The sequence below is a fragment of the Petromyzon marinus genome, chromosome 6 (assembly GCF_048934315.1).
Source record: "Petromyzon marinus isolate PM22_M1 ecotype Great Lakes invasive population chromosome 6, UKy_Petmar_22M1.pri1.0, whole genome shotgun sequence".
Taxonomy (NCBI): Eukaryota; Metazoa; Chordata; class Hyperoartia; order Petromyzontiformes; family Petromyzontidae; genus Petromyzon; species Petromyzon marinus.
In genome coordinates this window covers 8,360,537-8,648,894 of record NC_133672.1, presented here as the reverse complement: position 1 = coordinate 8,648,894, position 288,358 = coordinate 8,360,537, and the positions used below count along the sequence as shown (strand labels likewise).

General features: G+C 44.2%; 11 protein-coding genes and 1 long non-coding RNA gene across 32 annotated transcripts; 7 read left to right on the top strand and 5 right to left on the bottom strand.

Moving 5' to 3' along the window:
• The first annotated feature begins 47,043 nt into the window (after positions 1-47,043).
• CCDC175 (coiled-coil domain containing 175) lies at positions 47,044-68,172 on the top strand. Of its 5 annotated transcripts, none has more exons than XM_076065020.1 (19): positions 47,044-47,224; positions 48,600-48,691; positions 50,016-50,127; positions 50,637-50,772; positions 51,444-51,672; positions 52,354-52,476; positions 54,963-55,072; positions 58,816-58,897; positions 59,006-59,142; positions 61,438-61,548; positions 62,418-62,489; positions 62,751-62,886; positions 64,286-64,417; positions 64,877-65,015; positions 66,503-66,582; positions 67,009-67,161; positions 67,287-67,389; positions 67,588-67,631; positions 67,928-68,172. In XM_076065020.1, the coding sequence occupies exons 2-19, from the start codon at positions 48,680-48,682 to the stop codon at positions 68,093-68,095; spliced, it is 2,079 nt and encodes a 692-aa protein (XP_075921135.1). In that variant the 5' UTR covers positions 47,044-47,224; positions 48,600-48,679; the 3' UTR covers positions 68,096-68,172. The 5 variants fall into 5 exon arrangements, 4 of the variants coding, with proteins under 4 accessions (XP_075921135.1, XP_032803989.1, XP_032803987.2 ...); XM_032948096.2 differs by lacking the exon at positions 47,044-47,224 and adding an exon at positions 47,670-47,886; XR_004402429.2 differs by lacking the exons at positions 47,044-47,224; positions 64,877-65,015 and adding an exon at positions 47,668-47,886 and having other exon boundaries at positions 67,928-68,022.
• Positions 68,173-68,637: 465 nt separating this feature from the next.
• JKAMP (JNK1/MAPK8 associated membrane protein) lies at positions 68,638-82,801 on the bottom strand. Of its 4 annotated transcripts, XM_032948102.2 has the most exons (8): positions 82,342-82,540; positions 82,048-82,203; positions 75,747-75,829; positions 72,067-72,221; positions 71,226-71,426; positions 70,572-70,753; positions 70,046-70,122; positions 68,638-69,629 (listed from the first exon to the last, which is right to left on the bottom strand). In XM_032948102.2, exons 2-8 carry the CDS (start codon positions 82,049-82,051, stop codon positions 69,414-69,416), a joined length of 918 nt encoding a protein of 305 aa, XP_032803993.1. In that variant the 5' UTR covers positions 82,052-82,203; positions 82,342-82,540; the 3' UTR covers positions 68,638-69,413. The 4 variants fall into 4 exon arrangements, with proteins under 4 accessions (XP_032803993.1, XP_032803991.1, XP_032803995.1 ...); XM_032948100.2 differs by lacking the exons at positions 82,048-82,203; positions 82,342-82,540 and adding an exon at positions 82,756-82,801; XM_032948104.2 differs by lacking the exon at positions 82,048-82,203.
• LOC142923970 (uncharacterized) lies at positions 82,245-85,827 on the top strand. The gene is made up of 2 exons (XR_012941087.1): positions 82,245-82,390; positions 83,257-85,827. It is a non-coding gene; the product is annotated as an uncharacterized LOC142923970 (long non-coding RNA).
• A 75-nt stretch (positions 85,828-85,902) lies between these two features.
• On the top strand, positions 85,903-89,475 carry BLOC1S3 (biogenesis of lysosomal organelles complex 1 subunit 3). Of its 3 annotated transcripts, XM_076065022.1 has the most exons (3): positions 85,903-86,181; positions 86,738-86,817; positions 87,804-89,475. In XM_076065022.1, the coding sequence occupies exon 3, from the start codon at positions 87,832-87,834 to the stop codon at positions 88,438-88,440; it is 609 nt and encodes a 202-aa protein (XP_075921137.1). In that variant the 5' UTR covers positions 85,903-86,181; positions 86,738-86,817; positions 87,804-87,831; the 3' UTR covers positions 88,441-89,475. The 3 variants fall into 3 exon arrangements, with proteins under 3 accessions (XP_075921137.1, XP_032804000.2, XP_032803999.2); XM_032948109.2 differs by lacking the exon at positions 86,738-86,817 and having other exon boundaries at positions 85,904-86,181; positions 87,828-89,475; XM_032948108.2 differs by lacking the exon at positions 86,738-86,817 and having other exon boundaries at positions 85,904-86,181.
• A 2,053-nt stretch (positions 89,476-91,528) lies between these two features.
• CCT4 (chaperonin containing TCP1 subunit 4) lies at positions 91,529-97,957 on the top strand. Its single transcript, XM_032948112.2, has 14 exons — positions 91,529-91,799; positions 94,021-94,073; positions 94,255-94,344; positions 94,516-94,624; positions 94,717-94,859; positions 95,123-95,244; positions 95,359-95,491; positions 95,629-95,768; positions 95,938-96,034; positions 96,123-96,230; positions 96,376-96,506; positions 96,632-96,866; positions 97,228-97,341; positions 97,750-97,957. Exons 1-14 carry the CDS (start codon positions 91,688-91,690, stop codon positions 97,762-97,764), a joined length of 1,602 nt encoding a protein of 533 aa, XP_032804003.1. The 5' UTR covers positions 91,529-91,687; the 3' UTR covers positions 97,765-97,957.
• On the bottom strand, positions 97,715-107,505 carry COQ6 (coenzyme Q6, monooxygenase). Of its 2 annotated transcripts, none has more exons than XM_032948114.2 (12): positions 107,254-107,505; positions 104,909-105,043; positions 103,460-103,518; positions 103,041-103,167; positions 101,786-101,979; positions 101,083-101,190; positions 100,751-100,813; positions 100,512-100,634; positions 99,598-99,800; positions 99,243-99,358; positions 98,385-98,551; positions 97,715-98,031 (listed from the first exon to the last, which is right to left on the bottom strand). In XM_032948114.2, exons 1-12 carry the CDS (start codon positions 107,444-107,446, stop codon positions 98,002-98,004), a joined length of 1,518 nt encoding a protein of 505 aa, XP_032804005.1. In that variant the 5' UTR covers positions 107,447-107,505; the 3' UTR covers positions 97,715-98,001. The 2 variants fall into 2 exon arrangements, with proteins under 2 accessions (XP_032804005.1, XP_032804006.1); XM_032948115.2 differs by having other exon boundaries at positions 100,527-100,634; positions 107,254-107,504.
• Positions 107,506-109,805: 2,300 nt separating this feature from the next.
• Positions 109,806-115,248, top strand: FAM161A (FAM161 centrosomal protein A). 2 transcript variants are annotated; one of them, XM_032948118.2, is made up of 7 exons: positions 109,806-110,001; positions 110,796-111,220; positions 111,366-111,612; positions 111,766-112,373; positions 112,577-112,741; positions 113,469-113,669; positions 114,405-115,248. In XM_032948118.2, exons 1-7 carry the CDS (start codon positions 109,846-109,848, stop codon positions 114,517-114,519), a joined length of 1,917 nt encoding a protein of 638 aa, XP_032804009.2. In that variant the 5' UTR covers positions 109,806-109,845; the 3' UTR covers positions 114,520-115,248. The 2 variants fall into 2 exon arrangements, with proteins under 2 accessions (XP_032804009.2, XP_032804008.2); XM_032948117.2 differs by having other exon boundaries at positions 111,366-111,636.
• Positions 115,249-116,038: 790 nt separating this feature from the next.
• Positions 116,039-149,218, bottom strand: LOC116939738 (uncharacterized). The gene is made up of 23 exons (XM_076063215.1): positions 148,806-149,218; positions 146,026-146,200; positions 144,780-144,892; positions 143,568-143,626; positions 142,200-142,283; positions 139,951-140,104; positions 138,004-138,089; positions 137,117-137,255; positions 132,802-132,885; positions 131,689-131,726; positions 131,480-131,564; positions 131,309-131,312; positions 130,613-131,183; positions 130,251-130,330; positions 128,935-129,076; positions 126,992-127,057; positions 125,280-126,164; positions 124,225-124,443; positions 122,891-122,986; positions 122,607-122,654; positions 121,674-121,788; positions 121,418-121,487; positions 116,039-120,339 (listed from the first exon to the last, which is right to left on the bottom strand). The coding sequence occupies exons 1-23, from the start codon at positions 148,831-148,833 to the stop codon at positions 120,207-120,209; spliced, it is 3,474 nt and encodes a 1,157-aa protein (XP_075919330.1). The 5' UTR covers positions 148,834-149,218; the 3' UTR covers positions 116,039-120,206.
• Positions 149,219-160,385: 11,167 nt separating this feature from the next.
• On the top strand, positions 160,386-182,786 carry XPO1 (exportin 1). 7 transcript variants are annotated; one of them, XM_032948126.2, is made up of 25 exons: positions 160,386-160,904; positions 165,583-165,747; positions 166,680-166,781; positions 167,002-167,074; positions 167,179-167,240; positions 167,335-167,379; positions 167,488-167,669; positions 168,858-168,906; positions 169,029-169,148; positions 169,328-169,456; positions 169,788-169,946; positions 170,763-170,960; positions 171,104-171,242; positions 171,607-171,788; positions 172,187-172,343; positions 172,591-172,754; positions 172,977-173,111; positions 173,605-173,788; positions 175,495-175,601; positions 176,403-176,597; positions 177,390-177,558; positions 177,821-177,955; positions 179,226-179,388; positions 179,887-179,983; positions 180,355-182,786. In XM_032948126.2, the coding sequence occupies exons 2-25, from the start codon at positions 165,622-165,624 to the stop codon at positions 180,499-180,501; spliced, it is 3,219 nt and encodes a 1,072-aa protein (XP_032804017.1). In that variant the 5' UTR covers positions 160,386-160,904; positions 165,583-165,621; the 3' UTR covers positions 180,502-182,786. The 7 variants fall into 7 exon arrangements, with proteins under 7 accessions (XP_032804017.1, XP_032804010.1, XP_032804015.1 ...); XM_032948119.2 differs by having other exon boundaries at positions 160,387-160,940; XM_032948124.2 differs by lacking the exon at positions 160,386-160,904 and adding an exon at positions 161,438-161,516.
• On the bottom strand, positions 182,623-188,065 carry DMAC2 (distal membrane arm assembly component 2). Its single transcript, XM_032948128.2, has 6 exons — positions 187,958-188,065; positions 185,224-185,399; positions 184,174-184,254; positions 183,828-183,964; positions 183,404-183,566; positions 182,623-183,301 (listed from the first exon to the last, which is right to left on the bottom strand). The coding sequence occupies exons 1-6, from the start codon at positions 187,979-187,981 to the stop codon at positions 183,151-183,153; spliced, it is 732 nt and encodes a 243-aa protein (XP_032804019.1). The 5' UTR covers positions 187,982-188,065; the 3' UTR covers positions 182,623-183,150.
• A 21-nt stretch (positions 188,066-188,086) lies between these two features.
• USP34 (ubiquitin specific peptidase 34) lies at positions 188,087-270,671 on the top strand. 4 transcript variants are annotated; one of them, XM_076065017.1, is made up of 80 exons: positions 188,087-188,708; positions 191,067-191,151; positions 199,293-199,434; positions 200,270-200,599; positions 202,140-202,190; positions 203,770-203,919; positions 205,866-205,933; positions 206,137-206,329; positions 206,923-206,984; positions 207,756-207,837; positions 208,557-208,649; positions 209,323-209,448; positions 210,711-210,840; positions 211,154-211,299; positions 211,745-212,577; positions 213,577-213,836; positions 214,838-214,953; positions 215,867-215,994; positions 216,680-216,769; positions 217,612-217,707; positions 218,272-218,354; positions 218,679-218,833; positions 221,983-222,096; positions 222,847-222,946; positions 223,325-223,484; positions 224,030-224,156; positions 225,960-226,122; positions 226,359-226,459; positions 227,094-227,456; positions 228,193-228,303; positions 228,444-228,566; positions 228,754-228,837; positions 228,976-229,062; positions 229,666-229,869; positions 230,329-230,411; positions 230,586-230,626; positions 231,420-231,544; positions 234,022-234,174; positions 234,573-234,680; positions 234,860-234,915; positions 235,089-235,209; positions 235,647-235,830; positions 236,935-237,098; positions 237,748-237,813; positions 238,711-238,857; positions 239,135-239,191; positions 239,708-239,785; positions 239,903-239,997; positions 240,967-241,139; positions 242,352-242,514; positions 243,879-243,957; positions 244,175-244,228; positions 244,425-244,520; positions 244,678-244,742; positions 245,020-245,095; positions 245,259-245,306; positions 246,591-246,656; positions 247,570-247,650; positions 248,337-248,422; positions 249,486-249,654; positions 249,858-249,932; positions 250,632-250,801; positions 251,480-251,528; positions 251,691-251,795; positions 252,379-252,423; positions 252,699-252,803; positions 253,013-253,160; positions 254,301-254,935; positions 255,661-255,818; positions 257,186-257,264; positions 257,579-257,705; positions 258,266-258,373; positions 258,769-258,873; positions 259,311-259,435; positions 261,487-261,610; positions 264,202-264,281; positions 265,514-265,648; positions 267,107-267,253; positions 267,694-267,865; positions 269,315-270,671. In XM_076065017.1, exons 1-80 carry the CDS (start codon positions 188,666-188,668, stop codon positions 270,067-270,069), a joined length of 11,280 nt encoding a protein of 3,759 aa, XP_075921132.1. In that variant the 5' UTR covers positions 188,087-188,665; the 3' UTR covers positions 270,070-270,671. The 4 variants fall into 4 exon arrangements, with proteins under 4 accessions (XP_075921132.1, XP_075921131.1, XP_075921130.1 ...); XM_076065016.1 differs by lacking the exon at positions 188,087-188,708 and adding an exon at positions 188,743-189,302 and having other exon boundaries at positions 225,960-226,107; XM_076065015.1 differs by lacking the exon at positions 188,087-188,708 and adding an exon at positions 188,743-189,302 and having other exon boundaries at positions 247,570-247,641.
• Positions 270,668-283,031, bottom strand: AHSA1 (activator of HSP90 ATPase activity 1). Its single transcript, XM_032948127.2, has 9 exons — positions 282,664-283,031; positions 279,398-279,588; positions 278,067-278,149; positions 277,731-277,848; positions 277,445-277,548; positions 277,016-277,147; positions 274,355-274,456; positions 273,922-273,973; positions 270,668-271,848 (listed from the first exon to the last, which is right to left on the bottom strand). Exons 1-9 carry the CDS (start codon positions 282,741-282,743, stop codon positions 271,676-271,678), a joined length of 1,035 nt encoding a protein of 344 aa, XP_032804018.1. The 5' UTR covers positions 282,744-283,031; the 3' UTR covers positions 270,668-271,675.
• Positions 283,032-288,358: the final 5,327 nt, after the last annotated feature.

Below are 288,358 nucleotides of genomic sequence, written 5' to 3'. Positions count from 1 at the left end.
CCAATGACAACGTAAGTGTGCGTCTAAGTGGCAAATAAAATGAACCAGTCTTGATTTTTCCTACGCTTTTGTTGGTATATGCTTTGTTATATTATTAACGAAATATTAAACCTCATACGCTGATTTTTATTTCACTAAATTCGATTACTCGAGAATTTCTACACGCAGATCTCACTGGACGAAGGGGGTTACGTTCCTGGAAAAATATCGTCTTGGGCAACACCGCATTCGACAAATAATAAAAACCTCACAGGGGAAAACAATGTGTTTGCGTTGCTGGCCCCGAAATTATGAGAACCTTTGGCAAGGTTTACCTGTATTTGTGTACCAGTTTAACTTTTGCGCCTTTTTTTTCCTACGACTATTCACGATTTCGCAAACTCGCATCCTGGAACAGGGGTACTGTACTTGCATGGTACAGTAATGGATTGTGGCCCGCGTGCCACCATACACATGCTGCAGCTTTTAATCTTCAAGTGCCGTTGTGCCTTTGTGTGCTCTTTTTGCCTCATTTGTGGTAGGGGTTTTTTTTTTGTTCGATCATGGGGTCTAAGGAATCAAAGTGAGTGGAGGGAGTTCAGTCAGTCACGGGAACCTACCGCCCTTTCCCATATAAACACAGTCTCTACATTAGCAGATTTCACTTTGGTGCAAGTTTTCAAGAACCTAACCCTCGAGGATGTTGAGGCCTTACCGTACTGGTATCACGTAAGTGTAAGGATCTTTATACTATGACCTGCTAGGCCAGTCATTCCCACAAATAATGGAATCAAAAACTGAAAAGTGCACAAAGAATGGACGAATGCATCCAACAAAACCCGTGCCTCCCGTGGGTTGTGTCTGCCACGGTCTCACGTCAAATGCATTGAGGCACCGTTCACTGATCGCACGCCCTGTGGCTTGACCATTCGCGGTTGACCGCGAGATTCCTGTACGCATCGCAGCTGCACCGCACGCGATGGTGCTGCCGTGGAGGAAGACACCTGACGCCACCCCAGGTGACGCGGTGTGTCCCGGCCTCCAGTGAGTAGGAGGAGGAGGAGGCAGTGAGGTGGACCCGCACTGCTTAGCTTGCTGCTGTGAACAGGACTCTACGTGTAGAGTATTGTAGGCTACGTTATTTTTTTTGTTCATTCTATATATTTACCCAACAAAATTATATCTAACACTCGAAAATGTGAATCGTATTTTACGTTAAAAAAATACTTTCTCTTTAATGTGTGGGTTGATGTAGGGGGACAAAAACAACAGGAGTGGGTGTCGTATTACGAACCGTAAATCAAACCCTATTTTTACCATATGCCTTTGAGTTTGCGGATTGTGGATTTGCCGATTGCGGCAATTTTCTATAACTTAACCCCCGAGATGGGCAAGGGTTTGCTATACAGTACATGGAATTACATTGTGAGATTGCGGAACGCATGTGATTAGAGAATATATGCAAGTTAAAGACACCATCAAAACTATGACAAAACACAAGTGGGCTTGAGCAGAACACGTCGATAGAATGGACAATAGCAAATGGTTGAGAATACTGGCAAGATATGAAGCCAAAGAACGTAAGCAAGGAGATGGAGCGATAAAATCAACTCACATAAGGTGTGTGGTGGATTGTTACATCACAAGATAGTGAGATATGATGATGGGTTAGGAAGGCCTGAATCCAGAAGTGGATTGACCAAGGCCAATTGTGATTATGATGTGCCAAGCAATTTTAACAATGCAGCGTGTTACAGTGCCATGTAATGTGAAACAGAGTATTTCCAACTGCACAATGTTCACCCCATATTAAGAAAATTATTTCCTTGTGTCTCGATAATGAATTCTGTTTTCCAGCACAAGCGAGATAATGACAATTTGCAAGCATCTGGTTATAGGTAAAAATGGAAATCTGCACCAGAAGGGGGTAGGAGAAAATAAATTTGAAATCCCCTGGCGTAAAGTGAATGGTTTCCTTGCTGTTCAAGCTACATACACTCTGGAAGATATGTCAGGGAAATCCAAAGTGCCATGAAGCCGCTTATAGAAATCAATGTTTTACAATGAAATTCACAGGCAACAAAATGCTGAAATACTGCAACCACCGAGAGGTATTTTACATTGTCATATGGACAAACCTGCAAACAATAACTATAGCCCTTTGTCAATCTACTGCTGGATAAGGGCCTCCCCACACCATGCGTGTTTGTTGAACTTCTTTCGCACCGTACTTAGGCAACAGTGTTAATCGTAGATGCTGGGAGGGACAACCATGTGGGACAAGTGAGTTATTCGACCGTACTTCAACGTGCTGGTCAGTGCGAATTGGTGAAGGCGAGCAGCATAATTATCAAGCAAATTGGAAGTAGGCCTCAAACAGCTAAAATGTGAACTACAGCACCTCTAAACCAACTTTCTATTAAATGTCATGATTTTTTTCAACGCATTCGCACATCTATTAAAAGTATCATACTAACAGGGATGTCTACACCACAGCGTAAAACGCAGTTCTGTTCCGCGACATTAGGAGATACATGTTTAATGTCCGCTCTAAAAAGCAGATTAACACTGGCGGGATCATGAAAAACTAAAATGCTAATCCTGACAAGGACACTCGCATGGCACCACAGTGAGCAGATTCTCTACAGGGGCAGCGGCAGAAAATATTCCTCGTTGCCCTGATGGCAAGCTACACAAAGCTCCAAATACTGCCTGGATGTAGAGTGGAATCAAAACAAAGTTATTCCAATGCACATCCCTTGTTAATCTAATTGGGGTTAATTAGGATTAAACAAAATCCCCCCAGTCTGCTCAAGATGTGCAAACTTGACTGCATCCCTCGCCTTCATGTAGGTGGCTTCCCCGTACTGTACCTTTGTAATCGTTTCTCTATTGTTCACGAACCTCGCAAACCTGTAATATTCCACGCGGCGCATATTTGTATAATAAAGTGCAGAAACGTTATTCATTCGTGGCATGTTTCTTGCCAGCTATGCATCTCCTTGACCATTTATAGGATCATTCACATCCATAGCATATACAGTGAGGGAAAAAGTATTTGATCCCCTGCTGATTTTGTACGTTTGCCCACTGACAAAGAAATGATCAGTCTGTAATTTTAATGGTAGGTTTATTTGAACATTGAGAGAGAATAACAACAAAAAAATCCAGATAAACGCATGTCAAAAATGTTATACATTGATTTGCATTTTAATGAGGGAAATAAGTATTTGACCCCTCTGCAAAACATGACTTAGTACTTGGTGGCAAAACCCTTGTTGGCAATCACAGAGGTCCGACGTTTCTTGTAGTTGGCCACCACGTTTGCACACATCCCAGGAGGGATTTTGTCCCACTCTTCTTTGCAGATCTTCTCCAAGTCATTAAGGTTTCGAGGCTGACGTTTGGCAACTCGAACCTTCAGCTCCCTCCACAGATTTTCTATGGGATTAAGGTCTGGAGACTGGCTAGGCCACTCCAGGACCTTAATGTGCTTCTTCTTGAGCCACCTTTGTTGCATTGGCCGTGTATTTTGGGTCATTGTCATGCTGGAACACCCATCCACGACCCATTTTCAATGCCCTGGCTGAGGGAAGGAGGTTCTCACCCAAGATTTGACGGTAGATGGCCTCGGCCATCGTCCTTTTGATGCGGTGAAGTTGTCCTGTCCCCTGAGCAGAAAAACACCTAAAAAGCATAATGTTTCCACCTCCATGTTTGACGGTGGGGATGGTGTTCTTGGGGTCATGGGCAGCATTCCTCCTCCTCCAAACACGGCGAGTTGAGTTGATGCCAAAGAGCTCCATTTTGGTCTCATCTGACCACAACACTTTCACCCAGTTGTACTCTGAATCATTCAGATGTTAATTGGCAAACTTCAGAAGGGCATGTATATGTGCTTTCTTGAGTAGGGGGACCTTGCGGGCGCTGCAGAATTTCAGTCCTTCACGGCGCAGTCTGTTACCAATTGTTTTCTTGGTGACTATGGTCCCAGCTGCCTTGAGATCATTGACAAGATCCTCCCGTGTAGTTCTGGGCTGATTCCTCACCGTTCTCATGATCATTGCAACTCCACGAGGTGAGATCTTGCATGGAGCCCCAGGCCGAGGGAGATTGACAGTTCTTTTGTGTTTCTTCCATTTGCGAATAAACGCACCAAATGTTGTCACCTTCTCACCAAGCTGCTTGGCAATGGTCTTGTAGCCCATTCCAGCCTTGTGTAGGTCTACAATCTTGTCCCTGACATCCTTGGAGAGCTCTTTGGTCTTGGCCATGGTGGAGAGTTTGGAATCTGATCGATTGATTGCTTCTGTGGACAGGTGTCTTTTATACAGGTAACAAGCTGAGATTAGGAGCACTCCCTTTAAGAGTGTGCTCGTAATCTCAGCTCGTTACCTGTATAAAAGACACCTGGGAGTCAGAAATCTTTCTGATTGAGAGGGGGTCAAATACTTATTTCCCTCATTAAAATGCAAATCAATTTATAACATTTTTGACATGCGTTTTTCTGGATTTTTTTGTTGTTATTCTGTCCCTCACTGTTCAAATAAACCTACCATTAAAATTATAGACTGATCATTTCTTTGTCACTGGGCAAACGTACAAAATCAGCAGGGGATCAAATACTTTTTTCCCTCACTGTACATCTGGTGTTAACAAAATAAAAGCTATTGTTTAAGCATGTAATAGTGCTAGCATAGAGGTCACAAAATGCCATGTTACACCTACACGTTGTCTCCCATTCATCAGGTCCCAGGAATGAATGCAATGTTTTTTAATAAGAAAACAACATACCACGTAAAACACATTATCTGAAAACAGCGTGTGATATAATTCAGGTTAAAAAAACACGAATTCCTGGGTTTATAATAAATCACAAATCAAACAGTATTCCTTGCAATATCAACGGTTGTAATGCCCTTTTTGATGAAATGTGTCTAGCAGGTAGCTCACTGCAATATGTCAAAGCAGCTTCTGCCCTCTGTTGCCATTTTCATTTCACACCAATTTTATGCATCCGTTGGTAAATTCATAACATTGTACATTTCCAAACAGGCTCGCCACACTCCGAGCCAACCTGTGGGTTGAAACCACGACTGTCCAGGGAAAAGTGTTTTGGACGTTGATACAAAGGGAGCAGAGATGCAGGCAGTAATTAATTTATGTACTGTACACTATTGCCAGTGGCAATGTTATAGGCGCGCACACTCTTTACGCACGCCGTGCAAATACTTGTACCCATACAGCCGCGCGTGTGCTTCTGTATGCATGTACTCGTGTCTTCCCTCGAGTCACTGCGAACCGTGTGATTTCAATAGCTCCTCAACCGAGGCACGACGTGGAGTGCCGCATAATTCCCGCGGATTTCGTTGCTCGCTCACAGACACTGCCGTGCCACGCAAACAACAACGCTCTCCATGCCTTCTTCAAGAGCGCTCACCGACTCATTGAACTCATAGCTTCTCCGCTCTGCCAGCTTTGTAAACACCAATATGTATGCTTCACCGGGGGTGGGATTCGAGCCTAAGTAAGAATTACATGGTATTATTTTGCAGTCCCTTGTCGAGCCACTCTTGCACGAAGGCCTCCCCGTGTATTTCAGGCACAGGGGTTGTTTGTTTATACTTCACCAAAGGCGATCGGTGCCGGGTTGGTGAAGAGACGGCCACAATCCGTTCGGACGTCGCTCACCGATTATGTTAGCCACTGGGCTGTCGAATTGAACTTAAGGCCACCTATTGTTGAGAAACAAATGCAGGCAAAAAAACATAACCATGCTGTCATGCTAAGTGTTTTTCATTTTTTCATGTTTGCATCTGAGATGAGGCAATTCCGTTGCAACAGCAGTACATGAACACAGCATATACCTTTTTCCCATCCTGCGTATCTTCATTTATTATCTATCCACTGTTGGATGAAAGCGATCCCAAGTCTTCTCCATCACATTCTCGCAATGCGACAATCCATGCATCTCCTGTGCAAGAGCTGATCGCATCTCTCCATCTCCACCGGTGGGCATCCATGAGGGCATGTGCCATCCTTTGGCTGCCACTCCACTTTCAGTCTCGAACTTCGGCCATCGACACTTCTAGAAACGTGCCCACCCCAAGGCCACGTACTTTTCTTGACAGTCGAAATTATCTCTACAATTTGTATTTTTTTTCTCTGATCGCGTGTGCTCCTCTTTCTGTATCTTTAAGTGTAATTCCAAGCGTGCAATCTCTGCACGCTTCTTTGCACACGTTTCAGCTTTTGTGGCATCTTCTTTGTCAGTATCCATGCCTCTAAGCCATGTGGAATAAGAGGTAATAGGGTATTCACTAGTTGAAAACCCCTTTGGCAACTTGCTATGTTGCTTTTCATTAAGTTCAGTTTTCCAAAGCACTCCAATCTACACTTCCTCCTCCTTTTATTTGACTGTTTTGAACCTAGTCTACCTTGAATGCAAAACTTTCCAACGTTTACATAACCTCTGATGTGTTTCCAGTTGCGTCTATCCAACACACTTCTTAATTTGTTCTACACACTCGACCAATGTAAATTATGTTTCGGTCATATTTATCTTGAGCACGATTCTGTGCAGCCTTCTTCCCAGTCATAATGTCCATAAAATGCACTTCCATTGCTTGTTATAATGACAGTGTCATCAGCACATCTGAAATGCTTAATACCTTCTGCAAGTTTATGGCTTCATATCTTCCACCCAATTTTCAGAAAGCATCCATTACATAGATTACATAGATGAATGTTAACTTGAATGTCGTACAACAAGAACATCATCATAGCACTTTGTTTTATGAAAGTCATGTAAATGAAGCAATGGCTTTCATTGTGCATTTTTAAATCAAACTACATTGTGGAGTATCCCGAGATGAATGTGTTCAATTACGGCTCGGGTAATCTTTCTTAGACGTCCCACGTGTCTCCCTCACCTTGCTAGCTAAGGTTCATTGCTGATCTATAACAACAATGCTTCTTCTCCATTAATGCAACCGGAACCGATACTCTGTATGTAACGCACTATAGGGGTCACGTGCTGCCATGCACACTCACATGCCTTACGCAGCTCCATTAATAATCATCGGTTAATTGTGCCAGTGAGACCCTCAAACACTGATCTTCAAGGTGCACCATGAATCTTCTCGTTTTTATCTACCAAAAGAAGATGCATGTCATTAAAACTAATGAATAGAGAGTACTTAATTTAGAAATGAATGCATACAAGCACCACATATGATGAACTGGATCAAGATAAAGGCGTGAGGAGTGGAGCTTTTGAGACCCACACAATTGCACAAAAGACTCAAACCGCAACATTAACCATCTGCTCTCGTCAAAAATAACCATCGTTAATTGTCATTTCACGTGAATTGAATGAAGTGGTTTGTCTCTCAAGTCAACTTTGTTGCAGCATTATTTACTGTTCAAATCATCCCCTTGGGATACTTGGCACTTTTGCAGTTAAACACGACGACCCACATTAATAAAATCCCACTGTAACATAATTTGAGAAAATCAATCTAATATACAAGAGGTGTTTTCTGTGGTCGTGTACAGTCTCAGGCCTCAGCTCTTGCTCCACAGATTTTTACATTCCCCACAAACCCCTGCTGCGACATCATGTGATCACCCCGCTCTTCTCTGGACTGATGATCAATGACCTTGGCCTTCTCTATCCTTTGGGAAAATCTCACGGGATCCATTCAATACCGATGACCCACCATTAGTCTTGATTTTGTGACCCAAGGTGAGGCCAGTAGATGTTTAGATCAGAATAAGATGTCAGATTAGCACCTCTGATCAACTTGAGGCATGTTGAATTTTCCCAGTACAGCACAAGCGCATCATATTAATAAGAGCCACTAGTGGAGTGTTATTAACGGGGAATTATACCAATAGCCACAGCTATGCTGTCGTAACCAATCACTAAGAGTGTTTTCCTGATAACCCGCTGATGATTAATCACTAGACACTTTCGAACCAATCTCGGAAGCATTCCCCAGTTACAGACCTCTGTTTAACTGTTGTTATTTCCGTCGTTCTTTCAACAAAAGTATAGACAATTTGAACGAACGATACATCGTTCTGCTGTGGAAAACATAATTATACAGCATGCTAGAATGTGAAAGATGTATGGTATCATTCTCATTTACAAATGCACCTACATTTGAGAAATACAATGTGAATGCACCTGAGCTAAATCAATTTCATTATGAAGTGTTCAAAATGGACAGGGATGTAGAGTTCACATGAATATAAAGAAAGCACTGATATTTTTTTTTTCTTTTAGTTAGCCAAATCCAAAATTCCCCCAATAGTTAATCACCTATTTAACAAGAGTTGCAAATGAGCACCTTACAAGCCATTGCCTAGAACAATGTCCCAACAGCCGAGTGTAGTCATGCCGTGAGCAATCCGTGTCGGAGCTATGATTTAGTGCGTTCATTTCAGCCAGTGACCTTTAGCTGCAAGTGTGTATTAGGATCCTTAAGGCAAAGCGCCAGTGGTATACCGCGTTAACGTATTAATTAAGCAGTAACATTTTCATTTACCAAATCTATAAAGTAGCCTCATTTAGCTAGCTCATGAGGTCACCAGCGTGTTACATATCTGGGATTTTGTATTCATATGCTACCTTAAAATGGCTTGGCTATAGATGCTGAATTATATTAATAGGAAAGGCTATGAATTACAAAAATGAAGGCAGGATAATGACGCTTTATTCAAAAATGGCTAATATTCTTCACTGAAGCATTATGCTGCTGCCATACTCTACTAATTCACCCTGCCACTGACAACGAATATTGCCTCCTGTATCCATGGATAAAAAGTTTATTTAATTTTTATTGCAAGCAAATTTAGATACATATTTTACTAGATAATATGCACATTTATTTTCTCTTGTATAACAATATCAGTACCAGTAAAACAATACACGAAATGCAAAAAATAGAGCATACGTAAATCAATATTTCCGTTCAGCGAATGCAGTGCCAAACGTCCGTAAAAATGCAGTGTTAATTTTTTACAGCGTTTTGCCTATCCACTGCTGCATGATGGCCTCCCCATGGCTTTCAGTCACAGAGATTGTTTGACCATACTTCACTATACTGGTCAGTGCAGGTTTGTTGAAGAGTGGCATGTAGGACCAGGTCAGATATGACCGGATTAGAACTCGGGTTTATGTTTTATGACAACCACTGTGCCACCTCTGGATGAAGGCCCACCCACACCATGTTGGTTGACCATACTTCACCATACTGGTCAGTGCGGGTTGGTGAATGGGAGATGACGTTCCAAAACCTGTTCAGATATCACGAGCCAAAGATATTAGCCACAACCAGAAATGTAATGCAGGGCACCAGGATCATAGCATAATGCGTTAACCACTGTGCCACTGCTGCATCCAGTATTTATACTTATTAAATATAAAAATGCTTCCTTTTGAATAGTATAAAATATATATTGTGTGCACAGCATACAAAGTCACAAAATTTATTTATCTGAAGCAACTAAAAATCCGATGGCCTCACATTATTTGCAAATATTGTCTGTTAAAATAATGGCTTTTCATTAATACTGGTTTTATTTTGCAACAATAGTCCAATAAAGGCACTTTACTGTAGATGTGTTTGGCATAAAATACGAGGTGCTGTCTGCGAGATCGTAATTCTAAAAATAATAATAATTGATTTATTTCACTATCGATCCTTGTAGTGCACATGATGATGAAGTCGAAGCAGTATATTCCAAGACCACAATAACACAACAGCCACATCCCAGAGGCGTCACCTACAAACCATATCTACACATAATCCCATCCCCTGTGGAGGCTCCTGTCCTATCTACTTCATAAATCTGCCGATTCCCGATTACAATCTATCCGGCGCTGTCTACAGACCTTGGAAGGTCATTTTCACACCTATCTTCAGACAGTCCTCTACTTTGGCAGAGGAAATGGTTCAAAGCAAGGTGCTGGGATCTGAATGGAATCGGAATGCACCTCCCAGACTGGAGTAACGAAGCCCGTTGTGTGATGAGGGCATGGCTTGCGGTGATGCTGCGGAAGGTCAAATTGTTTTCATTCACAGGCACACAACAAAACACCTCTTTGCTGCGGGCAATATCCATAATAATAGCGATGCAATTGGTGTTGATGGACAGGCCAGCGTGCGTGCACCCCTCCTCCGCCCCATCCTCTCTCCAAAGCCCCCATCTTTCACTGCGATCGCTTCAAATCGCCTGCGTCACCAGAAACGGCGATGGAGAGAGGGAGAGGGAGAGAGAGAGAGAGAGCAACAGCAGTCCCGCCGCACGGAGCAATGCGCCAGGGGAGATAATTTTGCTGGCGGCTCGCGTTCGCTCTCGGGACGAAGACGCCTCGTCACACGCCACGCCGCTCCACCTTCGACCCGGGGACCGCCCGAGATCTGCCCACCTCCATCGTATGCGCTCCGTCGGGGGAACCATCCAGGGCCTAGGGTGGACTGCCGGGAGGGAGGAGAGCTCCTCGTTCCATGAGGGCGGTGGTAGTGGTGGGGGTGGGGATCGTCAGGGAACGCACGTGTGCGGCAAAGAGCCTTAATTATAATGATCAGCCTCGGAATAAATGAGGCGGCAGCGTGTGCTGCTCGCACACGAGCAGCACGCGCAGCGTTAAATGGCAACTTTGACAGATGATGGAATACAATTGACAACAACAAAACATGGGGCAAGAGGAGTAATAACACTTTGCATAAAAGCCCGAGTAGAACAGAGTTAATCGCTGTGGGGTTTTTTTGTTTTTTGTTTGTAATTAATAAATAGCTCGCAGGCATATAACCGTACGTTAATTTTATTTAAGAATTGGCTTTCACACAGCATGTACACAAAACTCATTACAGAAATTGTCTTGCAAATGTATCAAATACCATGTGCACACTGTTAAAGTTAATAACTCAGATTATATACATCGATGTGCCCTCAAGGAATCCTGGTGCTATTAGTCCACAAATATAAGCAGTGATGGGTATTTTTGGAGATTCGTTTTGGGATTGTACATTTTTTTTAATTTCTACTCTACGCTTTGAAATATACATTGCTACATGTGCATACAGCTTCCCCTCGAGAGATGCTTTCCAAAAAACAGGACACACAAAGATAAATCGCAGAAGACTTCTGCCTGCACAAAGTACACGCAACTATAGACACACAGTGCACATGCAGTGGGTTCGAATTAGGTGCGCACACACACACACAGCTTGGAGGCACCACTATGTATTAGAACGGTAAGTAATGTAACACCGTACATAAGGTGGTGACCACCTTCCTCAACTCACTAACGCTCTGGAACACTACACAGCGTGACCCAGGCAGGCAACGGGCTGCCTGGTCCCGGACGACGACCCGTGGACTTGAGGACCGATGATGTCGTCTTCACTTCGGCGTTGAACAGCTCCGCTCCGCCTTCACGCCCCGCTTATAACCGCTCCGCCCAGGCCACGCCTCCCTTCCCCCCCACCACCCACCTGTGGGAAGGTCCGGGTCCTCCACCACGTGACCCCCCCAGGCACCTACCTTGGGGGCCCCCAGCCCTCGCCTGGGCCGACACAGTAGTGACGTCCTATGTCACTACACACACAAACGCACGGTACACACAGAGATAGTGTTGTCTCACGTTCGACCGCATATCCACATCCGAGTGAATTCAACCCACGTAGAGCGAATTTTGGGTAGAAATAGCTTAGCCTCATAGGCGAAATCTCAGAAACTGAACCCGCGTAAAGCAAGGGAAACCTGTATTCGGCTTTGGTTTATTATGTTATTTGTTGCGCATACAATGTTGTCCTGTGTACTCTACAATTGGTTGAAGCAGGTCACGTGTTTGTCAAGTATTCTTACAAAGTAGCTTCACCGTCGGATAATACGTGCATTTAACAAGCACATCACTTACTTTGCATTGAAAGCTCAAGAGCGTTTACATGACAGAGAGGGGGAAAAAATACCGCTGCCCAACCACTGTTAAAACACAACCACTATTCAAACAGTCCCTCTTCCAATTGGGTGGTGCTTCATTAAAAGGTGTGTCCAGCCCAGAGTTGTGCATCAATCATAAGGGAGGGAGTGACAGGTGAGCAGTGATGAGGTGGAGTGCTCAGCTGTGGAAATAAATTATTACTCAAGCCCATTGCACCATGACCACGAATCTGTTGCATGCGTCCTTAGCATGGCAGTAGGACTCGGGCGAGGCTTATCTCAAAACAAATGTCGATATCGCCACCGTATTCAATCTTTTTGGGGGGAGGTTTGAAAGAGAAAATAAAAAAAATGTTTTGTTTCACTGCACTCTGCAGATTGTATTTATATATATAAAAAATCAATACACACTATTTATCACTGTGTAACCCAACACACAAAAATAGTATTTTAAATCTGCAGATGTATTCGGTATACTATATGAAATGTGATTGTTGTTATTTCATTATTTCCAGATCATGAATCTCCAAGTTAAATATTTATCCATCAATTTCTTCCCACCCAACATCCATAGTAATAATGTACTCTACCTGAGAATATACCACAGGTGAAATTACATTCTCGACTCTCTCAATATGAACTCAGTATATTTGACAATGACCCTTGCTAGAATTCACTAAACTTCTAATTTCTTGAACCAATATGTTCAACATTCCATCCACCACAATAGCTGCAGGGTCTAAAAGCAAATTGAGTTTAAGTTCCCATGACGATATTTCCCTTCTTTGTTCCACTGCACGGACAGCTATTTTATTTTGCTAAACCATTGATTAAAGGGTTTGCCTTAGAGCAATGTAAATGGTAATTAAAGACATGCCATATTGTACACTAGTTGTGTTTAGAAAACACGAACATACCTATTGGAAACATTTTCAAAATCTGTATAATGGTGTGAGGTTTCTGACATTTTATAACACCGGTGTACTCTTTCATAAACCATGTATCACCTTTACTTGCGTGATTTGATCATACACAGTGTTGCATGTGAAACATTTCTAAAAGGCACAATGCCAATCGGGAGAATACTTATAAAAGAGCACTCATGAATAATAATTACGTTGGTGTTGTACATGTTCACTGAAAAAGAAAACTACTTTACATTGCAAATTGTATCTGTTTAGCACAGTATTTGGCATAGAATTGTTCACACATGATCATATTATGAAACACTCTCCGCTGGACGACTGTGGTCACCCACAATAGACCAGGGAAAATAGAACGACTCAATGCCCAATTCACAAATGCGAAGGAGGCATCACGGCGATGCACCACTTCACTATTCCTGATGCAATTACCTATCTCAACCACTTCAACGTAAAATCATAGGTGTTCCTCTACATCAACATCAGCCCGACAAAGAAGATATCACCATGGCAATACAGTATCATAAAATGCACGTGAGCAAAAAACAACACAAACTCCAACTGCAGTGTAACAAAAACTCAAGAACACATTGAATTTCATCGTTACACAAACGCTTAAAATCACAATTTCAGCCAATGGCCCAGAGCACCAGCAATTAAGTTCCTCAACAAAGTTTGATTTTAATTAACTCTGCCAATTTAATGGGACTTCAAGCGTGCTGTTTCATTAGGGGCCCTTCTGTCAATCAGCATTCCGCTCCAGGTATTGCCAGTGCTCTGCTGGGGCAGGTCTAATCGCAACAACGTCTACAAGACCACTAATTTACCCACCTCTGCAACACACACACGTGGGTGTTTCTTTCCTCTGCTCTTCCTTCCTTTGACACCACTGCGCTTAATCCTTGTCACAAATTACCACAATACAGCTCGGTGTACCATCATGCGTGCAAAGCGGTATGATCGTATTTAAACTTCATTAAACATAGCAAACGTCCATCCTTTTTTTTCCATGCGCTAAATTTGTCCACGTGAAATTCAATAAGGTTTCATGCACCAATGATTCCTAAGCTGGGGATCGCGACCTAAAAGAGGGTCATGAGGGTTAGATTGTAGGTCTGCAGGAGGGCTGCAGTAACAAGAAAATGTTTCTTTTTTTCGGTTCACGGCCAACCACCGCGAATTGGAATGTGCTATGGTGAGGACATCTGAATGCAAATCGTTTGAGCACAGGGCTCTAATTCAAACATCCCAACAACACCGACTCTTTCACCTGCCACTAGTCTCATTAACAAAGGTTTTAGTTTTATTGGCGAGACAACAGCTCTATATTGTCATTTTGTAACCATGTTTAAAACATGAGGATCTTTTAGCAGTTATGAGGAAACATGATCGTTGGGGGGCACATTAGCAATTAGCAGAGATCCACAGAGCTGCAGAATGAATCAGATACTTGCACGTCTCATAGAGTAGACTATTTTAACATGAACAATAGTGTAATACATTCTAAATATGTAATGTTTGATGGGTATATAGTATGGTAAGTACATATAGGGTGAAGTGATAGAGATGTAATTAAGTAATTGACACCCTGCATTCTGAACCCTGTAACTTGAATTCGATTCCTGACCACAGCTAACATCAGTGATGAGTAATATCTGACCAATCCTGCACCCTTCTTCAATAACCCACACTGACAAGCATGGTAAAGTACGGCAAAACAACCCCCATGACTAATATGGCATCGGAATGCCTTCAACCAGCAGCATCATTCACTGCTTGCCATAAAGCAACATTCTAAACCACAAAACTTTATGAATATTACTTTAAAGCAAGTATAACATAGATTGTTAAGATCAATCATTAATAGAAAAAAAAATTGGGGAAAAATATCTGTATGATCTGGAGCTGAACGGATATAAAATATATAAGCATTGTATGTGTTACTAAATGATAATGTGTCTGTTATTGTGTGTGTTTTTTAGCTTTACGAGTTAACCTGGGGAATTTTTACTCCTTCCGTGCAGGATTTGCCAAAGCACGGTTTTCAGGCTCATCACAGAGAAAAATGATGTTGTAGATTGCAAGTGGCCATGTAAATTGGTTGACTCCGTTGCCAATACGCATACATTCAATAACCCTGGCTATGCAAATGTGTTAGCAAATGCACAGTCTACCTTTAAATGTGTCCAGAATCATATCTTAATGGCATGACGCAGTCAACAGTGATGCTGTGAGATGTTTATGTACAATGAGCCATGTTTGTTATCAACAAACCAATGCCTAGTTTTGATTTAAAGCGTTCGTGACTGCATGGATTCATATTCTTGATTATTTCGGTAAAGTCACGTAGAAGGGAAACAATAAAATAATACAAATATAAAACAATAAAATTATCACGACGTTTCGACTGCAACACAAGCAATCATTATCAGGTGTGAAAACCACAAGAAAATTTGAAAAAAGCAGCGGGTTTTTTTACGTTAGCACCACGGAGAGCGATTTGGCAGTTTGTTCAGATGGACGAGTCCATCTATGTTCGGAAAAGACGAGGGGGGAGACGAAAAATAATGAATGCGGTCTGAAAGCCACCGTAAGCGTGAACAATCAATTAAGACCCGAAATGTTTTATCAAATCCTTCCAATGATTGCTAAGCCAGAATCCATCTTCTTGGTTGAAATTGTCTCTGTGTTTGTATATGTGAATAGCCTCATGAACGAATCTCTCATGGTAGCCAGATGGCTTGCAAAGAACCTCTGTCTTGGAGAAGTCAATGTCATGTGAGCCTACTGATTTTTAACCGTGATCTGCCATGGCCGAGGTGTTGGTCCTACCGTGTTTTAGGTCTGCTTTGTGTTCACGAATGCGGTCCGAGACATGTCGTTTGGTTTCTCCAATGTAACTACTACCACAGAGGCAACTTAGTTTGTAGACGCCAGGGTACTGTATATCCGGAATCACATCTTTCACAGACGGAACCAGATCACGGATTTTATGTAATGTGTTGAATCGGACCTGGATCTCGTATTTATTCAAGATTTTGGAGATCTTTTGTGATCCCTGCAATGTAGGGTAAAGTGATGGTTTTGAAAGGCTCTTCAAGAGGGTCCTTCTTCATGGTTGGAGTGAATATAACAATGCCTAGTTGTTCAATGTGTGGTTTCAAAGATGGGATGCCAGCAAGGTTCAGTGCAGGCCAAAAAATATATTTCCAGAGCCATATATTTTTTTATTACTTAAGCACAAACGAGTCCCTAGTGCTGTGGTGATTTAACCATAATGAAAAAAAATCATAATGAAAAAATCACCACAGGGAAATAATTTGGAAAGCGACGAAATCTCACACAATCACCTGCTGGAGGGTTGCACAGCCAACGATGTGTTGACAATAACTGAGGCACATCATGCATCAAAATAAGGCATTTGGGAGCCACATAAATAAAAAATTATGTTTGGTAACTTTATAAAGTTCTAGCATAACCTAGAATCATGTACCCATGTTTCACATAATCTGTGTAATATTTAAGTGAGGCTTTGCATCGAGTAGAAAAATTCCAAAACATTATTACATGATGACAAACATGTCCTTATTTCTTCATAAACATGTGAAAAATTGCCAATAGTTCACTCACGCTAACAACACACATATCCATTGCTTTTACCAATCCCATACAAGGCTAAATTCACCCATACAACAGACCCCACTGGAACAAAAATAATCTCAACGTGATATTTTCTGAAACATCTAGCGTCCCAGCAAGGGAATAATAATTCCATTTCGCATATGTATGCATGTATACTGAACTTATTTTGCACCGTATGTAGCTAACCATGCTAATCGGACGTGCAAAGGTGTCACCTTTAAGTAAATAACACGTGGAATATATGTTGTTTAAGGACATAAATAATCAAAAACACTGGGATAAGACACGTGGTTTACAATGTCTATTTAGGCACGAACTTAAGCATGGCTCTCCAAAACAGGAGCCCAATATCAATGAGAATTATAAAACTCACATGAATGAGGATTATAAAACTCATTTGCAGGACTGCATTTCTACCTTTACCTACTGAGTTATTGTCACCAAAACAATTAAGAAAAATATATATTGACAATAACACATGGTTATTGTATTATCTCATCGCTAAATAAAACAACACAGTCTTAACTATGGCACGGTGCTGTACATAGTATGCCAAATGTAAATGCGTAACCTGGTCAAAGATATTTTATGTATGTTCAGGAGCTAAATGCCAATATCAAGGTCTGCTAGCTACAAAGGGCATCATTAAGTATGATGCCTTAGGTACGTGGAATATAACTGCGTTCTCACTAAATCTGTAATTTATTTTAACAGATTTAATATTTATTATTCAAAGATAATAAACGTGAATTGTGTAATACAATATATTATGCACGAACCTATGACCAAATTGCCCAAAAGGCATCTGAGCTTGCCAGAGCTGAGAAGCTAAGCATGCTTGAGCCTGGATAGTACTTGGATGTGCAACCACCTTGCACAAAACTCATCTTGTGGGCTGCTGTGGGGCTACATTGTCATCAGAGGACAAGGAAACAAGATCCAATGTTGTATTGCACTCTGCTCCAATGTTTATGCTTCCTGCCCTCAGCAGCCCGCACTGACCAGCATGGTGCTGGATGGTTAATCACCCCTACAACCTGCAAGGTATTTGGAGGCCCTCATCCATCAGTGTACTGAACATGTAATGCATTTCCTTTTCTGCTAATTAAATTATTTTAACATAATCATTACTAGATTACACATGGTGGAGCAGTGATACATTGGGTTAGGACAATGCACTCTCAACTCAGCCACCTGAGCCACCTGAGTTCAGTTCTGGAAGAAGGCTCACCAAAGTAACATTACCTGGGCACCTCCCCTGCGAACATAATTAACGTGCATGGATCAAGACTGTAAAGTTTGTTTAATCAATCAGCATGGTCGACACGGCATGGAGAGGTCTTCACACAGTTGTGGATAATGGGCTCTAAAAGTTGTTGTTGTTATTATTATTACAGTACAAAGTAATTTTTTTACTGATTTGTTGTTTTTTTATATACGGGTATAATACATTTTTCATACACATTTCAGATTTATTTTCTTAGTGGGCTATCACCAAGTTATATGTATAGGAATGTTATAGATCATTACGCATATCTGTACAATAGACAAGAATATATTTTACATAGTTGGACGTGCATAGTTTAACGTGCACCTTCAAGCCATTTTCTGTCCACATATTTTGCCAAATTCTTTAAATATATATAATTAAATCTCATCATAATTAAACCAACCTTGCCCACAGACACCACATGTCAATAATGACATTTTGATGCGAAACGGTTTTGAGGTTCTGGTTTTAATGTGCTGCATGTGTAATTTTATGTTTCTTTCACAGATTAATGGGCTCTGGATTTAAATGTCTGGTACAACGTTTCCAACAGGATAAAGTAATACTTCAGCTGACGTTTCAGTCCACTGTTTAAGGTCATCACGATGGAAAATTACGTACCTTCATTTGGTCGTGAAAGATTATTCCATACAAGTACATAAATATTGAGTGTCCTCAGAAATAGCCAAGAGTATTTAATTATGGATGATGCCATTAGTGGTTACATGATGATCTCGACATGTTTTACACATGCCATATTTTGAATATTTAATTGTGCACTTAATATGCTATTGCAGACACATTTCTCAAAAGTCTGCTTCAAAAATTGCTGAAGGGGCATGCAACAAAAATGCACTGTACTAATTGGGCTCTCGGTCGCAAATTTAATTGGCTCAAAATAGTAGTATAACAAGGCCCAAAATAGTATAACAAGGCCCAACATAGTATAACAAGGCCACTTTGAGGTGGGCTTTCATGATGGCAGTTGTGTGAATTGGCTTTTCCAGGGATCTGACTTGACGCAATGAGCCGAGGAGATGATTCTGAGGACCCCCAGCAAACCGGCAGCACAATCTCGTTCAGGCCCAATATTGTATCTCTAGACGCACGAGAATAAGTATGGATTAGGGGGATTATGCTTATGACACCATTGCGAAGGAAGCTTGTGGTAAATTTTGTCAAGAAATCTCAACGTATTTTGCGTTCATCATACCAAGCTGACAAAACACAGCTAACACAAATCAATGCTTCTCTCCTTTGATTCAGTCATGGGAAATAATACATTTAAACCAATTAATAGCGTCTTCAAATCCCAAAACCCAGCACCTTTTTATAAATATGACTTAAAACGATTATCTAGACTACTTTATGAATTCACACAAGCGGGTTGCAAAATTACTTTTTTTGCAAGGAGAAAGCCACCAGGAAATTGTCATGCAGCCCGATGTTATGAAACAGCTTCACGCAAAGAAAATTATTTCACTGACATTTTGCAGTAGGAGGTATTCTGCATATCATGCAAATAGTATTAGTTTCAAGGTGTTAAGTTACATGTTAATATAGCACTCGTCGAAAAGTAATTATGTAACATAATGAATCCATAACATACACTTTCCATGGCTATTAACACTACATTTTCTGCTATTAAATGTTATAATTTGTTCACAGACTGGACTACAGAGAACATGTAACAAGTTCGTTCAATGGGAATTAATCAATACATTTGCCAGAAGCTAGATCACCATTGTAACTTGATAAGGAATTGCAGCTGTCTACATATGTTGCACCATAATGTAGAGAACACATTTCGAAACATTTTCAGATGTCTACCAGGTATTTCCAGCGTTTTCAAATTATCTTTGTACCTGGTAGATGCTGTTTAAGCGTTTGGAATATTTTGTCTGTCACAAACCTACTACTGTCCTTATTTTAATCACGCAATTGTAATTTACCGTGCTTTGCAAAATCCATTGTTTGATAAAGGCCTACCCGTTCTATATTAGTTATTGGGGGTTGTTCAACCATACTTCACCACACTGATGAGTAAAGATTGGTGATGGAGGGGGGGAGCAAAACTGGTTCAGGCATCACTTACCATTGATGCCAACCATATCTAGCATTCAGACTCAGGTTGCTGGGTTCACAGCTCATTATGCAAACCACTGCACCACTACAACCCCCGAATCAAGCAATATTTGCATGCAATTTGCAAAAGCATGGCAAAAAATTCCCATGACTTCCACTTGGAGAATTACAATGCTTGCTCTCTCTTCAGCAGGCAAGATGCCAATTTCCAAACAAAGCAATGTGCACAACAATCAGGGACATACTTAGGTTGCTGAAAATTACTCCAGATAGCTCCTGGTGGTCGTGCATAACCACAGTCATCATCTGCTGTCATCAATCCACTGCTGAATGAATGTCTCTCCAAGCCATCACCATACCTTCGTGGGCTAGCGATGCAACGATCCATCCTAGAACTGGATAAGCGAGCACAATCTCATCGTTCCATCTCCGCGACAGACGCTCTTTTGGGCACTTCCCCTCCACAATAACAGGCGTCACGTGTTTGTCCGCTGCCGTGGAGAGCTCTCGCGTGGACAAAGCAGAAGTGAAAGAGGAGAGTGATCCACGACGCCGGAACCAGGACGGCCATCCCAGCTGTGCGCGTCTCCTGCCGTCTCCGCAGGCAAATCCACGCACCGTCATTAGCGTCGGGAGAACACTAATTAATGTCCCAAAGCAGGCACAAGCTCCCCCCCCCCCCCCCCCCCCGCTGCACAAATCTGCTGAAACTGCGGCTTCCATTATCCATCCGGACGCAGAGCAACAGCAGCACCATTTGGGTGAAAACTTACAGGTCCCAGCAATAGCGGAGTGAGACCGACATTAGTGTGCAATTTGGTTAGATCTATGCTCGCTGGTACTGATAGAAGTTAAAAAGTCAATGCAAATAAAAATTCTTATGAAAATTAACAATTCCATCTCACCAGTTGAAACGTGCATGTGTTATTACTTGAGTGTACAGTACCGCCTCTGCTAAAGTATGCTACACTTGTGCATCATGTTTTACAATTTATAGCTCTCTGCCAATCCACTACTGGATGAAGGCCTCCCATTGTCCTGTAAGTCATGGGGGTTGTTTGAACATTCTTTGCAACGCTGGATTGTGCGGCTTGGTGAAGCAGGGCCCAGTTTAGATATCACCACAGATACTCTTTGGTTTTTTCGGTAAAGTCACGTAGGTAAAATAAAATAAAACAACTAAATTAAATCACGACGTTTCGGAGGCAACACAAGCTTCCGTCTTCAGGTGGAACAGTCACAGATATTCTGTGACTGTTCCACTTTACCGAAAAAACCAAAGAGTATGAATCCTTGCAGTCACGAAAGCTTCAAATCAAGAATCACCACAGATGTTAGCCGTGGCTAGACATTTTACTCGGATCGCCGGGTTCCACTATCCTACTGCTAAATATGTGTTATTTTTTGTTATCATTAGTTTGCACGTTCCCACCCTGCAATGCCCCGTAACTGCAGGAAACCACCGACGACGGCCTTGGGCTGTGGTCGTCCTTACCAAAAGAGCTGCTGAGCTCATTGGGCCTTACCAGCTGAATTTAAAGTCTGAGCTTGGGTCTACCGTATTCGCGGTGGTTCGTGACAGCGGCTTGAAGAGGAAACAAAGTCCACCTCTGTTTTGCAGCCTCAGGTGGTACGTGTACAGGTGGACTAATTGGTAATTGGAATGCACAGGCAGCATGCGGTAATGCGCGAGTCTTGGGGTCCCACCAGACCAGTTCTCCTGGGAGGATGCATGCGCCCACCTGGTGGAAAATGCACCGATGATGAAGCCACTGAAGGAGCATTCCAGTTTTGTTAGGTGACACAAGGGTGTCACCTGCACGCGTTAGAGACAACCCCAAGCAGGAAAAGCTGGAGCGACGAATCTCCATTATAATGTACTAGCTGTACTACTGGGCTTCGCCCGGGACTTCGATTCACCACACCCGGCCGCCTTTGTCTCCCCAGTGGCGATGTTGACACACCACACAACAGTTACTCGTTTGAGGCTGAGTCGACCTAGGGGAGGCCCAGGACCGGTTAAATTAATCGTCACCGGTGGTGGCCGTGAGCGGGAATCGAACTCGGGACACTACAATGCGTTACGCTTCCACATGCGCGGGTCACGTCACAGATTAAATGTCACAGCTCACTTGCCGTGCAAAAAAAAATCTATGCATTATTGAGCTCCCCCCCCCCCCCCCTAAAAAACAAAAGTGTCTTTTATAATTTTTGCATGGTGTACAGTCTGGAAAGTATCCACATGGCAAATTTCAAGTTTGTTGCATGTCAGGAAGTACGCTAAACATTTTGAAGACACATATTCACAACTTTGCCTTTTATATATATGGAGATGAAGATTATGTCCATTACGTACAAGTTAATAAGCTATGTATATGTAGCGGGTACATCAAATTATTTTTAAACTCCTTCAGGGCTTGTAAGCAAGCATCAGAATATAGAAATAGATTTTGTTTCATATTTAATTATCGTGCAGCATATATTTTTTTTTTAAACATTTGTGGTGAAGTAGTGGCACAGTGGTTAGCGCACTACGTTAAGATCCAAGTAACAGTCCATGAGCCCAGACCAGATATTTGTCGGTACCGCCAGAGGTGGCACAACGTTAGTGGCTCCAGTTTATTCATGTGGCCATGAACAGTGATTTATATCATAACACTATAGAAATTAGTGGTTTATAAAATAATCTACTCTAATTTACCGTATTAATAAATAGATACTCATTGGAGGTTTGCTCCGTTAGGTGGTACCAATTTCTGCTCTGGCCCTTGAATTATGAGTTTGGTTATCGCCCCTCCTTCACCAACCCATACTGACAAGCACGGTTAAGTATGGTAAAACAGCTCCCAGGATAAATCGTGGGAGGCCTTAATCCAGCAATGGAATGACAGAGGGATGCTGATTATTTTAAATTATTACCAATATTATACTCTTTGGTTATTTCTGTAAAGTCACGTAGGTATAAAAAAATAAATAATAAAATACGACGTTTCGATCGCAACACAAGCAATCGTCATAAAAAGATACAGCCGTAGAACTGCTTACAAATCAAGATTACCAAATCAAGATCACCAAATCAAGATCACCAAATCAAGATTACCAATATTAACAAATGGGGCCGTCCATAAATGACGTCACTCGATTTTGGACGATTTTTGACCCCCCCCCCTCGTCACACGGCGTCACAAGAAGTCAGACTACCCCTCAAATATGACGTCACAAAGCTCTGCCCCCCCCCCCCCCAAAACCATATTTCCATTTGAAAATAAAACATGCTTCAATTCGCTTTAAATTATTGTCATTGTAGTGCGTATTTAATGTGGCGCTGCACTCTGATGTTGTAGGAGTGTTGTTATAACAATTCTATATTTAAAGTTGCGCATTTTGATGTGACGTCACATTTCTCGACCCCCCCCCCCCCCTCGTCACACATCGTCACAAATGTCTGACCCCCCCCCTAGGTGCGTGACATAATTTACGGACGGCCCCAATATACAGAATATACAAGTGTCATTTCTGTAGCATACTTTCTCAAAAAGACATTTTCTTTTAAGGAGTTTCGCATGAGTGCGAGCAATACGGTGAGATCATGAAGCCACGGCGCTGATGGTGTGCGGGGTGGGCAGGGCCGACTCCGCCGCTGGTCAGATGAGCTATTGGGTAGGGTGGGTAATTTGTTATGTACCGTATGCTCCCTGCACACAGAAGGAGGAAGAAGAAGCATATGTTCTCTGCCTGCATAATAATAAACACCGTGTCCTCGGCTACGTGAAGTCTCATTGCCTGCTTTTGTTTGCATGGGTGCGAATGTTTCATACCTGACATTAATATTTCAAGAGCACTTTGGCTGCAATCCCTTTTTTCCCCCTATTAAATTTTTAACAACAGCAACACCAAACAATACACCAGTTGACATGGGCTGATCCGCGGGAGGTGGGTGGGGGGGGGGGGGGCTTTCTGATTTATTTTCTGAAACCAGTCGTAGTACGGGTTACTTTCTAAATCCCCTGACCATGTTACAGCCTGGATACACGACGCTTGGGTTGATTTCTGTGTATGCTGCGCGCATGTTCACGTGTGGCCATTAGCATTCGTGTCAGTGTGAGCCACCTCATGCTTATATGCCAGTCGGATATCTCAGTCAGTTAACCCATAACACCTGAGCCTGTTCTGTATACCTGCCAGTGAGCCATCGACACTGCACGTGGTCTCAAAGTGCACCTAGCCAGGCACATATGCCGTGGTGATGTCACTGCTACTTCATGAGCATATAAAATAAAAATTGCGAAAATACAATGGTGACTTTTTAAAAATATATTTTTGTTATACATTAGTTGTGAAGGAGATATTTGTTTCTGATATAGTAAATATTTAATCATCTAATTATGAGTTAATGTAGCTTTTTTTTGCAACAAAGTACTATGCTAGCACACAACGTTGAATATACACATGCACGTGTGTATGCAACAGTGCGATAGTGGGGTTGATGACGCGACGAACCCAGCGACCCGTTCGACTCCCGCTCACGGCCATCACAAGTGACGATTACCTGAACCAGCACTGGGCCTCCCTTAGGTCGACTCAGCCTCTAATGAGTACCTGGTCCAGTGTGTCCACTGGGGAGACGAAGGCGGTCAGGCGTGGTACTGACCACCCACCCCCTCGTGTACTGTGTCGATATTCATAGGTGCTCGCTAACAACTCTTGCCCCAGAAGTCTGTCAAGGCTACACGGGGGGGTGACACTTTGTCTTTGTAATAGTGCATCCAGCTTCGCGCATGGGCAGTGTTCACGTCACCAAAACGTATTGGCTGCTGTAACATCATTCCGTACAGATGAGCATAAATAAAATAGAGTACGTGGGTACTGTATATACACTCTAGATGCCTTTGTGTTTGAGAGGTGACACAAATGTTGTTGAAATGGCATGCTCAGCGCGTCCACGAATGATCGCAATCATTTCAGCGTTGACTTTATTCGAAAAAGAAGCCGCATGAGTGAGCGTGTTGAAGATGTAAGGTATTGTACGTATTTTTATGTTTCAACCCAAGAGAGAAGAGAAAAAGCTGGTCCAGCACACAGGCCGTGCGTTAAGACACTGAATCACTACATTTTCCAGGAATTGGAAATTACTTGATTGAGCATAATTGCATCTCTGGGGCAGAGCAGTGGTTATATGGTTATAAGTGTTGTGAACCTGGTCACCTGAGTTTTATTCCTCGCTCTGACTTAACATCACCGCCAGCCTTACCAATCTGCATTGGCCAATTTGTGGAAATACGATCGACGCCACCTTCATTTCAAACACAATAGGCCTACATTCAGCGGTGGATTGACAAAGGGTTGCAAATGATTACTTTCATTTGATGTATGAGCGTTATTGTGGGTGTTAAAAAAAAACATGGAAAGAATTGATAAATTAGACAACAAAATCGATCTCTTGCTCATTTCACAAACATCAGTACAATGTACAGCATTTTTAATCAGTGGTAATGATGGCTTTGGAAAAAAAAGCTATGTCTATGGTTCCAATATATATGCGTACCACACACATGGCTGCTTGGAGAGCCGTGCCGAATTGTCATTTCTGATCGTCACATCCGCTGCAATAGGCGTCTGGTTCGTGTACATCCAAGCGCCCACTTCACAAATGCATAGCATGGCAGTGTGCCGGGCAGGTGTCTAATTTAAAGTTAAGGTGATATAGAATATGTCAAGCCTGCACTTACAACAGATGTACATACTAGACCGTCTGGAGTTCCTCGTGTCTTTAAAAAAATACAGAAATGTACAACATGTTTGTAGCATTGTCTATATTTGAGTATGTGCGGTGTCCATAATTGGAAGGACCTGGCAGCATGGCCAAGCACTACTTTTTTCCCTGCAAGGTTAAAATGAAAGACGATAAATCATATCAATTATTTTCCACTCATATGCATGGATTTTCTCCAGGCTGTTCCCCTCCTGCCCACCCCCCTTAAGCAATCATAATTCAGCACTCAAAGCGGAGTTGGTTTCCCTGCAGAGGATATTTCAAATATGTTGGCATCAACCCTGCACCCTTGTAGATGTCGTAGGAATAAGAAACGCCGACTGCAGCTACTCCACAATAAATACAGGGATGTGCTCCTTCCTGCTCCATAGAAGTGTCAGCACATTGCTTAAACGGTATTCAGGGTGTTCGGGGAAGCATGGTTGGATCTGTAGGATGACATTTTATTTTATTGCGTGATAATTCTCAGTGGCAGCCGGTTGGTTTTGCTTGTGATGTACTGCATTAAAGATCAATGATCATCATCACGGTGCTCGTGAGTGAAGGCCTTCCCCCTTGCAAAATGTAACCTCTTGTAAAATTCACTTGCCACCATTGCTCCTAAATAAATGCAAGTCCATCCGTTAAAGTGTTCATTAAACAACATTTGTACGATACAGTAGAAGCAGGATATGAACACACCCCCTGGTAGTAAAGGCCAGTAGTGTGCTTATATTCCAAGTGTGCTTATAAAAGAAGCTGCCCCATGACTTCCCCCACCAGTGTACATATGTATGTTGAACCTAGTTTGCACCTAATCGGTCTATGATGTAAATGTTGCTTACATCCGAACTGTGATTGTATAAGGTGTGCACATATTGAGCGTCCACTCTCCCATACATATACAATGTGAATTGCCCAATGAAGATAACATTTTAAGTTGTTCATATTCGAAACCGCTGCAACGCCACCGTCTGATTTGTGCCTCGGGGAGGTCTCGGGGCGGCTGTGAAGGCGTCCGAGTGAGAGATGTCCCCCTCCGTTCATTGCGATGAGCTTCGAGCATTTTAGCCACGCCGTTTGAGGCCCATTCATAGCGGTGAAAAAAGTCGCCCGTGGCTGTAATTACGATGTCACAACGCTAGGCTGCACTGTGCAAATATATCAGGTCCACGGCTGTTGGCAGTCAAAGACGTAATGTCGTGTGGACTTGAGGGTCATGGGGACAGCATTTGAGTTGCGTTGTTGTTTTGTTTCGTATTGTTTAAAAATGTCTAACGTTGGTAGACAATACAGTTATATCACTTTCACGGGAAGGCCAATAACTTGACGAGGTTTTTCGTAATTAGAACACCATCTTTTCGGAGGTCACTCACAACAGCCCCACTTAGTGGAAATGTCACGACCCGCCACTGCGCACCGCCCAACATTCGATTACAAATACGGAGGGGGGGGGGGTTGAAAAAAGTGCGTCTCATTATCCGGAGAACACGGAAAATTTTAAAAATCACAGACGGCTGTCAACTGCTTTGCTTGTGCCACTCCCTACAATTGGTTATTCCAAACGAATCGTGGTGCGCCTCTGTATGCTAATGATGGCTATAATCGGCCAAGGGGGCGATTTCCCCCAACACTCTCACCACACCCAGCCTGTAATCCCATCAGAGCTAATACAATTTTGTTTGAGCTGCCACGGCAGAGATGTGCAAATTAACTTTCACACCTGCAATGAAACCATATTTGTGGCGCAGTGTAAATGTAGTGGGGTTAAAATGTTTCAAGAATAATCGTGATATTCAAAACAGAGCATTAATTGTAGTAAACAACAATGACCAAAATGTATGAACAACAGCGCGAGAGAGACCAACGGATTTATTCAAAGCAAGAGCTGCAGTGTGAGGGCGAGCAGGCGGCCCAGATTGCAGTCAAGATGAAAGACACACAAAGCGATGCTTGGATGCGTGCTGACCGTCATGATAAGGCAGCGAGCTGCCCGACGCAAGCTCAACGCAACGCGAGGGAGAGGCATGAAGAAAGGAAACCCGACGCACAGATGTAACAAAGAACCCCCCCACCAAAAAAAGAAGTCAATGTAAGAATGGTCCGACCGGCGTGTGAAAAGTAAAGAGAGGATCATCCGCCAATGTGGCTCTGAAACAATCTGCAGCAATTCCCTTTTTGTGTCCAGGAACAAGGAGCGCCGCAGAGACGGCACGAGAAGCCAGAAAACACTTCGTGAGAGCTGTCCAAATACTGCAGCCAAGATATGACAATGCAATGGAAGTGTGAAGGCAAGCGAAAGGACATGTCGCATCAGATGCCTGCTGTGTATTTGGGCTACGGCAGTCTGGCACCCCACCGCAGCGAAAGAAGGGGTGGTGGGCTCACCATTTTCTCTCGTGGTGAGCTGCTGTCACCTTCAAAGTCACTTTGTGTCCTGCTACTCCTGTCTGGTGATGAACAGTGTTGGGGTATTATTATTTTTTTTGCTGCAACATACCCTTCAAATTCCATTTGGTAGAACGATTGTTTCCATTCAAAGAACCCACGGTCCACACGTGTTCCCTGTGACGTTAAATCCATCCTATTTTACTAATACGTGGCCTAGATTGTTGTTCCCACATGTTCCCAGTTGTATGCCTCATTCCCAACCCACCACCTCTGTGGCCGCCCCACACACTTTACTTTAACCCGCTCCGAAAGGGCACAAAATAAAAGTGGCAACATACAAAGCATTAACTGACCGCCCACCCTCCCGTTGGTTTTGATGACTATTAGCAGCGAAGGCAAAAACACAGGTCGTAGTGGATCACGACATTGTTACAACACTAACGGGGGCAGGAACTTTTTTTTTAAACATATCTATCCTAAAAACAACGATGTCATAAATTATTTGGAGATCATCAACACGCGCACACACGCACACACGCACACGCGCCTCGCAGAGCTCGGCGTGAGCGAGTGTTTGGTTCTGCACCCTTGGCCTCTTGCTCCCCTCGCTGATCCCGCAGAGACAGCGTGCAGCGGGCCTCGTGTGGATAGGCAGCATCTGTCGTGCTGGCCAAGCCGCCCCACGGAGCCGACATCCTCCCACGGGGGCATCGCTGGCGTCTGGATTTCTCAACACTACGCAAGCCCCGGGGTGAGACCTTGACTGCGCAGTGTGTGTGTGTGTGTTTGACGCAGAACATGGCAGATGTATATAAATAAAGAAACCTAAATGTCCTTGAAATGTGAGCACTTACATTTTTGCTGTTATTTTTGTTGTTGCCCATATGCAATCTTTATATTAAAACAAAGAAATGCATGAGATGGGTTCCCTTTCCTTTCAATGCTGATGATTTTTTCAGCATTCAACGTGACATGTTGGACATACTCATCGTGCTACGTTTTATTTTCCATTTCAATGTTGGTATAATAGGCTCAGGAGTGCCTCTCTCTTCAGAGTTCAAGCGTCGGTGGCGACGGCAAAAGCAGACTGCACTGCTGTGAAAATATGCTGCTCACAGCAGTTTCGCAGAGAGCTGCCTTAGATTTCTGTCAAAGGAGGCCTCAACGTCGGAGAGGCCCCCAGATTGATGCACAGGAATGGATTAATCAATAGGCGGTTCGTTTAGCATTTAATTAATTATTATGCTGATAAAGTGTCCATTATAAACGCATATACGTATGTGTATTTGTATGGGGTAATATAAAAAGTGATGCCTTAGGGCTCTGTTAGGGTTTTTTTTTGTGGGTCTCCAGATTCTCAAGATTGCCACTGATTATTGTATTTGTGAATGCAATCCGACGCGCATGAGCATTTAGGCTCAAACGACCACCTGCAATTATTATATAAGCTCACGATTGTGCAGTAAAGGTCTCCGGTGTGTTCTCGGTTTGTACTCGGTGTTGTTTGTGAGAATGTCTGACGTTTCACTCCATGTATTGGAAGCTTCTTCGGGAACTCAATTCAGTTCGTCGAACATCTTCCCCATCGACGTGCAGTACGATATACAAAAAACTCAGCACATTATAATCACCGCCCCGTGGACTACTGTAGTTGGGCACTTTTCGATACATTATAAAGCTCATAAATGCAACCACTTCCCAAGACGCTGTGCAAAACAGCGGGACATGGGCATCGTGGGGAAAGAAGGCACATTTGTGTATTCATTTTACAAAGCGAACGAGACGGAGAGAGGAAAAAGTAGCAGGATCGTGGGTCATCGTTCAACTCGAAGAATACATAATCACGTCCTGCAGGTGGTGTATCGATTAGACCGTCAGAAGCGCATTATTTTCTCTAAATGGTTCAATCGTGTCAAAAGCGACTTTCGTGATAACCTTTTTCCATCTCGACCGTTTCACAGGAAAACACCCCTTTGTTTTCGCGTCACGTGCCGTCAACCCTTAATTGCGACTGCGAGCAATGCGCAAGTTTTCTTTGACGGAGTGAAGTGAGATGCTTTGCCGTAATGATCACCAATCTATTTAAATATCGTAAGCAAAAGCTTTGACAAGTGGCCTGCACGTTGGGCTGATCATGGATTTTCACGTGGGAGGCTGATTGTGTTTGGTTCAATACTGTTTGCCCATTCAACAGTCTCCTATCAATCTTCCCAGCAGATTACGGGAACTCCAAGACTGCAACCGTTTCCTCGGGCAAGTCCGCTACGTGGGAAGTAACAAATTACCGACTGAGAGTGATTTAAAATCAATAATTGGCAAGACTCTGGCCAATCAGCAGGCCTGGTCACCACTTATTTATTCATTTAGGAGCCCTCGCGATAACCATAGCTGGACAATAAAGGTGCCGCAAAATGTGCTAATAGTTGAAATAATTAAATATGGCACGCTAAGTGGAGTTCAACAGATCCAAGTGGTCTCGTGCAATAAAGCAAACCAGAATCCATGAAAGCGGTAGACAGGATGCGCCCACTGTCACCATTGTTGCAAAATTAAACTTAAACCATTTCCGACACCGTACGGACCTTGGCCCACTTAGAGGCTGTGTCAGCTCCACTTCCAATTAAAGCAAACATCACGTTACCGCATGTCTAGATGAAACATTTAACATAATATAAAAACAACAGAAGGCGACTTTGAGTTAATTACACGCAGTGCACCCCATATGCAGAGGTCTCTAAAATGTAAGGTAATTACAAGGAACTATATTCTGAATTGCATTGACCTAAAGAAGCGATAAATCAATTGTTTGTTGAGAGGATGGTATTTATTATTTATAGCTGTCCTCACAAAGAAAAAAAAAACCTCACACATTGTACTCGAGTGTGCAGCTTAAACGCGAATAACTGTATAATTTTAAGTTACCCTTTGTAAGGGATACTTAATCAAATTTACGCACACTTTCTGATTAGATTTGCAAATTACTTATGTGTGTGAATGTGTGCACAATGCCAGCTTACTTTAACAGCACGGTGGATAATTGTCGACACATCTCTTTTGAAGTCAAGATATGGTCATTTGGTAACATATTTTTTTTAAAAACGGAGCCAGCATCGCAGTCTGATCTAAGCTGAAAGTAATAACTACAGCACTGAGTAAAAACGTGTAAGGATTTTAGATATTTGTTCTGTAGACGCTAGAGCTACACTATACTAAGCGCCATATCCATGTGATGATTATCAACAATTTCTACACACCAATGTTATTATTTCGCCTTATCTTTTTTTTTGCCTATAAAAATAATTTTTTGTCTCTGTGTGTGGCCGAAACTTGTGTAGGATTTGGCTCGCAAACCGTGGGGTTCACGTATATAAAAAGTAGCCAGGTACCACGCCATAAGCCCCGTGCTGAGCCAGCGCTATTCCGATTTAGCGTCCGTCACATTTAAAGTAGTTCAATTAGCGATTTAGTGCTGTTTTTTGTTATTTACTTATTAGCTAGCGCATGTTCGACCCTACCAAGTCACACCCGTTCGGTGGGGGTGAGGGGGGGAATTATCTTTCGTGTGGACACTGCGCAAGGTAACAGATTTACAGCTCTCTTCAAACATTCATTATCATGACTGTTTACTCATTACAAATTGCCTTTTAAAGGTAAGACATTTAATGACAGGGATCAAGCAATGTTTTCCCCTAAGTAACACGATATTTCTCCTCGACTACCACTATATTTGCTTTAGCGACCACGTCTTAACGTGAGACCATGACACTTATGCACACGTTTTCTCTTTGAAAATAGGGACATTTCTAAATATCGCTGTCCTGCTCATAAAAACCGGGTTTGAGGGTAAGAAGAGCCTTTTTGTGTACTCTTGAGGCATCAGCAGCCACGCAATATCACTTACTGCACAGGGGCAACCCAATAAATATACTCAATTACGTCTTCATTCTATCATATCTACACTTGCTCCCTCAGTACGGGGGTTGAGCAGTGGCGGTATGTCAATGACACTTGATTGGTGCGCATCTGCTCATAGTTACAGGTAGGTTCGGTTCATTTTGTATTCGTTGACTTTCATTTATTTGCCGCTCTTGCTCGCGGCAAATGTTGGCACCAAAATGGCAGAACACCCTCGCAGTCGCTAATTACTTATTATACACGCGTGGATTTCCCCTCTCGCCTTGCTTCCTTCGACCAAGTCGCGTGCATAGAAAACTATTATTTACGAACTTATTTAAGTCTATATCACAGTTAGAGTGTGCGAGTGTGCGTCCATGCGTGCGTGTGAGTCCGTGTGTGTGTGTACGTCAATGTGTGTGCAAGTCAATGTGTGTGTGTTACAGTTGCTGTTTTATATGTGTACGTCCGTGTGTGTGTGCGGTGTGTGTTTAAGTCGATGTGTGTGTGTAAGTCCATATGTGTGTGCGTAGTTCCATGTGCGTGTGAGTCTATGTATGTGTGTGTTTAAGTCGAAGTGTGTGTTAGACGATGTGTGTGTGTGTGTGGGTCTATCTGTGTCAGTCGATGTGTGTCTGTGTACATCGAAATGTGTGTCTGCGTGAGTCCATGAGCGTTTGTAAGTCGACGTGTGTGTGTGTACGTCGATGTGTTTGTGTGTGGATCGATGTGTGTCAGTCAATGTGTGTGTGTGTGTGTACGTCGATATGTGTGTGTGAGTCCATGTGTGTGAGTCTGTATAAGTCGATGTGTGTGTGTGTGTCAGTCGATGTGTGTGTAAGTGAAAATACAAACATATTTGTGCGCGTGTAAATCGATGTGTGTAAGTCGGTGTATGTGTGTGTAAGTGAAAATATAAAAATAATTGCGTGTAATTCGATGTGTGTGAGTCGATGTATGTGTGTGTGTGTAAGTCCATGTGTGTGTGTGTGAGTCAATGTGTGTGTGTGTGAGAGTCGATGTTTGTGCGTGAGTCGATATGTGTGTGTGTTAGTTGATGTGTGTGCATGGCTTCATGTGAGTGTGTAAGTCCATTTCTTTGTGTGTGTGTGTAGGTCAATGTGTGTGTGTGTGAGTCGATGTGTGTGTAAGTGAACATACAAACACATTTGTGTGCGTGTAAATCGATGTGTGTAAGTCGGTGTATGTGTGTGTAAGTGAAAATATAAAAAATAATTGCGTGTAATTCGATGTGTGTGAGTCGATGTATGTGTGTGTAAGTCCATGTGTGTGTGTGAGTCGCTGTGTGTTTGTAAGTCGATGTGTGTGAGTGTGAATCCATATGTGTGTGTGCAAGTCGATGTGTGTGTGCGTGGGTCGATGTATGTGTGTAAGTTGATCTGTGTGTGCCTCCGTGTGTGTGTGTGTAAATCGATGTGTTTGTGTGTATGTATGTCGATGTGTGTGTGTAAGTCCATGTGTGTGTAAGTCCATGTGTGTATGTCAGTCTATGTGTCTGTGTGTGTCGCTATGTGTGTGTACGTCGATATGTCTGGGTGTAAGTGGATGTGTGTGTGGCTCTATGTGCGTGTGTGAGTCGATGTGTGTGTTTAAGTCGATGTGTGTATGTGTAAGTCCATATGTGTGTGCGTGTAAGTCGATGTGTCTGTGAGTCTATGTATGTGTGTGCATGAGTCAATGTGTGTGTGTGTGGGTCGATGTGTTTGTGTGTGTAGGTCGATGTGTGTGTGTGTGTATAAGTCGTTGTTTGTGTGTGTCTTTTTCGCCCGGGCAACGCCGGGTACTTCTCGCTAGTGTCTTATCAATACTTCGGACTTTAAATGTTTTAATATATCCAGGCCGATGTCATATCATGTATAATGTATGCCATTTACGATCAAAAACACCTGCTATCTCGCTGTAATTTTACCAAAGCCATCTGCTAATATGAATTAAGCCAATTATAAAAGAAAAAGGTGCAGCCCTGCAATGTTTTGGTCACACCATTGCCGGAGGAAGGCCCTACACGAATGAGAGAGCCCCCCTCTCGTGGATATTTGGCCTACTCTTCCACGCTGGCCAGACAATTTTGACCTCCCCATCGACTGACTCTGGTGTACTCATATATACTGCTGAGTGGACAGATGTGGGGGCAGGGGATTTTAAACATTTGCCCATTGTTTCACCTTAACCACACAGAGAGATCAAACCGGCGACCCCATCGTTGTAAGTATACAATGCTCAAACATTAAACCACAAAAGTATCAACAAGTCTCATTTGTGGTGGTGTCAACTCAAAGTGGCCCCATTGAAGAAATTACATTTTAGCGACCAAATTTACTAAGTTAAACTATGCCAAAACAATAATCCCGCCTTAGACGAATGCTGAAGACAGCTGCTGCTGTATCGCACACAAGGGGTAATTTTAATTTCACTTTCTATAAATAATTGTCACACGTAGTCCAAAGAGCTTTAAAGCACTGGTATTTTTGTTTATCCCTCTCTCTGCAGCTTCCGCGTTATCCGTTAACATTCTACGAAACATAACTAACCAACACTGGGAGTGAGGATTGGAGCTGACTCAAATTCGCACAGGTGCCAGAAGTTTACAGCGTGACATTTTCCACAGCTGCTGCGGGGAAACCACCTCCAAGGCCCTCATTACAGCGTGGCATCTGCGTTTCCTGGCGTTGGGCTCCACCCAGCATTATCCGACATGCCCCATTGATCCCATGCCGGGCGACTTCTCTGGGGCCAAGTAGCCTTTATGAGAAATAGGAATTTGATGTACACACACACACTGGTCATGGAAGATCTGGCTTTGTATTGCACCGCGATGGCATTTAATAAATTCCAGGACATGCCCATAAACAACCTCCCATTGTGCATTCGCAGTCATACTCCGAGCAATTGTCTCAATTTATGACTGCCGGTTTGACGGTGTAATTTCGAGAAAATATACAAAACTATACAACACATTTTTATATTTTTCTCCATTGCGATGGAGCAAGCAGAATTGTGTTTATGTAAGAGCGTTGGTGTTTATATAAAAATGTGTGGAACATTGCACAATGCAATTTTAAAACACATAAGGAATTCCAATTCAAGCGATGGAAAATGTTCATTTTCATTATCTGATTTTTTTTATTCCAAAAACGTGTTGACGTCTCCATTAGTAGCAGTCAGGGCAAACAGCCACTATAATTGGCTTGGCTGGTTCATGAAAGTGTGAAACCACTGCTTTATGTGTACATGTATACATATGCACAGTATGCTACAATTTTAACCTATCTTCTTTGGTTCTTTCGGTAAAGTCACGTAGAATGAGAATATAATAATAAAATAAAACAATAAAATTCTCACGACGTTTCGGCCACAACACAAGTGGCCTTCTTCAGGTGAAAAGGACAGAGCTTGAAGCTGTCGTCCCAACAGGTTTGTCCCTTTCACCTGAGGAAGGCCACTTGTGTTGTGGCCGAAACGTCGTGAGAATGTTATTGTTTTATTTTATTATTTTATTCTCATTCTACGTGACTTTACCGAAAGAACCAAAGAAGATGAATCCTTGCAGTCACGAAATCTTTAAATCGAAATTTGAACCTACTTAGTGTCTCATACATTCAAACAAAATGTGCAGTAGAGTTAAAAAATACTAAAAGAGAGAAGGAAAAAATTACTGAATGGGATTCAACCATTGAATTGTTAAAGTGCAGATATTTTATTTTAACAATATCCGTCTGATTATTTTTAGTCACCACTGCCACGTAAAAAACTATTATTTTTTGTATTTTGTAAAAAGTGTGCATCATTTTGAATATAAAAAATTATCATTTAAAAATTCATCATGCCATGACTTTTGAAACACTGAAAAGTTAACTTCTCAAAATAATAGCAATTAAATTTTCATATATCTATTTTATATTTATTTCCTCCAAATTTAATGTCGCTTGTCCAATCGTTGTCAGTCAACAGATGAAGACGTAAATCTCGCAGCTGACAGTGTATTACCCTGTCAGAAATCAACCCCGGATGATGAAATCACAGAACTACTTTTAAAGTCGTTTAAATATACGTGTTTATCTGCACGAGGCTCATACCTTTTTAATGCCCTGCAAAGAGCGTCTATGGCATGGCAATCAAACAAATTGAGTGAAAAACCAAATGTATTGTAACAGCCTTTTTGTTAAGCCACTGAGACCATCAACTAGATATTTTTGAGAAGTTGGTTTACTCACAGGTAGTTGACATTTGGATTTGAACCCAGCATCTCAGTGGTGCTGGCAATTTTTTTGTACATTTGTCCAAATTTGGTTTCGTTAAATACTGTACTTATTTTATGTTATACTGTACAGCCCTTGTCTATCCCCTGCTGAATGAAGGCCTCCTCGATCCCATGTTAGTCATCGGGGATATATGACCATACCTCACCAAGCTGGTCAGTGCAAGTAGGTGAATGTGAGCCCATGATCGATGTTACTGATATTAGCGGTGACCTGGGCTTGAACCCAGGTTACTGGGTTAGTTGTGCAGTGCGCTAACCATTGTACCACTGCTCTCCTCCAAAAAAAATGTTTTACAGCAGTTTGCTGTCTGATAGGGGGAGGAGATGAAAGTCTGCTCACCGTGTTCCCTGCTGCGTGCGAAAGCACAACGAATGTCATCAAATCCACGCCCAAATGCCCGACAAAGGTATCCTAGTAACAGTAAAAGCGGCCTTTCCCAATGAAATGTGAATTCCGGCCCTCGTTGCTACAAATTATGCAGCTGAACATTGAGGGCATCTCTGGTGCAAAATGCCATCGCATCACAAAGTTTCTCAAGTTTCAAAACATGTCCTGGCGCTGGAAAAATAAACACTAATCTGGACCAAGAGTACCCTCGCTTAAATATAAACAGTTACATCCGCATTAGGTCGGCCTTGCAACGTACGTGAAGACCGACCTGAGGGATTCGGTACAGGTCCTCTCCTAGGTTCTACCCCAGGTCCCTAGGAGTTACTCTCGACCAGACCACCACAACCACCTCGAACAAACCAACATAAAAACAAAAGCACGAGGAAACCTGATTCAGAAACGTGAGATTGTAGGGAAGTAACGCCCACACGTTGCAGAAATTTAAGCAAGTCCTGTGTCTACTCTACTGTGGAGTCCAGGGCTCCAGTCTGGAGTGCGACCTCTCACACCTCGTCGATACCAAAATCATACAGTCCCTCGTGCCATCAGCGGCACCCTAAACTCCTCCACTCCTGTGGCTTCCTGTGCTGGCGAACAAGATTAAGAGAAATATCACTCTGCTGCTCCAACAATACCTAATGGAACCCCCACGGGAAACCTTTCTGGATTCGCGCCTCCTCTTGAGCAGCCGAAAATAAAGACACCGGCACTCGTTGATCACAACACTGCTGGTGGTGGAGTGGTTAGCGCCTTGCGCTACAAACCCGGCGACCCGAGTTCGATTCCTGCTCAAGGCCAACACCAGTGACGGTTATCTGAACCGGTCCTGGGCCTCCCCCGAGGTCGACTCAGCCTTTTTTAGTACCTGGTCCGGTGTGTAAGCATCGTCACTGGAGAGACAAAGGCGACCGGGCGTGGTGCTAGCCACCCACCCCCGCGTGCGCCGTGCCGGCCTTCATAGGTGCTCGCTAACAGCACTTGCCCCAACAGTCTGTCGAGTCTACACATGGGGAGTCTTTGGTTGTGACCAGCACGAGCCACCGTGGACGTGGCGGACGCCAACGTCATTGAGGATCCGACTGTGGAAGCACCGGGGGCTGTCTCGCTTCCACGACCAACTACGGACCTCGCCACACAGCGCTCCAACGTGGAAGATGAGCGTCCGTCTTTGGGCGCAAACGGGGCGATCAAGGATCGCGGTCACCGACGAACGCGCGCCACGCGTGCAACAAAACATCGTGGTGTCCACTGCCGATGCCTCCTCCTTGGAATTGTTGGGTGAAGAAAAAAATGTATTCGCCTTCAACTTTGAACTGTAACGCGTATCAACAACCGTTGCTTTTCCTAGCCTGCCGTGCGAAAGAGACCGACTCATAATGCAGAGAAAGTGCTGCGTTGCACTGCGCTCTTTGAAAAGCATAAATGTTTCAGCACTCTGCACTTATTTTAATCTTAGAAAACAAGATCTATCATCGGGTGTTAACTTCTAATATGGAAATGCCTGAGGCTTAAATGAAGAATGGTGCAATACTGTGAGTGGTCAACAGGTTTTATGTTTTGCGTAATACACCAATATACATTGATTTGTATTTATTCACACTGCTGCATAGCGGAGACGCTCTGCTTTGAGTTGATGTGTTGCTCTGTAGAATTCTGTCAAGTTCACTAGATAAACATAAATCATCATCAGCTATGAATTATCCACTGCCCGATAAAGGGCTCATGCCAACAACATACCCGCGATCCTGCGATGACACGACCCATCTCGCTCTCTGAACATGAGTTGGATACAGCCCCAGTTTCCTCTATGATAATGAGAAAGTTCCATTGTGTTGCTGCTTCCATCCAGAATGCATTTCATTATATTACCCAGTTACTTTATGCTTCATCAAACAGTGCAATGTACCACCGAGGCACTGATAAATAGCTCATAAAGCCATCAATGGTGCTCGCTTCTTATAAACAACTGAAGGTTTCATTTAAAGCATCCACTGTGGCACATAGTTCACCCTCTGCTTTGTCACCAGTCAACGTGTTGATGCTGCTGGAATTGCTGCGTGTTCATTAATTGCTTTGTAGTCTTGTGCCGGCGAGTGAAATATACTGTGGGTCTGAACTTGGATGTGTGCGAATCCATAATAGAGGTTTTTTTTTATTAAATCGCGATCTAACCCGAAAAAACCTCTATTATGGATAATATTGGTCGCAAAAGCCGACGTGTTAAACTGACGTGTGTGAATGTTTATCACAGAGCTGGAATAAATGCCATTTATTGAGGTGCTGTCATTTCTTAATCTACCGGTTATCCAATTGATTAATCTAGTAATCAAATAACATATACACGAGTAGGAGGGGCGGAGGCAAGAATGTCACCTATACCAATGTGTGCCGCTGAACGGGAGGTGATGTCGTCGGCAGCATCATGCTTGGCACGTTGAGCCTGGCTTGTACGGGGGTTTCCGTCTTCACGAGGCAAGATGTCAAGACAGTTGCTATTAAAAAATAACCGAGGCAATTGACTGCATGTGAACACAAAGACGAATGATTGTGGTGTGCACATGGCCGCATATGTGTGTGTCTGTGTAGGAGTGTCAACCTAACATCAGCACTGGAGAGACAAACGCATTGGATCACAATATCTCATACGCAATGAACTGGCATTCACATGTGCTCCCTAACAGCATTCACTTGCCCCGCCAGCCAAAATACCAAGCAGCCAGCAACAAAGGACACCATCAAAAGTTGCATTCGGTATAAGAGTGAATACGTTTTTATCCAGAGAACATTGAACGCTAAAACTGACACACCAATCTCCTGACTCCCTGTTCTGGCATCCATTCTGCCACCAAATATCCGCAGAGGAACACAAACTGTAAGGGAATGTACACATTTTCCTGCAAACGACAACCACCTACCCATCAAACCAAGACCCCAGCAATGTCACCTCGCCACTCACTCAAGTCTCGATCCCTCTTCTGCATTTTCACTGCTGTCACCATTCAAGAATTTCATGCAGAGTTGGAAGAACACTACTGCTGTGCAAACAGGTTGGAAAAACGCAGACGTCCAGAATACACACCTCATTCGAGACCCAAACATCACACCTCCTGGCTGTGACATTCCTCTAAGACACTGGTATATCCATCAGCCACATCAGAACATCAACAGGCCGATGTGCTCATCTCCTTCATAAATGTAAAATAAAGACAAACCACTATAGTGCGATTGTGGCCATGCAACCCAAACTATAATAAACCATGATTTGAAGCTTTCGTGACTGCAGGGATCCATACTCTTTGATTCTTTCGGTAAAGTCACGTAGGTATAAAATAAATCACGACGTTTCGGGCGCAACACCAGCGTCCATCATCAGGTGGGAAAGCATGGTCTGCTGCTGAGGCAGACTGTTTTTCCATCCAACCTGCATATGTCAGCTGTTATTTCGACTTTGTCTCTCTTAGATCTCTCATGCTCACATGTCCGTTGCATTGCACTCTCATGCCTTTGGATTGCACTTGTGGGGGCTACCGTCCCCCGCCATCACCGAATTGTCGGGGCCGTTGTCCCGCGACTCCCCCGTTACATTCGTACTACTACCCCCCTGCTGTTCTGTGGGGTTCGGGTTACCGACCTCCAACTCCTCGCCCCCCTGTGCCCCTGACTTTGTTGCCGACCGCGTAGGCATGGCTCAATTAGTGGGCTTGTACGCTTTATGCTTGCGGCGCGCTACGCGAGATCGGTGGCGGATGTACCGTGGCGAGCGTACCCGCGAAGTAAACCCCGTCTCGCTGGAACACAGACGGATATAGCGCGACGATGCGTGACTCCGCAGCCGGCGCTTAGCCCCCGGGATCCGCTCGCACACACGTGCTACGAGCCCCGGCACTAACGAACCCGATGCCGCTACCTGCCCAGCCCCGTACACCAATCACACGCGAGGGAGTTGGGGTCAGGGGTGAGAGGGCTGGGGTGTCTGCCGTGCGCGCGCCGCTGATTGGAGGGAGTCACTCCGCTCCGATTTAAAGGCCGTTTAAACAGCCGCGTGTGTACGCGCACACCAGGCGCTTAGCTCTCTGCTTTGCTATAAACAACCGCGCATGCACGCGACCGCAAGACACTCCCGTAAACAGTCGCACAGGTACGCGAACGTCAAGCACGCCCGTAAACAGCCGCACAGGTACGCGAATGATAATCACTCCACCTCGTTGTAAACAACCGCGCATGCACGCGAACACAAGACACTCCACCCTCCTCTTCACACTCACAAAGACCACACGACACAGTTTATCCCCCCACTAGATATTTTATTCACCGCGAGTAACCCGCTAAACTACGCGTGATTGTCTGGGTCAGCAGACTTTAGCTTATCCCTTGGGGATCCTGGGCTCAACTTATCCTGCCTGCCTCTCCGCTACCTACCCTCTGCTTAGTTAGCCCAAACTCACCTCTCTCTTACTTACGCTTCCTTCCAATCTGATGCGCTTGACGCTGTAGAAGGGCGATGCTGTGGGTCGTCTCCGTGGAAGATCGTGCCTGGCTGCGTTGAAACTCGTCACACGGACGATCCGAACAGCCGGCTCCAACGCTCCGTGGACCTCGATGACTTGAAGAACTCTGCCTCCCACTGCCCCAATCCTCCTCATTTTATCCTCCCTATCACACAGGCATTCCGCAGTGCCCGCACCCGTGCACCCGTGCCCTTTGATATTCGGATCTATAATCCCACCTATAACAAAAGGCATTCAGTTGCTCCTGCGCCCGCGCCCCCCTGTCCAATCAGAGGCCGGGATATTCCTGTCCCTTTGATATTCGGATCCGTAATCCCACCTATAACAAAAGGCATTCAGTTGCTCCCGCACCCGTGCTGCCCTGTCCATTTAGAGGCCTGGCCATTCCTGTCCCTTTGATATTTGGATCCCTAATCCTACCTGTAACAAAGGCGTCCCGCTGTTCCCGCACCCCGTGCCCCCCTGTCCAATCAGAGGTCTGGATTTTCCCGCCCTCGAATCACAGCTCTGGTGACGTCACCGCAGTGCTCCTTTTGACGTCCGCTCTCTGTTCTTTCCGCTACTCGTCCACCGACCCGTGTTTCGTGTGTGTGTGGTCCCATCCGCGGTGGCTAAACAGCCCCTGCCGTGACCATGCCATTACAATCCCAGGTCACGGCGCCGCGGTGCTCTTCAGCCTCGGGGGTAGGTCGCCCAATTTCCCGGCCGTAGGAAACCACGAAGCTTGATCCCAGTAGGGGCTTCTGGACGAAAACCTGTCGGCCAGGTGACCTTCCTCCCTGGCTCTACGTGGGGTATACATGCATTCATGTGGGGGGCGGTGAGGGGCGCAGCGTCGGCGTCGTCGCTCCCCGGTGACGGCGTCGCGGCAGTGGGCACGGTCCCGACGGAGCAGCTCCGCTGTGGCGGCACCACACACTCTCATACTCACAGGCCCTTCGGATTACACCCATTGGGTTGCACTCCCTCGTCGAGGAGGCCGCTCTTCTTCTCCTTCGTTTCTACAGTTACATGATAATTTCTTACATTAACATCACTAGCCCCGGCCACTTCTTTATGACCCTTGAGCTACACCCATTTCAAACCTTTTGAAACAGTCTGCCTCAGCAGCAGACCATGCTTTCCCACCTGATGATGGACGCTTGTGTCGCGCCCGAAACGCCGTGATTTATTTTATTTTATACCTACGTGACTTTACCGAAACAACCATAGAGTATAATAAACCACTGTAGTCTGTGCTCCTTCCACGCAGGAGGGATAGCAACTACACCAAACTCTTTCCTGACGCCCTCTCGTCACGGCTATCAGACCTCGCCATTGGTATTGAGCTTCTGAACATATTGCTGCCACACACAAACAGAATACACTGGGGATCTCTGTAGGTGTGTGTGCACGTGCACTTGCTCAACGGTATCAAGCACAACACTAATAATAATGAGAGCAGCACCGGCCAGATGTTTGTTTGTTGGCCCTGCGCACAATGAAAGAGGGTGCAGAGTAGCACCGCACATGGCTGCCTGCCTTCCCGTCTTCCCAGGAGAGCGCATGCTGCACCAAGTAATCATTTTCGGATGAGTTGACCCAAGGGAGACCCCTCACCACGTATGGGGGCCGCTCACCGTGACCCGACACGTCACATGGACATACACTGCATTCTGCCAGCAATAGTTTATGCTTCATATGAAGCTCGTCATATATTTTCTCGGTTAGAGGTGGGAGGGGGAATCAAAACATTGCATCTATCACCTGAAAGCCCCCCTGCAAGGAGACTTGTCCTGTCCATTTTACTTAGCTACAGTTCCGGCAGAGAATCCAGCCATGCAGCGTGTTCAGTAAAATTCAAACGCTCAACAGAATTATAATGCGGCGGTGGGGGTCTATGTAGAAATTGTCGTGTCACTTTATTTTTTGTACACTGCACACCATGGCATGAATACCCACAAGGCACTATTAAAATTAAGCAAGCATGGGGTTGTTTTTTATTGTCTTAATATGTACTTAAGTGGTTACGTATCGTAGAGTGTCACAGCCTTTGGCAGAATTTGCCACGTTTATCGGACACATTCTGCGCACACCTTTACTGTGGATTATTTTCATTAAATACAGGAAGCGATGTGTGTTCATACATAATAATTAACACCGTTTGAAGAAGAACAACCAAAACACTGTGCTTATGAAACGCATTAACATAATAATTTGGAGAATGATAGCTTTGTTGTTTTGTTTATTTTTAAAACGTACAAATTTCAAGTTCATAAATAAATATCACGGATACCGTAATTACCAGAGTTTGCCTGCATGTCATTCCAGCTTGCTATCGCCCTCTACCGACGCTTACCAAGATAATCCCTTACGACGGGGACTGCTGCACGACTATTTGTCCTCAACGGTAACTGCACTCGAGATGGCAGCAATGAGAGGGGGCCCCAAGGTGGCATTCGTCTGTGACAATTATGTTCAGGTCTCGACAGGCCAGAAGAGACTCACATTCATTGAGGCCATAAACCCAGCAACCCTTGCTTAGCCAGGGAAATTAGCGCAAATTGATGCCTAGTGCCAGGGTTTGTGCAAAACCTGTCCTTGCCCTCATGACGATACCGGGACCAAATCTTACCTAATTCCATTTACTGACTAAACCTGTGTAAAAAAAAAAATCACATAAGCCCTTCTGCAAAACCGCTCTGAACTCGTGACTCCATTATCAATCGTGTTTACACAAATGCCGGTTTTATTTGATTACAAATTAGTAACAAATTAGAGTCGAAATAAAATCTTTTTTTTATTTTCACAAGGACGTCAGACCGTAAAACATTTTACAACGGAAAAAAACATTGCACCGTTATTATTAATACTCTGAGGTCTTCACTCTGCTAAAGAAATGTATAAATTATTTAAAAAAATAATGTTTGGCACGAAGACAAAATATATGTGCGGAAATAAAGAAATAAATCCAAATTTGCTGCACCGTAAAGCACAATGCAGTCAATATCTGTTGGAGGCAATGACGACAGGTGACGTTTTACTGCTGTGAGACCAACTCCGTGCAGATAAACACGCACGTAGCAGCAGACTTTTGAGACTTTCGAGGTCAAATTTTTCAACGAAACTTTTTTCTAAGAAATGTTCTGACGCAATGCACTCAATGACATTGCAACATTTGTGATTTACCTCACAAACTCATGAAGGCATATTGATGTCCGGACAAATAAAAAATAACAACGCTTTCATGTGTTGCTCGCGATCAATGCTTTGCCAGTGTCTCCTACTTCGAGAACCAACGATGAATGCGAACTAGGAGAGGCTTTGTGTGCCAAATCCAACCGGACATCCGCGATCAACAGCTTTCCGAGTGAAGCAGCACAGAATTCAAACACATAGCGCTTTGGTGTCCCACGTGGCAGCTTGAAACACCTGAACCGAACTGTCATGCCTTCCAGTATGCTGGCGATAATTGGGTATTTTGCAAAGAAAGGCTGCACATCTTGCACCTGTAGACGTTGCGTTAATTTGACGTGCGCGATCGTTAACATTCAAAACCACAGCTCCTTATCAGTTCATCTCACCCATGGATAGTTTGCCTAATTATTATTGTTTGGATGAAGTGTTTGCTCTTTTAGGATGCCATAACAATTCAAATGGCATATTTTTTTTTTTTAAAGGCTAATTATGTGTGCAGTGGTACGCTATGCAGTGCGATAGCACTAAAGTTTAGAATGTTAATTTGTAAGCCTTTATTGCAATTCCCAAAAAAAACTTATCTACACAATAGAATTGGCAAACAGGATTAGTGCCCCGAGTAGCACCAGAGCAGTGTATCAGAAGACAAATGAATGCCGACACTTATAAGTAACTCATGTGATAAGCCATTGATTATTTAGTCCCCCAATAATAACAAGTTGCCTATTCAGCAGACCTTTAAGTGTCGGGGAAACAGTTGCAAGTGTAGCCAAGGTGTGAGCTCACCCGTAATAAATCGCGCGTATATGATTTTTGCATAGCTACGGGTAACCAGGTACGGGTAACCAGGTACGGGTAACCAGGTACGTCTTTTTATATTCTTGGTTCTTTCGGTAAAGTCACGTTGAAGGGAAACAATAAAATAATAAAATACATATTATATATGTTTCCCTTCAACGTGAATAAAATATATACTTTATTATTTTATTGTTTCCCTTCAACGTGACTTTACCGAAAGAACCAAGAATATGAATCACTGCAGTCACGAAAGCTTTAAATCAAAATGTAGGTACGTCTTTGTTACTGTTATAAGTGAATGCGACGGTGATAAGGGATTTGACCAATAGCCCCACGTGCACGGTAGAGTACGAGGCACACTCACCAAATTTATATTTGGGCGGACTTGGTGCCTGGTAAGCGACACGTTGCATTAGCTGCAATAATATATAACTGTTCAACTGATATTACTTGAGTGTCAATCGACTGACAGGAACACGGTCATGTTAATCGACTGTTGATTGAGTTGTTGGTGGTAATGATGATATGCACAATTAAGACATTGATATTAAAGTAGATTTCTATATATAAAATACGTATAATTGAGTGGAGAATATTAACACTGGCACTCAATCCCATTGATAGAGAAATTGAGCTGCGGTGTTGTGAAGTACTGGGTGTTTCTGATCACTATTGCAGGTACGAGATGCATACATGTCAACCCATACAGTTTACTCCGTATTCGTGTACAGAGAAATTTAGTTTTCAGGTCCATACGACGGACAGCCGTTTCAATGCGGGCAACAATGTTTTTGTCTCTTTGTTTGTGTTTTCTCTCCCTTGTTATGGAACTTTGTAGGATGAACGTTGATATTTGACTTGGTCTGTATTTAGGTAGGCAGTGATAAGGGGTTGACAGGTATGGAGATGTTCACTTATTTCCATTTGCATTTTTTGCTGTTTTTGCACGGGGCAATTGAATAATAAGATGACTTCGCGGCTCGTGGTGAGTTTTCATATTATTATTATTACGAGTGTTAATTACTTACTCTTTGGTTCTTTCAGTAAAGTCAGGTAGGTAGAAAAATAATAGATCATGAATAATAATCATATTATCATTAATAATAAATCATTAATAATAATAGAGCATTAATGCCTCATCCACAGCAGTCTGATTCTCTCACCTGAAGACGGTCGCTTGTTGTTGCGATCGAAACGTCGTGATCTATTATTATTTTTATACCCACGTGACTTTACCAAAAGAACCAAAGAGTATGGATTCCTGCTGTCAGGAAAGCTTCAAATCAAGATTGTTAATTACTGGTTTCTTTTGTTTTATCAATCCAACTCGAATCAATAAATATAACAGACTTGGAAGATGATGAAAGTGTTTTGGTGATCAAAACGTTAGAAGCAGGTTTTTTTTTTGTAAAAGTGTACAACATTTGGTATTGTGTTGCGGTGCACTATTCATTGGGAAGGCACAAGTTGGCAGACTTAGAGCTGAATTGTAACATTGAGCTACTGGGGTGTTTTGTCAAAGATTACATTCCTGATTTGGGTATAAGGAATAATTTTTTTTATATGTTCATTATCAGTAAAATATGATGTATCGTGTTAATATAATTGTTTATAAAAACGTATTATTAAAAGTACGTATTGTTTTGTTTAAGCAGTATTATCAGGCGCTGTAGGAGGTGCTACAGATGTTTCGGGCAGATGCCTGACGTTAGCTATGAAACATGTTTCTGGTTAAATGTTTGTTAAATAAAATGTTTAAATGTTCGACCTGATAAGCGGCTGTTATCATAATTGAGATTTTGGGCGGACAATAGCGATCAGAGATACCCTCCTGTGACATGGAGGGTATCTCTAATCGCTATTGCAGATACGCAATGCCCTCCTGAAGACGACTCCCTGATGCTCAGCTGTTGACGAGTGAACCCACCTCTCGGCAGGACAGGACACAACGCTCAGTCACCGCTCATCGTCTCCGAACTTTATTTTTTAATTGTTATTGTTGTTGCCTATTTGGCCGGCGTGTCACCCCCTGCACAAGGATTCGCGACGGGATGGAGAGGGCAACAGTGGCGGACCGGCTACGCGAGCAAACTTTAATTGTGGTTCCAATGTAGTTACGTCTTTGTAAATGAACGTAACGTACTGTGTATTCTAAATAATTGTGTGTACCTCGGAAGGTTAGTACACAGAGTATGGGAAATAGCATCATTATTTAGATAAAAATGTTAAGATTGGCGTTTAGAAATGCCACAATAAAATCAACTACGCAATCGTGCGGGGTATATGTGTGAACGCGTGTGTGAGTCCGTGCTGTGCGTGCGTGCGCTTGGGCGTTCATTGCGAGTGGCCGCACACGGCCAACACCGGCGACGTGAATCTGAACCGGTTCTGGGCCTCCCCGAAAGTGGAACTCAGCCACAAATGAGTGCCCGGGTGGCGCCGTGCGTCGTGTAAACATCGCCACTGGCAAGAGACGAAGGCGGCCGGGTTGTGATTTTCTGCTTAACAGCACTTGCGCGCCCAACACACGCAGTCCTGTTGCAAGGCTATACGAGTTGGCCCCCACTCCCCCATGCAAACAGCCGGGTGCAGTTGGCAATGTTTGCGAATTTAAGAGGTCCTTTGGCTGTTGGTAGCTTCCGTGTTAGAATAAGGGAGGGGAAGTTGCTTGGCAACCGTAAAGCTTCGGCTGAGAAAAAGAAGAAAAAAACCCCGTACAACCCTCGGAGACTTAGCTGGAGAAATGTAATAGAGTAACATCGTTATTAAGTGCTGAAAATGGCTTCGGGCGTGGATTTACCAACTTTGAAAAGTGTCCTTAAGCACTTGCGCGACCTCGGTATGTGACATGCTACTTAAGGCCCCCATCGCTCACAAACCCATTATTATTATTACAATGTGGCTAAAGCGTGTACTAAATACGCTGCACGCTTACTCACAGCTCCAAGGAATCTTGTGCAGTAATGTGGATCCAGTAATTTCATCTATGGCTGGAATAAGCCCGCTAGGCAACGGAGCTCTTTTTGCCAGTTATAATTTATTTCGTTGCTGTGTGTTTGTATAAAATGTTTGCGAGCCATGCCTGGCTAGCACCGTGTGCGCATCACCGCGAAGTAGCCCACGGCAAAAGTGTTCTATTTTTTTAATTTTGCCCCGACAGAGTGAACACTTGGTAATGTGACAGCACGTGGTGCTCGGTTAGCTAGCTGCTCTTAGGTTTTTTTGGTAAGTTAATTAAAACGTTAATTCTGTGACTGAGCACAATGTTCATGTGTGTAATACTTATTGAATACGTTCAAATGTCGTTGGGTGTATGTGTGTCATTACGTGTTTGCTGTGTGTGCCACGTAACACGAATCTCACTCTTTCCATCTCAAGGTATCGTGGAGGTGAATTATTTTAATAAATACGATGGTGTGTTTATATAATTGCTGTATTAATGACTCATAGCAGAACATGTATGGTTGCATTTTTGTTTCAATCACGGTGCCGGTTTGTACTTTTCTAAGCACGTTGTATTCCACCCATCGTTTTGTTTTTGTCTCGTCTCAGCACATCATCTTCATCTCAAGAAGGAAGAGCATGGATTTCAGGAAGAGGAAATTAGTCACTTTGAAGAAATTGCCATAGCCATGGAAGAACTTGTAAGGATGAAAAAATGATTTTCCTGATATGAAACATAAATATGTACAGTATATATCCCGCATTCGTTCATTCTAAACAACATTCCATTAAAATGCCGTAAGTCAAATGGAATGAATCATTACACCCACACACTGTAGCCGAGGAGACAAAGCAGCTGAAATAATTGCAATATTAAGAACAAGATTTTTTTTTCTAAATTGCTGCTTCCGATGAAGGTCAGAAAGGATTTTCTTTGCATATAAATGCTACCTCTACAATGTGACACGTTGGCAAAAAAAAATTATATAGGAATGCAAACCTGTGATTTAGTGTACCTATTTTTACTCTCAGTTCTATGCTACGCATAAAAGACCATATTCAACTGTGATTTTTCAATCTACCACACTAGAAAACTGTCCAAATGTATATTACAACAATGCTTTCATAATGGTTATAGTTTTAGTTTGTTCTTGCCCTAGCAAAGATATTTTTAATGTTGGATTTCATGTATCTGATATGGATCATCATAAATTCCATGGACACTGGGTTTGTCAGTCTTGCTTCGGTTACCTTCAGATGGCATTAATCTACAGCACTAAAACTTCCTGAATGATGCCATTTATTCCCAATTCAGAGCCAATAACAATGTTCAGGAAAAGGAAGATGAAATTCCATTTAGAGAAACAATTGTAGGCGCAGATTGACACTTTAGAAGGGTAGAGGTACAATGTTCTTATGCTCGACAGTGCATGGCACTCTGTCATTACACAGCAACTATTAGCAGACGGGAATACATAGCATTCACTTTGAACTTTAAAATGTTTGTCACTCATAAGCCATGGCAGTAGGTCGACAGTTTAGCTCATAACGGTTTTAAGTACAACATATGGACACGGTGATGACACCGCAAAATTACGGTGGGTGAGCATGGGAGGTTTGGAGGCCAACAAAATAGCAGGGACTACACCATGAGACCACATATGGGTCACAGAGCCTATAATGATGGTCATGTCTTCTCCTTCTGTCACCCCAACTGCTGTTGTCACTACCTTCGTGTGGATGGGGGGTGCCTCTGTGACAATATTGCATAGGGCTGGCCGGAAGAGCATTCTGTAAAATAACTTGCTTCCACGCTCTGCAAGATCACAAACAACGTTGTGACTGCATTTAAACAAGCCTCTCTTCCCATTGCTTTATTTAGTTTGAACAATTTATACACATTTTATAGTCCCCATGTAAAAAAATGCTTTATGTGTATGTCGATCACGAGGTGTAATGGATAGTTGAATAGAATATCCACCCCAATGGTTTTGATCTTGCGGGTTTTTTTGTGCATTACTGCAGGATGCAAAAAGAAGACAAGCTCATGATCGATTGGAAGTGGAAACCATAAAAGCGAGCCTGCTCAGGCAAAAGCTCCACACCCTTCCAAATGAAATCAGCCGGGAAACAGCCGGTGCGTAGTGGCACGTAGCATGCCGCGCGTGTTAAGGAGTGCTCCGGACCTCGTGCGCTTGACCTTACGATCTGTGAGCTGTTAATGGATCTGAGGACAGTTAATGAATCATAAAGTTTATTGGAATGTGTGATATTGGTCACATAAAACACCACAGGTATGCAATACATTAGGTTTCTAATGACAAATTGATGTATGACCCTAAAGCTATCCCTCGAAAAAAACAAGCTTAATTCTGTTTTAAACAAAGCTAAAGGGACCTCTTCCACATTAAGCATATTCAGTCAAAAAAAGCTTTTTGTGTTTTCATGATTCGATTAATTTCAAGTAATGTAATTTAAAAATGTAAATAAGTAATTCTTGAGTACATCGTTAATGTGTTTTGCAATTGTCACAGAATGAAGTAATTCATATTTAAGAAATACTTCAAACAGATAATTGCATAGGCATGTTTGCATTCACTCTGGATGAAGCTGTCAAGGTTGTGACAATGCTTTGTCTTCTTCCAGCTGCAGTCTCGGCAGCGCGAGACACGAATTCAGCAGAGCTCAAAAACCTGCGGCATGGACTGAGCGCAACCTTGGGAGAAATTCAGGAGCTGCAAAAGAAACTGGATTTTTGGGAAAATGACAATTCTGCACTGATGTCAGTCTATTGTTACAAAAATCATTTGAAGCATGCATGTAGAATATTAACAGCTAACAAAAAAACATTACCAGAATTTCAAATATTGTACACTAAAGAAAGACATAGAAAGCAGCATTTTTTGTATCTGGTATACCGAATACAGCGTGAATGGTAGTTCTGCTATCGTCAAAATTTTACTGCGGCGGATAGAAATGCACGTGTTTGTTATGCTCATTTAGCGTTTGGAATTAAATGGGGAAAAACACAAGCACAACTTTTCCGAGATATAGCATGCCCTTACCAAATTCACAAAGGGACTGTTCAAATGAGTTGAAGTGCTTTTTGTTCTTATTAAACTCATAATAAGGCTGATTTCAAGTTATAAAAGTGTAAATGCCATGCTATTTTCTCAACACTAGCAAAAGATTGTGAAAGTAAAACTTTTCCTACACAGTCTAATAACTGTAAAAAATATTCCCACAATGTTTTGAGATATTAAAAAAAATGTGCTGGAGTTAAATCATTTCAATAATTTTTAAAACAATTTTCAGATGTCTACCAATGCCAAGAAAATGTCACGTACCAAAAACATTATGCTTTGTCGCACATTAACCACGTATTACATGAATAGTTCAAATTGTTATGCAGCTTTGGATATAACGTGCATATTTTTGCATTCCCTTTTCCAGGCCTGAATTGGAAAAATGGCAAGCACAAAAAGATGAAATCATATACCGACTCAATGAACAGATGTCAGAACGAGCCAACATGCAGATCACACTCAATGACACACATAAGCAAATTCAAGAGTCAAGAGAGATCATCACTCGACTGGAGGTGGCACGGGAAGACTTGCTGAAGGCCATGGCTCAAGAAAAAGCCCAGTTTGCACTGAATAAGGAGGGAATTCTTAAAGAGGTCACATTACTCTTTTGTGTTTTTTATAAAACTGTAGGGGTGACTGGCCCAGAGGTCAATGCACTGCTGATATCCCGGGTTCATATCTAGAGTTCACCAAACCATGATTAACCAGTCACAGTGGTCTCAGCTCAGGCACCAATGACTGCAAACACAAAAAAAAATATACTTTTAAAATACTTTACTCTTCAATTAACTTGCCAAAATAACAACTCTGATAATTATAAATATTGCCATGTCAAGAAAATCACTATAGTAAATGGGAAAGTGTCGGACCCTAGCGTGCATACGAGGTCACTTTGATGGATCTCTGAAGTAGGTATTTTATTTCACTTTCCACGAGTTATTCTTTATGATGGAGTGATACACTGCTCTGAGAGCTCCCATTGGACACTTCTTCATCTCGTGAAATGACTTCGGTAACACAGTACACAGTTGCAATAAAATTTGGTAAAAAGGAGAAAAGTATGCTTTTGAAAAAGTATATTCATAAATCTAACTCTGCACTCTAAATTGGATAATAAAAAAAACATCTCCCCATTTTCACTCTGAACATTTTATAGGCGGTTGTGTACAGTAAAACCATAAGCACTGGATGCATGCACTTTTGATTCACAAAAAACATAAATTATTAATTTTATGTAAATTACATCGAATGTATCTCCGCGTGTTTGGTAGCAGATGGAGAATGAGAAGCGGCTCGTGGGAGCACAGAGGGAGATGAATGCCGAGAAAAGAAAGGATGTGGAGCAAGTGACTAAGGAGCTGAGTGACCAACAATGCAGACTTGATAACCAGTATCAGGTACACACCGATAGCAGTTTACTCCTGTGTAAATAAAAAAAACATTTGTATAGAAAGAACACTTTTTGGTTCAAAATGTATTCGAGATTATCTTGTGACGGGGGGGGGGGGGGCTTACAATGTGCATTTTCCTGTCCCATGAAAACACTGAACAAAGTTGGACATTAGCAAAAAGAGTGTTTTTATTTCTCGGACGATGAGATAAAATGCATGTGCTGTTTACCAAAATGATATTCTACCACTCATAAACCCTGACTTCGATTCCCAGCCGCGGTTAACATCAGTGATGAGCGATATCTGAACTTGTCCTGGGCCCCACCCCCCTTTCATCAACCACACTAACTAGAGTAGTGAAGTATGGTCAAATCAAATCCCATGACTGACAAAGGCATGGGGGAGACTTTCATCCAGAAATATATATTGATGGCTTAATTTTTTTGCAAACATTTAAAGAAACATCGACAATGACAGTCCATGCAGCATTTATTTATGTATACATTACAGTGAGGAAAAAAAGTATTTGATCCCCTGCTGATTTTGTACGTTTGCCCACTGACAAAGAAATTATCAGTCTATAATTTTAATGGTAGGTTTATTTGAATAGTGAGAGACAGAATAACAACAAAAATCAAGAAAAACGCATGTCAAAAATGTTATAAATTGATTGGCATTTTAATGGGGGAAATAAGTATTTGACCCCTCTGCAAAACATGACTCACAGAGGTCAGACGTTTCTTGTTGTTGGCCACCAGGTTTGCACACATCTCAGGAGGGATTTTGTCCCACTCCTCTTTGCAGATCTTCTCCAAGTCATTAAGGTTTCGAGGCTGACGTTTGGCAACTCGAACCTTCAGCTCCCTCCATAGATTTTCTATGGGATTAAGGTCTGGAGACTGGCTAGGCCACTCCAGGACCTAAATGTGCTTCTTCTTGAGCCACTCCTTTGTTGCTTTGGCCGTGTGTTTTGGGTCATTGTCATGCTGGAATACCCATCCACGACCCATTTTCAATGCCCTGGCTAAGGTAAGGAGGTTCTCACCCAAGATTTGACGGTACATGGCCCCGTCCATCGTCCCTTTGATGTGGTGAAGTTGTCCTAGCCCCTTAGCAGCAAAACACCCCCAAAGCATAATGTTTCCACCTCCATGTTTGACGGTGGGGATGGTGTTCTTGGGGTCATAGGCAGCATTCCTCCTCCTCCAAACACGGCGTGTTGAGTTGATGCCAAAGAGCTCCATTTTGGTCTCATCTGACCACAACACTTTCGCCCAGTTGTCCTCTGAATCATTCAGATGTTCATTGGCAACTTCAGACGGGCATATATATGTGCTTTCTTGAGCAGGGGGACCTTGCGGGCGCTGCAGGATTTCAGTCCTTCACGGCAGAGTGTGTTACCAATTGTTTTCTTGGTGATTATGGTCCCAGCTGCCTTGAGATCATTGAGAAGATCCTCCCGTGTAGTTCTGGGCTGATTCCTCACCGTTCTCATGATCATTGCAACTCCACGAGGTGAGATCTTGCATAGAGCCCCAGGCCGAGGGAGATTGACAGTTCTTTTGTGTTTCTTCCTTTTTGCGAATAATCGCACCAACTGTTGTTACCTTCTCACCAAGCTGCTTGGCAATGGTCTTGTAGCCCATTCCAGCCTTGTGTAGGTCTACAATCTTGTCCCTGACATTCTTGGAGAGCTCTTTGGTCTTGGCCATGGTGGAGAGTTTGGAATCGGATTGATTGATTGCTTCTGTAGACAGGTGTCTTATATATAGGTAACAAGCTGAGATTAGGAGCACTCCCTTTAAGAGTGTGTTCCTAATCTCAGCTCGTTACCTGTATAAAAGACACCTGGGAGCCAGAAATCTTTCTGATTGAGAGGGGGTCAAATACTTATTTCCCTAATTGAAATGCAAATCAATTTATAACATTTTTGACATGCGTTGTTTCTGGAATGTTTTGTTGTTATTCTGTCTCTCACTGTTCAAATAAACCTACCATTCAAATTATAGACTGATCATTTCTTTATCAGTGGGCAAACGTACAAAATCAGCAGGGGATCAAATGCTTTTTTTCTCACACTTTATATATACAGTATATATATTTTTTTTAAACCTCGACTTTGACACAGACTCGTTCTTCACACACATAACAAGAAACGTTCCCAGGGTCGTCCCGTTGGGCTTTATTTTTATCGAAGCTGTCTTTTGAAATCTGTAAGTCTTCCCATGACATTAAAAGTCACCAGATGTTGTCATTTGCTTAACAACACAGCACTCAGCCTAATGCGTGTACATGTACAATAGATCTCCCCCCAACACCACCACCACCACCTCCATCATTGCGAAATATTCGTCTTCCTAATTATACGTCCCAGTTTTTTATATATATATTAAATATATATACCTCAAAGGTGGCAACCATATCTGCAGTATTTATTGAGATCACCTCCTCGAAGGCTGCCTGGAGCCTCATTAGCGTCGTGCGCTTTGCAGCTGCTGAGTCGCGTGCAGGGCTCGCTGTCGCTGCTGGAGGCGGCGCGCGTGCGGGGAACGGCACGGCAGGAGCAGGGGGACCAGCAGGAGCAGGAGCTGCGAAAACGAAGGTGCAAGAAGCCGACTCACAGCAGAGCGGTTGCACTAAAAATAATACGTGTGTGTGTGTGTGTATGAGATTATCTGGTGCATCTTACAGGTCATCTCAGTCAGCCAAAGTATGGCACCTGCAGGGTCTGTCCCGAGACGTGTCAGCGAGCCTTCGACACTTCACGTGGCCTCAAAGTGCACCTGGCCTGGCACAGGCGCCGTGGTGACGTCACCGTCACTTAGTGGCGAATGGCGGGTATTGGTATTGATTATAATCATACTCGTAGTATATGAGAATACAGGCAGACCTCGCTTAGTGCTCAAGGTGCGTTCCTGGAGAAGTGAGCGCTAATCAAATCAGCACTAAATGGGACCATTATACCATTGTATATATGGGGATGTGTTCCCAACAGCGTTGTTTCTTTCGTGTGAGCTATATGTGAGGACTTCATTGGGGTCTCGGTAAGAGCGCCAATAATAATCGAGATGTTAAACATGATTTCGTGAATAAAAAATAATTTATTATAACGTCAGTAAGTATCCACCCACGAGTGTATTCTACAGTACTTCTATAAGGCAGCGGTGGGAGACAAAGCGCGGTAACGAGAATCGCCGGGTCTACGGCGTCGCGCGAAGCGAGGTCTGCCTGTAATATTTCTGGCCGGATGATCTGCATGGATTCCCCGTGTCTGGCTGGGTGCCGCGCTCCAAAGCGCCCAAGCGTCGGGGGTGGCGATGTCACCGTGCACATCTGCGTGATGACATCACCCGCAAACCCCAAAGCGTTGAGCCGGGCTCATGCGTGCTGAAGTCACACCTCCCCCCCTCCACCCCGGGCGTGTATCCCACACAAATGTACAGGATATCATGCTATCATATAATCATACTGCCTCTGTCACACTACCATACTACATTAGAACTAAGGAGGGAGGTGAGGGAGGGAGACAGAGGATGGAGAGATGGAGAAAGGTGCAGCGAGAGAGTAAAAGGGCATGCAACGGATAGGAAAGAGAGAGAGAAAAGCGGAAAGAGGAGAGCGTGGGAACGTGATATGCAGTGGGAGAGAGGATTAGGAAAAGGCGAGAGAGATTGAGGTGGGAAAATGAGAGGTGCGAATAAGGATAATAAGGGTGAGAGGTGAGAGAGAGACACAGGGAAAGAGATAAGGGGGGGGGGGGAGGGGGTGGATAAGTGTGTGAGATGAAGTGGAGAGAGGAAAGGCGACAGCGGGATTGAGAAACAGAAAAAGCGAGACATATAAATACATTTTGATATACAGTACAGAGAAGGCAATAGAAATATGGAGAAATACAGCACTATGTATAAGAATAATACTTTTGCCGGCTGATTGATGAGTGTGCTTTAGTTATCGCTCTTTGTGCTTTCATGCCACTGCCATCACAGTATCACAAAAAATAATGTTGTTCCATTGAAAGGACTAAGACGACCGCAGTGGAGAATTGATGCAATGTTACTCGCACTTGCGCTATGAGCCCAGTGGCACCTAAGTTAGATTTCTCGCCACAGCTAATGACGCCAGTAGTGAGTAATGTCTGAATCGGTTCTGAGCATGTGCTCTACTTGGTTCTTTCGGTAAGGTCACGTAGAAGGGAAATAATAAAATGATAAAAATAAAACATAAAATAAAGTTATCACGTTTCGGCGACAACACAAGCAGCCGTCCTCAGGTGAAGAAACAGAGCTGTTGGAGCGCTGTTTCTTCACCTGAGGATGGCTGCTTGTGTTGTGGCCGAAACATCGTGATAATTTTATTTTATTGTTTTATTTTTATTATTTCATTATTTCCCTTCTACGTGACTTTACCGAAAGAACCAAGAAGATGAATCCCTGCAGTCACGAAAGCTTTAAATCGAAATCCTACTACCCAATGACAGACCTTGAGGTGGAGCAGTGGCACATTGGTTAAGGGCACTGTGCTACAAACCCCATAACTCCCTTCATCAACCCTCACTGACCAGCATGGACAAACAGTTCGCATGACTGACACGGCATGGAGAGAGGCTCCTCCAGCAGTGGATAGGCAACGGGCTATTAATTATTTAGATTGTATTAATTAGTTCCTAAAATGATCGTACAATCATTGGATATTATTGCTGCTGCTGTACAGCCACTGTGACATCACATTGGATGCCTATGATATTTTAACTTAGGTGTTCTAGACATCAATTGTGAATAATTCTTCTTCTTGTTTACCCAGAAAAGCCTCACTGAGTCATAAGACTTAGTTTCACGAGGGTCCTGCATTCAGATGTTTGGCTAATCCATGAATGCCTGTTTAGTATATGGGAGGAAACTAGAGTACACGGTGAACACCCGTGCATACAAGGCAGGAATGTTTAAAGCTCCGCATAGATAGATTTAAGAATATGTTTATCTAAATCCATTGCCCATCCATCTTGTAGTCCAAGCCGACAACAGTGACCACATGAGAGTGGTCATAAGAAAATAAATCATTCCATTAAATGACCAATTATAGCTCTGGACCTGCAAAATTATATTTCTGCCTACATATTAATGTAGTGTCTCACCAACGTATAGTCAATGGAGTAGTAACTACCCAAACCTTCCATTAAATTCACTGCTTATTGCATCAACTTTAATTGGGCAGCTGCCCATGGTGTGGCTGTATATGGCTGCCGTTTTGCAAGAGCTTGCACTCTGGCATTTAAAAGTTTCACGTGACACACACGCACATTGCATGGGTAATGGATGAACACGGTCATTTTTGATCGATTGGTTTGGATTTCAATGGCAGTCGTGTCATCAGATAAACGGTTCGCAGATGGAACTAAGCAGCTGCCTGAGAAGAACGGTTCTTTGGGTAAGCGCAGCCGACTGGTGCATAATACATCACCGCTACATTCCAATTAAGAAATTATGCATGCTGCTGTGTTGCGTAATTTTTCTACAATAAAAAAAACACTCAGACTTCCAGTCCACAGGGAAGGCCTCCTCTAATGGGAATCACACCACAAGCCAGAGTCATGTGCTGCCTCTGCAGTCTGAAGTCAACGGCATGTTTTAGGCGGTAATTTAAAATATAACCTGGGAATTGTCATTTTGGGCGCAGTCTAAATAGCTGTGCAGGAGCGGAAGATTAATCAGTAATGAGTGACAGATGAAATATGTGCTTGATACGCCCCTGTGATTGAACGTTACAGGGTTGAGCAACTGCAGGTTATGCTGGTGGAGCACAATTTTTCTTTTTCATGTCAACCAATCTTCTCCAGTTACTTGCATATGGTTTAAATAGCTTTAAATGTGCCTGTTGATAGCCTGACATGGAAATATGAACTTTGTCCAGCTCATGCGGGCTGCTCATTTCTATTTGTTTTTTACAATTTATTTAAGCAAGACCACGATTAATGCTCGCTCATGCCACTGTTGCTGGAAGGGCCTCCTCCAGAGGGAGCTCAAGAGAGCCCTTCTATAGGGTATATTCACCTACTTGTCCACGCTGACTAGATACCTTGGAAGAGGTTGGAGTACCCGTAATATATACGCCACCACGAGCAACCTAGCGATCGACTTAACCGCAGTGTTCACATTCACACTGCTGGGTGGACAGAGGTGGAGTTTAAGAAACGTGCCCATTGTTTTCAACTGCTGCACAGGCAGATTGAACCGGATCGCAAGTCCAATGTGTGAACAAACCGATCACGGCAGCATTCCTTAAGTGCCGATACGTGTTTTATTGGCCAGAGTTGTCGTGCAAATATATATCTTACTGTTTATCTTTCAGCAAACGCTTAACCGAGGGCTTGACACACGCATCTCAAACACTCGGCGAAAGAATTAGCGTCCTCCGTGAAACACAATCCAAGGTAACGTTTGCATCACGCCACCCAGACACTAAAAACCTCCACCCCACAGTGCACAGGACACGCTCGCTGAGCTCACTTCAACTGTGTTTGGGCCAAACTGTGCGTCAGATGAATAAGGCGATGGCGGACGCTGAAGAGATGAAGAAGAGTCTGCAAGCGCGGCGCTCCGACACAGAGGCAAGGCTAGCCCAGGCATGGGAGCTGGAAGCCAAAGAGCTCGCTAATAAAGAGGACGCAATTAAACAGTGAGTAGGAGGGACAATCTGGATTTGAAGCTTTCGTGACTGCAGGGAATCCATACTCTTTGGTTCTTTCGGTAAAGTCACGTAGATGGAAAGATAATCTACGTGATGACTTTACCGAAAGAACCAAAGAAGAGGAGGGACAATGACAAAGGAAATCACGAAAGGGTGCTGAGTGCATATTGAAAGCGCTCTGAGGTGCCAGGTTTTGGAGCATGACCCAGACTGGAACTGAAGTTGGAATCAATGGCCCTTATCAAAGTGATGCTTTAAGCACTACCCACTAACCCAGTGGCCCAGCAGTGCACATACAGTCGTACAATCTATCAAAGTGAGCACTTTGATAGCTGGGAGCTCCATGTCTAATTTAGCATTTTACGTAATTTTGAGCCATGTTGCTAAGTGGAGGTATACATTACAACTACATTAGCACTATTCTTTGGTTCTTTCGGTAAAGTCAGGTAGATAGAAGAAGAAAAATAATAATAAAAGAGAAAGTGAATACAATTAATAAAAAAACCAAAATAACACGAATGTAGACTGTAGCCTTGTTCTTAATTGGGAGTGTACTGGCAATCTATAATGTAGCATGGTTATTAAGTTTGGTTTGGGTGAGTCTACTGGCAGTCTATAATGTAGACTGTAACCTGGTTCTCAACCTCGGTGAGTCTACTGGCAGTCTATAATGTAGACTGTAGCCTGGTTTTTAAGCTGGTGAGCATATTGGCAGTCTGTAATGTACACTTATTCTTTGGGTCTTTCGGTAAAGTCACGTAGATAGGTTCAAAGAAAATAACAAAAAACGACGTTGTTTCGATCGCAACACAAGCGGTCGTCATCAGGAAAAGGGGGGTTATTTTCTTTTAACCTATCTACGTGACTATGAATTCCTGCAGTCACGAAAGCTTTAAGTCAATATTGAATGCAGACTTATTTTTGGTAAATAAAAATAAGCACTGTTTGATAACACTAATTGTGTTGCGCTAACTTGTAGGTTTTTGCCGTTGTGCTGCAAAGTTCTGTGATGTGTTTTCGGGTTGTACGACGAGTCTTTAGGCATGCCAGTCTATCAACAGCACATTTGTCATACAGTACAACAAGAACGCAGAGAGCTATCCCAATTTTGTTAGTGGAGCTGTGAAGGACGCATTGACGTTGGAACATTGCCTGGTTAAAAATAGCCACTTTCACAGCTTAACAATTCGATTTGACACCAATAACATTCACAGTTTCACACTCATTGGGCCATTTAGAATTAGCTTAGGCAAAGAGAGCTGTTATCCTGGCCCCTGTATGGTCACAACTGGCCCCATCGACACTGCAATCGATACTGGTTCTTTTAGGACTTCCCACTGAAGCGGTCTCAGGATGGTCGATGGAGTCTCATTTATCAGGGATCACTTCTAGGAGGAGTTAAGGTCAGCAATGTTCACACTGCCAAGATCCATTTCTTTGAGCTGTCATGAATTGATTGCAACTGAATTCACCGAGTGCAACAATACTTTGTGTTAACGCTACTTTTTAAAATATATGACAGTTCCATTTACACAGGTGTGAAATAATCATTGGTTTATTGTAACATTCCTTTTAACATAGAGACATAATTCAGACTATAAATTTGCATCATTTTCTGATTACATAGTAGACAAAAGTACGCGCAAAAAAATAAGCAAAACTATCGTGCATGCTCATTAACATCAATAACACTGATGCATCTCATTAAAGCAACCATTACGCGCCGCATATTTGCATTTAGATTGCCACGACATTCGCCCAACATGAATAACAAATATTCTAATAATGCAACTTGAGACAATTATTAATCAACGTATATTTACATTCGAGAGCCTCAACATTGTGCAAACACCTCGCGGCGTAAACCTGTGATCGAGATGGCTGCAGGTTATGCTAGGTGCCCATGAGGACCACGATCCTGTGATGTAAGCGGAGGTGCAGTGCGTGATTCACCACGTTCGACTCGATTTCTAACGCACACACACGCTCCCCCATGATACCTCAATCCTACCGACTTTCCACATCAGCCGCGCTCCCATTCCTAATGTAAATCACATCACGTGTGCACATTACGTTTATCTGTTCATTTGTCGACACGGGACGGCTGTCTGTGTTTGGCCTCCAAAGACTCAGAAAAAAAAGTTTCCAGGAAAATACTTACAAATCTAACATGTAATGATGGCCAAATATTTTGTAACATCTAGGGGCATTTTCAAAAATTATTATGTGTTACTCCACCGCCTCCACCCCTCCTTTTCATTCTGGTGCTTACGCGTTTGTCAGGTTTCAGGCGTCGAGATCTTTTATAGATGAGAAGACAGAAATGATAGCACGACTCCAACGAGAGACGGTGGATCTGGAGGAATCCATGCGAGAGACGCAAGAGCAAAGCAAGTGAGGCTGCCACGCGCGGCGCCACTGCTGCATCATCTGACCCTTGCATTCACACGACCCTGACCTTGCTAACGGTCTGCAGAAAGAGAAAGCCGAATGAACGATGCCGAAACTTGGCTTTCCCGTCAATTGTTCGTGTTTGATATGTGTAAAGCGATGCTGTCTGAGCCTCTCATTACAAGATTTAAATAAAGATTATATAAATAAAGATTATCAGACACAGCACTGCGTATATTTAAATTATCATTTACCAGAAATCATTCGGTAGCACCAGTCCTAGGCCTTAACTTTACCAAACCTCACTGACCAGTGTGGTGAAGTATGGACAAACAACCCCCATGACCAACATGGCACGGTGAGGCCTTCATCCAGCAGTGGGTTGACAAAGGGCTGTGGTCTGAAATTTCAAAAATGTTATTGTGTATGTTCACCACTGCTGCAGGATTTGGCCAAAGGTAAACAATGTTGGAGAGGTATGGTGGTATCAACGGCTTTGGCCATGGTGACATTTTTATCTTGAATTCCATATTTAAAGTGTCAGTAACACCGCTATGCTGAACTGTTTATATTCTGTGATGTAAAAGGGGCTACGTCAGATAACAAAAGGGGCACTATGCTCGTATGGAAGTGGCAGTCATGACATTGTTGCACAGAGGTAATGTTTGACTTATTATAAAGCCCATCTCTATGTACTAATTAAGTCATTTCTGTGTGAGATGACAGCAGTGAAACATGAATTAATAAGTGTGAGTCTGTTCGTGCTATGGATATACCATGTTCTAGCCCTTTTTAGCATGCCCCACATTCTTTTTTTTTTCTAATTATGACTTATTTTATTCACATTTTCACATCTCCCATTTGAATGGCAGGGCAGTAATCAATTCCTACAACCAGCAGCTTGAAGAGCACAAGGAATGGCTGGCAAAGGCACGGCAGGAAAGGTGAGATTTCTTGGCTTTGGTTAAGAAGAGGATACATTTATTTCACATGAGATGGGAACCGGTGAGCCACACATCTCTCGGAAGTTCACGAGCTTTTTCCAACTCACGAATTAAAAATGCAAAACTGTATTCGCAGCTTCTGACCGCTGAAATAGTTGAATGCATACATCCATTTTGTCTCGTGAGCGTTTTCTGCTTAACAATGCAATCCTCTACAGGATTCCTCCTGCTTCTCATAACGCTGTTTGTATCTTTTGTGAGGATGGCGGTAATCTCCGAGAAGGAAAGTATCCAGATGGAGATCAGGGAAACGAGAGCAGAAGCAAACAAGTTCATTCTGCAGCTGAACGGCCAGCTTGAGAAGGATGCGCAGAAGCAGAGAGAACTCACAGATGAGGTTGGCACATTTCCTGCACGCTTAATTACAATGCACATGCCAAAATGAATGTTCCATTTTTTCATTGATGTGTAGTGACATTGCGGATGTCACCGTGTGGTGCCGGCCCTAGAGAGGCACGGCATGCGATGTACCCACATCGCGGACTTCACGTGTGTAGCGACATCGTGAATGTCACTGAGTAATGCTGGCTCTAGCGAGACACGGCGTGCGATGCATTGTCATAGCGGACACCCCGTAGGTGGGTGCAGTACCAGCCCTAGAGAGGGGCTCGGTGAGCGCTGGGATAGCGCTCAGTGGCACCACGCGTGGCGCGCAGTGCTGACTCCGACAGGAGGGAGTGTGGGAGTGTCAGTCATGGGATGAGGTCACCCTAGGCCACGGCACTCTGGTTGACCCTGGAAGGCACGTGACAAGTAAGATCTACACAGGAGCCCCAGGTGGGGGCTAGGGGGTGGTCACGTGTCAGGGTGAGATCCTACGGAAAGGGTCGAGAAACGACAAAGAGGTTTCTCGAAGGTGGTCGTGGCCAAGGACGGGGCCAGCCACGACCCGGGAGCAGGTAAACGGGGTCCCCACAGAGACCGGGGCTCAGCGTTGCTGTTGTCATCTCAAGATCTACGATCTACGTTTTACGTCCAAGAAGAAGTCACGAACACGTGGACGAGGACCCAAGCCAGGGTCCTGTCCGTTGTAGCTACTCTCAGTAACTAGCGTAGTTAGCCTGGTCCACCACCATAGGTTATCTGGAAAAGGGGCAGTAACCCCTTTGTGTTAATGTGTTGGTGTTAATAAATATGTGTTGCCTCCAAAGAGTACGTCTGCGACTCGGTTAAATCCACTCCAGATGTATGTTAAAATTATATTTTTTGTTTAAGGTGGTGCAATCATGCACATAGCTCCTGTTTTAGCTACAGTAGTTTATCTATCTTCAGTTGTGTTAAAAGAAAACATTTTCAGAAATAACTAGCTTGTAAAAGGACTTTTAAATAACATAGAATGTTACATTTTGGCGATAATGTGTTGGCAGTGGTACATAAGCCAAAAAATAACAAACACGCTAGGCATTCGTCAATTGAAAAATGTACGTAACTGATGTGTCAGGCAATTGCCCTGCTTCATAGCACACGAATGAAAATGGTGTATGTGGGCTACTTAAAAAAAAAATGGACATTCACTGTATTATCATAAAATATACAATCTAAGCAAAAAGCAATAAACACATCTGAAATGATCTCAGAGCTGAAAAAGTATCACCTGTCCTGGATTATAGAAATGGTACAAATTACAACCTATCCAGAATTCCACACGATTCAATTTCATTTGGAAAAGCTTACAAAATCTTGCAAATGTCATTGAAAAGGTGAACTGAAAACGCATCTTTTTTTCCAATGTGTAGTCCAGGCAGCTGCAAACGGAGATAGCGGAGAAAATCCAGATGATCCCCGGTCTGCAGCAGCACCTGACAGAGGAAAAGAAGAAGTGCCGTCAACTGGAATGCGAGCTGACGGCCTGCGTCAAACGCATAGAGGTTTGTGCTCTTAATCTCCAGCACCGACCCCCACACTTACAGGAGTATCTGTATTCTGCCAACAGAAAATGGAAGTAGCGTCCTCATAGGTTGTGTGCGTTTGTGTATGTGCACAGGGGTTTTATTCACGCCTGCATGCATGTTCATTCATTGCAAGTGATACACTAAATATATTATCCTGGGATTTTTTTTCTTCACAATATACCGCTTTAAAGAATACTGAAAATGAAAATTGCATAGAGTTTAATATCTACACGATTAATCAAACATTTCATTGTATGTATTCGAGCCCATTTTTCCCAAAGTTACCTGAAAATAATGTTCATTATCTGTGGTCATGTAAATACTGATTGGCAGATCTCACTGGCATGAAGACATGATGATATCTCAGCATCTTCCCAACAGTTTACCCTCAAACAATTAAGCAATAACGCTTGAAGTTGTATCAATTGCGTTCAGGAGGAGTTGGTGCGAGTGACAGAAGTATGTGAGCAGAAGGAGCAAGAGATGCAGCAGACAGCCCCAGTTCTGCAACAGCTGCAAGCCGAGCTGCAGGAGGCACAGAAGCTGTACAACGAGAGGAAGCACGAGATTGCAGGTGGTGCTTGGGGCATCACCAAGGCCTGGGAGGGGTGCCCAGTCTGTGAATGTTAAGACTAAATTCGCCCTTTATATATATCCAGAAAGCTTTCGCGTGGGACGAAATTTGAATAGCCGGAGAAGACCCGCACTGAGGGTGCATCACTCAAAAGCTCCCCTGTGAGGAATTTAATAATCGATTGCAGTACTTCCATCTCTTTACGTTGCAGCCAAAGCCTACAGCACCTGCTGTTTGTTTCCAGACTGCAGCCTCAATAACATTCGGAGGGACTGAGCCCCCTGTTAATTATTAAGTCAAACATTTTTGGAACATTCACATCGGGAATGAGAGCTAGAGCAGAATACATGATAGACAAGAGCAGATCTTACCATTACTTGTTCTGTTTGGCATTTAACATTTTCAGCGAAGTTCTTATTTAAGATGGTTAACCAAATACATTGAGTTTTTTAATGACTTGTTCTATTTGGCGTCTAATATCTGTTTAAAGTTTAACATTGAATGTTAAGCGCCCCCTTCCTTTTAAATAAGGTCAGCGTTCATGATTGCCAGACAATCCGCTAAGTACTACCCAGACTGGTTAGTCGTTGGCTTCTGAAGTAAAGATCATTGAGCGTGATATGGCCTAAATAACCACTCACTTTTTCACCAGCCTGAAATTGAGGCTTTCATAACAAAAACGCGTGGCGATAGCAAGAATTAATACCCCACCCTCTAGAAGTAAATTTATAGGGATAAGAACGTTATGGGGTTATGGGGTTTACATGCCCTTGTGCCCTCACTTGTACTTACATGCTGGTAAGGGGAGCTATGAGAGTATATCATCTTACCTGACCATGTAGACGCATTTCTTAATTGCTGCGACATTGATCAAAATTACATTAAATATTATAAATGCTCCTGTACATCCGTACATCACTCAGAGAAGCCCTGATGAAGCCCTGAGAGGCGGTATCATTCACCATTGCTGAGTACTGCCACAAGGCAATTAGTTCCAATGCATATCGGTAGGCACTTACGTATTAAAACATATATTTTACACCCCGGGTGGGCTTTACTCATATTTTCAAGGATTAGGGCCGAGATGTTCGAGTCAAATAAAACAATCATTGCACCTGCTGTGACCATGGGAAACCACGTGAATGTGGCCTCTGCCGCTGCGCTAACACCCCCCCATGCCCGTGCTCCTTCAAACTCTCTCAACATCGCAAGAAATTGTGGGAAAAAAACTCTGCACTTTGGATGAAAAAAAAGTCGATTTTCATGATGTGATAAGTGAAGAAATCAATGTGAAGAAAAACTGGCCCTCTGTAGGTTACTCAACAATAGATGCACAATCTGAACTCGCCTACAGCTGCCTTAAAAACCCCCGCACACTATTGGACTTTGATCCACGAGAATGCAGATTTACACCGACTGGGGGTGAATCCACAGACTGCAGTAATTTACTGTGCACGTATTTAATGGACAACTCTTCTAAATTGCAGCCATTAAGAGTAAAAGGAGACAGATGGAAGAAATGTCACGTCAGATGCAACAGGAAATCGAAAACTTCAGCACATCAAAGGTAGTACTTAATTATCCACGCCTAATGTAACTGTACCACATTAAGATGTTTAGTGGGGTAGGTTGCTTTATTCCAATGCTGTACATTTCACAGTTGTTCATTTACACAATTAAATGTTATATAGACATTCCATTTAGCCTTAAGACTGTTAGCAGGTGCTCTGAACGACCACTTATTTAGACCACCAATGCTTACAGAGCTGCCGTGGCCAGTACCATATCTAACTTTGCCTTTCTAAGCAGTATTGATGGTGACTACACCACAGCACCAATTAATTATTTTAGCCACGCTAAAGCAGAAAAAGTTTGTTCTTGGATAATTGTCATTGTTACCGTGCAATCAGTCATCAGACCCATGACACTGGAATCGTAGTGTCTGTTACGCTGACCGCTATTCCATATGCACACACGCACACATTTGTTACAGGGACAGTTGCAATCAGAGTTGCAAGAGGCCAGAAGTGAGTTTCTGCAGCAACTCAAAGACCAAGGAGATGAGCTGCAGGCGCTGGAGAGAAACATTTATGAGACATGTGGGAAACGGGAACAAGTTACGATGGAAAACTGCCGATTTAAGCTGGTCAGAATTAACCATCTTCTCCCACAACATGAACGTTGCGAGCAATTATTAAAAGCATTTAGTTGTTTGTTTTGTGACTGAATGCCATCAAGCTGACCTTTAACCTCATTCTAAATCACTTTCAGTGTAATGTCAAGTTTTCAGAAGACATTTCCAAACTTGAAACCGATGCTGAAAATCACAAGCAAGCCATGAAAGACCTTGAGAAAAATCGTGACACTTTGGAAGGTTGGTGTTTATTTTAATGTTGAAAGAAGTAAACATCTGATTGATATTTGAATTTTAATATATGGAGCAATGTATTTCGACTTCGTTCACACCGTATGTAACCAATCGTGATAATCGTAATTGCAGGGAATCTTCCTTAACAGCTACACAAACCTAGCCTTTAAACTTGTTTACCATACATTTTTTTCCCTTTTTTAGCAAACCTCCAAGAAGGCTGGGTGAGATGTGCCAAGTCTCAGAAGGTAGGATTAATACCGCTTGTGTTCATGCCATTACCGTGCCTAACGATGGCTGTAATAATAATCTGGGGATAGCTAACCACGCTTATTTTAAAGATCGATTTTTCAAACCCAATGGGAGGGAATTTTTCTTTGGATAATCGAGTTTGAATAATGAAAAGAAATGCAATATTTGATCATCCAAACATATCGTAATGATTTAGGAGAAATAAAAAAAACACTAACGTGAAATGTCTGCAAAAGAAACTGTCAAAAACAGTCCAGCAGTGTGGGTCCCAATGCTTGAACGTCTCTCTAAGGAATGCGAAGAGGGAGACGAGTGCATTGTGGAGAGTCTGCTGGAGCTCATGAAGAGAACCGAGCGACGACAGATTCACGTTGGGAAAGTGACCTGGGGACTCGAAGACCAAATGAGTCTCTTTGGTAAAATTCTGGACCGAACTACAAAATCCTGCCCGCTGGGATAGTTTTACTCGTGTGCACTTATCGCCTGTACCCTCCGAAAGCAACTTTTAATTTCTTAGAAAAACAAATTCACTTTTTTTGGAATAATTGCATGACTTCGATTTGTTGCATGCATCCATGCAGATTCTCGTTTAAAATGCCTTATTTTGCAATTTGCACTAGGAATACCTGACCAACTCTGCTTGATGGAAGTGAGGATCAAAATAGATACCCTTTCTCAAATTTGTATGCAGATGCCAAGATGTGCAAAGAATATTTATGGCAGCTTCACATTTGAAGTCTTCAAAACATAAAAATAATCTTAAATTAATACCCAGATGTTTGCTTTCTAATAATGTAACTTGGACAGTCTCCTTCTGCTTTAATGGATATCAATGGTTTTTACATGTGTGATGTTGTAATCTGTATGTTCATATAAACACTTCCTCTTTTAAGTAAAATAGTAGAAATTTTGAACAGCTGTAACATGTTAATTACTTTAACGGATCACCTTGCTTTCACATATCCCCTGCACAAGTTGCCATAAACATGAGATGGTAAAGGCTTGTTCTTGTTCATTTTATTTTACATCATGACATGTTGTACACCTCTACAATATTACAAGCAACAATAAATATAATTACACCAAAAAAGCATACATAACTTATTCTATTGAGTTCAGGTTTTGCAAGCAAATAATATTTCAACATTAATTAAAGAAATTATAGCATCTCCATTTTAACATAAATCACACAATCTCTCTTTATGAAGGATGTACAAAGGGGTTTAAACACAGTTTTTTGTCAGACTAAGCTGCTCACCTTGGTCATTCTGAGAAATGCTCATGCAGGACACAAGAAGAATCCAATGCAGACTGAGCCTGGTATACCAAAAATCTTATCACCTTTCGGTCTAGTCATTTAAACTAATTTAAACACTCAGATTTGCCAAATGTGCTGGCCCAGATTTTTCAAAATCCACGTTCATTGTGCTGTCCAATGCATAACCATTCCCCCTTCTGTTAACACTGAATCTCCTAGCTGCCTCTGACAACCAAGGCCAGCATGCAATATGGCTAATAAAGATAGTGTTCAAGCTATTCGCTGTTCCACTACCTACCTATCTTGCTACCTGGTGTGATAACTGCATGGCAAAACATATACTAGCAGTGATATTTTCTCTCACCATTACAATTCTCAGTAAAATAGATGAAGAAAACAATTTAACTTCCAAAAATGTAAAAAAAACGTATGCGTGCTGTCACCAACACAATATTTTGTACAACCTCTCGTGTAAGATTGTCGACATCTGCACATGCATTACCAGAGTGCATGTACAACCTCAACCCGCATTGAGCTCCGAGTGGATCCGCTCTGGGTCAGTGAACTTAGCGGTGAGCAGGTAAAAGAGAGCTGGTCCTGGCACAAGAGCCAGCATGGGTAGGTCACTCTTCAGGCTTTCCAGGCGGGTGATCGAGATGATGCCATAAGTGTGCACCACCCAGTGGCTCAGCAACACTATCAGGTTTCGCTTGTTGGAGAACAACGTTTGAATGTTCTATGAAAGGGATGGGAGGTAAAAAAAAAACACTTTTTTATAACATTGCCAAGTTGTGACCTAATCTGTGTGCAAATACTTGATCGTATATCATAACTGTTGACTGTATAATAAGTCCCGCAGCTGCTGCTATATGTTAACACAAAATATTGGGAGGCTCCCATGTTAAATTACTGCAAGATGGTGTACTTGATTACATAAGCACAGCTTATTCGCACAGGCACACAGAGTGCCCTCTGCTGGACTGTTTTTTCAAAATTTCTCCATTTTCAGACTAATTAAATTCCAATGAACACAGTAAAATTTTACCATAAAATAAACTACCAAATAAAAGTAACGCATTTAATTGCACTACACAATTTTGCATATTTACTGCTCTTCCACTAATTGAGGTGATAAAATAAAAATAAACTTACCACGATTTTCATTAATGCAAAGTATACAGCACAGGTCACAATTGAAAACACCAGTAGAATGAATGGGAAGGCAAAATCTGTAATTGAAAACAAAACATTACATTGTTATTTTAAAATAATATATTTATCATGTGACCATGCTTCATTTGAACTTGTAAATAACATCACAAAACCATGATAATAAAATATTAAATACATTCACCATTAACACCCACAACGGAAAACTATGTAATAGATTAAAGCCCCAAACGTCAAGAAGTTTAAAAGGGCCACTACCTGAAATGTTAGCGCATTATATACTATATATTAACCTATAATATGTGTCTGCAGCAGTGTTAACACAAATATGGTGCATATTTTGTATTTGTGCTTGGGTACTATTGCTAATTTAATTCATAATAATTGAAGAAGAATATTCAATCTGGACAAACTATAACACTTTCAATGTAATGTGAGAACAAGTGAAGCTCAGTAAAGTAAAGGCGTTTAAGTGCTCTGTACAAAGGGGACAGGACTGAGCCCTCACAGAGCAAGCCGGCAGACACAGCCTGCACGAGAGTGAGGATGGGGAGGAAGTAGAGCGCGGCATAGATGCTTTGGAAGCGATCCGCCTTGCCCAGGCTGCCGGCAAGGCGCTTCACCAGGAACGGCCTCACCACCATCATGAGCACCAGGCAGAATGCGTAGTAGATGAACACGATTGTGTACCTGTGCGCACAGCAGAGACAGTTATTGACAGGCCCTGCAAACAACTCACAAAATTAAACAATTAATAACTAAGTAGATGAGATAAATGCATCCCATGATAATCATTTTTATTTCTTTATTTTTAAACATCACAGCCTGGTTTACATGCAGGCTATTCTGTTGACAAAGCATGCAAACCTATCCAGAGCAATGCACACATATCAAAAAGAACAAATGCTAGCACACAATCTAGTTTAACGCTGACGTTTCATGTTCTGATAATGGTATCCGTAAGCCCATGGCAAAATGCAACCTTTTGAAATGAAAATGTCTTTCGTATACCAGAATAACCGATTACATCAACAAAAGGAAAATTTTATCCCTGGCTGCGCACATTTTTGAAGCAGCATAACAGCACGACTCTCGTGCAGTCATCCCGGAGAAGGATAATTGTGCGCAGCGGTGTCATCTGGTGATGAGACCGTTTACTCACAGGGGAAACACTGCCTCCTGCGTGCAGTGGATGGTGTGGATGTAGTCGGGGCTGGGGTTGAACAGCATGGTGTACCAGTCGGAGAGCATGTGCGAGCGGCATGAGCGCACATGAAAAGAGCCCAACGGGTCACTGAGCAGCAGCGTCACCACGGCAGCCGCGCTGCACTCCAACACTGCGGAAAAGTGCAGCAGCAGCGCACTGCAAGCAGCGAGGGTCACTTGCTGACAAATGGGCACCACTGGGAAGATAATGGGTGTTCTCTTCACTGCAGAGACAGTGTTTGGAACGGCATGAACAGTTCAGGATAATTTTAGCCAAAAAAAATATTTTATTAGTTTTTAATAGGAATAGAACTTCAGCTTTCTGATAAAGGGACTTACATGAAAATCGTTTATTGGATCAAAGAGTTAAAATTTTGGAATTTAAAGAATTCCAACTTTATTTTATTATCACTTTCAACAGTTAAAAGGAAAACAAGGAGAGAATATAATACAAGCCTTTTGTTACTTAACTGTTATTCCATGAATATGCAGCCATAACTGTTGGACATTAACATATAGCTGGGCATGCATGTATAATTGTATCTATTTAATCATAACTTCGGTACATATAAATGCTAATCTTGCAAACATAACAAAACATAAAAAAAACGTTTACAAACAATAAAAGAGGGCTCATAATAAAGCTCACATACATTTATAAGCAGCAAATAATGAATAATCACGTGTGGCACATTCGACAACATATGAGCCAGCTTGGGATTTGGACACTCATGATCTTATGATAAAAAACATCAGCAGCTGCTTTGTGACAGCAACCATATGGGCATCGTGCACACCTCTTCCTCCGCGAGTACCACTCGATGAAGAACCAGTGCAGGATGAGGGGAAGCATGGCCATGAAGCCGAGGTAGAGCCAGTCATAAAGATTTGGAGATTCCTCGCAGCGTTGACAGAACTTGTCCTTGTCCGGCCTCTCGCCCCGAGGGCACGCCTAGATCAAAACAGCCGTGCAGTCACTCTCATGAAGTGCAAATCAAAACACCACAATTAAAAATGTACAGTGAGGGAAAAAAGTATTTGATCCCCTGCTGATTTTGTACGTTTGCCCACTGACAAAGAAATGATCAGTCTATAATTTTAATGGTAGGTTTATTTGAACAGTGAGAGACAGAATAACAACAAAAAAAATCCAAAAAAACGCATGTCAAAAATGTTATAAATTGATTTGCATCTTAATGAGGGAAATAAACATTTGACCCCCTCTCAATCAGAAAGATTTCTGGCTCCCAGGTGTCTTTTATACAGGTAACGAGCTGAGATTAGGAGCACACTCTTAAAGGGAGTGCTCCTAATCTCAGCTTGTTACCTGTATAAAAGACACCTGTCCACAGACGCAATCAATCAGATTCCAAACTTTCCACCATGGCCAAGACCAAAGAGCTCTCCAAGAATGTCAGGGACAAGATTGTAGACCTACACAAGGCTGGAATGGGCTACAAGACCATTGCCAAGCAGCTTAGTGAGGTGACAACAGTTGGTGCGATTATTCGCAAATGGAAGAAACACAAAAGAACTGTCAATCTCCCTCGGCCTGGGGCTCCATGCAAGATCTCACCTCGTGGAGTTGCAATGATCATGAGAACGGTGAGGAATCAGCCCAGAACTACACGGGAGGATCTTGTCAATGATCTCAAGGCAGCTGGGACCATAGTCACCAAGAAAACAATTGGCAACACACTACGCCGTGAAGGACTGAAATCCTGCAGCGCCCGCAAGGTCCCCCTGCTCAAGAAAGCACATATACATGCCCGTCTGAAGTTTGCCAATGAACATCTGAATGATTCAGAGGACAACTGGGTGAAAGTGTTGTGGTCAGATGAGACCAAAATGGAGCTCTTTGGCATCAACTCAACTCGCCGTGTTTGGAGGAGGAGGAATGCTGCCTATGACCCCAAGAACACCATCCCCACTGTCAAACATGGAGGTGGAAACATTATGCTTTGGGGGTGTTTTTCTGCTAAGGGGACAGGACAACTTCACCGCATCAAAGGGACAATGGACAGGGCCATGTACCGTCAAATCTTGGGTGAGAACCTCCTTCCCTCAGCCAGGGCATTGAAAATGGGTCGTGGATGGGTATTCCAGCATGACAATGACCCAAAACACACGGCCAAGGCAACAAAGGAGTGGCTCAAGAAGAAGCACATTAAGGTCCTGGAGTGGCCTAGCCAGTCTCCAGACCTTAATCCCATAGTAAATCTGTGGAGGGAGCTGAAGGTTCGAGTTGCCAAACATCAGCCTCGAAACCTTAATGACTTGGAGAAGATCTGCCAAGAGGAGTGGGACAAAATCCCTCCTGAGATGTGTGCAAACCTGGTGGCCAACTACAAGAAACTTCTGACCTCTGTGATTGCCAACAAGGGTTTTGCCACCAAGTACTAAGTCATGTTTTGCAGAGGGGTCAAATACTTATTTCCCTCATTAAATGCAAATCAATTTATAATATTTTGACATGCGTTTTTCTGGATTTTGTTGTTGTTATTCTGTCTCTCACTGTTCAAATAAAACTACCATTAAAATTATAAAATTATAAACTGTCATACACAGCATTCCTCCTCCTCCAAACACGGCGAGTTGAGTTGATGCCAAAGAGCTCTATTTTGGTCTCATCTGACCACAACACTTTCACCCAGTTGTCCTTTGAATCATTCAGATGTTAATTGGCAAACTTCAGACGGGAATGCATATGTGCTTTCTTGAGCAGCGGGACCTTGCGGGCGCTGCAGGATTTCAGTCCTTCACGGCGTAGTGTGTTACCAATTGTTTTCTTGGTGACTATGGTCCCTGCTGCCTTGAGATCATTGACAAGATCCTCCCGTGTAGTTCTGGGCTGATTCCTCACCGTTCTCATGATCATTGCAACTCCACGAGGTGAGATCTTGCATGGAGCCCCAGGCCGAGGGAGATTGACAGTTCTTTTGTGTTTCTTCCATTTGCGAATAAACGCACCAACTGTTGTCACCTTCTCACCAAGCTGCTTGGCAATGGTCTTGTAGCCCATTCCAGCCTTGTGTAGGTCTACAATCTTGTCCCTGACATCCTTGGAGAGCTCTTTGGTCTTGGCCATGGTGGAGAGTTTGGAATCTGATCGATTGATTGCTTCTGTGGACAGGTGTCTTTTATACAGGTAACAAGCTGAGATTATGAGCACTCCCTTTAAGAGTGTGCTCGTAATCTCAGCTCGTTACCTGTATAAAAGACACCTGGGAGTCAGAAATCTTTCTGATTGAGAGGGGATCAAATACTTATTTCCCTCATTAAAATGCAAATCAATTTATAACATTTTTGACATGCGTTTTTTCTGGATTTTTTTGTTGTTATTCTGTCCCTCACTGTTCAAATAAACCTACCATTAAAATTATAGACTGATCATTTCTTTGTCAGTGGGCAAATGTACAAAATCAGCAGGGGATCAAATACTTTTTTCCCTCACTGTATCGTAAAATGCAATTATTAATTGGGTGCCAAAAGCATACAGAAATTCCTCGCCAACCACATGGATTAGGTTTCTGGAAAAGGCCGTGGTAGACAAATACGCGGTTGGTAAAGTACAGGGCCAATGGGAAATAAGGGCCACAGACTTGTCATAGCTTAACTTGCTTGTTAATTAACTAAACACCGAATAAAATACAGTACATTACACAATAACATAATAAAACATAAATAAACATTACATTACCTTTCATATTAACGATGATGACAATGAGATGATCGGGCAAGGGGTAGTTAGAAGGTGTTCAGCCCACCCTCCTCTAACTTCTGGGTCATCAATGACAGATAAGTGGCCAGGCGTACATGTACGTTACAGAACGGATTCTGAAGAAAAACTAAAATAAAATAACTTTATCGGTACGTCTTCCAACCTGAAGATGTAGCGATAAAATTATTTTATTATAGAGGCTCCTACAAGGCCATGCAGGAGGGCGTATGGCACAGTTTGGTACCAGGTATCAGAGTACGGTCATGTCTCTACAGTTCTCTGCGGTGAGTACAGTACAATGTCTTTTAAAATAACGGAGCTATGCCTCTCAATAAAATTTACGTGACCTGCTTGAGCGTTCCAAGATTCAGCGGTGAGCAGGACCCACGCTGCAATTTGCAGATATCTCGGAATGGGAAAACGTAAATGCGAATGTGGTTGCGGTGCGACGCGGTCTATGCACTGCGAGAATTACAGTACACACAACAAAAGAGACGGACAGCTGTGGCACGGAAGAAAACTGCAGCCGATCATCACGTAAAGGCGTGTGGCGGACCCGTGCTTACCAGCGGATACTCAAAAGTTCCAGCCCGCGGTTGGTGAATTGGTACACAAATAATAAACCGCCTGTATGCATGAAACCGCGTTTGGCAAAGGATTCCTGTATAACAAAATGAAAGCCAAGTTTAATGTCGAGATGTGCAGATTAACATGTGCATTTATGTTTACACTAATAACAGAGTGACGAATACTCACGCCACATTCGCTGTACGTATCATTTCCCCCGAGCTGGCGTCGCCCGCAGTAGATGCCAGGGCACAGCTGCTGCATATCCACAGCTGAAAAGGGAAAAAAAAATCGCATTATAATCATACGTATATCTATAATTACATTGTAAATGTTTGCCCTGGTTACAAGTGTATTAATCCATTTTTAATAGCCAATTGATAAATTAATTTTGAGGAAATGTGTAATTAGTTTCATCATTAAATTTGTGACAATCAGGGTCTTAGAAAGAAAATCCTGAATCGTTTCTTCAGCATATTTTGTTTTATTTATTTACGGTGCTATATACATCTTTGTTGTTGTATTCCTCTCTGACCATCTGAAACCATCCATCCAACAGCCAAGCAAAATCATCCAATACTTAGCTTTCAGCCTATGCTAGCAATTTGGGGACGTGCATACAAATATTCGTTTGAAAGCGAAACACAGGACAGTTGTGGCACCTAGAGTCTGTAAGCCACTGGACTTAACTGACCAACTTTCACTGAAATGTTTGTAATTTCGTCCATGACTGCCCAAGCATCCTATAAAGTATAACCTGCACTAGAATTTCTGCTAACAAGGATAAAGATACTGGCATTTTAAAGTATTAAAGCTTTCGTGACTGCATAAAATTACTCATTGTTTTTTTCGGTAAAGTCACGTATGTAGAAATACAAGAAAATTATATTAAAACAAAAAACAATCACGACGTTTCGATCACAACGCAAGCGATCTTCATCAGGTGTCAAGAACAAATCACGGAGGTAAATACGACAAAAAGATGAGAGACGAGAATTCAAACCTGAAAAAAACATTATGTGAAGCACATCCAGTCAAGCCAACAACACAGTTAGACACTTCCTGGTGGACCACGAATTTCAGAAGAGTGTTAAATTTCGTGTTCAACCTTTGGATTGCACATACCAGCATAGATAGAATGAAAAATACGAGGTACACGGTCAGTAGAAATACATATACAAGTCCACCAAGAGGTAAGGAGGGAGGAAAGACGGACAGGGAGGCAGATAGAGGGGGGGGGGGCGGAGGGATGTGTAAGATGTGCGTGTTTGAGCTGCCGCTCTCGCTCTGGCCCCTCCCCCCCTCCAACCGTATTTCCTATTTAAGCTTCTGTTCATCCCTCCGCCCCCCCCTCTCTCTCTATCTGCCTCCCTGTCCGTCTTTCCTCCCTCCTTACCTCTTGGTGAACTTGTATATGTATTTCTACTGACCGTGTACCTCGTATTTTTCATTCTATCTATGCTGGTATGTGCAATCCAAAGGTTGAATGCGAAATTTAACACTCTTCTGAAATTCGTGGTCCACCAGGAAGTGTCTGTGTTGTTGGCCTGACTGGATGTGCTTCACATAATGTTTTTTCAGGTTTGTTGAATTCTCGTCTCTCATCTTTTTGTTGTATTTACCTCCGTGACTTGTTCTTGACACCTGATGAAGATCGCTTGCGTTGTGATCGAAACGTCGTGATTGTTTTTTGTTTTAATATAATTTTAATGTATTTCTACATAAGTGACTTTACTGAAAAAAACAATGAGTAATACTGGCATTTATTCAGCAAAAAACCGACACAGAAACAAACAGCCTCCAATGGCCTGAGGTTTAAAAACCAATCCGCTTTGATCATTGTAGCGTGATGACATGAAAGTCAAAAGTACACAAACCCCTTAAACCCCCGTGGGGTATTTTAAAAAAACATATCAGTGGGAGGTTTGGAAATAATTTCTGTGACGTGCCCTGACTTCGCTAATGTTCTGCCATGGCACGACTTAAGTTGGCTCATTAAGCCTCTGATTAAATAATTGCCTCCATGACATCCGCTGAGTGGAATTTATGGACAATGGCTTGCAAACCTCTTCACCGTCATACACAGGACAGATACAATCCCAAAAGAATTCAAGCAAGCTAAAGTCATTGCCATTCTGAAACCAAGAAATCCCTCCAGCTACAAGCCAATATCCCTTTTTCCTCCACACTGATGGAACGTGCCATTCTTGCCAGACTTTCCCTCGCTATCGATCCCCAACTGACTCCCGAATAAGCAGGATTTCGAACTGGCTTTAGCTGCTACAAACAGATAGTTGCCTTCACCATCCTCATAGAAGCTGGTTTCCAGCATCAACAGATAACTGGTACAGCAATGAGTGACCTCTCTTCTGCCTATGAACCGTTTGACGTCATGGCCTACTACTGAAATTGGCCAAAATTATCAAACGTCGTTCTATGGCACGATGCTCAGCAACCGTACTTTCAGGGTATACCTCGCTGGTAAACACATACACAAGAGAATAATGAACAATGGCGTCCCTCAAGGCTCATTAAGAGCACCGTCACTATTTAACATATATCAGAATCTTGATTTAGACTGGTGGACTCTGATGAGCTATGAAGCTCTTTACTGATGTCCAGTAAATATGTGGCCTGCCATAGGCATCATCTAACAAGTTCATATCTGCAGATAACATAGCCCTTGCTGCACAGGGTATAAAGCTCGAGAACATTGCCAATACAGCTGATCTAACGTTTTGGAGACATTTCCATCACTGGAGACTGACCAAATCTTTCCAAAGCCACCCACAAATGCTTTCCAGCTGAACAATCATGCAGCAGATGTCACCCTTGATGTGTCCTTCTATGATCCTACTCCAAGATAGATATCTAGGGGTTAGCATGGATAGAACCCTCACCTTCAAGCCCCACATTAAACAGATCTGTGAGAAGACCAAAAGAAGAATCACACTGCTACAGAAACTTGCCTAAACGACCGGAGGCGCTTCAGCCGATGTGCTGCCAATTTCTGACCAATCACTGCTCAGTGGCAGGCTATTGTGCTCCAGTCTGGTCCGGGAGCTCACACTTAAAATTGCTCGATGCATTATGGAATGCGCATCATTACCAACACTGAAATAGACACTTAATTCCCTGGATCCCTGTTCTCGCGAATATTCTGCCAAGAAATATCCACAGACATGCTAACTGAAAAGGAGTTCATACTCTTTCTTCCCAACGACAACCTACCCATCATCCAAGACCTTAACAATGTACCTCAAGTCCCAATACCCCTTCTAGGATTGCACTATCACCATCCTAATATCTCACCCAGATCCAAAAGAATGCTGGTAAATAGAATGTAAGAACACGGACATCCAGAATTTGAAATGGAAAAACAGGAAACAGTTTAACTGTGGTCATGCAATCCAAACTATGGACCATAATTATATTAAACCAGTCATATCTGCTCATTCAATGGAGGAACAGCAAAACAACACGCTCTCTCCTGAAGCTCCCTCGTGGAGAGCAGACCTGACATTGGCATTTAGCTCCTGAATATATTGCTGCCATACGCAAGAATAGAATAGTGGAATATAAATCCATGCAGTTTGTTATTTGGAGGGACATGGTAATATTACCATTAATACCACACAGTAATAACATACTTATCCAACAATAATCCATGTATATACAAATACACCATTAGGCAGTAAACTCATCACACAGGCTGACACAGCAATACTTCAATTACAGTGATCCACAGATACACACTAATGCTTTACATCATTACATGCAATGTGTAATATTAAGGAGATTGTAGCATAACATTTACCAAAAATGTACTCATGGCACATGGCAACCAATAACTGATATTGGTTTGTAATATCCCAGGAGTTCATTTACATTTTCAATACATTGAAAATCCCTGCATGGGTTAATAGGGCACTGCATTTAAGATAATAACACAGGCAAAACGCATCTATTCTCTTATCAACTACACTATTCACAAAATCATCTAATGTATTAAATGCACTTTTTTCCAACTTACAGTTGCACAATTCTGTGTCGAAAGAAAAAGGGAGTCACATGTCCCTTGTCCATGGGAATTGTACTTTTATGTAATAAAAATGCATTTTTTTAGTGATGTTCGAATATGTTAACAATTAATGTAGTAGCTTATGAGTCTGTCTGCGTAAGTACATGCAAATACATTTAACACTGTTACGAAAAACAGCGCTAAATAGTTGATCATACAATCAACTATTTTTTTAAAGTTAATATGGGTATCTTATCCCTTATTCACAAAGGGGCCCTGGGCACTAGTGGCAAAATATGAGCGTTACCTGTAAATACTGTAATATTTACTGTATAATACTACCTGATAATAGAATACAGTAAATGAATAACATGTTGGCAAGGGGTTTTCTTACCGAGAGATAATGTATTGCCTATGTAATGTTACAGGTGCACTCCCAAAACATTGGTCTATTAAAAATTGTATTGTACAGTTGCATTAAACAATTAGGCTCAGTGACATATTAGAGAATATAAAATAAAAATCAATCTTCACCATCAAATAAAAATGGGTAATTTGAACAAAAAAATACAGAGTTGAAATAATACCTCTGAAGAGACAGCTGTCATTTTCACTCTTTTTATAATCATGTTCTCAGTGCTTATTTATGTAATAACATGCCAAGATAATAAGTAATGTGAGGGTTTTTTATATTTTCTAGGATTTAAAGAATATTCTGGCAACAGAGTGACATTAATCAGAGCACAAATTGAAAAGTTAGAGCAATTTTAAATGAACCGTTTCAGCCTTCTGTATTCAAACACTGCTGCCTCTTTGGGGTTATTGTTACATTTTCCGAACTTCTTCTGCCATTTTGGTGGTAAGAGTTCACAGCCACTAACAGAGTTATTGTTGGAGAGGAGCCCTGCCAGCAGCCATCCAGGAAACTCGAGGCATTGATTATTGCTGTCAGGGAAATCTGGCGATTTTTTTTTGTTACACTCTTATACGACCAAATAATTTCGTGAAGACAATTTAGCAATTTTCTCCCCATGTCTGCATTTGATGCATTTATTTTGGAAAATGTGAGGTGGTGTATGGGGATACCATAGTAGGATACAATCTTTTCAGCAATTCATTCAATGACCCACTTTCTGTAGAAAAGCTGGACTTTTTGTCAAAGGTCTAAGATTTTTTTTTATTCATCATCTTTCCATGATATATCCACTGCCGGATAAAGTCACCACCAACCATCCTTCATGGTTCCACGATGGAACAATGCACATGAGCTGATTTTATGCTCAATCCCTTCTCGGGTGCTCTCACTCCTTTGACCACTGGTTCGTTATCCTTGCCCACTGGCTATCATCCACCTACAGCAGTGATGTTTCCTGCCTAAGCGCCAGTTTATGCCTTTAACCTGCATTGTTCTCTAAGCCGTGGTATTCTTTCACTCAGTGTAATCATAAGCATGCATCTCTCCACGCTCCTCTGTGCACGTTTGAGATTGTTTTCCATCCTCTTTATCGATATCCATGTTTCTGATCCATTTCATACAGCAAATACACACTGATTAAAATGTTTCCCCTTCAGATACATTGGGATGTTGCTTTTCATTACCAAGTCCAGATTTCCAAAAACATTTAAATTAACCCACATTATATTGATCTCAGTTATAGTTTCAATAACTGCCATTGGTTCACATTATGCTGCTGTTTTCCAGTCATGTTCCCCTCACAAATGTTTCTACTTATTTAGCAAACTTGTTGTACATTAATTTTGTTTTCCCAATACAGTATTTACTTTCAGCCCAACATTGCAGCCTTCTCCATGAAGTTGTTCTAATCTTGTGTGTGGTTCATTCCCATTGGACGTTATAATGACTATACAACTAGACAATCTGAGATGATTAATAACTTCTCTATTTATCTGTATGCCTTTGTTTCTCCAATCAAATTTTAGCAAAACATCACCCCATGTTCCTGTGAATAACATTGGCGGCGAAACCGTGCCTCTTATTTAGCTGGCCTGCCGCTGCTGACACCATTATCCGACTCCTCAACTATCCGACTCAACCACTTTAATGTAAAATTATAGTTGTTGCTCCACGTTAGCCATACGAAGAGCGTCTTCAAAGTCTGGGCATTATGGTATTTGATCTATACGGTCAGCGGTAGAACACGTCCACCTTGCTTACGTAGTTTGGTTGGCTTATATACATCGTCCATTATTCAGCTCTCTATGATAGTGAACAATGTATATAACAGTACTGTATAGACATGCATTTGCATGTGATAAAAAAAATGTTTAACACGTAGGCTTTCGCGACCGACCTAACCCAAAAAGCTCTTATAGATTTCAAAAATGTTGGCATCTTAGAACTTTTAGGTTGACGTTCTAATAAAAAAACAAAGGACAAGTATTCAGCATTACAAACCAACAAAGAATACCAAGGTAGAAATACATATAAACAATCGACATAACACGTACGCATGGTGTAAGGAGACCGAGATGGGGTGGGGGGAGGTGGTCGCTCCTCGCCGCCTCTGGCCGGGTTTGAGGCTTCGTTACCGGCTGCCGATCCAGTCGAGGTCGGTTACGCACTTGCGAACTAGGCCTTGCCGGCCTTAAGTCCTCAAAAACGCACTAAACGCGAACAAAAACAGCCCAGTGAAGCCGTGCAGGCATCGGGAGAGTTACGAGTGAATGTTAAAAATGACAAGGGTTAGTTTAGTTTGACGGCGCTTTTGTTACGGGGGATGAACGCGTGAGACGGAGACGCACCAACCCGGACGTGACCGGGGCTCCCCCCCTCCGCGATGCCAGACCAGAGGTTTAATTTCCCGTTATCTTTAAATTTTCGTTTTTAGATACTATATTAGATTTTGTTGACAATATAACTTATAACACAGATTAAATGTTATACGAGGTGACGTTAAGGTTTCAGGTTTAACATGCAGGCTTTCGCGACCAATGTTATTCCATTATAATTTTTTTAATGGGTGAGATCGCGTAAACGTGTGTCGTTTTTATATTCTTGGTTCTTTCGGTAAAGTCACGTAGAAGGGAAACAATAAAATAATTTTAAAAAATACAAACACAGAGACAATTTCAGCCGAGAAGATGGATTCTGGCTTAGCAATCATTGGAAGGATTTGATCAAACCATTTCGGGTCTTAATTGATTGTTCACACTTACGGTGGCTTTCAGACCGCATCCATTATTTTCGTCTCCCCCCTCATCTTTTCCGAACATAGATGGACTCTTTTTGATTTAAAGCTTTCGTGACTGCAGTAATTCATATTCTTAGTTCTTTCGGTAAAGTCACGTTGAAGGGAAACAACAAAATAATAAAATATTAAAATATATTTATATACTTATATATTATTTATATAGTTATATATTTATATATTAAATATGTTTATATTTTTTTATATTTTATTATTTTGTTGTTTCCCTTCAACGTGGCTTTACCGAAAGAAATATATAAATATATATAAATATATTTTTATATTTTATTATTTTGTTGTTTCCCTTCAACGTGACTTTACCGAAAGAACTAAGAATATAGATGGACTCGTCCATCTGAACAAACTGCCAAATCGCTCTCCGTGGTGCTAAAGTTAAAAATAAACCGCCACTTTTTTCAAATTTTCTTGCTGTGGTTTTCACACCTGATGATGATTGCTTGTGTTGCAGTCGAAACGTCGTGACCTTCACGTCCTACACTGGCGCCGAGCGGAGAGAGAAGGTAAAGCAAATGGCAGCTAGCCTGCTAACGCAGCAGCAGGGTTTTTTTTCCCGTGCTAACAAAGCTCAGGAAAATGCAACAATAGCCAGTTATGAAGTAGCTCAACTCATTGCCCTACACAGGAAACCTTTCTCAGACGGTGACTTCATCAAACAGTGCCTCACTAAAGTCGTGGGAATAATGTGCCCGGAGAAAATGCAGGATTTCAACGACGTTAGTATGTCCAGAAATACGGTTGCGTGGCGAATTGAAGACTTGTCGGCTAACTCAAAACAGCAAGTGTCAGATAAAGCTTGTGCTTTCGATTTTTACTCGATTGCATGTGATGAGAGCACAGATGCCACGGACACTGCACAGCTGTTAATTTGTTTTTGCGGGGAGTTGATGATAATTTTTGTATTACGGAGGAACTGCTCGATCTTCGGAGTCTAAAGGGAACAACAACTGGGAAGGACATGTTTGAAGCTGTGTCAGATGCAATTGACCAGGCTGGACTTAAATGGGACAAGCTGTGTGGAATTACAACGGATGGGGCTCCAGCAATGACAGGCGGGCGCAAAGGAATGGCCTCTATGGTGAGTGCCAAGGTGCGGGAGAGCGGAGGTGAGACTGTCAAAATGCACTGTATCATCCACCAAGAAGCCCTCTGTGCCAAGATAATCCAGCTTGGCGATGTGATGAACACAGCTGTGAAAACTGTCAACATAATTCGGGCACGAGGGCTTTACCACAGAGAATTTCAAGCGTTCCTCTCTGATGTCGATGCTGAATACGGGGACCTACTCTACCATTCTGAAGTGCGCTGGCTCAGTCGCGGCTCCGTGCTGCAGCGGTTTTATTCCCTGAGATCAAATATCGACAAGTTTTTTTAAGAAAAGGGCAAACCTCTCCATGAGATCAGTGACCCTTTATGGTTGGCAGATCTGGCTTTTTTAGTTGATCTCACTGATCATCTCAACACCCTGAACAAGAGACGACAAGGCAAAGAGCCACAGCTGTATGCGCACATGAAAGCATTCCGTGCGAAGCTCCGTCTCTTCGAGTCACAACTGCGCAACTTCAATGTAGCGCACTTCCCCACGCTGACCGAAATCAAATGCGCATTTCCAAATGCCAAGCTCTCTGCAAAAAATTGGGAGAATATGTGTCTGTGATCACATCTCTCATGACAGAACTCAGCGCTTCCAAGATTTTTCTGTTATTGAGAAGGAAATCACACTGTTTGCGGCTTCGTTTTCAATGGATGCAAAGAAGTGGAGGAGAGTCTGCAATTAGCACTGATCGAAATTCAGTGTGATGATTCTCTGAAGAATCAGCATCAGCTTCTCTCCCTACCTGACTTCTACCGGAGCTTGGAAAAGGCCAAGTTTCCTCTGACGAGACGCCATGCAAAACGAATGATGAGTCTGTTCGGCTCAACATACATCTGTGAGCAGACATTCTCTCTGTTAACGCTGAACAAAAGCAGGCTGAGAACCAGAACGACCGACAGCCATCTCCGTGACGTCCTTCGCATCTCAAACACCAAACTTACTCCTGACCTGCCAGCTATCCTTCAGACCAAAGCGCAGCATCACTGCTCCCACTGAGCGCAACATTCTTCCCATTACAGGCGAGTGAAAAATATACACGCAGTTTTCATTTGTTAATAAGCCCAATTACTTAATAAATTCAGTCAATTAAAGTTGATGACAATTTTTTTAACAAACGTTAGTTGATATATTCTTGGTTCTTTCGGTAAAGTCACGTAGAAGGGAAACAATAAAATAACAAGCCCAATAATTTGTGTAATAAGCTTGAAATATCCACATCCCCTATTTCTTTTTGTCTCTCCCTTCATACAGGGACAATGAAGGGGGATCAGCACCCTAAGATCCAATCTGAGGCTGTCACTGACAGATAGACCTGCCAACACTTTTTGTAAAAAATAAAATGAAAATCTACTTAATGGAGAGCTATGATGGAGGCTTTTTTTTCTTAAAACATGTTCAATTATCAAACGTAATTTACCTGCATTTGATTGATTTTGCCAATATTAGTGCATGAGAAGTGAGGCAATATACCTCACGTCTAGTGAGTGGCCCAGCCCTTCGTATATTTTTCTGTATGTGGCCCTCGGGACAAAAAAAAGTTTGGACACCCCTGCTCTAAAGTATAGAAAAAGGATATTACCCACAAACTTTGCTTTTTGTGACCGGAACTTGCACACGTTTTCTCATTGCAAACAGGTAACATTTCAAAATATCACTGCCCTGGTCACAAAAGCAAAGGTTGTTGGGGAATAATAGCCATTGTCTGTACTTTTGAGGCATGAGCGATTCGAAAATAACACTACCTAGGAACAAAACTAAATTGTTACACAGTGACTCCATTGCATCTCGAAGCGTTGTGCAAAATACGCGTGCGTGTCTGTCGACGGACCGCACGTCAAACTCTCCCACGGTCCCATCTCTTAGCGGTTTAAAAAAAAACCCCAACAACACGCTTCGCGGTGCTGTCTGCAACCGATACAACAACAAAAGTTGGTTTAAAAAAAAAACGCGTTTGTAAAACGGAAGCCTCAGAGGCGGAAAAGGAAAAAGCCTCCGCCCGCTCCTCACGGGATCCCGTAGCAGCTGAAGCCTGGTGGCCATTCACGTGACCGGCCCCTCGCCCCTGACCGCGGGTTGCGAGCAAGTGACGGTCGCGAGCGGATACAATCACAACAACAACAACAACCAGCAGCAATTATAACAACTGTGCTTGCCTCTGGTCATTCATGGTGACAATTATAACGACGATGACGGCTAGACCGTGTCGATCTGCTCCTTGCGGGTTTTAAGCCAGGCAGCTTGCAGGCGTCACGGCGACTTCGTGGACCTGAATTCAACCAGGTGAGACGCACTGAGATTTGACCGGTTGACAGGTTATATGATTATTCAAGCAGGTGAGGTACCTCTGAGATGTGACAGGTGAGGGGCTATATGATTATTCAACCAGGTGAGGGGTTATATGATTATTCAAACAGGTGAGGTACCTCTAAGATGTGACCGGTGAGAGGCTATATGATTATTCAACCAGGTGATGGCCCACAGAGATGTGACCGGTTGACAGGTTATATGATGTTTTTTTTTTGTTGCGGTTGCACCCGATTCAAGAGCCGAATGGCTCACAGGGCTATACCAAATAAATGAACTATGAGGTCCCTCTGACCTGTTGACGGGCTATATGATAATTGAACCAGGTGATGGCCCACTTAGATGTGACCGGTTGACAGGTTATATGATTAATTATTGAACCAGGTGAGGTCCCTCTGACCTGTTGACGGGCTATATGATAATTGAACCAGGTGAGGCCCCACTGAGATGTGACCGGTTGAAAGGTTATATGATTTTTTCACCAGGTGAGGTTCCTCTGACCTGTTGACGGGCTATATGATTTTTTAACCAGGTGAGGGCCCTCTGAGATGTGACCAGTTGACGGGCTATTAGATTATCCAGCCAAATAAGTTCCTTCTAAGACGTTACCAGGTGAGGTCCATCTGTACTCTTTGGTTTTTTCGGTAAAGTCACGTAGGTAAAATAAAAAATAAAACAATATAATGAAACAACTAAATTAAATCACGACGTTTCGGAGGCAACACAAGCTTCCGTCTTCAGGTGGAACAGTCACAGCAAGATAGCTGCATCAAGTGAGGCGCTCTGAGACACCCGAGCTTATATACAGGTTAAGGGGGGAGGATGAGCCAGGCAGGGGATGATGATGAGGTGCGGGGCTAAGTTAATCTGTCTTTTGTTATGCTGAGGGTTCGGGGGATGCGGTGGTTCACTGCACGGGGGCAATGGAAAAAAGGCTGTGAACTTATAAGGCAGCTAAAGTTTTGACTTGGTTTATGACATCTTTCCAGTGGTTGCTTAATTTAAAACTATCTTCTCGGTTGAAGTTGTGTCTATGTTTGTATATGAATCCTTGCAGTCACGAAAGCTTCAAATCTAGAGGTCCATCTATTAATTATTCAACCATATTAGATTATTATGGCAATACTATATTGTATAAGGAGAGGTTTCTCATTCAATGCCCCGTTGATTATATTATATATTGCGTTATATTTTACATTGGAGGACACAATTCAAATTTTTTGGGAGAATGAGTGCCTGAGCATTGCCCATTTTCGTGCATTTTCGCCAAATGCTATCTATTACGCTTGAAAATACTCAAATATACCATATGCTTAGTGCTCATTGGGTAGTTGTACTATTGTAATTTTAAAAGTTCTGCTCTACCTTGACTAAGTTATGTATGTAACTCCTCTCACGTGTGACTCAATTTCATACACTTTATAAAACAAATTGAAATGTGGTGCGTAAATGCTTAATATTTCTTCATGTATTGTATGTTCTAATCATATGCTGGCAGCTGTTGATACTCTTTGATTGAACCATGGCTGTGAATATATTTTTAGTACAGTAAACGAGTGCATATTTCATGGCAGCTAAATTGTCATTCTGGAATGAAGGTGTTGTTGTTCATGAGGGTACAGGGCCATGGCATCCAGCAAGTACCAAACGGTTGTGGAGGGGGAGGCCTCGGAGACCGACTCAGATGAGGAGGTGTGTACCACTTCAGTCGCAGCAGAACCCAGCGCATGCATGGTGGTCACAGGAGAGGCTTCTGAAACGGACGAGGATGAAGGGGAGGAAGCAGAAGAAGAGGTTCAAGCTGTCCGTAACAACGGTCTGATACAGCACGAGGACCTGACCTCGCTGACAGGACAGGGTGCCATCTCATCGTTGACTGTGGAGAGACCCGGGAGGGTGGAGATCTGCGGCGAGACAGAAGTGCCCGCGCAAATCTCCCGGCCACCGGGGACGAGGAGTTACAACACGCTGCTGCAACTGAAGCTACGAGAAAGCAATGCGCGTCTGCGGGGTGACGTGGCCGAGATGGTGCGCAAGGCATACACCACAGCCGCCAGGGACGTGCGCAACACCACGCAGCGGCTGGGCGACTCACAGGTGGTCATCATAGAGGCGTCAAACAGCCTGCACCATGCCCTGGACAATCTACACAGCATCCGCGACAAGATGGACATCATCACCAGCTGCAATTTGCTGCCAGAAATCCACCTGCCTGCCGAGCACAAGCCTTCCTGATGCCTCTCACTGAAGGGTTATCTTATAACACCTGAATAAATAAATAAAAATATACAAATCCCAGGAACACGTTTGTTGAATTCATATAACATGTTTTTCAATATATTTGTTGATTTGTTTTGGTCCATGTAATGTATAAATAAATTGTTTTGCAGAATTAATTTATCATTATGCAATGCATAACTACTGTTTATGCAATGCATAGTGTTATTGCGTTGCATAAACAATGTTTTGTAATCGGTGGCACAGTGGTTATGACCAAGACTAACGTAAATCGTGAATGATATGTGAACCTATCATAGTCCTACCCTTCACAAACCTGCACTGATCAACATGGTGAAGTATGATCAACAGCCCCCATGAGCAACAGGGGAGGCCTTCCGGAATTGTTTGGCAAGGGCTAAAATTATGATGGTAGAATCCAAAATATATAACCAATGATCAGTAATTTTTATTTGATCATTAATTATTTGTCAGTGCAAGACAAATGGCTTAAATTACTTAAAACAAATTATTTGATGTGTTTCCTTCCGGTTTTGAAACAGCAGCAACTTGTAAAAGGTAAATAATAGGTATATCTCAAGTTTCACTTGATTGTTGCCAGATGTGAAATCCTAAAAAAGCTGGGTACTGTTCTGCATTTGATCAATTCTAAAATTCCTTATAGGTCACTTAAATGTTTAAAGGTTATGCTTTACAACAATGTGTACCTCTAGACATTTATTTTTATGACACCCCCCCCCCGAGTGTTATTCTGCCTGTGTAATTACTATTGAGATATGTGCACCTACAATGTGACTGGGTCGTGCACCTCATCACCTCATGTAGGTGTTATGTGAAATGCCCTGATGTAATGTATCTCCTAAACAATATGTGAGTTCTATCGAGTTATCACGTGTACGTTTGAATATGCAGTTTTGGATATATGGACGGTGAAATAAATATTGCACTGCATGGCCTTGTTCAATTAATGCAGTTTTATCCAAGACAGTAAAGTACATTATTGTGGACCGAATAATAAAATGAGTCTCTTGAGTTTCCTTGCGATGGAAATCTGGTGTCGGATGTGCAGGCAGTCCCTGAGATACGAACGTTCTAACTATGAACGAACCAGCATAAGATATTATTTTCAACCATCCGACTTCCAAATGTTCGGTCACATCTACGACCCACAGAACTATTTTGTTCTCTCGGAGCGATCCTCCACAAGATGTATTGAGTCCCAGCATCCCGTGTGAAACACCCCTTCCGACAAGTAAGCCAGTATCAGGACTCAAGTGAAAATAATGCATTCCTTTTATGTTTTATTTACGATGCAGTATCAAAATATTACATGCAAATGTACAATATTTTTTAGTTTAACAATGCTTCCCTTTTTTTTGGTTAACAGTGCTTCCCATTTTTTATTGAACCATAACACTTTTTATAAACACTGACCATATGTACAATATTGAGTTCCGAAATAACAAATCTACTTACGAATGTCTAGGGAACATAACCCGTTCTTAAGTAGAGTACTGTATTGCATGGTACATGTACAGACCCATCTGTTATTCTGCTCCTGGATGAGGGCTTCCCCATGCGAGTTGTTGGGGGTTATGTGACAAAACCTTCACGTTGGTTAAAAGGTGGTAAATTAGAGCATTGTCCACTACAATGATTACAGTACTGTACTCCAATGGATTTTGCTGCACTGTCCTCTGTTGGCAACAATCCAGCAATGGCCTACAGCACAGTATAGCTGCTCCGTATATTAACAAAAAAATATTGCATCCGTTAATAATACTGCCTTCAAAAGAAAACGTTTATAAGAGGTGATGTTTCGGGAAGAAACCTCAGAGGTAGTTGACTTATGTTGTGAAGGGGCATTGGCCGAAATTGTTTTTCTTTCCTTCAGTGTTTTTGGTAAGTTTTTTTTGTACGTGTGTGTCACTGCCAACGGTATATATTACGAACTAAATCAATCAGCCAAGCACGAAGATAATATTGTGAACATTATTTGAATCCGTTGCATTGGCAGTGGTGCACAAAACAAAAAAACATTCATCAATAACATTGTGCAGCCTTAAAAGAAACATACAAATAGGCGACGTTTCAGGCAATATCCCTTCATAATACTGTGTGCTTTCGTGCATTTGAACGTTCATCGTTGAATTCAACTATCTGCGAAACTTTACCCCTTGTCAATGCCAAACATGTACTGCATGTACACTAAACATGGGGAATACTGTATCTTTAAAAGTTGTATAATCTGTAGATGCCACTGGCTTTCCATGTTCTGCAAATGTAGATTCCACTGGTTCTTCATGTTCTGCTGATGTAGATGCCACTAATTCTTCATGTTCTGCAGATGTAGATGCCACTGGTTCTTCATGTTCTGCAGATGTAGATGCCACCATCACCATGAATTGCGCAGCGGTTGAACTTACGGCTCTCGGTCTAAACAGGGCAACTGGGACATACGAAACCAGGTTTGTGCGTATCTCAGAAGGTTCGTAAGTCGAATGTTCGTAAGCAGAGGAGTCCCTGTTTACTCGTGTGCGCCCAACACCGCACGCTCCTTCTGATCACGTGACTTTGGCGCGCACTCGTTGCGTACCGAACACGTGCGCGCACTCGCGCGCCGCGGCGGGAATGAGCGCAGCGGCGATTGGCTCGAGCGTCGTTTCCCCTCCCCCACCTCGTCCCCCCTTTCTTCAACGCCGCGCGTCTATTGGCTGCAACCTTTTTTTTGCGCACCGCGGTAAAAAGGGAAGAAGAGATACTCCAACCCCGCCCCCACCACCCCAAACCCCGCCCCCACCACCCCAAACCCCACCCCACCCATTTCGGGGCAAACCGTTGAAAGTGAGAACGCGTCACACCGGTATCGAATTCTCCACGCCATCTTCCTCGGGGCGTGTGTGAATCAAAGACTCCATAAGCGCGTGCGTCGCCTCTCGATGACGCAACCCCGCCCAATGCTAATGAATGGACAAGCCACTTGACCAACATGGCCGCGCGCTGGTTCAGCTCCGTCGTCGAGGCGCCGGCCAGGGCGCCCCCAACCACCACCAATCCCCCCCCCCTCCCCCACAGCTCTTGAGCACCGGCGTCTGGAACGTTCCTCTCGTGGACGCGCCTAGCACAAGGTCTCCCGTGTCGCACGTCCTCAATCCGCCGTCATCCGCGCTCGCCGAGCCCCGCGACACGCGCCGATCGAAGCCGCTCGCACCCGCCTCGTCCTTGCCCTCGAGTTGGAAGCAAAATGCCCGAGAAATCCATGTCCGTTCGAGGCAGCGGAGGGAAGATGGGAGGCGCCTACCAAGACCGCGAAAAGCCGGCCATGATCCGCTCCAGCAACATCTGCGCCGCCAAAGGTGCTGGTGCTTGTTGCTGGTTGTTCCCTTGCCGTTTTGTCTCCCAAGCCGCATGGTTTAATGACGAGAACACGGCTAATGATGTCGCATTGATTTGTTACGTCGTGTTGAATGTTTGGAAGGAGACTTGACGCGTGCTCATTGACAACTCGCAGCTTCCATTCATTCGCTGTCGTGCCCATCCCAGTCAACGGTGGCTTCGTGTGCAATGTACGTTTTAATTTTTTTACGAAAATTGAGGGCAAATTTGTAACAATCGTATATTTGTTTCCATGTGTGGACCATGCTAGTTATTACAACTTGGCGTGAGATTTGTTAGACCTAAGGGCGCAGCTAATCGGCGTCGGTGCAGCTGTCCAATGTCAGATGCATTGACGTAAAGGCGAGGCCACAAGTCTTGATATGGAAACACGCAACACAAAGGCTCGTTCTTGCACTCCCTTTGTCTATCCACTACTGGATTAGAGCCACCCACCCGTTATGGGGGAGGGTTGGTAGTTGATCATACTTCACCGTAGATGAAAAGTAATTTTGAAAAGGCACTCCTACCTTGATCATTGAAAAACAATCCTTGCGTTTCCAATTCTAAAATGGGGCCTCGTCAATGTACCGGTGTATGTAGTTGAAGACATGGATTTGCTTAAAATGAACCCCAATACGACGAATCTCAAGTCGAGGTGGACACAGCAAGGATTAATGTCCAGTATATGTGCGTTTAATTAAACGTTGCCTGTATCATAAACATACGATGCAGCGTTAAATGCACCCGTGTGATGGGAGTCACGGTCATGTTTTCATGAAAATGTGAGTATCGTGATACCACATGAGTAAAGTGAATGCTGTAATGACGCGAGTACTTTTTTTTATTTATGGTCAAAATTGGTTTGAACTCGGGACCTAGAGAGCTTTAGGGCCTGTCTAAAAGTAGGAATTTTTCAGGCTGTATTTTTCTTTAACAGCTCCAGTTAAAACTACAATCATCAGCTCGCTAAATGTACAATCATTGCTTTTTTGTGAAAGGCCTTTCTAACTTTCCCAACCCTACACGGCGTATTGTAGACACGAGATGGGTGTTTTTTACGTCCAAGTACAGAGGTCAAGTGTCAACTCAAATATACACGGGTTAGGTCCCTATAAGGCAGGCAATTCTTAAGTATATGAAAGGGAAAGTGGCACATTTTTTGTTACCAAAATTACAATTCCTACCCCAACGTGTAGCGTATTCGTTAACCTGGAGGAAAGCTGCAATGCTTTACGTTGTCAGCTGAAACCCAAAAGCTTTGGGAATTTGTCGCTGGGGTGACGTTTTCAGGGCGTCACAAAGTACCTGTACATGTGTTGTTGTACGCGTCAAATGCACGCTTCGACCGTTGTCGTTCAAGTAAAAAAATGTTTGTTTTCAGCGGCCTATTTCGGAGGACCTCATTTTTTAACTGTCACAGACACTTGGCCATAGTCATCCGTGAATAAATAAATTTGTATACCTCGCTGTGCTTAAGTGTTTACTCTCGCTCCTCGTTGGACATTGCACACTTTTTTTTCCATATGAACCAAAATCCTAATTCGACGTTTGCCATCAGATATTTGAAATCTATTTTAGCGAGACGGATTTGTAAATTAACTTTGGTGTTCACATCGGACAAATTATACTCAACTGCGACAGTTATTACTTAGATGTACCCCCCCGCCGCTCATGTAAAAACGTGCAATTTTGTCTCATTCCTTAATTTACAACCACTTTGGACACGGTTTGCTAAGTGCAGGCTTGCGTTCCTGTCTCAAATATCGACCTGGAATGTTAAGCTGATGGCCAAAGCGTCTCCCTGCTCAAATGGACAATGGGTGGCTATCTGGCGGCCCTGATACATTTTTGGATATGTAATTGCCCCAATGTGGCACTCAAGTTGACCCCTCAATTGTGAATCAAACGCTCATCATAGTAGCACCCAGCTGGTAAGCTGCTAAATGATGAGTTGTTACACTTAGCCGAGTAATGTTTGATATCAAGTTTTCTGTAGGATAGATTTGTCAACTTGCACCTTTCAAGTCTAGGCTCAAGACCTTCCTTTTCTCCTGGGCCTATCTCTAATGTAGATATGCCCACAATCTGTCCAATGTTTTGAATTGCATTCTCATTTAGATGCTATATAAATCAGTATTGTGAAAGTTGAGGCTTTTCTCCGTGCGAGGACTCAAGTCTCTTGTGTGCGTTGCTTCACAGCGATTGCCGATGCAATCAGAACAAGCCTCGGACCCAAAGGCATGGACAAAATGGTACGAGAGGCAACCCTAACGTAAATTGCGGTTTCATAATTCACTTTTGTCACATAAAGGTCACAAGACTCAATGGCAATGTTATGAAAGTATAATACTATTAATGTTGCACCACGTATACAATAGCTTTAAATGCAGTTATATGCTTGTCATTAATACCACAACTGTAATTGGTCATCAGATCCAGGACGGTAAAGGTGACGTCACAATTACCAACGATGGAGCAACAATTCTTAAGCAGATGCAAGTGACGCACCCTGCAGCCAAAATGGTGAGTGTCTCTCGTGTTAAAATGGTTTGGACTATGAACTTGATGTTCACTAACACTTGCATTTGAGCAGGTTCTACAGGAAGAGCTATGCTGTTGTAGATTCTTGGACGCGCTTGCTTGTTGTAGTTTTCTTACAAAGGATTTATTCCATTACTTGTTGTGTCCTTGTAGCTGGTGGAGCTCTCCAAAGCCCAGGACATTGAAGCAGGAGATGGCACAACTTCTGTTGTGGTCATTGCTGGAGCTCTGCTGGATGCCAGTGCAAAACTGCTGCAAAAAGGTGTTTTGCACGTTTTAAACAGTTTTGGAATCTTCCATTAAAGATGAGGTGAGTTGCACACTTTTTTTAATTACTACTTGTGATCTATACAGGAATCCACCCAACAATCATCTCTGAGTCATTTCAGAAGGCCCTGGAGAAGGCTCAGGAGATTTTGGAGTCAATGTCCTTGCCTCTGGAGCTGTCTGATAGACAGTCCCTCCTCAACAGTGCGACCACAGCTCTCAACTCAAAGGTGGGTCTTCAGCTTTGGTTATCTGATAGGCCAAATGCAAAGCCTGCCAAGTAAATCTTTTTTAACAAAACTATCCGCAACCTTGTTTGTCTTTACACCACGTTGAGCCCCACCATCGAAGACCTAAAAAGATACAGCAGTTTACATTTAATGGGCTGCTGTATTCACTTGGTTAATTTGGTTGCTGGAGAGTGGGACGCGTGTATCTGATATATTGGTAAACGCAGCAGGTGTTTTCAGTGTTTTTTTTCTTACCTGTTCAGGTAGTGTCCCAGTACGCGAGCTTGCTGGCACCGATGAGCGTGGATGCTGTTATGAAAGTGATCGATCCAGCCACGGCCACCAGCGTTGACCTCAATGACATCAAGCTCATCAGGAAACTCGGGTAAGAACCTATCTGTTTGCGCAGTCTTGTATATTTGATTATTTCAGCGTAGTTCACTGAATCGGTATGAACCTATTTTTCTGTTTGTGTTCATTACCTTTGTATGCTCTTCAGGGGAACCATCGACGATTGTGAGCTCGTGGAGGGCCTGGTCCTCACGCAAAGAATCTCCAACACTGGGATCATTCGAGTGGAGAAGGCGAAAATTGGCCTCATCCAGTTCTGCCTGTCCCCACCCAAGACTGATGTAATTCAATTACATATACCCTTGGCTTTTATTACATCTAGTTTTATCACGGAAAATCCAGTTTTACCATGGAAAGTCCAGTTTTACCATGGAAAGTCCAGTCTGAAACATTGGAGTTGGTTGTGGCCGTTTTACAGATGGAGAACCAAATCGTGCTGTCGGATTACACCCAAATGGACCGTGTTTTGCGTGAGGAGCGCACCTACACCCTTAACCTGGTCAAGCAGGTTAAGAAGGCGGGCTGCAATGTGCTACTGATCCAAAAATCTATTCTAAGGTGAGCTGGGCTGTGAGCGTCACTGAATTATTTTACAGTGGAGCTGAAAGACTTTACATTGTGTCAAAGAGAAGTAGCATGAATATTTGCTTAGAGCTGCTTGAAATTTGCCACCACTCACCAGAATGGATTTGCTAATCGCAGCACATTTTTTTTGCGATTTATTCAGAGATGCTCTGAGTGACCTGGCACTACACTTCCTCAACAAGATGAAAATAATGGTGGTGAAGGACATTGAGAGAGAGGACATAGAGTTCATTTGCAAAGTGAGTAAAGGTTGAAAATACTGTTTTCCATTGATTGTGTTGATATTAAAATGCGATGTGTTAACACTTAATATTGCATTTCCCCTAGACAATTGGTACCAAGCCCATTGCTAGCGTGGATCACTTCACTGCCGAGATGCTGGCATCTGCTGAGCTTGTGGAGGAGGTCAGTGTGGGCAGCAGCAAGGTGGTCAAGGTACGTGTGCAAATTAAAAACTCAGCAAAATATTTTCATCATCTCTACAGCACCCCATACCTTGTTTTCTGCTCAAATATCGTAATAAATTACCCTTCCGCATTCTTGAGAATTGGACATTACCGACCAAGGTGTCTTTCTGCAGGTTACAGGGTGTGCGAACCCGGGCAAGACAATGAGCATCCTGGTCCGTGGCTCCAACAAGTTGGTACTAGAGGAGGCAGAGCGCTCTCTCCACGATGCCCTCTGTGTCATCCGTTGCCTGGTCAAGAAGAGGTGTGCAAGTGTAGTGCACCGCATGCAAGCAACCCTTGCTGTAAGCATGTGTTAACGCTGCACGCTGGTTGTGAAGGGAACGTGAAGGTGAGTTCTGCCGCCTCTTCCCTGTGTGGTGATCACAGGGCCCTGATTGCTGGAGGCGGAGCCCCCGAGATCGAGCTGTCACTGCGCCTGACGGAGTACGCGCGCACGCTCAGCAGCATGGAGGCGTATTGCGTGCGTGCCTATGGCGAGGCCATGGAGGTCATCCCCTACACGCTGGCTGAGAACGCAGGCCTCAACCCCATCAGCACGGTCACAGAGCTGAGGAACCGCCATGCCCAGGGCGAGAAGACTGCTGGCATCAATGTCAGAAAGGTCAGTGGCATGCTGTTGACCACACAAGCATGTTGCACCATGTTAAGTAGTTTTTTTTGTTGTTCCTGATGAGTAGCTCCAATATGAATTAAGGGTTTTTCATTGTCTAAAGGGTCAAGGGTGTATCGCATATATTGTTGGGACACCAATTCAGTGCAACTATAAAACATAGCTTCACAGCTAAATGACCTGTCAATATACTGCACATATATCCATATGGTGTATTTTGATAGTGTTCAAAGACCATGGTCTCGTCAAATAGAATACTGATGAATGATCGTTGGTCATGTAAGTTTGAATTTACTTTAACTGCTGATCAGTTAATTTCCACTGAAGCCCATTTGTTTGTGATGGCAACTAGGGTGGTATCTCCAACATCCTGGAGGAGCTGGTGGTGCAGCCCCTCTTGGTGTCCCTCAGTGCAGTCTCCCTGTCCACCGAGACGGTCCGCAGCATTCTCAAGATCGACGACATAGTAAGGCACTCTGAACCACGAACCCAGGCCTGACTTACACTGATCTTCTGCATTTGAGTGCATATTTATGAATGCATCTGAAATTGTTTGTGCTCCTGTGAAATACTTGTATGATCACACATTGAAGACAGATAGACCCATGCATAATCTAAACCGGTGGTTTTCAGCTTTTTTGGTGTGACAGCCCCCAATCAAGACTAGACCCTAGACCCCAGCCCCCCTCCCCCTGGTGTGAGAAGGCTTGTCTCAACATGTTTGTTGCACAATACCTAAGTGTAACTGATAAAAATGTACTTTTGCGTTGCTGCTTAAGATCCCAATTTATTAGCGCACAACTTTTATAATTGCAGAGATCATCACCTGGTCATGTAGCTAGTGTTTAATATGCTTTTATTGTATCTTTTTCAGGTGAACGCCAAGTAAACATCTACATTTAAACATGGTGAACACGACATGGCAGGAACAAAGTAGCTTCCACATTGCGTAGAAAACAAATTTTATTTGGCTGCAGTAGCCAAATTGTTTGAAATGATCACATCGTCTTGTCTTTTTATTAAAAAGACACAAGTGTCCACATTACACTGTTGAGCACTGAATAAAAGCTGAGATTACTGAAGTTGCAGCTGTCCTGTGCAAATTCCATGACTTGCTTCTCACCTGCTATTGGTTGGCATGTGCCATGATCTGGGTCTGTCAAGAGAAATGTACAATGAGGTTTTGTTAATCCAGTGCACATTTAAATTGAAGCACAATAACTTTGTTCACTTCAGATTGGAGTATTACCAACACCAATTAAGTGGTAGATTCCCAAGTGGGGTATGATTTGCTTCCGTTGGTTATTGTGGCATTTCCTGATTGCAATTAATGAACTATTTGTATCTTGTAAGGATAACTGCTAATGGCCACGTGTATGCACATGACATACAGCCAAACAATTTAAAACATCAAATTTTACACATTCTATCTATGCATGTTTAATTGATGCATTGTTGCACCCTTTTCAAGTCGCATTATCTGGTATAGTTGCTGGGGATGACACGCACCTTGAGAAAAGGCAGTGCATTGGTGGCCTGAAGACCCAGACTGCGGAGCAGAACCACAGGCCCGAGTGTGGTGGAGTATAGTCGCTTGAGGCCGTCAATGGCCAGCATGGTGGGCAGGTTTTGCCTTTGCTGGGTTGTCTCGTACTTGCTCAGGTGTTGCAGAGAGCCTGAAGAGAAATTGAGAGTTATCGCCAATCCAACTTTAATTTTAAAATCATTCTTTTAAAATCATTCTGCCACTGCCATTTGAATTGCAGACTGAACATGCTAGAATGCACTTTCAAAAGCCAGTGTTTATCATCCCTACAAGTATGATAAATACAAACAAGTAACATTTGCAATTTTCCAGATACTGCTATAAATGGTAGTACCTTATTTATGCTCATGTACCTTGCCTGAAAAGCAGTCAGTTTACAAAATCTGGTATATAACTGTTTCTGGTGGATGATGGTAAACAATACACAGGCGTTTCTGGGAACCTAAAAAAATTGGGTCATTAATCCCATAGATGGTAGAAACGGTACAAATATTACTTGCCGATTTGTTTTTCTTTCTATCAGCCATAAATATTTTACAGAGTTTAATCAAAATCCAAGAAAATACTTGAACAACAAAAGCCCAATTCCCAGTCACGTTGGAAACCACTGTTCAAATGTTCCGAATCTTGTCAAAAGATGCGGCGTAAATAAGTTTCTGCATTTGAAATCGATCCATGGTGGCATATAAACAAATGTGGATTGTAAATTGGATCATCGCAAACCGAGGACTGCCTGTACTTCAAAGCAAATGCCTATGATTTCAATATAAAGAGGGGTAGTCCTGTGAACCGCATGTTAGAGCAGGGCTTTGCTGGCTCACCCAGGTCGCTGCCATCGTATGCGGCTTGGCTTAGCACATCGCGCAGGCAAGCAACATCTCCAAAGCCAAGGTTGACCCCCTGACCCGCCAGTGGGTGAACGCGGTGTGCTGCGTCACTGTTGCAAATAAACACAGGTTTTAAAGAAACCCAAATGGTCATAAATCGTGAGAAGAAAGTGGTTGATTTGAAATTTGCTTCATGACATCCATACACAAAACATTTCCTATATGTTAAAGATATTTCCCCAGCACCTTGATAAATTCCTGTGATTGAAGATCACAAAGACAAGAAATTAATGTGTGCATACTAAAAGTTCCTGAGATCGTGAGCCCTCAGAAGAGCAGGCCACCTTACCCGATGAGGGCGAGGCGAGGTCTGACATAGTTTGTGGCATGGCCCAATCCCAGTGGGAAGGACGCCCGGCTGGCTGGGTCCACACCCGACACGCTGGGAGGCAGCTGACGAACTGAGGTCCCCCAAGGCAGAAGTACCATGAGCAGGGAGCGGAACACGGAATTTGCCGTGTCCACAAGCTCAGAGCGATTATTCTCGCTCCACTGACTCGAGGAAAGGGGGGGAGAAAGGGATTTTAAGCACTACTTGAAGATGGTGTAGAAAAATTCGAGGAACACAGCTATACAAGTGCAGAAATCCATTCTCAGCGGTATTGCAAAAAGCGTTGCCTGAAAACTTAACAAAAGTGGTTTTAGGATTAATTAATTTAACAAAAAGACTTGCACCGTTTACTTTTACCAATGAAAGCGTGGAATAAAATCAGACGTTAATAGCTGCAGCGACTACAAGCATACAGCGCTTATTACACCAGAAAGTACTTAAATTGCTTTGCAGCCTGGACATCAAATATGCAAACTCAGCCGCATCAAGACGTGAATAATGCTGAGCTCTCTACAAACTAGATGCCAGCACTTTTTAATGTGCAAAGTCTCAGCAATTAAACATTTCCCATCACTGGAAGCTTAGAAATCTTCAAGGCCTGCTTTTAAAAAGATGGAGGCTCTCAATACTCCATTTTAGTTGAATTATGCAATGATTAACCATACATTTTTCTTGATTTTTTTTCTCGAATCTTTTTTTACACGCACATGCTGTTTCCCATCGGCAGTGTGATTTTGTAGAAAGTGACCTGCTTAGTTTTCCATTAAACAGGCTTCCTCTCGGCAAACCACTTGTGATGCCAAGGCTGTAAAGCAGCTGTGCTGCCTGGTGTTTAAGGGGCTTTAAGGTGTTACAATTTGCATGGCACTTGCATTTCCTATGCTCACAAAGGCGGAGTTGACAGCGTCGACAAATTCCTCGTGGCCTGCAGCGAGAAGCTCCTTTGCGTGTTCATGTGACGTGGACCACACGAGAGAGCTTAGCCGCTCACTCAGCTGAGACACAAAATGACGGGGTTACCGGATTGACTTAACATCTCTTGCTGCAGTCTTAAAATGTATCAGGACAACCTTTTAATATTAAAACGTTGACGTCATGCATTTATATTTACCGGCAGCATAGCGATGGGGCCTGTGGGCAGGAACCTCTGCCAAGCAACGTTGTTTTCCGTTGGCTAAAAAAAGACAATATAATATTCAAGCATCTGATGAATGTTAAATCCGTTTAAAAACAATGTGAAATACATATAAACGCTTACACTCACATTTATTTTTATTACATCCACACTGTTATATTTCAACTTAGTTTTTCTGTGCCTTTATACAATTTTACAAGACATGACAGTAATTTCATCCTGATATTTATTTGTTGCATAGCAACACTTTGACATGCAATCTCATTCAATAGAGTATAACACACCACTAGATATTTCTTATAATGCACCTCTGAAAGCTGAAGAGTGGCCACAACGGCCGACTGGTCATAATTCCACCGCACTGTGTGGATGCCAGCCGACTCCCTTGCCATCGAGTTGGGCCCATCTGCACCGATCTGCACCATTCCCAGGCAAACAAACCAAAACAACAAATGCTCACCTTAATTCTAGATTTGAAGCTTTTGTGACTGCAAGGATTCATACTCTTTGGTTTTATTCGGTAAAGTCACGTAGATAAAATAAAATAATTAAATCACGACGTTTCGGAGGCAACACAAGCTTCCGTCTTCAGGTGGAAAAGTCAACGCAGAATATCTGTGTCAGGAGCACAGTTCAGAGATAACAGGGATTATATACAGGTTAAGGGAGGGGGGAGGAGTCAGTAAGGGCGTGGGTGGGTCGGAGGGCTGGGTTAAGCAGCCTTTTGATAGGCTGCTGCGGGTAACAACCACTTCGCACTGCACGGGAGTGGGTATATAATCCCTGTTGTCTCTGAACTGTGCCTGACATTCTGCGTTGACTTTTCCACCTGAAGACGGAAGCTTGTGTTGCCTCCGAAACGTCGTGATTTAATTATTTTATTTTTTATCTACGTGACTTTACCGAATAAAACCAAAGAGTATAAATGCTCACCTAGCTAAATGAAGGTATGCAAGTTGGCTGAGCGATAGCCTAGCACACATTCAATGGCGTGGATGGGGAGGGACTCACCACAAGTTTTGTCCGCAGGGTGCGTCCATCCGCCAGTGTCACGCGTACCCACGAGCACCCAGATGCCTCCTTGTTCTTTTCGATTAACTCAGGCCCTTCTTCGGCCTCCTGTCGCTTCTCAGGAGCCATGACGGCCAACGAGTCCGGCCACTCGTACTTCACCACCCGAGTCTTGTAGAGAACGCTAACATGATCTATCACACACCACCAAACACAGCTCTATACAATCACCATCATCCAGATGATCCTTATGGCGGTACCCTGGGGTACCAAATAATAAAAAATGGCTGAGGCAATTAAATGTTTATTTCTGGGACACTTTTTTTTCCAGGGGTGTTACTTAACACCGCGACTGGGATACAAATCAATCCGAAATCAGTGCTACTCCGCGATGTCGAAACGCCAAACAGCATTCAAAAATCCGTTATCGCAAAAATTTTACTTTGAATAGTGCATCGTGTACAGTTCGTCTAAATGAGTCGATTACCGCATCGCCGACCATCAACAGACTAAAAATGACTGCATCACGGACATTATGCGAGTGCCAGGGTACTATGGTACCCCGGAGTACCGCCATAAGGTTCATATGTCCAGTGTTTCTTCCAAAAGTGATGACTTTAGAGCATCTGCCCCTGGCAAGCCGTGAGTGAATGAAATTGTTGGGAATAGGTTTTCCCCTTTTTTCTGGCAACAAAACAGGTGTTAAGATGTTAAAACACCAAACTGAAACCTTTTACAAGGAATCATGTCTGCATTAACCACAATACTTGTGGTCAGAATGCAAACAAAAAACATTCTGATAATATATGCATTGTCTTTGATACTGATTGGTCCACAACTAGTCTCAAAACGGTGTTAGACCAGAGGATGCCTAAAGGCGTACAGCACAAAGACAACGCCACTATCAGAGTAATGAGAGCTCGGGGTGAGCAGCTACATCATGGGACCTCCTTTGCCAGTACCAGACATGATTCTTTGTAAAAGGTTTTAGTTTGGTGTTTTAACATCTTAACACCTGTTTTGTTGCCAGAAAAAAGGGGAAAACCTATTCTCATATTTTGGTCATGAAAATGTTGTTTTGCAATTTCAAGATTTGCAGCAATTATACTCATTTTGTGGGGGAAAGGCTACGTGCGATGCAAAAGAAGTCCAACATATATATACATAAATTGTCCCATATAGTCAACAAACACAATGTAAACGGAGTCGTATTTAATCGTAAAAGCAATGGATGTGGTTTCCATGGAGACAGCACCAGAAAGTGTCTCGAGTTGCCTTGTGAGAGCTGCCATCACCACATCGTTCTCCACCACATAGCCCATGTCCTCTACAAGGTCCTCTTTGTCGAATGTGATGAGGGCATCTGAGCAGGCATCCCAAACCTACCAGTGGAGGGAGGTTGAGGAAAAAGGAGATCTAAGGACAACCTGCATCATTATCATCATCAACATGACATCAATTAATTCGTGACCCAGCAAACGCTGAATATGTTTTTTATATTAGCAAGTACTCTTGGAAGCGATTTATAATGGCTACTGCTAAATATAGTTTTGTTTATTTTTTAAAGACAACTTCCAAATAACAGCTCCTGCTGTGAGCTCTTTAAATATACAATCATGTATCACTGACTGAACATATTAATGCACCTGTCCTTCGAAGCCCTGTGGCACTTACCTGCATTCTTTTAAAAGCCTTGCTTCTCATGTCGCACACATGATCCCAGGCTCCGACATCTGCAAAGCGAAATGTGGTAAACAATATGTAACTTATACTCTAAAATCTCAACGAATGGGTTAGCAGACGTGTATTAATGCATGAGAACAGATTAAGCTCAGGATACATGTGTAGTGAGTCCAACTGAGTCGCAGACGTTGTCTTGGGAGCAACACTTTATTTAACAACTTTACATTACATCTCACAATCTACACTCGGGTATCGAATGCCCATCTAACCACGCTTCGGTAGAACTAGACATGGTTCACTTACCTGGCCCGGACCACAAGCTGGGTCCCGGACCGCGTGGCTAGAGGCTTCTTCTCCCCGACGTGGATCTTCTTGACACCAGCACACAAAGAACCTCGAGCTCCTCACGGGGCCCCCGTTATATCCCCCTGGGCTGGAGCTGGCTCCGCCCTTCGCCCCACCCACCTTCCAGATCTCTCCAGCTCTTTCTCGAAGGCTCCCGAGAGCTCTTTTAGACCACGTGACCGCCAAGCGGCCCCCGTCCACCAATGGCCCCCTCCAATATCATCCGGTCAAGTGTCAGTAGGTCAACCAGCGTATCATGCTCCAACGTAACCCTGGCTGGCTGACGCTCACCGGGAGCCCGCACCGCACATTGTACGTGGTGCCTCTGCGCTGACCAGCGCTCACCCAAGCCCCGCTAGGGCTGGTACTGCGCCCCGTAAGCGGGCTACACATGTCAGCACATTATCCGCCGTGGCTTCGTAAGCCCGGCACCACACAGTGACAATCACAGTCACTACAAATGCATCGAATCATCTACGAATGGATATATTTCGATTCGCACATCTTGCAATAAGTGTACATTACCTCTGTAGCCACCAGTGACCACATTTAAATTCACCACGTAATTTTATTATTATTTTTCAACCTAATTCTTACCCCAAATCATGACAATCGTTTAACCTACTCTGTAGGTTATCACGGTTATGCTATACAGTAAAACCTTGGATTGCGAGTAACTTGGTCTGCGAGTGTTTTTCAAGGCGAGCAATTTTTTTAAATAAATATTAATTTGATAAACGAGCGAGGTCTTGCAATACGTGTAGTACGCATACACTTTGTCTGCCGAGCGTCACGTGATCACAACTGATATACGAGTGCTTTGATATACGAGTGCTTTGGATTACAAACACGTTTCCGGAACGAATTATGCTCGCAATCCAAGGTTTTACTGTATAGTTCTCCAAGGTTGTACCGTGTTGTTCAGCATGTATGACATTGACCCTCCTGGGCGGATGGACGAGGTGTAACCGGTACACCCCTAAGCTCCGATCAGCACCTCCAATTAGCACTGTGGAATACGTATGGTGTGAAAGAAGTTCTAAAAACATACACATAGTTTGCCTGGCTGTGGCAATGGCGGCGTGCGTCTCTTACGGTCAAGCAGCGTGATGGATCCTGGGCTGAGGGTGCTCACACGGTTGCTGTAGGTGGGAGGCAGGGTTCCAAATTGCTTGGGCTTTCCAGCTTCCAGGAGGAGAATCCGCTTGTCAGATAGCACCGGATCAGTGCCTGCCAGTGAGAGTTGGTGTTAAGATGTGTAGTATTGCATGTAACTTTTGTTAATTTTAAAGTGTGTTTTATTACTGAGACTAGTAGCCCACAAATCCTTTCGACGTGACCGTCCGTATCTCCCTTCCCTCCAGCCAGCAAAACCTTTTCCAAATATAGTATAATAGTATGAGTGTATCTCGCGCATTTGTGGGGGATACACGGCCGGGGTGGGTAGGGGTTGGGGAGAGGCTGGCTAACTGGCTGCTTGAATCCGGCTCAACACTTTGTGATGCGGGAGATGTCATCACGCAGATGTGCGAGTTGACATCGCGACCGTACACGCGCATTTGCGCGCCAGCCAGGCAGGAATCCACGCAGGAAACCAGCTAGCATTTTTTTCTAATATAGTATTACGATATATTTGGGATTCCATGGCCACAGTCAGACTACTGTAGCTTATATTTCCATTTATGAAGGCGATGTTGATGCTCTGATTCAGTTGATTGTTACACCAGTGTCTTTGAAGAGGACTGTCTGAGAGCCAAGAGGTGCGATTTTTGGTTCTATAATTAGGTATTTTATTCTGGATGCCCGCGGACTTGCAATTTATCTCAAATGCAATAATGGGGCGACCGTTATAGCGAATGCATTAACTACTCTATTAACACATTGACATGGGTCATTATCAGCCCATGGAGCAATGAGCCAGTGGAGCCAGCAATCCATTCAAGTCCGATGAAATGTTCGTACAACACCACATTATGGTCCATTAAAATATTTTTGTAACGCACATCCGTAAGCGTTATACTGCATATCCAAACGTTTATACCAAAGCCAGCAATCCCTAACCTAATTGACCTGCTGGTTGATGGCATACAATAACTTGAGCGATACAGAAATGTTACCTTAATAAAATATATTTACATTGCACACTGTCGGAGTTTAGCTGAGTGTGCAATGTAAGTCAGCGTGACCAAAGTGAAATCACTTAAAAATATTTGCATACCCGTCAACCCATACGGTTTACCCGTAATCTTAAACAGGGAAATTTAGTTTTCAGATCCATACGGCGTTCAGCCGTTTCAATACAACAAAATCATTGTCTATTTGTGTTTATCCCTTGTGATGGGACTGTAGGATGAACGTTGAGATGTATAAGGACACTGGGTGACCAATAAGGTCTGAATTGGTCTCTAATAAGGGGCCGTTCATAAATGACGTCACGCGATTTTGGACGATTTTTGACACCCCCGCCCCTTCGTCACACGACGTCACAAAAAGTCAGACCCCCCCCTCAAATATGACGTCACAAAGCTCTGCCCCCCCCCCAAAAAATTTGTTTTACATGCTTCTAATCGCTTTAAACTATTGTCATTGTAGTGCGTATTAAATGTGGCGCTGCACTCTGATGTTGTAGGAGAAAACATTTATTAAAAAGTCTATTTAATTAAGTAGAACGTGTTGTCTATATTAATTTAAAGTTGCGCATTTTGATGTGACGTCACATTTCGCACCCCCCCCCCTCGTCACACATCGTCACAAATGTCTGACCCCCCCCCCCACCCCCAAGGTGCGTGACGTCATTTATGGACGGCCCCTAAGATGAGCATTTATAAGTGTATAAGAATAGTTGTTTTTACCCTTTCTGGCAATAAAAACAGGTGTGAAGATGTTCAAACACCAAAACAGAAACATTTTGCGAGGACTCGCGTGTGCATGTTCACCGCACGTACTTGCGGTGAACATGCACGCAAAAAAAACACAACATGCATCTGGTAACATTATGCGTTGCCTTTGAAACGGATCATTGGGACAGCTGTGAATTTGTATCGAGCAAAAGCAGCCGACCTCTGGCACTTGCCGGCTGCACCGCGACGCCCTCCTGAAGCCGGCGCGGCCATCTTACCACGGGGCGTGAGAGAAAGCCACGTGGGCCCAACCTCGACTCGAAAAAACCGCGTACCGTCATCAAAACAGATAAAAACCATCCCAAGCGCATTCAACTTGCGCTCAAAACACACGCGGGCGTTGTTTCCCCTCCCCCCCCCCCGACACAAATGCGCCCGATCACTCTTCGGCGACGCCGCACCGCCAGTACAGTACAGCACTGCAACACACCTCCCCCACCCCCCCTAGGCAAGTTGGCCGCAGAGCATCTGCCGACGAGGGCCCGCGCGCAATGCAGGCGGTGGCGGTCGCGACGCGTCGGACAGCCAGGCCTCTCTCACCGAGCGCGCACGCCAGCGCCGTGCCCACCATTCCGCCGCCGGACACCACCACGTCGTAGCAGGGCTCCACCTCGTCCCCGTGGTGGCACGCCGTCTCCGCCGCGTGCCGTCGCCCCGCGCAGAGAAGCCGCGGCAGAGTTCGCGTCCAGGCGCTGCGCATCGCGCCCCGGCACAAGGGCACGGAGGCCGCCATGAGGACAGCGGAGAGGGGGGGGGGGCGTAGAGCGCCCCCGAGTGGCGGCTGCGTTCACCGGGGCACCAGCCCACCCACAGCCCACCCAACACCCCCCCCCACACTCCACCCACAGCCCAACCAACACCCCCCCCACACCACACCCCCCACACCCCACCCCCACACCCCACCCACAGCCCACCCAACACCCCCCACACCCCACCCACAGCCCAACCAACACCCCCACACCACACCCCCCACACCACACCCCCCACACCCCACCCCCACACCCCACCCAACACCCCCCCCACACCACACCCCCACACCACACCCCCACACCCCACCCAACACCCCCACACAGCCCACCCAACACCCCCCCACACCACACCCCCACACCCCCACTACCCTTATCAGTGCCCTACTTTATTTCGGACCAATTCACACCTTATTGGTCACCCTGTGCCCCTTATAAATCACGACGTTCGTGCTACAAAGTCCCATCACAAGGAAGAAAGACAAATAGACAAAAAACATTTGCACGTATTGAAACGGCTGTACGCCGTATGAACCGTACGCCGTATGAACCTTAAAACGCAATATCTTTCTACAAGAATACGGGTAAACCGTATGTGTTGACATGTATGATATAATATTGGTTCTGTCCGTAATCTCACGTTGAAGGGAAACAATAAATAATAAAAATATAAAACAATAAAATTCTCACGACGTTTAGACTGCAACACAAGCAAACATCATCAGGTGTGAAAACCACAGCAAGACAATTTGAAAAAAGTGGCGGTTTTTTAACGTTAGCACCACGGAGAGCGATTTGGCAGTTATTCAGATGGACGAGTCCATCTATGTTCGGAAAAGAGGAGGGGGGAGACGAAAACAATGGATGCAGTCTGAAAGCCACCGTAATCGCGAACAATCAATTAAGACCCGAAATGGTTTATCAAATCCTTCCAATGATTGCTAAGCCAGAATCCATCTTCTCGGTTGAAATTGTCTCTGTGTTTGTATATGTATGATATCTCTTTAGAATTTAGTTTTTTTTATTATTTGAGGCGAAGAGGGGATTGATTTAACCCGGTGAGCAATCGCGAATGCTCATTGTGTATGTATAATTCTTGCCATTGCCAGAAACAGATTTTTTTATTTTAGATCTTCAATCCTCTGAAGAGAGGGTAAAGCACTGGAAGCAAACCCCAACACCACCACCACATTATTTGGTGACATTACGTTGGCAGTGGTGTTCGAGTACAAATAACAAATAAATGAACACATTCGTCATTCACGATGTGGCCTTATATATACATATACTCCTCTACTTACGAACACTCGCCTTACAAACTTTCAGAGACACGAACAAACCTGTCCGTATGTCCAGTTGCCTGTTCGGACCGAGAGTCGTAAGTTCAACCACCAGGCAATATATGGCGGTAGTGGCATCTACATCAGCAGAACATGAATAACCAGTGGCATCTGCAGAACGTGAAGAACCAGTGGCATCTGCAGAACGTGAAGAACCAGTGACATCTACATCTGTAGAACATGAAGAACCAGTGGCATCTGCAGAACGTGAAGAACTAGTGGCATCTACATCCGTAGAACATGAAGAACCAGTGACATCTACAGAACATGAAGAACCAGTGACATCTACATCTGTAGAACATGAAGAACCAGTGACATCTACAGAACATGAAGAACTAGTGGAATCTACATCTGTAGAACATGAAGAACCAATGACATTTACAGAACATGAAGAACCAGTGGCATCTACATCTGTAGAACATGAATAACCAGTGGCATCTACAGAACATGAAAAACCAGTGGCATCTACATCTGTAGAACATGAAAAACCCGTGCCATCTACAGAACATGAAGAACCAGTGGCATCTGCATCTGCAGAGAGTGAAGAACCAGTGGCATCTACATCTGTGGAACATGAAGAACCGTGGCATCTACAGAACATGAAGAACCAATGGAATCTACATCTACAGAACATGAAGAACCAGTGGCATCTACATCTACAGAACATGAAGAACCAGTGGCATCTACATATGTAGAACATGAAGAACCAGTAGCATCTATATCTTCAGGAGGTTATACAACTTTTAAAGCCATTCCCCGTATTTAGTGTACACGCCGTACAACGTGTTTGGAATCGATCGGAGTAAAGTTGAACTTACGAACAGATCTCTGGAACCTAACTCGTTCGTAAGTCGAGGAGTCCCTGTGCTGTCATCGGCGACGTATCGGGCAATGGCTCCTCAGTATTACTAGCCCCTCCCCCTCATGTGTAACCCCGCCCCATCGTAGCTAGCCCCGCCCCCATCGTAGCTAGCCCCGCCCCCTCCGCCGCTAGCTCCGCCCCCACCCACCCCCGGAAGTGGTCGCCGAGAGTCGCGAGGTTGGCCATGAAGTCGTCGGCTGCCGTCTCGGGCGACTCCGGGTCCGGGTCGAGCCCTCGCCGCTGGTCACCCCGTACCGGCCCGGGGTCAAGGGAACCCGCTTGGGACATCAGTGAGGATAACGACAGCGACGACAGCAACAACCCATGGATTCAGCAGCAGGTACAGACGTGCGCCCCGCTGAGACTTCACGAACCAAGTGGGCTCTTTTAACTCACCACTGTTGCTGCCTTTGATATATGAACGACTGTCGTGGCTTCTGCTGTCCTTCGTCTCATCGCTCGTGGTCCCAGTGTCATGTCGCTACTGCTCTGGGTCTCGTCCGCGTTGGCGCGGGTTGATTGCCTCTTCCCCCTTTTGGGTCCCACAATTCGCGTTGTTTACGGTTGCCGTGGCGATGCTGAGCCTTCACCGAAGGCCTCAAAATATACATGGGAGAATGATGCAGCTTCAACATTAAATGTATCATCGGGTAGCCGCACACCGAGGCTGTGCGTGTGGAGTAGTCAGACACGAGTTAGAAGCTTCGTCAGAAGGAAAAAAATTTTTTTGAGTTTTATCGAGATTTTATGGCACTCTACTCATTTGTGCTCATTGTTTACATTCGCTGCTTCGGCGAATACGTGTACAGTGATTAACAGGTCAATTAAAGATCATACCTGGGTTCTTCCTGAAAAGAGATTGACGTTTCAACTGAATGGCCTTCCTAAGGAAATTACAATTTTCTTCCACGAACAGAAAGTTAATTTAAGAGGGCCAATCCGCAGAAAAGTTTAACTATCTCTCAGTGACAGCTAAAAACCTCCTGTTACTTTTAATTAACCTCATATTTGTCTTGATTCGGGAAATAAAAAGACGTTAGTTTTTTCTTCATTCAACAGTGAATATACAAATGGAAAATGATTATTATAGAGTCAGAAAATGTGGCTTCCAACGGATAGTATTCTCCCACACAGAGCACCAGGAGAGACCGGGCCACAAGTGTGGAGGACACCTTCATTACCAGGAAACTGCTGGACTCGCTGCTGACAGAGGCGGTGAGTGAGCATTCCAGTGAGACCTTCGCCTTCAAGCTGCAGGAACTGCAGACGCTGCAGGGCAGGCAGCTCGCTCGTCTGGAGGCTCTGAGCCGTGAGCAGGGACGCCGAGGCTGCAACGGTCAGGCCACGGCCACACCTCGTCATACAGACGATGAAGGCCATCGCCAAGGCCACGACGGTTGGGGGCAGGAGGCCAAGAAGGAAGGAGATTCTATCTGCTCTCGAGACCCACAAAGTCCTCGCGCCAGGTGCTCAGTGGCCGACGAGTCAGAAGACGGTCGCAATGAGTTTATGCCGGGATTGGCATTTGGGGTGAACATTTCTGGCACCAGCAGTCACAGGTGATTGAATAGCTTTACATGTTACTGCATCGATATATTTACGCTCGTGTATTGATGTATCTTTTCAAAGGAATGTTGCATAATGTATGCGTAACGCCGTTTTGTGAAAAAAAAATGCTGTTTTTATGCATTGTCATTCTTGCAGATTCCAGCCGGAACTGCCGAGAGAAAGCTCATCCCTACACGATGACGCTCGGTGGAGCAGCCATTCGTTGGAGGGAGGGAGCAGCTCAGATGAGCATGGAGAGGACCTGAATGTGAAGCGCCGTGCTGAAGGCAGAGACGGTGTTCCTTCGCTTCTCCACCACATGTGGGAGGGGTTCAGCGTCGATGATTACGCGCCCTGCGAGAAGCCAGAGCGTGTCCGAACCACGTCCGAGTCGTCTACATCAGTGAGTACAAAATCTGCTGTAAAGGTATCGTGCAACAAGCACAGAAAATTACATCTTCAAATATGTTGTTAAATTGAGTGGAAAATAACTTTTGACGTTTTACATAAGTATTCATAGCAGAGATTTTACGAGCGTTTTGAAATCATCTGCCAGAAACCGATGGAGTGGACACCAAAAATCACGATACCCGAACCCTTCGGTATGACGGTTCGGGAGGAGGAGAGGAGGCGGCACGGGGTGAAGTCTCGCTCGGCCCGTCGTCTGGAGAAACTCGTGCAAGAGCAGCAAAAGCAAGAAGCGGAGCTGGAGGCCCTGAGAAAGAAACAATTCCGTGCCACTCCGGTGCCAGCTCACACTTTTAAGCCGCTGTTCACTGCGATGCACCAAGACAACCGCCAACCAAATAAAAAATCTAACACAGCCTCGCGGGATGACAGATCAACGACAAAGATGCAGCAGGCAGAGGTGACGGGCAAAGGAGGAGACACAGGGGAGCAGCGTGGATTTAAGGCCAAGCCTGTGCCACGCAGCGTGTACGACCCCGCAGTTGCCGAGCGGATCAGGGAGGAGGAGCTGTACCGGCGAATTCGCATGCGCGTGCGAGCAGACGAGACCCTGAGAGAGTCGGCGCTGCCGGGCGGCATGGCTCGCCGTGCAGCCTCTACCAAGAGGGCTCGTCATGCCTGCTACACAAAAAGCAAGCAGAGGGACCAGTCCAAGCCCTCCATTCCAACAGCAGCCAGTTCCATACAAATACACAGGTAATATATATTTAGTTCACCTTGATGTCCACACTCCTATAATTGTAATTAATAACATCTAATTATTGTGCATTGATTGTAATATTTGGCCTGTATCCATAGACGGCTTTGTAATGGTTAACCTGAATGACCCCACACATAAGCCAGCTGTTGACGTAATGCAGAACGTTTAGTCAACGAATTCATGGCTCTACCTTGTGCAGGGAAACTCCTAAGGATCTGCTCCAGAAGAATAACTTCAGTGAAGTGACCATAGGTCACAATGGCAACACTCGAACGGAAACTCTCGTGGGAGGCCACATGCCGGGCGTTCACATCGTGTTTGAGGAGGAGAGTCAGGACGACTCCGATTCAGGACGTCGGTCGAGGTACACAACATGCTTCTGGTTCATGCCTTATGACAGTGATCCCTCAACTTGTATTACTGACAATGTTATTCAACAAACAGATTACATTTGTAGATGCTAAAAGAAGGGTTATATGGCGTAAATATGTGTCGTTAAAACCCGCCACCACCCGACATGTTCGGTTTACGTGACAACCCTTACTAGTTGGTTGTGTCTGGTGGTGGAGGGTTTTAACGACACATTTGTATATTTACGCGATATAACCCAATAAAAACCCGATGGTGGAAGTATAGCCATTGTTTTCCTTTCACTCACTGGTGGTGGACGTTTTGGCCAACTGTTTTCAGGAAATATTTAAGTTTACATTTATTCTCAAATGTGCTGCAGTCAAGTTGGATGGTGAGTGATGTCACTGAGGTGTCATGGATGAGTGATTGGAATTTGAGAAATGTTGAGTACATATATGCAGTTTTAAGTGATGTGAATTTCAAAAGTTTGTGTAAAAAGGCAAACACAAAATAGAAAATACTATTATCCCTAGCTTTTGCAGACTTTGAATTGTATCGTTTGCTTCGGTGGAAACTTAATGCAGTGAACCACAAAGTCTTGTTCAAAATTATTGTGATTCAAAATACTTTGATCTTACAGAAAAATTCAGCAACTTAATGACTGTTTGAAATGAATATGGGTGTGAATGCACTATTTCTGGTCCCAAGTGTGATTTTATGTTATGTAACCCACTCAACAGTGCATCGTCATCATCCAGTGTGGCAGATGACCCCACGCAACACGGGGGACCCGCACAGCGTTGGCCCCTCACTCCCTCGCAGGGGGGTGGTGGAGTGCGGGTTGGATCCCGGTCCCGTGGCGTGGCCAAACACAGGGACAAACGGAATTCATTGTCGCTCAGTGATGAGTGGGACAGCGACTACACTGAAGACCACAAGAGGTTTGCATGAATAGAAACGGAGCTTTGTGTGTGTTCTGAAGTTTGGTGACTCACATTTAAACTAAACTATATCTATTTTACCAGGTAAGGCCCACTGAGCTATGTAGCTTTTTTTCAGAAGCGACCTGGCCACAAATGATAGTTCAACGAAGTGGCTTATAATGTGGAAACTTAGAGCAGCCAAATACTCTCAACGTATAAATGTGGAGGGAAAAAAAACCTGTGTTAACCTGGCGTGATAGTTAACATCTCGGCAACAGATTTAACTGAAATGTATTGCACTGGAGAATCTCAATTACTGAAGAATTACTGTCGGTACACCTGTAAATGTTGTGGCTTTGCTCTCCAATACACCAGTGTGCTGTACTAGTAATGAATTTTCATGTTCTGTTCACGTGACAAACCTTACTAATTGGCTGTGTCGGGTGGCGGCGGGGTTAACGACACATATTTACGTGATCTAACCCAAAAAACGATATTATGGATTTCATGACCTTGTCTACATTTCTGCAGATTTGGTAAAACATGAAATAATGGACCAAAGGGGAGTTTGACTACCATTAACCCCGCATACAAGTAATGTCTAAGCCTCCCTTATCTCGGGAATATTCGTAACCCCTGTACAAAAGCAGTGGAATTGTGCAGTTTTTTTTGCAGTTTCGTTTCATTGGTTATATTGCACTTTTGTTTGATTGGCTTCAAGCGAGACTGGTACTGCATCGTGTGTGCACACAGGGTCACACGGACCGAAGGAAGAAAACAAAGAGGCCAGCTCGGATTCCACCCCTCCCAGAATGAGCGCTCCATCTCTTGGGAGGATGGATATTTACGCAAGGACATAAGACAATGACATCCAGAAAAAAAATATTTCCCGTACAGTTAGAACAGTTTCTTAGCTGGTCTAAAATGGTATCATCCATTATTTTACAGTTTTTTTGAGACAGCAAGTTGAATTGCGTGGTTGCCGTTGGCAACCTTGCTGTATGCTTAAAATTTTCAACTAAAAAGCTTGAGTGATGAACAGCACTGACAGACGCATTACACCTGATGTTGGTGAGAACTTAGGACGTGTGTGTCGCCAACATTGGTGGACGTTTGGAGGTTTATGGATACAAATCGTAGGAAATAAATCTTCATCCTACCAAGTCAGTATGCGTGTGTATAGTTCAATTGACCTTGCTCAAAATGTGTTAAATTATAATTATTTAATAGCGATGATGATTTGTTTTTAATATTGTGCCGGGGCATCAAGGTCACCCTTTATTTTTGTAATTAGAAGTTAAGTTTTATATGTGACGATGGGTAAAAGTACACCAAATTTAATGGTGCTCAAAAACAACCTGCGTACACTATTTAAATTGTTTTGTATTTCAAGATTTTTGTCAAATGCAATTTTACAGATTGGTATTAACATTCCACGTTAATTTTTGTGCTCAATGTTTGTCAACACATTATATATTCATCTATCTTAGTATCTTAGCAATCTGTGAAATTTAGCAATGAAGGTAAGCAACTTGTCTTCACAAATTGTGCTTGCAGTGTACTTTGTACAACGTCTAACACAAAGATACAAAACACATTGTTGGTCTGTCTCTTTTTATCCAGTGTTGGATTACAGAGTCGTTTAATGCAGCTGCATCTGCAAATAGATACGTGAATCACGGGCAAAGGATAAGTGTGCGTTTATATACAGTAAGTTGTATGTGTGTAGTAGGCAGTAGCGTAACAAGCGTGGGGGCAGGGGGGGGCCTTTGCCCCCCGCCCCCCGTCGCCAAAGCTACGAGTTGGGGCCCCCCTTGACAACCACCACGAAATATGTTTTCAACAACAGTGCAAAGGAACAGCAAAGGAACAAAACCTTATTTAAAACGCGGTTCAAATTTATTTACATGAAAATGCTTTCATTTACGATTAATGTTTTGATTTAATTAGAGCAGTAATGTTATATTGCAAAGGGGTGTGCTGCGGCGCTGTAGTGGCTGCATTCTGCGAAGACGGAGTGCCCCTACAGCGTTCAAGGCCGTGAGTGTAACGACGATGTGGTTGGGCAAGAGGAGCGGTGGCATTTTGCCTCCGTGAGACAAATCAAATATTAGGGGCCCCACCTGACCGATGGCCGCACCCCCTGAGCTGATAATAATGTCCTTACTACGCCACAGGTCATAGGCACAAGAGGAGGAAGGTCGTGGACCTTGAACAGGGGTAGAAGGTCAACATTACAAGAGAGAGGTCGAGATTACGGGAGCCAGAGGAGAGAGTGTGACTCTTCAAAGATTGGGGTCCTGGTTGTTGGAGCAGAGAACAACTCTAAATTCCGTGTAAACTATTCCTTCAGGTGTAAATAAGAAAACCCACACCGATGTTTATAATACATTCTTTCCATCACCATTTTAATGTCAAATGAGTAGATGGCAGTTATCACTTTTTGCACTTCATAAATTCCAAAGTTCACATTAAAAAAAAAAGTTATTTTCTTTAAAAAAAAGCCAGAAACATTCAACTGTTGGGTGGTCTTATTGACTGCACGCTCCTCAATGCTGCCATGGACATGACGCAGTCACCATTGGCTGTGGAATTCTATTTGCACAGTTGTCCTTATCGTTTGCGTAACTTACATTAGTATTGGTCAAGAAAAGGACTGGGAAATATTGTATACAGTACCTTTACGCATTCAGCAGATAAAGCTGTTGACATGTCGGTATATAAATGTAATTGACCGATGTCATTAGGGACCGTCCATAAATTACGTCACGCACCTGGGGGGGGGGTCAGACCAAGGGCGCCGTAAAGGGGTGGAAGGTTAGGACGATTCTAAGGGCCCAGGCTGATTTAGGGCCCAGAAGAGCAGACCCCCTTTTTCTTTTCTTATTTCTTTTTTATACATACATTAAATGTGCTAGGGCCCCTCATGCACTAAATGTGTATTTTGTCCGTTTTGACCATAGATTTAATATTTTAAAACAAATAATGTATTTACTCTTTCAGTCACACCCCTCCCCCTCACAATGGTTCATTCCACCTGCGCTGTCCGAGCTACGATCGCTAGTGTAGTGTCTCTTGCTTATTGCACTTGCTATGATGCAGTGCAGACAGTAACTATGCAATGTGCTAAGTATCTTTTTAAAAGTATACTGGGCATGTTTATTGGGTTCAATTTTATCTGTAAAAAATGTAGGGGGCCCAGAAATTTTGGTTTCCATAGGGCCCAGAATTTCTGGCGGCACCCCTGGGTCAGACATTTGTGACGATGTGTGACGTGGGGGGGGGGGTTATAAATGTGACGTCACATCAAAATGCGCAACTTTAAATAAATATAGACAACACGTTCTACTGAATTAAATAGACTTTTTAATAAATGTTTTCTCTTACAACAAAGTGCAGCGGCACATTAAATACGCACTACAATAATAGTTTAAAGCGATTTGAAGCATGTTTTATTTTCAAAATGGAAATATGGTTTTGGGGGGGGGGGGCAGAGCTTTGTGACGTCATATTTGAGGGGGGGTCTGACTTTTTGTGACGTCGCGTGACGAATGGGGGGGTGGGGGTCAAAAATCGTCCAAAATCGCGTGACGTCATTTATGGACGGTCCCTTATGTAAAATTAAACAATGTCCATCAGGACCACCAGGTAGCGCACCGGAGCGTGTTGAGAATGCTGTTTGGCCTGGGGTTTCCCACAGTGAATGCCATCCCCTGTGTGTGTTCGCCAGGCCTTGCAGAGTGGGTTATTTAAATCTGGAAGAGCACTCCTTCCTGTACCATAGTGGCGCTCTGCTTTCGACTTCACAGACGCTAACATTTCTACCTAAGGGGCCCGTCCATAAATGACGTCACGCGATTTTTGACCCCCCCGCCTAGTCACACAGCGTCACAAAGAGTCAGAAACCCCCCCCTCAAATATGACGTCACAAAGCTCTGCCCCCCCCCCCCGGTAAAAATAAAAGATGCTTCAAATCGCTTTAAACTATTGTCATTGTAGTGCGTATTTAATGTGGCGCTGCACTCTGATGTTGTATGATAAAACATTTATTAAAAAGTCTATTTAATTAAGTAGAACGTGTTGTCTATATTTAAAGTTGCGCATTTTTATGTGACGTCACATTTCTCAAACCACTCCCCCCTCGTCACACATCGTCGATGCTTTATCGAGAGGATCTGCCTCCTGCAGCTGGACCCTGCAGACCGATGTGGTCTGTAACAATTGCATGGGTTAGGGACCACTGTGTGACATCCCTGCTCCACCCAGACCTGGGTGTACAAGTGGCTTATGAGGCTGCACCAGAAAAAATAACACGCGCGACGTGCATGGGCGAATCGGCGCTCTGTCGTTGGCCGACTGACAGAATTCGTGCATTGCTGTGTGTCGTGAACACGCTGGGAGTCGTCCCAACCCAGATATATATATTTTTTGGCGCAGTCCACTATAGTCGTGGAGACCGCGTAGGCTCCGCGCTCCTGAGAGTGCCAATGCAGGAGGGTTTGGAGGAGCAGCCACCTGGGCGTTGTCGCACGCTCGGATCAACGTCTTAGCGACTGCTAAAGCGGCTTAAGCAAGGGAGGCTGGGCTGCCCTCTGCTCCGTAGTCCAGGAGCAGCAGCGGTGACACCTCTCATTGGCTTTGGCAGGCATTCCAGACAGCCAGTTACAGCTGCTGGGCTGCATGGTCACACACGACTTTCAGAATTGGTTCTCATGTAGCAGATGGATTTGTGTAGGCATAAAAAAGCTACACAATGTCAGCATCACAGCACTGGGTGGTGGGAAGAGTTCAATTGTAAATCCTTGATAATGCTGTAGAAGAGGATTACCAAGGTGGGCGGATAGATGATAATAATGTGGGAGAAATATACCCCTGAAAACCACACTGTAAAAATACACCTGTGCTGGGATCTATTTTCACGTTTGATTTGGTACGTAAAGTGGGAGGCGTGGGTGAACGGCCTTTCAGAGAGGAAACTCTCAACCCTGACCTGGTAGACACCCAGGGACTATACTTGCTGTCAGTTATAGACCGAGGGTCCTGCTAAGGCCTACGCAAATCAATATTTACGTGAGCATTACATGTTATGTTTACCAATACAGTAATTATGGTAAATTATCAATTTCTCTTGGTAATGTTTCATGTTCACTCGGTGCAAATGCAAGCAGTACAATGTAAATAATAATTGTGTATGACACACCACAACTTGCAAACATGGGGCTCTGTGAAATAAAAACACACTTTAAAAGGACAGGTTGCAAAAACCTGCTGTCATTGTGCAATACGTTATGTCTGCCAAAAAACACAGAACAGTGGTCAAAGTTTACACAGTTTCTACTTATCCTGCAGGTAAACATCTACTGACACGATGCTGACGCGCATGTCAATGTACAGGCGTAGCAATAGCATGTATGGATGTAAACAAACGTTATACCAACACAAAAGTGCACGTATGAACGTGAAGGCTGCGTTCGAGCATGACCACTTCCGTCGGTCACGCGACGGCCCAACACCCGGGGTGCATGCCGCTGCATGGCACCCATGTCCCACCATGCCACCAGCATCGACCAGCAGCGGTGACATTGGCCGCCACATGAGCAAGTGACCGGGACTCTGTGCCCACGGTTTTACTGGGCCTCCGAGCAATCGGGTATTTGGTTCTGGGTTCATTTCACCATCGGGACCCCTTCGAGTTACCAAGCAGCACATTTTTTTTCTACCTCTTAGCTTTTCTGCAACATCTTTCTAAAGATTCCTTCAGCAAACCTTCCGCTCTGGAAAGTTAACCAATCCGGATTTTTTGCATCCAATTGTAATGACAGGAGAGTCAACATACGGTGTGAGTGGACTAGTGGCCACAGGAGGTAATGACAGGGGAGTCAGGCTGCAGTACGAATGGACTGGTGGCTACGCGAATGGTCGAGAATAGGAGCGTGGCCAGGTGACGGAAGAGGACAGTGGAGTCTGCTGGAAGAGCGAGCGGTCTAGAACCAGCAAGAAGGTTCGGGAATGGGGGGCGTGGTCTCGGACCGTATATAAGGGAGATGCGCAGGAGATTCGGGGCTGTTGCAGTGGAGGTTCTCCGCCTGTCCGAGTGTGAGCACGTGGCTCCTTAACAAAGAAACCATCTCAAGACAAGTGCGTCAAAGTCGTCATTAAACTATGATTTGTGGCAATTAGAGTTGTGTCCTCCTGAACCTGCTCTATTACTCTATCCATCCAACCGATTTTATCCATTGGATTCCCGTGCCCACAACTCGAGATTTACCAGACTTCCCACCAGACCCGCGGTCAATTATCTTAACCACAGCAGCAAATACAATTACAACTGTAATCGACCCCAGCTCTGCTTCCAAAAGTCCTCCATTCTCATCGTTTGTGCCGAATATAACACTACACTCAACAATACTTGGGGTCTTTACGCACACTCAGCTGGGCTCACTGAAGAAGGAGCTCTTAAGTTAAACCGCGAGCGTGGTCATGGACTTTGGGACCGCATCACCGGGCGGGTGCCCAGTCGCCCGGTGGCCAGGTGCCACCGATTCACCGCGTCTCTCAGTCGTGCTGCGCGGAATGCACGCCGCAGCGCTGCAGGGTGCGGCGCACGTGCACTGTGGCCTCTGGCGCGAACCAGCGGCGCGTGTACATGATGCTCATCACGTCCAGCAGCAGGTTCCTCTCTCGCCGACTGCGGGGGGAGACCACATGGCAACAGGGGCAAGCGGCAGACGCCAGGATTCAGTTGGATCTTTTGAAGGGGGCGTGGGGTGGTGGCGCGCTGGTGAGCTTACTGTGCGTGAACCCCCAGAGTCCCGAGTTAAATTCCCAGCCACGGCTAATGTCAGTCAGTGGTGAGCAATATGTGAACCGGTACTGGGTAGTACAACGCCACTTCACTTACTCACACTGACCAATCGACTGCTCGATAAAGGCCTCCCAACACCGTGTTGGTAATGGTGGTTGTTTAAACGCATTTCACCACGCTGGTCACCGTAGATTGGAGAAGACAACAAGGTGACTGGGAACCGAACTGAGGTCAGCGGGTTCAGAGCGCAGTGCATTAACCACTGCGCCACTGCAACCATTCAATGTTTGATATTTAATAATAGCATCTTTCTAGGAAGAGTCCTACTTACGGATCTAAGTATACTCTATATAATATTATTATAGACTTGCAATTACATTGAGTTTGTGCTAAAGGAATTCAATCAAAATGAAGGCATCATTCGTGAGGCCTCCAAGAGTAGGCCTACACCAATGCATCACTTCGTGAATTAAATTATATTAATCATTGGTTTTTCGGTAAAGTCACATATGTAGAAATACCATAAAATTATATTAAAATAAATCAATCACGACGTTTCGACCGCAACACAAGCGATCTTCATTAGGTGTAAAAAAACAAATAGCGAGGGAGCATATAGGGCGACACCAACGCAATTTGTTTTTTTGCAGCTGATGAAGATCGCTTGTGTTGCGGTCGAAACGTCGCGAATGATTTATTTTAATATAATTTTATGGTATTTCTACATACGTGACTTTACCAAAAAACCCAATGAGTAATTTATGCAGTCACGAAAGCTTTAATTCTTTATTAAATTATATTCTTAAACTCACAGTGCAATTTGTGCAGATTATATGGAAATGCTGTGCTGTTACATCAAATCACAGGGACCGTGTGGTTGGCTCGTGTGTGGACAGGGTTGGTATGCAGGCCAACTCATGTGTGGCTGACTCGTGGGCAGGCTGGATCATGCGTGGCTTACGTTTGCCTTAGGGCTTCCCGGGCACGGCTCAGCTCCTCAAGGTAATCACCCTCCTCCATGTAACTCCCATCTTAGAGAAGGCCAGTTGACACACATTACATACACATAGACACCCATGTATATCCATATATAATTCATTAGTACACCTATCTATGCAAATATCTAATACAAAGAGAGATAGATAACGCTGCCTTTTAACAAATGCATGGTGATCGAGACATGCCACGTTTGCCGCATGTGGAAACGGCGCACCCACCTCGTTGACCCAGGTTGGGCTCGGGACCGAGGAATGGCTGCTTGAACGGGTGCGAGTTTGGGGCCCTCTCCACCCGCTCGACCGTCCCTCTCAGCAGAGCGGCCTCGGCACCCAGCTGCGAAACGACGCACACGTGCAGCTCTTCTGTCAACCCACTGCTGGATGAGGGCCTCCGCACGCTGTACAAGCGTGTGTGGGTTAATTGACCAACCTTCACCAAGCTGGTCGGCATGTGTTGGAACAAAATGGATTTTGCGGCACTGCCCAATGCTGCTCGCGACGTAGCCCCGCAGCCACCTATGGCAGCCGGGTGTGCATGGCGGTCACCCAACCAAGCACTATCCAGGCTCAAGCTTGCTTAGCTTCCGAGATCTGATGAGATTAAACTCATTCTGGGTGATGTGAATTCATACATCGTGCGTTATTTAGTGCCCTACCTTCTGCCATTGGCGATGCCATACAGTACTTTACCATACCATACACAACAGTGGTGGTGAAGCTAGCAAAGCAGGGTGTCCAGTTGAAGGCTATAATGGTATGACAATAAAGGTAGTATGGCTTAGATCATTATAAAAATAATAACATTACACATGCCAGCACCAGCCTGTCCTATTAGCAAAGTAAACATGATTTCAGTTAATTTTACAAAACTGCTCATCTCTCAACTAACAGGAGTCAAATACAGTAAAAACAAATTTTAAACCCTTTAAGATTTAGCATGGTATACATTTTTGTCAGTTTTTTCCTAGGGTAAAGGTCGTAGACTCTTCATCATCAATACCATATATACCTGGTTCCTTCCGGTAGGAATGAGCCCTTAATCGACTCTGCACAATAAAATAAACTCAAGTAGGTGCCATGACTTGCTGACAGACCGATCCAAAAACATAACATTTCTGATCACGTGTAGATACAATGTACGCTAATACACACCCTCTGAAGACGACCATTCAGCTTTTCAATTTCTGCCAGCAGGATTTCCTGGAAGAAAATGTAACTTTTAGTTTCTTGGGGCGGTAAAAAATAAAAACACGCGGCAATGACAATTTTCTTGGTTCTTTCGGTAAAGTCACGTAGAAGGGAAACAATTATTGTTTTATATTTTTATTATTTTATGGTTTATGAATCCCTGCAGTCACGAAAGCTTTAAATAAAAAAAATGACAATTTTGTTTCGTCTGACGAAACGTGCTGGGCGAACAGGAGGTTGGGCCCGACCTTCTCCCGTGCGGCGTCGACTTGTTGCTGTCGCATCTGACCTCTGAGCTGGCCGGCCTCAGCCCGCAAGTCCTGCAACTCCTGCAGGAGCCTATTCTGCAGGACACCACAGCGCTGAATGACAACCCGAATCGTCTGTACGGTGCCAAGTTAATACCACTGAGATTCACGTCTCTCTTCCAAGGCGGTCCTGCCCGGGGAGATGGCAGCAATACAACGTTTATTTAGATGTATTTCTTAAGTATATCTATAACAGTGACAAAAAAGCAGCAGACAAAATCAATTAATAATGCATGACAAAGTAATGTATCGTTTAAGATCTTGTTCCCATGAAATAAAATGAATATGGATACTTAATAAATTAAAGATTGGCTGTACACGTCACACACCGCTCAATGTAGTTTCACAAGCGTGCAAATCACAAGTGCAGCTCAGTTCTTATCCGCCATAAGCAGCTCTCAGCCATCAGTGAAAATTACACATTCCTATGGTTGGAGCCTTGTCTCTCCATTGAACTACCTCTTGGAGACTTTGCGCAAAGTGAGACTCATTTTCTTGACCACGCGTTGCATCGAAGTCGTGAGCTTCTGAATGTAAGTCACGCACTCTGCCACAGTGTGGTGCAAAACATCAATGGTGAAACATGCCTCAAGCGAGAAAGCAGCCTGGGCGAAATGTCAACGGGTACGGGCGGGGATCGGGCTAGAGCTAGGGTCTGTTTGGTTGGCTCGCTTGCTTATGGGTAGGACTGGACTAAGGGACTGAATGGCTAGTGTGGTTAGGGTTAAGGCTAGTGTAAGGATGTGGTACCGTTAGTATGGTTAGGTGTAAGAATAGTGTTAGGGTCTGGTTGGCTGCTTCCAATAGTGTTATAGATAAGACCAATGAGTTCGCGAGATGTTAACTACCTCGCCTGGTATACAGGAGCTCGTGGGTTCGATACGGACCCTGACACCTGTATATTTGAAGTTTGCAAGTTCTCCCCATCATCGCGTCGATTTTTCTCCAGTTTTTCCCTCCACATTTAGAATAAACATGCGTTCAGAGTATTTAGCTGCTATAAACTTCAACCTGATAAGCCACTTCGTTGAGCTATCATTTTGTGGCCAGGTCGCTTCTGAAAAAAGAGATAAATAGCTCAGTGGGCCTGACCTAGTTCAGTTTAGTTCAGTTTAGTTTAGTAACAGTCGCTCACGTTGTGGCCTCCACTACCGTGCACGGTGTTTCCTGACGCGCGAAACGTTCCTCTTTACCCGAGCCACTCTAACTCGGTGAGCCTCGTCAAATCCTGCCACTCTCCCTACACCCCCGACCACAGGAGCCCACCACCTCACCTTCTCGCCCTCGAGCGTGGCCAGCTTGCGCCGCTCGCGCTCCCGGGCCTTGCCGAGCTGAGCTCGCAGCTCCTCCAGCTCGGCTGAGAGTCGCTCCCTCTCAAGTCGCTCGCCCCCTCCTCCTCCTCCTGCTGCTGCTGCTGCTGCCGGGCCCGGATCCACGTTCCTCTCGCGCTGGAGCTGCGATGTCAGCTCCTCCACCTCCACCAGCAGCCAGTCCTGCAACCGCAGCCATCGACAGAGTGAGGAGTCCAACTCATCGTATTATTATTGTAAGATGCTCAGGAGCACCGTTGGTGACAGCAAATATAAGCAGAACTTCTGTTCTGCGTTTTGAGATATATGTAAAAAAAGAAATTAACAAAAATGTTTTAGTCCATGGGCCTATTGGTTTTCCAGAAAAAACAACTCTCATTCCTCAATAACACTGCCTTATAAGGAAAGGTATATAAGAGAAAACATTTCAGGCAATGGCACCATCTTCATAGCACGCCGTAAGAAGGGTCATTGCCTGAAACGTTGCCGATTAGAAACACCACTACTCCACACGTACGTGCTGTGTCGACGTCACCCTCCACTACACACAAACATTCATTGGCAACCTGGAAGGCGACAAATCTGCCTCGGGTTTTCCAGACTCAGGCGATAACTCGTGGAGGTGCATTAATTGGCCGTGGCTTCATCATCATCAGCATCATCAGCAGCAGCTTTCTCCACCAGACGGGCGCTTACAGCCCGCGCAACTTCTCAGGAGAATCATTCTGGTGGAGCCAAAGCACTTTGTGCAGCATCACCATAACCACTGCAGTTTATATTCCATCTATAAAATCAATTTCACTTGCACTCGTCACGTGAGAATAGAAACACCTGAGCCGTAGTTTTTTTTTAATGAAAGGAAGCGATTCACGTAAGTACCTCATCCTGCAATGAATACTGTGATGAAGCTTCGTTGTAGAAATACATCAACAGATAATTGCCTCCTCATTGTTACTAACAGTGAGACGCGCCTTGCCCCATCAATATTATTCAACTACCGCGGACACGAGGACCCTTACTCTCTCTTTCTGTGCGGCTGCCATCGCTCTCTCTGCGGCTTGCGCCTTCTCCTCACAGCCCTGGTGCCGCTCCGCGCTCGGGCCTCTCCTCGCTTGTGCGTCTCCCCGCTCCGGCGCGATCACAGCCGCCTTCGGGCCCCTTCCCTCCGCCCCACGCCCGTCCGCCTGCGCGCCTCGCTCCTCCGCGGCGGAGAGGCTCTGTGCGCAATCCCCATCGCCGGCGAGCCACGAGCGCCGCGGAACGTCGTGGCCCGCGCCGAGCTCCACCTTGGCGTCGTCACCTCCACCACCTCCTCCTCCACCTCCTCCGCCTCCACCACCTCCTCCTCCACCTCCGCCGGCTGAGTCCCCGCGCCCCGGAGCCACGTCCCGGGAGCGGAGCTCCTGCTCCAGCTCAGCCACGCGCCGCTGCAGCGCGTCCCGCTCGCGCCGCGCCTGCACGACGAACTTGTCGTACTCCTCGCGGATTCGCCGCTCCCGCCGACAGCTCGAACACGGGCCGCTCGCCAGCATGGTCTGAGACGGCATCTGAGCGCCCTCCGCCGCCTCCGCCGACGCCGCCGCCGCCGCCAGCCGTTCCAGTTTGGCCGGCGGCCGCTGCTCCCTGCCGATTTCGGACGCCTCCGCGGCGGGGCCGAGGGGCGGCCTGCCGCCGGTCGGGAGCCCGCCGCTCCGTCCCTCCGCGCCCGACGCCGTGGGTTTGGGCGACTTTGGGGCCCTCTCAGAGAGCTGCGGCAGGGTCACGCGCTGCTCCCGGAGCTCCTTTCCCGAGTCGTCAGGCAGAAGAGACGGCGGCTGGGCGGAGCGGGTCCGATCGAAGGGACGTGGAGATGGAGCCGGGTGTATCGGAGGGAAGCTGGTGCTGTGCTGCCCGGCTGGTGACAGCTGCAGCGTGCACACATTGTTCATCGTCGTCGTGATCATTCACTTTGTCTGGGTGCATCTCATCTAACACAGTGCTCTACAATGCGCGCCACTGTAAAGTGTGGGTGGGGAACATATATGTACAGTACGTTGAACTTCTTTCGCACCGTACGTAGCAAACCGTACTGATCAGAGGTACGGGGGAAGGACAACACACTAAATACAAAAAGCAGTTATAAAGAAATTCGTTTTCAATCTAGATTGAAAAGTGCATAGCTCCAGTAGCTTCCTAATATCGGAAGGAAGAGCCTTCCAGATGACCACAGAAGCGCATCTGAAAGCGCACGACGCGGTGACCGTCTTTGTTCGATGGTCAGCCAAAAGCCATTGCGAGGACGACCTGAATTTGCGTCATGGTTTATGCTCCTTGACGAGATCAGCGAGGTATTGTGGTTCATTTGTGGCAAACATTTTGCATGTAATGAGCGTGACCATGGGCTGTATTCGGTCCGCAACTCCATTTCATACGGCCTGCAGTCACGAGGCCCACCACAGTGAAACGGCAAGCATCTTTGCACCACTAATTGGGTACTACAGGGAATAATTTTCCACCTGGAAATCCTGTGTTTCTAGCACACTTTGTCACTACTGTCACTACAAGGGCCGTTTGCAAGGGCAGAGAAGTCGGTCCGAATCCTTCATCCAACACATGAAACGTTGCCTCTCTGGCAAGGACAAGTTGAGGTGTGTGTTTAACATGTGGCCCACAAAGGGTGTTTGAAAGTCCTCTTGGGCCCTCAGTAAAGAAAAGGTTCCCCACCCTCCCGTTAAGAGTTAGGCAACCTTACCCTCTTCAGCCCCTGTTCGATGATGCTTATCCCTTCTGCGTCACTCTTGTCTGCTGCTTCTGACGCCTGTCGTACAACGCAGCAAACCATTCACAGCGTCAATTTAAAAACTACGATCGCAGTCCACAAAGGTGTTGAATACAGTATCGTTGTTTTCACACATAAATCACCAAAAACTTAAAAAATGTTTAATGTAGGAAGATGCCGCTGCCTGCAGATGGCGCACCAACACCGTACATGTACCATATTGGTGGTTCCCAGTCTGTGGCCGGCGGAACTCTGGCAGATAGGAAACTTCAGAGTAGTTTTAATTTTGAAATTAATGTTGACAGTTGTCTGCAAAAAAACCCTTCATGGCTTCCAGGGACCTGCGAGTCTAGCAAGCTTGAGAACTGCTGCCACAAACAATCCCATTTGGATCTGCGGTACATAACACCGTATAAGACGTCATCATCCATTACTCATTGCATAGGAGTTTAAATGAATTGCCCCATAATGCGTTCTTGGTAAATGCTATGATTTTAACTCAAGAAGAAATAATTCTCAGCCTCAGGAAAACCAAATGCTTCGCCCCACACACTCGGTGTTGCCACTGATCGGCTGTTTTTGGAGTGGATGTTCTGTTCCGCCCTGTGAAAGTGCTCGCAAAAGATTGATCTGCTTCTGCAGGAAAACTAAAATCTCAGAAACACCGAAATACAGACACACACGATCAGGGGTAACATACAGACATTTTGTCTTTATCTGATCATAAGCGTCATTCAGGGCCCCCTTAGCCCAAGGGTCAGATCAGAATTTGGTTCCATCTGAGGTGGCAACAGTTTAGTGGCATGATTCCTTTATATGACCAAGAGATCTTTTTAATGACCTACACATATTAACGAGTTTTCAAACAATTCACTTTCATTGGCCATATAAAGCAATTCTGACCACTGACATTTTGTGATCTTGAGTGGTAGTGACCAGTTAAATATCTAGTCAAGGCCCATGAACTGCCTGTGGCTACAGCAAATTATTCCGATGGGTAGGGTCACCCATTGAGACCTGAATACACTAAGTAAATTTTAGAGCAATTGTTGTCGGCAATCATCATTGGAAATGGCATACTTTCCGATTTACGCGGGAAGTTGCACGTTTATGCCGATTCACTGCATTCCAATTTTCCACAAACCGTCAACCAATTTCTGGTGGCCAATGTTGATGACCAAGTTCATTAAATGGCTGCCAGAGCTCCGTTGCTTCGAGCCAATGCCGTACTAAGTTGCCATAGTTGCCAACAGTGAACGCATTTACAATGAGCCTTGCGTGGCATTTAAGCACTGTATAAGTGCAAATACTTATCCTAAATTCATAAGACCGACAGAGACAATTGCCCTCCTCCTTCGTCTGGTGTATAGCTCGATAATGTGTGTAAAGCTAACAGGAATATTGAGGTTTGTGAGCAATTACCCTCAAGTGAATAATAATTTCAAATTGTATCGCATACAGTTTTCACTCTCAGGGAGCGAGAACAACTCAGACACATGAGGAACCACAGGCAGCCTAGAAGGCAACCACACTGTGAGCCGGCACCAACGATTTCCCAAGCTCTGTCATCCTTTAAATATTTCAATGTTTTTTGGACAATTAAAGAGCGTAAATGCATGTCGGTGAAAACCGGAGAACCCGAAAGAAACCCACGAGTGCAAGGAGGCAACACTCCATCCCTAACAGAAGGGACAGATAGTATCAGTCCGTGCTTTGCAGTACCACCCTGCTCCTGGCGAGCCAGAGTACGGCTCCCCTTTGACAGCCACGGGTAGGGCTTTTTGAAGCACTCGTGCTGCGATCCACCACCCTCGCCACCTTCACAGCGCTTGATTACAGGCAGCCAAGTGCAGGGGACACCGCCCACCCCTCATGCATCGTGGCATTAAGTGCGTTGCGCTGGCGCCGGAACGAACCCGCACGCTGACGTTGCGGACGGGGCGGCACACGATGGTGCGTGCGCGAGCGGCGAGCTGCAGGGCGCCGTGCGCCTCGTGAGCAGCCTGAGCACCAGCGCTCAGTGTCACCAGCAGCGCCGTGCAGCAGCTCCCGCCCAGGCTGTCGCCAAGGGAGGGTGGGTGGGTGGGCAGGTGGGTGCGGGTTCGGTGGGTGGGTGGGTGGGCAGGTGGGTGCGGGTTCGGTGGGTGGGTGGGTGCGGGTTCGGTGGGTGGGTGGGCAGGTGGGTGCGGGTTCGGTGGGTGGGTGGGCAGGTGGGTGCGGGTTCGGTGGGTGGGTGTGTGTGTGTGCGGTGATCGTGAAATGGGGGGAGACAGACATGGCAAGAGTGTCAGTGAGATTTTTTTTCAGATTTCATATCGAATGGCCAAGGTTGCTGTGCAAAGTAAGTGAACATGGTAATTCATATTGCATGTCTTAAATTTCACAAATTATTTATCTTTCTTTGCTGTCCTTTGAGGGCAATGTAATGTAAGAATGTGTGGTACTAGGTGGCGAGATGTTATCTACCTTGCCTGGTATACAGGAGGCCGTGGGTTTGATCCTAAACATGACGCCTGTATATTTAGAGTTTACATTTTTTCCCTGTGGTTGTGTGGATTTTGCTCCGGGTCCTCTGGTTTTTACCTCCACATTTAGAACAAATATGCGTTTAGCAGTATTTGCCTGCTATAAATATCCACATAAGCCACTTCGTTGAGCTATTATTTGTGGCCAGGTCACTTCTGAAAAAGAGCTGTTTAACTCAGTGGGCTTTACCTGGTAAATAAAAAAATTGTTCTAGATTCGGGTTTTCCTCAGTGCAATGCTGCTCTTGATACCGGCTTTCTGATTTTATCGCAATACCATTTAACCGCACTGATACATTTTACTGCACTGATCACACACCATCGTCTGGTGTGTGTATCTATTAATATATAAAGGTATGTGCAGTTGCTGCTCATGTTTGCACACTCATTTAAGTAAATTATCTCAACGCAAAACAACAATCCCAAACAAATCCCTGATAAATATCTGCCGGACGCTGCGACGCCATCCAAACCGTGACATCACAACACTTTGTAACCATCGCCCCCGACTGGAGGACTCAAGCCCGTTGGCACGACAGGTGCCGAGTCACCTCGTGGCGCACAGGGATCTTCTGGCAAGGCTCAATTCATTGATTCAACATGCGCTGCACACGTGCGTGCGTTGGAGTCTGTGATCCGTATAACGTGTGCGCAATATGCCCTTGTGTATTTGTCCGCAGTAACAACGCATGCGTGCTGTAGGGTACCAGTCGCGGAGAATGCGCGTGAGCTTGGATTCTCGGTACGGGATGTGTTGGCAGCCCGGGGTGGTCAGAGCAAAGATGACCTGACAGGGCATCCACGTAAACCACATCCGCGTCAACAGACAACAAGTACCGAACAACGTATTTACATCTTCCCCGCGTACAGCGTGCGTGGCTCGACTCGACAAGAATTCGCCGATTTATTTTTTATCGCCCTTAATTTTTCTTCGTCTTGTTCCCTCGAAGATGACAAGAAGGTTTGGGCCCCCTCGGTTTTGAAGTGGCGCATCAGCGTCTGTGTCGGCGGAGCGGGGGGACCGCGCGGTCACGCGAGCGAGCTGGGGGGGGCGAGGTGTGACGCTCACGTTGGCGAGCAGAGTGAGCGATCGGTTGACATTCTTAGCATCGTTGATATCGTCCTCGCCGGAGGTCGGGAACAGCCTCCTCCCGCGCTCCGAGTCGCCGAGCGCTCCTCTCCGCACCACCTGCACACGGTCACGGGGAGGCGCTGGTGGTGAAGGCGTCGAAGTCGTTTGGGAGAACCCGGGAATGTGGCAATGCGGCGGCGGTGGGTCGAGTCGCTCGCTCGCGTTCGTGGGGTGGATGGCATTAGGTCCTGCTACATGAACAAAAATAATTGGGGCGGCGGGGGTGGGGGGGGGTGGCGTGGTGGAGGGGGTGCCGAGGGGGTATCCTGTCCAATTTCCTGAAGCACAGCAATTTACCAAATCGTTGGGAGGGCGAATCATTAGACACCCTGGCGTGCATGGGGGAATACTGCTGTACGCGCTTCGCACTACCCCTATGGGGAGCAATAGCATAGTACTCTCTGCTGCAATCAATTCACTGCTCCGGCATCTCAGTTCGATTCTCAGCCAGGCAGTGGCGTAGCGTGGTTGACATTGGCCCTGCTGCGGGGAATTAAGTGATACCCCACTTCATAACCCTGCGTTTGGGCCACTCTGGTCCGTGGGGCCCGGTGCAATTGCACCGCCTGCACACGCAATCGCTACCCAGTCGACATGTAACGTTGGGGCCAATGTTTCACGTTTCCCGGGTACGCCGCTGCCCATGTGAATGCACAGAGATGGGGGGGGGGGGGTGAACAACGGTGCTCCAGAGACACGGACCGGCATTCCAGCACACGTGCGTGGGATGGTTACCTGCAGCTGAAAATGAAGAACAGCTGCTTTCGCGAAACGTTTTTCATATAAAATTAGATCAAAGGGCACCGCGTGTAAGGCCGCTGTGCTGGCGATAGATCACGCAGAGTGAAGCGGAGAGGCACTTTACCCGTCCTGATCCAGCGAGATCCACCTGGCAATGGAAACAAAACAAGCCACGCTCAGCTGTGCTTGCAGCCCGTGCGCAAAACCGCGTCGCGCTGCTGTTAAATAAACACACAGAGTTTTTGCGAAAATAAATAAAAAAAGTGACTTACAAGTGTCAGCCTTCCTGTTATGATGGTAGCTTCCTGCGCTGCAAATATCAAAGTGTTATCGATACAAGTACTGTTCTGTACGTGCAGTGCGTCCAACGCGCAGCCCAGCGGTAGCAGCGCTTTCACCGCTCGTTGCAGAGGTTCACGGTTCGAATCCGGCAAACTGCCCTAGTTATTACTGCAGTGTGTATTGAGCATGTATGTATGTTACACTTCTTTAACACCGTACGTAGCAAACCGTGCTTATCGGAGGAAGGGCAACAAACTTAACACAAAGAGCAGTTCTCAAGAAATTAGTTTTCAATTAAGATACATGAGTTATCGCTTTAGACCATAAAATACTAACCGCGCTGTCTGCATCACAGGGGACATTGATCATCATTTCACATAATTTAAAATGAGTAGGCCATTGTGTGCCAGAGTAATGGTGCAAATTTTCCAATTCGATGAAAAAAATCCACGAATTTACTCAATTGGGATTGCACTTTGTAATCATCGCCCCCTACTGGAAGACTAACGCCCGTTGGCAAGGCAGGTGCTGAGTCACCTAGTGACGCACAGGGACAGCTGCCACTGAAGGTGCCCCCTTTCAAATGTGTTGGGATATAAAACGCTTATCACGCAATCAATAGAAAAATCATTAGAACGTAGGAAACATTCAAACAACATTTTACAAGCCACATCAGCAGCAATTGTTGAAAAAAGCACAATTTTACGAAAAAAAACCTAACAAATCACCTGGAATGTGCCCGATCTTGTCAGATCTCTTAAGCTCAACAGAGTTGAGTCCGGAGAGTGCTTGGATGGACAACCACCACGCATAACAGGTGCTGGAGGCTACTATGTTGTGTGCAAAATCCTTTGCTGTACTGTACTATGCTCCAATGTCTATTCTCCCTGCCTTCACCAACCCACACTGACCAGCGTGGTGAAGTATGGTTAAATAGCGTCCACGAATCGGACGGCATGGAGAGGACTTCATCCAGCAGTGGACTGACAAAAAAAAGTATTCTGCCTGCAGACATGTACAGTACATCCTCAATGTAAACAGCAACACGGGGACTCTTGCATTCGTAATAAGCAAAGCGAGTGGAATGTATGGGGATCACTTACATTGTTGTGTGTGGATCACAGTCTGCACAACTGTGATATAAAATATGGTGTGGCTCCTACTGCCAATCTCCCCCTTGGAAATGCCTGGATCACAGAGAAACGAATTAAACTCGCAATTGGATACGATCTTCAATTGCATAACGTTGCGTGTAAAGTCTCAAATTTCCTTTTCCCTTGTCGTTCATCCCAAGGTTAAACGTACAAATAGCACGTCTTTTCTGGATGCCAATAACAATGGTTATGATGTTGCTCTGCTATAACATCCGCTCAAAGTGAGCTGCCACGATAGGATAGAAGAGCTTAACAAAGGGAGCTGCGAACTTGAGCTCAAGATAAATACGAGCAAAACGAAAGTTGTGAAAAAAGACGTGGTAGGGCAACAACTACAAAACACGACGGGGTATGTGTACCTCGTGGAATTATTAAAGAGGGACTGGGATCAGAATGATGTAATTAATAGTGAGCAAGAATAGGGCGGAGTGCTTGAATAAAACTGAATTTTATTATGAATTGTAACAACGCATGTGCTAAATCAGTGTCCACTTGGTGCACATTTATTACCTGCTACTGATAAATAAAAAATACAGATGGGACGAAAACTGAAAAGTCTGCACAAATATATGGAGAGGTTAATGCTTGGAATTGCGCAAAAGACAGAGATTAACACATCGATCTGAGACCATGTGCAAATTAGAGACATCATATTGCCTGTTAAGAAGAAGTGGAATGCGCAAGACGCACCACTTAGATCGGTTAATGGCCAGAGGAGACTGGTAATGGAATGGCAGCCAAAGGAGGGAATCTGCTCTAGAGGTTGACGACTGTGGAGATGGAGCAATGAGATCAGCTCATGTGCAGCAAGACGGATTGTGACATCGCTAAACCATGAGGTATGTCAACTATGTGGTGGAGGCGATCATGTAGCAGTGGACAGAACACGGATCGTGATGATTTCTTTCAGTTTTAGCTTCACACAACTTGGTCACACTTGAGTTTCAAGGTTTTTCTTCTTTGGTTCTTTCGGTAAAGTCACGTAGAATGAGAATAAAATAATAAATTGATAAAATAAAATAACACAATAATATTCTCACGACGTTTCGGCCACAACACAAGCGGCCTTCATCAGGTGAAGGGACGAGACTGTCTGGTAGGACAGCGCTGGAGTGAAAGAGACTGTCCTACCAGACAGTCTCGTCCCTTCACCTGATGAAGGCCGCTTGTGTTGTGGCCGAAACGTCGTGAGAATATTATTGTGTTATTTTATTTTATTTTATCAATTTATTATTTTATTCTCATTCTACGTGACTTTACCGAAAGAACCAAAGAAGATGAATCATTGCAGTCACGAAAGCTTTAAATCGAAATTTCAAGGTTTTGTTAATGATATGGGAGAATTTAAAAGATCGCTCATTCGTTCGGAGAAACTACTTAGCCAATCAACTTCAAAACAATTGAAATGTCTTTTTAAAAAACTCAAAATACTCGTCAACTTAACACTGAGTAGGCTTTCGTGACCAATATTATCCTTAAGAGGGTTTTTTTTGGGTGCGATCACGTAAATATAAATGTGTCGTTAAACCCACCACCAGCCGACACAGCCAATTAGTAAGGTTCGTCACGTAAACAAAACATGCCAATTAGTTAACTAGTTCAGCACACCGGTGTGTTGGAGAGTCAGCCCACAACATGTACAATTAGAGTACGACGTTTCGCCATTTAATTACAACCAGCCTCATCAGGCGACAACATTTCAAGGCGACAGCCTGATGAGGCTGCCTTAAGAGAAAAATATATAACCGGCGACGTTTCAGGCAATCGCCCTTCATTGCCGTGGTGACGTAACGTTCTATGGCTTGACGCTGCCGTGCAGCAGAAACCAGCGGACCAAAGGGACAATCACTGTCACCCGGAATGCTCCTCTGCTCGGTGCTCGCGTGCCAGGAGTCTAAGGGTTTCTTAGGAACCCGTAGAAATGCGTCGACTCTATGAAAACAACAAAAACCAACAGCGCCCTTTCATTGTGCACACAGCTCCGATTTTACACTGTAGTTCGCTTTCATGTGGAAGGGTTCCAATTGGGTTATGGCAACGGACACCACGTGGAGTTTTTTTTTCCATAAGATATTTCCGACTTGAGCTTCCTCTCACGCGGCCAGGTTCATCGTCCTTGCGTTGCTCTGCGTAGTTTTTTAAACAACTTCGCTTTGAGGTTTGAAAACAGCTTTGCAATCTCTTTCATTCTCATTCATAGTTCTGTATAAACGCAATCCTTTTACCTTGAATATACCTGTAAAACACGACCAAGTATGTAGCTCCTTTTAAATGCCACCTTTTATGAGGCACCTGGCCAGCATGGAAAAGTGGGCCAAAGAGGCCCTCTATAACTCCCTCTAGCGATGACACCACTGCTGATGACACCAGCAGTGGTGTCATCGAGCATGCAGAGCTGCGCCTTGACCAATTCTGATCAGCCTGGGCCTTACGATAGTATGCCATCGGGTAGTAAAGGTGCATTCATAGTAATCGTATGTTTACGTGTAAACGTGTAAAAAGAAAATCTGTGCTATTTTGTCTTGCAGTCCAGTGCTTAATTTCACTCCTGTTCCTCTCGGTCAGTCACCCGGACAAATCTTTTTGCACCCGGCACAACACATCGAGCACACCTCTTTCTATGGCCGTGGCTACAAGTCACGTGTCATTTCCAGCCCACCATTAACGCAGCAAATGTGACAAATGAGGCCCTAGTGATGTCTATTTATTTCATATGGCCATGTCTGCACGTTCCACTGCCTCGAGCACGCTGTAAGCTATGCAGCACAGAGGGTGCAGGGAAGGAATGGAGCCACAGTCGCAGGTATAAGCTTGTCTTGTTTTTGTGCTCTGCTTGGTAATTGAAAGCTTCAGGCGATAAAACGTAAATATTTCCCTCTAAGCAAGCAGTAGAATCAATGATAGTATTACACAACAGCCAGTGCACTGAAAATGATATATTTTTTTAATCCAGGAAAGCCTCACTCTATGAGTCTCAAGATTGTTTTTTTTTAAGGATGGTCCTGCATTGGGATGTTTGGACTATTCCATTCATATATGGTTTGCATGTGGGAGTAAACTGGAGTACTCAGAAAATCCACCTTGCCCACTAGGGGATACATCTTCAAAGCTCCACACGGAAGGATTCAAGAATCCACTTGCCATCCCCTGTCCACCCAACAGCCCAACATGGTCCACAGACCTTTGCAAAGCTCTGGATTTATACCGGCGAGCGCCACCACACCCAGCATTTGAAACAGCCACCGATGATTGCAAAAATATCAACCAAGTCATTAACCTGACCTCCAGCATGAAGTGGACACAATCCCCACCCTCGGTGAGTTTGCGTTTTTTTCATTTTCAGGTACAGGTGGTAGATTCATTACCGGACAGCAGAGGCAGCACGTGTTGTGATATAAACAGTGCTGAGTTCTCTCAAAGCACGTCTGCTGGGAGGCTGCATGGATTTCCAACAGGGCCCCATCTGGTGCGGGTGTCTCTGATGAAGCTGCTATGATTTCAATCGTTTTGTTTTTGATCAAACTGAAGACCTTGAGCCGTCACGTCCTGCGTGGTATTTAAAAAGCAGGGAGAAATAAACCAGCTTATTACAATCAAAATGTCTTCATCTAAGACGAGTACCTTACTGCTCTGCCAAACCGCATTGTTTTTTACGACAGCCAATACTGCTGCAATGTACCATGGTGTAAGTTTACAGAAATGCGATCACTTGAATTGCATGGAATCCATCATGTGTAGCTCATTTCAACTTCAACGCATTCACTGCATCCTGAATGGATATATTCCACAAAATACAGAGGTCATAATATATATTTCTATCCAGTTCGTGAGTAGTATAAGTATTTTTGGAACTATGCAGATATATATATTTAGCCATCCAATCGATCTTCCAAACAATCTGTAACAAAATAAATGGCACTCAGTTGAGCACTGCAATGCAAAGACAAAATCCCCCGTATAGCCTCAACAAACTGTTGGGGCAAGTGCTGTTAGCGAGTACCTATGAAGGCTAGCATGGCACACGAGGGGGCAGGTAGCCAGCACCATGCCTGGGCGCCTTTGTTTCCCTAGTGGCGATGTTTACACACCACACCAGGCACTCATTGGAGACTGAGTCGATCTAGGGGAGGCCCAGGACCGGTTCAGACAATCGTCACTGGTAGTGGCCATGAGCGGGATATGAAACCGGGTCGCTATGTTTGGAGTGCAGTACGCCAACCACTGTACTTATTACTCCCCAATGCAAAGACATACAAACACACACCTGCGCTCCGATTGGACATGCCCTTCCTGAAAGCCTTGAGCAAACCTTCCACGGACGTCACCTCCGTCTCGGCGAGCCCCTCCAACGACACTGCCTCGTCAGTTTCATGGATTCGGATTCTGTCTGTATGCTGGTGATCCTTCGGGCAAAATTATAACAACAGCAACGGTCAAATAAGTTAATCAAGTTGGCTGAGTTAAGCAAAATGAAAACGGTGTTCATTGTAGCTTTATTGTAGGCGGATATCCACTCTACACTCTGGTATATGTAAGTGTGTAGAAATCAGAATGTTATCATGTGAAATGGGTGACATTCACAAGTTGGCAGAGGGCCTTTTGAGCCTGACGAGCCCTCTGTGTAAGCAATGTCCCATCTTCTCCACCGAGACGGAGCAATCCGCCAGATTTAAATGACCCTCGGCCACCAATGTGAGGATCACACTCAGAATATCTTTGGTTGTATTCTGAGAAAAAAAAAAACTTGATAACCCACACACGTAGATAAGACATCAATGACAACCATTGATAGCACGATAGGAACACTTCATAATCCACTTGTTCTTCTGAAAAAAATAAATATATATATATAAAATTCCCCCACATTTTTTGTCCACTCAATCCACTAATTCTCAACAAAAGCCTAGTTACTCTCTGGATAATACTTTTGTGGGTTATCAATTATATATATTTTTTTCACAACACCATGAATTTAGAAACTATAAAAGCACAACTGATACCTTTCTTTAAATTTGGTGATTATCACCTTCTGCGTCCCGGGTTCCGATTCTGTTGCCGTGGATCTGAGCGCGTAAATATTGAACGAGCCGGCGTTCTACAATGGGAGTTTATTGAGCGGAATGCAAGAGTACTTGACGTAGGCCAACCAACCAGAAGGTCGTACAGTCGCTCGTTCCACAGCTGAATGAAGGAAATGACGACCCGATGTGTGCAACCAAGGCTTGACTGTTGTATCCCTGCACTCACAAGTCAGACACGTCCAAATGAGTGGCAAGAGTAATGTTGTATGCAAACGGTGATTTACAGACAGCAAATGGAACAATTGCGACCACAAAACTGTTCCTTGTGTGCCACGTGACGTGAACGTACCACGTGTTTAATTCACACAGCCTTGCCTTAGACCACCAAATTAAAACGTCAAAATTATGCCGATTTTACTATTGTCAATGGCAGAATGAGTGGTGTTGGATTCACCGCAGCAAAGGTTTGGTACAAAAAATAACAGCTCTTGGAACAGTTTTATGGTCCAAGTTTGTTTTAAATTCTAAGGCTCCCTGGTCTCGTGTTTTGATGAAAAACAAAAATGGTATTCTTTAATTCCAGAAAAAAAACAAGATGTGTGTTAAATGGTCGGTAATCTACTCATGGAACTGTCACTCGTTTTAACAGTTTGAGCATTAGATTAACAAACAGTACCAACATTACTCACTTACAATTTACGCACTCGCACAAATGCGAGCTTGTTTTGCCAAGGGTGAGTAAAGTCAACATGGGTCCTATCCACGATCCGCGTATAAAACTGTTCTGGCCAACCATCTCCAAGAGACAAGAACACACCGCCTTAGGCAACGGTGGTGATGCATTAACCCAAGTCATGCCCTACTCCAGGAGCCGTGTTCACGCTGAGCGGGTAGATGGGAACCATCTTGAATGCTAGGGGGCAGGGGAATAAAGTTTCTGTGGGGGCCCATGTGGACTAGCCAAGAGGATCCATGTGGAGTAACCAAGGGGGCCCATGTGGAGTAACCAAGGGGGCCCATGTGGAGTAGCCAAGGGAGCCCATGTGGAGTAACCAAGGGGGCCCATGTGGAGTAACCAAGGGGGCCCATGTGGAGTAGCCAAGGGGGCCCATGTGGAGTAGCCAAGGGGGCCCATGTGGAGTAACCAAGGGGGCCCATGTGGAGTAACCAAGGGGGCCCATGTGGAGTAACCAAGGGGGCCCATGTGGAGTAACCAAGGGGGCCCATGTGGAGTAGCCAAGGGGGCCCATGTGGAGTAGCCAAGGGGGCCCATGTGGAGTAACCAAGGGGGCCCATGTGGAGTAACCAAGGGGGCCCATGTGGAGTAGCCAAGGGGGCCCATGTGGAGTAGCCAAGGGGGCCCATGTGGAGAGTAACCAAGGGGGCCCATGTGGAGTAGCCAAGGGGGCCCATGTGGAGAGTAACCAAGGGGGCCCGTGTGGAGTAACCAAGGGGGCCCATGACCATTATTAAAGGAAGGCACAACCTTTCCTCCTGTCTGAAAGTAAATTACGTAATTCGCGGGTACAATTGTTCAAATTTGGACCACGACGTCAGTACAATACAGCTTATTCTCCTCAGGAAATCTTCAACGTCCAATGTGAAGCGGGCAGTGAATACGTCATGGTTAATAAACCCACAATATTAACCAGCGTGGCCTTGTGTATTTGACCTGCGAGCTTCTGCAATAAGCAGCGAGCACGCGCTACCACTGGGCCGCGTCCCCGCTTGTGTGAAATTCTGTGATGTGAAGCGCACTCTTGTGACTGAAACACTTAACGCGTAGGTTTTTTTCCGACTTCATGGATATTATGCCAGAGATACGTGGCGCAGTTTCAAGCAAAACGTCGCGATAACTCACGATTAATTTTGGCTGCGAGAATTATTCAGCTCAACAATAATTGGCGTGTTCAATGACTGTAAGTGCAACAATTTAATGTGTTTGGCTATGTCAGTTGGTGAGGTGGGGGTGGGTCTGTCTAACGACCCAGATCTGTCCAGATAATTTCGTGGCCTAACCCAACAATCGATTGTGGATCAAATAAATAAATTATTGCGGATTTGTGGACTCGCCGACCCTGGAAGATGTCCTCAGCGGCGCGTGAAAGCAGCCCACGCTGGCGGCCGCCGCAGAGCCCCGTGCCGTAGAGTGAGTGCGTCTTCCCCGTGGCCGGGGCGCCGTACGTGGCCACACAGCCGTGGAACCCGTCGAGCACACGCCGCGCCAGGGGCTGCCGCCAGCCACCACGACACATGCACACACACGCGCACGCACACACACACACATATACGTACACATACACATACACAACAAAGACACCCCGTGTAGCTTAAACAGACTGTTGGGGCAATACCGTAAGAGAGCACCTATGAAGGCCGGCACAGCACATGAGTGGATAGGTGGCCAGCACCACGCCCGGCCGCCTTTGTCTCTCCAGTGACGATGTTTATACACACCGCATCAGGTACTTATTTGAGGCTGGTTCGACTATGGTGAGGACCTAGGACTGGTTTAGGTAATCGTCACTGGTGTTGACCATGAGCGGTAATCGAGCTCACGCACACACGCACACGCACGCACCGCCAGCATTTTAGAAAAGTTTAAAATATTCGCTTTCGGGGATATTTGCTTTTTCTGAGTGTTGGCAGTCGTGCGAGACACGTGAGTGCCTCGAGAAAAGTGTCTCAGTAACCATGGTTTGCCATCTCAACAAGCAAGCTGAGATGTAAACCAGGTCTGGTATTGGTGCCGTCTCATTGCTCTAGTACAAAAAGCTACCAATGATAGACCACGCCACAAACACTTGTGATAAATTATTTTCCTTTGCTGGACAAACGTCTTCCCCTGCCGTGTCAGTCATAGGGGTTGTTTGACTATACTACACCACACTGGTGAATGAGTGGCGGTGTACAGGACTGGTCAGATATCACTCACCACTGATGTAAGCTGTAGCAGGAAATCGAACTCAGGTCACCAGATTCATAGTGCTGACTGCTACACCACAACTCCGTCCATGACCAACATATTAATTAAATATGTAGGCGTGTGAACGGTGTGGCGACATCCACAGCACTGGCCAATATGACCTCTTAACTTTTGATAAGGCACATAATAGTTTGTATTGATTATTTGATTGAAATGTGTTCTTACACTTACAGTACACGAATCGTGTGCAAAAAAATCAATAATTCGTATGTGCTTGGTTCAGGTTACCCCTGCAGCCACGAGAGACTCTAAACTCAACACAACGACAAAACTATTGATACTTCAATTGACCCCGAATCCTCAAAATCACAGACTCCCGAGGGATAATCATGAATTACCTAACACATCTATGACATGGCTGACCTCACTAACCCTCACGTGATCGCCAAATACAAATGCAATTTTAATAACTATTAAGTCCATCAACAACACGGGCAGCAGACATTATTTTTCCTTACCCAAAGGTGCATGTCGTAATTTTCCTTCAGGCAACAAATAGTACCACAATGTAATTATTTCTCAATTAATATCGACCCTTAAATCTCACGAAACATGCATCAAATTGCGTATGTAATTATATGTTTTTCCCTGATTCGTATCTACTGCATATTGTGTGAAATGCTTTAATGTCACCCAGCAGCCCCGAGAGATAGCATTCAAATATTGATTTAATTCTCTGACGTGGCAGCAATAAAGTGGTCGAGTGATTTGAATATCAATCTGTGGCAATACACGGGAGCATAGGAAGACCTCTGTGGCCACTGGAGACTTTATACAATTCACAGCAATGTTTAGTTTAAAAAAAAACTGTCGATGCTTGAATAAAATTGCGACCCTGAATTACGGCCATTCATTCGGGGAGGAGGTAAATCATTCCACCCACGACGTCTCTGCAATAGTTATGCATCGAGTGAACAAGTGACGACGCTGCAGCACGATGGAACAATGAATGGGCGCCACAGTGGCGAGATGTTAACTACCTCGCCCGGTATACAGGAGGATGTGGTTTCGATCCCGACCCTGCCGCTTGCATGTTTGCAGTTTGCATGTTCTCTCTCTCCCCGTGGTCACGTGGATTTTTCTCTGGGTCCTCCGGCTTTTCCCCTCCACATTTAGAATCAACATCACGTGTTTATAGAGTATTTGGCCGCTATACATTTCCACATAAGCCACTTTGTCGGGCTGTCATTCGTGGGCCAGATCGCTTCTGAAAAATATCTATGTATAGGCTCAGTGGACCTTACATGGTAAGAACAAAAAATAGTTCAGTTTTATAATAAAAACAAGTATGGCTTAGATTCATATCGGCCATCGTTTTTACGGAGAGCAGCGGCCGCTACCTTGGCAATGGCCTCGTACACGTCCCTCTGCGAGGCGTCCTCGTCCAGCACTGCGTCAAACTCCAGCACCTGCGTCTGGTTCCCCTGTCACACGCGCCGAGCCGCGCAAGCACCAATTAGCAGCCACCACCTCATTTCAGGCTGCACCGTCGACTGGAACACGCGCATCGTTAGGCCTGCAGCAGTCGCTCGCTCGCGTGAATATAAGGCGATGACTATGGTTGCCAGCAGAGAAGAAGCCTCAATCCAGCAGCACACGGCAATGGATGATGACCAAGATGATGATGATTGCTTGGGAATGATAGAACATAAACTTTCTCAAGAAAGTGCGGATGAAGTATAGAGAGGAAAGCCAAAGGGTTTGTGGCAGAAAAGTGGCCTTGGCTGAAAGGGAAAATCTGTACCGCAAATCTTCAATGTGTTTGGGGTTTGTAACGCATGTTGTACAGTACAACCCGAAAATACCATCGGAGAGCTATACAGCTAAACCGCATAAACCCATTAATGTTAAGGCTGATTATGGGGTATAGAGAAAAGTGATGGTGTATGATTAAGTTTAAAAACAAACACTGAATTCCACAGAGATGAGAGCGTTTAGGTGGATGATGGATGTATCAAGGACAGACCACATCACAAACGATACCACTAGGGAATGAGTGACAGTGGCACCCATTACCAAGAGCGTGATGGAGTATCGTCTAGACCAGAGGGTCAGCAACCTGCGGCTCCAGAGACGCAAGCGGCTCTTCAAGGGCTGCTTCGTGACATAATTTTTTAAGGACCGCAATCTCGTATTCACACGCATTGTGGCTCTTGAAATAATGTTTTTTTTAATACCAAATTCGAACAAAAAATGTCTCTTCTTGTATTTTAGTTGCTGACCCCTGGTCTAGATTGTTTGTACATGCCGAGCGCAGAGACACGGATTACACGGGTAAGAGAGTGCAGAACAAGCATTTAATAATTTATTTCTGCATCATTATTAGTATCATCTGCTAGTCTTTTTGAGCCAGCCGGCAACCAATTCATCATCACAGTGGTGCACTCGGCTGCTCCTGACGTGGTTATCTGGCTTGACCACCTGAATGTGAAATTATAGTCGTTGGTCTAAATCTACACCAGCCATACGAAAGAAGGATAGCTGTGTGGAGGGAGGGCTCTGAGACCACCGACCACGCTTTCGTCGGAAGACCCAAGAAATGGGGGACCGGCGGAGACAGAAGAAGAGACAAGGAAATGTGGTGTCGACGGGGATTTGCGCACAAGAAACGGGAGTGGGGAGTGAAGACTCCAAAAGAAAGCCGACCCCAAATAATGGGAAACTGCACTGAGAAGAGACGATGAACTTCTGAATGCACCAGTCCTCACCCGGCCAGTGTTGATTTGAACTCCATGCTGTCCTTCTACTTTCACGCATCGCTTTGTCTCTGCAGCACAAGACATAGTGTGTCAATGGATACAGCGACAAGGCTATGGCCGCAAATGGGAGGCAATGAACATTATCCATAGAATGTTATTATTACTGCGTGTGAATTACTGGCTGCACATGGCATCAGTCTCTCTCGGGTTTTTCAGTCTCAAGTGAGACGAGCAGCTGGATTCATTGATGATCGAAATAATAAAGCGGCGTATGACGTTCAGGATGATGATGCTGTTGTTATTGTTGATGGTGATGGTGGTGGTGATGATGGTGGTGGTGATGATAAATATCGTCCTGCATGTGCCTGTCTGGTGGATTAAGCGCTGATATTGAAACGACTGCCATCGCAATACAGTCTCTAAATTAGACCACCTGGACCTGTTACCCAAGACTGGAGTTTTGTAGCCTCCTAAAACTAGACCCACGAACCACCACTCATTATCTTCTTCCTACCGGCTATCAACCAAAAAATACACGCCGTCTGCTTCACAGTGGACGTTAAAGTTCCCATGACGTCGGTTACAAGAGCAGGCCATTGTGTGCCGGCGCTATGGTCCAAATTTGCCAAATGTGAAAAACGACCCACGAATTACTCACTTGGTATATACATAGCAATATTCAGGACCATCTCCAGAAAAAGTGTCACGAGGCTCAGTGAGTAAACAAATGTAAACAATTTTTCTTAAAAAATACCAGCCGAATTGTATTGCAGCCTGACAGATCGGCTCATCTTTAACCCAGAGTTATACTGCGAGCAACTGAACCTGCCGTGCAAAGTTCCCAGCGATACAATTGCAGTAAACCACATGCCAACGTTGCGCCAACGTTGGAATATGGTTGGGACCTTTGGCCCAACGTTGGCACCCTACATTCCACGTATACAGGGATGCTCTCTGCGTATAAATGACGTGGTTGGGGGGGGGGGGGGGGGGGCAATTCGTAGAACTCCAGCTGTGCGGACCACTGACGAGATCCATCGTTGGCGGCATTGCTCGTTGATCGAATGCGTTTCATCACCGAACCTCGGCAACGATCTCTCATTGGGTTTAATGCCGGAAATCCCACGCCACCGATGGACGATGTCAGCCGAAGCGTCTCCCCCGTTGTCCTCCATGCATGCGGCCCCCGCGCGACCACACGGCACGCCTGGGGGGACGCACCGTCGCTCTTGTCGCCCGGGCGCAGGCGAACCAGGACGCGGAAGCTGTCCCAGGGCGCGTCCTCGGACTCGGCGCCTCGAGTCGTCTCCCAGCCGGAGGCGCGCTCCCCCCCGCTGCACGGTCACAATGGCGGGCAGAAAGTGCGCGACGCATGAAACTAATGGCTTGGTGATTAGGTTGGCTACGTGCGGTCCGAAAGAAGTTCAACATACATACGTGCATTAGGCTGCTGCTGCTGCTGCTGCTGCTGCCAGTGGTGCGCAAGCACAACTATAACAAATACACTCAAAGCATTCGTCAATAACAATGTCGTGGCCTTAAAGGGCTAAATGTATAACTGGCGACAATTCGGCCAATGGCCCTTCTTCACGTAGCACGTAAACAGTGGCAAGAGAGAGAGAGAGAAGGAAATTGCCACGATTTGTAAATTACATCGATTTAATAATCTTTTAAAACTTACTTTATTGAATTACATCGAAAATAAATAACATTCATATGAATATACTTCACCAATCCGCACTGACCAGCTGTGGTGAAGTATGACTTAAAAATTAAAAAAACAGCCACAATGACCGACATGGCGTGGGTGCATCGGCCTTAATCCAACAGCAAATTCACCAAGGGCTGAAAATCAAATCAAATCACTTAATTATTATCAGATCGAGGAAGGCTCGACGCGATCGATTAAGTGATTATTTCAACCGTCGATGATGGTCGCAGCTCGACTTGGCATCACCGGCCCCGATGGGTCAGCAGCAGAGCGAGCGGCTCGCAATCGTTTGATAGTTCACATCCTGGTTTGGGGTTGACTCAGCCCATCACCTCTTCTAGGTCGAGGCAATATGTACCACTTTGGCAGCGGAGTTAAAAGTGATTGTCTTATGGATATACTCGCCGCCGCCATACGAATGTGGAAATTCCAGCACTGGCTATGTGCTGCGAACGTGGAGATGAGCACCACCTCAATGCTCATTCCATTTGAGCAGAAAATCACGTGGTGTATGGGTCTGTGACATTTGGCTGGTCTCTATGTTAAGTCTGTGTTTCATGTAAGTGTGAGTCTATGAGTCTCTAAGTCTACGGGGTCTGTATGTATGGACAGTTGATGTTACTGGGGAAGAGGCACGGTTTTATAAACACGTAGAGAAAGACAAGGGCGAGCAGCCGACCCCACGCAACAATGGGACTAGTTATAATGAAAATACGTTGGAACAACAACAACGATAATACAGCACTGGATTCTCACTCTTTAGGTGGTGCCACGTCCTCGTCTCGCTCCATCGGGACCCCTGCAAGGGGACGGAGACGCGGGGCCCGATCCTCCCTGTGATCCCCGTGCGAGGGTCCTGGGTCCTCTGAGTCCGCCGGGTCACCTGTGTGTCCCGACGTCTTGCGTCGCTGGCGCGGGAGCCGCAGGTTGGCTGTGGAGTCGGGGGTGTCCGCGGAGCGATAGAAGAGAGCCGGGAGGGGTGGGGAGGAAGAGACAGGAGGGGTTGGGGAGTGAGCCAGGAGGGGTTCGGGAGTGAGCACGTGCAGCAGAACTCTCCAAATCGCTGCTGAGTCAATCATCATGACGAGCATCATCAGCCAATTAGCCAAGCCTGACTCTTTTGATGAGACACGGACATGGAATGTCGAACACCGGTCCTGAGTTGTCTTGTGTTAGGCCAATGCTGCTGAATAGATGGACTCCCTTAAGGCCGCGTGGCCGATGAAATGAGTAAAAGCAAACCATTCATGAAATGTTATGTGGAAAGACGACAATGCAAAGGAGGTCTATTTTTCATCGTATTTATTTAATTGCTCCACACTACCTATATTTGTATCCACGACGAAGCTAATGCTTATAGTTGTGGTATGTATCAACAACCATCTGCTGAATAAAGGCTTCCCCAAGTTGTCACAGTCTATCATCCAAATACCGTACGAACAATTTCTCGGCCATGTGATGGTACATCGAGAACTACAATCTGTTCTTAAATCATAGATCATCACTCTCGGGATACATGCGAAGTGCGTTGCATGAAAAAACAAGACGATTTACCCTGCGTGAAATTAATTAACGGTTACATTCAGACGAATGGGGTGAACACAGCTGTACAACCGACACTCGAAAGTGAGAAACAATACAAACGAGACGATAAACACGAGGCCAAATAACTACTTGATTTTTATATATATCGAACGGCGACCGGAATCGTCACAAATAATCGAATCTCCGTACGGGGAATGAACCTCTTGCACCTCACAACTACACACAAAGACCGTGTTAATGGCTAAAGGGTTGCTTCCTTGTTCATTTTAGAGAGACAAGCAAAAAAACGTACAACCATTTGTCAATCCACTGCGAGATGAACGCCTCCAACCCTACACCGGTATAGGTCGCGGTGGTGGTTGCTTGACCATACTTCACCAAGCTGGTCAATGCGGGTCGTTGATAGATGTGAGCGAGCCCAAGACCGGTTGAGATCATCACTCGCCACCGAACACGCAGGGTGTGTGACCCGGTAGACAACTCGGGTTGCCGGGTTCACACCGCAGCGCGCTAATCATGGCGCCACCGCTCAGTTTCAGTTCAGTTCATTTATTAGGTACAGCCCTGTGAGCCATTCGCCTCTTGACTCGGGTGCAAGCGCAACAACAACAACAAAAACATGAACAAGAAAACATCTTAAAGTGACTACGCGCAACAGAAAAATCCAGGGAAAAACAGCAAAGTCTTCCAGAAAAAGCCCCGAATATCAACGCAGCGTGCAAGAATCCCAGTGGGATGCTTCCACGCGGGGCACCTTTAAGACGCGACAGCTTCCCGCGAAGTCAACGAAGCCAACAACTGCGGTGGTGGCCACGACTGTAAAAATGCAGTGGTGACCTATTCTCCCTGCCTTGGATGGGTTACCATCGCCGCGGTTAATTATACAAAGGAAGTCGACTGTGCAGTGCAATCACTTGGAGCCTTTGATGCTGTGCGATCGAGTTCCATGATTGACCCTGGATTCGGTACGTTCAATTACCTTTCATCATCATCGGCCATGGTCAATCCACTGCTGGATGAACTCCTCAAACCGCCTCCACCTCTTACGATCCTGCTATAACAGTTATCCAACAAGCACACGCACTGCTTCAATCGCTCCACCTCCCACGCGGACGTCCTAGTGGACACATTCCCGTGCCCTGGCTGGCGCTCCGTTATTATTCTCGATCCTCGTCCCTTCTTGCGAAGCGTCCTGCCTAAGCCCCACTTAAAAGACTGAATGATGCCATTAAACCTGCGTGTGTTCTCGAATCCGTGCGTTCGATTCCCCCTTGCTGGCTCTCAATGTAATTCCAAGCACGCATCCCTCCGCGCTTTCTTAGCGCATCCTTCGGATCTCTTTGTCACAACAACGGCCCTCACGCTGTAGGGTTTCGTGGCTGTGCCGCATGTCTCTCTCTGTTGTGTTTTTCCCGTTGTTACACCGCCGCGTGTTGTTTGACGCAATGTCCCCGGGGTCGAGTGCTTACAGGATTTCGGCGTTCTCCCCGCTGCGTCCCGGGTTCGATTCCCGGGCAGGGACCTTTTTTTGTTGAACAACATGCGATATCGACCAGAATACATACCATAAAGCAACGATGACTATTACCCATCAGAACCTCGCTCAATAATCTTTTTTTTTACAAGAGGACAAATATCTTGGCAATGTCATTAGGTTGATCAGCGATCTGCTCGTGGGAGTAGAAACCAGAATACCCGGAAAAAAACACGCAATGAGTACGCTGGCATAACAATTCAAAAACTACGCACATTTTCTTACATATATATTTGCTGTACTACCATCTCCTGTGAACCTCACAGTCCAGCGCGTTTGGTTCGGAAACTTTGCCTTCTCTACTTGATCCACCAACCCTTACCCCCTGCGTCCCCCATCCGGCCCAACAATGCGTGGGACCACACGGAGCGAAACGACGACGAGGAGGAGGAGGACATCTGTGTCTTGTTAATCATTACAGAATTCATTAACGTGCGAGAGGAGGAGACGCACTTACTGGCACGGTCTGACGGGATGCCCTGCATCACGCGGTTGCTGGATGGCGGGTGAAAGATCTCTTCCCCGAGATGAATTTACTCTAAATTCATACACGTGTAGCTATAGCTCACTGGAAGAGTCACAACTTCACCACAGTGTAAATGTTGCCACTACTGATGCCCACTTTCGCCGCGACTGACCGAGAGGCGAGGAGGCGGTGGCAAAGAGACCGCGTGTTTCTGCGGCGTGGGATCGAGACGGAGAGCTTTTTTTTTGAGAAGGCAGCCGTGCGAGTGGCTGCTTTCCCCCCCCCCCCCCTTTTACACGATTATTTATTTAATTTGTGTCTCCCCTTCTTCTGAAGGAGACCTCCACTCGCCGGGGAGCAAACATTTGCTTCAAAGGGGCCGGCGCCCTCTCCCTGGATCGTGGAGCGGCGCTCGCCACAGCAGACGCCCGCAAAAGCACGCACGCACGCACATGGGTGTCCGTGAAAGTCGCGTGTTTTTTTTTTGCGTGGCGTCGTATCCCCAAAGAGCCCGCGTTTGCTCTCCTTCGCTCGCGAAGAACCCTCGACGCCACGGTGCAAACACGGGTCACGGAAAGAAAAAAAAATGTTGACGAATTTTTTTTCGCTTTCAGAAGTCGTTTGAGTTTTATCTGCCACCGGACACAGACCGACTACGATGAACGCTCGAGGTATGGACAATCGTGGCGCTTTTCTACTCGATGAGACGGCACAGTGCGCAAGTTTTCGTTAATAACACCGTACCAAAGAGACGACGTAATATACGAAGTTTCGGGCAATGGCCCTTCTTCACAACATAGAGAGAAGATAGGCCAATGAGTTGTTTTAGTTTTCTGTACTATTACACTACTACCAACAGTATCACATTTCTGTTGGATGGACATGCAAGATGTTTCATGGTGGATTTTTTTTTATAATTCGCATGATTTATTTACCCAGAAAAAGCCTACCTGGGCCTCGTAACACTTCTCTCAAGAGGATTCTGCTACATTGGGGAGGTTGGCCAATTCTTTGAGCGAGAGTTTGGCACACGAAGGGGTGACGACTCTCACTCACCTGCTGACCACGCCTCGCTGGCCGATGCCCAACAACACCTGGAAAATATTGCCTTAAAGTTTTCGTGACTGCATTAATTCATATTCTTTTGGTCTTTCGGTAAAGTCACGTAGATAGGTTGAAAGAAAATAACAAAAAAACTACGACGTTTCGATCACAACACAAGCGATTATCCTCCTGATGACGATCGCTTGCGATGTGATCGAAACGTCGTAGTTTTTTTATTATTCTCTTTCAACCTATCTACGTGAAAATCTTGATTTGAAGCTTTCGTGACTGCAGGAATTCATACTCTTTGGTTCTTATTTTGTCTACCTACGTGACTTTACCGAAAGAACCAAAGAATATAAACACCTGGCAAGCCCTGGTGGGTGACTACCCATCCGAGCACTCACCAGACCCCCAAATCATGCTTAGCTTCCGAAATCAGACTGAGAGTGCGCGCATTCATGGTGGCTTTGGTCGTTGGTTGAGTGACAGCCCTCACGTGTGAAGACCACAGTGCGTGCAGCCAGCCACTTATACACTCAGTCCGCGTTGCAAAATCAGAATCTGTATTTAGACTGGATGGATCCGATGACCTGTGAAGATCTTTTTCACAGATGTCCAGTATACACTGGCAAAGTAATAACGATAATAGGTAATGACGAAGATAGCCGTCTACTTTGGTAAGTAAATAGCACAGGTGCATTCATTTACAGCAGCCCCTTTTGCCAACTCACTGCTGGATGAGGGCCTGCCCACACGAACGCACCGCGTTCACGTTGGGCACGGAGTACGTTGAAGAAAAAACTAAATAAGCAGAAAATATCTCCTTCACCCAGCCGTCTTTCCAGAAGAAAATAAAAAAAAATACAAAGCATTTCTTATACACGATCGATCAGCTGCACGCGGCCTTCTGTGAGTGCATCATTTCAGCAGCATTGAGTTAAGACAAGCAAATTCCTAGACCGGTTTCGACACATCAGCAGAGGCAGGCTTACTTGAATCAATACTGGTGAACTCCCGTTCTTAAAGGCAAGGACCCGCTCTCTCTCTCTCGTTCCAATATCGGTCCTATTTCGACTTACACCGAAGAACGGTGATTTCCCGAAACGTGAGCGGTATTTATGGCACAAGGCACAGATGATAACGAGTCCTTCCACCTGTGAGCGCAACAAGAGGCACGTGTCAATGTCAAGGCACAAGTGAGCTGCGAGCCGGTTGTGGCACTCTCAACCCACGTGCTTTGGCAACCCACACCGTAGCGCGCACACGGGCTATCATTCGGGCTGTAAGGGTGTCGTTCAGTAACAACCATGAGGCGCTCGCACGCAACGACACAGATTCCACGTGTAGACTTGTCGCAGGCTGTCGGGAAAAGTGCTGTGAAAGCGAGCACACGACGAGGAGGTGGTTTGTCAACACCACGCCCGGCAGCCTTTGTCTCCCAACTGTTGTTTTAAACACACCGCACCAGATACTCCTTTATGGCTGAGTCAACCTAGGACTGCTTTAGATCATTGCCAACTTATGTTGGCCGTGAGCAGAAATCGAACGCTGGTTGCCAGTGGGTTCGTGGTGCAGCGCGCTAACCGCTACACCACCACTCCGCGCTACACCATCACTCCCGACCACCACTCACCACAAAAAAGACAAATATCCCCCGTATAGCCTTAACAGACTGTTGGGGTAATTGCTGTTAGCGAGCACCTATGAAGGCCAGCACAACACACGAGAGAGTGGGTGGCCAACACCGCGCCCGGCCGCCTTTGTCTCCCAAGTACACTAGGTACATTATTTTAGGCTGAGTCGAACTAAGGGAGGCCCAGGACCAATTAAGATAATCGTCACCAGTGTTGGCCTCGAGTATCGCCAAGTTCGTAGTGCAGTGCGCTTACCGCTCCACTAGCACTCCGCACACGTGCAACACAAAGACACACACATGCACTGCTTACGTTACCCACTTGCCAACAGCTTCTCTCTCTTACACCACCGCGGCCGAGTGTCGCTCCGCAGACGACCGACAGCTAAGCTCCCATCATCGCCTCTGCAACATCATCCCGTCATCACGGAGCCCCCGGAGGGCAGCGCAGACGGGGTGGAGTGGGTTGGGTTGGGGGAGTTGAGGTATGGAAGAGGAGGGGGGGTGATCGCTTCTCGAGTGGTGAACGATCTCTGTGCTGCCAAGTGAGTCATCCGCGGGACCTGGGACGGCCCCTGCGTGCGGTGGCTCACAAAGAGAAGGCAGCTCCCTCTTCCTCCTCTTCCTCCTCCTCCTGCTGCTGCTGATCCTGCGCACCTCGCTTTGCGCTGTACGGCTTTCCCGTGTTGGGTGACATCCATACTGTGGTACATCCATATCGGCTTCTCAGGATTACAAGACGCTCAGTAAAGTAAGACGTCCAGTGTCAATAAATGTGTGCAATTTTGACAACAACAAAGATCCCCCGTGTAGCCTTAACATGCCGTTGGAGAAAGTGCGGTTAGCGAGCACCTACGAAGGACGGCACGGCACACGATGGGGTGGGTGGCCAGAACCGCCTTTGTCTCCCTATTTACGATGTTTACAATTTTGATCACACACACATACATTCGCCAGATTGCTTTAAAATATAGGGGGAGGGGGGGTAGGAGTGAGTCTTATAATTCGGGAAATACGGGAGTACAAATAGGAGCGGTGGCGCAGTGGTTAGTGCATTGCACTGTGTATACGGTCACCTGAGTTCCATACCCGCCCATGGTTAATATCAGTGGCGAACAAGATCTGAACCGGTCCTGGGGCTGATCCCTAAATCGCTCTTTGCCAATCTGCACTGATCATGAGCACCATGATGTGAGGTTAAGCAAACTCCGGCTACTGACATTCAGAAGGTGATTGACAAAGTTACGTCGCGTGTTCTATTGAATTAACAGACGCGAATGCCTCCATCGCCACGTGATATCTATAATGTGTCAGTGCGCCCGTCCCTCCGTCACGCTCTGGATCTCTCAGTTTGCCGAAGGAAAACAATGAATGAAACAAAAAAATATATTTTGCCGACGACATTTCTGTAAAATAGTCGCTTTTATGAACTTCCAACATATTGACCCCAAAAATGTCGAAAAATTACTCTTTGGAACATCCATTTGGACATGATGGTGCAATTGGACCATGTCTTGCATCATCGCATCTGCTTATACCAGATGCGATGATTACTGGCTGCTTGGAAGTAGCAAAACCCGCGAGCGTGATTGGGACGCGAATAACTCCTTTCATTGAATATGTCTGCGTAACATTTCAGAATTGTAATATATTGCCGCTGTGCATTGCGTAACGGATAACAGTTTGAACTATCTGGGGCAGATGTGCATCGTCATGTGCGTGAAATGAGCCAAGCAGGCAAGCGACTGTCACTGGCAAACAGCAGCTTTGATTTTTCAGAATCCTATGCACAATGTCAGATTAACTCTGCCGTTGGCCATTACACCGTATTGGTTATAATAGCGGAGATCCTGCAAAGGGTATGCATATTTTTTTCCTATTTCAGACTCAGATCCTACGACATTCAACATTCGCTGTGAACGATTTCACAAAATCTTCAAGAAGAAAAACATATCATGGCTCACTTGAGTTAAGTGCATCCCCCTCCTTACAATAATCTCCAGCTAAGTGATGTCACCACAACAGGGGGGTTTTGGTGAGTGCGAATTCCTCCAGTGCAAAAGTAAGATTTATCATGAGACTAGTAATGCCAATAACGTCTACATTTATAGGCAGATTTGAACCAAAGCTTGCAAAATTCATATCACTTGCATTTTGCTTAAGTTATATAGCGCACAAAATGCCCGGGCAGTATTAGCAATGAAACAAAGTAACGATGTAAGTCAGTCACCCTATGAGCATTTTGCAGCAAATCGTTTTGACATCATTATATTTGCTCGAGAATCTAAACCGTGGAACGGTTTTGACTTCTCTGAGTGCCATCAGCAGATTCAGACACTTTTGTGGAACGTGATGAGCACACAGGTATGAAGACCATGAATTGAGCACGTAAGGTAATGTGCAAATTCAATATAAAGTCTAAGATTTTCATTCCACGGCGATACCGCCGCACATACACTCGCTAGGTTGGATGGTCCATTAAAACCAACCTTCGATTCTTCATCAGTTTATTTTAAGAAAGATCATTGTGTAGGTATACGTAACCAACATTTAACACCTGTATATAATTGTATTTAAAAAATCTAATTTTGCTTGCTTATCAACATTCGGGTTTCGCAAATAAACCAAATCAATTGGCATATTTGCCCACGTGACAACTTGATTTGATAGGTTCTGTCGGGTGGTGGAGAGTTATAGTTAACAATTGGCATCATACCTACACGATCTAACCCAAAATAAACTAATTATGAATGTACTATTGGTCATCAACACCTCCGTATAAAACTAATACCAAACTTGATTTTACTTTGCATTGCAGTAAGAAATTATTTTCGATTTGTTGATGGACTTTCTGTCTCGCTTGTTGTATCGTCTTAAAATGCATTTGCAGTAAGACGCTTATTATTCCCAAACAGTGTTGCATTCTGTATGTGGATGTAGACAAAGAAAATGTCTTTGCCTTAATGAAAGCCATACATTAGTGTCAGCAGAAATACGTGTTTCAGAGGTGTTCATTGCCAGAAAAGGTTTAGAGTAGAGCTCAGTGAGAAGGGTAGTGATGGCTCGTTAAAAAGTTCTACAACCATCGTAAACCATCCACTCATCCACCCACCCATCCACTCACCCTCCTAACCAGCCACCCATCCACCCCGTTAGCCACCCACCCATCCACGCAATCATCCACTCATCTATCCACCCAGCGATCCACCCAACAATCAACTCACCCATTAAACTATCCACCCAGCCACACATCCATCCATCCACCCCAATCACCCAGCCACCAGCACATACAGCGGCTCACATACCACTCCCGCTCCCTGGACAACCCCTCTGTACTCTCGATGTGTCGTGGCTGGGGGGATGAAAGGGGGGTGGCTTTGCTCTATTTGGATATCGTGAACTATAAGGGCCCACAGTTGTGGGTAGACGTCCCTCGGTATAACGAAGTGCTTCGTGCACGTGGTAACGTGTTTTCAAGCTGGGGGAGGGCACGCCCCCGATTCCATGAACGAGAGGCCGGGGCACATAAAAGGTGGCCTTGAAATTATCCATGGTCATATATTTCAGTGAGGGATAAAAACACTTTGGTTGTTCAGTTGATCTATATCAACACTGCGTAAGTGGCCAGAGTTGGAAGGTGGATTGAATGGACGTTATCAGATTCGTGGAAACGCCTTTACAATGGCGCGAGATGTCGCAGTCTTCACCGATTATTATAATTATAACACACGGTACAGCAGGCGGTTGTGAGAGATGCTGACCAGGACGAAAATGTGTATCTTCATTCTGAGAGAGGACAGGATACAACTCTGCACAGAGCCAGAATGCGTTTTTATTTGACAGCGTGGTTTATGAATTCACGATGTGCGCCATTATACTGAAATTGCCAAGCGGGACAATCTTGAGTGAATGTGAAAAACAACCTCTGGAATGTGTTGTTAAACGTTTTCTTTGGAAACATTCACTCAGACTAACAAATGTATAGATTTGTTTAATTCATTCTAAGGGTAACATTGATATGTGTGGTGCCTTGTCGGGCCCTACGCATATATGAGCTTTTAGTATAGGATACGTAGGCGTGTTGTTAGGGTACACGTTGTTCGCATTAGTTTCAGAGACCTTGGTTGATGTAGCCAATATCCATTGCCTACTAATAGAAAGAAACGCAACCACAGTGTGGTGGGATTTCAGAGTAGTATTAACCAAGAGCCCTGAGGCTCTGAACGAAATATTTCATGATTTCATGTTCGTTGACATCAAAACAAAAAAAACATGTGATGCTCTTTACACGTTTTGGCTTTCCAGCTTGCCGTGGTGATGGAGCGACCCACGAGTTTACACTTCTGCGTGCATGATTAAGATTAATAAGGAGAGTTATGCATGAAATTAATTATTACCATCATTATTATAATGAATATGACAACCATGCTGAATGCAGCCAATAACTATTTAATTTATACAGCAAAAAAACATGTAATATTGGCATGTGATTTCACTCAGATGTACGTATGTATGTTGAACTTATTTCGCACCGTATGTAGCCAACCGTGCTCATCGGAGGTGCGGGGAAAAGACAACACAACTAAACACAAAAAGCAGTTCTAAAGAAACAAAAATGGTACCTCACTTGTAAAAAATAAAAATAAACACCATACGTTTCAATACACTTGACAAATACTGTACTCCTTAAAAAGGCGCTGGCCAACAATCTCAGATTTTGTAGGCTTGGCATATGAGGTTGCCAAGAGATGGCAGAACAGCAAAGGATTCCTAAACCTGTTTTTGTGGAGATTGGAGTGTTACTCCCTTGTATGCGTGTTTTTTTCTGCGTGTACTCTGTTACTTCAAATATGCTCAACCCTTCTGCATGGGATTGGCCAAACATTCTAATGCAAGACTCTCCCTGGAAAAGAGGCTTTAAACTCAGTGAGGCTTTTCTGAGTAAATAAAGGCCATTTATTTGTTATTAACCCAAAAGCAAAACCCTTCCGGAAGGGAATATTGACACTCATTAAGCCGTTCTTAGGTACATAAATGACATCAATATGCCTTTTTAAAGCCGCATCGAAGATAGCGGTCCGATGAAGTGTATCTACACGCAAAGAGGCACTCGTGCAGAGGACGAAGGGCCTATAGGTAATGGCTCTCGGGCTAAAAACAAGCAGAACCTCTTCGCAGTCCTTGTGAGCCGCTGGACGGGAACGGCGCTCGCCATTGTGCACGGGGACATTCCTGTGGCGGCTCTGCTCGCCCGCGACGCTTCTCTCGTTGCCGAGGAGCCACGGGCTTGCTCTCTTTACATGCGGCGACTGTAATGCGGGGAGCGGTGGCGCAGCGGTCAGCACACTTTGCTACATACCTGGCGACCTCATTTCGATACCCGGCCTTTTCCAATTTTTTAAAAGGAGTCGACTGTTACCTATTGCTGCACAGCCCTGGAGTGAGAATCATTAGATTCCCTAGTTACACACTCACATTAAACTTACAGGGAGCAGTAGCACAGCATTGTAATTTAGTAAATTCACTGCTCCAGAATGGCCCATTTATAACATCAGCATTGATTAAGCAAGCATGACTCAGCTGATGAGATACCGAATGTCGAAACATATCCAGTGTTTGCTTGTGTTAAACCAATACTGATGCAGAAAATAACTCCTAGAATGGATTGTGGGATATACATATATGTTTACGTAGAGAGACGATTTTAATGCTGCATATGTCCACTATTCTCTGTTGTAGGTGTTAGGTTGAGTAGTTGGATGCTTGCAAACAGTGCTTTCATTTTCACAAAAATACTCTTCTTTTTTCCGTTACGTGTTCAAGTAAATACACAATGATACGTTTATTTCCTTTGAACTGTAAAACAATTACCTTGCCTGCTGCAGATGATGACCCCTATAATATTGGCAACTACGTCAGTGCAATGTCACTTGACTTCCATATAGGATAACCTTTATTGTTCATATTTGTAGTAAGCAGAGCGTGGTTGTCTGGTGGATAGCGGGGACTCGGGGTCATCCGCAGAGGCGCGAGACGCTGCAGGAACGAACCGGCGAGGAGCGGGTGCCAGAACTGGCCTCGCCTGGAACACGGGGCTCTCTCATGCAGTGCATCACCGCCCGATGTCGCTCTCACTCCACCTTGTGGCCAGTCTCAAGCCGGTCACATGGCTCGTCTCAGTCGAACGATGGCGAGTTTAGAGTTCGTTGTAGAGGTGCGCGGTTGAATGCCGCATCGGCCCTGAATATTGACCATAAACACCGCGTCGTCTGCTTTCACAGTGGATCCTTCAAATTCGTCTTACATTATTCGAAAAGGAATGGGGCGCGTGTGTCTGCGTCATAGGCCAAACTTGCCTTCCACTTTGTGGCTCCAGGTCTTGAAGGCACCAAAGCCCACCTTGGCTTTTCCGTCCAAAATCGAGTGACGTCATTTATGGACGGCCCCTTACGCTTGCATTGAGAAACTGGAATTCGCCGGAAGTTAATTCATCATCAGTGCTTCCTCCCCCATGCAACTCCCCAGAAAAAGTTGTCTGGTGGATGCCCAGCATTGATGCATTGTAATCAAACGTATTCTCTATTTTCAACGATCAGTTAGCACATCTGTACGCATTATCACCAGAGACTTGAAATCCCAAGGCGGACTTTGTTGCCTCCTCGAATTGCAGTCAAATGTCCCCGATGTCACCGACATTTCCATGGCAATGACAATCATATTGCTGTCTGGTCACCCAGAATAAATAATCGGTGACTGCCAGTGCCCATTGCAGAATGCAATTACTAGATAGTGATTATCTTGGTGAATATCTCAACATATTCGACGATTCTTATTATTGTCGGTGATGCAGAGGTGGATTGAATGTGGTTGGAAATGTTGACAAGACTCACAGTTCAAGTTCAATGCATTTTAACCGGGCAGCAACTCCCCTTGAGATGCCCTCCGAGAAAGCTGTATTACGTTACAGTATTTATTTAACAATACTGTACACAATACAACCAATTCCTGCTACCCCGTCAAATGCTTAACAAAGTATGCATCTAAACAATAATTTGCTCAGATGAGTATTTAGGAACATTTTTATTTTTTCCTTTTGCAAAAAATCAGCAACAGTGAGGCAATGTGAAGATGTTGCGGTAGAGATCCAAAACCAAAATGTTAGCCTTTATGACAAAGGATTAAGTAATCCTTGTAAAATGACGATTATAACGTATCCAAATCAACAACAACCATGATTAAACCACTGCTGGATTAAGTCCTCCCCATGTCATCATCAACCCTCATTGTCCTGAAAATTCACAATTCACCTCACTCCTCTGTGTGAGCTAATTTAATCGCTCCATCTCTGTAGTATCATGTCGGGCGTGTTATTCTTTTGGCTGCCATTCAATTACCAGTCTCGTACATCTCGTACATCCTTTAAAGCCCACCCAAACCCACTTTTGTAAGCAGCTAATATTGTCTTCAATTCGTGTTTGTTCTTTGATCCAATTGCAGCTCTATGCCTGTTTGTGTAATGTTTAGTAATGTGCAGTGATTAAAAAAAAATATTTAGGCATAACATGTGCCTTTAAATTATTCAGCTTTGTCTCACATGCCACTTTGTTTGATAATTTTGATCCCAATCCACATTACAAAACACGTTATATGTACAGTAGTTCTAGTATTATTGAAACCACTGATATAGGAAGTAATATTCTAGTTAATCGATATCGATTATGTTATTGTCACCATTATCACTGTGGTAAATAGTAATTGGAGCATCGCCAGCATGACCGTGGTGAATTTCCTTTTCAGGTATCTTCAACAACCTGTACGGACCAGTATGGTCATATAACCCCTCCAGTAGATGTGTAACCTAAACCACCGCAGCAATCCCCAGCTGCTCTGGTTCGACCAGCCAATAAATTGACTCTTCTGAAACTAAAAAAATCACATTGGTGACATAGTGAAATGAGGATAAAAGGAAAATGCCATACTGTTGCTGATTAATTATGGAGGAATGGGATTCTAGTGTCGAGGAATCAAACATAGAATATTATAATGGAGTAACTCTGATAGCGTTGTCTAGCTTACATCGAGACTCTTGAACCAGAAGATAGAGTAATAAAAATGTCTGCTCCAAATGAATAATTTCTACTTCAGGGCAAAACACACACATAATTAGCATAGGCACAAGAAACCAGAGTTCACAGCCCACAGGGACATGAATATAGCGAACATCTTTTAATATTTATTGAAAATGGGCATGGGTGGGCCTAAAATTGATAAACCAACAATGAATATACATAATTACCAGTGTGCAAATTCAACACATCAAGTGACAGCAAGCTGGTGGGTGATTCACATGAAGGTGTGAGATTTTGTACATCTGCGTGCATTCTAAAAATCCACCCAATTAATGCAACGCTGCTAAACGTACCCTATTGGAATCGCATTAAACCAAATGAAAAAAACCCCCACAGCAAAACAGCGTGACCCCTGACCCCCCCCACCACCACCCACGTTGGCGCGTGCGCGTCACGTGACACAGGCAGCACCATATAAGGCGACGCGCGCGCGCGCGGCCGGCCGTCAATGAGCGGGCCCAGTCGAGACTGTTCTACGGCGAGTCGCCCGGCCGCCTCCACGGGGGAGGCGGCGATGTTTGATTGTCTCACTCGCTCGCTTCCTCACGTTGCCCATTCCATATCATCGCTGCATTTCTCCCATCGCCCGCCCGCCCACTCACCCACCCACCCGGAGCATGCGTTCGTCTCGTGTTTTACAAGACGTTGCTCTCATGTAACACCATCGTGCGTTGCTTTGTCCTAAAGCAAAATAATAAACAAAAAGCCTCCTCAATGGATCGTGTTTTGACCCACGTCCCCGATTGCCTCCTGCAAATCGTCACGATGTTGACGACAACGCACGAAAGACAACACTTTTTAACGTTGTGGGTACGCCATCGTGATGCGTGCGGTAAATTGTCGGTCCTTCCCGACCCTCCGACCCACCACCGTCGCCGCCGCCGCTGTAAATTCGTGAGGGAATATGTGTCATTGCGGTGGATTTTTTTGGTGCGCCCGCGTGACTTTTTTTTTACATCGCCTTTCGACGTGAAAGGCGTAATTTTATACCGCATTGCAATGCCGCTGCAATGACAAGAAGAGGGCGGAGGAAGGAAAAAAAAGGGCGCGAACGTGCGAGCGCGCGGCGCACATGGACTCTCCCTGCGCGAACCGGTTGCAACCGGTTCCCGCGCGTCCGTCCGACGAGCGACTTCACTTGAGGGGAGGGGAATATTGAAGGGGAAAGAGACGAAGTGGAGAAGAGAGGCGTTGGTGGAACAGCAACAACAGCAGCAGCAGCAAACAGCAGCAGCGGCGGGCGGGAGACACACGCGGGCGGCCTCCAGCTTGCACCACCGGGTGGGTCTCACCACACGCGGGGCAACCACTGCCGAGGTAAGAGAGATGGGGGGGGGTGGTGGTGGTGGTTGTCCCAGGTCGCCATCGACAGCAGCCAGGCGGGCGTGAGGCGAGACTCGCCCCCCCCCCTATTACGGTGCAAGGGAGACGCTCATCCCCCCCCCCACTACGTCTCCCCCCCCCCCCACTACGTCTCCTCCCCCCCCACTACATCTTCCCCCCCCACCCCCGTGTATTGCGCGATCAGTTCAACAGCCCCCTTCGACCCCCACCACTGCTCACCCCCCCCCCCAATTAACTCCCCCCGACTCACCCCCCACTACGTCTCCCCCCCCACTACGTCTCCCCCCCCCCACTACGTCTCCCCCCCCCCCACTACGTCTCCCCCCCCCCCACTACGTCTCCCCCCCCCCCACTACGTCTCCCCCCCCACTACGTCTCCCCCCCCACTACGTCTCCCCCCCCCACTACGTCTCCCCCCCCCACCGACCCCCCTCCAACTCACCCCCCCTCCACCCCCCTCCAACTCACCCCCTGCCCCCCGCCACCTCCCGCTCGTGCACGCGGCTCCGCTGTGCCCGTCCTCTTCTCGCTCCTCGCGGACCCTCAGTTGTACGTGGAGGAGGAGGGGGGGGGGGCTCAAATTGTTAGTGGTGTCGTTAATTGTTTAATTGCTATTGTTATTACCATTAGCATCGCTTCTGATGATTGTTGGGGAGCCTCGGGCTGGCTGGCTGGCTGTGGTGGTGAGAGGGGGGGGGTGATACCGATTGTTTTTGTTTTCAAAGCGATCTTGCGCGAGAGGGAAATAATTGTGTGGATGTGTAAATGTTACCAAGTTAGACGAGCTGTGGTGATTGCTTTAAGTTTGTGGCGGTGGTGGTGGTGCTGATCAGAGGGGGGAAACAACAGGGGTGGGGGGCTGCGAGGGAACAGGACGACGGTGTGGTTGTTTTGTTGTTTTAAGAAAAAGAAGTCGATGCTATTGGCGAGGGAAAGTGCCGCTGTCGATGATGTTACAGAGTTTAGACGAGGTGGTGGTGGTGGGGGGCGGGTGGTGAGAAGGGATAAGAAAAGGCGCGCGCGCACGCGCGTGCTCTCAGTCCCATTGGAATTCGTAGCGCGGGCGCGTGTTTGTGTTTGAATCCGCAGAGCGGATTGGCTCTATCCACTGCTGCCGTAGCTACTTTGGTCGTGGCGGGATTCGAGGCTCCTCCACTTGCTCCTCTGTACTCTTTAGCGCTCTCACTCGCGCGATTCGTTACAATCGCAGCCTTGCTTCGTGGTTGTTAAGACCGCTTCGCTGGGGTGGGTTTTTGTGTGTGTGTTTTTTTTAACCCCGTGCTTCTGAACGGTGCGTTGTTTATCGATCTGATGTAAAAGGTGCTTTGCTTAGGTTTGGAGAGCTTTTCTTGTTTTCGCACTGCCCTAAGATTGGTAAGGATTTGTAGGGCCTCCGTGTGTGTGTGGAATGCATTTTCATTGACGCCAGCCTTTCTGGCTATTGTTACCAGCTGCTGTGTTGCACGGAGTAATTTTAATGTAATTATAATTTAGTCGCTCCGCTGTATTTTGCTTGGTGAGCGTGGTGTGTGCTGTGGGCCTGGTATGGTGTATGCGTGCGTGTTTATTATCGGGGTTTTCGCCCGTTCCTCGGGTTTGTAATGCAGCCTGGCCAAGTCTGATGCTCGTCGCGGTATGTACGGCGATGTGTCGCGACTTGGCTAAGCATGGTAATACGGGGGCTCGGGAATTTTGTTCGGAATAATGTTGCGGTGGGCCCCGTGCAGAGAGACACGCGAGGCCTAGTGTGGACGGGCCCCGTGAGCGAGGCTGAACGGCGGGGGTGGAGGGAGGCCCAACCCAACGTGGGCCTAGCCGCCCACCCCCCCCTCTCTATAACATGCAAGAACATCGAGGGTCTTGGATAAACAACAAAAAATGCTATAGTAGTTTTTTTTAAACGTACAGCAAACTTAAGAGAGGGAGTTTTATATCTTAAAAGTGGATCGGGCTGTGGCTGGGCGTGGCGGGAAGGCGGGCTGTGTTTGTATGCTATACGCTACCGTTTAAGCACATGGCACACGCGAGCGGCATGAATGGAAAATTCCACCCAGTCGCCTGCACGTAGAGTAGTGGTGTAGTAGTGGCGGTAGTGTATGCACAACAGCTGTGACTTGAAATCCGCGGTGAGGCGCATGTGGGTAATGTTTATGTGTGGGGTGGGGGGCAGCCTATAGGCCATACGTGTTGGCCATAGGATAGGCGGCGGAATTTGGATTCTTTTAATTTTTGATGAGCACTTTTATTTGTGGGAATGCGAATTGTACATTTGTGATGGATTTCAATTTGTGTGTGAAATGTGGGTCACTTTGGGGGAAAATATATAGCAGCCCCACATGATTATACATCGTGTTTGTAATGTACTGTATACACGCGTACGTCGATTGATGTTCGAAACAAAGCATGCTTATGCTTACTGTATTCTGTTAAATTAGCCAAATATTCAGTAATTACTAGCAACCCTGTTGATAGCCACTAACTATACAGTATAGCAGTTACTCCTTGGCTCGCTGTAAATCAACGCGTTTACCTTTGCAATTTTTTTTAAAATTGTAAAATTCGACACGCTTTACAATTTTGCCATGATCATTCTCTTGACTTTTTTTTTACGACAGACTTGTTATAAAGGAATTGATGAGCGGCATGGGACTCGACAGTTGCCTTGCAGCTTTTGAGAATGTCTCATCACATGACAAATATTGCTCACGTGGCTTTTATTGAATGTTTATTAACCAATTCAAACGTAGATAATGTACAGTAATGTAGACATTGGTCCAGGTTTACCATGTAATGGGAGGCTAGGGTGCTTTTCTGTACGGTATATGGAAACGCACAATACTGTACAGTACTTGGTCAAAGCTACGGTAACATATAGATTATGCGTGTATTGTTCACCTATAAGAGTCATTTTTTGTTAAAAAGGGCTTTTATAGGAAAGTAGAATACATTTTTAGATGTGTAGTTTGGTGTAAAAACTGTTCGATAGTTTTATATGCGGCAGGGAATGATATCCAACTTTACTTTGCGCTTGGTAATAAGTGCAATGTGTTATGTTCAATATTCCTCTAAGATTACTCAATATTCTATTTCACATGACTGTAAACAATATTTTTTACAAATGATTGTATTAAACAGCTTGGAATATAAACGCACTTGAAGTTATATGATCGTGAAATGTAAGGTTTACACCTCACTGGCTAATCTAGGAAAAGGGAGACTATTTTCCTCTTCGTGGGAACAGTTGGTCTCACTAAAATACCTTGCAGTGCAATTAGTGCCCTTAATTGCAGAGAAGTGTGGAAGCACTGGTGGCCCAACGTTTTGGTTGCAATATTATGTCTATGATGTAAATTAAAGTATTCACAAAGCAGAATTCGCTTGTATGACTTAAAAGAAAATTGCAGTATTTTCTGATCAGTAATGAATGATGTAATTTTTAGAATGAATTGGAATTTCTGTGAAACTTGAACATTTGAGAAAGAGGCACACATAAATAAGAGTTTTGCCCTGTTATTTCACTGTTCCATTATCCACACCTTCATGACGTGATTTTCCCAGAATTTGGATGTTTTTGACCGCATAAAGCAGCCCTATTCTTGGTGCCTCTATTTCACTGAGCAAATATTTTTAAAAAAATCATCCCAAATTTATTACAAGGCTGTGTTTACACAGAATCGCCGAACATGTAACAAAACGTAATGGTATTCTTTGGTTCTTTCGGTAAAGTCACGTAGATAGAAATAATACAAATAAAGTGAATTAACAAAACCATGACGTTTCGATCACAACAAGCGATAGTCTGTTTTATTTTTCTTATTTTTATTCACTTTATTTTTCTATCTACTTGACTTTACCGAAAGAACCAAAGAATATTAATTCCTGCAGTCACGAAAGTTTTAAGTCAAAACGTAATGGTTGGTGCCTTCGGTCTCAAGTGACATGAGGAAATGCAGTATTAACGTGTCACAACATTCTCAAGATAACTTTAAGGGGCAGTTTGTGAAGCGGTAGCCAATCCAGGGTTTAAAATCGCTTATGAACATAGCGTTGTGTTTTTTTATAGTCTACATTTTGTGAACTTTGGAATATGTACTTGAACACTTGGACTACCCAAAATTATTCCACGCTGAAAGTATATTTTAGCACTGAGTCACAAATTTTTATTTTAATCTTACCTGTGGGGTGGTAATATTACTGATAAAACATATTTTCAAATAATTTTGTGACCATTATCCTTTTTAACGCAGTTCCTAAATAAATGGAATTTCCATAGTTGGATGTATTACTATAAATTGAATATTTGCAAACGGGTTGAAAATGTGTTCATTTTGATTTAAAGCTTTCGTGACTGCAGGGATTCATATTCTTGGTTCTTTCGGTAAAGTCACGTAGAAGGGAAACAATAAAATATATAAAATACATTATTTTTATTGTTTCCCTTCTACGTGACTTTACCGAAAGAACCAAGAATATATAATGTGTTCATTACCACGCTGACATTTTCTGTTATGGTAATTGCGTTATTTAAATGTTACACTGGTATAGTGATATACTCTAATTATATACTGTTATTTGTTGATCATTATATTGACTTGTGATTTTGTGTCTCTTGCAGAAGTTCTGAAAAAAAAATTGGAAACTTATTGTAAAACCCATGCCAGCCATTATGACCATGTTGGGAGACCACGCAGCTCGGCAGCTGCTGGACTTTGGCCAGAAGTTGGACATTGGTTTGCTAGACAATGTGGTCAGCTGTCTGTATCAGGGAGAAGGTCCACAGGTATGTGCAAAAGGCAGTGGTTAGGATTATCAGGAAGCACATCATGAGCAGCAAATATGACATTAATTTGGCATGGAACCTTTTTAAAATATGAGGATAGGTTTTCCCCTTTTTCTGGCAACAAAACAGGTGTTAAGATGTTAAAACACCAAACTGAAACCTTTTTCAGGGAATCATGTCTGCATTACCACAATACTTGTGGTCAGAATGCAGACAAAAAACATACTCTGATAATATATGCATTGTCTTTGAAACTGATTGGTCCACGCCAGAGACAGCTTTCTTTCGAGCCTAGTCTCAAACGGTGTTAGACCAGAAGATGCATGATGTATTATCAGGTGCCAACATATCCCACTATTATACAATATCCATAATATTAAACTAAAATTTTTTTGCTTTTTCATGATTTCTTGATTATGCTTAAGATTGTCTGAGATTTCAGAAGAATGAGGTAGGATGTCATATAGCAAGTTGTAACAAGAGTATTGGGCTGTCAGTATTTGAAATTATATTTTGTTAATGGTTAAGTGCTGGATTGAATCCATAGGTGTGTTTGTTGTGATATGGTCTGCTGGAGTGCATTGGAAGAGATTCTGCGGGTTGTTTTGGAACAGGGTGTAATAAACGTGTGTGCTTTGTTAGCATACCCACACCTACCGCAATTGGTCGGCACAAGTGCAAACATTTTGCACCTATTAGCATCTAGGTCTGAATCTCTTGCTGTGGACATGAAATAGTTTTATTTTTATTGTACTGAGAGTGCAATAAATTTTTTAATGGCCCAGATGTATGTACTTTTCTGTTTGGCATAGTTTTAATAGTAAAAAAATACAATGATTTTCAAGCAATCCCTCCCACAGAAATATTCTTGAGCATAAAATTAGAGTTCAGTACCATCTCACCTGGCTGTCAAATGTCACTGGTTTCAACAGCAACGTGTGGCCCAAGAGGTCCTAACGCAGCTCAAGGAGCACCCCGACGCGTGGACTCGGGTTGACACCATTCTCGAGTTTTCCCAGAACATGAACACAAAGGTAAGGCAGTTTTTTTTTTAAACATTAAATATGTGCTGTTAATAGCTCTTGAGAGGAGCGATTTATTTTTGCCAGTGTTTTTCTATATTTACCAGTTGGACACTGACAATGTTAAGAATGTAAAATGAAGTGTAGAAACTTAATGTAGTAAATATTAGCAATAAAATCGGTATGGCATATATTATATCTGCCATAACAAATTGTTTGTCTCTCTTTACAGTACTATGCTTTACAAATATTGGAGAATGCTATAAAAACCCGCTGGAAGATTCTTCCAAGAAATCAGTGTGAAGGTACCAGTGTTTATAATTAAACACACTACAACACTTGAGATTATGCGTTTTTTGAAAGTCGTGATGTGTTTTAATGTACACTTGCTTCACTTGTTTATTTTTAGGAATAAAGAAGTATGTTGTTTACCTTATAATTAAAACATCACAAGAACCTCAAACAATGGAGGTAAGGTGCTTTTCTTGAATATAGTGCAGAGTTTAATGGATGCTTTTAATCCGTTTTTATTTATGTATGAATAACATTTTCCTCATTTTTACAGAAAGAAAAGGTTTACCTAGGAAAATTAAACATGATTCTTGTTCAGGTAAGATTTTATTCTATCCTACAATCAAAGGCTGTAATATGTTGTGTTGAATGCGCATTCCTTTTTTTCTATTTCTAAATATAACAGATTTAATTGTTTCATTGGCAGATTCTGAAACAAGAGTGGCCCAAAAACTGGCCCACATTTATCAGTGACATTGTAGGTGCCAGCCGCACAAGTGAATCGTTATGTCAGAACAACATGGTCATTCTCAAGCTTCTCAGTGAAGAAGTATTTGATTTTTCAAGTGGACAGCTCACACAGGTCAAAGCCAAGCACCTCAAAGACAGGTGAGTCTGAGGTAAAAGGTGTATATGACTGCAGTGTTTAATCAACTGTGTAGAAGAAGAAGAACTTCGACAATGTAGGCTAACAATATTAATGTTTTGATTTAAAACTTTCGTGACTGCAGGGATTCATATTCTTGGTTCTTTCGGTAAAGTCACGTAGAAGGGAAACAATAAAATAATAAAAATATAAAACAATAAAATTCTCACGACGTTTCGACTGCAACACAAGCAATCATCATCAATGACTTTACCGAAAGAACCAAGAATATAATATTAATGTTTTACTTTTAGTGGTAAAAGTTGTTTTTCATCATGGTAAATTGGCAAAAAAATATATTATTCAAAGGTTTCACCGTAACATGACAAAGATAAATTGCATGGTGCATTTCTGGGTTTGAAAGGCACATGAAAACCTACTCAAACACCACTTACCCATGGAGAATCACAGTGCTTTGCTGACAAATTAAGACCATGATGTGTGTAGGTCAAAATATGGCTGGAAGTGCCTGAAGGTTTGTATGTGTGTGTCATTGTTAAAATAAAGAATACCTAAACGTATTACTTTGAGCCTCAAATTGTGCGCTAAAGCAGAAAAGGTTATTCTTTTTTTCCAGGTTCAACAATATAATCACGGCATTACAAATCTGGTATATTCCACCTACATTTGGCTTTCACCAATCCTTGGAGAGAGCCAAGGTGTGAGGTGTTACCAGCACAATTACTGTTACTTGGATTTGTAAAGTTCAAATTGTATTTGTTGACCTTGGGACTCTTCATTATATTCACAATGTTCTATATCCAATAGAAAACAATGTGAATCATGAAGACCCCCACTAGGTTATACAGTACATCAGGTATAATTTATTTATATCTGTTGTGTTTTTAAGTTTCCACAGCTTGGGGATCAGGATGTGATGCATGTGTCAAGAATAACTTACATTTGTAACAGTTAATATTTTCTTCATACTTACATTTTTGGAAGAGATTAATATGCATTTCAGTTTTATTTCTGAGTAGCTGATTGCACACTTTATTAGCAAGGTCTATTATATCTAATTAAACCATAAATTGGGGCACACTTGGTTAGTAGAGGGTATAAGTGTGCATGTTAAAATTAGGGCTACATTAATTTGTCAATAATTTGAGTGCTTACAGTCTTAAAAGATTGTGTTTGTTTCTTTTCTGCAGCATGTGCAATGAATTTTCTCAAATATTCCAACTCTGTCAATTTGTGATGGTAAGTAAATCTATTAAGGTATCTATTAACTGAGCGTTGCACATACAAGATTTACATTTATTGTAATTAATTGTTCCTCTACATCACGTTAATTATTTTGGTTTTGTTGCATTTTTCTTTAGGAATCTTCGCAGAATGCTCCACTTGTCGCAGCCACACTTGAAACTTTACTTAGGTTTCTCAACTGGATTCCACTTGGCTACATATTTGAAACAAAACTAATAAGCACCTTGGTATATAAGGTAAGTGTATTTCACAAGTTCTAAATATGCAAATGTTATGTTCTTATACTATACATACAATATGCAATATATTTTGAAAATGTTAATGCTGTCAAGTATACTTATTCAGAAGCTCCTTGAAGTGCTGTGTTTTCATATCAGGTTGTTCACATGAACTAATTGTCTAAATTGTTCTGCAGTTTCTGAACGTGCCAATGTTCAGAAACCTGACGCTTAAATGTTTGACGGAAATTGCGGGGCTCACTGTGGTTCAGTATGAGGAGCAATTTATCACCCTCTTCACACTCACCATGATCCAGCTCAAACAGGTATGACATACAGATCGCAGATATTGAATGCAAACATTTCTAGTCCACTCCACTTTCACAATGATTGGGATACAACATTGAGATGCCTCGAATAGGTCTGCTTGATCCAGGTCCTATATGTTTTACACTTCGAGCTCTTTCAAATATAAAGTAGAAAATGAATCGCGACCAGGTTCGCCGCAAAATATGCAGCAAAGCTACCATCTCACTTCTACTGTCGAGTGGTATGGCAGAACCTGTATGGTAGGCATGCGTGCAGTGGCTGATTTTTTTTCCCACGTACAAAAGTAGTTGATGTTTTTTTGTCATACTCTGTCTTGTCTGCTTACAGATGCTTCCGCTCAACACAAATATCCGGTTAGCATACTCGTCTGGGAAGGATGATGAGCAGAACTTCATCCAAAATTTGAGCCTGTTCCTGTGCACGTTCCTCAAGGAGCACGGTGCCGTAGTGGAGAAGCGCGCTGATCTTCGTGAAACCCTCATGGAGGTCAGGGCGGGTCCCCAACAACTTTGTGCCATTTTTTTATAGTTCCCATATTTTGGTGTGCTGTTTTCATTTAGTATATCCCTACGTGAAACGTTGTGCTATGCATCATGATCACCTGTTTCCTTGTGATTAATATTAGTTAATTCATTCAGTCAGTCTCATGACAATATGCTTTCTTTGACACTGTACAAATCTAAAATGTAGATTGTGCAGGTAACATTAAAAACATGCGTGTAATGGACAACACATTTCACATTGCCAGTTTGTTCGACCTTACTAGATTTGTTAAACACGTAGGCTGTCACGACCAGTATTATTCATAAAGGTTTTTGGGTTAGATCGCATTATTATAAATGTATGGCAACCCTCCACCACCTGACATGGCCAATCAGTAAAAAATGTGTCACGTTAACAAAACCCCAATTAGCCCACCGGTGTGTTTGAAGAGTGAATCCACAACATTTAGAATTTGAGTACGACGTTTCGCTGGTAATTACATCTGGCATTTTCGGGCGATTTGCCAGAATAGTGAAGCCATTCCACCTGCTTCCGGTCTTAAATAGTGCAGGATGACGTCATCATTGTTGAACTCCATCAGGTTTCGAGATCAGGTGGGGTATTGCAATTATGTAATAGATCAGTAATCAGCCACTTAGCATTTGACTCCTCGATAAGGAATTGCAATATGTATTACTAGTTTTACATACAGCTTTACATTTTACTGACTAAATGGCATACTGAGCTGAAGCGGGCTTAATGTTGACAAATATAATGAAGTAGATAACACAGTTGCTCTGAAATATTCTTCACTTGAAGGCTTTACACTACATGGTGCTGATCTCGGAGGTGGAGGAGACTGAGATTTTCAAGATCTGTCTGGAGTATTGGAATCATCTGGCGTCCGAGCTGTACAGGGAGAGCCCCATGCCAAATTCTCCCTCGCCACTTTTGTTGGGTAACCACCACCCAGAAGTGCCGCCCAGGCGCCAAATTTACTTACCCGTCCTTTCAAAGGTAAGGCAATAAATAGGGAATAACAAACACGTGCTTTTTATCAGACTTCATTTTTAAATGTTGTAAATAATGGGTCAGTCTCTTTGAATATGGTTGAATGATTCTACAGTATTAAGGAGGAGGGCATTTGACCTGTGCTTCAGGTGCGGCTCATCATGGTGAGCCGCATGGCCAAGCCCGAAGAGGTGCTGGTTGTAGAGAATGACCAGGGAGAGGTGGTGCGTGAGTTTATGAAGGACACAGACTCAATCAACCTCTACAAGAATATGAGGGAGACACTTGGTATGGCCTATCATGATAATTCACCCATGTTTTTCACCATGTGTTTTTCTGTGATGTTACTCCTCCCCTGCTCTCCCACGTAAAAATAGCTTTGCACTTCTGATGTGACAAACTTGTATCATTTATCTTAGATCAAATTCTGGTTTGCATAATAAATAACTGTAAGCTTAAACAGCTGTCATAATATTTAATTTTATATAAGCCGTGTAGTATTTTTAAGGTTAAGTAGAACATAAACTAAATCTATTTAAATTAGCAGTGAAATAATTGAAGTATTGAAGCTTAACCACATGAGTAGTTTGTAATAGGCATAATTCCATTAAATCTTATTAATTATTTACTTTGACGTGCTGATGAAATGCAGTGTACCTTACTCACCTGGATTACGTGGACACGGAGCGCATCATGACAGAGAAGCTGCACGCACAGGTGAATGGCACGGAGTGGTCATGGAAGAACCTCAACACGCTGTGCTGGGCCATCGGATCCATCAGTGGCGCCATGTACGAGGAGGACGAGAAGCGCTTTCTGGTCACCGTCATCAAGGTCCGTGACAACCAGAGCAGTCGCTTTCATATATAACTGTTGTAAGGCACCGTGATCGGTATTGGACACGTCGAAACACTTTTTCACTGTCCAACCGAGCCACGCGGAGCAGCAGCTGTGCTGCTTGACACACGTAGGTGATGTGGTAATACTGGGCCCTATACTGATTGTTGTGCCATGCAATTAATGCATCATTATAATCAGCCACTTACCCTGTTTGGTGCTGAGCTAGATTGAGATGTCTTTGATAGTTAGCGTATCACAGTTTGATTCCTTTAATCATCATGTCCAAAAGGAATGTGATCGCTAGCTAATATAATTGATTTACAATATGCTATACTTATTGTGGACCAGTTTCCCATATTGTGTGGTTTTAATTTGGAAAATTCTGGCACCAGGACCTCTTGGGACTTTGTGAACAGAAGAGAGGGAAGGACAACAAGGCTATCATCGCCTCCAACATCATGTACATTGTGGGGCAGTACCCTCGTTTCCTGCGTGCGCATTGGAAGTTTCTCAAGACTGTCGTCAACAAGCTCTTTGAGTTCATGCACGGTAAGGGTTGCAAGGTAATGCTGCCGTCTCTACACTTTTGTTTGAAATGGCCTTTTTGAGTCATTCAAATCATGGCAGGAAATCCTTTTAACTTTTTGGCAGATTACAAAGAAATGTGGTTGTCAAATGTTAACATTCTTTACCAAGTACATCAATCTAAAATGTACACTGAAGCATATGCATTATATCATTGTATTGTGGATTGTAATTTATGAATAATTGCTGAGATGGTTTTGTTTATTTTTAGAAACGCATGATGGGGTGCAGGATATGGCCTGTGACACATTTATCAAGATTTCCCAGAAGTGCAGACGGCACTTTGTGCAGGTACAAGTTGGAGAGGTGATGCCTTTCATTGACGAGATCCTCAGCAGCATCAACACCATCATCTGTGACCTCCAGCCACAGCAGGTGTGACTTAGAAACTGCACTAGTTTGAAAATGCATTGTTTGGAATGCGTAGCCTTGATAACTAGTAACTAGATAAAATACTACTTTTTTGAAGATGGCATTTTATTGATAAGTGCAGAAATCATTGATTTCATTGCAAGATCTGTAGGAGGACAAAGTGGCATTCTTCTGGAATTCAGCAACAAGGTGCATGCTTGTTTCCTGTCCTTTATCGTTGGTCAGGTGCACACATTCTATGAAGCGGTGGGATACATGATCAGTGCCCAGACAGACCCCATTGTGCAGGAGCACCTGATAGAGAAGTACATGTTACTGCCCAACCAGGTGTGGGACAGCATCATCCAGCAAGCCACCAAGGTACTTGGAAACGCTACCCCCCCCCCCCCCCCCGCGAGCCACGTGAATAGCAGCCACTCGGCTACCATCATTTTTCATAACACTACTACATGCAATGTGTATAATTGTACTTTTTATTATGTATATAGCTGTTGATAATAGGTTTTTCCCCTTTTTTCTGGCAACAAAACAGGTGTTAAGATGTTAAAACACCAAACTGAAATCTTTTACAAAGAATCATGTATGCATTTACCACTGCTTGTGATCAGAATGCAAAAAAAAACACTAATATATGCATTGTCCTTGAAACTGATTGGTCCACACCAAGGGACGGCTTTCTTTTGAGCCTCGACCCAATTGGTGCTCGACCAGATGACGCCTTTTCTCTGGTCTTAACTTTTTAAATAACAATGCATGCATACAATGCATTAATATTGGTAACCAAATGCTGCTATCTGTTTTTTGAGAAGGAAAGTTGGAGCGAACCATTTTTCCTTTTATGCCCACCCTCCAGAACGTGGACATCCTCAAGGACCCAGAGACGGTGAAGCAGCTTGGAAACATCCTGAAGACAAATGTGCGGGCGTGTCGTGCGGTCGGGCACCCGTTCGTCACACAGCTCGGGCGCGTTTACTTGGACATGCTGAACGTCTACAAGTGTCTAAGCGAGAACATTTCAGCTGCCATCCTTGCCAATGGTGGGTCACAGGCATGTTGCTTGCACGCAATGCCAGCATCTCGCATGTTCAGTAAGACTCTTTCTGTTCTAGATGATTGGCTGGTTTAATACAATATTTAAAGACCTCTGATTGCCAAGGTAAATTGCTTGTAGTTAAACCGACTAACTTTACTACAGTAAGTCATTGACCTTTTACTAGGGTTATATAATAGTAAAATGATGCAATAGTTGAATGTATAACTCAAAACTTGTACATTATTGAGCTGTGGTAATGTAATATTTTATAGATAGTGATATAAAAATGTAAGACCGCTGATGTGTGATAGATGATGTCTGGTAAGCTGCTCTTCCTGCTGGTGCCACTGCTCCCACTAGTGGCGCAGACAGGTGGGGCAGCCTGAGGATTTGAATTGTTGGGAACTTGTCTGATCTCGTGTTTTGAAGTGCACAGTGTGGAAATGTGTAAGTGCATGTCTGTATACATCTGTTTGTTGGCAAATGCACACCTCCATCCACCAATAATTTGGGCTGACATGTGCGTTCCTGCTTGTGTATGCCTGTGTGCTTTGTGCATATCTGAGTGTGTTCCACTCAGAACTCTGACTTTACATTGGTAAACATTATTTTTAACCTTGGAGTTGTCATTTTGCCTGAGCTCTCATTCTGTTATACATCTCAAGTCTGCAGGACCCCTCATACCTTTGTCTGTTAATATCTCTTGCCACTTCCTTACCCCACCGGCTGTTGAGACCCTCATCTATCGATTCATCACATCCCAATGTTGCTATTGCAACTCTCTACAGCCGCTCCAAACGTATCTTCTCTAAGTGATCCAAAATTATACTGCCAGACTTCTCACCAGTAAATGAGACATCGTCACGATCCTCCAGTATCTGCACTGGCTCAATCCAAGCAAATTTAAATATCACACGCACTAACGTTAAGATCCTCCACAAACTCATGCTTGTCTACCTATCCTCATCTCACTCTTTTCAACTCTATGCATTCTCCACTCCAGCAATCAAGACTTTCTATCGAAGCCTCCAGCCACCGTTTACCTTTGGTGGGAAGTCATGAATTCTCCTTGCCACTACAGTAATGGAACTTCCTTTCCCCAACCATCTCTCCTGTGACTCCCTATTCAAGTACAGGATCAAGACCTTTCCTTTTCTCTGACTGACTGCCTTTATTAAATGTCTACTGCGTCTACAGTGTCTTGAGATGCGATCGAATTAACACAGTATGTAAATCATCCATAATAGAGGTTTTTTGGGGTTAGATGACGTAAATATATAAATGTGTCATTAAAACCCACCTCCACCCAATACAGACATCTCCACAAATCTGTCACCTGATGAAGCTAGTTGTAATTACTGGCGAAACGTCGTACTCAGATTATAAATTATGTGGCTGGGCTCTCCCAACACACCGGTGTGCTGTACTAGTGACGAATTGGCATGTTCTGTTTACGTGACGACCCTTACTAGTTGGCTGTGTTGGGTGGTGGCAAGTTTTAATAACACATTTACGCGATCGAACCCAATAAAAAAACCCTCTTATGGATGATATTGGTCGCGAAAGCCTACGAGTTAAACTGACTAAATCATGTTATATACTTAGCACCACACTCTAAATTTGCTACTTGTCTTATTTGGGTTTACTGTTAACAATATTTTTGAGTTTCCCAGTATTTTGTTAAACATTTTTTGTGTGCCTAAATTGCAGGTGAGGTTGTTACAAAACAGCCCCTTATCCGTAGCATGCGAACAGTCAAAAAAGAAACCCTGAAACTCATCTCAGACTGGGTCAGCCGCTCCAATGATCCCAAGCTCGTAAGTAGAATTCTAGCCACTCATGAAGAACATGACAACCAGTTCAGCAGCTCTTGAGGCATACAACCATAACCCTCTTGCATTTACCCAGTCATTGTTTTATGTGACCATAGGGATTTCAAGGATGTCCTCATTCGGGTGGGTGTTCATTTGACCAAAGGTCTAACATTTTAAATAGTACTGGGCTCAGATTGATGTAAAGCTAATCTGGGGATTAACTCTGATATTTAAATTTTCATGTGTATATGACAACAGTTATTCTTCCATGTTATATTGAACGAATGCTGAGAGGTTATTGCAACAGTAACTGATACAACTTATGACATCCTAACAGAGCTTAAAACTCATTTGGTACATTTAGAGTTGAGAACAATAATAAATTTTGTTTTTAACTATAAACATTTGTGGCCTCCCAAGGCTTTTAAGGTTGATTTGTATCATTCATAGGCAGGGTTAGCTGAACGTCTAAATTGCCTCAAGTCTTATGCTATACACATGTTAAATTAATGATGCTCGTTCATTAATGAACCAAGTAATTTGCGTTTTTAAATCTAAATTGAAAACTGATTTCTTTAGAACTGCTTTTTGTGTTTAGTTCTTCCCCCCCCGCACCTCTAAAAGGCATGGTTTTCTACGAAAGAGGTTCTACATACACAATCCAACGGAGTGATTCGAAATCTGCTAGAAATCAGGTTATTAATTTTACATACAGTTTATCGGTGTGTTCTGCCAAAGGCAGGGTAAATCATTCCTAAAGATGTTATCCCTGTGTTGCACGTGCGTGTGTGCACCCATCTGTAGGTGGCAGACAACTTTGTGCCACCCCTCCTGGATGCTGTGCTCATTGACTACCAACGCAATGTGGCAGCGGCTCGGGAGCCGGAGGTCCTGAGCACAATGGCGACCATAGTCAACAAGCTGGGCGGGCACATCACCGCCAGCATCCCACAGATCTTCGATGCCGTCTTCGAGTGCACTCTCGACATGATCAACAAGGTGTGTGCGCGCACTTCACCAGCCATCGTTTGCAGTGAAACTGAATTTCTCCATATAAGATTTTTTTCTAATGCATTTACATGCATTTGTAATACGTATGTACCTCAATATACAATTGAGTTGCATTCTGGAATACCTGAACCTTCAGTGAAAAATCTATATCGAAATGTATTTCCAATCGGATCCCATTGTATAACCTAGCGTGTTCCTTTGCTATTTTCTGACCCAAAGCCTCTTGAAATAACACTTTTCAATTTCAACACAACTAATATATTTTAATTAATCAATCTGCAGAATCGTAACGATAGGTGACTTGAAAAGAAATAGTGTACATTGTAAGTTACAAACCAGAACTGCAGTTAACGTCATGCGAGGTGTTGAGGGGGTTACTTTGAAGGTGAGGGATGGGCTGTAGGAGCATCTGGCTCCCCCTGTGGTGGAACAAGGGGTGACGTTACGAAACGCGGTGGCCAGGCAAATGGCCTGGAACTGTATAAAATGTATACACGGACAAATAACAATGCATTTACTGTAGGCATTTAGATTTTTAAGCCAAAATATAATTTAGGATTTAAGAAACGAAACAAACCGAAAAAAGTGTTAATTTATGAGGAGCATAATGTATCATCGTAAATAAAATTAATGTTTATCGGGGTACACCTATAAAGGGAACTTTAACGACAGTGGTTGTACCTACCCCTAGTTAAGTCTGTTACATGATTCAAATCGTATTCACCACGTAAATGTAGTGTTATTAAACTCCGCTGTTCTGTGACCACGGTGCCTCCACAGGACTTTGAAGAGTTCCCTGAGCACCGAACTAACTTCTTCCTGCTGCTGCAGGCAGTGAACTCGAACTGCTTCCCAGCTTTCCTTAACATCCCACCTGCTCAGTTTAAGTTAGTGCTTGACTCCATCATCTGGGCTTTCAAGCATACAATGAGGAATGTTGCAGACACTGGCAAGTATTATTTAAAACGATATTGTTTTTTTTTCTTCCAATTGCCAAAGCAAACTGTATAAAATATTCACTGTAGCCCTGTAATGAACAAAAGATGGGCTAGCAGGTCATCATGGTGAAGTTTAATTTATTTTTAAAGCAATGCATTTTTCTCTGATTTTGTATTTTCTTAAATGTATGTTTTATGATTTGTTTTGTTGTATACTGTCTGGGATAATTAACTAATTGTTGTGTGTCTGTGGGTGGGTGTGTGCTTATGCAGGGCTTTCTATCCTGTATGCATTGCTACAGAATGTTGGACAGGAAGCAGTAGCTGCGCAAAGCTTCTACCAGACTTACTTCTGTGACATCCTGCAGCACATTTTCTCAGTGGTGACAGACACCTCGCACACTGCGGGTACAGGGCTACATTCACAACTTAAACAACTCGCACCTGTTAGAATAAAAAAACAATCCATCTGATGTATGGTACAGTGAAAAAAGTTGTATGTCACCTTAACAGTGATACAAACAGTACAGATATATGATTAACTGTATGCACAATTTATTCTTTCCCCAATATAACTTAAACATTAGACCAGAAGAAGTCCATTCAGAGGTGGTATGGTGGTTTAGAGGTAAGATCTGGCACCAGATTAAAATGGAAGGAACCTAGTGAGTAAACTTGGTTTCAAGTGTAGGGAGTTGATAATCCCAGCCCAATCACCAGTGAGTTTACAAAAAAATGTTGACAAAAAATCTGGGCTAGCTGTGCATATAAGAGAATTACAAATATTGGTTTGACTGTCATGCGCAACATTTCTCCCTATAGCGGGGCAGGTGAATCACAGGTTACATGAGATTTAAAAAACAGTTCTGGGATATCATCTTGCACAGACCATTCTCTAGCATTGGGTGATGCACTGCTCCGCGAGAGTTATAAATTGATTATTGGTCTCGTGATACGATGACGATAGTGGTTAGGATAAAACTGGGGTCGAAAATACTGGCTCCGTAAAATTATCATAATGCAGCTGCATAGTTGCTGACTTAAATTTTAATATTGATGGTGTGAACTCCCTAAAATTGTTTACCCATCTAGACATGATGATTAAAAGAAAAGCTTTGGTTAACTTTTTTTCTCAACATTTTGAACATGTACAGTGGTCCATACTCTTTGGTTCTTTCGGTAAAGTCACGTAGGTAGAAAAAAAAATCACGACGTTTCGATCGCAACAACAAGCGACCGACTTCAGGTGAGAGAATCTGACTGCTGTGGACGAGGCATTATATTGACCCGAGAGGGGGGGGGAAGAGTAGATTCCTGCAGTCACGAAAGCTTCAAATCAAGAATGTACAGTGGTGCTGAAGAGCAAAAGAAAAGTATATAAGTCAGCTCCTTGTACCCTATAATTGATCTAAATCGTTTAATACAGCAACTTTAATTTACCGAGTGGAAATGTGTAGCTTTAAAATTACAATATTTCCACTCGTCTTCGAAAATCTCGGTGCTCAAAGGAAACGTCACCACCGAGACTCGAAGCACTTGTGGATGTTACCCACATATTTTCCCATGATGTCGTTAATCTTTAACATTGTACAATTATTGCATAACCAGACATCTTTTTGTTTTTTTGTGCTATAATGCATGCAAATATGGGATGCTTTTTTAAACTGTGGTGATACAGGCCTGACAATGCATGCCACCATCCTGGCCAACATGTTCAGTCTGGTGGAGGAGAATCGGATAACGGCACCACTTAACCCTACGAGCCCTGCGATCTCAAATCAGCCGTTTATCCAGGAGTATGTCGCCAACCTCCTGAAGTCTGCCTTCCCACACTTGCAGGAGTGAGTATTGTGGATTTACTCTCCCTATGTATTTTTATTAACCTTTGCCAAATGATTACATGCTTGGTTAAAAAAGAGCATCACCTTATTCTGAGACAATAAACGGGATTTGGCGTTTTTATATGCATGTAAGATTATCAAATGGTTTGTGGAGCGTTTATGTGAATGTATATTAAATTCATAGTTAGGTCAATAATCTAAATGTATAATGTAATCGTCATGAGCCATTAATTGTCCACTGCTGGATGCAGGCTTCCCCTTAGTGTCACCATCCCTCATCATTCTGTGCTTTTATGAACTGATCTCATTGCTGCTTTTCCACAGTGGTTGACCGCTCAGGCTTGTTCTCTCCTTTGGCTGCCACTCAGTTTCCAGTCTCATCCACCAGCTATGGTGCTTTCTTTTGGTTATGTCCACCGCAAGCTCACTTTTATTTAGTCAATAAGATGTATCTGGTGTGCATTTGGTCTCTGATACTTCTGTTCCTCTATCCCTCAGTGCACAAGTAAAGGTCTTCGTAACCGGGCTCTTTAGCCTAAATCAAGACATCCCAGCATTTAAAGAGCATCTGAGAGACTTTTTGGTACAGATAAAGGTATGCTTATGTTTTTAATCACTTGTTGATTATTTATTTTAATATGCATCCGTTGTATAATCGCATATCCCGTGCATTTGCATAACATGAGTGCGCACGAACTTGACTCAACGTTGTGGGATACGAGTGATATCATCACTGCACACAGACGCGCTTGGCCACATGCCAGCCAACAAAACTTTTTCAAATAGAGTATATAACATGACCTTTTTTTAGGTGGCATCATTTCAAAGTGAACAATTAAAACGTTTAGAAATGGTCATGCTTATAATTGGCTGAGGAATTAGTTGGGTGGCAAGATCTGTAAAGAGTAGTAAACAAGACTTTTTGTAATATCTCATATGTTGCTGCTCTATCTTATTCGTTGACAGGAATTTGCAGGGGAGGACACGTCAGACCTTTACCTGGAAGAGCGTGAGCAGTCCCTGCGTCAGGCCAATGATGAAAAGAGGAAGATCCAACTGTCAGTTCCTGGGATCCTCAACCCCCATGAGATGCCTGAGGAGATGTGTGACTGACCCTGTCCACCTCATCGGGCCAATTGAGTCAAATCACACCCAAAATCTCAAACAGCAGCAGGTGTTAGACTCCAGTGCCGACCAACCCAGCCGGGCGCGTTTCCTCCAAGTGCCTGCCTTCAGAACAAATGGGAGATGCCAGTGCTGATGCTGGAAATAGTTTTTTTATACCTTTTTTAATTTTGTGTTTGAAAAAGTTAACTGTTGGTTCCCAATTCTCACCATCTCCCATAGCCCCCACATGCCAATATAAAATGTGCATATGTTCCATTTAATCGGTTTTATTTTACTGGAGGTAATACATTAGAAGGCAGAAGAATAACATTGGAATATTTGGAAATAAAATTCCCCAAGACCAATGAATTATGTAATATATAGAATGTTTCTGAAACTTCGTAAATAAAATTATCTCAATGATACTTCAGCAGACCTTGTGGGTATCACAACAGCCTTTCCTTAATATCTGATTAACAATCCCACTTGTACACGTGCACATTAGCACTAGTTTTGGTATTGAACTCGTTATGATGTATAGACAGTGTGAAATCAATGTTTCAGATAATTGCACTGAGATTTAAAACCTGGTTTTGACAGCTAGATGTGAAGAAAACTGCTATACTGCTTATGCTCAGCTAAATTTTTGAGCATTTGAATAGTAGATCGTGAAATGCATAAGTTTGAATTATAGCTCCTACAAAACTGTTTCATTCTTCATTGCAGATTCATGTCCACTGCAATATCTTTTTGTCCAGATCATGAATGGGTATTTTTCCATTTGGTGTTATCTTTGGCCATCTGTATAAATCTCCATTCCCTTGATGGTGTCAAGGCAGTTTTACCGAGGTTCCCTTTGTTACCATTTGTTTCTTATTTAATAACTGTTATTTTTTCCTTTATCTAGGCTGTTTTCTTTCATACAACTTGCTTACTGTAAATGATAAGGGCTGCATTTACTGTACTACAGCAAAACTGCGTGGTTTGTCACCACCATACACAGCTGTGTAACACTACTTCAGGGGGTCTCCAAAGATGGTGAGATGAGCATGGTGTTGTCGCATGCAGGGACCGAAAATGCCATATTCAATTGAGCCATTTATAGACATCCCTTCACCTGAGTAAAGCATTGTATTCAATGTTGTGTCCCTCGTTTCCAACCTAACTACTGTGTGACTAAAATAAAAGTACTGAATCGTATTAAGTTTTCAAAATAACAATTTCAACCATCGGCCAACTACCTTTTTGGTATTCACAGTTGGTATTCACCAAATTATCCTTTGGTTAACTGGAAGCAAAACTGAACACTTGTTTGGTTTGTACCTACCCTTGGCACTAGCTTTAACACAGGTGAATGTTGGTCTTTTTCCAATTGTTTCCATACTAGCAGTGCAAACCATTTGCAGTGCATAAAATGCCTTCCTCGCTAGCCTGGCTTTACAATACTTGCCCCCTTCAATTTGGATAGCAGTTGAGATGTGAACCCCTGCACTGCTTGACATGCCATGCAGAGGATGACCATTGCTCTTACTCATTAAAAGTAAATTTATTGTGATTTGCCGTGGTACTCATGACATATATGCTCTATATCACGTAAGTAGATATTATTTATTTGGCCCCTTTTTTACATCTGGAGATATGTATGGAATGTAGTTTTGAATGTAATGTGTAATGTAGTACTGTAAGTTTATTTCTCAGCTAGGCCACGCATTTTCAGTATTTGAATGAGTCAGGCGTGGGAGGGCTGTGTGTAGTGCGAACACATGAATGCAGTTGTGCTTTTTTAATCAATGGTTGCAACCTCAGTATGTTGGCTTGCATTTTCTGTTGTATACGGATAATTGTTTTGACATTTTAAAAATGTGTTGCAACTTGGTTTGAACGTGGTTGGGCAGCATTCTTTAATTGGAGTGCTGATATGTAAAATCTGGTATATATCCCATTTATGGGATTAATAAAAGTAGAAACTTGTCAGATTGTGTCTAACGTGTCCCTCTTACAGGCTGAAGCATATCACAAAACATAAGCTCTTTAAATTAGTTTTACATACAAATTATTTTAAATGTAAAAAATACAACTGGTTATTGTTACATACTGTCAGTAAGAAAACTGTCTGATTTCTCAACATCACCTGAACTGTTTGGATTTATTGTTAATATACAACTTTTGACAAACATTGCATCAACATTGTACAGTCATGTTTTATAAGGTTTTTAAAGACTTAGAACTGACATTAGAAATCAGTTTCCATCAATTACATATGCTACATTTGATTAAAATGCTTCATTTCATTGCTGTGTTGATTGAATTTTTAAATCAATCGTTTTTGACGGGGATGGCGTAATAGTTTATCCGTTTCATATAAAGCATTCCCATTTTCATCTGAACGATTGAGCTGTTGTAAAATAAATGCTATAATCAACAAATTGTATTCTCATGTGCAATTGGTAAAAACTCAATGGACTCTAAAATACATTGTATCAAACTTTTATTTGTTACTAATTTAGGAAATTATTTCAGTATACTGCCAACTTAAATGATGAGTCAAGCCTTTAGCAACCATTAATAATGACTCCACTGGCACAAAATAGAATTGCTCACAGATGAATTATAAAATTGGCCAGGCACTCAATTTGAAAGCTTTTCCAAGTATTTTCAAGTTTGCTCAGGTAATGTCTCCTCGTTCAAACTCGGTGCATCTTCCATGATGACTGTGGTGTTGGGCAGCATATCATCCACCAGTATCTTGACGAGGCCCTTATGGGACACCAGTGGCAGGTGTGACAACTCCAGGTACTTCAGGTTCCTGTGGAATGACCATAAAATTGTCAATAGGCGCCTAACTCGATATTTAAAATGTATCTAAACTCATGAAAAAGTGGCTCCTTGCGTGTGGTAGGACTCTCACGTGAGGTTGTGGAGTGAGGCGAGCCCACGGTCTGTTATCAGTGGGCAGCCTGTGAGGTGCAGCTCCTCAAGGCTCTCACGGAACATATGCAACCGGTTGAGACACCAGTCATCCACGTTTGGGCAGTTCCGCAAATACAATGCCTTCAACTGCTCCATCTGCTCTGTATTTTTTTGAAGAAAAAAAGTGTCAAACGTGCGGGGTGCAGTTTACCCTCGAAAGGTTTGAATTTTATGCTTTTTGTATGCTAGCATACCACCTGTGCTCTGAAGAACATCCTAATATTAAATATTGTATCATAAGTAGAACATTGCAAGCGATTACCAAAATCTTTTTATATATAAACATGTTACAGAATACATGTTTACAAAAATTGTGTGCAAGCACAAAAATGTTGCATAAGTGGATAAAATAAAGATCATACCCAAGTTATCAAATCCATCGTAGTTGATTGGAAGTCCACTGGCATCGACCTCTTCCAAATTCACATCAACATGCTTCAAAAAGTCCCAGCTGAACTTTCCCTTCTTAGCCCTGTACCACGTCTCTTGCCCTGCAAATCTGCAGTGAGATTTACTCCAGTCAATCACAATGCACACTGGAAAAATTGGTATTACTGCTACTTAAACCAATTTCTACATAACATTACTGTACAATATAGTATTTTAGTTTGTATTTTAATAGTTTCATCCATTACATCTGATAACAGCAAAAATGTACAGCGATTGAAAGTATGTGGTTTTTATTATGCTCATGTCGTGGCACATTACCTTACACCTCCTCCTCTGGAGAGGATGAAATGTGCAGCTGCCACATTCTTTCCGTGCCTTTTCTTCGTTAATTCAAAATTTCTATTGCAAATAAAGTGAAATATAAAAACTTGCACATTAGGCACCCAGAATATATTTTTTAAATTACCCTTTTAGCAGCATGTTACTGAGTGGGTGACATTACCAAATACACTTGAACCAGAAGCCAAATACTGGAGGAATATAGCCAACAGGCTTGGCTGCAGTGTTAATTTGGTCAGAATTCTTGATTTGTCTTCAATATACTCTTTGGTTCTTTCAGTAGTCACGTGGTTAGAAAAAAACAAATCACGACGTTTCGATCGCAACACAAGCGGTCGTCATCAGGGTGACATGAACTACGTGACTTTACCGAAAGAACCAAAGAGTATGGATTTCTGCAGTCACGAAAGCTTCAAATCAAGATTGTCTTGAATATATTTCACAACCTGTGGTATTCTAGTAAAGTAAGTCTGTGGATCTATCTTCCGTCGTTCTCTTAATCTCGACTAAAACATTAACAAGTTTTGTCCACTCTTGATTTGTTACATGTTGGTGTAAAGTGTGCACATTTTTTTTATCCCCTCCCAAATATTAGGTCAATCGGTGAACTCAGTATATCGTTTTGCATAGTCAATTACCATGTTTGTTCTTCAGTGCAATCATCTCTAATAACATTACTGTCCTTACTTACTTGAGACTGCACCTACGTTTAAACTGCTTTGGTCTTTGGTAGGTAGTCAGTTATCTCCATGGTTCATGATTTTCATCCACTCAGTCATGTTGCTAACATTATTAAAAGCACTGCTGAAAATATTTTCGGTACCAATTTCATTTACAAGATAAACACTGCTCACAGCGCCATGCGTAGCATTTCGTTTCATGTTGGACCGATGTAATTGTTTTTAAACAACAATTGAGTCTTAAAAACAAAAATTGTTTTTTTTTATGTTTATACAGAGTAAGCGTGCTACTTGAAATTACTCAAAAATATTTAACGAAAATATGTCGTGTGCAGCGATGAGCTCGCACTTGTTTTGTGACTGGAGACGCCAACGACGGAAGAAATAAACGGAGTTGACCAGAAATTCCACATCAGAGAAGCGATTGTAGTAGTGCTGTATCTTCGTTTTCCATTGCTCCTTGGGGTTGCTGTTGTGTGCCCACCTGACACCTGGCCCTGAGCACACCAGCCTCCATCCATGCACCTAATCCATAAAGACAGGCAATTACTTTTGATCGCTCGGTAAAGTAACGAGATTATTTGACCTCTTCTCTTGTCCTCGACTCGGTGATATCGAAACGCTTTGCAAGCCCACAAAATATACGTTCTGTTGACTTGTAATTGTGGTCATATGCACCTCGCATGCATTGATCGTGGTCATATGCACCTCACATGCATTTCAACTGTTGATTAGAATGAGGAAAATGTAACCTTGGAGGATTTGCTTATTGTGTTTAACCCGAGACCAGGCGTGACCTCGCAGTTGCGAGAACTTATCTCCCTCGCCTAGTACGTGGCCATCCATTTAGTACGTATGCAAAAATATGTAAAAACTAGACCCCTCCCCCCCTCCCTGTACGCACGCGTACTTATTACACCCCCTCCACCTGCTGACGTACGCTTGACGCACCCCCCCCCCCCGAATTTACTATACCAGTGTGTAACGCGCTTGACGTCACTCCACGTCGACCAGCCCTCCTCATTAATAATCATGAGGTGACTACCTCAACATCAAACAGCCCCCTTCATTAATAATCATGAACAGGTGACGTCCTCCAAATGGACACAGCCCCCCTTCATTAATAATAACGGTGACGTCACTCCACATGGAGGGGCGAGGCGCCTCCTCCCCCCTCCTCGGCGTCAACTGACAACCCTCACTACAAAGGCAGAACCCTCACGTCACGCGATCTCCGTCACGTTATTGAGACATAGAAGTAAAAAGGACGTCATGATGAACAAGGGATTATAACCTTAAAATGAAATGTGTCACCGCGCCCTTACAAATTGCACACGAATGGATGCAATGAATATCACGTGGCGGTCTGCTTTTCGCTTCCAAGTTTCAGATTTAGTGCATTACATCCGTCCTTGGACGGACAAAAGGCGAATCCGGCCGATATTTAATACACGCAGAAACGATCAAGGATGAATAATATTAACGTGTTTAAGCAAACAGATAGTTCACCGCCAGACTACATTGTCAGTAGACCCCCCACATGCACTAAATGGATAGTCCCTATGCATGAGGTTGTGGGTTCAATCCTGACCCTAGCGCCTGTATATTTGGAGTTTGCATGTTCTGCCCGTGGTCGCGTGAATTTTTCTCCGGGTCCTCCGATTTTTCCCTCAACATTTAGAAACATGAATTTAGATAAATTGGCTGCTATAAATTACCACATGATAAACCAATTCGTTGAGCTATCATTTGTGGCCGGGTCGCTTCTGAAAAAGAGCTATATAGCATAGTGGGTCTTACCTGGTAAAATAAAAAAAATAATTTAGTTTATTTGCAAATTACCCGCGTTGAGAATGGTGGTGCAAAGCCGGTAATTTTGAAATCACTGCTATTGCTGGAACCATAACCAGATGTTACCATTCTTGCATCTCAAAACTGTCATTGTTGGTCAATATAAAAAATATAATGTACCAATAAACACTAACATTTAAATGCATGTGATAGCTGTTGTGCTGTGCAAAGTTTACACATGGTAAAATATTGTAACCCATCCATTGGATCAATCCAATTAATAAAGTTACACTGTGAATGAGTGAAGCACTCATAACTACACATTAACAGGTTTTTTTTTTTAAATTACTGCTTGCCGTAAAATATTTCCAATGTTAATCCACAGCACGCTTTAAATCATCTGTGAGAAATGCAAGAAAGTACTCTATCGCTAACCAAATCACAACATGAGGGGTCCCAAACAGTAACAATCTTAAGACTATAAATGGCACGCATGTGATCTTGCGAGCAGCAAGACAGGTGGGGGGTCACTGTAAATGTGCAAAACCTGAAATAGATTACTTGCTCAGGCAACTTATGGCGAAACGGCCTCCGTTGGAGGATGCTCGAAAGATGCAACTCTTGAGAGCATTTGCCATACCCGTCCACGCTAGCCAAACGCATTGGAAGGTGTGGTGGAAGAACCCACGCTTTATCTCACCAAACGCAACCTGTCGATTGACTTGTGACGAGCACGTCGACTGCTAGGTGGACACAGGAGAATTAACAACAACAACAAAACTTGCCCACTAACCGTAGTAGTGATAATACGACACAAAACCAGACCGTTGAAGCGCTAACATGCACAATCGAAACAATGCGCTGTGCTCATCTCCGTTCGCAGCGCGGAGCAAGCGTCGGGAATGACACATTAGCACGCGGGGGCCAATGGTAACTTAAAACCCACAAAGTGGGCACTAACCGTACTTTGCTTTATCGACCTCGACAGTAAATCACCACGATCTCGCGACTCCGACGGTCACTGGCAACACCGAGGCGAACTGAAGGCTGCACAAACGCCGCGCGGCGTCAGCGAGGGAGCGGCACTGGGCAAGCCAAGTGGACGGCTCGAGATGCACTCAGCCTCCTCTGCGCTGCGCTGCGGGAAAGGAGCACGAGGCCCACCTCCCTTTCCAAGCCGGCGGTGTCAACGCAAAACATGAAGCGACAATCGAGCAGCCAACAGCTCGCACTCGAGATAAATAACGACGACGAACGACCGAACGAGAAGACGCGAAGAGCCGCGCACTCACACGCATCACCACGCGCGCCTCCATCGTCCCAGCCGCCGTCGCTATCGTGACCCCTGAGTGACCCCGCGCTCCCACTCCCCACAATGCGGCGCGGCGACGACTGACCCCCCACCACCTCCTGCCGCCCCCCCCCCACCTCTTCCGGAAATTGCCGAGCGCCGCCCGAGCGCAGCTTCCGAAGACCGCCGGACGCCACCGCCGCCGAAGATTGCCGAGCGACTCCGAGCGCGGCCGAAGACGGACGTCCCTACTTTCACAATGGCGGGGATGATGAAGCGACTCGGCCGGAGCGGCTAATTAACATTTTTTATTATAATTAGCATCGAGCAAAACTAATAACACTACAACTACAGTATTAACAAACAAACCTCATGGATATTGATCGTTACATTCATATTAATTATTAATATGCGCGTTGGGGGGGGGGTCTGCCATGAATAATTAATATTGAATAAATCAGTCGGCCGCGCCGTGGCCCAGTTGCTGCGCCGCCCGCATTACAGTACTTGACACATTTAATTTTAATTGTATAACCGCGTTATGTAGTTGTATTTATTGCTTATTACCGTTGCGACTATCGCCGCCGTTATCTTATCGCGGCGTTGGTGATATTTTACCGCTGCTAACTGCCGCCACGGACCGCGAACGACCACGAGCCCCACTGGAGTCGCCGCCGCCGCCGTCGCCGCAGCCGCAGCCGCCGCCGCGATGTGTGACAACTGCGGCGAGCTGGTGTCCGTGCTCGGCGCAAGTGAGTGAGGACGAGGGAAACGGGCGGCAGCCTCCTTTAAATAGTCGCGGGAGAGTACTCGGGAGATTGCTGAGCGAGACAGAGGACGCGCGGAGGGATGGCAGAGGAGACATCCGGCCCGGTCTAGGCCTCAAAAGCCTACGCCGCTTGCCTGAGCTGCCCGCCGGCCGACCCCGCCCGGGAGCCCGCGGGACCGGCTCCGGGCGGTCTTGTCCCACATACCTGCTACCCCATTGCTCTCCCACAACAACTACCACCACCACCACCGGCTGGGACATATATATTTATTTTAACGCTTAAACATTCACTCGTTGCTTGTTACTCGTCGGCTAGTAGCCGGCTTTAATTACGACTAAGATGCCGTATTGTGATGGTGGCGGGATGAGCTGTGTGTGTGTGTGAGCGAGTCGCGGGGAAAGAGAGAGAGATCATAAACATATGGGATGACGGAGTCTCGCTCACATGTTGACGAGGCGCGGAGAGGTTTTACTCCATTGTTGGTGATGGGGAGATGTCGGGGCGTTTTCGCCGACAATTGCACGGGAAAGGAAACCCCTTTGGACAGTTCCACACAGCCTTGGTGGAGGGCGTCTGGTGTGTGTGTGTCTTTGTGTAAGACTGTATTTGTGTATTAATGTGTGTCTCATGGTTATTGTGTTGTACAGTAACGTGCGTTCGAAAGGGAGGGGATCGATGGAGGAAGGCGGGCTTGTGCTGCTGTTGAGCTTATGGTAGATTTGTATTCCTCTTATATTCTGAAACCAGTTAAGCCTTTTTTCCAATTTAATGTATGGAGTCGCGATTCACGAAGGGTTGACTGGAGGAGCGTTGCGGTGTTTCATTCTTAAAAAAACCAAGAGTGGCAATGATTCCTAATAAGCACACATCTTAAAAAAACATCTCCACGTTCATATAATCTCCACGTTCGTCATGAACAACTGCCCTTGCAATGGCAGCTGATTGCATATGTTTCTGTTATAAGGCAGTGCTCATGATTTTGTTTCTATTTTTATTTGCGTTTAATTGTAGTGTGGAGAGCGGTTTTTTTTAGAGGCGAAGAGATTGTGTTCCTTGGCTGTGTGGGGAATGTTTTGACATTGTCATGTCTGCCACGTCTCCCTTCTGCCTTTGCACAACCGCGCACTCCTCCAGCCCCACCGATGCGCATTCGATTCGGCCTTCCTTTCACCTTTAGTTTAAATTCGACAGCCCCCTTTTGAGCCTTTCGTCGTCGTTAGGCTCCCTTGCTCTCGGTAACATCAGAATCGTCAAAGGGGCCCGATCACAGCCGGGGCCGCATTCCGGTCGTGGAAGGTAGCGAAAATCGTGTCTCCGTGGATATGTCCTACGTTTAGTTTGGTTGTGGTTGTGGCTGTTTTCGGTAATCTGGGCACCATTGTGTTGGATGAGATGACGGCACCAGGAACTGCCATTGACTGAAGAAGGATCTTTGCCCGTACTGTGGACGCGTGGACTGTACTTGCTTAGCGCTTGACTAACAGCTTAACATTGTTTAGGTTTTCACCTTAATTCGTTACTCATACTGCACGGCATAATGACTAAATCATTTAATGTAGTCGACTCTCATTGCATTTTGTTGATTGGCATATCAGTTGTTGCATAGTCACACGAGTTGATATGAGATCACAGTTCATAATCATAATGTATTCATAAGGTGTGTCTTGTCAATGTGTTCTAGTGCCGGTGCATTGGTTGAAACCCGACCATGCATAATTTATACAGTATTGCTAAGTGTAGACATTGCTGTTATAAATACGGAGAGTTATTTCAGTTGCTTGTGTCTTGTTTAGTAACCTGTCCCCTGTTACAAATGAATGTCATTGGTGGAGTGGCAAATTTTGTATCAAATGTGTTTGTGATTTATTGTTTTTGGCAAAGTCCTAGAGACGTGGGGGAATGTAATTGAAGGATGCATGCATGGCTTTGGCGCGAGCAGAAATTCCTTAACTAAATTAAACCCAGAGTCCAGGTTTTATATCAGACCGTATACGACTCCTCAAAAGGTTGTTGTGCCGAGTGTATGAGATTAACATTGCAGTGTCATAATTTAATAATGGTAGATTTTATCTAATGCAGTATAAGCACTGTTATTAGTCTTACAAAAATATAAATTACCTTTCCTGCAATCAAGTTTATGGTTGGAAATAGTTTACCGTGATGAATAAAAAAATGTTTAATTTGAATTTGTGCAGTGTGTATGAACACTCTTTTGTGTATCATGATATTTTCGTTCACATTCGGTTGTTGGTTCAAGGTATGTATGTAGCATATGACAAATCATTACTTTAATGCTGTATTCGACTTGTCTAATTGCCCTTTCAACCTCATGTTTTCCAGGGGAATCGGAAAATGATGAGGTATCGCCACTCAAGAAGGAGCATGTTCTCAAGTTATTTAATTATATCAGCTCGTGGCCACAGAGGTAAGATTAGGGCCTCTTAAAGCATGCCCTGGTTTATTTGAACCTTGAAACAGCTGTCCAAGCTGCTCCTGGGTTTGTGGATGGTATGTGGTGCTGACTGTATTGACTGAAAGGTAATGCAGGGGCAACTGTCTGACCAGGCTAAGGATGTATCTGTAGGGAATTTCAATTCAATTTAAAGCATTTATGTGCTCATTTGTATTTTATAATTATTTAACAGGCATTCTAATGTAGGTGGTAAGGTGATAGTCATTAAACTATTTCCAAGAAAACATACTAAATTGGGTTAGAATATTTAAGCAAATGTCTCAAAGAGAGAAACATATATACTGTCATCATCATTAATAATCATCTGAATGTTGTAGTCTGCATTTATATAATTGTCAAACCCTGAAATGATGATTCTTTAGATTTGACAGTGGATTATTGTGCTGGCTGTTTCCTTTACTGCTTGTGCATATTTTCACGTGTATGACAATTACATACAAATATAATTAATGGCAGAAAGATTATTCTAATTATTGCACATTTTGCATGTTGAGAACTCACCTGTCTAGTAGTATTAAATGATTCCAAGAATGGGTCGTTATACCCCACTACCCATTATCTGTATCTGTAAAGTGTACATATCGGAATGACCATTTCTGAAGCAAATTGTTTCTGGAGACGAGACTTTCCTGAAAAAATGTAAGTGAAATGTGTCAGATCTATCTACCAGCAGTTTAAAATAGTAGATATGAGTGTGCGGAAAAATAAACGTTTCATAGCTTATAGATGTGGAGAAATGTATCTTCAGGAGCATGACATTGTTAAATCTGTCAGAATATTGCCAAGCTTTTGTTGCATATGATAATAATGAGATTGATTCACGATTGCATCTGATCAAACTGCCCGTGACATTTCAAGTAATCTAATTATTGAGTTATGTTTTTATTGAAAGGGACACAGATGGGTTTAATTTGTTCAGGTGAAGGTCGGATATTTAGACAGAACCAGGCAACTGTCTTAAATACTTTTAAAATGCATTGTTTTCATTCGATGAAAATCGGTGAGGGTAGAATGCAAGCTTTACGTATTGTCTGCCAAATGTCATGGTCATTCACCATGCTTTAATGTTGATCTAAGTATAGTGTATAATTACACAAGTCCAAAGTTCATGCCTGTACTGTGCTTTTGTTTATTTTAATTGCATTGAATAAACCTAGCTGTTTTGATCACATTCAGAACAATCCAAGCAGCCACTGCTAGCTGCCAAAAGTTGGTGTGGTGGTTGGTGGAGTTGCACTGGAGAACTGATGTTCTCATTGCTTATGTTTACCAGGGCTAGGCAGACTATATTGACTTATCTAAATGCAGATTGCCCTACATATCTTAAATCACTGGATTCGACTGAAATGTGTCAATCAAGAAACAAACGTGTTATTTTGATTGAGGCTACAGGGTAATTATATGGCTGTTAAGTCCACTTATTGCTCTTATCCATGCTTGCCTTACATCATGGGACTTCCTTTGCCAGTACCAAAAAATGAGAATAGGATGATTGCTTGTGTTGCGATTGAAACGTTGTGATTTTTTATTATTTTTCTATCTACGTGACTTTACCGAAAGACCCGAAGAGTATGAATTCCTGCAGTCACGAAAGCTTTAAGTCAATATATGCATTGTCTTGGAAACTGATTGGTCCACACCAGAGACAGATTTCTTTTGAGCCTAGTCTCAAAACGGTGTTAGACCAGAGGATGCCTTTTGGTCTAACACCGTTTTGAGACGAGGCTCAAAAGAAAGCTGTCTCTGGTGTGGACCAATCAGTTTCAAAGACAATGCATCATATTATCAGTGTTTTTTGTTTGCATTCTGACCACAAGTATTGTGGTCAATGCAGACATGAATCCTTGAAAAAGGTTTTAAGTTTGGCATTTTAACATCTTAACACCTATATTCTTGGTTCTTTCGGGTAAAGTCACATAGAAGGGAAACAATAAAATAATACAAATATAAAACAATAACATTCTCACGACGTTTCTACTGCAACACAAGCAATCATCATCAGGTGTGAAAACCACAACAAGAAAATTTGAAAAAAGAAACGTCGTGAGAATTTGATTGTTTTATATTTTTATTATTTTATTGTTTCCCTTCTACGTGACTCTCGAAAGAACCAAGCATATGAATCCCTGCAGTCACGAAAGCTTTAAAGCAACATCTTAACACCTGTTTTGTTGACAGAAAAAAGGGGAAAACCTATTCTCATGCTTGCCTTCTTGGCATTGCAGGGAACCTGACCATAAATCAGTTTTTAAAGAATCAATGTTGTTCCTGGTAAAAGTCACTTTCCATCCCTTGCCCTCCACCCCTTTGCATGAAAACAAATTAATGCTGAAAGGTTTGTTTCTAATGTGTGGTGATTTATGAAGGCATGTGGGTAAAAATGTTGGAGCATTACATTAAAAGAGGTTCTTTCAGGCCTAGCAATATCTGGTTCTCACTGCCTGTCTACATAGCCAAATAGATTTAACATTTTTTAAAATCTCATATGACCAATGAAAGTATTACATACAGTACTCTAATTCATATATCTCATGAATTACATTAGTGATAACCTATCTTGGATCGTCAAAAAACATATGCTGGAGGACAGGTTTATTGGACCAGATTTTTGTAGCCCATGTATTTTTTTAATTGATTATCCCTCGCTAGATATAACAGCAGTCACCTGTCTCATATAAATTTATATCTGTGTATTGTGTGGGTGGTAAAATAATTGTACAAGTCAAGATGTGTTCATTTAAGTGTTTCAGTTTTAAAGAAAATCACAGTTCATTGCTTTATTACATGGTTTCCTAGTCAATGGATTTATAAACAAGGCTACTCCATTTAGGTACATGTGTTCATGAGAAGGCAATGAATGTAGTTTTAAGCTAATTATTTAATTCCATAAGTGAGCATTGGTAATTGTGCTGTGACACTGCTGCACAAGAGAGCTGGGACATGTGGTGGCCATGTTGGTTGTTTGCTGCAGTAGTGTGAACTGGTCTGGCCTTGTTTTCACTGTCAGAGGTCATTCATAATCCTAGATGATGGCCTACTTTTGACTAGGAGCACTGTTGGATTGGTGGGGTGTACAGACGGCAGTAGCCGTTTTAATGTCCACTTTGTACGATAGCCAGTGTTGTGAATCTGCATCCACATTGCAGCACTGAGGGTGACATTCCGTGGGGGGTTTTTTGACGTTGAACCTTTGGACTTGTGCACCAGCACTGCATTTCTGTGAACTTTAGCATCCCTTTTTCATCCTTAACATAATACATTTAAAACATTGTGTGTGAATGTTTGCTTAAGTATGTGTAGTTTATATATTTTCGTTTTAGATTCACCAGGAATACATGGTACAATTATATATGATTGATTTTATAGAAATTTGTTTTCCATTGGTCATAGTTACATGAAACAGCTGTTGGAATGCACCAGGGTGGCACAGTGGGTAACACTCATGCCTCACAGCAAGAAGGGTGTCTGGGTTCAAATCCTGACTCAGGTGACTTTCTTCGTGAAGTTGGTATATTCTACACCCGGATCTGAATGGTTTCCTTAGCAAAAAAAACTTACAATATAACTGGTATGGGCCAAACTTCCCAAGCAGAAACATTTCCTGCAAATTACTGAATTGGTATTATACATAGCAGCATCGCCCCCTGCTGTGAAAACTTGGCAGGACCCTCCTGAAAAAATCTTGAGACTCATTGAAGTTTTCCCAGGTAAACAAATGGAAATAGATAAAAACCACGTCAGTAAAGCTATGTACAGGCATTACGAACGCCCTTACGAACCAGCTTGTGATTGAAAACTGAACCGCAGAACTATTTTGTTCAGAGGAGCGATCTAATGAGTCGGCCTCGCGCTTGAAGTGTGTTTGGGTGTGTATGCATGCGGACACGCGTGTGTGTGTGAAAGTGTGGGGGTAGCGGTAGTGTAACCGGTTAGCGCGCTGCGCAATTAAAGCAGCGACCCGACTTAGATTCTTGCCCGTGGCCAACACCAGTTCCTAGTGTGCTGTGTAAACATCGCCACTGGGAAGACAAAGGCAGCCGAGCGTGGTGTTGGCCACCCCCACCCCCTTGTGCGCCGTGCCGGCCTTCATAGTCGCTGGTCGCTAAGAGCACCTTCCCCCCCCCTCCAAAGTCTTAAGGCTATACAGGGGGATCGTTGTCATTGGGGTGTGTGTCTGTGTCTTTGTGTGTGCGTGTCTTTGCGCGTACGTGTATTTGTGTGTCCAAGCGTGCCCCGTGTGTGTGTGTGTGCAATTGTGGTGACTGATTGCCCCCCTTCCGACTACAAGCTAGCATCAGGACTGTTTACTTTATTTTATGTTTTAGTTTTGCAGTATTTTTTACAGTGTGAGATGCAAATGTAGAATATGTATTCTTAATGATGAGTTTAACAATGCTTCCCTTTTTATTGAACCATAACACATTTCATAACGCTGAACGTACCGACTTACGAACTGTTCGACTTAAGGAGCCGTTCGACTTACGACGGGTTCTCAGGAACGAATTAGGTTCGTAAGCCGAGGACTGCCAGGAACCATAATTTACAATGACTAGCAACAGTGCTTCTTACATACACATCACAGTGGCACTTTGATGAGGAACATACTCTTACTTTATCCTGCATATATACATGTACAAATTGCCATGTACATGAGTATAGACATTTCTTTATACATTATTCTAACTTTGCCTAGTGGCCCGCCATTGCAATCCCAGGGGGAAAATCAATGGGCCAAACTGGCACATGAAAGTGTGTTGCGCAAAAATTGTAATGTTCTTACACATAAACAGATACTCTTTGGTTCTATACTGTAAGCAGTGTGCACTACCTACAGTATGTAAGCAAATTTGTGAACTACCTGAGGACTAAAGTTCGGGTTTTGCACAACCACAATAGTTTCATTTTAACCTTCACTTCATTTCCTCCACACCCACCTCAATGCCTCTAAGGCAAACGAGTTGACCATTTTACAGACCACAGATGAGATTTCTCTTTCACTCGTAAGTTCGAACACCAGGAGTAGCAGCCTTTGGTATAGTGACTCCAAACCATCACATGTATTGTCCGCCTTTAGGAACAGTATGGTTTTGCAGACTACCAAGGTCATGTGTGCCTGCCATTATTAACTGAATATTAAAACTTGCGAGAGCAACAAGCGTCAACCTTAGTCTCATTTGACCTTGGCGCTTTCCAAAATACACTTCATCGCCAGTATGTAGATTGCCAGTTTTTACACGATAATCGAATGCAAATAATGAGGGACTATGTTTAAAACGGACATTCTTGAATTTTTTGTTAACGATTATCGTATCTTGAATTTATATAGCGCTTTTATCCAATCACAGTTATGTTACACTTTGTACAGTGTCACATACTTAATGTGTGCAAATGTTAACAGTAGCGTATTTAAAATACCTTTGCTTGGCAGCCTTGGCTCATGTATAATGTACAATGCCTAAAACTGAATTTGATGGTGAAATGGCTGACTGTCAGCAGTTTTAAGTTGTGCTGCTGAAAAGTTAGGTTTGAAAATTATGTGCAAACTTAAATTCATAATGGATAATTTAGTTAATTAAATATGCTCCCAGCAGTGTTAAAATGCAATGTGAAATGATTTGTTTGGGAAGGTTTCATAACCAAGAAATGTGACATTAGTTGACTTTAACACAACAACTAATCTTTGTGCTGCTTTTGGCTTGCCAAGAGATGTCTGCCTTAATGCTCAACAAGGGAAAATAAATCATCCATGTGAACATGCTCAACACAGCTGTAGTTGGCTTTGAGATCACCAGCAAGGGCTTGAATTTACTCTGAATTGTTGTGGGCCATGGCATTCTTTCAGCTCATAGGTCTGCTGGTGAGATGTAGAGTGTTCTTTGGTTCTTTTGGTAAAGTCACGTAGAATGAGAATAAAATAATAAAATGAGACAATAAAATTCTCACGACGTTTCGGTCACAACACAATTTGATGTAGAGTGGTCATCGTTAAAGGATGCGTTGCACATTTCCTTGAGAAAAATGTGTCGTTTATTTGTTGTCTTATTGACTGATAACGTCCACTTGTTATTGGCATGATTTTTGTCATTTTGCTTGGAGGTACTGTCTTAAGTGTGTGGTTGTTGAATCACATTCAACGAATTGGTGATCGCATTTTGTTTCTGAGTTAATCATGTAGTAATGCACGAATGGCATGATTCGATGTTATAAGTTGCTTGAATTTTATATTGCCATGAATCATGTACTAGAAAGATAAACGATTATCATAATATATCCAAATTTTCAAAGGAAAAGATCAATAAGTATATTAAATACATACTTTAATAAAATGTAACAGACGAGTAAAACACAAAGTAAAAAAAAACATGATTAAATTGAATGGAAAATTCCATTGGTGCAGTCTAAATGTTCATAAATGACGTTAAATGTAAAAGTATTTTTACAGCTGTCAAACGATTTCATTTAGCCAATTAATACATGCAGTACCATGGTCCCGGTGATTTATAGAGGCCTCACAACCCCATGCGGCCACACCAGCAGACAGCAAACTGAAAACCCCAGGTCAACCTGTTGGGTAGATTGCAGCCAGAAATGGCAAGTGCAGGAGCGTTGCCCTTCTCAATTTTGCATAGAAGAAGCCACGTGATCTCTTTTTTTGGGCATAGGATATATTAGAGGGTGCCATTTTATGAACCAGAGATAATAACTTAGTCTTTACAGCTTTTAAAGGTTAGTCGCCAAAAAGTATTGCAAGCAGTGTAGCCATCTGGCCTCAGGTTATCTGAATAATAATTATAAAAGGCTGAGAATTGATCAATTGGCAAGATTGAACCTGCGGGACTTTATATGCATAATAAAAAATGGGAATTGAAAGTCTTAACGTTTACAGTTTTAGAATTACTAGAGTATCTAAAACACTTGTTTATTATCTACGGGTAGCAGCAGCTGTGTCTGTCGACTATTGCGCAGATTAATGCATGTTCTGCATTTTGTTATGGTCGTGCTTATCAAAGCAATACGCTCTTTGGATTCACTTATATATGGCCTCCAAACATGGTCACCTTATTACTCCTGGATCCCCATTCCAGGGAAAATTGTGTTTGCTTTTGTAACTCTTTGGAGCAAGTGTTTCCTTTTTGTCATGCTGTACATCGTCTTCTATTTTGTGTACATGTAGTGTTTTTGTTGGCAGCTACACTGCCTTCAAAGTTTAATTGTCTTAAATGATCATACTTCATGGTATTTCACTGCAAGCCATGATTGTTTTATTCTGTAACAGGCACAATTTTCATTGACGCAATGACATGCAACATCAGTATATTTCGAGCATTTTAATATTACCCAAATCACCTGGATTATGCCTAACCTTGCCAAATCTTGGATGTTTAACTTCCATGTGGTATAGAGTTTTATATTCTTCATGGTGATGCAGTGGGCAGCAGTGAGGAGTTCAGCAAAATCCTTTGTTAGTTATAAGAATGACAATGCCTTCGTTGGAACCAACACAGATGCCAAATATTTCACGTTGTTTCCACTTCACCTAGACAGTAGACATTTATAGTTTTAATGGAGTTTTTTTTATATATATAAAGTAAAAAATTTAGATACGCCAGCCAGCAACCCTAATTACTTTTAACAGTATGTAGTTGTACAATGTATTTATGGGAATAGTTTTAACATCAATGGCTGTGTGTAATGACAATAGGTGGACACTTGAACGGCTGTCAGCAAGATGTGGTCTACATATGCAAGCTCTTTTTAACAAACATAAAATTATCCATTTGGGGAATCTATGGTTGTTATGGGCCACCTGTTAGTGTTAACAGGGATTAGCTTGAATTCCACACCGATTCCAAGACACACATTTCAGTTTGTGTTTTCCAAGAATGCACAAGGCATTTGCCACCAATTCCGAGAACAAATAGATCAGTGGACGTTTTCATTTCATTTTGACTAAATATTTGACATCACGTGACATTAAAGCTTCAACAATTCTGTCAGTTATCTGAGCGAGCCAGTGCATTTCACAGTTGACCCATGGTTTGGGCGTGTTTTTGATTCCTCGATATGCTGCATCTCTACCTCCCCAACCTCAGGCAGTGCCTCTGCTGCTTCAAGGAATATAGGAATCTGGAGGGCTTCAGCCAGGTGCTGTTGGAGCTGATCCGACTCGCCGTGAGCCTTGTATGTTGCCTTCGGAACAGCCTACAGCCCAGCAGCCTGAAGCCACAACCACAGGCAAGACCAAGTGCAGACCCTGCACTGCTATCAGCTGAGGATGGAAGCACATCCATTTAAATACGAAATGGAAATGGGCTAAGATATGTATTTAAAAATTGTGAAACATATCTGTTAATATATTTGTTTGTAAATATATGTACTTGGTATACAATCATTGGTGGATTAAGAATAAGGTTGCTATGTTCTTTGGTTCTTTCGGTAAAGTCACGTAGATAGGTTGAAAGAAAATAACAAAACTAGGACGTTTCGATCGCAACACAAGCGATCGTCATCGTGACGATCGTAGTTTTTTGTTGTTATTTTCTTTCATCCTATCTATGTGACTTTACCGTAAGACCCAAAGAATATGAATTCCTGAAGTCACGAAAGCTTTAAGTAAATAAGGTTGCTTCTAACTAAAATCTTATCAGTCTGCCAGCTTACAGCTATATTCAAAGCTGTCAAAATATTTGTGTGCTGTGTTTTACCAAAATTGTTTTAGCTGCCGGGTTAGATGGCATATACACAGTACTTGTGGTGTTGTTAGTCTGCATTATGCATTACATTCATGTCTGATGAAATTGACATCCTTTCAGTGTGCCAGGTGATACTAAAATCGATATAACTGAAAAATGAAAACGAGCACATTGATTTTTGTAGACACCTCGCATACATATCCTGCACAAGCTCCTGGCTCGCTGCAAAAAAATCTCATTGCTGGCAAATGGCGTCGCACGCTCAACAGGTTTTGTCCTTGTCACTGTTGAGCGACTGGCATTTTGCATCTTTTCCGTACCCAGCTCTCGGATCGTGTTGCGTAATTGCCGTGCTGTGCGTCCTGTGCTGTGCGTAGCTGGACGCCGACATGCAGATGGACTTTGAAGTGAAGGATGCGCCCCGACTGCTGGACCCCACAGCCGGGGGTGCAGCTGCCCGGGTCTTGGACGGAAAGGATCGGCGGGAAGGAGATGTTAGCGGTGGCGGCGACGGTGGAGGGGCCTGCTCGGGGGATGGTGCCGAGGAATCGGAGGTGTCAGCCGGGTCGCCTGGTGCGGCGGAGGAGGACTGGAGCAGCTGGAGCATTGAGGAGCAAGAGAAGCTGCTGCTGAGCATTGCCAAGATCTTCCAGATCCAGTTCCCTCTCTACACGGCCTACAAGCACAACACGCATACCACCATAGAGGCAAGGCGCGCTCGCGATGCTTGGCCATTTTTTAACATTTCCGGGGTATTGCATAACGTGCTCAGAGGTTATTGAAGGGGTGGAATTCAGAATCTGAATCTTTATTAAACCTGGAGAAATACAATTCGCTATGAAGCTTTTTTTCACATGTCAAGGAATGGGTGTTTCTTGGTAAGCCCATCATTTTTATAAGTGGCCACATCTCTCATTTCTCTCTTCCTGGCAGATAATTCATATTTAAGTTCACAAGTTTTACTATATAACATGATAAACTTGCCCACAGAGTGAAAAGTATTGAAATAATTCATTCTTGTCCAAATATATATTGTTGCCCTTTATTACAAATAACTTGGAAATGTTGAAGTCTGGTTGCCTTTGGAAACGGGTTGTAAAATCACAGTAACATTTTGTGATGACCTTGGTATATTCGTTAAAAGTATTGCTCGCTCATTCTGGATGCTTAAATGATTATGGCTAATTTTCTGATCGTTGGAAATAATAGAATAAATGTGAAACTGCATAGGACAAATGAAAAATAAATTGCTTTTTCGTAACTCATTCGAATTCATTATGAGCACTACATCCTCATTTGCTTTTGCTTAGAAGTGTTTTGTTAATGTTATTGGTTTGATAATATAATGCATTTCAATGTCGGCGATTCACGTGTGCACTTTTACAGACAGGATTAGAGGGGTGGTGAGTAATGCATCAGAAGTTTCAGAACATGGTGCTCTCATTTCATAAAACGTTTAGCTCAATCAAAATGCTATTTTATACAGTGAGCTGTAGACAGCCTGGCAGAGAGGGTAAAGGACTTATTATTGTCTCAATCTCTGGCTGTTTGAGGAGACTGAAAGATGATGATGATACGGGACCTGTTGAGTGATTGTTTTGTGTTTGAAAAGGTAAATATGTTTGAAATGGGATATTGAAACAAAGCCACGTGTAAAATGTCGTTTTAAAAGCTTTCGTGACTGCAGGGATTCATCTTCTTGGTTCTTTTGGTAAAGTCACCACGTTGAATGGAAATATAATAATAATAGAACCAAGAAGATGAAAGCCACGTGTTTTAGTTGCTTCTCAACCCAGGACCAAGACTTTCTCCTGGTCTGACTGCTGGGGTTTAGAGTGCTTGTCATTGGTAAATGGTTTTAACAGCAACTGTAAATCTCCAAGTTAGTTAAATTCTATAGGATTACGTGGGTATGATGAAATTAAACCATGGCATCTCTTATTCTTAACGGAATTAGAGCCAGAATTGTAAATATAGACATTGTCAGGTGTGTTTTTTATAGTAAGGTCCAAAATCCCGTGCAACCAAGAAGGCTCGTAAATTAGTGATCCAGTGCTAATAGGTCATTCTAATTTTCAATATTCTGCTGGAGTTTGCGCTTTAAAACTTGAAATTTCTAAAATTCAGTCTCCAGTAAGTCTCTAAACCGAAGTCTAACTGCATAAATCATTGTGTGCAAGGGAATTTAAATTAAGATTATCTGTACATTGTGTTTTTTTTAATGTTTTGTTTGAAATTTCTCTTTAGGACATTTCGACAGCAGAAAGCAATTTGTTGGGAGCTTTTTGTGACATGAATGTAAGTTGAATGCAGACGTATTTTTACGACCCTTTGTTCCTCTGTATGCCGCTTGCTTTGCCTTGAAGTTCATTGCTTCAAAATTATATTAAAGGCACCGTATTGACTAAATTGGATGGAATGTAAGAAATATACGGATTACTAATTCACCTTGTCTGGTTAGAAAGGTTGATGGCAACATATAAAAAAATAAAAATAATTATTTAAAAGGGCCCACCACTCAGATGTCATAATGATCATGATCATCATTAATTGTCTATCCACTGCTGGATGAAGGCCTATCTATGCTGTCTCCATCCATCACGGTGCTGTGATGCCACAAGCCACTCTTCTGGATGTGAACCGATTTAATTGCCTGATCTATGGTGGCTTTCCTCTTAGTCAAACCCTCTCCGTTGGCTGCCATTCCATCACAAGACTCGTCCATTGGCCATCATCCCTTCTCGTGATGTGTCCTGCCCATGCTTATGAAGAACATTTTATTTTCAAGTTAACGATTCTGTGATTTCCGTACCTTCCCTGATCCCCCTCCTTCTCTGTCTGTCTCATTGTTATTTTAAGCATGCATCTCCAAGGTTCTTTGCTTACATTTCAATGGGGAGTGGCATTTTCTGCTTTCTTTGTCAGTGTCTGTTTATGGTTCCTGTGTCATAGTGGGTAAGATGCACTTGTTCCTCTGCAGGCTTATTTGCACATTACAAATCACTGCATGCAGCTCTTTTATGCTCTTTCATTCATCATTTTGATCCTAACAGTAGGCGATTGGTTTGTAAGTCTACATATTGTATAATGGAGTTTCCTGGCTGGCTGCTGGCTCCACTGCCCTTTACCCCATTAGTGGCTGCCACCAAAACGGGAGAAAAAGTTCAGAAAACGTGAAATATTTAGATTCACTAAAGACATGGGAGTACCGATTACGTAAGACTAACACGGTTAATTTAAAATTGCTATAACTTTTCAATGTGTGCTCCAATTGTAATTATCACGCCAGAACATCCTTAAATCTTAGAAAATAGAAAAAAACCTCACTAATGTAGAAAAACAGATGACTTGTTTTGCTCCGAGTACAGGATTGTGAAATGAGTGAAAATTCCAGCTGCCTCTGGTTTTCCATTGCAGAGCAATGGGTTCTCCACGGGTTGAAGTAAAAAATAAGTTAATTCTTCTGCTCATGCACTTTTGACTTTAAGCGACTTAAGCAACCCCCCCCCCCACCACCTTGAGTGAAATTCAGAATCGGAATGAGAATCTTTATTTAGACTGGAGGAATCTGATGAGCTATGAAGCCCTTTTTCACAGATATCCAGTAGGGGTGAGTCAGCAAATTACAGCAACAAACATTACAACAAAAAACAATTGTTGTGGCTATCCACTGTGGAGCATTAGTTTCATTTCCTCACCTATGATGACTAAAACATGTAAAGACCACACACTGTGGACTGCATTTGTCGTGCTGTAAACTGCCATCGCCGCCTAGAAATCACCGAAACTTCCGGGTGTCCGTCTTGGCCATGTGAGCAAGTCTTCTGTCACGGTAGCATTGCCTATGACGCAGCCACTGCTTCTGTTGCGTGTGTAGGACGTGGAGGTGCCCCTGCACCTACTGCGTTATGTCTGCCTCTTCTGCGGGAAGAACGGACTTGCACTAATGCGGGAGTGCTTCGAGTTCGGCACACCCGAAACCCTGCCGTTCCCCATCGCGCATGCACTCATCACCCTCGTGTCAAACGTGAGTGCTGGCTGAGTTTTCTTATTGGAAGAAATTAATCTCATAACCGTGTAAAATGTTTCTCTGTCCGTGCCGCCATCCACTGGTATATATTCGTAACCGATTGTGATTCCCGTGCAGAAAAAAAGTTTTTTTTTAAGGTGGACGCTGTGTGACCACCTCCCCTACCACTTCACTTCACCTAGCCTGCTGCCCACAATGCTCACAATTTTTTCTGCATCCGGAGCAGGTGTAGGCAAAGAGACATCAATCCTCACTATAAAGTTTGGAAAAGTTGTAAAAAAAAAACATGTAGACCCAAGGGAAGGTGTAAAACTGTATTTACACCCTTTATTTGTCCTTTATCTATCCTGTACTGTGACAGCAAGGGAAATTCACCCCATTAGTTGATTGCGCTTTGGAGCATTTGCTTGTCTTGTAGCACTTGTGCACGAATACTTTTATGACAACACAATGTGTTTACATTGTGTGCTCCAATTGTGTTGTCGTAAAAGTATTCATGCACAAGTGCTACAACACATTGTGCATGAAGAACAGCACATGCCTACTATGGGATTGCAGGGATCAAGAGGGCTTTGTTTTTTTTAAGATGAGTATTATTAAAATATGAGTGAAAGGGAAGAGAGGGATTTTTTACTTAACTTTCGTGACTGCAAGAATTCATATTCTTTGGTTCTTTCGGTAAAGTCAAGTAGGTAGAAAAATAATAATATAAAGTGAATAAAAATAATAAAAACTAAGCAACATGTCTCGGATCGTGTTCGTGGGCATAAGGCAGATTTGAAACACGGTAGGACCAATACTTCTGCCGTGGCTGATCATTATTTTAATGTAGCTGGCTCACTTGAAATGGAGTTCTCTAAGACGATGGTACTTTTAAAGCCTACTGGCTATCAACAAAAATTCGTTCATGAAGCCGTCCATATATACAGACACCGACACAATTTCAACCGAGAGGATGGTTATAAGCTCAGCAATCATTGGAAAGATGTCATCAACCACTTTGGATCATGACTTGATTTGTATTTTCTTGTCAACCTCCACCATCAGCAGTGCATGTGTGTGTGGAGCGAGGTGCAATGCTTTGATTGGTGTAGACCTCCTGCCGGTGTCGGAGTTTTCTCCAACAATAACATTACCTGCCCCACCCATCTCTAAACCTTTATATACAGTTTGCCTTTAGAGGCTAAACCCCCTTTTCCTGATGACGACCACTTGTGTGATCGAAACGTCGCAGTTTTTGTTTTTTATTTTTAGTATTACTTTTATTTTAATTATTGAAAGAACCAGAATAAGTCTACATTATAGACTGCCAGTGCACTCACTCAGGTTAAGAACCAGGCTACAGTCTGCATTATAGACTGCCAATACGCTCACCAGCTTAAAACCAGGCTACAGTCTGCATTATAGACTGCCAGTACACTCACCAAGGTTAAGAACCAGGATACAATCTACATTATCGACTGCCAGTACACTCACCAAACTTAATAACCAGGCTACAGTCCACATAGATTGCCAGTACACTCCGATTAAGAACCAAGCTACAGTCTACATTAGTGTGTTTTTCTGTTTTTATTTTTAATTAAATTATTTAAATTATTTTATTCACTTTATTTTTTATTGTTATGTTTCTATCTACGTGACTTTACCGAAGGAACCAAAGAATAGGGAAGAGAGGACTTTTGTACTGAATAATACATTCGGATACATAGAAACGGTCAGTTCAAGACAGATCAGAAGAGGAAGGCCTCATCTTGAACTTGAAAAGGGAAATTGAATCGCCCATTTAGACTGCCAGAGAGATTGAAACAGTCAAGTAGGCTGTAACAACCTATTAAAATGAACTTCACTAACACTGGGGTAATTTTATATTCACTTGTTGTTTTCCATGTATAGAAGTTACTGATGAAATTTCTGACGCATATGAATGGTTGTTTTTTTTCCAGATTAAGATTTGGCTGCATCTGCCTGCAGTCATGCAACATATTATTCCATTTCGGACTTTCGTAATAAGGTACGCGCGAGGATGCAAGCTATTTAAATATATTACCGTTTAATTCTAAATGATAGTTGTGGATTCAAAGGGAACTTCTCAGTTAAAAGATTTGAAATAAATATGCACGAACAGTGTTTCATCTAAGAAGTTAAAATAAGTATTGCGAGAAAGAGAGAAAAGAATGTGAAAGATAATTGTTTCCGTTCATGTCCCGCTCGCAGGTACCTGTGCAGGCTGTCGGACCAGGAGCTGAGGCAGAGCGCCGCACGGAACATGGCAGACCTCATGTGGAGTGCGGTGAAGGAGCCACTGGACTCGGCACTGGGGTTTGACCGCGAGAGTCTCGACTTGGCCTTCAAGTACTTCACCTCGCCCACACTCACCATGCGGCTCGCTGGCCTCAGCCAAATCACGGTGAGCAAAATAAAAAAATTAAAAAGGCAAATTCACCCCGGTGCACCGTATAAGGTCTGTCAGTCAGAGAAAATGTTCTTCATTAGCATTTAGTGAGCAACTAAAGCATTAAGGGCAGCTTGGCACACAGCGGGTGGTGTGGGCAGCACCATATATGCTTGGCTGCCAGTTTCTCAAGTGTACCCACATCATTCCAGGTTTCCATTTGTATGCTTGGTCGACCTGCTATTGTTGTACATCACAGCCAGTAATCGATTCTGGGTCACTGGAGTTAGGGCACATTACATTATCACAGCACCATCAACTGTATGATGTGCTCGTTTTGCCTTGTTCGATATTCCTGGACCAGCCTTTGACCTCATTCTCTGTAAGTGATCTTAGGGCTAATTAATATGGTGAGATGGGTGGCTGTGCCACAGAGAGCGATGAAATGTAACTGCAGCAATCCTAGGGCTGTAATTTTCTTGCCCCTTGGTTACATGTGCTGCCCTTGGCACAACCGTGAAACTTTAAATACTGTAACAAACCGTATGGACAGATTAATGTTCTTACATACAGACGTGTGATGCTCATGCCTATTTTCCCCTCCACAGAACCAATTGCACACATTCAATGAAGTTTGTAACAACGAGTCCCTCGTCTCCGATGCAGAAACGTAAGTCTATCTGTGTCCTTGTGTGAGTGTCTCTATGGCCTTAAGGGGAGCAAGTAGTGCAGCGGTAGTTCAGCGGTTAGCGCACTGTGCTATGAACCCAGGGACCCGAGTTTGATTCCCGCTGTCAACACCAGTGACTATTATCTCATACAGTCATGGGCCTCTTCGAGGTCGACTCTGCCTCAAATGAGTACCTGGTGCGGTGTGTAAACATCGCCACGATGGAGACAATGGCGGTCGGGCATGGTGCTGGCCACCTTCCCCCTCATGTGCCGTGCTGGCCTTCATAGGTGCTTGCTATCAGCACTTGCCCCAACAATCTGTTCATGCTATACGACGGGTATTTGGCTTTGTGTGAGTGCATTATGCCTGACTGGGCCATACCTATATATTTAGTGTCTGCGTTATTCATATTTGTTTGAAAACCCATTATTTTTAAACCTACAATTGTGTATGCAGTGGATGGGTTATGGATATGTGATCCCTGTAACTCGTGCAAGGAATTGCTGAGATTTTTTTTGTTTAAACCTTATTTAAAATGACTTAAACGTTTAAGTTATATTTCCAAGTAACATTGTAATTAAACATTTATTTTGCTGAATGTAATGCCACGTAAAAAATGCCTTTGTAATTTTTTTATCATCTTATCATTTATCCTTGGTATGTGGTGAAAGTACTGAAATGATTGGCAAAGTACCCTGAACCTATAAAAAAGTTTTGCTTTAACATGTGGTTAAAATGAAAGCCTGCAATAATTGTCATGTCCTACAGAACCATTGCAAAGGAACTGGCTGACTGGTTAACTAACCACAACATTGTTGAGCACATCTTTGGACCAAATTTGCACATTGAGGTGAGAATACAATTATTGATAATTCAACACATAATCATTTTCATTCGGAGATAATTAACTTTTCTTTATTTCTGATGGTAGATATTCGGAATTAAAATAAGGACCATGTAAGATGTATGAGATATACATTTAGATATTCCGACATGTAATTTATTGGGTGATTTTACACAATTAAAAAAAAATGTTGCAGTATTATTTTAGCCTCTTTATTGATTTTTGTTCATTGTAGAGTTTCTATTCTTAAACATGCTGTGAAAATGAACTTGAAAATATTTTATTTAAAAAATATCTGCTTTATCTCTTTGCAGTAACAGATCTCTTCGTATATGCTCGTCAACAGTGCCACTCAATTGTAATTATAAAACTATAACCTTTCAATGGCTACAAACTTGCCCCTGAACCTGGTCCAGTTACCGTTCGCGAAGTGCAGTGGCAGCATGTCTTCTGTGAAACAAAAGAATCGCCAAGATAAAGCTTATTTCTTTTGGCACGTTTGATTTTATGTCTGAAACGGGCAAGGAGAGTTAACAATGCTGGCAGATTTTGAATTCAGAGTTAATGAAGGCGGCAGATGGCTCCGCTGGAGAGCTCAAGTGTGCCGCTTGGCCGCCCTTTAAACGCTGCGATCAGGAACCCTGACGCGCCGTTCGGCTGGGAACACCCAGTGGCTGAGAGCCAAGTCCGGCCGTCTGCAAACACAACGCCTTGTCTCTCCCCAGATCCTGAAACAGTGCCAGGTCATCCTCAATTTCCTGGCGGCCGAGGGCAGGCTGAACACACCGCACATAGACTGTATATGGATGGCCGCTCAGGTAATTTCATACCGGTCGGCGTTGAATGGTAATGTGTGTGTGTGTGGTATAATTAAAGTTCACAAGGACCTGCTTCACTTCTTGTTAGTCATTTGTCTGAAGGCTATTGGCTTAAACATTGCATAAAGTAGCTGATGAAAAAGTGGACAGTTGAAGATTAGCTTTTATCCTAGACACATATTTAAACTTGTCTTCATCATAATCACCAGTCCTTTACTTCAAATCGGATGAACTAATTGAGACGAAAGTATATTTTTCGGAAAACCTGCCTCAAAAAGCCATACATTTGATTAAAGGGTCAAAAAACGTCATACATGTGTAGAGGAGTAATGGTTGACATGACGTAAACTGGCATAAGCCCCTACATGAAGTTCTGTCTTTGCGTGCATCTTCACTACACAACACATGGTTGGAATACCAAGCAATACAGATACAACTTACATGAATATGAAACATTAAGTCGTAGTTGGAATTCAGAAAACAATAAATAAAGCACTTATATTATCCATGAAATTACTCCAATGAGTGTTTTATTCTCTGCCATTAATCATAATCAGAATCTTTATTAGTGGATTGGCACTGGAAACTGTTTTCAGATTATTAATGTTCCGAGTACATGCAAGCATGTGAGTGTTTGCGTGTTTGTCCACGTGGGGTTTTCTCCCGCATGCAGCTCAAGCACTGCAGTCGCTACATCCACGACTTGTTCCCGTCGCTCATCAAGCACCTGGACCCTGTGCCCCTCCGTCACCTGCTCGGGCTCGTGTCGGCCCTGCACCCCAGTGCGCACACTGAGCAGGTGGGCTCGTGATTGGAGACCTCTTCCAATCATCCTCACCAGTCGCTCGCCATGATGTATCCACGGCTGGATGAAGCCTTCCCCAAATCCGCCACCACGCATTATTAGCAGATGTTCGCGGTTGGAATCCACCTGCCACCCTTTTTATTACTGGGGGTGTATCAAACGTATATGTACACATCGTCTACTTCGAAGTAGACGTTAAAGGTCCAGTGATATTCGCATTGTGTGCCGGCATCATGGTTCCAAATTTGAAAAATGTGAAACATTTTCTGCAAATTACCTAGTTGGAATATACATGGCAATCATCGCCCTCTCCTGCAAATGTGCACGACCCTTCTGAAAAGGTTACGAGATTTTCCTGGGTATGCAAGCATGATAGTAATCATTAGTGTGCCACAGTTGCGAGATTAACTCTCTTGCCTGGTATACTAGAGTGTGTGGGTTCGATCCCAACTCTTGACACCTGTATATTTGGATTTTGCATGTTCTCCCTGTGGTCGCTTGGATTTTTCTCCAGGTCCTCCGGTTTTTCCCTCTACATTTAGAAATATGCGTTTAGAGTATTTGGCTGCTATACATTTTCACCTGATAAGCCACGTTGTTAAGCTATCATTTGTGGCCGGGTCGCTTGTTAAAAAGAGCTATATAGCCCAGTTGGTCTTTCCTGATAAAATAAAAAAAAGTTTAGTTTAACCATTACATACCTAGTAATCACAGATGTTTGGAGCTGGTGCCTTTGGGATCTCCAACTTCATGAGGCCCCAGACACAGAGGGCATGGTTTTCTGGTGGTAACATACATGTGTATTTTGACATGTACTTGGGGTGGATGTTTACATGATAGAATGACTGCTTCATTCGAGTGGTAACTGTTACTTTTTGACTTGTAAGGACAGTTGTCTAAACCTTCCTGTCCCATTGTGATGTTGGTTGCAGAACTCAATCTGCACAAATGCACTGCAGATGTGCTGATGTGCCAGCTTATATCAGCCAGCTCTAATTTAATTATCTGTTTTGTCCACATTTTTGCTCTTTTTAGTTTCTTAAAAGCAGATTCCCTTTTTTATTCCTTTTCTCAGCTGTCTTTTCTCACTGAGCACAAAATATTTTGTCTTAATGGTTCTCTCCACGACAATCATCCTTGCAATGACAGGTTAGCCTGATAATTCAAGAGGCTATAACTGCCTTTTTGCATATTTAATGGATATTAATATTTAATAAACAGTGCGAAAACTTGTGTTTCTCTCCCTCCCTCTCCAGACGCTGTATTTGGCCTCAATGCTGATAAAAGCCCTCTGGAACAATGCTCTTGCAGCCAAATCTCAGCTCTCCAAGCAGAGTTCCTTTGCATCGCTACTGAACACTAGCCTACCCCTCGGTGCTAAGAAAGGTAAACAAATGCTTCACAAATGAAAATTACCACCTTGCCTTGAACGCTTTGTGGACACGGTGACAAAAATATGAATCGCTACCCTTATACAATGAATTGGACAAACATCAGAAAAGCTGCATCCTCTAATGTATATGTTTTCATTCAGCTTCATACATTTGCATCTATCAAAAAAGGAGCGTTTTAATTTTGTGTGGCGCTGACAAATTCTACCTTAATTTGGAGCACTGACAGCCATCGACTGCGGTTGCATATCAGGTGAGTGTCGACAGTAACAACCTGTGCGTGTGCGTTCGTGCGTCACAATGAGCAGCGGGAGTGGGCAGTCCAGAGAGCAGCGACAACAGCGACACACAGCCAAGTGGCGGCAGTGACGTGGAGATGGAGGAGGAGCCCTCTGTGCACCGGCCCAAGCGGCAGCCACAGCCACAGCAGCAGCCGCAGCTGTCGGACTCTGAGGTGCTCATTGCGCTCCCACTGCCTCTATATTACAGTGCTTGAATTAACCTCTTTCCTGAGTTTCTGCAGTAAGGCCCATCGTGGACTATTCAGTAGCGACTCTTTAATTTCTCATTGCCTGTGTGGTTTTCACAGCAGTTTTTCTGCAGATTAGTAGTCTACGAGCATTGACTAAACAGAGAGCTACACCTCTGTTTCATCATACCGCATATGTGTCTTTTGGGTAACATTTGAGATGGCTTGAAATACTGGGCAATGTTCATGTCCTCAGTGTATTCGTTTTCAGATTTGCGTTTTTGTAGATAAGTGCAGTTGCTGCATTTTTAATAAATATAGTACTTAAATTGATTAAACTTCATTGAAGGTTCACCCTTGGGCCTATTACTTTAACAGTAGTGCTGTGCCAAAAAATTAATTGCATGCTGAATACCAACATGTGCTACAGGAGTCCGTGCAGGGCAGTTCAGACGAGACGGCGAACAGCCGCGAGGACGGGGGCAGCAGCAGTGGCCGGAGCGAGGACTCGAGCCCAGGCGACGCCGACGCCAACAGCAGCAGCAGCAGTAGTGGTAGCGAAGGCCCCAGCAGCTGCTCGCTGGGCAGTCGCACGCCCATGGACGACAACACGGAGGATGGGGAGGAAGCTGGAAGGAGGGCGGCGGTGGCAGCAGCAGCTGCAGCTCGCCAAGCCAAAGGAGGAGACGCTGCTGGCTCCGTGCTCCTACAGGGCCGCGGCAATAAGACTGAGACAGCGTCGGCACTTCACGATCTTCGCGAGCGGCTGGGACAGTGCTCAGCAGACCGGCTCGGCCAGCCTTGCCAAGTGGACAGGATGCCTCACTGCCACTCAGAGGCTCTCTCCTCGCAGGGGCCAATGGAACGACAGAGCCAGTCGGATGTTGAGAAGCTGGGGCAGTGCCCCTCAGAACTGGGCATGAAGACCGTGAACGTTGGTGCCGGGTTTGGCCCAGAGCCTGCGGAAAGGAGGCCGAGATCGCTGACGGACGATCGTGAGACAACGGTTCCCACTGTTGCGGCGGTGGCCGCGGCAGTGGTAGCGGCAGCGGCAGCAGCGGGGGGCACCGGGGTTGTGCAGGCAGTGGCGGGTGCGGAAGTTGGGTGTGAACCGCAAGTATCGTGCGGAGGCGCCCACGCGGGGACGGCAGCCGGGCTGCTGGGAGAGGGGATGAACACAGAGATCTTCGACTGCCGGGGATTTATCGCACAGCAGAGGCACCATCACCACCACCACCATCACCACCACCACCATGACGATGGGTAAGTGGCACATTATTATCAATCTTTGAGCCAAAGATAACCAACATTTTGCATTTGCACCATTGTTGAGTTTATTCAAATGTTTTCATTTAAACTTTTTTTAGCAGCTCATGATATTTTCAATGTATAGGTTTTCACAGCCAATATGATTTATGATAGCTTTTTGGTCATGCCATATAATGAATGATCTGGCCAAAATTGTGTCGTTAAGGTCCTCCACCCGACATAGCCAAACAAATTACATTGTCCCGTGTACAAGTGTTTAACGTGCAAAATATTATTGTTTTAACTTATTGGTTAGTAAATAATTCACACAACCAAATTCAGCAAAATTTTATTCGACTTTTCATTTGAAACTACATCAAGCATCATAATGACAAGATCCAGGAAATCCGAATAAAAAAAAAAGTCAGACGAAGCGTGTCACTTAACCGGTTCATTGTAATTGTTCTTTAGTATACTTGCTTGTAGTTAATAATCGTACTATTATGTCGGTAAACACTAATGCTATCCCGACCTCATCAGCTCTGCAGGGTTGTTAAATGCTTGGATGGGTAACTTATCATGCACGAGCAGGTTGTCCATAGGGCTGGGAGGCTCCATGGTAGGCAGTAGATAGCAATTAATAAAATGTTGTTATTCTGTACTCGAATGCTTCAATGACTTTGCTTCCCTATGACCCGCATTGCGTGGGGAGGACCACATCCAGCAGTGGATAGAGTAAGGGGCTCTACACATACCCATTTGCTGGAAGGTGCTGCCGCACACCTTGGACCGCATTGGGATGGTTGCTACTGGGGTTTACTCATCCAGTTTTCCGCAGGGCTTTAAAATGGATGAGATGCGATGTCAAGCTCTTTGAGATGCAGTCACTTAAGTACCATATAAATGCAAATATTTTCATCCTTTTTAAACACATGTGAGATTGGGTGAGACAAGTAGGACGAGTCAAGTGGGTTAAACACAAGGAGATTGTGAATCTCTCTGCCTGTGCTGCAGACCACTGGACGAGGACATGCTCAGCGCGGACGACGTGAGCTGCAGTAGCTCGCAGGTGAGTGCCAAGTCGGAGAAGAACATGGCCGACTTCGATGGGGAGGAGTCTGGCTCGGGATGCGAGGAGGAAGAGGAAGAAGAGGAGGAGGAAGAGGAGGAGGAAGAACTGGCTCGCATCAACTCGCACGTCGAGCTCACATCACACTTGCAGCCCCCGCGCCTACCCAACCTCGCGTCGCTCTACCGGGGTCACATGCCACAGGGTGAGAGCATCTTGCGGAGCTCACGCCCTCCTCTGCTCGTTGGTCATGTGACAGTGCATCGAGTCGTCTGTGAAAATCACTCCTCTGGCTCGTGATGCATGCATTGAATTGCGCACATGTGCGAATGAGTCACCAAGTTACTGTTATGCCGTCATTAAGAAGAAAGTCATATCTGGGTACTTTGGCCAATTGACCTTCATTTGAAAATAATATGCAATTTTACTTGAAAAAAAACGAATAAACAATACAAACGAGATTGTAAAAATTAGACAAGAAATTCATAGATATTTTTTTTTATTGTACAATGACCCTGAATCCTGGCAATCGCTGGGAAAGAGGAATGTTGGGGGAGGAGATGGGGGATGGTTGGATGAGGCTGCCCATTACTGTATGCAGCCAGTTGATCACCAGCACTGCCACCAGCATGTACACATGGCCTCAGAAGTCTTCCTGCTACCCATGCATCTGGGGGAATAATGTCTTGGCACTCAACTTGTTGGTAGGCATAAGACAACCTCTTTATTGCTTTAATGCTATGCTAACATTTTACCCTTTATAAATGTAATATTGTGTTTATTTATAGTGGTGTGGCATCGAAATCCCTCTGACACTTTCCCAAAGGGTTGTGTTTTCTTAATTTTTACATGACCTATGAGCAAGCCACCTAAAGTATGTGCCAAATCTCAGAAGCTAAGCATGTTTGAGCCCGAATAGTGCGTGAATGAGTGACCACCATGCACAAACAGGATGTCTTAGGCCTGTGGGGCTAAGTGACGTGCAGTAGAAGAAAGTGCAGCAAAATCCATTGTTGCTCTGTACTTTTTTGCTTCCTCCGTCTATGCCTCCCGGCTCAAAATCCCCCCACGAGCCACTCTGCATGGGGGAGCCGTAACCCAGCAGTAAATTGTCAAAACGGCTGTACAGGTACAAATATGCAGGCTTTTGTAAAATAGGGCTGAATTGTGTCGCGGTCCGGTCCGTGTTGTGTCGGTGCCGTACAGCCGGGGCCATGCACAAACACCAGGGTGGTGGTGGCACGGTGGCCGACATCAACCTCGACAACGTGTGCCGCACGGGCAGCACCCTGCTGTGGGACCTGGTGCAGGACGAAAACGCTGTAAGCTCATATCACGAACTTCGGTCCCGCCCCTTTTGAAAATGTGCTTTTTTTCACTTTTACAAACAATACTCCAGTTGTACCATGAGTCACGTCATGAGGTGAAGAAATATCAATTCTGAGCACTCTGTATGAGCAGTGCAATGTCACCACATGTTATGGATGTCGTAGGACACTTGCTGTGATCCGATCAAATGTGTGTATCTATGTTGAACTTCTTCCGCACCGGATGTAGCCAACCATGCTAATTCGATGTGTGGGACTTATCAGCCACACAAAGGTTTCACTTTCCCATGTGTCCTGATATAGAGATAGTTGTCGTATGGCAGTCAAGACTTTAAAAATTGGAAATGCCAAAATATGACCACATTAGGTCACAATTTAATACACAAGTAAACGTTTGACGATGGGTTTTTTTTTATGCAGTCATTGGTAACCCTGTGTGAGAACCATCAGCTTGGTACACTTGAGAATCCAACTTGTTCACGGGTGGCTGCATGAATTTGAACCCTGGAACTCCCAGTGGAACCAGATTCTGTGCTCAGATCCATTATACACCTTGCTACCTCGCTGTTGCCCTTGTATCTCATAATGTATGCTTCCTCCCCGAAGTCTTCACTTCTTATTTAACTTCATTATTTGCCCATTGAATTTTTCATTTTTTTCTTGATTTCCTTTTCATCATATAATGATCTCCACAAATCTATTTGTTTCCATTCTAATTACTTAGGGATACAGTTTTCCTATAGTTCATTCAATACATGCTTTTACACATTTTTATGTCAAGCATGCCCAATGTATCTTCATTAAATTCCATAAATCTGTTATTGATTTAATCTTCTCTCATCCCCTGTGTTATTCTCAAAATACCTCTTAATGACCTTTGTGTAAAGTGACTGCTTCTTCATTACAGGTTCATCTGGCAGAAGGGCTCATCGCAGAGGCAGAGAAGCTCTTGTGCTCGCTTGTGTGCTGGTTCACTGACCGGCAGATTCGCATGAAGTTCATCGAGGGCTGCCTGGAGAACCTTGCCAACAACAGGTGACCAATGCCGGAATTCTCACCTTCCAAGCATTAAATTGTTAGGTTGTAAAGGTGTAGCCCTGCAATTGCTGTCTTATGCCACTGCTGGCAGAAGAGCTTCCACTAGAGGGGATATGAATGCCCCTCTGGCAGGGTATTAGGCCTAAGATTCCATGCTGGGCAAAAAATTTTGAATAGGTGGAACTACCCACACTTTAACCCACCACTTACAAACTGCCGATGGACTAACTGTGGTATACCCATTGATCCTGCTGGGTGGACAGATGCAGCGGGGTTTAAGAAACCTGCATAGTTTTTTCAACTGCGGCATTATTAGATCGAATTGAAATGGCTGCCTTTGTATTGCAGGTCCAATCTGCTCCCCAATGATTGCCAGAAGAGCCTAAATCCACAGCCTTGGCCAGAAAACCCTTAACTTTATGCACGCTAACTGCGGTGGGATTCCATCTTATGTATTCTGAGGAAATGTAATGTGATCATGCGCGCAGTCACGCTGTGGTGATTTATTTGTTTTCAGTTAGGTGGCACAGCCCTTTGTTGTTCCAGCTTCGTGATGAAATGTATCCACGTGGAACTTGGTGTCCCCTGACTGTAACTCGTCTGACGATCTCTCCGAGCGCACGGGCAACGGTCGACACTGCCGCGCTCGCTCATCGTGAGTGCGTGGGTCCGTCCTCTGCAGGTCTGTGGTCGTGTCACTGCGTCTCCTGCCCAAGCTGTTTGGAACGTTCCAGCAGTACGGTAGCAGCTACGACACCCATTGGATCACAATGTACGTTCACTTTAATTTGTCTTCGATCTTCTTTATCTGTTTTTAAGGGGCTGTTGTGTTTTACGTGTGCGCTAACTTGCTGACCCGCCCTGACTGGACATCTGTGATAAAGAGCTTCATATCTCATTGGATTATTCTTGTTTAAATAAAGATTCTGATTCTGATAATCCGTTATGTATGATGGTATGTATGTTGAACTTCTTTCGCACATATGTAGCCAACCTTGATAATCGGAGGTGCGGTAAAAATGTGTATACAATGTGTATATAATTAATAGTCATGGTAGTGCAGCTTATAAGATACATGGAGACGATTGCATGCAGTCTGTTTATTCACAGGAGCCTTGCCACTCTGGCAGAGTTTATTTCACTAAAAGGTATAAACTATCCCCAGACAATTTCTGTGTTGAACTTATAATTAATTTAATACAGTTTCTTCCTTGTGGGCCATTAAAAGAATACAAAAGAGAATTTGAATTTATAGAGGTGAGCCAGCTGGAACAAATCCTTATTCTCATTCCAATTTTTTTTTTACTCTTGAAGTTGTGCCCATGTGTTCTCAAGAATACTAATGTGTTTTCCTTTGGCCTTCTGCCTGACTTAGCTGTTGCTCATTGTCTACTTGGAGCCACATTTGCTCATTGCTGGTTGCTGGCTTGATTGCTCAATTGGTTCTCAAATCTGAAGGGCAAAGTTTGATTTAGAATAAAGTGACACTCATGACCAACTGAAGTTCCATTAACTTGTCCAGCCAGGTTGAACCTGGAGTAGGATCATTGCATTTGTACGTATTTAATCATAAACTGCTCTGGCACTTATTGCTGTGGTTTGTTTGCCCGTCAGGTGGGCCGAGAAGGAGCTACACATGATGAAGCTCTTTTTTGACAACGTGATGGAGTACATTCAAGCCGTGCAGGAGGACAGGCACCACCACACTCTGTACGACCTCAAAAACTCTTTATCGTTTGTGTGGCAATATGCATTTTTTTTTATTTTGATTTAAAGCTTTCGTGACTGCAGTAATTCATATTCTTAGTTTTTTCGGTAAAGTCACGTTTTTCGGTAAAGTCAACGTGACTTTACCGAAAAAACTAAGAATATGAATATGCATTTTCTCTGATTATTTGTGGATGAAAATCATGTTGTTCAGTTCATTGCTGTGGACTTAAGAATAATGAGTTATGTCTCTTTGGCAGAAAGAACTTAAGCCACTTTTTTACAGCCCTTTATCAGTCCACTGCTGGATGAAGACCTCCCCCACACCCTGTTGATCATGGGAGCTATTTGACTTTTGTTAAAGTGCGGGATCCAGGACTGATTCAGATGTCACTTGCCACCAATGTCAGCAGCTGTCGCCAGGAATCGGGTTCGCCGGGTTCATAGCACAGCATGCTAACCATTGCGCCACCACTCCATCCAAGAATATTTTCTACCTATAAGATCTTACCTGTGTCAACAATAGGATTTTGTCACTAATGCACATTAACCATCTGTCCACTGCAGATATAGCCACGGCACTGAGGTTCAAGTTCGGTTGCAGTTTCTCACTTGTGTCTTCTCCACACTTGGATCTCCAGACAACTTCAGTAAGTTATTCTCGAGATATCTTCAGTCTTATCTTCGTAAATGAAACCCGACCTTTCAAAGAGATGTGCAGCCGATTGCTAGCAATGTAACATTGGAGATAAAATGAAGAGGCATGTCATATTTGGACTCTTGGATGTAAACAATATTTAAGCTTGAAAATTTACCTTGAATAGAATAAATCTTCTGTTTGACAGCACCACTGTATTTACACTCATTCTTAATGTATCCATCAACCATCTGTACGGAATTAGCGTGTGCTTATGTGAAGCGTAGCAAGTGGCTCTTGCGCAAGCACATCTATTAGTGCGTGCATGTGTGTGCAGGGCTGAGTCTGGAGCAAGTGGACATCCTGTGGAACTGCCTGGTTACTGACCTCGAGTGCTCAGATGACGCCCTCCACTGGTTCCTGAACCAGGTGCGCAGCAAGGATCAGCACGCCATGGGCATCGAGACCTACAAGCACATTTTCCTGGAGAAGGTGGGTGGCCCTGTGTGAACTGGGCTCCGCTGGCCTGCGTGTGCCCTCGGTTGGGATTTTGTATTGGTCTCTATATGCATCTGACATGCGTGGAGAAAAAAGGTGGCAGAGATGTTTTTGCTTTAGATTTTTATCAACAGCTGCTTAAAGGTGCCATTGTGGTAATTTCAAGGTATCGAAATAATTAATTACTCGATAAATGTTTTAATTGGTTTTAAGTAAATATGCCAAATAAAAAAAATTTGGTTTGATTTTTATTTGTTTCAACACCTGACAAAGTTAAAAGGTGTCACCACATAATCTGGATAATGGGCCGTCAAAAATAAGTATTTCTGTGATGCCATTTTCCAGTGGCCATTCTGTAACGTGCACTACTCTCTGAGTTCCAAATGCACATATCACATTGAAAGATGCTTCTCGCACAATTGACATGTAGATAACATTACGATAAGTGACATTACAGGGGAAGTGGTAGTGCAGTGGTTAGCACGCTGTTTTATGAACCTGACTACCTGAATTCGATTACCTACCATAATTAAAATAAATTGAGTTATCTGAACCAGTCATGGATTTCCCCCCCCCGTCTTAACCAACTCGCACAGACCAGCGTGGTAAATTATGGTTAAATAACTAAACCCTTTTGTGACGAGCGTGGGGAAGGCTTCATCCAGCAATGAATTGAAAAAGGCTGTGCATTTTTAGTGTTTTCATTACGACTACGCTACATTGCCCATAATAAACATTAAAGTTGTATTGGGTTAGATCGCGTACATATAATTGTGTCGTTTAACCCGCCACCGCCCCACTCAGCCAATTAGTAAGGTTTGTCATGTTAACCAAATGTGACGATTTTACACGTAGGCTTTCGCGACCAATATCATAAATACAATATCATATTAATTGGCACATGGAAAATGTGCCAAATAGTGACTGCTTAAGCAAACCGGTGTGTTGAAGAGTAAACCCACAACGTTTAAAATTCGAGTATGACGTTTCACTGGTGATTACAACCAGCTTCATCAGGTGATAGCCAGAATTGTGAAGACATCCTCCTGTTTCTGTTTTAAATAGGGGAATAAAGGTGATGTCATCACTGTGGGCCTATCAGGTGCAAAGACCAGAGGGGGCTGATAATAGTCATATAAGTTATAATGGATTATGTTAATGTGAGAAAATGCATTACCTATTATTGGTTAGGTTATTCACGGTTAATCAACATACAGTGAGGGAAAAAAGTATTTGATCCCCTGCTGATATTGTACGTTTGCCCACTGACAAAGAAATGATCAGTCTATAATTTTAATGGTAGATTTATTTGAACAGTGAGAGACAGAATAACAACAAAAATCCGGAAAAACGCATGTCAAAAATGTTATAAATTGATTTGCATTTTAATGAGGGAAATAAGTATTTGACCCCCTCTCAATCAGAAAGATTTCTGGCTCCGCGGTGTCTTTTATACAGGTAACGAGCTGAGATTAGGAGCACACTCTTCAAGGGAGTGCTTCTATTCTCAGCTTGTTACCTGTATGATAGACACCTGTCCACAGAAGCAATAAATCAATCAGATTCCAAACTCTCCACCATGGCCAAGACCCAAGAGCTCTCCAAGGATGTCAGGGACAAGATTGTAGACCTACAAGGCTGGAATGGGCTACAAGACCATTGCCAAGCAACTTGGTGAGAAGGTGACAACAGTTGGTGCGATTATTTGCAAATGGAAGAAACACAAAAGAACTGTCAATCTCCCTCGACCTGGGGCTCCATGCAAGATCTCACCTCGTAGAGTTGCAATTATCATAAGAACAGTGAGGAATCAGCCCAGAACTACATGGGAGGATCTTGTCAATGATCTCAAGGCAGCTGAGACCATAGTCACCAAGAAAACAATTGGTAACACACTACGCCGTGAAGGACTGAAATCCTGCAGCGCCCGCAAGGTCCCCCTGCTCAAGAAAGCACATACATGCCCGTCTGAAGTTTGCCAATGAACATCTGAATGATTCAGAGGACAACTGGGTGAAAGTGTTGTGGTCAGATGAGACCAAAATGGAGCTCTTTGGCATCAACTCAACTCGCCGTGTTTGGAGGAGGAGGAATGCTGCCTATGACCCCAAGAACACCATCCCCACTGTAAAACATGGAGGTGGAAACATGTTTTGGGGGTGTTTTTCTGCTAAGGGGGACAAGACAACTTCACCGCATCAAAGGGACGATGGATGGGGCCATGTACCGTCAAATCTTGGGTGAGAACCTCCTTCCCTCAGCCAGGGCATTGAAAATAGGTCGTGGATGGGTATTCCAATATGACAATGACCCAAAACACATGGCCAAGGCAACAAAGGAGTGGCTCAAGAAGAAGCACATTAAGGTCCTGAAGCGGCCCTGGCCAGTCCCCAGACCTTAATCCCATAGAAAATCTGTGGAGGGAGCTGAAGGTTTGAGTTGCCAAACGTCAGCCTCGAAACATTAATGACTTAGAGAAGATCTGCAAAGAGGAATTTGGACAAAATCCCTCCTGAGATGTGTGCAAACCTGGTGGCCAACTACAGGAAACGTCTGACCTCTGTGATTGCCAACAAGGGTTTTGCCACCAAGTACTAAGTCATGTTTTGCAGAGGGGTCAAATACTTATTTCTCTCATTAAAATGCAAATCAATTTAGAACATTTTTGACGTGCGTTTTTCTGGATTTTTGTTGTTGTTATTCTCTCTCTCACTGTGCAAATACACCTACCATTAAAATTTTAGACTGATCATTTCTTTGTCAGTGGGCAAACATACACAATCAGCAGGGGATCAAATACTTTTTCCCTCACTGTACATACATGATTTTAATATGAGTATGCAGAGAATATACAGTACCTATTATTGACCACTTAAAATGAATTGCCACGTTTTGTTTAGGTCACAAACTTTACTAATTGGTTGTCGAGTAGTGGCGGGTTTAACGACACATTTATATTTACACAATGTAACCCATATACACCTTTCATGGATAATTTGGTCGCGAAAGCCTATGTGTTTAGCTACATTGCATTTGTGAACAACGTGAAGCAAGGTGCACGTTAAGTGATGGGTCTCCGCGATCTGTATATGTCATCACAGCACTGACTGAAAATCTTTAATGTGTGCTGCTCCCTATCCCAGATGCCACAGCTGAAGCCGGAGACGATCAGCATGACGGGGCTCAACCTCTTCCAGCAACTTTGCAACCTGGCGCGTCTCGCGAGCAGCGCATACGACGGCTCCTCCTCCACCGAGGTGCCTCCCTTGATTTGTTTACAGTGGGGATGGTGTTAATTGATTGATCAAAGAACAACTCGTAATTATGAGCATACTTCTGCTGAAACTGTTCAAGCTATGGGACCAAAAACACTACGGTAATGCCATATTGCCAGGTGGCATCGGCCTGTAGCTGTGAGGGGAGGCCAGGAGATGGTAATGCTGAGTGACCCCCTTGTATGTGGGCTTGTTTGCTTTTAATACCCCAGTTTCCTCCCATATCCAAAACATGTTACTGTAATTGGCCAAACATTTAAATCTAGGATCGTTCTAAAAAATATATTATAGACGTGTTGAACATTTCCTGGTAAAGAATTGCCATTTTATTATTGATGTATGTGGGGTAGTAGGGTATGAGAAATATAACCAGTCTTGTTTCCTGTGCTGTGTTGGGACAAGAGTTACTCATGCTGCTTTTACAAGGGTACATGTGCTTATGGTTATGGTATCCACTAGCTTGTTAAAGAGCACAAATAGCATGTCCTTGGAAAAAAGTATTTACAATGTCTCTTGAGTTTTTTTTTAAACCAGCATTTCCCATACTGTGTCCATGTAGTATTGAAATGTAAGAATTTCTCGTGTGCATGTTAAGTCCAAGTAATCATGTACTAATGTTGAAATGAAAGTGCATAAATAATAGAAATAATTGGTGTTGTTTACCGTTGCTGGGCCTGCATAAACGCTTACGTGGGATATTCAATTTTAACACCATTCTGCCGTTTGCCACAGCCGTGTGGGATGGACCAACTTTGGGGGATCGCACTGCGAGCACAGAAGGTGGATGTGAGCCGTGCAGCCGTGCAGTATATCAACTCCTACTACATCAATGGTAAAGCAGCAGCCCCTGCCACTTCAGTGTCCCCCACGTGATTTTTAATCACACTGAGAACTCGTTTGTTTTTGTCATTGATTTGTTTCGGCTGAGCTGGTGAGAGGTTGCATTAAGAATATTGGCCAGCAGACGTCGAGAGCTATAGTGTATCGATACTGCACACTGGCCTATTGGACATGAAATCGTTATTGCCGTACTGCAACTCGTTCAAAAAACTCATGAAAACACCCAGAAATAGCAACTTGCATTTATTCTGATAGCTCATTAGTCACAGCTAAATATTTGGTGTGGCACCCATGGCTCCTGTTGTGTTTCCATGGCCAGGTTGTAACGTGTTGTTGTTGGTGCTTGTGCGACACTTTTATGTTTCTTTAGGAAAGAGTGGTCTGGAACGGGAGCAAGAGTTCATCAACCGCTGCATGGAGAGCCTCACGGAGGCCTCCAACAGCCTGGCCTTGGACCCCCGTTCCAGCCTCATGGTCATCGAGCGAGGCCTCTTGCTACTCAAGACCCACCTGGAAGCCTTCAAGCGGAGGTAAGCTGTGCCTGCTGTGTGAGGCATAGTAGTAGGCACACTAAGTAAATGCAGAATGGCTTGAAATACTGCCACCCACTGCAATTACATTAAATGGGATTGTTTCGTTAGTTGAACAGATGCAGATATGTTTTTGTTCTACAAGTACACATTCAAATGTATATTAATCCATTACAGGCATAACATACTCAGCTGAACAATAGAGCACGTACATTTGGAATTATAAATAAAGTGTGTGCTCATCTCAGTCTTGTTGACTAAACTGATGAGCACTCATTTGAATAATACAGACTGTAATTCAGAAAACAATAAGCAGCAGCCTGCAAAGGCTGAATTAACACAGTTGGATTTGAGCCATGGTTAATTATGTGTCTACAGCTGGTGTCAGATGCAGGCCTTAGCTTTGGCAGAGCATGCGTGTAGTCGTTAAGTACCATCCTGTGCTCGTACTGGGCGAGAGGACGCCTCGGTGGTTGCTGTGCCAGGTGATTGTACACATGTCCGTGTCGTCTCCTCCTCACCCGCTGAACCCACACACACGACAGGTTTGCGTACCACTTGCGGCAGTGGCAAATAGAAGGACACGGCATCAGCAGCCATCAGAAAGCACTGAGCGACAAGCAGTCCATGCCCATCCGCATTGTGTGTCAGCCAGCCGGCCTGCCCGACAAGGTGAGAATAATTTGCAGCAGGTTCTGAATAGTTTGGGAGTTTTTTTTCTCTCCCGCCCCCCCACCCCAAGATATTGCTATACTTTTATAATATTCATCATCATTATTGGTCATCCTTTGCACTGGTAAAGGAAGACCTCCTCAACTCGTTGCCATAACTCACGGTTCCGTGATGTTGCAAGCAATCAATTGCCAGCACATGAGGTGATGTCGTTGCTCCATCTTCACAGTGGTCACTCTCCTCGGTCTCAACTGGACAAAGCCCACTTATTTTCCTTAAGCGTCATTATGATATCTCTTAATAATTTAATGTATCATCTGTATGTTCCTTTCTTTGACTATCAGAGTTATTCCAAGCTATTTGTGCACTTTTCAGCTTAAGTTATATTGTTATATCGATGTCCATGTTTATAATGGTATATTGCTTTTCATGATAGGGTTTTGTTTTCCTCAAGCACTCCATCATATTCTCAATTACCTCTTTATTTTATATATATTTTTTCCTAGTTCACCTTCGAAGTTTTGCCCTAGGTATACATTCTATGATATATTTCCACTTGTATCCTCAAACAAATATCTTAATTTGCTTGAGCAAACTTCTACCTGACGTTTGTATCGTTTATCTCGAGCCTAACATTGCAACTTTGTTTATGACATAAATTGTTCACATTAATCTTAAATAACTGAATGGACAGGTTGGAGGCCGACAAACTGCTTTAACATGCCGGATTTAAGAAAGGATTGTATGCCGTTGTCTAGCAGTAACTCGTCTGCCGCTTGTTGCAGAGATTAGTAGTGTGAATCCATGCCCCACGCTGATTATTACTGCAGCTGTAATAACCTTAATATGCGTGGTCTGCTTCAAGGTAGACATTAAAGATCCCCTGAAGTCATTTCCAGAAGTAGGCCCATTGTGTGCTGGCATCAGGGTCCAAATATGCATATTACTCTCTTGTAGCGGTTCCCAACCTGTGTTTTGTGGAACCCTGATGGTCCACGAGGCTACTACAGGGAGTCCAACGGAAAAGAGAAATAATAATAATAATATCCTGACCAAGGGAATGTATAATTTTTTCTTGCTGTGGTTTTCACACCTGATGACGATTGCTTGTGTTGCAGTCGAAACGTCGTGAGAATTTTATTGTTTTATATATTATTTTTTTATTTTATTGTTTCCCTTCTACGTGACTTTACCGACAGAACCAAGAATATGATATGTAGCATTCGTAGACCGTAACCTTAACAATGATGAAGCCACTGGAGTCTTAATTCTTGTGAATGTATTTTTTTATTTCGATTTAAAGCTTTCGTGACTGCAGGGATTCATCTTCTTGGTTCTTTCGGTAAAGTCACGTAGAATGGAAATAAAATAATAAAAAGAAAACATTTTTATCTCACTGACACATTGGATCATGTTTGTGTATGTGTGGTCGATGGCAAACGGCATCTGTGCAAAACAACTTTGAAGCAATAGAGCTTTCGGTACAAATCATGTGAATCAAAGGAAATGCAATTTTTATTTTACTATTTTACGCTATTCTAGCCGAGTGTCTTAGTACACGAAACAATAAAGTTCTGGCAACTAATCCGCCTTGTGCAGCTGACTTCCTTCAGAGGGGGCCTATCATTGTGCTTCTACTGGCAGTGTTCTATCTGCAATTGAATCCGTTAATCCGTTCTGTGAGACCTAACTCTAGCTTTGTCTGCTGGCTCCACTTTCGCCAGTGAAGCAAGAGTGGTTTACTCGTATTCCCTTGGCGATTACCGCATCACTGAGCCACCTGACCACTCGCCCTCTTCACAGATGACCATCGAGATGTTTCCGACGGACCAAGTGGCGGACCTGCGTGCCGAGGTCACGCATTGGTACGAGAGCCTGCTCAAGGAGCAGATGAGCCAGCAGGCGCAGGTGCAGGAGTTTGGCTCTTCGGGACGCCACGGCGACTACCACGGTGAGGCTCAGCTCGGCAAGTCACGCATACCACCTCCAGAAAGTGCTTGGGCAATTGAAAACTCTTGCACACAAGTCACATGTTGGTTGGCATCACTGGGAAAGATGTGTTGTGTTATTGTGTTCTGTGTGTGGAACATTAGCATATGCCTGCTCGGAGCATTTAAGAAAATATAATACGTATTAGAGACATGTACAATGCGATACACGTTTGACTGTTATTTAAACCACTTTCTCTAACTTGGTGTACAGGTGGCCTGATGGGGCCTGTGCGAATGATTTCGTCTGGACACGAGCTCACGACAGACTATGATGAAAAAACACTCCACGTCCTTGGCTTCAAGGACATGCAGGTGCAGTGGCGAACAGGAAGATCGTCAGTTTAACACAGGCTATTGCGACCAATATCATCCATCATAAAGGGATTTATTTTGGGTTAGATTGTGTAAATATACATGTGTAATTAAACCACCACCATCCGACAGTAAAATAGTAAGGTTTGTCACGTAAACAAAACGTGCCAATTAATTACTTCTTCAGCGCACCTGTGTTTTAAAGAGTAAACCCACAACATTTACAATTTTGAGAGCAATGTTTCACTGGTGATTATAACCCGCTTCATCAGGCGATTTACCAGAAAAGGAAGATTGCGTGGTGAATGTTTAAGGCGCTCGGTAAACCCACTCATCTATTTCCTTAATAGATTGAGTCAATATGTACATTACTTGCTAATGCGGCTTCATATGCATTATCTACCTCATTTAAGATATTTATAGCTAATTGTCTCTTGAAATATAGATCGGTATTTTTTATTTTTTTAAGGACTGTATATATATCACAGCTGAAGGTTACTCAAACCGATGTGGTTACATGTGTCCCATATGTTGTCTCGGGGCATGTGGTTGGTTGCGAATCTTTTCCGAGTTACCATGCGATCACCTTCTTGCCTTGTCCAAGGCCTCTTAGCCTCGTGTCTGTTCACCACAGATGGTGTTTGTGTCCCTGGGAGCACCTCGGCGGGAGAGGAAGGGCGACGGCTTGCAGCTGCCCGCCTCGTGCCTGCCGCCTCCTCAGAAGGAGAACATTCCTATGATCCTCCTGCTGCAGGAACAGCCGCTCACCGCCCTCTTTGATCTGCTGGAGATGCTGGCGTCTCTGCGACCCTCCGCGGCAGATCAGGAAGTCTGCGTTGGTGGTGGCAGCAGTGGCGATTCGTCATCGTGTTCAACGGCATCAGTCGTGGCCTCTGTGGAGGCTCTGTTGCGACAGTCAAACGGAGAGGCATGCGCCAACAAGCTCGCCATGTCCTTCCACTCAACCAGCGGCGAGCAGAGTGCTCAGCAAGCCCAAGTGTGTACCGCTCATGTGCTTTGTGAATATACTGTTAATTTATGTTGTTGTGCAATTTATTAATATACATACTGTTTACACATTTATTACTTGTACCGCTCTTAAGATTGTACTCTGTACTCTTTGCTTCTTTCGGCAAAGTCACGTAGGTAGAAAAATAATAATAGATCACGATGTTTCGATTGCCACACAAGCAACCGTCTCCCACCTGAAGACGGTTGCTTGTGTGGCAATCGAAACGTCGTGATCTATTATTATTTTTCTACCTACATGACTTTACCGATAGAACCAAAGAGTGTGGATTCCTGCAGTCACGAAAGCTTCAAATCAAGATTGATTGTACTCTGGTTTCACATGATTCTGCAGGTCTCCTTGTTCTTCTTATCTTGTTAATGCTGATTGGGTATTTCACGATACATTGAAATTGATTCGTATGCTCCAGACAAAAGCATCGAATCGTACATGTGATAATGATTGATTTTATGCAAATCATTCTTTTACATTTCAGCTAATGGAGTAAACAGAACAGTCCAAGTGGGTCTAAACAAATTAGACAGTATAAAACAAGATGAAAAATAATGTATTCTAGAATCAAATCGAAATCTTGAATAATTGAGAATCCATTGAATCGCTGTGGGGTGAATATTTACATGTCTAATGTTCATTTACTTGGTAAATCCCTTGCTATTTCTCAAACATAAATGCGACGGTCACAACACGGGCCTTATTTGTACAGGACCTGAAGCTGCACGCGGAGCACCTGTCACGCCGAGTGTGGGAGCTGCTCATGCTGCTGCCTACCTGTCCCAGCATGTTGCAGGCGTTCCAGAATATTTCCAACGAGGAGGTACTCACACCCGCGCAGAATGATTCAGCATTCTTGAGCTTGCGCGAAACGGACTGCGAGCTCTTGTTTAAACAGTGGCGCTACCCCCAATGTGCACAGTGGCATTGTGCTGTCATTCCGTCCGTCGCCTGTGTGTGCAGGCCAGCGCGGATGTGCGGTGGAAGGACCTGCTGCGATTGAGGAGCCCCCACAAGCTGCTCTATGCCCTGGAGATCATCGAGGCCCTTAGCAAGCCGAGCCGTCGAATACGAACAGTTTCTTCGGTCAGCCTATAGCCCACAGTGCAATACTGTACTTATACGATTGTCTTTGTATTCCTGATGAATGTTAAATCACGCGCAACTATTTGGCAGTGTACACTATAGTGTGATTGACGATAATGTACTGGATTTTAGGGTTTGGTAGGCAACATGTTGTTGAACCTCTGTGTACCTGCGTTGTGTATTCTAGGGCAGTTACAGTGACCTGTACCCTGACTCTGACGACTCCACCGACAGCCACATGGAGAACAGCAAGAGCAGCTGGACCAGCAAGGTGCCTCTCATTGCCACTTCTCATATATTGTAAACAAAATACCCGTAGTAGAATTCTAGATGTTGAATCTGTATCTGGTGTATACTGCATGCTTTTGGGTTCCGATGAAAGTGAGTTACTTTATTTCTGTCCGAACAGTTCATAGCATCGGGTGGGCTTGAACTCCTGTTGGAAATGTTGCTCTCTGGGACACTGGAGCCCAAGGAAGCCGAGCCGTGGAGTGTGGTGAGCACCGTCCCGTCCCCTCGCTCCTTTCTTGCAAAGCCATTCACTGATTGTCATCTCTACCATGCTAGTGGCACTCCCGACCATACATATTTCTCAGTTACTCGCAAGTGTGCAACAGCGTGGTCACCATGCAATTCCTATCACTGCATTATGGGAAATTTGGCAATTAAAGTACAATGGAGGATATCTCTGACCAGGTGTTATTACTGCTTTCAAACTAAGGTTGAAAGCATTAGCTCTGGCCATCCATCCAGCCATTACAGATGGATGGATAACTCTCGTAAAGATGATCCAATATGAATTACATTTTTGCATAACTATTATATTGCTCTTAGGGACTTGGCATAATGAAAACCAGCCAAATCGATCAAATAGTTGCCCAAAACTTGTAGAGACCAAATCACAGCACATGGACTATTTGCAAATACACAGGCAGCACATTTTGCCTTGACACTACGCATTGAGGGCTTCCACCCTGCTCGTTGAATACTTGCCAAACAAACGCATATTGGATAGCAGTCACATAATCCATCCACGTGCTTTATTTTTTCCTAACTTGAACTGTGCTTGGCCGGCCGGCCCTTGGTGGGGTGAATGCAGTGGCAACTGGACTGCCTGGCGTGCCTGCTGAAGCTGGTTTGCCAGTTCGCCGTGGAGCCGGTGGACTTTGACGTGGCATACGTGGATGTGTTCGCCTGGTCACCCGCCTCAGAGGCACCACGCAAGCGTGCCTGGGCCGGGAAACCCCGCAAGAGCTCGGGCGAGCATGGCAAGGGCACCCACGTTATCCCGCGGCTCACCGAGGTGTGCCAGCTTCCTTCCTCCAGTGCACGAGCTTCATAGTTTTTTCATGTCGGAGGGGTTGAGGGCCGTGGCCGTGTAGCATGTGATCACAATTGTGGAGTGGTGAAATCGAAGGTGTATGTGGCTGTCATGCAATATTAATGTACAGCTCTTTGTTTATTAATTGCTGGTGAGTGCAGGTTGGTGGAGAATGTAGTATTATTATTGGATTTAAAATATGAATGGTTTGCTATTATTGATAGCTCACTTTATATTTAGGCAAAATGTACGTGTTGCTGGATTTAACGCTGTGTTCTTTGGCCGTAATGCATTATGTAGATGTTGCTGTCGATAACGAATACATTTTTTTCAAATATTTGGAAACTTTTATTTCACTTGTATGGCCTAAAGAAATGCAGCACGTGTCAACAAATGACGATGCTTAACAAACGCTGGGTTATGTCTCTGCATTTGTGTTAGACCTTCCTAAACCTCGTGAATGGAACCGACCTCCTGAAGCACCTCATGACTGTGGCGTATACATATGACAATCTGCCTCAAAGGTAACTGGTTATTATATAGTTTGGCTGTGCCTGCACTCATCGCAGGCACACACTATAAGCATTGTTCATTTAATCATGTAACGTGTACATACCGCACATTGTACATCAGATATAAATATATTAATGTTGAAGATGACTTATCGGCTCTGAGATATTTGTATGATTTCCTTCCAGGATGCTGAAGGCACAGTCTGATTACAAGTCCAGGCATGAAGGTGATTTTTTTAAATTCAAGATTAAAGTGGAAACTTGTCTCGTTGCCTGCCAAGTGATTTAAACTGTCGTTAGATAATTATTATACTCTTAACTGTCGGTGCTTTGTAAATATTAATACACATGTAGTTGTCATTTCAAATTATAATGAAATACCCCAAAATTTCGCACATGTTCTGCATGTGCCACATCTGTTGATAGATGGTGTTGAAAGGCTTGTTGCACACATTGCTGTTATTGAGCAAATATTTAGAGGCCAAGAGCGCTCTTGAATTGGTTGCAGAGCTTGCAGCAGCTGCCTGTCCGTCTGCGCAGTCAACTTGCGTTAATATTGCCCTCGTACGAAAATGGAGATACATTTTAATCTGGTCGTGTAAGCTCGAGAATAGAGGATGTACATTTGTTAGCAAAGTCATTCAGCAGAAACAAAACATAAATTTTGATTTAAAGTATCGTGACTGCAGTAATTCATATTCTTAGTTCTTTCGGTAAAGTCACGTTGAAGGGAAACAACAAAATAATGAAATATATATAAAACAATAAAAAATTCTCACGACGTTTTGACCATAACACAAACGGTCGTCTTCAGGTGATATATATTGATATATATTGTTGTTTCCCTTCAACGTGACTTTACCGAAAGAACTAAGAATATAAACAAAACATAGTTCACAGTGAAGAAGAGGGGTGGGGGGTAATTCGGCCAGTGAAACGCACGCATCGGTTGTTCATCCACGATGTTTATACAGTGGCTGCGATGGAAGCGTGGTGATGTCGTGCTTGTGCCGTCTGCAGTGACTCACTACGCCATGTGGCTGCTGGTCAGCTGGTCGAGCGGCTGTCCCGCCGTCAAGGAGAGCCTGGCGGAGAACGGCACGCTGCAGGACTGGCTCTGCAAGCTCACGCTGCTAGCGCCAGAGGTTCGCTTCGTTAATGACAGCGACAGTTGTGACGGCTATTTTTACATTATTTTTTTTACACACCCCCCCTCTCTTATATTATGATTAAGTACATGTGCGATTTGTCATTGGTCACCTTATCTGCCCATCAGCACGTGAGACATGTCAGACTCGCTTGCTGCAAAGGATTGCAGGAGATATTTTTACCTTTACTTGACATTTTCTAGCGTCTTGTGTGAGGTCTAATCTATAAATTAAGAATGCATTCATTTGCAATACTTTTAAATGGAAGATATTCGTTTTTGGCATTCCATTTTTCTTTTTAACAAGTGAGAGCACATTAAAACTATAAGTCTCTTTTTGTAAGGGTGAGCTGAGTCAGTGACAAACAAACTTTACATGGAGAGGAGAGCAGTCTAACTTCCAAGAACTATAAACAAGCACTGGTTAGGTAAGGGGATGTTGTGGAAGAGACCCCTCTGTGCTGACTTCCAACCACGCCGACCTTGCTGACAAAGTGCCGTCTCTGCGCACTGACTTATAATGTCACAATAAAAAACAAGGTGATTTTGAAAGCGAACATTTGTCTTGGCATTATACGTTGTCAAAGTATTGTAAACAGAACAAATCTAATGTGCGCCTCTATACATTGTGCAGTGAAATTGTATCCACCAACAATGACGGCATGAAACACTCGACTTTAACAGTGCCGGACTGGCTGTTGAAAAGCGTCGACGTCTACATGGAGACACTTTCTCCCTAGCCTCCCGTCTCTGCCAAGCAAGACGTGTGTCACCATTAGCTGACAGCTGCTGGGGCCCACACATTTGCACGTCCACGCCATGTGTTTTTTAAGTCCACCAATTCAGAGGCTGCCACTAAATATTTCTTCTGGTGTACATTTAACAATTAAGCATCTGTGGGGGGTTTGGTTGTGCTGTGGGCATACTCGGCTAACCTCTTGCACCTTTCCCTTCAATTTACAATGCTGTTCCACGGTAAAAGGTTAAACAATACAGCAATAATGTTTATGTTATTTTCTGTAGGTATGGTACACTCTTGTTCAGCCCTCCAGCTAGCAGTGCCCTTTTTTGTAGGCTGGATTAGAGGATTCCCCCCCCCCCGAAAATAAGTAATGCACTTCAATTTCTGTGTGTTTCTGATTTGGAAACTGAAGTGCTCATTAAGCATACAGAATCCTAAGTAGCTTGTTGCCCATTGACGAGCGTCGCGACGCAGTAAACAAGCTCCATTCATCAGCACGTGTACAGCAGGCGAACCGCACAGCAGCTGGGAGTAACAGATGGCAGGGTCTGATACGGCAGGTTGTAATTGTAGCACAGATGATAGACGTTTGCGGTGCTAAGCACGGTTTTAATCATTCTTCCCCAGTGGCTGCCGTCCAAAAGACAAAGTTGGGGATGGCTGTGCTTACAGGGGTGTGTGCGATTGTCTGCGCTTGTTAATTGGCTTTTGAATGCGTAACGAATAGGATGTCTAGCAAAGGGAAATGGAATTATGCGTGGAGTTGGGGGCTCAAAGGTAAATAACCCTTGTAAAACATGGATTAGTGCTCTGCAAGTTACCACCGTAGCGTTAATGTATGCGTTGTTGCATATTTATTGAGAATATCGTTTAGTGCATGTGACATTGGTTTGTTTCTTTGAGGTAGATTTATTTTCTTCTGTGCCTTAGTCCAGAACACCCTTTGCCAATGACCAATTTACCAGTTAAAATCCCCAGGCCGTCGGTTTGAAATTATTTTTTCAATCTGCATTTGTGTGTACATTTGTGGCCTGAAATTGAAGCATTGGGAGGTATTGTTTGTATCCATCATAAGTGCGTCGCTTGTACAATCGTTTTTTAGTTATCTCATACATCGAGCCCATTCTTTGAATATGTATTCGCTGGAATGCCCACTGGTGTGTAGTACACTGTTAGTGTCTTAATAACGTGATCATTAAGAGCGTTTCACAAGCCGGTTTGCTTGCTGAGCCTTCCCAGCTGAGTTTGCCTAATGAGGCAGATAATGCCTTGGGTCCAGTTTGGTACATTTAGATTTTTGCAACTGCGCGCTTACACTGCTTATTCACATCTTGAAAGGACCGCCAATGAACAAACATGCATTTACTTGTTTTGTTGTCGCTTAAAGCAATTCGCTTAATATTCGTTTCACTCCGACTGGTCATGGATGTGTGACCAAGTGTGGCACAAATTTAAGTAAACACTGCATAAGAAAAGGAAAGCACTGAGATGCTACTTGAGTTATGTATTTTTGGCATATCACTTTGAACAGCAAACGCGGCTTATCACTTTAATGGCATATATTCCACACTGTTAAAAACTGGTTGCCAATCACATAGTCGGACAAATTCAAAGCCAAGCGTACACAGGCAGGGCATTCAATAGGCTCCGTTAGAACTCTGGGAAACCGAGAGTCACCGGCTGTGACGGACGAGGACTCTCACTCGCAGAGTGGTGTGCTGCCCCCTGCGCAGGTGGCGGTACGCTCCGAGGCGGCCAGCAGCCTCTACCGGCTGTGTGTCACGCGCCTCGAGGGCGGAGACTCGGCCGACCGCTCCTTCCTGCTCCTCGCCGTCTCCACGCTGCTCAAGTTTCTGCCGGACGCTCAGGCCATGCGCCCAGTTAAGGTATGGGCATTTGTGCCAGCAAGCCAGAGTGTGTCTGCTTGAAAATTGGCTAAGATTGATTTGCAATAATGAAGTTTTACAAAGTGGTAATGTATCAATGTAAAGACAACATTTTTATGCATGCAGTTCCTATTAAGATTTAGTTCTTAAAACTTAAGGCCTGTGTAGTTCACCCAAGGCAGCCTAATTTTTCCCCTTATGAATTGTAAATCGAACAAAGATGTATTATCTTAGAGACTACCTGCCACATTTCTCCATCTCCGACATAGACTTGGTACATCCTCGGCAGAAGCGATGATTCCAGATAGAAAACTACGTCAGGCTGTGCATTTATCGGTGTGCTAGTGGGTATGGAGCTTTTCATCCATGGCTAATTTCTGCTCGTGTATGGCTCACAGAACTTGGATGAAGATGAAGAGGACTTGGGAATCCGGCCAGGCTGCAAGGATTACTTCTGGCTGCTCGGGAAGCTCATCAACAACATCCACGTGAAGGACACCAACCAGGTGCTGCTTTTATGACCTTGTTCCCAGCCAAAATGTCTCCCTGTAACCCTGTCGAAATGCTGGAGTGTGGTCGCTCTGATTATTTAGTTGTTTCCTTGGATGGTCCTGACATTGCATCCATCATGGCTCGTACATTAGTGACACAATTGGTGGCTATTTTCACGTGTGCTGCTTTCCAGGTAACGCTGGTGGACCTAGATGCCATGGCTAGACATCTGGCGGACTGCATACAGAGGTGAGTTATAATCATTCTAGTTAAACCTACATATGACTTTTATGTATATCTGAATAACAGGACTGTCTTCCATCTCTGGTCACCCCAAACGTGAATATTTTTTTTCTCTTCCTTTTGCCAAAGTCTTCCACAGCCTAAAATGGGGGGACTGCTCGGTTCACATTGTTTTGCAGCCGGGAGATCGTGGAGCAGAGGGACAGCAGCATGGAGGACGAGGGCCTCCTTGGTTTGCTCAAGCTGTGCACGGCCGTCATGAAGCACAAACCGGCGTTCAAGTTCACACGCGACGGCCAGGTCAGTCGGCTCAAGGAAGCCGGCGCGAGTGCCTAAACTGACTTACCTGGTAGACGTGTTGAAATTAACTTTCCCCTTCTATGATTCGATGATATGGCTCGGTTCAGGGTCATGATTAGATTCAACAAATGATAATATTTTGGCTTCTTTTTACTGTTTCATTTGTATTATCTTCTGAATTTTTTATTCCATTAGTCTAAATGCAAGTACTTTGAAGTTGCACAAGTCATACATTCCTAAGTACATAATTCTGCATTCTTTAGATACATTTTGAGCGTAAAAGTAAATTTTATTTTATGAAGCCATTAATCATGACATGTACTTAGCTGGCAGACAAACATCCAGGCACAAGGCTCCTGTTGCACCCACGTCCTCGCGAACAACGATCCCAAAAGTCTATAAGGCTAAGTGGAGAATATTATTGGTGCGGGGTGCAGGAATTCCTCAGGGAGGTGTTCAACCTGCTCTTCCTGCTGCCCAGCATGGCGGACCGCCAGCAGCCCAAGTGCAAGTCGCAGGGTTCGCGGGGCGCTGCCTACGACCTCCTGGTGGAGCTCGTAAAGGGCTGCCCCGAGAGTTACCGCCTGCTGCACTGCTGGGTCATGGCTCAACACGTGCAGAGTGAGTGTGCAGTCACCCCTTTGCGCACACAACTACAAACACCTGCACGTTTTGCGGGAGATATCATATGTTGTCCCGGCATAAGGGTTCGCCAGGTTTCGTGAGTTCCTGGTTGAAATAATCGGGTGGCTTAGAAACGGAAGGCATCCATGTGTGTAAACGAGCACTGGGATGTGCCCATCTTGATTTTCTCGTGGAATTCCTAAGTACAACTCCATGAAATAGTCTTTTATCAAGTGAGCAGTCACTTTTTACTTCTGTGCACCTGATAGTGCGCATACGATTGATCCCAGAGAGGTAATGCGCCATATCAACCCTGACCATGATTTAAGCTGTGGATTTCACAAACTGAGGCCCTGCTGCTTCAGCAACAGAGCTGTCTCCTGGCAATACTACCACCTTAAAAATAACATCGAGGGTTCCACTGCTTTATACACAAATTACAGGGTTCCGAAATTGTACCTTGCACAACTGGCACTGTAGTGAAGAATATTGCCTCCTCTGACAACAGTTTCAGCTGATGATTCGTCTTTGCCCTGTCCCTAACACCCAACCTTGCCCCATGGTCCTTTCCTACACATGTTCATGGTACTTGCATTAAGACACCCATGAGGGCAGGGCAGTGTGTGCTGTGGCTAGGACACAGCTCTCTAAACCTAGTGATCGAAGTTTGATGCCCCTTCCATAGCTAAGATATGTAGCGAGTAATATCTGAACCAGTCCTGGGCTTCCGACTCACCAACCCGCACTGACCAGTGTGGTGAAGTATGATATTAAAAAAAAACCCCATGACCGACATGGGATGCCTTCATCCAGCTGTAGACTGTAAAGGACTGCCAAAATAAATAAAAAACACTAAAATAACATCCATTGTCCTGGCACGGCGGATGGTGGCCATTACTACAGCTTCATCCGACACATCATCCCAGTAGTCCTCGCGACCTGGCTCGTTCCTATCCCCACAACGATGGCAGCAGTATTTTCCGAGCGACAGAATTTTTTATTTTTTTTTTGGCTACCTCACTATCGTTGCCGATAGCTGGGTTGTGCGGCAAGTTCTCTGGTGGCCGCGTCATCCAGGGCGGTGTGGGACGTTCTCCACAGCCTCGCACGCACCGTACAAGTGGGACTACTGGCCCCACGATGACGTGCGCGCCGACTGCCGCCTCGTGGGCCTTACCAACCTGGGCGCTACCTGCTACATGGCCTCCACCATCCAACAGCTCTACATGATTCCGCAGGCTCGCCAGGCGGTCTTCACCGCCAAGGTGGGTGCCGCACGGCCCATTGCGCAGCGTGCCTGTTTTATGGTTCCGTGATGTTTTCATGTATGTACAGGGCACGTACATAAATGCCGCTGTGGCGAGATTTATAACTCCCTAGCCTGGTATGCAGGAGGTCGTGCGTTCCATCCCAACCCTGACGCATGTGTATTTGGCGTTTGCATGTTCTCTCTCTGTAGTCGCTTGGATTTTTTCCCTCCACATTTAGAATCAACATATCCACATACGTTTAGAGTATTTGGCTTCTATATCTTTTCACATGATAAGCCACTTCGTGGAGCTATCATATGTGACCAGGCCACTTCTGAAAAAGAGTTATCTAGCTCGGTGGGCCTTACCTGATAAAATAAAAAGTTTAATCGTTTTATATAACAGTCTGACATTCTAAAGTGTAACCCTTGTTCTAAAAGCCATTTGTGTTTGTAATCATCATAATCCTCCTAATTGTAGTCATTGTTATGTTTGTCATTTGTGTTTGTAATCATCATAATCCTCCTAATTGTAGTCATTGTTATGTTTGTCATCACCATTAGTAGCTAGTCATTCGCAGTCCATTCGTGAATAAATAATCACCCAATTGCATATAGCTTGTCTTTGTAGTTTATGATTGACTGTAGCTTACTTTGTTTTACAGTATACTGATGACATGAAGCACAAAACCACCTTGTTTGAGCTACAGAAGATGTTCACATACTTGATGGTAAGTATTGGAGTTCTTGTACAAATATTTAATTTCTGCGGTGCTGTTTCTTGTGCACTGTTTTTTCACTCAGACTTTAGTTCAGGGCTTTCTTTTGTTTTAGCTTCACCGTAACTCATATGTTATGATGAAGCTCAAATATGTTTTATGCTTAGTACAACACAATTTGAGCATCACAAATCTAAAAGTGGACAAGGCAGCTGTTGGCTTTAAGGACCAATGTCATGAATCATTATTTATTTTTGGATCGGATCACTTAAGTAAAATGCCAATGTGTCGTTCACTCTCCTCAACCCAACAGTAAAATAAATATGGTTGTCACCTGAACAAGTGTGCCAATCTATATTGTTTCAGCACACCGGCATGCTGGACTACAACAATATTGAATGATTGGGTATTGATGTGGGATCGTGTTGATGACATCACGCCACCTAATTAAGGCCCAAGACTGGAGGAGATTCACATTTCTAGCAATCACCTGATGATGCTGGTTGCTACTACCAGCGAAATGTTAAACCCAGTCGTTAACTGTTGTGAATTGTGATCCAGCATGCCGGTGTGCTAAAGCAATCAACATTGACACGTTTTTCACGTGACAATTTCATGTATTTGACTGCGTCGGGTGGAGGAGGGTTCATGATACACATTGGCATTTTACATGCGATCTGACCAAAAAAATCTATATAATTGTAGTAGGTATGCTTTCCAAAGGGACAGTTTGTCTGCCATTATACGAATGACATACAATGCCAGGGTCACCGGTATATCCTAGGGAGGGCCACACAGGCACAAGCTGCCCCGAACGTGGAGGTAAGTCTCACTCCTCAATCACCCGTCTTCCCTCGTGTACCCCCCCTCTCTTGCTACCCGATGGCGTGCTGCGTAATCCGTCACCAGGAGAGCGAGCGCAAGGCCTACAACCCTCGATCATTCTGCAAGAACTACATGATGGATAAGCTGCCGCTCAACACGGGAGAGCAAAAGGACATGACGGAGTTCTTCACTGACCTCATCACCAAAATTGAGGAGATGAGCCCAGAACTGGTGAGGGCATAACAGCCGCAGCACTTCCCAAATTTTAGCAGTGACATTAAAACTTTAATTTTAACAATTGAGTTGTACCAGCATGTTCCAATCACTCCATTGTATTTATGTTGAATTTATTTTGCACTGTATGTAGCCAATCATGCTAATCGGAGGTGTGGGGGATGGACAACAAACGTAACACAAAAAGCAGTTCTAAAGAAATTATTTTCCATTGATAAGTGGAATACGTACAGATATTATTGTGAGGATGTTTTTTTTTAATTACACCCCACAGAAAAACACCGTCAAGACTTTATTCGGCGGAGTCATTACAAACAACGTCGTATCGCTGGTGAGTGCTGCCAGTTGACTGCAATGCACACGGGAACCCAAATGCTCGTGGTGCTTATGAACACATCTCTGCCCTTTGGGCAATGAGCTGTATGCTGAGAGGGTTGGGTTTCATGGGGCGCTGCGGTGGCGAGATGTTAACTCGCTTGCCTGATATATAGGAGGTTGTGGGTTCGATCCAGACCTTGATGCCTGCTGTATATTGGGAGTTTGGGTGTTCTCTTTCCCCGTGGTCGCGTGGATTTTTCTCCGGGTCCTCCATTTTTTTCCCTTCGCATTTGCAAATGTGCATTTCGATTATTTGGCTGCTATACATTTCCACATGATAAGCCGCTATTGTGCTATAATTCGCGGCCAGGTCGCTTATGAAAGAGAGTGGGCCTTACCTAGTAAAATAAAAAAAATGTGTATTGTAAATCGTGAGGAGAGACAGCTCATACGTAGGTTGTTGAACATTTCACGCCATACATAGCCAATCCTGCTTATTGGAGGTGCGGCTGTCTGTGCCCTTCTGTAGGACTGTGACCACGTCAGTCAAACTGTGGAAGAATTCTACACGGTGCGGTGCCAAGTGGCAGATATGAAGAACATCTACGTAAGCAACCCTTACAGATTTCCTTGTGTGAATTGTGCAAACGGGGACCTACTTTTACACCGTATAGTGATGTCTGGTTATGCCTTTGCATGAATCTTATTGGTATTTCCTTTCCAGGAGTCGCTGGACGAGGTGACTGTAAAGGACACTCTGGAAGGGGACAACATGTACACCTGCTCGCAGTGTGGAAAGAAAGTGCGCGCCGAGAAACGGTGCGATGGCAGCCCCAGATGAAGTTTGCGAACAATGATGGCTTTATTTTCCAAATGACCCCATCACTCAAAGCTTCAAGCTTACTTTTATGTTTTGTTATACACTGTACAATTGATGAGACCTCTGGCACCCGCCTAGAGATAAATACCAGCAGCGCTTCTCTCGTGTACTGTTAGTGTTAAAGGCGTCACCATTTTTAACTATTAAGATCACCAGTTGAACATAGGATGAGTGGTGTTAAAGAATGTGTAAATTTTGATTTAAAGCTTTCGTGACTGCATGGATCCATCTTCTTGGTTCTTTTGGTAAAGTCACGTAGAAGGGAAATAATAAAAATAATACAAATTAAACAATAAAATGTTAATAGCTCAACTTATTGGAGAATATATTGAGTACATTGATTATATTGATGTAGTTTATATTTAGTTCTTTCACATCGGTTTATTGTATGATAGGTGGATAGTTGCAGTTCTTTAGCCTTAATATACTAAATGCCTCTGTTGATATGTTCTCTGACTTTAACATAGCTACTTCCGTGACCAGTTACATGCTAAATCCTCACATTAACATCATGCTAATCTCCCAGTTACATGCAAATTTCTGACTTTAACACCCTGCTAATTCAACACATTAACACAGCTACTTCAGTGCTAAATTCTTCTGTTGATATGTAAACTCCTTTGTCATGGCGCTCTGCTCCTCCCACCCAGCTTAAAAGACGCTGCCAAGCTTAGCAGTGTTCATTGGAACACTGTCTTCCCAACAGTTCTGTTTCTTCACCTGAAGACGGCTGCTTGTGTTGTGGCCGAAACGTCGTGATAATTTTATTTTATAATGTTTTATTTTTATTATTTTATTATTTCCCTTCTACGTGACTTTACCGAAAGAACCAAGAAGATTAAAATGTGTACATTGTGAACAAAGCCGCTCGCGTTTTCACAACTTGCTGCTGCTGATGCTGCGGACAGGGCCTGCTTCAAGAAGCTGCCGCAGATCCTGAGCTTCAACACCATGCGCTATACGTTCAACATGGTGACAATGATGAAGGAGAAGGTGAACACTCACTTCTCGTTCCCGCTGAGGCTCGACATGACGCCCTACACCGAGCGATGGCTCATGGGGCGGAGCGACCGCGCCGAAGGTACGCGTGCCGCTCTAAACCGCTGCCACTTCTGGCGCCAGTTGCTGATGTTATACAGGCAGTCCCCCGACTTAAGAACACCTGACTTGCGAACATCCGGACTTACGAACGAGCTTCCATGAGATATTTTTGTTTTTAACCATCCGACTTGCGAACGCGAACTCGCACTTGCAAGCAGAACCGCGGAACTATTTACAGTGATGCATATTTACAGTGATGCATGCAAGTTTACAATATTTCTTCTTATTTATGAGTTTAAAAATGCTTCCCGTTTTGGTTGAACCGTAGAACATTTTCTCACACTGACTGTGCATTTAAATACAGTACTCTGTTGTGTTCTGACTTACAAACTGGTTGGCTTATGAACGGGCCTCAGCAACTGGACCCGTTCGTAAGTCGGACACTGCCCTGCGTAGAGTTTTCCCCGGTGTAGACTTTTCTCCGGTCTTTACTTGTCTGCTATGTTCACTTTTAAGTGCTCTGCAGTAAGAAAATATAAAAAGGGGTTCAAGAGAGATGGCACTTGTGCAGATAATGCAAGATAGAAATCAAGAAGGTTGTCGACATGATTTGTGAATTGATAGAGAAAGGATACAACAAACAGCGATCCATACTCAGCTACAAGGAACCGGAGAGAGAGGATGAGCTGGATTGATGTAATAAAGAATGTTGTTGAACAGAAGAGGTGAGTGACTAAAGGAACATAGCTGGTGAAGGACAGGCAAGGATGGAAAGCATTAATTCAAGTCGATTGTCGCAATTCGGCTGACAGGAGGGGAAAATACGCACGGTGCATTCTTAAAATACTTTTTTTGTAATCACCACACTTTTCAGAGCTCTGAGACACCTTTACCAAATGTAGAGAAAACATCTGCAAGTTGATGCTGCCACTTGTTTGAGGCATCATAGAAGTCTGGTCTCATCCATTAACACTTGCAATATTATTGTTAATTTGTATCCAGGGCACTTGGACCATTAAACATTATCTCGAGGACAAAGATTCACCTTGGAGAAAACAATTTTGCGATGCTCACTTAATTCCTGTGTTCAAAAATATGGGGGCGGGTGAGATGAAGTAATTGTTATCGTTGGTCGTTTAATTAAATTTTGTTTCTATTGCTCCTATGTCCAATTTCAAACGCTTAAGCCACAGCCTGTGCAGTATGAATGCCGCATGTGTTGTGTGCAACTCTTGTGTCTTGTGCCGCACAGGCTTGAAGGTGGAGGAGGGGGCGGGCGGCGTGGCCAAGGCGGAGGAGAGTTACGAGTACGACCTCATCGGCGTGACGGTCCACACAGGCACCGCGGATGGCGGCCATTACTACAGCTTCATCCGAGACATCATCAACCCAGCAGCCTACCGCAACAACAAGTGGTGAGCACACCAGCCACAGCCCACAGTGCACTTGAGGTTCTCTGGACGTTTTTATTAATTCGTCGTTATTGTTATTCCATTAGAGTCATGCCGCTCATGTTATGACTCTTGTGTTGCAATCGAAACGTCGTATTCTATTATTATTTTATTTTATTTGTCACTTTACCGAAAGAACCAAAGAATAAAAATAACTCTTAGAGGAGTTAGAATCGGAATCAGAATATTTATTTATACTGGAGGAATCCGATGAGCTATAAAGTTCGTTCATAGATGTCCAATAAGTGTGTGTCAGAACATTACAACAACAAACAATACTAATACACGGAAGGAGTGCAAAGTGTAGGAAATGTAAGCAAATCCACAAAAATACAATACTAGGTAAACCCCACTGAGCTATTAGGATCTTATTTAGAAGCGACCTGGCCACGAATGAAAGCTCAACGAAGTAGCTTATCAGTTGTGGAACTATGCGGTTTGAACAAAAAGAAATTGCGCCTTCGCAGGCTGCAGTGTATACGTGTGACATCAAGGTGGCGGGAGGTGGCACTTCTCTTGCAGCCTGTGGTGCCCTTGTGGCCTTACCCAGTGTTGTCCCATGCCTCTCCCCAGAGCACATTCCAGGGGAGATCTCTGGTCAGACGTCGCTAGAGTCCTCGCGACCTGGCTCGTTCCTCTCCCCACAAGCACTTGTTTATAATCCACCACGTGAAAGCAAAGTGTTCAAAATACAGCTCATACGATTAAGGCATTTACATTGCCTAGAATATTGTAAGAATATAGGCTTTGACGATTGGGTGTAATAAAATAATCCACATCGATGCATATTTTAACATTTGTAAGTCTCGCCAATGCTAAAGGCTTGGCAGCAAAGGCCAGCTACTGACCATCATTAGACTTTGCTTAAATAGTTAAGAATGTCATGCATGCTGAATAATATATTCTCCAAATGTTGATAGTGGAATGTCCATTTTTAAGAAGTAATATATGTTTTTTAGGGACTTAAGGATTCACCCAGCAGTAATTCGATTAATCATCCCAATATACATGGTCTCAGTTCTATTGAAGAATTGACTGATTTCTTGTCATGTTCTTACCATCTCGTTTGTATTGTTTTTAACTGGTTTGTCCACTTCATTCGTGTATTTCTAACATGCACATGTAGTTTGCATGAACGTAATTGATTTTCACTTGCACAGTTCTATGCATATATCATCAGCCTAAGAATCAGTTTGAATTGATGAATCAATGCCTCATTACTTGCCTAGTCCCAAAGAATAACACTGTAAATAATGTATTGGTTTTGACGACTATACCGCATGCAAACAACTGTATTACAACGTTGATATTTGTCCTTCCTCCTCAAGGTATCTGTTCAATGATGCAGAAGTGAAGCCCTTTGACTCAACACAGCTGGCTTCCGAGTGTTTCGGGGGAGAGATGACGGTATCTTTTTCAACAAATACCGAAGCCCTCTCTGATCGTTTAACAAACACAACTCGCTGCATTGTAACTGATGAGTTTTACCATTTCTTAAGTATTACTCTGCAAAATACCAATAAGCAGCATTCATTCAAGTAAAATATGAAATTCTAGAGTGTTAAACATGAGGATTTGCCATTGTTTATTTGTTTAAATCTCCACATTGCTTCTTGTGTTTCAGACTAAAACATACGACTCTGTTACCGACAAATTTATGGACTTCTCATTTGAAAAGGTTCGTGTTATGTCTACTTCAAAGCATTTGTTAAGCTTTGTGTGTGTGCCTGAGCTCAGTTTTGCACGTTATTCAACAATTGTAACATTTTACTAAAGTGTAAATTTGGAGTGAGATGTTGAAGCATCTCATCCCTCAAAGCAATGGGCACTGCCGTAAACAAGTAACGCGCGTGGCCGACACTTTTCCCTTGCAGACACACAGTGCCTACATGCTGTTCTACAAGCGGGTAGAATCGAGTGAGGATGTGGGCAAGGAGTCCACCTTTGATATTCCCCCTGAGCTTCTCGAGGTCCGAAGTATACCCCGCTGTTACGTCTGCTGCAAACGGCACGCACACTCGTTTATTCATCAAAAAGCTATTGCACATTGTAAATGTGTGTGAACCTGTGAGCATTTCATCATGTTGAAGGCAAGTCGGCTGAGTTGCATTTGTGTGTCGCTTACAGTGGATCTGGCACGACAACATGCAGTTCCTCCAAGATAAGAACATCTTTGAGCACACCTACTTCGGGTAGGAAAAAAAAAATATTCTCATTAGCCCAGGGTTATCACTTTCGCAATGATGAACCTCCGATTAGCATGGTTGGCTACATGCGGTGCGAAAGAAGTTCTACATTCTTACGATGAATTACATAAATATACTGCACAAAGGTGGATTGTCCTTAAAAAAGTTTGTTTCAATCCATGTAGAATCAGGATTTTTTGAAAATGATAAATGCATTGTGCTCCTTGAATTGAATATTAAACATGAGCTTGTGTTGCTCTGTGTTGTATGGTCTGTGGGACAGATTCATGTGGCAGCTGTGCAGCTACATCCCAAGCACTCTGCCCGACCCCAAGGCTGTCACCCTCATGACTGCCAAGGTGCACCTGCAGTGTGTGTGCGTGTATGTGCAACACAGCGCTGTACGTGGCCTATCCCATGAATGGCAGATTCGGTTTGTGATTCATACATTTATAATTTTGGTCACGTTCTTTGGTAGCATGTGTATTATTTCATGTTTCTGAGTGTGTGTTTGTTTTGCAGCTGAGCACCTCCTTTGTGCTGGAAACATTCATCCACTCGAAGGAAAAGGTAAAGGTTTTCAAGATACAAACACTTCCTTAAAGGCTTGTCAAAAATTACACCAATGCATCTTATCGGGTTGGCAGCATGTGAATGAGGGTTAGTGCAGTGTTTAAGAGCTGCAGCTGCATGTAGATATAAATTGTGTGTATGTGTAGTGTAGCGGTTAGCACGTTGCGCTACGAACCTGGCAACCAAAGTTCGATTCCCGCTCACGGCCAACACCAGTGACAATTATCTTTACTGGCCCTGGGCCTCCCCTAGGTCGACTCAGCCTCACATGAGTACCTGGTGCGGTGTGTAAACATCGCCACTAGGGAGAGACAAAGGCAGCCGGGCGTGGCGTTGGCCACCCACCCCCTTGTGTGCCGTGCCGGCCTTCCTAGGTGCTCGTGAACAGCACTTGCCCCAATCGTCTGTTAAGGCTATACGGGGGGGGGGGGATCTTTGGTTTGTATATACATCTAGATTGTACAACGTGGCCAAAATTAATTTGCTCCTGTTGAGTCTAACTTTGCAGGACTATAACATTTCGTCCGTGGCTCCTGCATTTGGATATCTACTCCACATGTAACGATTCACCCCCTTGCGTTTGTCATGTTTTTAAAATGAGTGTTTAGCTTTAATACTGGCGAATGTAGCACCTCTAATGGCTGCTTAAATCTGATTACGTACAATGTATACGACAGAAAATAATTGATTCGTACTCGCACAATTTGATGCATGTATCGTGAGCATAAGAATCCCTATCGATTCACGGATCGATGGTTTGTTGCATGCCACGTATCTCCTGCTCATTGGGGCCCTGAATTTACAGTGATCCATCTTAAAATTAGCCAAAGACAAACATTTTAAATCGCTGTTCTCTTGCATATGGAATTATGTTCAGGAGCTAAATGCCAATGATGGTCTGCTTGCCACAAGAGGGCTGCAGGAGAGAGTTTGTGTAGTTAAATTATTCCTCTGTTTGGATTCCATTGCCACAATCTGTGGCTTTTCATCAATTTACCATTTGTGAAGGATATGTGGAAATGGGACCTATTGATGTTTTGATGCGATTGATGGTTAATACTGTATCTTTGAGGAATGTCAAAGCCAGGAGGTGCGATGTTTGGGTCTCGAATGAGAGGTGTTTATTCTAAACGTCTGCATTGTTCCACTGTTTGCCAGCGTTCTTCCGTTCTTAACTGTTAATCATTAAATTTGAAAATCATTGAGAATCCAGGACACCGATGGTTAGCTTTTGATAGTTATAATGCTTTGTAAAAAATCCCGTTTGTTTTTTCTTCACAGCCCACCATGCTCCAGTGGATCGAACTCCTGACCAAGCAGTTCAATAACAGCCAGGCCGCGTGCGAGGTGGGCCTTGACCTCAGCTGTGCGTCCCATCATGTGGGGGGGCAGGAGGTAGTTGTTCAGTGCCTCTTGGTGCCTAACCATCGGCTTACCAATTATTGTTCATTGGTCAGGTGGGTGGGTGGTGCGTCTACCAGATTTCCCGGAATGTCTAATTTCTGATTCTGAAGTGGTGGCGAAACACTTGATAATAATATCAGAATCAGAAGAATCGGAGGTTTATTTCCCACTGAGTAAAGCACATTGAGCATAAGAAGGCCTTTTTCAAAGGCAACTCGGCCGACAGACGACAACAAAAGTATTCCACAATTACAAATTTAAAAAATAAACTTCATCATAGCAGTTATATTCTTAAATTACATTCACACCTAAACGTTCGTGATTTTAATAGTTTAAACGAGGACAGAGATGGCAGAATGGAGATTCTAAGAGACGAAACACGGTCCATGCCTACTTTGTATGCATTGTAGTTTCGTTCTCATGGACAGTGCGTTATTTTGGTCGTTGTTGCCTTCAGGAGTGCTCCTATTTTTTACCGGGCCGCATTTTTTACTGAACGTTGGAAAATGTACGTGAATAATCGAACAGCTAATCAAGGGTGTAATTGTAGTATTAATTAATTTCATTATAGTTCCAACAGTGGATTAATCCAGTGTGACGAGTAAGTAATTTCCATGGGGTCCCCTGCAATCCGTTTAGTGGCAACTGTTGGGTAATAGCAATAATGTTTTTTTATCTAATGCAGCATTATTCTAGGAGGCTAGATTCAAGATTTGTTTCCATCCATACACAACCAGTTATCCTGTTCTTAATGGTAAAATCTCTATTTTACCTGGCTGTTTTGTCTGTCAGTGCAATTGAGTGTGTATACACATGTGCATCTAACACCTTGTGTTTCTCTCTATACTTTGTCTAGTGGTTTTTGGACCAAATGGCTGACGACGACTGGTGGCCGATGCAGATCCTGATTAAATGCCCCAATCAAATTGTAAGACAGGTAACAATGTTTCTTTTTCTACAGTGTAGCTCATTGCAATGCTTCTGTATGTCTCACGCCCCACCCCATGCTGTTCTTGGCATTAAAACGCCTAGCAAGGTTTACCCCATTGGGCAAGCGAGGGTACCTCTTTTCATTATGCTTGTTATTGTTGTCCTGTTTGGCTAACTGAGAGAATGTAGGTCATGCAACAGTAGGCTAACCTTTCTGTCGCGTGTTTAAATCATTAATTTAAAAATACCGTACGTAATGGAAATCCTATGACGCAAGCACTCTGAAAAGACCCTTATGTCTTGTTTTGTCATGTGACCCTCACTAGGTACATTAAGGGAGAATATTTTCTCTAAGAAATTCAAGTTACAGTTCTGTATTTGTAACAAAACATTGACAAGAAAGTTATTTGAATTCTAAATCATTCATTGGTTATTTTTGTTCTTACGAAAACTTTTTCACGCATTCATTTAAAGCCACCACCACGTTTGCGTTGTTCTTGTGCTGCTGCATCTGAATGAGATTTTTTGTGTTAAAATCACACGACACGTTTTGTAAACTTGCACTGCGAGCTGTGTTTTTCCGCTGGAGAGATGTTTGCTGAGAGAGGGCGCCCACCCCTTTTGGCCCTCGTTATTTTCGTCTCGTGTTCGGGTGCCAATGACGGATGGCGTGGGGCCCCCTCGTCCGCGCAGATGTTCCAGCGCCTCTGCATCCACGTCATCCAGCAGCTGCGGCCCACGCATGCCCACCTCTACCTGCAGCCCGTGTCGGACAATGGGTGCGCACCCAACCCTCTCGCTGTCCCTTTACTGAGTTTCCCGGAAAAAAATAGTTGGACATAAGTGCAATTTATTAAATCTAAATTCTTAGAAAAAATGTGCATGTCCTTCAAATAATCTTACTCTACTCACAAACAGGATACAAATGTCCACGTTTTTTGTCAAATACACCCGAGTCGAAATACGCTACACATGACAGATTAAATAAATTTTTAGGGTATAATTGGTTTTCTGTTGTAGTAGAGACAGGACACATATCGGAGTACACGATGCCATTAGTGCCTGTTAAGGAGAAACAGTTCTGTATTATATACAATGAGTTACTCAACTAAATTTTGATTTTAATAATTCGATTATAATTATCCTATGTAATAATATGATTTTCCCCTTTTTTCTGGCAACAAAACTGAAACTTTTTTACAAGGATTCATGTCTGCATTAACCACAATACCTGCAGTCAAAATGCAAACAAAAAACATACTTTTGATTTAAAGCTTTCGTGACTGCAGTAATTCATATTCTTAGTTCTTTTGGTAAAGTCACGTTGAAGGGAAACAACAAAATAATAAAATATATATAAAACAATAAAAATTCTCACGACGTTTCGACCATAACACAAACACCTTTTCCCTTCAACGTGACTTTACCGAAAGAACTAAGAATATAAAAAACATACTATAATAATATATGCATTGTCCTTGAAACAGATTGGTCCACACCACGGGACGGCTTTCTTTTGAGCCTCGACCCAATTGGTGCTCGACCAGATGACGTATGTTTTTTGTTTGCATGTTGACTGCAGGTATTGTGGTTAATGCAGACATGAATCCTAGTAAAAAGGTTTCAGTTTTGTTGCCAGAAAAAAGGGGAAAAACCCTATTACATTTTGGTACTGGCAAAGGAGGTCTAATGATGTAGATTATCCTACGTCTTCATGCGAATATCAGTAATTGTTAATTGACGTTCCCACATTCCCCACAACCCTCTTTCCCCACCCCGACTCCTTCCCACATTGCAACATGTGCTGTCCCCCTATTCCCGTGTCTTACACTGCCCCTTCAGCCCGGACGATGCCCTCATTCCGCTGGAGGAGTTGGGCCTGCGATCGTGCGTCACGCGCTTCGTGAAGACATTGCTGGCCGTCATGGAGCACGGCGTAAAGCCGCATAGCCGCCACCTCACCGAATACTTCGCCTTCTTCTGCGACTTCATTAAGATGGGCGAGGAGGAGGCAAGGCCTACAACCTGCCATGCAATCCCTCGTGTGGTTTCGGACCTGGAATCTATAAGTGTTCTCTTTCCTAGTTCTAGAAATTGTTGTGGTGTTGGAATATATGAATGTGCCGGTGCGTTCGTGTTGATGAGTAGTGATGAATCGTTCGTTTAGGAGAAAACTTGAACTTGCATTTCTTTGTATTGTCTTATTTCTTTTAGCGCCAGTTCCTGTTGTCCGTGCAAGCCATCTCCACAATGGTGCACTTCTACATGGGGACCAAGGTCCCTGAAAATGTAAGGTCACTGAAGTTGTGCTTTGCCCAAAGAGGTTGTGCAGTGTACGTCAAATACAGTAACAAAATAATAAACACGGATGTTTTAAACAATTTTCAAACAGAGTATTGCAAAATAAACTGATTTTAAAAATAGGCATTCCTTCAAGGCTGATTGATGCAGTATTTATTTTTCTAAGACAAATGGATGTGGGTTAGACATCTCAAATTTCTTGTGCTCCTTTTGCGCGTTCTCGGGTTGAGAGAATGGCAACATATGTCGCATGAATAAGATTTGTGCAGTGACTTTGTTTTGAGCAGACAGGTCTTGTATGAGAAGCACTTGATTTCCACTGCCCCCACACACAGACACACCCTTTCTTTTTCCCCCCCTCTTGTTTATTTCCTTTTTTTCCCTGCTTTTTTTGCTTTGCTTTTCCATTTCCGGTGGTTTCCTTCTTGCCACGGCCTCAACTTGGTGCTATGTTTTTTCCAGTGAACTTACGCGGGCGGTGGTTGCGACACTAAGAGTGTGTACCTTTTATTTAACGTGCTCTGTGGATAATTTGTTTATTGTGAATTTAGTTTTGCGATTGTCTTGGACGAAAATTCATTTTTGCTAAGCGCACTGAAAGTAAAAAAATTAGGATAGTAAATTGGAGATTTTGGTCATGCTGCCAATTCTTCTGCTGCTTGTTCCTGTCTTCCCTGCATTGGGCAGCCCCAACCCCAGCCACAGGCGGCAGGGGAAGCCCTGTCGGAGGAGGAGGCCGAGGAGGAGGAGCCCGAAGAGGATATCCTGGCGCTCGCCGAAGAGAAGTACCGCCCTGCTGCCCTCGAAAAGATGATAACACTCATCGCTCACCTCGTCGAGCAGTCGCGATCCGAGAGGTGAGAATTGGCTTTCACCATGATCATTATTGTCATGGCATTGTCTAGCCACTGCTCAATTAAGATGCTACAACCCATTTCGCTTCTGCCCATGAGCTGATCTCTCATGACTACACCTCTGTGTGGTCCTATTGGCTGCAAATCCTCCCTTCAGCTGCCAATCTGTGTCACCAGTCATGTTCTTAAAGTTTTCTAATGATCACACCATCAAAGTGTACACCACATTGTTCACATTGGTAATTAAGTGATGTGCTATAACTTTACAGATCACAATAACACTTTCTTTGGTGTGGGTATGATCAAGTGAAATGCATCATTCTTTATTTGTCAATTGTTCACTAATGATTGCCATCGTTGATAGTTAAGCACACAGACCTCGGGAACTTAGGGTTACAGGCAATCTGTCGCAGGGATTGCAATCTCTTACAGTGTGACTTTTTGTACCACGTGGCCAACATTGTGGGAATGCAAAATGTTCTCTAATATTCCAAATCATGTATTTATTATTTTAGCCTTGATTTTAAATCAATTGGGAGTGTGTTCTAGCAGCATGTCAAGTGAAGAGACATGCCTTGTATTGTTTGTTGATTTTAAAATTGCATTGCGCGGTGAGCTCTGTACTGCAATGGGTTTTGTGTGGGACTGGTTTTTAAACGACATTGCTGATTTTCTTTTTAGGCACTTGACCCTTTCCCAGAGTGACATGGCAGCTCTTACAGGAGGAAAAGTAAGTTCCCTTCAAAAAGGGAAAGTTAACAGTTGATTCCCACTACAATTTAAGATTAAAACTGTACCAATCTTGCATCGACAATCTTCACACTACAAACATTCGTATTCTCTTACAATAATTTTCTTCTTAACACTATCCTTTAAAAAATATACTTTCCAGGGTTTCCCATTCCTCTTCCAGCAAATCCGAGATGGCATCAACATCAAGCAGACTTGCAACCTCATCTTCAGCCTCTGCCGCTACAGCAACCGTCTGGCCGAGCACGTGAGTACCCCTTGCTGTGTTTATCTTTCATCCTTGTGCTCAGCGTTTTTCCTGGATTTTAAGTGATTCCTTTTTAGAGCGGCTGTATGCCATTAGGAATTAACTCCAGCTACTTCATGTTACACAACGCGTGCGTGCGTCTGTGTTTTTGTGTCCACGGGGAGCGGTGGTGCAATGGTTAGCGCGCTAAGCTATAAACGCAGCGAACCAAGTCCGATTCCTGTTCACGGCCCACACCAAATATGGTTATATGAACCAGTCTTGGGCCTCCCTTAGGTCGACTCAGTCTTAATAGAGTACCTGGTGCCATGTGTAAACATCGCCACTGACGACAAAGGCGATTGGGAGCGGTGCTGGCCACTCATCTCCTCGTGCTGTGCCGGCCTTCATTGGTTCTCACTAACAGCACTTTCCCCCAACACTCTGTAAGGGCTATAAGGGACATCGTTGTCGTGTATCCATGCTTCTGACTAAGGTGGTGCCATCTTATCGTGATGATAATGCCCAGAAGAAAAAAAACAGATTGCTAATATGTAGCACATTGCTGCGTTACAAAAACTGCCTTTATACATTTCTCCCACAGATCGTCGCGATGCTGTTTACATCTATTGCAAAGCTCAGTCCAGAGGTACAGTTAATTACCTTTGTTTACTCTTATTGTGCTGAAAAAAACAACTCGTGCTAATGGAATTGTTTGGACACACTTATTGTCAATTGGTGCGCATTGGATAGTTTTGTCGCCCTTCGTGTTTCGGTTGATGCCGGCAGTTGGCGAGCGTCTGTGAGTACCTGCCTTCGAGGCAGCTCGCGATCCAATATGAGACGTACTTATGAAGTTCCTGTTGTGAAAAACCGCCTTGTTCAGTTGTTGTGCTGACGGCGGGCCATGCGTTGAGCGTGCAGGCAGCCCAGCCATTCTTTAAGCTGCTCTCCATGCTCATGGAATTTGCGGCGGGTCCACCCGGCATGCCACCATTCACCACCTACATACTGCAGCGCATCTGGGAGGTGAGCACAACAACTTTATTGCTATCACTTTTGTAACGTGTTAATGCTTGCTCCAAGATGTGACTTTCTGTTGCGGATTTCAGGTCTCTATTGATTGTTGCTCTGTTCCTGTTCACTCGGCTTCGGTGTTGCCATCGTATAAACATTTAATTCAGCTCTGCCGCCCTACCCTCTCCCCTCCCACTCCCTCTCTTCATCCTCGGCAACAGGTGATCGAGTATAACCCTGCCCAGTGCCTGGACTGGCTGGCTATGCAGACGCCACGCAACAAGCTCGCGCACACGTGGGTGCTGCAGAATATGGACAGCTGGGTTGAGCGCTTCCTGCTGGCGCATAACTACCCGCGCGTCCGCACCTGTGAGCTCGTGCACACAGACACATGCAGACACACACAGACACACACAGATACACACAGACACACACAGACACACACAGACACGCAGCGCTGACGCTCGGCCAGTGTCTTGGAGATCCTGCTGTGGTATTTGTGGAGTTCAGGTTATGGATGTTTTTTGTGCGATCAGAAACCTAACAGGTTAAATAATATTATTTGTGCTAGGCATGTTATACATTCGCTACGCTGTGCGACTTACGTACATTTCACAATTCGAGCTGCACTTTGATTCAAGAAAATGCCCATTTTTGTCATGTGGTAGTATCTCATTCAAGTCTTGTAGTTTAGTGTCCCTTCATTTAAAAATGTTCTGCCTCCCTCTTGGTACTAATAGCACTAGATGTGACATTTGCATATAGTTTGCATATATAGATAACTATCCATAATAGAGGTTTTTGGATTAGAGCGCGTAAATATATAAATGTGTCGTTAAAACCCGCCACCACCCGACACGGCCAACTAGTCAGGGTTGTCACGTAAACAGAACGTGGCCAATTAGTACAGCACACCGGTGTTGGAGAGCCAAGCCACAACGTTTACAATCTGAGTACGATGTTTAGCCAGTAATTACAACTAGCTTCATCAGGTGACAGCCAGATTTGTGGAGAAGTCTTACTGTTTCATCCCTTATATAGAGGCATAGATGTGTTGCCCACGCTTCTGCGCTCTTGCACAATGTGGCGGGGGGGGGGGGGGATTACTGAGGTAACGTACATTATGCATGTGCATTAAGCGAGCCCTTTGAACTTGTCTTTCCTGTCTATTGTGTTGATTAAAATAGCCCTACCAACTGTAATCCCTGTTGAAGTACGTTGCCCTTTGTAGGTATGCATTTAAATAACGTATTATTTGATTATTCGCTTTCACTATGTTTTCTTTTGGGTGTGTATCATGGGCGTGAGAATTCCAATCGTTGAATTTCTGAAAATCATATCATGCCTAACCTCTTGCACAAAATTTGCATACCACAAAATATACTCCGATTACCAAGTGGCTCCAGACTCGCTGCTACCACCACCACGACCGCTGCAAAATTGTGCACAAACCTTTCTCGTTCTGACTCTCCTTTCCCGTTTGCCCCCTGCCGCCCCCATGTTCTTCAGCGGCCGCCTACCTCCTGGTGTCGCTCATACCCAGCAACTCGTTCCGTCAGATGTTCCGCTCAACTCGCTCCCTCACCACGCCGGGCCGTGAGATGCCGTTGGGTCCCGAAGCAACGGGCGTGTTGCACCGCGTCTACCAGGCGCTGCTGGCTCTGCTTCCGTGCGCGCGCCCCTACGCCGATGCGCAGCTCCACGGCACCACAAAGCTCGTGCCCTACTTCGGCCTGCTGTCGCACTGCCTCGTGTCGCGCGCCGAGAAGCTCATGTTCTCGCCGTACTTCCAAGACCTGTGGGCGATCTACCAGCCGCGCCTCTCAGAGCCCGCCATCGCCACCAATCACAACAAGCAGGTGCTGCTCGCCTTCTGGCACGCGGCCTGCGTAGGCTGCCCCGAGAACGCGCGCCTCGTGGTGCAGAGCACATCGGTGGCGCGCAACATCGCCTTCAACTACATCCTGGCGGACCACGACGACCAGGACGTGGTGCTCTTTAACCGCGCCATGCTGCCCGCCTACTACGGCCTGCTGCGGCTCTGCTGCCAGCAGTCGTCTGCCTTCACGCGCCAGCTCGCGTCACACCAGAACATCCAGTGGGCCTTCAAGAACCTGACGCCGCACGCCAACCAGTACCCCTCGGTGAGACGCCGGCCTCGAATTTAGGCAGTCTGCCATTTGGTTTTGTCACTTTGTTGCAATGCAAAACTTAGTGTGCTTTGGAAGCCTTTCTGAATATGTTGTGTAATGTTGCTGTTTTTCTTTTGTTCTGTTAATATGCACAGATTTATATAAAAATGCTGCTGCTGAGCCCACACAAGCGGAAGGGGCCCGCCTGGGACTTAAACATTTTAAATGAGAGATGTTGAAAGGGAAAACTTTTCCAAACTGGCACTGCTTAAGATACTTTGTACCAATCCAGACACACAGCGCCCATGGTTAATCCTTTTTTTATTATAATTCATTGATGGGCTCAGTCTAATCACTCATGACTGCATAACAAACCATGTTTGCTAAATTCCAGGCATAGTTTGACTATCATTGAACAATCTCATAGCAGAGTATATAGGAAGGTGTACCTCTTCCTGTTAAAGGACAACAAAATTCTCTGGAAGCATTTCATTAAATATATCTAGTGATAAATATCTTCCACAGGGCGATGGATGACACACAGGGAGCGCTGCTTCGCAAGATTTCTCTAATTTTTTCGTCTCATTCTGTTGTTTTGTGCACTCGCACGAAGTTACTATCTTGGCAGCATTTGCTCGCGTCCATCCTCCCACTCGCGCACATCGTACACCGACCCGTCATTCGTTCTGCGCGAGTGTGCTCATTCTGCATTGTGCCCCTGCATTTTTTTGCGCCAGGCCGTGGAGGAGCTCTTCGCGCTGATGCAGCTGTTTGTGGCGAAGCGTACAAACATGACTGAGGAGGAACTGCAGGACGTGCAGCAGTTCAAGAAGACGACCATCACCAGCTACCTGCGCTGCCTGGACGGTCGCTCGTGCTGGCCCACACTCATCAGGTGAGCGTGCGGTGAATGTCGGAGGTAAACATACGTCATGCAGCCCAGGAGCATGTAATAAAGTCACAATTCAAGGAAAGCGTTACTAAATATTAGAAACAATGGGCACGTTTAAATCCCCCCCGTCGCTGTACACCCAGCATTATAAATGGGTGCACCACAGTTAGTCGATTGGCAGGCAGCATGTGGTGGGATAAAGTGTGGGTACTCTCACCTCTTCCAGGACCTCTGGCCAGTGTGGAAGAGAAGGTCAATACCCTCTAAAGGGCTTTTATAGAACTCCCTGGAATGGAAGCCCTGGCACCAGCAGTGGCATGAGCAAAAAAATGCGGGGCCCGTACCTGTGCGCTTACTTTTTATTCAGGAAAGCATCTCCGAGTATCAAAATTGTATTATTTCACTCGGGGCCTGCGTTGGGATGTTTGCCTAATTCCTTTTTCAGTAGTGTTCTGCATATGATAGGAAAGTAGTGCCTCGATAAAAACCCATGCATAGGAGGAAATGGCACTGAAAGGTCACACGCACAAGTGCTTGATGAACGCAGTTGATGTACTGTCATATTATGGCCACTTTTGCATCCCAGTAGCTTTTGGAGTTTCACAAATATATTTTTCACCAATCTTTGCTTGCAAAGTGCTGGATAACAGGTGTGCTCTACCACTTGGGGCAGGCCTGCGTTTATGCACTATAAATCTTATTTTATTTATGCCGTGAATACAGCCGTATCTCAAAACACCATATCGCTCTGAGATTGATTCACAAATGGTGGGGAGAGGATTGTTGTGAGTACTATTAGGGACATGTTTAAGATTATAGAAGAGGCAGAGCACAGGAGATGAGCTTAGAGATAATTACGTGTGGGTAGATTTAAAAAGGACAAGTAGAAGGGATATATATGTATACTTGGAAGGGATATTGATTCATACAGGCCAGAGCAAAACAAAATAAAACAAAGCAGAACGATGATGGGATCCCACGTGAATTATGCCAAATGGGTCTGCAAAATAGGCCCATTGTCAGGCTCCGTTAATGGCTACATCTTTGTAAATGGCATTGCACAGCCATTGAGCCCCACTGGTGTATATCTTGTTGTATGAGTGGTGCTTCAGATTTTAAATGCTCTTCACACCTGTGTCTCAATGCTTACATTCGAACCGTGGAAAAATCCAGACAGGTTGAATACACTCTTGAATGATGTTTAAATTAAGCCTTGCATTTTAAAGGGTGTTGTAACTGAGTTCATTAGGAGTGAACCTTAAATATATATACATTGTAATTGGATCCCTTTCATTTTGATTGTTGAGTAATGAGATTTCAAATGGGCACTAATATTCAATGTGTTTATTCTTATTACGATTGTGCTGCAGCGCCTTCCGGATCCTACTTGAGACAGATGAGGACCGCCTGCTTGTCTTGCTAAACAGAGGACTCCTCCTCATGAACGAGGTGAGACGCATCTCTCGGGCATCACAGACTCGCCGTGTGCTACGAGCCAGGGCATCGCTGTCGCACTCGCACTTTCAGCAGGAGGATCACTCGTAGGCACAGCCGTCTACAGTGCTCTGTGCTGGGCTGCTGTTTGTTCCTTTGAAACAGCTTTTGTTAAATCAATTTGAGAATAAAACGTAAAGATTAGGATGCCCGTTTGTCAGTTGTGTTAAAAGTTATTCTGCTTGTTTTGTTTACCTTTTGTAATGATGGTGTGAGCCTGTGTTACATACCCGTGTCCATGAACAACTGATGCATGATTGAATGTGCAGTCCTTCAACACGCTGCACATGATGTACCACGAAGCAACAGCATGCCACGTGACGGTGGACCTGGTGGAGCTGCTCTCCATCTTCCTGTCCGTGCTGAGGGCCACCCAGCCCTTCCTGCAGCGCAAGGGTGAGTGTCACCCCCACCCGCTGCTTGTGCCTCCTGTCCACCCTAGAACCCCATGTCTCCCTCAACCACCTCCTGCTCCTGACATTGCAGCGACAAAGTGATGTTTGCCTCTACAAGCCTCAGGTTGAGCCATCTGCTGGCCTCTCTCATTCCCTCGCCACCTCACCCTTTCATCATCCACTCGACATTGCACTCATTGCTGTATTCTAAATGTCCTGACCACCACAGAAGCATTTCCTCACGTGCTTAGTGCTCCATGGTGCCGCATACAAGACCCATGTTACATGAATTGCTTCCCGTCATCCATCGTCATGCATCACGACTTATTTCCCATGTGGACACATCTGCATGCTTTCCATGTTTTCTGTCATTCGTCCCAGATGTTCAATTTGAAGTTACATCAGCTGTATTATGTCGTATGTTTTTGTACATTCCTTCCCTGTCATTTTTGCAAAAAAGTAATTAAACGAAAAAACACCCCCTATTGTTTAGTGAATGATTGTGTTCAAGCTTCCTGTGATTTAACTGTCCCCCCCTCCCACCTTTATGGTTGTGTACAGACGTGAAGCAGGCTCTCATCCAATGGCAGGAGAGAATGGACTTTGCCCACAAGCTGCTCACGCTGCTCAATTCCTACAGCCCCCCTGACCTGCGCAACACCTGCCTCGGTAGGGCACGTTTGTGATCGACCCCATTAAAGTAACGACGCAACTCCATGTGTGAGCATTATTTAAAGAAAAAAAGATATATACATTTATATTGCAGGCATTGTTAGCGAGTCTTCAATGACGAGTTGTCACTTTATATCGTGTTATACGTTTTATTGGAAAGATTTCTTACGAAGTGTTCCATTTATGTAGGTGGCAGGGCGTTCTTGTGGTCGTTGGGGAAAATTCCTATTCAACGCGATAACAGGTTTTAAATTAATGTGTCCTTCGTTAGAGAGCATTGCATTTCAATAATAAATGGGGCCATTCAAATTCATAGCTGGTTGGTTAACTGAGCCGACAGGGGAATTCTGCTTGCCTAAAACACTCCCGTTTGCTGTTCCTCGCGAGTGCAGATGTGCTGAAGGAGCTGGTTTTGTTGTGTCCCAACGACTGCCTTCACACCATGGTGCCCTTCCTCCAGCACAACCACTTTGCATATCATCGCAACAATATGCCCAGTGAGTGGCCTGCCCCCGCGTGTTCCACAAATGCAGCCTTCGATGGGATCTCAGAAACACCTTGCCGTTGTGTTTGCGATTCACCCACCTCAACGATTCGAATGTCGAGATTCGACTCAAGAACCAAATGTCTCGTCTCGTTTTTAGCATCTGGTTTGTATTGTGTTTTATTTCTTGTAGGATACAGTTTTGTTCGCTCCATTCAGCCAAAATGTAATATTGGTATATTATTTACTTATAATGTACATAAATTGTACATAATACATTCTCAGGCCCATGATTGCTAAATGATAAGTCATGTAAGTTGAGTTGGCTCAGGTTTGTGTGTGTGTGTATGTTGAGGCAGCTCATGCTCCGGAACGCTAACCTCATTGTGTCATGTAGCACGTGCCGCTAGACGACATGCCCAAACATGATTTGCGTATCTCCGTTCCCAGTGTCCATCGGCCCATACTTCCCGTGCCACGAGAACATGAAGCTGATGAGCGGCAAGAACACAATCCGCCCTCCACGGCCAGAGCTCAACATGTGTCTGCTACCTAGCATGGTGGAGACATGCAAGGTGCAATTCCTCCACACGGCCACATAATCGCCCACACAGCTGGCCAGCCATCCACACATTCACCCACTCACTAACCCACCCAGCACTCGCACATACAGCCAACCACATACCACCCAGCCACCTAGCCAGATACCCACACTTATACCGGTTTACCACACACCCATCCAGCCACCAAGCCATCCACCCTGCCCAGCCAAACAAGCAGGATAATTAATGAGCTTCTGAGCTATTGAACCTACAGTTCCTAAATTCCATCAGGCAGTAGCGCACAAACTTAAAACCCAGCCCACTACATCATGTTTTCTCCATCATCATCTCGTGTTATCTATATTTTTCTGGGTACTCCGGCTTCCAACTGTATGACGCCCAATGGCTGTTAATGGAATTGCAGCATAAATTGTGCACAAATCAAATCCTTTTCACTTTCAAAACCACTCCATATGGACTGGTGATGTAAATGGGGATGCAGACAATAGAAGAGGTGTTAATGACCACGAAGAAATCTGTGTCCCCTTGGCAGCAAGACTGGGTGACGCAGAGGGCTTAACGAGTAATGGCCTGGGAGACGAAGGGATGCGATCGGGCGATGACGCTGGAAGCCTGAGCCGTGCTTGTGCTAGTCAGGAACCTCAGCTGCTGCACGTTCTCTGCACCCTATTATAGATTCATTTATTGCCATTTCCAAGGTCTTGAAAAACAACGGCGCATTATGAGTTTTCCAGGAAAAACAGAGGTCATTGACCTGAGCTACCCTTCCTCGTGTTGTGAAATATCTTTCTATATATTGCTCCTTGTTGCTCATGTTGTCCTTGAAAACCTTATGTATTGGTTTGCTATTGGTAAAGTAGCAGCGTTGAGATCTTTAAAGGTTGAGAATTATTAAGTAAAAGTAATTTAAAGCTTACCCTAAATAGATCCTCCACTGTAATTGATTATTTGGCTAACCTTGTCCCAGGATGGTTTTGGCAGCAATGAGTGCTTGAGTATTTTCAAGACTGATAGAATAACCATTCGGCTATAGATGTGCTCAATCCAAAATGCTAACATTTGAAAAGTATTTCAGTTGTTTAAACGGGGAAATAAAGTGTTTACACATGGTAAAAGTGTTTTGACTTCATAGAATACTTGGATAAATTTTTTTTACCTTGCACACCCTGGCATGACAAACATGTGTGGCCTTTTAAAATTGTACGTACCTTATTCGTTACTAGAGCTTTAAAATATGTTATCTAATTGGCTTTACATCCAGTTGTACAATACTATTCTTTATCAATCATCTGTGAAGCCTTTTCCCTGCTGATTTATCTGGACATAGTCTTGTAAGTTGTTATTTATCCAGCCATACACAATAAGAATCAATCAAACTTTATTTCTAAAGCACTATTCGTGCAAAAAAAATCAATATATAGTGCTTTACAGGCTTGAACAATAAAAGTGAAATTGTAGGCAAAATAAAATCGTGTTGTTACAAATTTCTAGCAAAGACATATACAAAATAACACATTAAGAAAATCCTAATAAAAAGCAAGTTTTAAAAACGAAGTTTTTTATATTCATTTTAAACGTGCTTAATGATTTTGAAGCCCTCAAAATGATTGTTTACGTTTTTACATCTCAAAGCAGAGTCTCTTTTGGATTCTAAGTCCTGTAAGGACATGGCCTGGGAAACTCTCAGCAGGCTTCTTAAAAACTTTGTTTCAAAACCATATCGGTGCCCTAGGCGGGAGATGTTATCTGCCTCGCTTAGGGGTTGTGGATTCGATCCTGACCCTGACGCCTGCATATTTGGAGTTTGTATGTTCTGCTCATGGTCGCATGTATTTTTTTCCAGGTCCTCTGGTTTTTCCCTGCACTTGTTATAAACATTAATTTAGAGTATTGCTGCAATTAATTTCCACAAGTCACTTTGTTGAGCTATCATTTGTGGCCAGGTTGCTTCTCAGTGGGCCTTACCTGGTAAAATAAAAATAGTTGAATAGTAAAAAAATAAGGTTTTATGGATTCTGAGCAGCTGACGATAACCGTGGTGCGCACACTCGCGTGTTGTGTAGGGCAGGGACGAGGCCTACGACCGCCTGCTCTTGGACTACTTCCTGCCATACCACCACTTCATGGACATCCTGTGCCGCGTGGCAGTTAACCAGGACAAGGTCACTGAGACACTCATCAAGCTCAGTGAGTGTGCACAGACGCCGGAGAAGAAAGGGGGGTGCGGAATGTGGCAAGGAGAAGAGTGGGGGGTGTTTGGGTGGGGTGGGGGGTGGCAACATGGAGAGGGAGAGCATGGGGAACTAGGTCTGTGAGGAGAAAGACGCAGTCTTGAGAATGGAATGAGTGCTTGAAGGGGAACCGAAAAGTGACAAGACATATGAGTGCTGAGGAAGGACGAAAGCGAAGAGAATGAACACATGCAGGGAGATTATGGAAGTATTTCAGATGTGCAAACAATGTGGATGAACAAACCATGAAGGTTACAAGGCTAAAAAAAAGCAGGTACGTCTGTGCAGAACTTGTGCTGCAGACCCAGTTTTACAATACCAAATGCAGTGTCACATGAATGTGGCTGAACCATTACTGACCAGGCGCTGCAACTCTCTCATTTGCCACACATTGGCAGATAATTAAAATAAATATTTAAAATGTCATATATCTTGCCTTTAAATAATACATGTACTTATCAAAATACATATTTATATTCATATTCTTGGTTCTTTCGGTAAAGTCACGTAGAAGGGAAACAATAAAATAATAAAAATATACAACAATATTTATGTTTTAACATATATGATTAATGAGTAGTGGCATTTTTAAATTGGAATAAAAATGTAATACAATACTACGAAATGACGGGTGTAACAGAAAGTGTTATTTTGCGTTCACACTGAAGGGCCTACGAAAACGGACTTTTTGGCAGTAAACAATATTGTAAGTAGACAACTGCAAATTTAATAGAGTAAAGCCTCGTTATTTCGGTATTTGATCATTCGGCATTGGGGATAATTCGGCACGGCTGCGCTTTTGGCATTTATACATTACTAGCCTATAGCCCGTCCAAGGACGGGTGTATTGCAGTAAATCTGAAACATTCAAGCGAAAGAGCAGACTGCACGTCATATTTCATTAATGCGTGTGCAATTTGTAAGGCCGCGGTGACACGACTCATTTCATTTAAAGGTTATAATCCCTTGTTCATCATGACGTCCCAATAGCGTTACAGAGATCGCGTGACGTGAGGGTTCTGCCTTTGAAGTGAGGGTTGTGAGTTGACGCAGAGGAAGGTGGAGGAGACACTCCCCCACCCCCATGTGGAGTGACGTCACCCGCTCATGATTATTAATGAGGGGGGCTGTTCGATGTGGAGTGCCGTCCCCTGTGCATGATTATTAATGAGGGGGGTGGGGGGTGATCCATGAGGAGTGACGTCACCCGCTCAAGATTATTAATATGGTGGGGTGCTCCATGCGGAGTGACGTCACCCGTACATGATTATTAATAACGGGGGGTGGGGGAGTCCATCTCGAGGATCCCACCTCTTCGTGATTATTAATGAGGGGGGCTGGTCGACGTGGAGTGACGTCACACGCGTTACACAAACAGACCTAGACTCATTATATTAGTAATTCGCCATGAGACGAATCGCCGTACCGACTGGTCCAACTTTGGCATACGCGTGAAGTGATGCCGCGCACCACGACCAAAACTACTCGGTCTAGTGGCGGCGCGCATGGTGAGCGTTAGTGCAGACCTGTTGCTGTGGACTTTACCTTGTGTATGCACTCTGTGCAAGCCAACCCTCTCAGGAATGTCGTCTACAAGAAGTAATAGAAAGGGACTGAAGTATAAATCCCTTTGCGAGACAAATACAAAAAAAAAATTCGCCTGCAGTGCTGGTTACTGATGTTCAGTGTTAGTTTTTTTGGAGAAAAAAATTGGAATTTTCTTTTTCAGGCAGGAGGCACTGGGGGAGTACCATTGTACATCATTTGGAATATTGGATAATTCGGCAAGGCCAGAGCTCCATATGTGTCGAATTAATAAGGGTTTACTGTATATGCACATTAACCAATTGAATTCAGAATAGGTGTGTTCATTCCTTTAAAACCTCATCTTACCAAACGGTATGTCAACTTACTTTGATGGAGATTTCACATGATAAATGATGATACAGAGAGAAAATTAGATAGCCATTTTTCCGACAAAAGGCCATCATTGTGAGGACTCGCCATTTCTGACGAGCCGTCCGTCCAAGTCCTTGACTCGCTTTGTGTTTTTGTAATACCGTACCAGCCAGATGTTGATGCACATTTATGTCACTGGGCCACGTGAGCCTTCCACAGATTTATGTTGGTCCTGGTGACGGTGGTGAATGATGCCGCGGTGGGTGCAGCGGTGGTGAAATATTAACTCCCTTGCCTGGTATGCAGGAGATTGTGGGTTCGATCCCAACCCTGACACCTGTATATTTGGAGTTTGCATATTCTCCCCGTGGTCTCGTGGATTTTTCTCCGGGTCCTCCGGTTTTACCCTCCAGATTTAGAAACAACATGCATTTAGAGTATTTGGCTGCTATACATTTCCTTGCGATAAGCCACTTCGTTCAGCTATCGTTTGTGGCCAGGTCGCTTCTTGAAAAAGAGCCATATAGCTCAGTGAGCCTTACCTAATAAATTAAGAAAAGTCAGAAGGCTGTGCTCTCTGCTTTGATGAATGCACTGTCTGATTTATTTGGTCGTGCTTTTTAAGTGTGTGCATGTCGTCCACATCAGGTGTGCTGGTGGCGTACGAAGGAGTGCCGCTCCACCTCACGCTCTTCCCCAAGCTCTGGACTGAGCTTTGTCAGCCTCAGGTGGACAGCGAACGTTTGATTGAATAACGCGTTTTATTATTTTTCAGTTAAGATTAGACAGCCAAGGACTCGAATAAACGAAAATATAATTAGTATTTGCATTGAATTACTATAAATTCCTCAGGCCTGCTTTTGCAACATTAAACAAATATAAGATTTTATCCTAACATTTCTTGAGAGCCTATTGAAATGATAATTGGGCCCAAGTATAGCTTAAAGTGTATTATGCTAATACTCGTTTTGTTGACCACACTGAAAAAGAGAGAGCCATAATGTGATGTGCCAGTAACAATTTTGATCATTTTACTTTTTGTACATATTCGTTTTTGGAGTAATACATTATTTAAGGGTTTGTTTATTACTCAATAGCTACTATTAGGTATTTTAAAAACTTCATCAGGAAACATTTTTAAAATGTAATTCTCTTCAGGCTCAACAGTGTCAAGTACAATTTCCAACTCGTATTTTTATCATCTACCCTGTCTCTGGCTACAGTAACAAGATATTAACTACCTGGTCTGGTATACAGAAGATCGTGGGTTTGATCCCGATCCTGACACCTGTATATTTGGAGTTTACTTGTTCTCCCTGTGGTTGCGTGGATTCTTCTCCGGATCCTGGTTTTGCCCTCCACATTTAGAAACATGCATTTATAGTATTTGGCTGCTATAATTGTCCACATGATAAGCCACTTCGTTAAGCTATCATTTGTGGCCAGGTCCCTTCTGAAAAAGAGCTATATAGCTCAGTGGACCTTACCTGGTCAAATACAAAGTTCAGTTTGGATTATGTGCTATGAAGAAGAGCACAATTGCCTTAAACATAGCCTTTTATATATTTTTCCTTATAAAGGCACGATTTATTGACTTGTTATCTGCGCTTGTGCACCGCTTGCCAATCACCAAATAAATGGTGTAAACAGTCGATGTTGGATATAAGTACACATAGCATTTCTGATGTAAGCAGTACATCCTGGCATTACACTGCTATTGGGAAGCTAAAGGACCTAATTCAAGCACACAACTGTAAACAATAGCACCCCTTGCACGAGGAGTGAACCTATATCCAGCTTCTACAGTAGCTGAAAACGTTGTCAGCGAACGATTTCACCAGACAGTGTCGTACTGTGTGGTCCACCCAGAATGCTGTGGTCCATACGTGTGTCTGGGAGGCTAAAGGGCGGTTTCTTTCCGTGTGTGACCTGCGTTGTGTGTTGTGTGCGTTCCCCGCAGCCTGGCAAGGCGTGCCTGAAGCTGCTTTGCGAGGAGCCCGTGTTCTCCGAGTACATCGAGTGCATCCTAATGGACGAACGCACGTCGCTCAATAACAGCGCCATCTACACCTTCCTCGCGTGCTTCTTCCCGAAGGTAACGGCATCGGCCGCGCGACGCGGTCTCGAAGCGCACACGGGAATGAGCCGAGCGGCGGCACCAACGCGCGTCCACGTGGGAGCATACTTCGCATGAGCGTGTGTGTATATATGTATATGCACTCAGTTGTAACGTTTTCAGCATAAGTTTTTGTTTAAAGATTTATACATTACGGTTTTACATAGAGCAATATAAATGCGATTCAATGCCCACAAACTGCATATCACCATTTAACAAAATGCCGCCTTGCCACCTAATGATTCAGCGTGCCCATGTGATGAAAGAATCAATTTTATTGAACATTCTATAGCACCCGCTGTAGCTGCAGGAGTTACATAAACCAGTTGCATAGTGTGTGTACAAATCTAAAGTAATCTTAGGTCGTGCGCTATTTCGTGCATATATCGTCAGCATATGAATTGATTTTAATTTTTAATCCAAGAATCGTTAACTTGCCTAAATGCATGTTAATGATTCAGGTGATCGAGGTGGGGAGGCAGAGACAATAAGTAAATAGGAATATATAGCAGGGTTGTAATGGGACACAACCAGAATATATGCATGTTTGTTGAATTTAAGACCCCGATTGGTTTTTAAAAACCATAAGCACCCCCATACTTGTCCCTTGTGCTTTACAACCTTGGTGCTAATAAAGCGCTTCACGGAGCGGGGACGCGGGGAGACAGAGCATGAGATAAACGGTGAACCCGGCCAATCCCAACGAGAGACTTCTCTGCGCGTGTGGGTGCATGTAGTGTAGTGGTTATGTATGTATGTAGTAATAGGTTTTTATAAAAGGGTAAAAACCTATTACTATATCTTGCTACTGGTAAAGGAGGTCTCATAATGTGTGTATGTAGCCAACCGTGCCAATTGGTAAATGCTTAGCCCTATTGGTGCACAGAATAGTTTAAATATGAATGACATCTTTGGTTCTTTCGGTAAAGTCACGTAGAATGAGAATAAAATAATAAATTGATAGGAGCTGCACTTTTCATTTTATTTTATCAATTTATTATTTTATTCTCATTCTACGTGACTTTACCGAAAGAACCAAAGAAGATGAATCATTGCAGTCACGAAAGCTTTAAATCGAAATATGAATTACATATCACGTTTACATTTCGTTCTTTGTTTGAATAACTGCTTGTTAATTCAAATTTGTTTAAAAATAAATAAGCCTGAAGCAAATATTTTCCTTCCAGTCACTTAGCCAACTCACAAGCAGAATTAAAATGTATATGTCCTTTACGTTTGTCTGAATAAATGCATTTACGAGAGAGCGGGAGACAGGAGCTGCACTTTTCATTCAATAGCAGACATCGACCGCACTCGGAAAGCGGTTGTGAAAACAATGCATACACATCACTACACCAGCACGAGCGGTTAGTTAATTCTGCTTTGGAAAATAGAAAATTACTCAAATGATACAGATCAAATCAAATCTTCCCGCAGGTGCAGAACCAGATACTGTCCGGCTCCAACTGCCCGAACCTGTTGACGAACCTGGTGAACACGCTGGTGAGCGAGCAGGGCAGCCTGCAGCCCGAGCTCTTCGCCCAGCGCGCGGACGCCGCTCGTCTCGCCGCCAGCATGAACGGGGTGCGTCCACGCTTGCGCGCACGCTTCCCTCCCACAACACGATGCAGATTTGCACATCATTCAATTGCGACCGCGTCTCGAGCCCTCGCAAAGAAACGGTGCGAATGTTTATTTCTTCGACAGGCGGTCATAGCTCTTTGAGTTTGGACTTAAACAGGGGGAGGAAGTCAACAGCATGGATGTCTGCTTTAGATGCACCATGCTATGATTGGTTTGGTAAAATTTTCCCGCAGTTTAATTGTCATGATCTGCCTCCCAGTTTTGCTCAAGAATACATTTTAACGTCATTAAAATAGTTTCGCCCATGCCCACCTGTATTGTCTCCATTGTCTCATCTGTACCTTGGGTGCCGATTCTTTGTTAAGGCTTGGTCACGCCGTGCTGGTGTGATGTGTTGTAACCCCGTGTGTGTGTGTGTGTGCGCATGCGCGGGGACACAGGACCTGCGAGCCCTCTGCCTGCTGCTGTCGGTGCAGTGCCCGCGGCAGCTGGAACCGGCGCTGCTGCCTGCGCTGCAGGAGCTGCTGGGCCGATGCCGCGCCTGGCAGCAGCAGCAGCAGCGCGAGCGGCAACGCGAGCAGCAGCAGGCGGTCGCCTCTGGCAGCGCAAAAGGCGAGCTCGAGAGGGGAAAAGCGGATGCATCGCGTCCCATAGAGAGATCCTGGCTATCAGGCCTCTTGATGCCTTTCTTTTGGCTTCAAAGTGCATATAGGGTTGTTTGTTTACAGTTTTTTTTTTATGTTTATATAGCGTCTATAAATGCAAGTGCATCCCAAGGTTCTTTATGAATATAAATTAAAAAAAAGCTACATTAGAGTAAGAGGGTCAGGAGTCAGGGCATGGAGACACCGTGACGACTCCTGAAGAGCATGATACATGAGAATGTTTTATGGAAATTGTTACCAGCAATTGTCACTGACAATGCATTTGCATTGAGCTACTGCAGAAACTTAGTACGACAGTGGCATAGTGGTAGGGTTCTGTCACGCCACTGAACATTGAGTTTGTTTAAAGTGTGTTTGATGAGCAATGCTTGATCTACAGAAGAACACAATTATTGGTAACCTCCTGTCTGATTGGAAGCTGCCATCCCTTGGCCCACTGGGGGTAGAAACGATCCATAATTGAGCAACTACTTTTACGATAAAAAAACGGTGCTGCAAACGTTACAAGTTGTGGTTGCTGGCAACTTTTTCCCTACAATTGTCCTGGTGTATCGTAGCCTTAAGAGACAGGCACGTGTACCAGTTAGGAGGATGTCTTGATGGGGGTACAAACCAGAGTGGAGGCTTCCAATGAGCTCACTCGCATACCTTCACAATCTACACGTGCAGAGGCGTAGTTGCAGGGCCGTGTGACCACAACTTTACTGGATAAAAATGTAGTTAATTGGCTAATTGTGAAATTACGAATAGATTTTACTTTAGGCTGACGTTTGCTTTACTGCTGATATGCAATGTCTCCAAATATGAAAGATATGCTGTTTGTGAAAAACGTGTTTGCCCGTACTTTAATGCAACTTGTGTAATGCTGTGGCTGCGGTTGCCACACACCTGGCATATGGTACTCTCTGATTCAGTGTGGATGATGTAACATGAAGTCGAGCTGTGGGACAGTGGTGTGTGCAGTACACTGTGAAGCTGGCGACCTAATTTAGATTCCTAGTCATGGCTAATATCAGTGGTGAGTGATAGCTGAATCACCATTTCACACTGACCAGTGTGGTGACGTATGGTTAAACAACTCGCACGACTGACACTGCATAGTCAGGTCTTAAAATTAAATAACAATGTATAACACAAACATGTATTTTCGTACATGATAGTGGTAAAGGTTAGAGTTTGAAATGGTTGTGAATTAATGAAGAGCAAAATGAACAAAACAAGGCCGGTGTTAATATAAGAACCCAGTTGTCGTACCAAAGTTTTACTCGCTGCTCATTGCTCAAAGTTGCAAATCCTGAAGACATTAGATAACTTTATAGTTAATTTTAGCTCGCTTACAGTAATTGTTTTCTCCAATAGCAAATAATATGATGTCGCATATGCGCCGTGTGGACAGGCCTGAGCTCGGACGAGGAGGGGGTCACCCCGCACAAGCGGCGGAGAGTGAGCCGGGACAGCAGCGGTTCGGCCGACGCCGACCTCGCCAAAGGTCCCATCTCCCCGGCGAGCCCAAGCGGCGCCGAGACTGAAGAGAGTCGCGAGTCAGCGCTCATCGACCCCGGCACGGAACAGGACGATGGCCCCCTGGCCCCCGAGCATGTGCCCACACCCTCGGAGGCGAACCGCACGCCGGCTGGTACTTCTCCAGCAACTGGCGGAGAGGACGGCAACCAAAGCGAAGAGATGGAGGCACAGGGCGGTGCGGCCACCAGGAAGGACGAGCCTCTGGCAGACGCAACGCAGGGCGATCACGGGGAATCGTTCAGGCCGGCCGACACGGAACGCTTAGACTCCCCGAGAGCGGTGCACGCCGATGGCAGTGGCGGAGAGGTAGCGGTGGAGGACAGTGGCGTGAAGGCCGAGGTCTCTCCCGGCGAGGGAGCGGCAAAACTTGCAGATGGACCTTCGGATGTCATCGCCACTTCCGCCACCTCCAGCACCTCTGCAGCGCATGGGCAAGGCGACGAGGCAAACTGTAGCGATGTGACGGCGCAGCAGAACAGCGATGAGTTGGCAATGGCGAGCGAAACCCGCAGCCATTCCAGAGGCAGCCCCAGCCCCACGCGACAGCCCGACCCGCTGGAGGCGCTTTGCCGGACCATCGAGTCAGCCATTGCCATCGTAGGAAAAATCCTCAAGTCCACCTCCTGACAGGCCCCAGCTCGTTACTTTGTGGGTAACGTGGGCATATCTCATCGGACTCTGGTTTCACTCTTCCAGAGAAATGCTGAAGTGCGCTCCCCCTTTGGCTGTTCCTGTGCAACGCGCACCACAGCCTGGCGTCTGCAGTGGCCCCCTTTTAATGTTGGACGTGGCAGGCTGTTGTGCGTTTGTGTGTGTGAATAGATCAGTGTTTACTATTAAAACAGTACTAATGTAGTGGTGCTTACGTGGTTGGGCCCAACTAAACGTGGGTGAGTAGAGAAAACACGAACATTTTATTTGGTCTCTGCTTTGCTCACGCATATTACATGTTTTGTTTTTAAATTATGCTTCAATGGCCTGGTTTTTGTGCACAGTTTTCATGTGTTAAAATTACCCCAATATTTTTCCTTTGGTTTGTTTTTAACCGTTGCCAACAGTACAAGATGATTTCTATGTGCACCTCCTGTAGACAAAAATCCTTGTCCTGTGAGCTTCTGTAAATATACCAACCACAGGTAAATTGATTCTGTTAAGAATCCTTTTTTAAATGACGTGGTGTTTGATAATGTTTCCTCTCGTGGAAATAAAAATGACCCTTTAAAGATAAATTTGTACACAGCCTTTATTTGTTGATTATTTCCAAATTTCACATGTGGTAATGTTAGCCAAGCATCATGATCCAAACACCATAAATATTCCTTCTACTGCAGTAGAAAACCTCCGTTTGCTTAAACATTATGTACAACAGACTAACAAACAGGGATACTTTGTTTTATAGTAAATGCACAAATCCTGAAGTACTTTTTTCCTGTTCATCATCTGCCAGTGTTAAAGCAAACCCAAACAAATCGCCCTGGCCTTGTAGATACCGACCTAGGGGCCCAACTCCCTTGCTTTTCAACACAAGTTTGAAGCTTCACAAAGATGTTAATGATTTTAAGTCACTGGAGCACTTGAGTGGTGTATATTTAAGAATAGCGCTGCAGTGACATTGGAACAAAAACAGGGCTCAAGTTCTAAAAAGCAAGTCTTTATTCTCATTGAAGCTTCAAACTTGTTTGCTGGACACAGCCTAGGTTTGTATACAAATACTTCGGTTGCATCTTCCTCCACATGGAGATCTGCTCCAAACTCCAAAGGTCCAATGCAAGCCATGCTTGATAGCTTGGGCAACCATTGTTTTTCCTAAGATATCAAATTGAGCGATATGTGAAACATCTGAATACATTGAAGCTAAATACTGCATAAATCAGATGTGGACATCATTGACTTCTTTGAGGCTGGATCAATTTCAATTAGAACCTGGACAACTGCTTTGGCAGCGTAAAATTTGAAACTGCCATCATTGCCAAACGCTGCATCCATTACTAACAGCCCCTGTGCTATGGTCTGCTTTTTGAACCATTTATTACGTAGCATTTCTTTTCAGTTAGGTGGAATTTAGTAAAGACGACGGTGGCAATGTAGCTTCATCTTCATCTGCTTGTGCTCCACATCTCATTTAGCAGCAGTCTTGCACTAAGTGAATCTGCGTGTGTGATGGACGTTCTGTCGTGTTCATAGTTCACGTTCGGCTGCACGCATCCCTCATTCGTAGCCCGTGGTGTCAAAGTTAGTAGAGTCGGGCCCCGTAACCAAAGGTCAGCTTGATGCCTTCAAAGTAGTAGCGGCGCCAGCCATCACGGGTCAACTCCTCCTCATTGGTGGGCACGCCCTCGCAGCACAGCGCCAGCTCCGTCTCCACCCCCTTGTCGGTGAGCACCAGGGTCACGTCTGCGTGGTGCTCTGCTCGCGCAGTCCGCACAGCAGCGACAGCAACCGTCATCCATGACCAGCGCACGAGCATGGAAGGCGCTGCGCTTTACATTGACGCTCGCGCTGTGAAGCGTGTACGACACATCCTATTCGTCAATTAAAACATTCTGCACTCGCCATAAAGTGCATCGAAATGTGCTTGCAAGAAACTTATTTTTTGAAACGCACACGCCTGTTGTTGGGAAATGGACACGTAGGCTCACGCATTGATTCGCCTCCAGTAGGTGTTTGTTACTAGTCCCAAATCAGGACAATTATGAAGCAGTTTGAATCCTTGCATGCCCATCCAGTGCTAAAAGAACTGGTTAGCATCCGTCATGTACTATTTGTACACGGCGGCATCCAATAATTTGCTTCATCTTTAATGATGAGTTTGCGCATGGATACTTTTGTAAATGTCAACAGATTTAGATAAAAGATAGTGGTTGGTCCAACAAAATATCAAACTAATTTAGGCCAAAATAATCTACTTTTGACCTTGTGAACACTGGTATCTGACTGGGCCTTGCATTGAAAAACTGCAGTGCCCATATTGTCAGAATATCAAACCCTCTTAAATTAACTCGTTGAACACGCATTTACCTTTTAGGTTTTTGTGCCGACTAGGAAACACTATCACGCATTCTTGGTTCTTTTGGTAAAGTCACGTTGAAGGGAAACAATAAAATATATATAAAACAAAATTCTCACGACGTTTCGACTGCAACACAAGCAGTCATCAGGTGTGAAAACCAACGGCAAGAACATTTGAAAGAAGTGGCGGTATTTATTTTTAAACGTTAGCGCCACGGATAGCGATCTGACAGTTTGTTCATCTATGTTCGGAAAAGAGGACGGGGGAGACGAAAAATTAATGTATGTGGTCCGAAAGCCACCGTAAGCGTGAACAATCAAGACCCGAAATGGTTGATCAAATCCTTACAATGATTGCTAAGGCAGAATCATCTTCTCGGTTGAAATTGTCTCTGTGTATATGTGGATAGCCTCATGAACGAATCTCTCATGGTAGCCAGATGGCTTGCAAAGAACCTCTCTCTTGGAGAAGTCAATGTCATGTGAGCCTACTGAATTATAACAATGATCTGCCACGGCCGAGGTGTTGGTCCTACCGTGTTTCAGGTCTGCTTTGTGTTCACGAATGCGGTCCGAGACATGTCGTTTGGTTTCTCCAATGTAACTACTACCACAGAGGCAACTTAGTTTGTAGACACCAGGGTACTGTATGTCCGGAATCACATCTTTTACAGACAGAACCAGATCACGGATTTTATGGAATGTGTTGAAACGGACCTGGATCTTGTGTGTATTCAAGATTTTGGAGATCTTTTTTGTGATCCCCGCAATGTAGGCTCACATGACATTGACTTCTCCAAGACAGAGGTTCTTTGCAAGCCATCTGGCTACCATGAGAGATTCGTTCATGAGGCTATCCACATATACAAACACAGACAATTTCAACCGAGAAGATGGATTCTGGCTTAGCAATCATTGTAAGGATTTGATAAACCATTTCAGGTCTTAATTGATTGTTCACGCTTACGGTGGCTTTCAGACAGCACACATAAATTTTCGTCTCCCCCCTCCTCTTTTCCGAACATAGATGGACTCATCCATCTAAACAAACTGTCAAATCGCTATCCGTGGTGTGCTAACGTTTAAAAATAAAAAAAAATAGGAACCGCCACTTCTTTCAAATGTTCTTGCCGCTGGTTTTCACATCTGATGATGACTGCTTGTGTTGCAGTCGAAACGTCGTGAGAATTTTATTGTTTTATATATATTTTATTGTTCTATTGTTTCCCTTCAACGTGACTTTACCGAAAGAACCAATAATATGAATCACTGCAGTCACGAAAGCTTTAAATCAAAATTTGACTATCACGCATGCGTCACTTTAGTGTGCCTATTTTAAGGTACAATATTAATATTCAATGTTAAAATTGGATGCAAGTGGTCTTCCTATTTTAGACCATGATACTGCGCACTAGGCGCTAAAGAACAATGTCGGGTTAAACATAGAAGAGCACCCATTCCGTCACTCACCAGCTGGCCACGTCCTGTACCGCCACTTCATCACTATCCTCTCGTTGGGGACCTGGAAAGTGACAAAAAGCATAACGCAACAACTGTTGCAGCCAGGGTTATCCAACCGAGGCCATTACAACAGAAATATGTATGTTTGAACTCTCGCACCGTACATAGCCAACCGTGCTAATTGGAGGTGCGGGGGAAGGACGACAAACTAAACACAAAGCAGTTCTAAACAAATTCGTTTTCAATGGCTTCTGAATATTGGAAGAGCGTTCCAGACGGCCGCAGAACCGCATCTGAAAGCGTGCAACGCAGTGAACGTATAAAAGTGAATTTGGTCATAAAAATACGAACTGCTGGCAGGATGCGTGTGACGAGTGTTGTTGAGTTCAAGGGTAAGAGTGTTTCCACTAGGGTGAGTGAAATGTTCTCGAGAACCGCGTACCAGCTGCACATAGTAACCGCTGACATTCCCGTTGAGCAGACTGAACTTTCCGCCAGGCTTGGGATCCACCTCGGCAGGTGCACGTGTGAATGCCTGCACAAGCTGCAAAGCACAATGCAAAGATCCGCCATGTAGCCTCACCATACTATTGGGGCAAGTGATGTTAGCGAGCAGCACCGATTCCCATCGGTACCGCACACCAGGAGGTTGGTGGCCACCACGATGTCACCAGGTACTCACCTGAGGCTGAGTCGACCTATGGGAGGATCATGACTGGTTTAGGTAAGTCATTAGTGGCTGTGCGCGCAAATAAAACTTGGATCACTGGGTTTGTAATGCAGCGCACCTACCACTACACTACCACTCCCCACAAGCACATGAAACAATTTGTTATTTTACCAGGTAAGGCTGACAAGCTATATAGCTCTTTTACAGGAGTGACCTCGCCACAAATAGCTCAATAAAGTGGCTTATATGAAAATGTATAGCAGCCAAATACTCTAAATGCATGTTTCTAAATGTGGAGGGAAAAGCCTGAGGACCCGGAGGTTGGGTTCATACCCACGACCTCCTGCACACCAGGTGAGGGAGTTAACATCTCGTCACTGCAACGCCCCACATACGGCATCAGCTGCCATTCACCACTGGGAGTGATGTCACCACAGCACTCGTGCCAGCCTAGGTACAATACAATTTTGAAATGCATGCCTATACAGGCCACCATACTTCAATAGGGATTACACTGTTGGTACGGCTATTTTAATACACGCAATGGACAGGGAGGACAAGATCAATGGGTTCACATATGCTCATGCATCATGTACGTTGACTCAAGAGCGCAGACGTTTTGTCACCACGTCTACACCTCTATATAAGGAACACAACAGGTGGACTTCACAAATCTGGCTGTCGCCTGATGAAGCTAGTTGTAATTACTGGCGAAACGTCGTACTCAAATTGTAAATGTTGTGGCTTGGCTCTCCAACACACCGGCGTGCTGTACTAGTGACGAATTGGCATGTTTTGTTTAAGTGACAACCCTGACTAGTTGGCTGTGTCGGGTGGTGGCGGGTTTAACGACACATTTATATATTTACGCAATCTAATCCAAAAAACCTCTATTATGGAGCCTAAGTATACTTTGAGGCTATATGAAGTCTCGATGACTCACTGACAGGATGTCACAAGACAGACTCAGGTTTTAAGAATTTGTAATACGCTGGCAGTGGTACACTAACAAAAGTCACATTCGCCAATAATGCCCTGAAATGGAAAAATATATACAGGGTAGTCCTCTTCTTACGATGGAGATGCGTTACGACGACCCCATCGTAAGTCAAAAATATCGTAAGTCGAAGATGGCCTAGCCTACCCAGGAGTCTTAAAGAATGGTGATAATTTAGCAAAACAGAGCAATTTACAGTACCGTATAAACTATATACTGTACGTATTTATTAATTACAATACTGTATTGCACAGTAAAATGTAAAGTAAAAAAACAAGGTAAATTCTTAGCCTACCTATATGAACTGCAATTTAATAGAAAGTTTTTTCAGGAAACAATCCTATCTGTTATAAAAACTTGGAACTAAAATTGGGCTTTGAAACACACAAAACACAAAAAAACACACGCGCTAACACCGAGACAACTTAACTCCGTCAACCGCTGGTGAGAGTGAGGCATCACACAAGGCGGGAGATGCGTACATCCCGGCAGCGTCCCAACGTACAGTATCGTACCTCATATGCTACTGCGTTTGCCTGCTGCACGAAATTTAAAATATTTAACAATTTTGTCGTATCGCCATCGTAAGATCGGAATATCGTAAGTCGGACCACCGTAACTCGGAGACTATCTGGAATAAGTAATGTTTTAGGCAATGGCCCTTCACTTACATCCACCAGTCTGGTCTCTATCTGCGATATGAGGGGCCATTGCATGAAACGTCAACCATTATATTTTTTTCCTTTTAAAGCAGTGTAATTGGCGAACGTCCAGGTTTTATGGATAAACTGAAATGTTAAACGCACTCACACATCCACTCAGCACCAGCCTCAGATCATTAACGATTCACATCAACACTTTCTTCTAATCAGCTGGTGTAAGAGTTACCATTTAATGTAACCTTTTAGACACAAAGCGAGTGTCTGTCAAATCCAATAACATTAGTTGTCCTGTCAATGACAATAAAAATACAACTTTGAAATTTTTTTTGTAATTCTATACAATTCAAGCGCACTGCTTTATAGAACTGCATCGGTTCAGGACTTCACAAAGACAAAGATCCTCTGTATACTCTTTGGTTCTATTCGGTATATAGAACCAAAGAGTATGGATCCTTGCAGTCACGAAAGCTTCAAATCTAGAATCCTCTGTATAACCTTAACAGATGTTGAGAAAGTGCTTTTAGCGACCACCTATGAAGGCCAGCACAGCACACTAATGGGTGAGTGGCCAGCACCACGCCCGACCGCCTTTGTCTCCCCAGCGGCGAATTTTAGGCAGCACACCATGGAACTCATTTGAGGCCGAGTCGATCTAGGGGAGGCCCAGGACCGGTTCAGATAATCGTAGCTTGTTGGCCGTGAGCGGGAATGGAACACGGGTCACCGGGTGCGTAGCGCAGCATAGCGCTAACCGTGAGCAGTACTGGACCATACCTCCTGGCGCACAAAGACCTGGAAGAGATCCATGGGCGAGGTGGTGAAGGTCTCGCTAAGGTTCACGCGGCATGTCTCGAACTTGCCGCCGTTGCCTGGCCCCTTAGGGATGGACCCACCACCATATGCTCCCTTTGGAAACATTCAACACCAACAAGAGATTAACGTTTTATTTGGCACATCCACTGATGATGAAGTATAACATATTCACACGCTTTTATATTTTATTGTTGTTCATGCCTTAAGATATTACAACCCTATTATTTTTATACGTACAGGTTTGTTGAAGTCCTGACAGGGCCAAGGTTTCATGCAGTAAAGTTTCAAGCTTCATGGCGACTTTGACTAAGGCACTCTTGTATGGTCACCCTCCTCCTTCCTGCCAACTTGTGACCCCCTGACTTTGGAGAAGTCAGGAAATCCCAATACCTGCTTCTTCACTGGGTCCAGTTTGAGCTTTGGGGCCTGAACTCCGTTGTCCTTCTCTGCTGGAGCACCATCCTTGGCAGGCAGGATCATTCCTTGAGTGAACTCTGCACAAGGCACGAGCGTACATACGTCAGTGGAAATTACGGGAATTACCGAACGATCACTCTTCCACATCAAGTGGCCTCGAGGATGTAAATTGCACGGCGTAACCATCACAAGGCAAGTCACAACGAACCGTGGCGATGTTTAACGCTCTTTGGTTCGAAGCCACACAAGCACGACTTGCCTGATTTGACCTTGCTCATGTAGGCGGCGAGCGCTTTACGAATGCCAGCCTCTCCGGCCGTCCTCATGAGCTGCAGGAGGTCGGTGTCTGGCTCGCCTGACTTCAAGCTCACCGATACCTGTGGGGGGATTCGCGAGATACATTTTTGCAGGGGCTTTGAGAATACGATCGAAAATCAGCAACTTAATAAACGCTAGACGAGAAAGATAAATCTCTTCCGTGGTTCTACGACCGCACACTGTGCTGGGAAACGCAGCGTGCGTGACGCTGGGAGATGTGGCGCACGTGTCGCAAGAAAACGAGGCATGCGCAAAGAAGCCTGGAGGTGCCACTTACGTCGATGTCGTCCACGTCGTTTTCCTCCGAAAGGTTGGGGATATTCACGATGCCGTTATACTTCACTCCGGTTTTTGATGTCCCTTTGTGAGCAGAAACATTTTCACTTCTTTAGAAATGTTTTTTGTGCTTAGTTACGGATTACACACCAATACAATTCGGATTGTGTAGCTTCTAAATGCAATGTAAACTCAAGACGCCATACTGAAGCTGACTGCCATCGTGGTGTATTTTTGAACGTAGTGTTTGCTCCAAACGCAATCAGTGAACGGGGTAGCGCCAGGGCTATTGGATGTGGTCAGAAAATTAAGAGTTAAAAGTATTCAGAGAAACTCTTCAATAGACTTTGGTCACACCCTGTACAAATACTTTATGGGAAGTCACATTTACAGTCCATAAAACTCCTATTTCATATTTACAACAAATTAACTGTTTATAAAAGTACACCTTTGTGTTTATGGGTTGTGGAAAAATCTAAATGTAAAAAAATATAACAGCTATCTCAAGAATGTTTAAGGTTCAGTGTCACATACAAAAAAACACACATTTTTCACATTGGCAACTCTAATTTAGATTGCAGCATGCCATCAGCCCAATTTGTTTTGTAAAAAATATATATTTCCATATAAAAGTGCGCACAAACTTGCATTTTTAAGATAGGGTTGCTGGGCGACAGCACCCGAGGTGAACAACTTGTTTGAAGGCTGTGCCCATGAACTCATCCGACCTGGCGCCAGCATTTCTAAAGATTCCGTTTGGAACAAAAAAAATAGGATTCCAGACAGGAGGGGGCAGAAAGGCCCTGTGGCCATTTCCGCCTGTTGAGGGGACAGGAGGAGGGGGGGCAAAACAAAATGCTGACTCATCCTTTCTAGATTTAAAGCTTTCGTGACTGCAAGGATCCATACTCTTTGGTTCTATTCGGTAAAGTCACGTAGGTAAAAAATAAAACAAAAATCACGACGTTTCGGCCACAACACAAGCGGCCTTCATCAGGTGGCCGAAACGTCGTGATTTTTGTTGTTTTATTTTTTACCTACGTGACTTTACCGAATAGAACCAAAGAGTCTGACTCATCCTGTCAGGCTCGTAGCTAGATATAAGACAGGTCCTCTCTGAGGCGATATTTCCCTGTGCCGTGTGTTGTGTCCTCCAAAGCTTCTTCAGGAACTGAATTCGTGAGCGAATCGTCGGCCATCACACCGAAAAAACATGGGAGAGTTAAGGGAGCAGCACAACCGCAAAACCCCGACGCAGTCGATGCGTTTGTTGTTTTGCGTGCGCGTGTGAACGCTTCCCCATCCTGGGGTCGCTAAGGTGTGCGCGCCCACCTTTCCACGCGAGGCCGATGTCCCACTCGTAGAAGACGATCAGCTTGCCCTTGCGGTTGTTGCAGGAAGCTTCGCCCTCGATGCGCGTCACCTCTGTGACCTCGCAGACGCCCTGGGCACCCTCCACCTTCACGGCTAGCAGCAGCTCCTTGAGGAGCATCTCGGACCAGTGCGTCACATCCCGCTCCGTCCTAGCCCCATCGCAAATCACCGTGGGTTAAGTGCATTTGTGACACAGACCGGCGCCTTAATTTCTAAATGTGAGGGAGAAAAAGTGATTTCTAATTTAAATATTTGACCCCTTCATGACTTGCTGGCGAGTGTGACTACACAGTAAGGATTATGCCGGTGCAGCGATCCAATTGTTAATTCGGGAATGAATTATTTTATGGTTTACTTTGTACTTGACACTTGTTTACTAGTTTGAGTCATTTGTAGTTTTGTTCAGTCCAATAACCTAAGTGTAACTTTGCCATATCATTTGTATAAATTGCAATCAAGTTGATGCATGTATTATGAGCATAAGATTCAAGTTTCATCGATACATTGTGACATGCCCTCGTAGCGATATACCTAACCCCTGTCATCGGAGCAAGCACTGTGGTAGGAATTTGGACAATGTTCGGAATCGATGGTATTTGCTTGTAAAACAGTCACTTGATTGAAGCAATTCACTTTCAGGAATTGCTTCAATCAAGTCGGTTTTGGAGATGCAGCAGCCTGCGTGTCTGTATTTCTGGGGTAAGGTGAGAAACAGAAACAGCTCCTAAATCTCTCTTATATCTTCTCCATCCCGCTGCCCTCAAAGCATTGCGCACAAGCAGGTAAATATCATCAGCCGCATCACCAACCAACCGTTACCATCTGCGGTGCTTAAAAAGTAACCAAGTAACCTCCCCAGCCACCGCTTTTTCCAACTGATGGAAACGCTATGAGGACGTCTCAGCCGCGAATGAGCCGCTGGGGCTCGACACATTCTGGACTAAACATCTCAGCCGTTTAAATGACGCAACACAAATATATACGACAGTTTCTCTCTCTCTCTCTCGTAACTGCAAGGCTGCTTGATGTTTCATTGAACGTTTCAAGCCACCATTTATTTCTCTTGAGATGACACTGCGTGGTCATTAACATATGTAGGCTTGACGTCGCACTCCCATAATGGGTCACCTGTAAGTCAAACATTTTATTCCCATTCATTCACGCTCACGCAAAAGGGCACACAACCAGTACGGGGGCACGGCCAGTACGGTACAATGCCTGGACGTGCGGTTAACACAAGATCAGAGGGCGATTTTGCCTCATTGCCTCTTCCCTTCAGCTCCCCGACCACACGGGGTGCAATGCGTCGCCCCAGGCGCTAGGGGGCGCTGTGTTCGCATGTGCGGCGCTCGGGTGAAAAACAACAGCGTCCGCCGATCGGCACCGGGGGCAGTGTTGGGCCATGCGGTGCGACGCATTTGTGTTAACGGGCGAATCGTAACAGTTGCACGGTAACCATAATATAGTTTATATTGGGTTTTTTTTGTTGGGGGGGTGGAGGTGGGGTTAGATCGCGCAAATAATAATGAGTCGTTAAACCCGTGACCACCCGACAGTTTTACGACACATTTATATTTACGCGATTTAAACCAAAACATATTGTGGATATTGGTCGCGAAAGCCTACGTGATAATAAGTTGCACGGCAACATGGGGAAGACCCACGGTTGGGGTTAGTTAGGAACAGGTTTAGGGGTTGTGGCGGTAAGGCAGATAGTTTGAGTTAGTGTTCAGGATCGAGTTAAGAGTCTGGGGTAAGCGATATGTTTAACACGTAGGCTTTCGCGACCAATATTATTCATACTAAAGGTTTTTGGGTTAGATCGCGTTATTTATAAATGTGTCGTAACCCTCCACCACCCGACACGGCCAAACAGTAAAAAATGTGTCACAACACACCGGTGGGCTAAAGTAGTGAACTATTTGTCCTTTGTAAACATGACACATTTTTTTACTGTTTGGCCGTGTCGGGTGGTGGAGGGTTACGACACATTTATAAATAACGCGAACTAACCCAAAAACCTTTATTATGAGTAAGCGATATGGTTGGAGTTCGGGTTATTGATAGGTTGGCCAACCGATTGGCTGCAGCATGGTTACTCACGGCATCTCACACTGGGAGCAAGAGCACGAACGATGCGGCCACGCACTGCCTCGTTTAAACGATGAGAGCCGGGGACGTGATGGGAGATCAACGAAAACGCGCGCGCCCACCAAAACCTCGCACAAGGCTCGAGTGGCAACCCGCTTAACCCGTCCCACCAACCACAAACATCGTCAAACAAAAGGCGACGGCGCCTCCACCCCTCGACCATCCTTCTGGCACCTTCTCAGACGTGGGACAGCGCCCTCTTATCGACCCAAGCGGAACAGAGTTCCCTTGCCGTCCCTGCGTCTCAAGATATTCCAGTCACCCGTGTGTCGTTGTTACTCTGCCCCCAATACTAATGTCTCCCCACACCCCTAAGCCCCGTGGTAACCCGAACCGCCGTGACCCCACTGGTTCGCGTCCTGAGTTACAGCTAGCAAGGTCCCTCTGGCTCCGAAATCAAAGCTCATTTTGATCCCTCCCCCACCCCACCCAATTACCTATGTTGTCCCTCTGTCTCCAGTCTTTAGATCCCAGGTCCTCGCTGTTGGATGTTCCCCAGGTATATCTCTCTCTGGTCCCCTCCGGGTCCCCGTAGTAATTCCCGATATCCCAAGTATTATTGGTGCCCTGGGTTTACTACCTCCCTTGGTACCATTGGCCTAGCTATCGAATCGTTCAGTGCAACTGCACCGGGGTCCACGGGCAGAAGGGACCCAAGGCCCCGGGATCCATGACGCTGAGAGGATGCGGGTGGTGGTGGTGGTGGGGGAGCATTGGAGAGGCGGCCCCATTTCCCTTCTTGCACCAAGGCCGACTCGCACCACGTTACGCCACTGCCGATCTCCGCCGAGTCGTCTCTCGTCCCACTGAGGTCTCCTTATCCACCCCCACCACAGGCAACGTAAGGGGCCTCCAAGGCGGCCCCAGCCCCCCCTATCAGTCAATTATTATTGCCCTAGCCCCCCACACTCAGCCACCCCTAGCTCCCAACAATTGCTGCTCTCCTCCTTTATGCTGACAACGACCCCCCACCACCACCACCACTTATCCCATCTCCCAGGTCCCCACGCCGCTAGGCTTCCCAACCCACTGCCCCCCCCTCGACACCATCTGTCCCCGCCGGCGGCCCCCACCAGTGCCAGTTGTTGACGTTGGTCGCGTCGGCGCGCTCCTCCACGATCCAACGCGGGTCGCCCTCGCCCCACTTGGCCATGACAGGGAGAGGAGGAGGAGGGTTGGTGGTGGTGGCGGTGGCGGGCGGGCGGGCGGGAGCGGCTCCTTCCTCGCAGCGCTCGGGAGAATTTACGCGAGGCAACGGCGGCGGCGGCGACGACCGGAGAAGCAGTGACCAGGGGGAGGGTAGGTGAGGAGGAGGAGGCTGGTCGAGGGAGGGGGGGTGCTCGTTTATCGCAGTCGGCGGCGAGCAGAGCAGAGCGGCGCTGCCACCTCCACCACGCGGCCCGGCGACTTCACCTCTGACCCGGAAGGAGAGAAGCTTCCCGAACCGGCAACACGAGAGAAGCGGGCGGCGGCCCACAGCCAATTAGCGCGCGGCACCGACGCGCCACGCCAAGGCCACGTGGTTGGTCGTCGTGGTGGTGGTGCGGTGGCTTATGATGAGGGGGAGTCACGTGGTGGTGGTGGTGAGGGAGGGTGAGGTGCACGTGGTTCAGTTCATAGTTCCATTTATTTGGTATAGCCCTGCGAGCCATTCGGCTCTTAAATCGGGTGCAACCGCAACAAACAAGAAACAAAATACATGAACAATAAAACATCTTAAAGTGACTGTGTGTGACTTGGTGCAAACAGAAAATCCAGGGGAAAAAAACATCAAAATATTCCTGAAAAAGCACCGTGCACCAACGCTGTGTGCAAAAATCCCTGTGAGGGTGAAGTGCGTTGGGTAAGTTAGTCACGTGGTCATGGTGAGGTGCGTGGTGAGGGTGAGTGATTCACGTGGTCATGGTGAGGTGCGTGGTGAGGGTGAGTTCATAGTTCATTTCATAGTTCATTTATTTTGGTATAGCCCTGTGAGCCATTCGGCTCTTGAATCGGGTGCAACCGCAACAAACAAAAAACATGAACAAGAAAACATCTTAAAGTGATTATGTGACTGTGCAAACAGAAAATACAGGAAAAAAAATATCAAAATATTCCTGAAATAGCACCGTACACCAACGCTGTGCGCAAAAAATCCCAGTGGGATGCAAGTCAAAATAACAACAACAACCACAAGACAACTAAGATTAAGGCCATCAGTCAACTCCGTATTACAATAAACAAAAACATGGCCAAAAAAAACTTTTCGAAATCACCAAAATAAAAGCCATAAATCCAATGTAACAGTGATCATAGGGACTGTGACCCAATTTTTTACAATAAACTATATAAATTAATTATAACACCAAAATCTATAGTGATTCACGTGATCATATGGTGAGAGAGGGTGAGGTGCCTGGTGAGTGAGTCACGTGGTCATAGTGAGGTACGTGGGGTCAGTCACGTGGTCATAGTGAGGTACGTGGTGAAGGTGAGTCACGTGGTCATTGTGTGTGAGTGTGAGGTGCGTGGTGAGTCACGTGGTCATGGTGAAGTGTGGTGAGGGTGAGTGACGTGGTCATGGTAAGGGAGTGTTAGGTGCGTAGTCAGGGTGGGAGTGAGACACGTGATCGTAGTGAGAGAGCGTGAGGAGCGTGGTGAGGATGAGTGAGTCACGTGGTCATAATGAGGGAGAGGTGCGTGGTGAGAGTGGGTCACGTGGTCACGGTGAGGGTGAATGAGTGAGACACGTGATCATAGGGAGGGTGAGTGAGTCACGTGGTAATGGTGAGAGGGTGAGATGCGTGGTGAGGTGAGGGTGAGGTGCGTGGTGAGGTGAGTGAGTCACGTGGTCATGGTGAGAGAGGGTGAGGTGCGTGGTGAGGTGAGTGAGTCACGTGGTCATGGTGAGAGAGGGTGAGGTGCGTGGTGAGGTGACTGAGTCACGTGGTAACGGTGAGAGGGTGAGGTGCGTGGTGAGGTGAATGAGTCACGTGGTCATGGTGAGAGGGTGAGGTGCGTGGTGAGGTGAGTGAGTCACGTGGTCATAGTGAGAGACGGTCAGGTGGGTGGTGAGGTGTGTCACATGGTAATGGTGAGAGGGTGAGGTGGGTGGTGAGGTGAGTCACGTGGTCATGGTGAGAGAGGGTGAGGTGCGTGGTGAGGTGTGTCACGTGGTAATGGCGGGAGGGTGAAGTGGGTGGTGAGGTGAGTCACGTGGTCATGGTGAAAGGGTGAGGTGGGTGGTGAGGTGAGTGAGTCACGTGGTCATGATGAGAGTGGGTGAGGTGGGTGGTGAGGTGTGTCACGTGGTAATGGCGAGAGGGTGAGGTACGTGGTGAGGTGAGTCACGTGGTCATGGTGAGAGACGGTCAGGCGCATGAGGGTGAGAGTCAATGAGACACGTAGCTATGGTGAGATGGGGTGAGGTGCATGAGTGGTAGTGAGTGTGAAATCCATGCATGGCAAAAGACTTTATAGACGTGGTCACTAGAGGCTGTAACTACTGCTGCCAGAATGTTTTATCTTGCTGTGGGGAGTTTGGACCATAAACTACGCTAAATCACTCCTCTGGCACCGCTTGCGAGATCTAAATCAGTATTTTTCATTTTCAAGAGGCGGTTCAAATGTTAGAGCAAATCGTTTTTTTTTTACGCGCAAAAAAAGAATCGTTTACAATGCAATTTGCTTTTATAAAGTGTCGTGAGTTGTGTCGGTATTTGATGACTTTTACAGCAGAAAATTATGGGGGTCGAATGCTCCAAAGGCAATTGACGCGACCGTTTTGACCGGTAGAAGTGAGAATTGAGACAATTCACAGATAGAGAGAGACACGGTCATAAGATGCATTTCTTGAGCCTGGATGTGAACTGGTGCGGAGACCCGGCAAGTGCAAGATATACAGTGGGAAGAGACTTCTAGTCTGCAGCAGCAGAGAGAAAGACGCCTCATGCCGAGCACAGGTTAACCGAGAGCGTTGAAGGCCTTGGTTGCTGGGGCACGCTGCAATGTTGACCCAATCACTGCTCTGAAAAATACGGATACACTGTCATTATAATTCACAATGGCTTACGTTTCACGTGCAGACCTTGTTGGTAGCAGTGAAGGGATGAATGGTGGGTGACTCGACCGGAATGAATATAAGAATGTGTGCATGCCGGTGGAATGCACGATGATGACGATGCTCCCCAGCGGGATTTGTGGAAATTGATGTTAAGGCAGGACAATTGAAGGCCAGGTGAAATTGTGGCTCGAATGTGGTTTTGAATGGAGGTGAATTACAACTGCTGCTTTGCTGTTAAACATGAAGCCTGGGGTAGGACTGTTAACCCCTCAAGAGGACGATAATACATTTGCTGTCTTGAGGCAATTTCCCTGCGGTGTCTCTCATAGGATTTCTTTTTTCATGGAGAACTTTCCAGAATGTTTAATTCTCCACGTATCCAATTATTCTATTCATTGCTGGTGTCATGCTGCGTGGCTTCTTCCAAAACCCAAGGTTCAATCATTTGCCCCCAGACCACCAAATGAAAGTGCCATTATTTTGAGGGAGTAGAGAAGTGGCACTGTGCCACCGTGGTATAAGCAAAACGGATCCGAGTTTGATTCCCAGCCATGGCTAACATCAGTGGCGAGTGACGTCTGACCTTGTGCTGGGCACTTTCACCATTCACCAACGTGCACTGGAACATGGATTTGGGTAGATCTTCATCCAGCAGTGGATTGACAAAAGCTCTGTGTGGTGGGTAATTGTCAGGCGTAATACGCCGCCACCACTACTGGAAAATATGTAGCTCCAGTCAGGACCCAACAGGGGGCAACAGCGGGTCCGGCCTGCACCAAGTAGTACTGGTGGGTCAGGCAATCTGGAGGGCGGTTAGGAACCGGAGGTGGACACCCCAGGCCCCCAGTGGGGGCTGGGGGATTGCGCAACAACCTAGGTCCCTCCAGAAGGTTCCAGAGAGTGGGCGTGGCCAGGGGCGGAGTGACCCTGGGAGCCCCATAAAAGCCGGACCCCAGAGCGGCTCGGGCAGTCAGCATCAAGCTGAATACCGAAGAGCTCGCCTGAAGACCAGGACCCTGAAGATCCCTGGACCCGACGTCTTTATCAGGGCCGGGTCTGAGTGGGCCAGTGGTCGAGACCCGAGGACCTTGGCTGGGTCGGGTCAGCCTCCCCTAGGTCCCGTTAGCCGGAGGGCTAAGATTAGGGGCCATTACCCCTTCGTGTTAGGGACCCCGTGTGTTATTGTTAAATAAATACGTGTTGCCTCCTAAAGAAGACTCCGTCTTCATACAACCCACTACACATGCGACAAGCGCATTTAACGAATTCCTAACGCTTAAAACTATTTTTGGAAGCGATTTCTTTGATGGCTTGGTGCAGTGGTAGTGAAGGCGGAGCTAAAAGGGGCACGCAGGTTAAGCCGTATGGGAGCCCATTGAGGCGTGACACTTTGGCGTAAGATGTGTGGTAATTGCAAGGTGGGAATGGAAAAATTACACGAACGTTAATTAATTGCTAAAAACAGCAAATATCGCGAAGATTATACGGTGCAGTCTTGAACATAGATATATTTGATTATGGTGGTGGAGTGGTGGAACAGTGGTTTGCGCACTGCCGCTGCAGCATTCACCAAACATTTGTTGTATATGTGTATGTAGACAACCGTGCTGATCGCAGCTGCGGGGGAAGGACAAAGAAAATTAACTAAAGCAGTTCGAAAGAAAAATTCGTTACAATCTCGATTTAAAAGTTCATAGCTCCGGTGGCTTCCTAATATCGGAAGAGCGTTCCAGACAGCCGCAGAAGCGCATCTAAAAGCGCGCGATGCAGTGACTCTCTTTGTTCGATAGCTCGCCAAAAGCCGCTGCGACATTGTTGTCCTCATGTCAATACTAGGCTCGTCATGAGGACGAGGAGGAGACAGACTGGAGGAAGCAAGGGAAGAGAAGGACAGATGGCAAAATTGTCACGTTTCACGTGTATCTGTGTAACCAGTTGAGAACTCGAGATACCAGCATGAGTCGTTTGCAAGAGTGACCTCGGGCACCTAATAGACTGGAAGGGATGAGCTCGGGCAAAGGAGAGATAAGAGGAAGGAAATGAAGGGGAGGAGAGATGGAAACAGACTGGAGGAACAGCGGAAAGAGATGACACATAGAGTGGGGTGGAGTGCTTAGAAGGTGCAGGAAGAGGGGGGAGCAGGAGGATGGAAGAGCGACTGGAGGGAGGGAGGGGATGAGACTGGCAGGCACAGCTGTGCTCCGGTGCTGACTGAGATCTTGGAACGACGTATTTATTCCTATGGGAGCTGATGGGAAGTGTTGTTGGGGGAGGGGGGTGCTACTCCTCCACCAAGGGGTGGCGTGGATGGTTGGGGGGGTGCTAGGCTTGAGCTGCAGTGAGCGCTGTCTTGTGGGTTCCATCGCAATCGGTTCCACTGCTGGCAGGCGGGGGCACTGTAACCGGTGCGATTCGAATTGCAACAGTGGTTGTAGGCTTTCGCGACCAATATTATCCATACTAGTTATAATAACATTTACAATTGTGGGAAGTCGCTCACTACACGAGTGCTGTACTCGTGTAGTGAGCGACTTCCGAGCCACGTCGAGTAGAAGGCTTCTTGTAAAAGCACACAGGGCGATACATTACATAACGCAGCTACACATCGGCGATCCTAACACATCCCATCTCCGGCATACGCTACGCTAGCTGTCCGACTAGCACAGCGACGGCGACGGAGAGGGTCTTGCAGGAGATCAGCCACGTGGTCGGAGACGAAGAGATGA

Bases quoted from the DNA above. Each gene is read 5' to 3' on its own strand.
- CCDC175 (XM_032948096.2), top strand. From the start codon at position 47,826: ATGGCTTCGGGCGTGGATTTACCAACTTTGAAAAGTGTCCTTAAGCAC. The intron at 59,143-61,437 runs GTGAGTAGGAGG...CGCGTTTGTCAG, and splicing joins AAAGAGGACGCAATTAAACA to GTTTCAGGCGTCGAGATCTT. The intron at 62,490-62,750 runs GTGAGATTTCTT...ATCTTTTGTGAG, and splicing joins GCAAAGGCACGGCAGGAAAG to GATGGCGGTAATCTCCGAGA.
- JKAMP (XM_032948100.2), bottom strand. The intron at 72,222-75,746 runs GTGAGTATTCGT...GTTTTGATCTAG, and splicing joins ATACGTACAGCGAATGTGGC to GCGTGCCCTCGGGGCGAGAG. The intron at 71,427-72,066 runs GTGTGCACGATG...CGCTGCTTGCAG, and splicing joins TGGTACTCGCGGAGGAAGAG to TGCGCTGCTGCTGCACTTTT.
- BLOC1S3 (XM_076065022.1), top strand. From the start codon at position 87,832: ATGGCATCCAGCAAGTACCAAACGGTTGTGGAGGGGGAGGCCTCGGAG.
- CCT4 (XM_032948112.2), top strand. From the start codon at position 91,688: ATGCCCGAGAAATCCATGTCCGTTCGAGGCAGCGGAGGGAAGATGGGA. The intron at 94,860-95,122 runs GTGGGTCTTCAG...TTACCTGTTCAG, and splicing joins CCACAGCTCTCAACTCAAAG to GTAGTGTCCCAGTACGCGAG. The intron at 96,035-96,122 runs GTGAGTAAAGGT...CATTTCCCCTAG, and splicing joins ACATAGAGTTCATTTGCAAA to ACAATTGGTACCAAGCCCAT.
- COQ6 (XM_032948114.2), bottom strand. From the start codon at position 107,446: ATGGCGGCCTCCGTGCCCTTGTGCCGGGGCGCGATGCGCAGCGCCTGG. The intron at 100,635-100,750 runs GTAAATATAAAT...TTTGTGTCTCAG, and splicing joins GCCCCATCGCTATGCTGCCG to CTGAGTGAGCGGCTAAGCTC. The intron at 99,359-99,597 runs GTAAGGTGGCCT...TATTTGCAACAG, and splicing joins CCTCGCCTCGCCCTCATCGG to TGACGCAGCACACCGCGTTC.
- FAM161A (XM_032948117.2), top strand. From the start codon at position 109,846: ATGAAGTCGTCGGCTGCCGTCTCGGGCGACTCCGGGTCCGGGTCGAGC. The intron at 111,221-111,365 runs GTGATTGAATAG...TCATTCTTGCAG, and splicing joins TCTGGCACCAGCAGTCACAG to ATTCCAGCCGGAACTGCCGA. The intron at 112,742-113,468 runs GTACACAACATG...CCCACTCAACAG, and splicing joins GATTCAGGACGTCGGTCGAG to TGCATCGTCATCATCCAGTG.
- LOC116939738 (XM_076063215.1), bottom strand. From the start codon at position 148,833: ATGCAGGGCATCCCGTCAGACCGTGCCA. The intron at 144,893-146,025 runs GTGAGAATCCAG...GTGACCGTGCAG, and splicing joins GACGTGGCACCACCTAAAGA to CGGGGGGGAGCGCGCCTCCG. The intron at 122,987-124,224 runs GTGAGGTGGTGG...GGTGTCCTGCAG, and splicing joins CCACGCTCGAGGGCGAGAAG to AATAGGCTCCTGCAGGAGTT.
- XPO1 (XM_032948126.2), top strand. From the start codon at position 165,622: ATGCCAGCCATTATGACCATGTTGGGAGACCACGCAGCTCGGCAGCTG. The intron at 171,243-171,606 runs GTATGGCCTATC...GATGAAATGCAG, and splicing joins GAATATGAGGGAGACACTTG to TGTACCTTACTCACCTGGAT. The intron at 179,389-179,886 runs GTGAGTATTGTG...TCTATCCCTCAG, and splicing joins GCCTTCCCACACTTGCAGGA to TGCACAAGTAAAGGTCTTCG.
- DMAC2 (XM_032948128.2), bottom strand. From the start codon at position 187,981: ATGGAGGCGCGCGTGGTGATGCGT. The intron at 185,400-187,957 runs GTGAGTGCGCGG...TTTATGGATTAG, and splicing joins AGGCGCGCGTGGTGATGCGT to GTGCATGGATGGAGGCTGGT. The intron at 183,965-184,173 runs GTAATGTGCCAC...ATCTCACTGCAG, and splicing joins TCCAGAGGAGGAGGTGTAAG to ATTTGCAGGGCAAGAGACGT.
- USP34 (XM_076065014.1), top strand. From the start codon at position 189,152: ATGACGGAGTCTCGCTCACATGTTGACGAGGCGCGGAGAGGTTTTACT. The intron at 199,435-200,269 runs GCAAGACCAAGT...TGCTGTGCGTAG, and splicing joins GCCTGAAGCCACAACCACAG to CTGGACGCCGACATGCAGAT. The intron at 207,838-208,556 runs GTGAGAATACAA...GTCTCTCCCCAG, and splicing joins GACCAAATTTGCACATTGAG to ATCCTGAAACAGTGCCAGGT.
- AHSA1 (XM_032948127.2), bottom strand. From the start codon at position 282,743: ATGGCCAAGTGGGGCGAGGGCGACCCGCGTTGGATCGTGGAGGAGCGC. The intron at 279,589-282,663 runs GTGGGGGCCGCC...CGATGGGGCTAG, and splicing joins AACGTCAACAACTGGCACTG to GACGGAGCGGGATGTGACGC. The intron at 277,849-278,066 runs GTAAGTGGCACC...ATCCCCCCACAG, and splicing joins ACGACGTGGACGACATCGAC to GTATCGGTGAGCTTGAAGTC.